Raw genomic sequence first — 236,134 nt, 5'->3', positions numbered from 1 at the left:
AAAGACCCCCTGCCTTGGGGGTAACTCCATCCTCCTCTGGGTACAGACCATCAGCTGCTGCCCCATGGCTGTCAAGTCCCAGGCCAAATGGGGCAGCTCACCCTTCCCTTTGGGAACACCAACACGACACAGATCCTGCCAGGCACCTCCTTCTGCAGGGCACTGGGCCAGGAGAGGCTGGTTGTTGGCACAGAGCAGCCCCTGAGCCCACTTCCCCAAGGCCAGCCTTCCACATCCGTGTTTCTAGTATTTCCTAAGCCTCAGGAGTCCAGGAAATCCCAATCACTAACCAATCTCTCATTATCTTAAAACCAAAAATCCTGTTAATGGCTTTACCTCATACTCTGCAGCTCTGGAAACTTGCCCAGCTCCTTCTTGAGTTACTTACTTCAGCTGATGATCTTGGCAGGTTTTTCCCCCAGATCTTGGCTACTGTTCCTTGGTGAAACTGTGCCTAACCCTCTTGTTTTGTGGTTGTCTGTCCTCAGGCTTGACTCCATGGGACATTCATTCCTGCAGCCGTTCACAGGCTAAAGCTGAGCAGGCAATTAATCAGGGCAATGCATGGAGGCTCCCAGGCACCTACCATCAATTAACCACTTCACCATGTGTTCATTAGTCAAGAAAATGTTTCCATGCATACACATGTGATAAAATCACTGTGAGTGGTTAAACCTGCTTTCCATAGCCTAATTTAAAAACTAAGCTTTAATGCAGTGCTTCTCCCATGGCAAGGCTGAAAGGTGCAGTCCTCGCTCCTGTGACTCCTTTAATAAAGTTTAATAAGGTTCCCATTTACAAGCACCTCTTGTGCCATTGTCTGGCATGAGGTGCATGAGACAAAACCCTTCAGAGCCAGCACCTTTATTAAAAACATTGTTAGGGTTTCATTTGGGGCTCTTTTGAAGGTCAGTGAGATTTAATGACCCTCCTTGCTTTCAACGCTGAAAGCTGAGCAGGGGCTGTGCAAAGCTGAGGCTCAGCCATGGACAACTGGTGGAAGAAAATAGCTCCAAGTTTCAAGGTGAGACACCATCCATCCAGAAATCAGACAGGGGTGTAGGATGGGGTCTAAATTCCCCAAAGACATGCATTTGCACCAGACAAAACATAATGGGCTCCTACAGCTGTCTCTTGTGTTTGGGCTCAGTTCAGCCATCTCTTATTAAGTGACACTTTTGGGGAGCTGCGTGCAGTCAGAGTACCCTATGATTCCCCCTTGGGGTGTATCCATGGAGAGGTTTCAGCCAGGTTCAGGACTAACCCCACCAGTGCCTGTTGCTTCCTCAGCTGCATTTTAAGCCCAACTGCTCAAACAGAGCACTGGAATGCTGTTTTCAGGAGTGATGGACAGCCCAGGGGGTGCTCACGTCAGCTGCCACCATCCCCAGTGCAAAACCCACTGGCACTGGTGACAAGGACATTAGAGACTGAGCTGTATCTCCTAAAGGAAAGAACTGGGATTTCTTTATTCTTCCTAAGACAAAACAGAAACAATTATCTCTGATAATCTGAGCAAATTTTGCCTGCAGACAAGTTCTTTACCCTTCCACGTGTATCTAGAGAAGATCATTGCCCCATTGAGCCAGGTGGGTTGAAGGACTCAGAATTCTCTTGGCCACCACTCCCAGGCAGCCACTGTCTCTTCTTTGTCCTGGGTTAGCAGCACAAACAAATCTGGAATCGTGCTCGGCGCACGCCAGCTGCTGCATAACGACGCACGGACAAAGGCAAGCCGTGTTCCCAGGGCTGGCATCTCCAGCAGAACAGTCTCCTCTTTGTGGCTTCAAAGAGCCCAGCACTATTTACAGCACTTCAGTTTCTGTTCTTCAGCAGTTTCATGTTCATTGGAAAACAACTTTCTAATTTTGTAATGCTGCACAAAAAGCACAGACGGGATGGATTTGTCAGCTGCTCCTGTGTGTAAAAAAAATAATAATTTTACCACCAAGTCATCCTTCACCAGACTCTTTCCACCCCTTCCCCAATACTCTCTCCCACCAAGAGCTTTTTCAGCTTCTGTCTTTGCAGGTGGACAAGTACCTCACCTCTGGCAAAGCACTTCATCGAGGCAATGGAAACACTGCAAAGGAATGCACAGGTCAGGACTCACAGAAAGTCATTTTACATTTCTGAGCTTGGAAAAAGCTGTGAAGCCTCATTAGCAGATTAAATGATCTGGGAGCTTCTGACCTTCTGGGAAGCCTGTGGGAGGCACTGGTTTGTATTTATGGAGAATGCAAGAAGGGGCTGCATGTGATTTGCAGCATAGAACCCCAGAACATTTTGGGTAGAAGACACCAATCCCCTGCCATGTGCAGGGACACCTGCCACTACACCAAGATGCTCAAAGCCCCATCCAACCTGGCTTCAAACACTGTCAGGAATGGAGCATTCAGAGCTTCTCTGGACAACCTGTACCAGTGCCTCACCACCCTCATAGTGAAGACCTTCTTCCTGTTATCTGATCTAAATCATTAATCCAAAATTAGTGTCTCATGATTGGGAATATTTGAGGGGAAGGTGAGAACTAGGTCCTAACGCTGTGGAAGAGTTACAAAGGGGCTACAAAAATAGCTGGAAATATCTGTATGATTGCCATTGCTTACCATGGACCTACATACCTGTCACAACATCTGCTTGAGAAGCCTAAATTGAAATCAAAGGCGCATTTGAAGTCCAGAATGACTTACGGTCCAGTTCCTTAAATGTCACGCTTAAAGAGAGCAAACTGAGAAGTTCCTACAGTATTTCAGAAAGAAACTTGTCTAGATAGTGAATACCAACAAAGACAGAACACCTGGCAAAGTCAGACCCACCATGCTTAAGTTGGTAATATCTGAAGAAACACTTCTATTTTTCCACTTCTGAGCTCAAACTTATTTATTTTGGAGCACTCACTTTTTATTCAGAGTTCTGCTTTGAGATCACATTAGATTAAATTTCCCCCTTCTTTTTAAGTGAAGTTTCCAGCCCTCCTGGTTTCAGGAAAAGTTTTAAAAATATTATACAAGTCAAGCAAAGGATTAAAATGCTGTAATACTTTCTGGTGTCTGCCCTGAAATCAGGTTTGAGACAGTTTGGAGTCTCCTTGATGTGTTTTGAATACTTGTCATAGCTTTAGCTTTAGCTTCCTAAAATGTTCTTGTCTCAGCAAGGCAGACAAAATCGTGGATGACTGTTTGACCTGAGCAGATCAGATACACCGTCCTGAAAGAGACTTTTGGCTCAGTGTGAGTGTCCTCAGCAGTTTGCTATTTGACCTTTCTTAACAAACAGCACTTCAGCAGTGGGACTGGGAGCTACTCCCTGGGCAATTCTTTGAGTCATTCTGTCACTGTTAAATATTTAAATGTCCTTTTAAAATGCTCTCCAGATTTCATAATATTCACCATCAAGTGTTTGCACCTTCTTCACTGGGCACATCCTCAAAGGCTCCTGGTTGCATGAGTCTCCTTACCCCAGAGGGGCAAGCCTTGGACCAACAGCTTCTAAGGTTTTAAAACTTTGCTAAATCAGTACAAACTGGTTCTGTCTGGAACATTTTCTAGCTGGGCTGCTCGGGGGGGGTGGGTCTGAAGAGCTTTTTTTCCTCCCTTTGTGGTGCATTGAAATCTGAGGCAGATGATGAGGGGGCTGAAGAAGGTACTAGAGCATTTCTGGTCACAAATGGAGATGAGAAGCTTGGGCCCAAATCTGCAGGCAGCCTCCTGTTTCCAAGTCCAGAACATCATTTATATTGGATTCAGAGGTTTTAAGACAATGTCAGCTTTCACCAGAGGTGATTTGGGATCCTGGTGTAAAAGAACAAGCATCTGGTGTCCAAGGTTAACATGGTATTCAGGCAGAAGCACAGGTCCTTGGAGAGTGAGCATCAGAAGATAAAAATGAGGGGACACAGCATGGAAAGCTCAGCAAAGGCAGCAAGGTATGCCATAAATTAATAATCAGATCAACTATCTAGAAAAACACAATTAAATGAGATGCAATTACTTAAAGCAAACAAGCATGCAGAAGCAAGGATAGAAAAATAAGCTGCAGTTTTAGATCCCCTCTATGTGGTGCATTGGAGATGACCAGGTGGAGTCAGCTGGAGTCTCCTTGGAAGCCCTTCCATGCACTAGAAAGATTTTATGATCAGTTGCTGCCAATATTCAGTCACAGAGACAAGTTTCCACCTCAGATCTTGGATACAGACCCTGTCTCTGACCAGCCAGACTAAGAGACTAAGGGTTTTGAGCAGAACACTGGAGGGATCTCTGAGGTGTATGATAAGCACAGAAAATCAGAGCAGATGCCTGTGACAGTCCCTTTTAATGCCTGACATGAGAACTCAATACTCAAAATGGAGAACTTGGATGTGGCCTGCAGGGGTCTGGGCAACTTGGCCCATACACAGTGAATGGGAGAAGAATTTGGCCCGGGATACACAAATCCACTTCTCAAAGGCAACCTATGTTTTGGGCTGAAAGAAACCCAAAAAAGGCTCCAAAGGGAATCACAGCTGTGGACTGCACCAAAGAGGGTGGAGGCAAACCTCAGTGAATCACAGTCTTCTGGAGAGTGATGCATGCTTGCAAGGAATCTTTATTTTGGGCAAAGTCAGTCACTCCTGAGTCATGCCAAAGCAACACCACTCAGATAATCAGGCAGAGAGAAATATCCACATTGCCCTTCCCAAGCAGAGCAGGTGTCAAATGCCATGCAGGGGAGTGACAGTGTCCATCTGCATCCCTGGTCCCTTTCAGAGAGCCCTTCCTCCTCTCTGAATCCCAAAAGTGGATGGGAGAGAGGCCTGGAGCTCAAAGGGGATCAGTTCAGCTCCCTGGGAGGGATGTGGTTGCCCCTGCAGTGAGTCAGGGGCCGGGAGGGCACCCAGGTTGCCCCACCCCGGTTCCTGCGCAGCTGCCAAGGCCAATCCCTCCAGCCGCAGAGGAGTCTGCCAGCCCTGACTCCTGGAGCAGGAGGAACTCTTTGCCTGGGAGAGGGGAGTGCTGGGGGCAGCAAGGGGGAGCATGGGAGGCAGGAGAGGAGAAAAGGAATTGAGGGCAGAGAGGATGTCTCCAAAGAAAGCCAGAAAGCACCTACTCACAGTATATAAATAAACACTTTCCTGTCCCTAATTTTAACACATGTGGAAAAAGACCTTTTTTGCTGGGCATGCTGGTGGATCTGGGGGTGGATCTCAGCAGCTGCAAGAAGAGCAGACACTCCTCAGTGACTCCCTTCCCATCAGGATGGAGGCAAGGAGAGACCAGCAGACATCCACCCAGTGCTGCTTCCCTCAGCTCCTGCACACCCAACAGCCAAAAAGCCCCAGATACTGGGTGACTTTAGCATCCCCAAGATCAAGGCAGCAGTCCTGCCCATGCACACCTCAAAACTCTATTTCCTTTCACTGGAACAACTTCTGCCCCTAAAGGCTGGAAGCTTAACAAAAAGCCACAAATGGGATCTAGTGTTTCTGCGTGTTTCCCAAAGAGAGAACACCTGTGTGCACGTGGGAGGAAAAACCATCCGCTCAAGCTTGGGCACCAGGAAAAGGACCCATGTCAAGCCCATTATTTCAGGCCAATGTCATTTTCCTAGAACTGGTAGGGACTTGGTTAATCTGGCTTGCAGAGGGGGAGAGGCTCTCACACGGGGTCAGGCTCAGGAGCTCAGTGTCTTTAGAGCAGGCAGTCGGTCTGAGCATGAGGCTGGCAGTGAGTCAGGCAGCTCCTCATCCGGGCGTCTGAGGTTTCACAGGACGGAGTCAGCAACTTTCTCAGCTCCAGTTAAAGCACAGGGTGAGCTGAACATGAAAAAACAGCCTGAAGCCAAGCCTCTAAAAGCTGAGAATACACAATTTGATGCCAAAGTAGGTCTTGATTTCTATTGAGCTGGCTCTCTGGTGCACATTCCTGCATGGGCTGCTTCACGTTGCATCAGGCGGGAGCGTCACTCTGCCACTTGTTCACTGCTTGCACTGGAGCTTGGCTCTGCAGCAGTGAGCCAACAAGCCAGGTAGATTCAGACTTGCCACGCAGAGACTTGTGTCTGTGTTTGGGTGTTGTTTGGGCAAGTTTCCATTAAAAGCAGATTATTTTCCCCAAAGCTTTGGCAAGGAAGTAAATACGCTAACAGGGCCAAGACACATGGCCTGTCCATCAGCTTCCTCCCTCTGGATGAATGACATTAGCACTATAATCCATCCATCTGGCATGTCTGAAAAGGGTTCAGGATACATTTCCGTCAGCTCTCCTTTGATGGCTCCAAATGAGGATACCCAAGCCAGAGGCACAAGGCTTTTAGAGGGGTTTCATTCTACCAGTCCTGCCTTCTCCTGAACCTCCTGAACCTGCTGCTAGATGGAGGAGGAATGGTTCACTTCAGATAGTAGAATTTGGAGTCAACCTTCCTATAATCCAACAAGCTAACCCCCAAAACGACTGGATACTGTACCAAACAACTTCAGCAAAACTTAGAAACCATTGCTGATACTTGCCTGTGTCTGCAGGGAGTTTGACACAGCAGAGGGTCACTGTAGGGCCCCAAAACAACAGTGGTTTTGCTCCCTTTGGGGAAAACCCAGCATCTAGGGGTCTTTTCTTCACACAGCTAAGGTGAAAGAAGCCAGGCCTCATGGGGCAGCAGAGAAACACTGACCTGGTTAACACTTACACATGCACATGCCACATTACATATACTTTTTTTGCTATTTCTCATCTGGTTTCATGAAATTAGATGGAGGCACCACACTAGGCTCTGCTTATAGGCTAACAGATCACTCGCCACATAAACTGGGGCTCTCTGGAAATCTTACGTATTTGTTTCCATTAGGAACAAGAGACTATTGTAATTCTGGCACTGAGATGAGCTGAGGACATCAGTTTCCATGCAAATCCCTATGATATCAGTCTGATTATGAGGGAAAATAAAAGTTCTAAACCACAGGAATTGGAGAAGAGCCAGAGAATAGGGAAATGAGAGGCTGAGCCCTTAACAGCAAAGCTGAGAGAAGTCCCTTTTCCTGCCTTCTCCCTTTAGCATGGTCAGTTTGCAGCCACACATCACTGCCATGTAGTAGTGCTCCTTCTTGATAAAAAATCTGCATTTGCAAGGCTGGCAGGTCTGTCATCCTGCCATTTGGTTCTCACAAAAGCCAGGAAAATTTATCTATCTTGAAGACATTCATAACTTTCAAAAGATACAACAGAACTGGTCTGGCTTTAAGAAATGGTCTGTAAATTGTAAAGGAAGCATCAGTGATTTAACAGACACATACTGCAAATGCATTTTTATGTACAGATGTAAAGCAAATCATTATAGCCTGGCACCCTCAAAATCCTATCTTGCCTTTTCCTGCTTCTACAACTTCAGCTCTGCTACCAAATTCTTCTTTTAAGGACCAATACCACCCTACTTCAGGCCAAGATTTTCTGTATATGCATAACTGGGCACATCAAACCCCCAAAGGAAGGGCTTTCCTCGAGGAACTGGCTCAGTTCAGTCTGTTTCCCATTTTCAACATCATCATCACCACACCAACTGCTCACCCCTGGATGGAAAGAGAAAAGAGGACAGAGAAATAAGAGCTGACTGGAAATTTTTCCATCAAAGTCTAGACACGTCATTATGGGGAAATAGTCTGCAACAGAGGTGCTCTGAAAGTGAAAATTCCTGAATAAAAAAAGTAGCTCAGAGAAGGTTTCCAGAAATTTTTGGGTGATTTTATTCTCCCTTCCTCTCATTTCATGAGGTGCTGATAATGGCATGTCACAGGAGAGCGCAGAAGCTCAACTTTCTTACTGCATTAAGAATATCAGCCAATAAACAGAACCAATTTAAATCACCTTTTTTTTTACCATCAGGCTGTTGTTACATGGGAGCCAAGATATATTTCAAAACAATGGTGTTATTCAAAATACATAGGGAAGTCTGCCTCATTGGCTTGGTAATGTAAAATTTATTTTTAGTCAAAAAGAAGTCAGTTTTTTGAAAGGTCACTGGAAAAGCACAATTGGCAGATGCTGAACGGCTCCTTCTTATTTAACCACTCAGTCATGAGGACTAGGGAAGAGTGGCAGATGGTCCGGCCACCACTGTGAGAAATGCTGGTTTTAGTCTTAATCTTGAGACCATAGACTCATGTGAGCCCTTGTGGATGGGTCCCATTAAAGAAACACTAAAACAGATCTGACATTTTAAATATTGAAATGTTTTTCAATCCAGATTGCCCACTGTTTGGGTGCTTGTTCCCTTCCCCTCCACCCCTATCCCTGACTGGGGGTAACTGAAGTAACACATACACCAGGGCCCATCCTCTGGAGTCGAACCATTTCATCACTAAGACAATTTTTTTAAAAAACATAAAACAAAAAAACCCAACAACAACAGATGTCAGATTCCAATAAACTGTGTTTTGGTGCTTGCTGCTGCTCTAGGAGAGCCAAGGCATGTGCAAGGATGCAGCTGAGCCGGGCAGGGCAGGGGGGACAGGAGCTGAGCCACAGCCACAGTTGGCCACGGAGAAGGGATGTGATGAGGGAGCTGCTGCTGCCCCTCGGTGCACAACGAGGCACTGATGATGCTGGGGAAAGTCAGAGTCCATGGAGCAGTCTAAATGCTTATACACTTTTCCTATGGCCCCACAAATCAGGGGGATGAGGCCAGCTGGGATGCAGATGGTTTAAAACCTGTGGAGATGAGCAGGTTTTTCTCATTTAACTCAGCTCTGGCTCTGCCTGCTTTCTGCCTCTGAGGTTACAGGCAAGGGGCTCATGTCTCCCACAGCTCTTTCCCAGAGAATACCATGTGAATTTTGAGCCACAAATGATGATGAAGGAGGAAAAGAAATCTGCAACCTCTAACTGTGTCTCTCTTCTTTTGCCTTTCTGTGGGTGGAGCAGCTGTCAGACAGCCTGTAATGCCCATCTTTTGGTCTGACTTGGGGTGACCACTCTGTAAGAAGGGGTTTTGGTTGGTAGAAAGAGATGTAGAGGGAAGAGAACAGTTCATGGGAAGCATGTTGTGTTAAGAGGTACCTTCCCAGCTGGTGGAGGTGCATTTCAGTAATGCGTTTCCTCAGGGACCATGTGTTTCTTTATAGCTTCATGGTCAGTGGAAGTGTAAAGAAACACATGGTCCCTGATGAAAGCATTACTGAAAACACTAAACAAGGATACTAATGGATTTCAGACAAGTTTCTCAATACTCTGTAACTTTCCTCTGCAATCATCTGGGCTGGAGTTACTGGGTAGCAACCTCGGGATAAACCCACCAAGTTGGTTCTCTTAATTTCATTCAGCAAGGGCTCAGGAATGTCAGACTCTCTTGCTATGGCAAGACATTTCCCACAAGATCATTTAAATATGAAGTGCTGTGAGCAAGAAGCCCTGGTCCTAAACTCAGCATTAATGCAGTCTTTGGATCACTGATGGACACAGCCAGCCTCCTCTGGCCCAGCACCAAACTTTCACCTCTCCCTCCAAACTGGGGCTGCTGCATGCTGGAGAGATCTGCCCTGAGCTCTATAGGGGAATTTATTTATTGGAGCATGCCAAAGTGCTTTGAGGCAGCTGATGTATGGCTGCTAATGTGCAGTAACTACTGTTGGATCAGCAGCACATTGTACCAGCTGTCAACAAAATAAATTATCTGGGATGCTATTTGGAGACTAAGAGCTAAGCTGTTCTGTTTGGCCTCTGAGAAAAACATGTATTTTGTTTCACATCATAAACTCTACACATAAACAAACATAAATGTTCATAAATCAGTTTTCCAAGAGCATAAAACTACTAAACTATACACAGCCTGGAGAACCAGTCTATGGAGACAGATTACCAGCATCAGAGCTTAATATTGCATGAAAGTCCATTGAAGTCACAGCTTGAAAGCACAAAATATTTGTGGGTATGAGCTCTTAGCACCACCCTGGTGCCAAATCCCATGGGGGAAAGAGCATCAAGTCCCACCCACCCTTGTGAATCACTCTGCTTCCCAGAGAGATGGAATAAAACCAGGGGACAGCACAATCATTCACTCAGTTTTAACTGAGACACTAGGCTAAACATCTCCTGAGATGTTCTAAACAGCATTCAGAAACTCCTACTTTTGTTGCACAAGAAAGCTGACACACCCCAAATTTATGGATTTCTCTGGAGCTCTGAGGGAGCCCAGCTACACACTGACACAGAGCTAAATCCCAGCCCACCTGCAAATTTCACTGTGGGCTTCAGTGGCATCCATTCAGTCCTCAGCCACTGAGCCACACACTATGGATAATTAACCTAGAAACTGTCTGCAGCTGAGACAGTCACTGGCATAGTCCTAGAATGCTTTAAAAAAAAAAAAAATAAATAAACAAAGCTCCAGCTCTCCTGCTACAGCAGCTGGGCTGGCCTGACTGAGCATGGGTGGGCAGGTAGGGCTGGACTGCAGACAGGGAGCACTGGTGGGGAGCAGCAAAAGGCAATAGACTGGGCTCTGAGAGTGCATGTGGAAACCCAGGGCACCGGGAATATTTCTCTGTCTGCTCTGGGGTGCCCTGACCCCCAGGGGAGCACTGACTCTGACCCTCATTCATGGAGAAAGTTTCCTAGACTTCAAGATAGACTGGAATCCACAAAAGTGTGAAATAGATTATAGAGAGTAGTGTAGGTGTATCACTGGGTGAGAAATTTAGGTTTTGGGATTTTTAGTCTGTTGTGGATGGAAGCAAGATAGAGGGCACAGGGTGTCATCCTGGGTTTCTTCTTCATGCTTCTTCTTCCTCCTTCTTCATGGGTTTGGGTGGCATTTTGTGATTGGGCAGAAATTCTGCACTGCAGCTCTTTGGGATCAGTTATTGGGTTAAAAGGGAAAATAATCTAGGTGTCAGTTCTTAATTGGATAGTTTAGTCTTAAAGACCTTGGAACAAGAGATTGTGAGCCATCTTGTGCCTTCTAATGAAAGGTGCCAAACTCACAGTAGTGAGACTGTTTCACTGATAACAAATAATAAACACCTGAGTCCAAACACAAATTACTGTCTCAAGTGCCTTCAATCCGGACCCAGAAAAACCAAAGACTGGGACCCCCACAGGTGCAGACACCAAAGGGCACAGGTCTGGCTCAGCACTCTGACACCCAAGCACCATCCCAGGGCTCTCCATGGTTTCCTTGCTCCTGCCCAAGGAGGCAGCTGGAGCTTCCCACCCCACCTAGCACAGTAGGAATGGGCAGGCAGTGGTGAGGATGAGTGCACCTCTCCTCAGCTTGTCTGGCAGCTCTGCTCCAGAGCCCTGAGCTCCTGTGGGTTCATCCTGTGGCATCCCATGCTGGGCTGTGGTCCCAGCAGGTCCCAGCAGTGCTGTGCCCCAGCTCCCAGGGCTGAAGGAAGCGGCTGTGCTTGCACAATGTGATGCAGAGTCCCAAGCACAGGAACCTTCCCAGCTGGGTGTTTCTGCCTCTGCTCTTCCAGCCCCACCAGCTGTTACACTTTAGGCCACTTGCAGGCAGGTTTATTTTGACACCTACACTTCTCTTTAGTCAGTGGATAAAGAAGCCCAAGTGAAAAACCTGCTTAACTGGAGTGTTTTACAATATTTGCTGTAGCAAAGGACCATCATTAGGGGATAATTCAGCCTCCTCTTCTTTCTGTAATGGCTGTTGAAGGAGCCAAGGGCAACATCCTAACCTCAGTGGTTACATAAGTGCTTAATTCAGGGTAAATTGGTCCTGACCTGATTTGATAGAGTAGCAAGATTTTTTTTTTAATGTGAAGACTACATATGTACCATATAATGTATATGTACCATAATACATTGATTGTTTTGAGGTTTTTTTAAGACAAGGGCAACAGTTGTAATTGAAACTAATGATCTGAAATACATTATCAACAGAACCAAAGGATGGCAATCAGTGTTACAGCCATCAGCTATGGAGAAGGAAACATTCACCTCCAGTCTGAAGCTTATTTGAGCATCTTCAGGCCTCCCAGAGAAGACAATGAGCTCTGATGCCTTGGGAGAATGGAGGCACAGGCCTCTAGTCTGTAGTTTTTAAAAGCTAAACTAATAAATATTTTAGCTTTCCATACCTAGGTGTGAAAGAGCAAAAGCAACCAAAGCACTGGGGTGCCTTTGTGAAGACTGGCCTATTTTAATCACACAGGTCAGCCTACAGCATTTGACTGATAGCTCTTTTAACCTCTAAGAAAGGAGAGAACCTTGAAAAGATCTGGTTTACAAATCTGATTTACAGTTTAGAATCTTAAGTTGATGAGATGTAGCAGCCAGGATCATCTTACATTATTGTAAAGTTATCTAGAGAGCCAGAGCTGTTGGCCAGGCTGCAAAAAAATCAGTAATGTAGCAAGTAACATAGAAAACAGGAGATTTGCCCATTGAGAATATGGATTTCGTGCTGTCAGTATGCAGAGCTGGATTCAGTTCAAGAGCTGCTGCAGCCATATTGGCTTTGCTTCCAAACATTGCAACTTCCAAAGTTTCTCTCCAACAGTCTAGCAGATGTCAGGTCTAGCACCTTCAGATAAATTAAATCTCCCAGGATGGGCTCCAGGGGTGCAAATACCACTCATATGGGTCAGCTGGGTGCACCTGAGCCATCTGAGATGAGCTCCAGAGGAGACCCATGCAGGGTGGACCTTTCCCACTGGTGAATTCCTAATGTTTCCCAGCAGGCAGAAACTTCCTGTGCTGGTTTTCTTTGCAAGCATCCACCACTAAAACCAAGGCTTAAAAGAACCCATGAAGCTCTGAGCATGGATTCTCTTGCCCTCTCTGACCCTTCAGATTAGGCAATGCTGCTGGAAATCAGTTCCACACCCAGCATGTACCAGAAATCCCACAAGAGTAACAAAGAAGGGGAGAAGGCACCAGCACAAGGGCCATGGGAGCCAGCAGGGGCTGAGCCCTTCCCTTACAACCAAGTTCCATCACTGCCAGTGCAACTGTTTTCCTCACTCCTAAAAGCTCACCTAGCCAGAAAATTCCAGTCAGTGCATCAGTAGAGGCTGCAGATGCTCACACAACCCAGGAAAAACATAAATATCTCCTTTGTCTGGTCCCTCTCCCTCATTAAGGTTACCAAGCTAATGTGTTACCTGGTGTCAGCTGGCACCAAGGACACAGAGTCAACAGCAAGCCCAAGATAAGATACATTAGCTCAAGCCTTGGTGATGGAGGGTTAAACTAATCCATTTAACCTTGAATTTGCAGTAGGTAAAGAGCACACATGCAATTGTTTCACCTCACCTTCCACAGGTTAAGCTGTGGCAACACATCTGCTTAGTCTAAGCTGCTCATCTCCATTTCTGGGTGCATGGTGCTGGCACAACAGTGCTGAGACTCTTCTGAATTCAAATTCAGCATTGCAGCATGAGAGGGAGGTCAAAACAAGGACTAAAAATTCAGCCAGGCCCATAAGGACAGTGCAGTCTCCAGCAACGTTCATTGGGGATAAAGCATGACAGAACTTTTTCCAGCAATTCATTTTTCAGTGCCATATGTAATCAGATGATGAACTTAAGTCATAAGCATCCTCCAGTGAAATGACATCTACATCAGTGCCTTCCTTCTGACACATTGAAAATTGAACATAAACTGGCAGGAATTCAGATAAACAGCTCCACGGAAGATACTCCCAGATTTGCAGCTGATGATCTCCAGATCTGCTGTATAAGCAAGAAGTCTCCACCTGTTCATGCATAAACAAGATTAAAAAACCCAAGCAGATGGTGACTTAATCCCCAACTCCATCACCACTGACGTTAGACCAAATGAGGAACACGCCTCGCTAAAACCTTTGCTTATACTGGAAAAACCTTCAAAACTTGGTGTCTGTGAGGGCAAATTATTGCCATTCCAAAGCACTGCACCGATGGGGCGATTTCAGCCTATAAAGGGAGACAGCTGACTTTAAACACTGATTATAGGCACAGAGTATTCAACAGGATCAAGCAGCAACTGAACACGCAGAAGTGGAAAACCCATGCCTCAAGCAATCCAACCTGAGGAACAGAGGAGCAAAGAGCTGTCCATGTCCCACCACCTTAGGATCACTTGGAGTGGCCACCCCCTTGTTCAAACTATCAACTAGCATTAAAATACACAAGAACAGCCAGAACTGCTGCTGCTATTCCAGCAGGTTTAAAAACATGCCCTATGCTAAGGATGTTTCTTAAAAGGGAAGCAGAAGCTTGTCCCTGCTGTCCTGGTTCCCCTTCCCTCAGCTCCTGCTCAAAGGCACACTCTCTACAGCTAACAGGAGTCCTACACCAGCCAAAGGAATCCCTTCACATCTGGGGCTGGGGAGGAGGGCCAGACACCCATCACAAAAAGGAATAATTGCTCCTGTATGATTACAGCATAGCAGCAGTGAATTTTACACTGCTGATAATGGGGTTCCTGTGGTGCAGGAGCCTCTGGGAAGGTTCCAGAGCAAGGAGAAGGACATCCCTGTCTCAAACCTTCACAGATCTGACAGTTAACCTGCTGCAAGCATGAAGCTTTACCCTCCTAAATAATTTTACTCCTTTTCTCTTCTATGGGACAATTTGCCAACAGAATCTCCAGTAGGAAATGCTGAAAGGAAAGTTTCTTCTTCAGGAGCACACTCCACCACACACTGCTCCACTTGACATTGCCCTCCTGCCTGAAAGAAGGAAAGAACCCACACAGCAACCTCCAGACTCTTTCAGACTGATAAAAATGTACCCAGTTCAGAATTTTTTTTCTTATTAATGAATAAAACTGGGGACTGGGGGAGGGGGGGGGGGGGGGGCAAGGGGAAGAAATCATATGGTGTTCATTAAAACCAAATGTTTTGGTCAAGTTTTAGGAAATCTAAAATCCAGGGGGATGGATCTACACCATTCTTATGATGTTCCTATAAGGAAATACACAGCAGGTTTTCCCCAAGCTGCAGATCCAGGTCCAAATCTGTCCTTTAAGGTCCCCTAAGCAGGTAGCTGTGTCACAGGTACACACACACTCAAAGATAACACATATGGGGTACAATAACTGAACCATTCAAGCAACTGCTCACTAGACAGCTTTGGTCAAAATTAGGCCGGAGTTCAAACCAGCCCAGCCCCAGCTCACTCAGTCAGAACAGCCAGGGGAGCACAGCTCAGACAGCAGAGGCAGCTGTAATGCCTGCAGCAGCTGCAGGAGAGCACACATAATGACATTCCCAGTGCCTAATGCACATGGAAAGAATCAGGTTCCTTGTAAAAGCACAGGTTCACCTTCCCTCTTTCAGCACCACAGTGATGGCCAGGAAGTCTTTTCAGAGTGGTTGACTGTTCCAGACCCAAGGGCCTGGTGTCAGAAACACCCAGACACAAGCATTGTCTCAGTGGTACAGGACCTCCACACCTCTAAACTGATGGGCATAAATGTCTGACCTTCCAAAGAGCCAGTGCTTCATGTCAAATGGTCTGAGAGCTTAAAATCAGCTTTTACACGGGGTTTAAAATAGTAGACATTTGAACAATAACACCTAAGTCAGTGTTATTTCATTTGTATTAACACAAATCTGAAGTAACAGTTTGACCCAATTTATTATTTTCCTGCCTGTATTAATTTTACGTAGCAAAAAGTTCTTATTTAAGCAACCACATTCAACTAGCATTAGAAATTTTACCTAACAGAAAATATACCATTATCAAGATATTTTAAAGCATGTTGTTTTCAGTAAGAGTTCAATTTGTGCTTATATTTCAGAGTTTGCATGTTCATAGAAAGCTTACAGACATCTGGATTTCAGTTCAGGATTTATTTGCATACAAAAATATATTATAATGGAGAAAGCATTAAAGTCTTCAACTATATAAAATTACAAATATATTTGCATAAAAGCAACTTTAAATTAAAATTCAAGCTATATTTTAAAGCAAAATACAGCTCTAACATTTAAGTTATTCCATCTGCCGCAAAGTAAAAAAAAAACAAAATAAAACAAAACCAAAAACACCCAAAAAAACCCAAACCCCAAAACCAATGTTGCCAGTTAAATACTTGTAGGAGTTCACAAAGGTTATGTTCAGAGGGTATCTTGAGCAAAGTTATCAGACAAGGGCAGCAGTTCTCACTGATTGATGTCACTTATCCTTCAGAGGACAACCACATGCAAGCACAATGCTGAAAATTCATTTCACATACCTGAAAATACAGAACAAGAAAGATCACTAAGCTCTCTATTAAATAAGATTGCATGTTGTTGACATATCAGACACTTGCCTATGCCCAGCTTGCTAGACTGCCTGACAAGCCAAATTATGTCTTTTTTTAAGTTAACATGAAAGCTGAAATGCTGGTGGGCTAAAAAGACAAGGCAAGTACTGTTCTAACAAGTGCATTAGGCTTGAAAAGGTATCTGTACAACAAAAGGTATCTGTACAAAGTTCTGTGTAACCTCAAGCATATACATACAACTCCTCAAAACTGTGGTGATAAATGCCAGATGGAAGTTGGACTTCTTCCTCACTGTACAGTGAAACTGTACAAATGAAACTCTGCTGAGATCACTGGAGATTTGTCTAGTTGGGATTAAAAAAAAAATCACACCAAAAAAAGACACAAAACCACAGAGCAGGTGGTAGTTCCTGCCTTCACCCTTGATGTGCTTTGCAAGGGAAAAATAAAATCTATGAATTTTAGGCAGCCCCTTTAGAGCTGCAACACAGCAATGGAAATATTTGTCAGTTTGGGATACACAAACCTTCAAAAACTTGGATTTCTTTCAGAAGAGTGGTCAATTACATTTCTGTGGTAAAGATGGTGTTAGCTCAAGCTGACTTCCATGACAGAAGACAGGAAACTAAAAAAATGTATTTTAAGTATGAGAAGTGAAACCAGGATTAAGATACAGGCAAGACAGCAGGGAAGCAGGAACTCATAAGGGCAGCTGTCTTGAATTAAGTCCATATCTTCAAGAAATACAGGGAAGAGAAAACACCTAATGAGCACACACAACTCTCAGTTCATATTTTGAGAGGGCTTTGTTTATACTGCTATTTAGGTCTAGTCCTACAACTTGTTGGTTTGGGCTCTATAGCCTAGTCCCACATAAAAAAAACCCAACCTGAAATGCAAAAGAAATGGTATGATGTCCACAACATAAGAAGCAAAGAAGAGGAAGAAGCAAAAGGAATAGGCAAAAAGGAATAGGCAGAGTACATGGCTGGAAACAGTTGGCCTGTTTTTTGGTTGTTTTTCTTTAAAAATCATAATGAAGAATAGCTGAAAGATACAATTTCTAGATAGCAGCAGAAAAAGTGATCCAAGTTCCATTCCTGGTAAAAACAAGCACAAATAAGATTCTGACATTAAGTCAACAGATACAGATATCTGCTCCTTCATTCTTTCATAAAGCAAAGTCTAGAACAAAAAGATTGTTCCTCACATAAGGACACTCCTCCAGTTACTTAGCTTCATAATGACGAAATAGATCACCAGTTTCTAAACTGAGATTTGAGTATTGAAGAAACTGATGTTTATTTATCCATCCACTGTCAAGGAGGGGTGAATTGCTGCTGACTCAGAGGTGGGACCAGGGGTTCATTGAGTTCAGCCTTTGTCACACAGGATAAACTGCACATTCAGGCAGAGTCTGAATTTAGTCTGTGTTACCTTCTTATCCAGATAATGATCCATAGGACAAGCAAACTAAAAGGAAGCAACATTATATAAAATATTTCTATTCTTCTCTTCCCTCTCTCCCTATACTTTGGCTTTCAACACTCTTTGTAACAAGTTCCAAGTGAGATGCAAGCAACTAATAAAAACCTACTTACTTGCTAGTGTTCTGTCAAGATCAGCAATGAAGTCCTCCAGCTCTTTAGTGTCTCCAAGCTTTGCTGCAAAACGAGGGGCAACACTGATTAGACATGACATGTTCCTCTGGCTAGAAGAAACACTAGAAACACACAAGCCTCCAAATTATTTTCAGGGGTAGCAAAGATGCTGTGGATTATCATCAGCAAAGTTCAGTAGAGCTGCTGCAATGTCCAAAAGCACTTGGAGAACATGGGAGACTGAGCTGAAGTTCTAGCTTTCCTAGTTTTCTACTTGACAGAAGCAACACAAAGCAATACTTTATGTAGTCTCCTTAAAAAGAAGGGGCTGCAGTGAAGAATAAAAGATACCTATCAACTAACCCATGTCTTTGCTACTGTGGCCATCTCTCCTGTTTCATCTCTTCAGATGCTGTGTGCATGGCCCTAATCAACCCCTTGAGCTCCCAGCCCTACTCAAACCTCTGCCCTTTAAAATCATGTCAGTATCACAGGTTTACTATGCTGCCAGATCCTTTCATCTTGGTCCATACACTATAAATGTGGAACCAAACATCCACCAAATTTTCCACTTCTGGCAACACCACTGGTTCCACTCAATCTAGTTTTACTGCAAGTTTCTTCCTCATCTCATGTCTGTGGTCTTTGCCAAGCCAGTTTCAACTCTGTCTTCTCATCAGGAAGAGCATCTTGTTCTTTAGTGTAATTCTTCACCAAATATTTCCTGACAGTTCAGCTGAGCTCTTTTTTTGCTACTTCACAGAAACTGTTACTCATTATTTCTCCCCAGTGTCCCACTAATTGAAAAGAAAGCATTTAACTTGTTTTTTTGTGACTGGTCACTGTCGAAAAGATATGGAAGTGTGAAAGGCTATTGAACATGCACCTGAGGAGAGTGCAGAGCTGTAACAAAAGCACCATGTAGTACAAACATATGAGTGTTCACTTATTGACATGTCTGCTCCAGAGTTAATCCAAGTTAACCTGAATGAAACACTGTTCTGAGAAGTCAGATCAGCTGCAAGACAGAAGCCTCTTTGCAACAGCATCGCTTCAGAGGAGGAAGGAATTGCTAACACATGGTTTGTATAAGCACTGTGTAAGGTCTGTATGGATCTGAGCAATTGTGTTTACTTAAATGGCAGCATATGGCTTCAGAGGAGTCCCTCTAGCCCTGCATGCAGGCTAAGCATTTTTATATAGAGACATGGGACACTTAAGCCACTCAGTTGCATCAGTAAAAAAGTAACACAAGTTAATAATTACTCCTTATCAGCCAAAAAACTACAATTTTTTTTAGCTCAGTGTTTCAAAACCAAAAGACTTACCAGGCCACCTGCAAAGTACAGATACAGAATGCTATTGCCATTTATAATCAAGACAACAATACTTGGATCTGTAGTGTGCTCAACAGTAATACTTAGTCTTGTTGTCATTAAAAAAAATAAGCCAAACCCAAAACCCAACAAAAACAACAACCCACCAAGAAAAAGAAACACCAAAATGAAAAAAAAAACAAACCAAACCATGCAAGCATGTGAATCCTGGCTCCCAGCAAGAAGCCCATATAATTGAAGAGTAGGAAGAAATGCCAACAGCTAAAATTAAGATACCTTTACAAGGAGTTACTGAAGGGGATGGCAAGCTTGGAGTAGATGCAGTTGAAGAGTTGAGTTTTTCATCACTGAGACTGAAACTATTTCTATAGAGGGAATCTGCACCTGTAAAAAAGCAAGATTATAAAGGAAATTTGACACCTTCTGCAAGTTTGCAATATAATTGAAACCCAAAATGCAGCCTTTCCTATACAGACTTCTAAGTCTGCAGAACTCAAATTAAGTCTTCAAAAGCAGAGAAGTGAATAAACCCTTTATTGTGTGAAGGCTGCTGCTCCCACTCCTACTGTTAAAGAGAAAGCAGGCCTAGGCTCAATCCTCATCCCCAATAAGGAAAGTGTTAGCTTTCCCTGAAGTCAGCACCATTTGAAAAATTAAACAGAAACTACAATTATCCTTTATCAGCAAAATTAGATCTAGTAGGACCTGCCTGATTCACAATATTCTGGGAAATTCTGTTACCTAAATTGTTCAAAAGTTACCAAAAACCCGTGAATAGAGAGCTCCAGGACAAGGACAACCCCCCAGAATAAAGAATATATTTAGGGTTGTCCTTTATCCCCAAAGCAAGCACACCTCTCTCTCCATACATTACTCTGCTGCTTTAGGTATGGCATTTTTAATACCTTTCTTCTGTGACTCTGGAGTTCATGAAGCAGTACACTGGTACACAAGATATCCTGCAATCTTATTTTAGGTGAACTTTCAAAGAAAGCCTTATATGCCCTGGAAAGGCACAGAAAAGGCCCCAATACCATTTTGATGTTCTTGTATTTTAGAGAAGGCCTTAAGCTCAAAAAGCATCAAAAAGTATCTTTATGTGCAGGGGCACCCCAAGTATTAGTCCTGGCTCCACTGGAAGGAGGCTCTGTCATCCCACTAGAGACTCTAAAACTGCTTGTCCTGCAGTGTCCAGCCAGCGACCTGAAAACTGTGCTTCTACAAAAAGACACCACTGAGATGCAAACATGGCCAGGGTCTCCATTTTCTTTGCACATTGCCCAGGATATCAATATATGTCTTAATATACAGAGTGGTGACTAGCACTGCTTGCCACGAGGCAGCAATCCTGCTCCCTGCAGCACACACAGCCCCTGTCCCTGGAGCCACAGCCTGGGAGGGGCTGCACTGCAGCACCAAGCCCACTGAAGAGAGAGCTCTCACACTTCCTTGGATGCCTGTCCCATTTGCTGTGCCAGGAGAGCGCTGCTTTAGCTATTTGAGGGTGTCTTGATGAATTGGCAAAAGAGGCAGGCCCACAGCTTGCCTTGCCAAGATCTGCACATCTGCACCTCTACTGAACATCTGGATGTCTCCAGACAGCAGACACTGAGACCATCCTCTGGCAGACCTGTGCCTTAAGTTCAGCTGTCTTTGGGAAGAAGAGTGTGTGTCCCCAGCCACCTCCTCTGGCCTGCTGTCCTGTCCAGCACAAAAGCAGCTTCCACAGGAGCACACAGGCACAGTGACAAGGCAGACCAGACAACTGCACCTACAAAGCCTCTCAGATCTTCCCTCAGCAATAAAAGCTGATTTATTTGTTCTTTGCCGGCTTCCAAGCTCACCTCTGTTATAATACACACCAAAAAGACTTGGGAGAAAAGCTTCAACCTGGAATACTTTCTTCTTTCCCATGCATTTTGGCCCACCACTGGGCTGTATTTTCAGTTTCCTCTGCCATCATCTCAGATCCTGTTCTGGCAAACACGCATGGCCCACAGCACCACACAAATGGGAGTGATGATGTGACTGACATCTCTCAACTGGGGCTACTGCCACCTGCTCAGCCCCCACTTGGTATTTCTTGTTTGTAGACATGGGTATAAAGTTTGATGGCTTCTTCAAACTACCCCCTAATTGCAATTCCTTTATCTCCACTCTTAAGAAGTGCAGTTCTCTCTAAACTTCAGCAGATCAAAACCAAGCTATTGGAACCAGTTGGATTCCAACCAATTGGAACTTTGAATGCAAGAAAGACTTCACAAATACAATGCAGAAATAAGATCATTTTAGATAGAAAAATGGGTGGGAAAGATAAGCCATTTTAAAAGTAGCTCCTAAGAACAGAAAAAAAACATTAAAAATAACCTAAGGATGAAAGAAATCTGGTAGTGCTCTGCAGTGATGTGTGCCACCAGTGCTGTACCACACCACATGAACCCTGTACATTAACTGATACTTTCTCTCCACTAAAGGTACGGCAAATTTCCTCTGAAATCAGTTTACAGAACAACTGCCTACTGAGGCTACATTTTTTCAGCCAAGATGCAAACCCCAGTGACTAAGAAACACAGAATGGAAAATTCTAGCTGTTCAGGACAAAACCCCAAGCAACTTGTAATAGCTGACACAAACAGTGCTCTAGCCAAGACTGTAGTTCACTGAAACACTGACAGAACAGACCAAAGATAAAACACTTTTCAGGCTATTTATTTGAAAAGAATAGAACAAGAATTTCCAAATTAATTCATATTTTAAAGGTTTTATGGCTCATTGAATTAAAAAAAATACAGAGAACTATGGTTATAAATCTGTGTATACTTTTAATGTGAACTCTCTGATACTAACATCCAGACACCAAATGTAGCAAGGCTGGGTTGACATCAGAAAATGTAATTTCATACTGGCTTCCACAAACATTATGCTGGGAAATATTTACAACTGGGCAAAGAGAAAATATGACAAAACTGTCAGCTTTAAATCTCTGAATGTTTTTCTCCCAGTTTCAAAAGGTGAAATGTTTTCACATAACAATGTTATCTTCTGATGGGTCATAATAGTTTCAGGAAAATATCAACATTTATCTTTCTCAAAGCAAAAATATACTTTAGCTACTGACTGTGGCTTATTCATGCCACCAAGCATCAGAAATTCTAGTGATGTAAGGAGGAATGCACTGACTCCACCAGCAAGGTCACCATAACTGCTGAAAACAATGTAAAAATACTTATGACAAGCAGCACAGAAAAATATCCTCTTTGCAAAGGGTGGCTGTAGGGCAGAAAGCTCTGGGAAAAGGACACTTCAGTCTTTGCTCTCTACCAGCTGCCAAAGCCAAGATTTGCTCATTCACCTCCAATAATGGCTCTTGGAAGAGTTCCACTGCCAAACAAATACAACATCCTCTGCAACCCAATAACCAGGGGCTGATGCCAAGGATCTCATTACTGCTGTCCTTCCTCACCCAGCTCCTTCTCACCCACCACAAGTTTGTAATTCATTACCTGTTTTTCACTTTGTACATTGATTCTAGTGCCTGTGCTCTTATGTAATAGGCCTTAAAATCAGAGTTTTGTCAGTGAGTTGATTTGCATCAGTCAGGCTACACTGCAAAATTAGGGGGTAGGAATAAATATGGGTGGATTTTACTTTGGCAAAGTAATCTGTAGTTAGTATAACTCTACTGCTCCAGTGTATGGTTAAACCACAAAATAAACCATGGCAACACCATGTAAATATAGAAATGGCCCCATGAAATGAGCAATTGAAAGGCTCTCGGCAGTAATGGACTGAAGGAGGAAAACCTCAAAGTTCTCATTTCAAAACAGGCAATGGAAAAATTCAGCTGTGTAGCTTCTGTAGTATCATGCTCTTTCTAGTACCATGGCTCAGTTTTGAAGAGCACTGGAGCTGGTAACATTTTTACTGCAGTTTTCAGTGGGAAAAGTTCTAGGGGAAAAAGTAAAAGCACATCCATAAAGCTTTCAGAGAAAAGCTTCACAAGTCCACTCAAGTGTCTACAAATCATGAATTCATTATGAAACAGTAACTCAGCACTTAATGAGCAGACTGCACAAATAATTCCTAACAGAACATAGCCTACTTGCTAAAAAAAGCAGAAAAAAATCTGGAAATTGTAATGTCACCAGCAGAAGTGAGAAATATTCATGATACAAAAAAGCCTGTTTCAAAATGTGTATGTTTCAGCCCCCAAGGACAGTGTTTATTTTTATCATCATCACAGTTACACTTGCTGCATTGTTTATTTTTGTGGGGATTTTGCCTAGCTAACAAACATCTGTTCCAATACTGACTAAAAAAAATGACACCTTTTCTCTATTGACACATCTCAGCATCATTATTTAAAGGATTTCAAATCACATAGTTACACAAAAGTGATCGAGGAAGCCTGAAATCCAGATGCACAAGCACGTTTTCTCATTATGTACAAAGCTTACCTTCCCACTCCCCCCCTATGCTTACCAGCTATGAGGCAATTTCCAACTCCAGCCCTCCCTTTTACTTAATCTTCCTTTCTAATGAGTAAGAGCAATGGGTATGCTGAAGTGACAAGAACAGGAAATCTTCTGAAAATTGCATTTCTCAGCACACTGAAATACCTGTAAAGAAGGCTATGTACCTGAAACTTCCAATTTTTCTTCCCCTTGTGCATATCAGTAATGTAATAAAAGTTTATTTCTCAGATCATTTAACAAAAGGGACTTTCTCCAGAAGAGAAAGTCTTCACTTTTTTCATTAGAAGCATTTTATTGTTCTCTTGTTTGAGACAAGCCATAGGAAGTTCACAGGCACAATCTACCTCCTTTTCATGTTACAAGACTGGCATCTGCTGCAGAGACCAAAGGCTCATCTACTTCACATCCTGTTTCTCACACCAACTCGCAGCAGATGACTGTAGAGGAGCTTCAAAGTGGTGCAGCCACACACTGAGAGCTGCAGGATGAGCTCTCCCAAGTTCTCCCAATGCAGGTACCACTCTCTTTCCTGAGACACCAGTGGCACCAGTCCGAGCAGTCCCCAATGGCCTGCTGGGATTTTATCAAGTTGGTTTTGAGTATGTGAACTTTTAATATCAATAATAACTTAAGGCAATATCTTTAACTGTTCACGAAAGAAATAACACCTCATTTCTTTGAAGCATGCTGATTTAATTTGACTTCCTCATACTGGTGAGGTAGCAGTCACTTTCCTAATGTCACTTAGGATTCTCCAGAAGACTGTCTTGTCCCCACCCAAAACATCTCTTTTTTGCCAGTCACAGGCTATTTAAGCATTTGGAAAATATTTTACATCTTCAATCATTTCTGTTGCCTTTTTCTTTGCCTTCTTTATGGTCACATATTACAAGACTGACAATGCAAACAGGTTTGTCAGGGTAAGTGCTGCAGTTCTAACAGGGGCTGATGCTTCATCTCTGGATGGCCCAGGCATTAGCAGGAGCACCTGGAGACATCCACAGCCACATCCATGGAAACACAAGTGCCGGCACTACACCAGGCACTGAGTGTTAAAAGACCCTGCTCAACCCCTGCACCTACTTGACTTTAAAATCATAAAATTAAAAGCTCTAGATGCACTCAGGATTTCTTTCTTGTGGTTGAAAGCCATGAGGCATTGCTTATTTATTTACCGCTAAAAAATAACTACAAAGAACACTGCTGCCTGTACAAGTACAAGAATTGATGAAATTATCTTGCAATGCTCTTAACAGAGAGGCAGGAAGCTGAACCTGCCTCAAGAAAACATGGAGCTACAAGTGTCAAGTATTTCTGAGAGCAAGACACCAGATTATGATGTAGCTTTTCAGTGTTACTGTAACTTTGGCCCAAGAAACACTAAAGCACTTCCCTTCTCTACCTCTCAAAGTCCAACTTCCATTCATTTTCCTAAGTCTAAACTTGGCAGGCTCTCCTGACACTACCATAAACTGTACTGGCACTGACTGGGCATGCATTTTACACAGGCAAGCCTGCACTCTTCTTTGCAAGCTTATTCCAACACAAGAAGACAATGCTATCTGTAAGTTCATTAACACAGCTGCAGCTACACAAGTGCCTTCTGCCAGCACAGCACTCTCTAGCACAAATCCTCCTTTATCACAGCCCAGATATGCTGTGAATAGCAAAGAGTTATAAAGTATTCCTCAGCTTAGAAGCTCCAGCACAATTAACCTAAAGAACGAAGCTGCTGGGCTCCAATTCGTTTGAATGCATCAACTTGAAACATAACTGGTACTCACAGTCCAGAAGCTCTGGAATTCTGGAGTAACTCAGCAGTTGCATCATGATTTCCAGCTCTGACCCAGTCAGCTGTGGTGGTTAATGTAATACTCGTGGGCAGAGATCATCACACACAGCTGCACTCACAGCCTCTCTGTTACTGCAGGGTCTAGAGTCCACTGTGCTGTGTACAAGGCTCAGACACAGCCAAGCCAGACCTTGTCCAAAGATCATTTAGTCAAATGACAGGACAAGATGTGGGAGAACAAAGTACTATTGCACCCACTTTTCATATAGGGTCTTCAAAATCCTACTTTTTCTCTAGAGCCAGAAATATGGAATTTAAGAATTTAAAGTAGTATTTTTGGAGCTAGCTCCCTTGGGAGATTTTAAGGTTAAGAGAATATTTTCAGGATTAACTGCATTGACAGAGATCTTCTGTAAACTTTTCTGTTAAATTAAATGGGCTCATGCCCATGGCAGAAACCCCAGGAGAGGAAAGGCTTCCCTGACCCAACTAAACAATACTGTTCAAGTACAACCACTTGACATCTGTTAGTAGCTGCTCATGAAACTGAATTTAAGGCTGATTCAGGGGCACCGAAACAAACAGTTGCAACAGTTTAAAATGTTTCCTTCCCTTACAGTTCCATCCCTAGGTGGAAAGATACCATTGCAGGAGTGGCTAAAAGATACATATCTTCAGCCACACCACATCAGTTAGGAGGATTAGATCAAACAGCAAACAACAGGTAGCACTAAAACACAATAGTCTGAACTGTTCTACACACACATGATAAAGTGTGCTTGAAATAGTCCTGGCACTGGATAACAAGATTTTACAAAGATATAAAGAATCTTCATTAACAAGATGATCAAACTATCTGCAGATAATATGGTTTTTAAAGATTCATGTTATCAGAACTTACTCTTTCAGCCCAGTTACCCCTTGATTCTGCAGTGGTATTTTAACCTAACCCTTATCACAGTAAGGGCAAGGGCATGAATTCAGCACTATACTGGCTAACACTAAACTACAGAAATCAAAGGGAAAATAAACCAAGAAATACTTGAGTTTGAACTGAAAGGACCTGGGTAAGTAGGCAACTCCCTACACTTACTCTTAAAATAGATGTAGGGTGTGTAGCTGGATTACATCAGACACTAGAGCCTGTTTTATAAAAGGAGCTCTTCATAAATCCACAATTCCTCTCCAACCCTACCAAAACTTCAAAATAAAAAGTTAACTGCACTGAATGACTCCTTTAGGAAGAAGTGTTTCACCAGGCCTTTCCTAAGCCATGAGCAGAGCTGGCTGGTTTTGTTTCCTTTCCCTTGAACATAGCTCATAAACTCTGGTGCACCCTCCTGGCTCCCTCACATGCCAGTGTCCAGCGATTTCAACCTCTCCAGAGCCACCTTTCACACCATGCATCACCAAGGGGGCAACTCAGGCATGGGACAGGAATTGAAAAATTGACAAGTTCCTCATACAAGATCTTTGAGGACTTCATATAGAGCCATCAAACCCTGTCTATCCTACTAACCCCACTACTGCCTTCAGCCTAAATCCATGTGGATTTGCCACACAGATTTTTATTTTCCAGATCTTCCTGACGATCTGATCTGCCTGTTTACATGAGCATGCTGTTTTCTCACCAGGCCTTCTGCCCTGCCAGAGAGCACTGCCACCTTCTTCCAAAGAGCCTTCTTGTCAACTCTAGCAGAGCAATTCTAAGCAGTTTTCAAGATTTAAGTTTTTTGAACCATAGCAGATAGCAATTCTCCATACAAGAAGAAGAAGTTCTAGATATTGGGTTGGGGTTTCTAATTTCCAGCAGTTAATTATTTCACTCTATCATTACAAGTGTCTTGATTTTGAGACAAAATAAGTGTATGTGAGAGGTTAACCTATCACAACAAAGACTGCAAAAGAAATATAAGCACTAGGGCAGCCAGTTTGACTCAGTAAAGGCAGATTTCACCTTACACACCCTTGGCCATACAAAAGAAAAATGTTCTGTCTAAATTGGGCACACAGTTCAAAATCCTCCTTGGAGGTAGAGAGATTCTAAGGAGTTTTACACTCAAGTTATGAAACAGAAAAATAGCATCTTGATCCATGTATTTCCACAGAAAAAACCCAAAGGCAGTGTAGGCAAGGTATCCAAGTTCAGGGCAGGTAAAACAATACCTGCCAACAAAATGAATTCCATCCATGATGATGAAATAAAGGGCTCTGATAATCTGGAGACTCTCTGCTCTCACAGCTCAAGTACTAGGGAGATAGCTTTAGTGTTTAAGCACTAAATCAGCAGAATGGCACCTTAAGTCCACAACTCCACGACTGATAAAGAGGCAGAACAGAAATTAGAGGAGCAGTCTTATTACAAATAGCCTCAAAACAAGTAAATTTCATCAAGCTTCCCATATAGTTAGGAACTTAGCAAAAAAAAAACCCAAAACAAACAAAAAATAAACAAACAAAAAAACCCACAAAACCCCACAAACCAAGCTCAAAACCCAAATCAACAAAACTGGTTATATTTTGCATTTAGCAGGACTTATTTCTGAGAAAGTTACCTACTGTTCTCAAAGAGAACAGCAGTTTCCAGCCTCACTATCTAGAAGAGGAAAGATGTTTTCTCTCCCTGACTAGCAAAGCTAGTAAGAGGGGTTGAACTTTTTTCCGATGTTAACCAGAAAAAAATTATTTCCAATTCTACATTTTCTTGCTCCAAGTAGCTTTCTTCCCTTCCTGTTCCATGTCCTGCACACACCACTCACATACATCTAGTGCACTTGGGCACAAGGTAGCTTAAAATCAGCACCTCTGAAACAGTGATAACACTCTCGTGGACGGGTGGATGACCATTCATACAGAGGGAAATCTGGGTCAGTTTCCAGCTGCTGTGGGAAGCACATTTTGGCTCGCTCGCTGTGTCCAGATGATGCTGGTTACCGAGACACAGCGGGCAGTCCCTGCGAGCCTAAGGCACATCTCTCACTGCAGATGCCGGGACGTCCCGGTGTCCCGCAGCCCGACCTTCTCCCAGAGACAGCTCTTCAGGCTCCGCTCCAGCAACTCTCCCCTCCGTCCAACAGCAGCGATAGAACCAGCGGGGCCAGACTGTGCCTCCCTGCACTTCCAGCCCAGAACGTGACCGAGAAGGAGCTGCGTTTATAGAAACAGCCGCGTCCCTGCCCCGCTCAGAGAGGGCGACGTGCTGGTTTAGCACCCGCTCTAGAGCGTCGCTTCCCGGCCGCCCCCCGCCCCCGGCACGGACGGACCGACGGACACTCACTCTCGGAGTCGCTGAGGCCGCTGCCGTCGCTGACGCTGGCGCTGCTCCGCCGCTTCATGCGCTCCAGGTGCTCGCCGTAGAAGAAGCGGCGCCGGCCGGCGGGGCAGGAGAACTCGGCCAGCACCGCGTCGAACTCGCCCAGCGCCTCCGCCAGGTCCCCACCGTCCTCCCCCGGCCCTGCCAGGCGGCGACAGCGGCGTCAGGACCGGCCCGGCCCGACCCTGACCCGCCCGCCCCCCGCGCCCCCACCCCGGCGGAGGAAAGGGAGGGAAGGGGGAGAAGGAAAAAAGGAGGAGAAGGAAAAAAGGAGGTCCCGCCCGCCGCTCCCACCTTGCCCCGCCGGGCGCTGGGCTGCTGGAGGCTTCATGGCTGCGGCGGCGGCGGGCGGAGATGCCCGAGCGCCGCTGCCGCCTCCCGCCGCCAGCGTGAGCGGCCGGCCCCGCTGCTGCTGCCCCGCTTATAGCGCGGCGGGGCGGGGCGGGGCGGGGAGGAGGCGGCCCCCGGGCGGTGCAGGTGCGCCCGGCCGGGGCTGTCCCGGCGCCGCGGTCCCGCCAGCAGCGCCGCCGCCAGCGGGAAGCGTCGCCCGTGGCCGCCCGGCCGCCAGCGGGAGCGCGGCTGCCTCGGGAGGATCGCGCTGCGCTAAGCTCGGCTCCGGCTGTGCGCTGCGGAGGGAGGATCCAGCGGGAGTCAGAGCCGGCTGCGAGGACGGACTGCCACGGGAACGCAGGACTGGGTCAGCCTTACCCAGGCCCGGGACTGCCAGCAGGACAGGGCACACAGCAGGACGAGGAGGCAGCAGCTCGCTTGCAGTGAGCCCGTGGCTTTGCATGCACAGCAGTGCTGCTCCAACACCCCCGGGATGCCCTTCCTTCCCCATCCCCATGGCACTGTGCTGGCATCTGCCTGTGGTTATTGCCCTGCTCCGCATATCGGTGAGCTGCAGGCACGGCCGTGGGGGCAGCTGGACCAGTTAATTCCAGAGGGTGACCCGAGGAGAAGAGCAGGTGGCAGGGGACATGCAGGGAATGCTCAGGCAGAGGGGGTCACAGCCCCAGGTGCATCAGGCAGGGTGTTCTCCAGTGCTTTCCTGGTTCTTAGGAGGATTCTGGCACTTGTCCTGAAGTCAGGTAAACCTGATGTTTACACATACCACATCTAAGGAGTGTTGTTGCTCTTGTGCTGTCTCTTGCTCGTTTTAAATGTAAGCTGTCTGAGCAGCTAAAATAAAAAAAAAAGTTTTGTTAAATACTCATTGGGAAGACTGCCATGTTTAGTTATGGCCAGAAATACTGAAAACAGACATCAGATGCTATTCCATGAGAATGTATCAGGAGTTATGGTTATGTTTGTGTGCTGATGAAAATATTTAGAATTAGAAGTCAGGGAGAGGTAAGAAAAAACATCTCCAATTTTTTGACATTTTTAGACATGCTGCCATTGCTCCTGCGAGATACAAAGTTAGAAAAACAATGTTCTAGACAATAAAACAGATTTGTCCATCTCTCCTTACTGGCTGATATGGAGGCATTTATTTATTTTTGCAGTGAATCAAAAGAAGTTCTCATGACAAAGTTCAATTGTTGTTTATTCTGTGGCTTCCTCCTCTCTGTGGTCTTCCTCTGTTTTTCTTTCTGCTAATAAAAGTGTCTACAAACAATCCAACAATCCTTTTTAAAGACCACAGAGACACAGAGGGAAAGCGAGGTTAAAAAGTAGGGGACAAGGAGATACAAGGGTGTGACGTCAATAGCACAAGCAGGACAAGAGACAATGGATGCAAGGCAGAAGGGGGAACTTTCAAGGACGTGACTAGGCACAGCTCACAGCCCCAAAAGACAAGGACCTGGCCCTGCAGCTGATGTCAAATCTCTTTTGCTCAATCACATATGATCAACTCTACCTGTTCCACACACCCCCACCGAGCACTGGTGCTTGGTCTAGAGCACAGCCTGGCTTAGGGGTAAAAGGTGCTTGAGGTTAGGCTTGAATCTGTCCATTTGCTGAGGAATACTGGCAAAATAACCAAGGGCTGATAGTCCTCCTGTGCTCTTCCTGTTGTTTCTCATAGAGATGGTCAAGCAGTCTCACAGCCTTTTGGGACAGGGTCTGAGGTCATGTCACAAAGAAAGAGCACAAAGGGGGATGAAGCTGTATGAGAACCCGCATGGCTTGGGGCCTGCCAGAAAAGGCCTCCTTCCACCTGCCTCCTTCTCTCTTCTTGTGCTCCTGGCCTAGACCTTCTGCATGTCTTTTAAGCAGGTTTTTCTCATCTGCTGCTGAGCCAATTCAACACTTTAGAACAGCAGAAAACTAATCCAGGAAGAAAGTGAGTAATTTTCTGTTGAACTGAGTTGAATGGGCTCAGCTCACGGAGCTAATAAAAGGAGGGTATAGATAGGTAGGGAAAAAAAACCAACCGCTTCCCTGTAGTGATATAAGAATTTATCCCTGGCATTCTCTTTAAATTATTATCTTACACTCACATTGACCATTTTCAGAATAATTTCCAGGCATGATGAAGAAATTATTCTATAAACTTCCCTTCTTTACAGCCATGTGTTTGGGATATCTTCTGTCCTTAAGACAACCTGGGCTTAAAACTACTTAGTTGTGTTTACTGCTCCACAGACTAATCTCTTAACATTCTTTCAGTAAATACTCATGTTTTCTCCTAAGCAGCCTAGATTCTGCTGAATGCAACCAAGACAGATGGTGAATTTCAGTTTTCCACATAAACCATTAGCTTATACAAGAGGAAACAAAGACTCACTTTTATATTTATTGGTTCTATGTCATGGACCATGTAGCCATGCACATCCATAAATATTCTTGAAAGGCCCCAGCATGCTCCAGCTGAACTGGCTGCACTTTTGGCACAGATGCCAACAGGAGCAGCAGCAAAAGGAAGAAGTTACTTTTAAGTGCAGTGCCCTGAAACTCTGCAGGCTGACACGCCTGGCTGCTCATGCTTATGGGGAGAAACATCCAACACAACTCCTAATGTAAACCTCAGCTACTGAATCCCTCTCATTTTCTAGGCAACCGTCCAAGCTGTATTTGAAGTGAATTTCTTCTTGCCCATTCGACAGAGTGTCTCCAGATCCTCCTCAGCTGGTGACGCGATGTTTACAGTGGTTTCCTACTGCATTTTTGACCTCACAAACTTGTGAGCCACACAGCTATTTAAATCAACAAATCCTGCCTGGAAACACGCTTCAGGGAAAAGCTTTTAAAACAGGCACTTAGATATAGTCAAGCTGCAAGGCTCATGAAGCACTAGTTTTTTGAACAAAGCATGGAATAATTTGGGACACAACACGTTGTGTTGCTACACCAAAGAGACTCCTAGAATGGGTTTAAAAAGGCATTGATGCTGTAGGTTGAATAATCTAGCTTCCAAAGCATGGCCCAGAGATGCCCACAGATCCACGAACAACTTCTGAGGCATTCATATAAAACAGAAAAAAAAACCCAAAAGAGAATGAGAAATTAATTGGAAACTGGTTACAATTCACAGTACAGGTGCAGCATCATATGCACATACACAGAAAATGGAACTGCAGGGGGGGGAATTTGCAAATCTAAAGTGGCTGAAAAGTTTTTGTCTAATGAATCATTTCTTTTCACCACTTCAAAGGTCAAGAATAACCCAAAATATTAATTTTGTTGAGTAGTACCATAGTCCCACAGTTAAAAACAAATGTGTTGTGAAACCTACACCTGTCTTCTCATTGGTATTGTTACTAGACAAAAGCCAGAGTGCCAGATCCCTGCTCATGGAAGCAGCCTGGAGTTTTGAATATTTAATTTCCACAAGTCTTTTAATATTTATTAGTCTGTGAAAATAACAATTCTTTACATAAGTAACAATACCAACTTGTTAAAGTAGATAATTTAAAACCTGTGAATGACAAACAACAGCGCATCATTGCCAAACTTCTAGTTGAAGGAAGCAAGGGAACCCAAAATGAAGACAGCTGTCAAACAGAGAAACAAAAAGTGCCAGAGGATGAAAAAGCACAGGTGCCAGTCAGACTGACACACAGGGAAACCCAACTCCTTGGACTGCAGAGCAGGAATAGATCTAGCATCACCAGCATAACTTGTCTCCCTGTGCAGCACATCACAGCCCTGCCTTCAGGATGCTCATTTAAAGGAGGCAGTGGTTGACATTCCAGCCTATTTTATCCTTCACGCTGCAAGTGGAATTGCCTATGTGAGTTAATTGCTAAACTTGTTTTGTAATGAGATCTGTCTGATTAAACTTTGTCAGAGACATGAGCCATGCATTTTACATGGGCTGCCTAACTACCATCCAAGGTGTTTTGCTGCTTTGGCTGCCAGCTGGGCTAAATAAAAGCCTATGACCTGTAGCTCAATCCACACCACCAGTGGGAAGAGTGAGTGATTCACAGCAATATATTAATCTTGAAAGATTGTAAAATAAAAAATCTTTTGCAAGAGGTCTTTCACACGACTTTACTTCCTCTTCTCCCAACATGTTCTGTAGACCTTGAACTGGAACCTGGAGTTTTGACAGACTGATGCATTTCCTTTGGGTTTTCTCTCTGCCCTTGACTGATGCACAGTGGATGCAAACTCATGGACCTGCTCACAGCCATTCACAGCTGTGGCCTTGTGAGCAAACCATACACATTCCTGCTGAATTCTGCCAAAACCTAAGCTCACTTTCTCTGGCCTACTATCCTTCTAAGTTTTCTGCTTGTCAAATTAACCTCCTGAATGTGAACAGTCTGTGTCTTTCAGTAACTAGAGGCAGAATCTCTTGGAGTTTTGAATGGATGTCTTTAAATAAGCTAATTTATGCCGAAGCATATTTATGGCAGTTTGGATTTAATTACTATTGTTGTAGTTGAATTAAAAATAATTTAAACTGATAAAGTAGATTTGTAACCTATATTGACATCACTGGCATATAGAGTTGAATGTTGAGATACTGTCCACAGTAAAAAGAGACACAAAACCACTCAAGACTTTGAATGTCCTGGGTCAAGGGACTTTGGCTGAGCACTGCATGGGAAAGGGAGAGAAGTTCAGGTAAGGAGAGGGATGGTAGTGATTAAATAAGACATAAGAAGTTTGTAGCCTTTTTCCTGCTGTGCAAAGGAGCCACCAGACAACAAGCAGAGAGAAGTGGACAAAAAGCCAAGAAAATGTAAGCAAAGGCACCACGGCAGAAAGCCAGGAGGGGGAGAGATCCTGGCATTTGGAGTGCTGTGTGGCAATTAGAAGTGAAGAAATTGCCTCCATTCTGGCTCTATTTTCAGGAAAACAAGGCTGTGCACATATCCTTTGCAAGAGGAGGTTGCATATGAGACTCTGCACAAGGCTGAGTGGAGGAAAGGGTTTGTTCTTCTTCCTTAAAGTCCTTCCTCATCTGAAAGGGTCCAGTAGCAGTAAATATCCATTTTACAGGGTAATGTGGGGGGAAAAATAAAGGAAAAAGCATACTTATGAATGCTAGGTAAGAAATTTATTTCCTGTGTTAGGTTGTGGGCTCAAGCTCAGGGCAAGCCACTTTCTCTACCTCTACCTGATGTTGCTGCCACCATACCATACATACGGATCAGGAACAGGAGCTACGGAATTCTTTACTTTTCTGCCAGTTTTGCTTCAAAACCTTTTATGACTACCACTCCATCAAGAAACTTGTATGATTTCAAATACAAATGAAAAACAGTTGTTGCTTTCCACCTAGTTTGGCTTTGAATTGTTGATAAATTGAGGAGTTAAGATTGCTGGATATTGTGCTACTTCAGAAAAAAATGGCAATTTTGTCCAAGGGAGAAGGAGTATTCACTCAACAGTGAGTGATTACATACAAGGAAAAAAAAAGGGAATTTAAGGCTTGAGAGGCTTGTATTTTATGAAAAATATCTGACACACAAACCACACTGAAAGCAGATTTAAAGCCTTGTGAAACAAAACATACAAGGGAAGTCTTATGTATTAAAACAATAAGACATCTCTCCTAATTTGTCTCCTCCATTAGGAAAATAAAAGGTAGCAAATTTTTCTGGTAGATATATTTCACATCAGTGCTATTTTCTGTGACAAAAAATTACACATTTTGTAGTTTTTCTGTTGTATTTCACACACTCATGCACACAGAGCCTGCTTGTCTCAGTCATCTGTTACTTCCTATCCAACACTGTGGACTCTGTTTCCCAAGCCTTAAATCTTGCCAGAAAATAGAGATTCTAAATAGATGCAATTAATAACTACAATGATAATAAAAAATACTTGTGGCCAAAATACCTAGCAAAAAAGATACTGATCACATCTAAAGGTATAAAAACACTTCTTGCCAAAGAATTCAAATTAGATTTTCCTAGGAACACTGAATACCCTCTGGGTTTTGTGTTGGTTTTTGGTTTGTTGTTTAAAATGTACATGGGTTTCCATTTTGTTGTTTCCACTTGTCCTTGTGTTATTAAACCAGTATTATGAGTTTTCCATGGTCTATTGCACCAATCTCAAGGAAACTTATATAGCCACAAGAACAGGGGAATTTAGGAATGGCAGGGGGTGCTGGGTGTTCTTTCCATCCATCCCACTGAAGCAAGCTACCAAACAGGCTGAAAAAATTAAGACTTATGCTCCCTCCCATGCTGTGTTGGCTGAAAGGCAGTCAGAGGCAAAGGGAGGAGCCAAGACTGCTTGTTTGCTGAAGGCATGTGGCTGCAGAGGTTAGAACAGGAGAGCAGCTCTTCAATTACTTGTGTTGCAGTAGTGGCAGTCATAGTCCAGGACCCCATTGAGTCATTAACAGTACAAATGTGGAACAAAATCAGCAATCTTTGAGATTTGGTTAGCCAGGGGTATTTCATGCCCCTTTAAGGGATGGGGATTTGCATGTTTATGGTTGGGAAAGAACAATGTTTGAGTCCATTGGAGCTTCTCCTGTTACCAGTGCACAGGGGACTGTATAGATGGGAAGAAAAGAATCAGTGTTACAGCCAGTGACCATCTACTACATCCAGCCCTTTCCTCTGAGTGAGGCAACTGCACTTCATTTCAGGAATAATTACTGAGCCCTGGGTATTTTCCCCATTTTTCTCAGCTTCAAATAATTTTTGTGACAAGCCATAGTAGAATCCTGTTTTCGTCAGAAATGGAAGTAAACCATGCTCTAATTCTCCTAGCCAGAGGGAGGATCTGTGACAGCAACTTCTTCCATATGCCCATTTTCTATTTTCAACTCTTATTTCATAAATAACAGGCTTTCAGAATTGCTCACTCCATACTGCCCAGCTCTACTAGCTGCACATCTACGTCAGAGGACTTGCATCCAAAACTAGAGCTCAGAGCATTTACACAAGAGGGAAGCAGTTAAAAAAAATAGAAGAACATGAAACACCACTGCAAAGCAGAGGCTTTGCCAGTGTAGACACTTAAAAATCATGGCTCTGCACATCCAGATTTGTCCTGCCAGGGCACTGAGAAACGTTTCTATTGTGCCACTGTATCCAGGGCTGCTTGGGCTTCCTGAAATCAAGTTCAAGGAGCACACACCTACTCAACACCTAGACAGCAGGGTGCCACACTGGGCACTTGACACAGATGTGAGTTTCCCATTATTAGAGCAAGATTACAAGCCCTCAGTGAGTAGGAGGAGACAACAGAGGAAAAGAGGTGGTCACCAGAGACAGAAGTACCTTATGTTTTTTGGAGGGCTTCTGTCAACATGGTCAGTGCTCATGAGAGGGTGTCTAATCATTGAGAGCCAAATGTAGCGACAACTTTCTTCTGATCAGTTATTTGTTGCTGCCAGTTCCACCATGTCCCTGCATCTCAGCCTGGCTCCTCTGAGATGGCCAGGATTGTAAGAGGCTACCTGTGAAACATGGTAGGGAGAGCCAGGCATGGTCATAGGAAACACAGAAAGATCACAATTTCTTCTAGAAAAACCCTACTTCCTAAGATGGAAGGTGATTGAGAGGAATTTGTACCTTCCTTGAATGGAAGGCCATGTAAAAAACAGCCTGCCACACCTATGTGTGGGCTGCTCATCAAGTCCTTGATTAGCCATTGCTGTCTTTTCATTGTCTATCCATCTGTAATCAGTAGACAACCAACCCACATTTGCCAGGTAAGGTTCTTGCTAAGCTGTTGACCTGAATCTGTTCACAGAAGCAAAAAGCAAGTGCCAGAGCCTGAAGTGGAGAGAGAGACTGAAGAAATACAGTGGGGAGAACATAAAAAGCTTTTAGCAAGATATTGTCAGATAAGGATATATAATCACATGGATTATAAGGATTATATAAGGATATATAATCACACAGATATACATCTTTCAGCACAATTTGTTACAGTCTAGGTGGCACTTCAGAAGCAAAAAGGAAATCAGCCTTGCAGATCTCAATTTAGAGATTGAGGTCTGCAATTTTCAGATCTCTGCAATAATTTAGATGTCTGGCATCCTGAGGTGTCCATAGCTTTGCACTGGATATAGGGGTGTCCCTATATACCACAGAGCTATCCAGCCTTCTGGATTTTTATGAATTCATTGCCTGTTAAACCAGAAAGTCTTCAGTGAAGGTGTAAGCTCCCAAAGAGAAGATGGACTACACCTGTTGATATCACTACAGGGCTGTTGGTTTTCATCACCTGTCCCCTGGAGAATCACGTTATGGCTCCTTCAGTGCTCACAAATGACACAGCTGAGTGCCGTGGTCCTGAGCAGTGCAGGAGCAGCAAGGGACTGCTGGCATTCCTCTGCTACATTGGGGATGGATGCTCTGCAATGCCTGAGCTAATCACCAGTGCACATCTCACCACCTGCAGCAGTCCTCCAACCCCTGAGCAAACAAATCATGCTCTCTCTTATGGATCCCAAAAAAATTTATGCATGGCAAATCTAACAGCTTCATCCCAGTGGTTTGAATTTCCCTGGACAGGTATTTAGACATGCAGGGAACGTGTTACTAATAGAAAAGTTCCTCCGACTTCAGGAACTCTCAGAGCTCATTTGAAATACAGTCAAATGCATGGATTAGCTAACATTTGATTAAATCTCTCCAGTGACAGTTAACAGACTCCTTTGGTGCTTGACGCCTTTTGTGGATTCCTGGATGTCTTTTGCACTACTGTTTACAGAGCCTGGCCTCAGGCAGGTATAATTTGCTTGCATTTACAGAGAGGCTTTATGACAGTTTACTACACATGGAATAAACTCTCAAACTAGGAGTTCTCTGTGCTAGGCACTGTATGGGGAAGAGGAAGACAGTTCCTGCTCTGGTCCTTGCTTCCTCCCTTCGGTGTTGCTTTAAATATGAGCATTTATCATATTTATAGATCATATCATACGCTTGACCTCTTCCTAGATGCTGCAGCGGCAGAAATGTGAGAAACCGCCCTTTTCACTTTAAATCAGCCCTAAAATCAGCCCTAAAACTACCATGTATTAGTTCTTCCATCTTACTGCATACCTAAAATACGTCTAGGAACCTCTCAACACCTGAGCCTCCTCCTAAGTGCTAACAGCACGTTCTCAAATACTTTGTCTAGACTTGAAATATGTTCAAGCAGCAAGGTCCGAGTGGGGAACAGACAATGTGTTTAGTTCATGATAAATTAACTGGAATGAAGGCTAATCTTCAAGGCTGACATGTTCTGCCTCTCCTCAACAGCCTGAAGGCAGGAATAGAGTTGAGTGAAACTTTTTGCACAGGACATGGGATTTCCCAAAAAAGACGATCTGATCATCTGTGGGTGCAAACATATTTTCCCAAAATGTCTGTTCTCCAGTACTTCAGTGAAATAAGTCTAACCAACTGCCCTCTCAACTTGAGATCCCCACATCAATGCCTACAGACAGCTAGGTTATACAAACACGAGTCTAATTCAGATTTTGAAGCACATACAACAACCTCCGTTCGATGCCTGAAAGGAGGAAAAAATGTAAGCATTTTCCTACACTCTTACTACAAAACAACACCTACAAGACCTCAGCATCTTGTTACTATGAAAATATTCTGGATGCAAGACTTCCCTCTAGTGGAAAATCCACGAACTTTTCATTAGGAGCTGCAGTTAAGGTATGGAAAAACAAATGTCTTAAGTACATATAACGTTGCTGCTGAAACAGCAAGTGGCAAGTGCATTCACACATGCCAACACGATTATGTTTCAACCTTATATGTCACACTTAATGCTTGACCTCTTCCTACATGCTGCAGCTGCAGAGATGTGAGACACTGCCCCTTTCACCTTAATTGCCAGTTCAGGACTAAATGTTGGCTATCCGTACATGTATCAGGTCAGGGTTTTCCATTAGGGCCTGGGTTTTGGAACAAGCTTGTTTTCTACGATGAAAAGTTGTCAGCCTTGGGGTATGCCTGCCTGCAGGAACAGGAGAAGGAAAGAGGTACTGTGTGAGATGGCAGGACCCAATGTGAGGTTAGATTAGATGCTGAGTCAATGAGTTCTCTTGACATTTATGCTGTTAACACAATTATTCAGTTGATGAAGGGATCAGCAATAGAAATTTTAGAAAAGCTCCTACAAACCAGCTCGAAACAAAAGGTTTTTAAAGATCCAGAAAACAAGACAGGTGAGTAAATAAATGTACTGTAATTAATAGCAATCATAATCAAGACATCTATAGCTTCATATCCAGACTGTGAAGGAAATTTGAAGGTGTTGCTAAGACTGGTAAAGAGCAAATGAAGCCTAATTAACCTTTATAGCAAAAGACCACAGAATAATTCACACAATTATAGGGCTACAGAACATCTGGTGGGGGTGGGCAGCAAACCTAAGGTCAAGTCAGAATTGTGCCCATGCCTTGTTGCACACATATCCCAATGGGGTTTGTCCTACATTCATCATTATGCATTCAGGAAGCACTGCTGCTACTCCTGTTGTTCCCAGCTCCTCCTTCTGTTTAAAGGGCACAGCCACAGCAGATCCAGACTGAAAAGCCAAGCCAGAAAGGCAGCTTCTTGCACCAGAAATGCAACATTTTTGATCCCCTGCTAGTCAGCATGGATAAATCCTGAGCCATGCTAGCTCACAGTGCTGGCACGGTGTCCCAAGCAGCAGCAGTGCCTGCACTGCAAGGCAAGAGGAGCTGCCCTGCTTCAGAGCACTGCTGCCACAGTTCCCCTGCACTGGGTTCTGCCAGATGAGTCTGATGAACTCATTAACCACCAGAAATCAGAGCAGTCAAAACATAAAACATCTTTGTCAGTTCAGGCTGCTCAATTTAGCTCATCTCTCTGAATGATCTAATGCTGCCAGGCTTGTTTAGATAAATGAGGTCCTGCATTCTGCCAGCAGCCTTGTGCTGCATTTGCGTATTTTCCTTCTTTGTGCCTGGAGACCTTAAGGTGTTAGGGTACACAGCAGACCCTGCCCATCTGCAACAAAGACGAAATTTGGAAGAGATCAGACTGCCAAGCATTTGTTACCCCAAGAAGTTCACACCTGCAATGACAGCCCTGAGGGAACCTCAGCAGGCTGCATGCCTCCAGCAGTTTAAAGAGAAAACTAAACCACTCACTGCATGACAGAAGACTCAATTTCCAGAATTAAGTTCCTACAACTCTTAGCCTAGATATGAAAACTATTCATCTATGTTATCAAGGAATCCACTGCTGAAGAGGAACCCTGGGTGTTTTTGTTGACATCTGACTTCAAGTGTCAAGTTAAACAGCACAGGACCAGATAAGTAGTCCTATCTAGAGTGCCACAGCCTTCGTTTTGAAGGCCTGAATTAAATCTCCAGCAAGAGAAGTATTATCACTAAAAAAAGACAGAAGACACTGTATCACTTCATGTCGTCACCATACGGTGCAAGTGGTTCTCAGGTGCTGCTGAGCCAAAACAATCCCATTATGGTCCACCTTTCCCTGCCTAAGACATCTTTGAGCCAGGTGTTCCACAGCAAACAGATCACGGTGAATACTTAAGACAAAACCACATCACCACTTCTCAGTGCTACTATCACAGAATCATAGAATGGTTTGGGTTGGAAGGAACCTTAAACACTGCCTGATTCCAATCCCCCTGCCATGGGCAGGGACACCTTCCCTTAGACCAGGTTGCTCAGAACTCCATCCAACCTGGCCTGGAACACTGCCAGGGATGGGGAATCCACAGCTTCACTGAACACCCTGTTCAAGTGTCTCACCATCCTCACCGGGAAGAATTTCTCCCTGCTATCTGATCCAAATCTATTGATTGCAGTCTGAAGCCATTACTATTTATAGATACACATCTCAATCTGCTAAATAGTATTTTTTTTCATAACCACTTACAGAGTTAACATTAAACCAGTGAAGGTTGCAACTCAATAGAAAAAAATGAAAATGATGGGTTAAAGTTTGATGTCCATAAATATGCAAAAATTCCAAACCAAAGGCAAATGTGTACAAAATAATTTATTACAGCATAACATATGTTGGCAATATCTTACAGTGAATTTTCCATTCAACATTTTTTTAAATCTAAACAGATGACACACAAAGGAGAATTTTAATTAGAACAGTTTATTTGTCTTAATAAAATCCCCTCTTCATGAACTGGTATTTGCCTTTGAGGGGCTAGTTAATATTACTGAAATTATTTACATTGCAGTGAAATAAAAACAAACCGAGATTGAATAATTCCATTATGGTTTCCAGAAATTTTCTGTACAAGCCACAGTATAATTATGTTTTGATAGCAGTCTTTATAGAATGTAAAGCTGTCATGTGATATGTAGCCATTTTGTCTAGCAATGCTATGCTTTAAATAGGTATATTAGATTTAAACTTCCATTTTGATGTGTTGTATATTTAATAGTTAATGCACCAGAATACAAAGTAAGAAAAAGGTTCATTATGATTTGTAGTCAGCCTCTTTGTGCTCCCTTAAACAGTTTTAAAATGTAAAACATATTTCTCTGTTTTGCCTTTCAGCACCTACAGCAATAGCATTTAGGCAGGAGAAATTCTGGAGTATTGGCCATAATACTTAAGTAGACAACTAAGACTTTTAATGGAGGTAATACAGCACACCCACCAGTGAGTTTTTATGATGTAGAGGAAAACTGTATTCCCCATTACTGTACCTTCTGCACTTGCACAAAATTGGAGCAGCTTTTTCATCCTAAGTGTCAACAGGTGAACAAATGGGGAGAAACCAGAGGGAAGAAGAGGAAAGGGGAGATGGAACAAAGGACAAACAACAGTATTCAAATTCATTATGTCTTCTCAGGGAATCGCTTCAGAATATTAAAACTTTAAAATGTTAAACTGACCATAAAACTAAGGAAACAATAGCTATGGAACACAAGATAGAGGGAATAGGTTTCAAAAACCTTAGATATTTGTCGGTTTGGGTTTTTTTACACAAACCTAATCTTCATATCTGTCAACACCGGTTCCATATAAGACACACACCTGACAAAAACATGCAACCCCCCCCCAATGCTTTCATTGTTGCTGTGCTTCAAAAGAAACCAAACTGACCAAAGATTAAAAAAGAAATCCAACCAAAACAACTCAGGAAAAAAAAAACCCCTAAAGAACAGTAAAGACAAAGAGGGCAATTCAAGCAGCACTTCAGTCTTAATCTGCTAAAAACTCTCAAATGATAATTTATTAACAAGATATGTTCACATAGATCTGCATATGTAACAACACTTAAGTGAAAGCAGTCTTTAATATCCATATTATTGTGAGGGAGGGCTGATGAATTATTAAAAGACTTAAACCTGTACAAGTATAAACATGAAAAATGCTGAGTAAAGATGTTTACATAAATATTGGCAGTTTTCATTGGGAGGAAAAAAAACCCTAATAGCATACTCCATTTAACTATCCAAATATTTTGTTTTAGATACCTGTTAAAGATATTAAAATACAACCTGGAAAAGTAACCCTGATCTGTATTCCAGCCAGCATGTAATGAGAGTCAGAGTTTCATATACATGTGTGCATGTAGGTATACACACACACACACACAGGGGCTTGCACACACTACTTCAGATTTCATTGGACAGCAAATCATGGTTAATGGCCGTGTGATTGACAGATGCAATGCTGCTGTTGTCTTCGTTTGTGGCAGGCATGAAGGCAGACGTAAAAGGAAACAGTTTATGACATGCTGCTTGATATTCTTCACATTGAGCATGGCAGCTTCCAAAACTGCCATCAAGCAACGCCTCAAAAACCTTCGTTAATGTCTAAAGAAACAAAAGCATCAGTTAATAAATGCAATTCAAAATTGTTTTATTTTTAAGGGCACATATTGTTAAACAACACTAGTTTGAGCAAACAGGTTTCTCTGGTGGTACTTACGTATCTGCTACTTACAGGAAAAATTTGAAACCTTGTTCTTTCAAGCAATCATTTATCATGGTTAATGAAGCATGCACATTATCCTGCATTAAATTGTACACTATTTAAGACCCCACACAGTTGGTGGCTTTATATACTGTATCTTTTACCTTCACATTTTTGTCTCTCATGTTTTTATCCAATCTAGTTGCAACAGCAATTGCCTTTTCTTGTCTTGATTTGTCCAGGAAATACATCATCTTTGCACCTTATCACAAGACAAAACCCACAATGTTTAGTTTTCCTAAATGCCATACAACATATACAGACAAACAGAACCTGAAAACTTACATATAAACGTGAATTAGACTTCCTACAAGTTTTAATAAACTATATCTTTCTCCCTGATTTGCAACTGGAAACTAATGAAACTAAAGCCATTTTGAAATTTATTAGAAGCATAAGGATTGAATAATACAGAAGACCTGTTCCTGCAAGAGTGACATGCCTCACTTGACTGACAGGTCTTTAGGAGAGAAAAATATCACAGAGTACATTGATGACAAGCACTTCAAATCAGCAGGCTAAATGAAATCCATCCAACAAAAGCAGGAGTGAGTAATTCTCAGAGACACATTGAATTCTCTTTAGACATACTGGAGCTAAGTGAACAACAGTTACTAAACAGCTGTGGAACATGGCCCAGTAAAAGTTCAGGCCAGTCCACCTGGCAGAACACAGGGCCATGGCTGCTCACCCAGAGCTAAGGACACAGCTCAGGTACAAGGAAAGTGCAGCACAAGTTTGGTGCTTTGCCTGGACCAGACTACACTGGTGGAAAAGAAAACACTGCATTGTGGAACTACACAGCTTCTCAGACCACAGACAGATTGCCAAAACTGGCCTGGGCATCTCTGCAAAATTCTGCTCCTTGTAACATAGCTGCCTTAATTTAAAATCTCATCTTAATGAATGTGTTGGCATTTCATGTACTTTCCCGTTTGCCCAAGTACAAAGCCCAGACCCACCCCACTATGTAATCTACTCAAAAACCCAAAAAGCTTAATCATTTTACTGGAAAAGTTAAAACCCACATTCTGGATGTTTTGTCTGTATTTTGGTTTTGCTCAACTCATTTCACCAATTATTAGTTTTCCCAATTAAATAAAGTATCCTAGTTCTTACTGCTTTTTGTAGGTTTAAGAAAATGAATTGCTAGACTCAATGCAGAGCCATTATTGCCCAAACTTATATTAACCTAGTTGCTCTTGCCTAAAGTTAGGGAGGCTATGGTACAGAAATTGCAAAGTGGTTAGAAGTCTGCTTACAGTTTTTCACTAGTAATTATAAGCTGAGAAAGCACTCATTTGTGCTCTCAGACTTAGGGTCATTTGTGCTCTCAGACTTAGGGTTTGGTCTTCCAGATCTTCATATCTGCAAACTTTAATTAAAGATAACTGTTTAAGAAACTTAAAAATTGTACAGTAGGTAAGCCAATTGCCTCAAACCTGTTCCAGCATAAAGAGAAGACTGACACACAGCTGAAGTCCTAAAGCTACTGAAACCCTAGCCAGTGACTGTAGTGTTTTCCTTAACACTGGAGGATCAGAATAGTAAGACCTGTAAAGCAGCCAGTGAGATGCTCAACAGTCACAAGAGTGGAAGAACACATCCCTAAGAATTAGGAGCAATTGACTGCTGAGATATCTGTACTTGACTTCCCAAATCTTGAGCCTGCTTGCAGGAAAGAGGTACAAGTACTTCTCTAAAAATGCTATCCTGAAACACAGATCTTATTATACAAGCCAATGGAAGTTTGTGGCATTCTACCTAACCTTCCTTTAGAGCAATGAGCAATCCTCTGAAGCTCACTTCTTCCAGTTATTCTGGACAGACCGTGGGTAACTTTTAAAGACCAGGTGAGGTTAGCACTAAGTACTTGGAAGTGCCTGATAAAACTACACTTACTTTTATAAGTGTAAGTGTTGTTTCTTAAGTGCTGGAAATGCATTTTATTTTCTCTACCAGCTTATCAAGTCACAACAATATTCCAAAACTTCCTGTAATAATTCAATTCCAATTTCCTTTGACTTAGCTCCAGCAGCTACTTGTGGCTCTTCTATAGAAACAGTGTCTGTGTGTTAGATTTCAACATTTTCACTACTGACTATGAAGCAGAAAAGCAAAGGCTGCATAACAAGTCCATCATGGTACTTTTATTGATGTTGTTGCTACATGATAAAGTTATGAGTAGGAACAGAGACATTCCAGCTGAAAAGAAAACAGGGAAAAGCACTTGCGAATGGATATGGGATTTTGTTTTATATTTTCTAATGCTAAAAAAAAAAAAAAGCTGTAACAGGAAGGATGACAGTGCTTCAAAACTTGAGTATCTATAGTGGTTTGACTGCACTTTTTGAAGGTAAGGAGCAAATTTCTTATGCATCTAATAAAGTGAAGTACATTTTAAAAAATGGTACAAGCTGACAGAAAGGCCCCTCCCCCCAACTCCCCACATATAAACATGTAATTTTACATCTCATTAGAATTTATGTATGAATTCATAGAATGGTTTGAATTTGAAGGAACTTTAAAGATCACCTAGTTCCACATGCCCTGCCATTCCCAAGGCCACCTTACAGTGGACCAGGATGCACTAAACCCCATCCAACCTGCCCTTGCAGATTGCAGATAAAGATTCTGGTTTTATATCACTTAAATCATCTCCTTTTCAAGAGCGTGAAAAAATTAGACAAACCTGACAGCTGGTGCTGAATGGAGGTAGCATTGTGTTTGAGAAATTCTTCATTAAAACTCTCCAGGTTTTTATTAACAAATATTTTCTGCATTTCTTGAGTTAGGACCTTGCTCACAATTTCTGGGAGGTTACTATGGTCAGACACTAGAAGAGGGAAGGCAGGGGGGAGAGAAGCAAAAAAAATGCCATTTAAACAACTGTAGAAAACACTGAAACCACGTAAAGCACTGCTCAAAGTCCCCGTTTTAGAATTTGTGCACAGAAACACAAATCTCAGATCAAAATGTGTCAACACAAACACTGCTGATGCATTTACAGAGGAAACTCCTATAAAGGATGCTCTGTCGTGTAAACTTTCTATTACATGTTCAACACACAAACTGTTTCAGTCAGAATCATTCTCCCATATTGGCCACTTATTTTCTTAAATATTAAGGTTTTCCAGGATCCTTAGAACACTCATTTTTCTGTGAAATCTAGCCAAAATGAGTTGTTGGGTCCACCTGGTGGACTAATGGAGGAAGGTATAATACATACACAGTACACTGGGTAGCACAGCCTATGTTTTCTTTGGTATTGCCATGAAAAAAACATATTTGTTTTTATTTTTCTATGTTTGTGTTTCAAGAGTACACATCACAAAAATATGTAATTATGTACTTGCAAAATGTAACTTGTATCTTTATAATTACACAAATACCTATTTCACACACAGACATATTTCCTACACACATACCAGCTTTAGAGAATTTAATCAAGCACTCATGTAGCCATGGGTTATTCCTGTTGATAGCAAAAGCTCTTTTGACAGACTGTAACATTAACAGAAACTTTCCTATGGGAAGAAGAAAAAAAATATTAGGAAACCAAGATTAAGAATACAGAACATTTTCTCTTCATAATCAATGACTGTTTTCTTTAGTAAATCTAGTAAAGTACTAGAAACATCAGTTTCTACACAGAATTAGAAACTAAGCTTATTTTCCCATTCAAATTGCTTAATAAAGCAGAAGTTCTTGCTGCTCCAACTCTGCCGACACTGCACAGATGTTGCCACCTATTTAGCTTTGGTCTCCTCTAGATAATTAAAGATCACACCACAAATACCATTCCACAGTATTTAAGAGTACATACCACAATATAATCTGCTCTTAGGGCTTTTTTTCTTAAGGGTGACTAAACAAAAATGCTATTTACTCTATTATTGGGTATGATGCATGCCTCAGCTTCAGTCAGGTAAGTATTTCAGATCATTTTCCACTACACTTGGATAACACAGGCTGAACTGAAGGACTAAAATTTTGTAAAGCAAAAATAAAATTAAGCAGTACTTTACCTTTTCTAAAGTATATTTCAAATGCTAATAAGTGTGTTTCTATATCATCTCCAATAAGATTCTTAAGTGGTATAAGGAACTTAATGGCTTCTTCTAATGGATTTTCTACCTGTTTTAAGAAAAGAACAGTGAAAATTATGGCTTAAACATCAAATAAAGTCCACCAATAATTTCTGTTACTCAAAGCATTTAAATAATCAGAGGTCAAAGGTAAGCTGAAGCTAGCTTTCTGAATTAAACAGCACCATAACAAATTTTGCTTTTTAAATAAAAATATTAAAGCGCTTACTCATCATCTCATGTTGACAAAGACAACATCATTGCCAACTCTGGCACTGCTTGTGCACTCAGTGCTGTAATTTAGCATTTAGGAAACTATTAAATACAACCACTTTAGACAACAAGCTTGAAGTTTACTGTGATAATGGAGGTAGTTCTTCATGCATAGCAAAATACTGGCTCATGCCTTCAAAGTTTGCAAATTGCAATAATTTCTGTTACTTTTTCCTCTATTCACTGTATGAAAATCAGATTTCTTCAAGCAAAATGCTTTTTTTTTGTTCAGTATCTATTTTAATGAATATGACCTACTGCTTGGAAAAAATCCCTGAAATCTAAGGACAGTAACAATATTAATGTACAACTTGGATTTATTGATGAAAAATACATCTCTTCAGTGTAAAAAGAGATGGACTACAAAAAAGTACCTCTGCATGCAAAAATGATTTTATAAAAACACCTGGATTCTTTTAGGAGAATCTGATAGCAAACCCATATTATAGGCTTTTTATGATAATCCTGAGAGTTCAACAAGAAAGACCATGCTAACCCTTTCCAGTTTTTCAGGAACCAGCTCTTCCCTGGGTCCACTAGTTTCCTCCTCCTCTTCATCTCTCTTTTTCTTTTGATTTTTTTGCTGTCGTTCTCTTTCTGCATGCTTTCTTTCTTCTTCAAGTTTTGCTTTCTTCTGTGCTCTTCTTTGCTTACTAAGCATTTTCTTCAATTCTTTGGCTGAGAGATTTTCTATAGATTAAAGTAACAGACAACATTTAAAGTATTTAATTCAAAATCTTGTTTCTCAAACAACTAAGGTCATTATGCTTCTCCCCATCTCAATTTGGCAAATTTTTAAGTGATTTCCATAACTACCAGCAGTCACAAGAGTATCACCACTACACAGGCCAACAGTCCTGCTGGATTGGTATTTACAGCCTAACCCAACACTTGATCTTGCATATTTTTTCTTACATGGCTGTTAAAGAAACCTCAGTGATTTCAAAGGTTAGTTACCTAAAGTTGTTACATCTGTCACAGGTCTTAACTTCAAAAATGAACAATGGTAACACTAAGCTCTCATTTTGACTGCAGCTTGGCTTGCTTCTAATGCCATCTAGAAACATCCAGATGGATTTACACTCCACCTGAAAACATGCTAAACTTGCTATTTTCCATTAAAGTGTCTGACTAATATACAGCCACGATAACTCTACTGATTTCCCCAAATACCATGGGATAACGAAAGGGAAATGATCAGTTTAGCCAGAATAACACTACAGCTACCAGTCTGCTTACTGTGGTGTTTCACCGAGAACAGAATTTCTGCTAAATGTGGCAAGGCACAGAAAAATGGGCTCCCAAGGGACTAACACATCTTTTTTGAGGCTAGGGCAGCATGACCTCCCTGCTTGGGTCATCCCTATTCTGAGGCAAGGAAGCAAGTGTTCTTTTCACCCCATCCACACAGTGCTGCCTTCTCCCACAGATAAGCCTATTGGATCCCAATGAGCAGCAGGCAAATGAACTAATATGACTTCTTAGACACCACCCACCTTTATGATATATTGCTATTCTCTGTGACAAATCCTCTGCCACACACTAATCTTACACTATATACAGAAACAAACTAAAGTTGGAGAGAAAAAAGGTGCAAGTTCGCCTATTCGAATACGCCTCTTCATTATTCATAGGCAGGTATAGAAAAACTTATTCACCTCTGAATAAAGGTAAGATTTTATTTGCAATATTAAGTGGCATTTTTAGTTTAGTGTCCCTTTTTCCCCATATCAAATATTTTTCCCTTTGCAAAAAGCCAGACATGAATTTCACTGCTTTAGTTGACAGCCACTGCAATGCTGACAGTAACTGCAATTCCACTAAAGGAGAAGCAACTATTTATCCTAAAGTTAAAAAAAATCCCAAATAATCTGCCATTGAATCCTCAGATTTCCAAACTACACCCCACTGTCTTCCTAAGAATGTCTGTTGTTCATTTAATACTAGTTTTAAATAATGTTCTAAATGTATTAGTATTGCTAACACATTTACCCATTTATTCTTTGGTCCTCAAGTTGTGTGAGAAGTGAGCAGTAGTAACTAGTATTACCATGTAATTAATTAAATACATGAGACCAAAATCAAATTCTTATAATTCAGACTGCTTTTCCACAAAATCTATCCATTGCTCCATAATTCATTTGTTAATAATATTTATCTAATGGCTGAACTGAATCTGATTTTAATGCTCTGAAATGTCACTCCTCCCCCAAGTACTCCAAAAATACAGCTAGGTTCATTTATGTTCTAGTTCTGCAAAGTAATGGGATGTGAACAGAGCAAACTGTAGCTCGTTACCTATGATCTCTTCAATTATTGTGAAAGACAAGAGGAAAAACTTGTGTTCTATTTACTCTGTAACACGTAACTTACTTAGCTTAAGCTTTTACATGTGTCAGACATATGAACCTTCATTAAAGTGTAGATACCTGAATTCACTTCTTGCTCTTTGCTTTCATTGGTAAGAGGATTATCATGGAGCTTCAAGTAAATTTCAATTGCTGATCGGGCAGCCTTGAAATAGAAGGCATGTTTCCTGAGCACATCTTCTAATCTCAGAAGGTCTACATAGGCACGGAGAGTCATCTTTCTCATGCAGTATGTGTGGAAGTCAAACTGATCATCTGTTATCTCAAAAAAATGCTTAAAAAAAAAAAGAGCACACTCATATACTCATCCTTTACTTCGTCTATGCTTTTTTAGAGACAGGTGAATAAAGTTACAATTGATATTATTTACAGACAATATTAACAACTATAGACATATCCTTGCAATACTGACTGTTCAAAGAGAACCTATTGGTAGGGAAAAATCTCAGTTAACAAAGCCTATAATGTGATTATTCAAAGACTTAGGCACTCTAAAAGCCAACTGAAATGTGACTTCTGATGAGAAACACAATTGTTAAAAGTCAGCATAAAGTTAATGTAGGAATAGCTGCATAGAAAATATGGTATTTTATAGTGAAACCTTTTCACTTCAATAATAGTCTTTCACATAATAGCTATAGAAGACATCTGTTACAAAAATCAAGTATTAACCTGTTGTTAAAAGCCATTATATTAAAAGTTTGATATGCTTCTAGCATACAAAACTGTGCTGATTATGTTAACAAATACCTTTATTTGCATATGAGAAATACTGGGGAAGCAGTGGGTGGTGTTTGCACCTACTTACCCTTTCTACTTCATGACATTTTTTCAAGGCGTCACCGTACTTCCCCAGCCTTTGATAAGCTGCAGCACATTCTGTCTGGAACCACATACACTGCATCTCGTTAAGGTTCTCCATTGCAGAAGTTCCTTCCTGAAAGAAGAGTCATCATCAGGTTTTGCTATAGTAATTTACCAGCTGCATCTTTTAACTGTGCCTGGTTTCAGGCCATCAGGAGCAAACAATCAATCATTCAATGTACTTGGAATACAACAGGAAACGAACCCAGTGTTCAAGTGAGAATAACACTTGTGATATTCTATGATCCCCCAGATAGAAAGTAATAGATTGAAATTATTTAAAAACTGCAATTACCTCAAAATTAATGTCTTAACAGGTTTTTAAGATGAACTCATGCTTGCACAGTCTCACTTCTACAATTTGGGGGCACAAAATAACATTATTTTAAAATATTCCTTGAGTTCAGCAAACAATTTTAGCTAGTTTTTCCCCATCAGGTAAGTGGCATCCACCAGTCTATAAATCCACCAATATATTCACTGCTTTAGCACAAATTTCTTAGAACACATTATTACACATTTCTTAGAACTTGTTTGTCTAAATAAACAAAGTCAGATTAATACATGTTATTTTGAAAGGAAAAGAAATCCTAAGATTGAGACTTCATAATAGTCATAATGCTCTAGACTGAGTGAACTGGAAAAACATCCCATATATCATTAATATTAGCCATTAGGCTTTCAGAACAATCTTTATAGCAGATAAAAGACCCAGTTACACTCAACATTTATTGTTACTGAGGATGATATCCTGTCTTTCCAGATGTCTATGATGTTCTGTCTTTCTTGCTTTAACACTTCTGACAAGCAAATATGATGAGTTTCAGTAATCAAATTTTCAATCATTCTTAGAAATACCTAGCAAGCTTGAATCCAATTTCAAGTGTCACCACACCTAGAATTTAAAAGAATGAAGGAGCCTAATTTATGTACTCCAGGATATCCCACAAAGCAGTCTTCATGTTTAGTTCCATAAATTACATGCAAATCTGATATTTATTAATCCAAATTTTGTCCAATGTAAAAAAAATAGAATTTAAAGTGCTTATCCCACCTTTTAGGGATGGACTCTGTTTTAACAAAATTTTTGTGCAGAATACTAGCTTGAAGGAATGAAATGTTCAAATATAAATTAATTGATATTAATACTAAATCATAATGAGTATAATACTATACTCCCGTGCAGTTAGATTGGACGGTACTAAAGGGGAAACAACAAGGTATCCATCAGATGCATTTCAAAAGCAGTATTTTGAAGTATGGCAATAAAAAATACTCCTGGGACAACTACCCTTGAAAAACCTTTTTTTCCAGTATTTAGTGAATCTACACAACTGGAGTGCTGCATCTATCTCCAGGGCCCCCAGCACAAGAGGGATATGAGCCAGTCAGAACAGAGTCAGAGAAATACTATGAAGAATCAAAAGGCTGGAACTTGTCCTGTGACAAAAGACAGAGAGTTGAGGTTCACCCTGGAGAAGAGCAGGCAGGCTCCAAGGAAACCTTACAATAGCCTGCCAGTATATAAAGGAAGTTCATAAAACAGAAAGAAAGAGACTTTTCACCACGATCAGCAGCAACACCAACAGGAGCAAAAGATTTGAACTAAAAGAGGACAGCTTTATATTGGATGCAAGGAAAAGAAATCTTGCCTGTGAGAATGTGGCAATGCACTGGATTGTAGTTGCCCAGGAAAGCTGTGCATGTCCTGTCCCTGGAAGTGTTCAAGACTGGGATGGGTGCAGCTTTGAGCAACCTGAGTTAGCCAAAGATGTCTACACCCATGGCAGTGGCATTGGACTATTCCATCTTTAAAAGGCTCTTTCCAATACAAACCATTTTACAATTCTGCATAGTTCCTTACCATCAGGCATAGAAGTATTGTAATAAAAATGGATATTAAAAAAGATATTTGATCTAAAGTTATGAGTTAAGAAGTACCAGAGGCAAGCAAAACACCTCTTAATTAAAGCAATATACTTGCCCTTGTGAATTTAGAGCACATCTCCTCTGCATCCTTCACCATATTTGCTCGCAGCATGTATTTAGCACATTTAGAATTGATAAATCTGTCTGCAGTATCCAAAGACTGTGCTTCATCCATCCATTTGGCAGCTTCCTTGATGTTACCTACATGCTGTTAGGGAGAAATTAAATAGTTAACTTTCAGTAGAGGCCTGCTATTCACCATCTCCTGAAATCTGTATTTGTTACTGGTATTTCTCCATCAGAACCAAAACCAGTGTTATTCTCACTCCCCCCACTCCCAGATTTTTTTCAGAATTACAATTCACTGTAATTTGTGACTGGCTTTGCAAAACCCAAACAAAAGGGTTTTCATTTCCTTCCTGACAAAACAGTGCCCAAAAAGAAACCCACATGAAAACTGATGCCCATAACAACTGCTAACTGAAATACTATCCACACATTCACACCAGTCTGATGGGATAATATGTTTTTTTAATACACTAGGTACTCCACGTGTCCAAATTCCCCTTTTACCTTGTAAATTTTTGCTTTTAAATAGAATAGCTCTATTAATGTTGGAGTGCTTGCAATTGCAGCATTAATGTAATCCAAGGCCAAAGAACACTGGCCAAGTTTGTCAAAGTGCTGTGCCAGGAAATACCGAACCCAAAGCAGTGTTGTTGGGGGCTCTTTCTCTCCATTTTCTGCAACAAAATGGGAAAGGTTACAATAACCAGTAAAGCTGAAGACTGCATTTGAAAAATGAACACAAACAAAGCTTGGCAATTTCAGCAAATATTTCTTGTGATGAATTATTTTACTAGAAAATATAGTAACTATTTTTTTGCAAAAAGTATCAGCACTTCAACAGTTCTTGATAACTTCATGAACAGTATTAGTAGTTACAGGGTAATTAACATAAGACCACAGAAACTTACCACATGTACTGAAAAGGTCACAAGTTTTCAAAGAGGCTTCATAACCAGTAACAAGTTCCTGGATTGTAGAAACCTACATACAAAAAATAGTATGTGCTTAAGTTTTGCTTTACTATCATTTTAACAGAAATGAATACACTGAAAAGAACACTTGAACAAATTAGAGAAACTATACAAAAATAACTACTTAATTTGGAAAAAATTGATGTATCTTCACATGGTTTACTTCAGCTTTTGCAGTTATTTTGATCCCCCATTTTAACTAGTGATGTGGCAGGGAAACGGGTTAATCTTGGGCAGCTTACAGCAGAAGGTATTCAAGTGCATATGATTAGTATCTTATGTAAAAATTCCAAAATATAACTTAACTTATGCTATTCATTTTTAAGCATTGAAAGTGAGCCAATTTAAAAAAGGTGCTTTGAAAAAGACCATGCATGAACTTCCCATAACAATGACGACACAGAGACTTTTGTGGTTTTTTTGGCAGGTTGATCTGTATTATTAATGATTTCTGTTTTGTTTGAAAGGTATTGTTGCCTAGAATGCAGGTTCCATCTTTTTACAAAAACCTATACATTGACTGACTGAAGAATAATACTTCCTGAAATCAGACCTTGTCAACAATATTGGTTTTCATTTCTAGGGTGAAGACTCAAAATTCATCCATGCATTTTTAACTCACACTATATAGGTCTGACATTTACAGTAAGCACGAACATTAGGATCTGTGCATTTTTCCAGTTCCAGGTCCATGGCTCAAAAATGCCATTTAGTATTTCTAAACATTTTGTGAAGTGCTCAATCTGTTTTGTAGCTTCATTCAAAACATGCCTGCCATATTCAGCAAGTAACCAATGAGCCTCTTCAGGTAACAAGAACAATATTATAGTAAAAATATGGTCTATGTATATACACCCAAAACACAGAAGGAACTTTAAAATGTAAGACCAGACTGTAAGCATAGCAGGATAACAGCTATATTCACCATCAGGTGAAATCTCCAGATGGTAAAAACCTAAAACTTCAATGGTTAAAACTTAAGATGATCCTACATTTAAAAAGCTGATTGCAAGAGTAAAATAGAATTGTAGGAAGACAGTAAAATTTTTAAAAGGCACAAATTTACAATGCATGCATTCACTTCAAGATATACTTTGGGAGAGAAGGGAGAAGAGAATAAACCTTGTTCTAGAAGATCAAAGTATACAATTTGAAGGATACTACTTTATTTAACCTAATCCAGCACAATAGGCAAAAATGCTTTCAAAGAGAGCAGAGAAAGCGACAGCCCCAAGTCACACACAGCCACTGTAAATATCTCAAAAGTGTAATAAAATGTATAAACACATACATTCTGGAAAGCTCTGGGCAAATCTCATAAGAAATGAGTTTCAGTAGCAAAATCCCATAAAATATAATAAAATATTACTGGACTTCAAATAACTACGAAGTGATAAAGGAATGTGAAGAAGTCAGAAGTAAATGGATGAAGGCAAACAAATGAATTAAGTTGCTCCCTGGCCTGCCTCAGACATCTGTTCACTGGAAGAAAACACCCTCAGAAAATATTTGAAGATTCTTTTCTCTTAAAAAAAAGTTTAAAAGCAGAAACACCTGCTTCAGATAGCATGGTTGCAGTGTGTATATGCAACTAAGTGTTATTTTCTTGCTGACTTTCATTGCAATTTCCAAGTATTCCCAAGTTTTCCTCATCTGGCTGCCACTAACCTCATCATCAGTGAACTGTGCATAAAGGGAGAAAGACTGATTCATTTCTTAAATAAACACACTCCCCCCACCACCACATTCTAAATAGAAATGTTTAAATTATTGCGCACTTGGGAGTACAGCTTCACATCTGGACAAAGACCAAGTTACCACCAAAAAGAATGGCATCACCATCCCTGAGCCACATGTGCCTGGTCCCTGCTTTGGCTGAGTGCTAGTGACTGTATCCAGGGTTATGAGTGATTCCTCCCCGTTCCACCTCAGTGCACCAATGCCCAATTACTCTTTTACTCTTTACTCACTGCCACTTTCTATCAGCAGTGGGCAGTGGCAGTGGACAGACCTGGGACATACATCCTTGTATGAGGGTCTTCAATCAGCTGACAATAACAGTTAAATAAAATACTCTGAATCTTGAGGAGATGGAGAATAGCAAGATGTGATCTGTTGTAAAAGATGCCAAGTTCTTCCAAATTCAGAACTCTGCAGAGGTTTTGGCTTTTGCAGCTCAAGAAAATGCACTGTAATTGTCATTCTGGAAGCTACTATGAACAATACATTTGGAAACAAGTATTCAGTGAAACCAACAGCTAAGAAAACACAAATGGAATAACTGGATTTTTGCAGATATACTCAATGAAAACGGCAGTATTTTTCCTTATTTTATGCTTATGCTACAGTCTCTTACTAGCAACTTAGGAAAATAATGCCAGGTTGGTGTGCCCCTTCAGGGAGCAAATGATCTGGAAATATGAACCATAATTTCTGTGTCCATATTAACTGCAAATTTAGTTGCAAAATCTGTCTCTTGAATTTGCTAGTATCTGTATTCTAGAGTTATCACTGCCATCTTAAAGGCAATAATATTTCACTTTTCTAAAAGCCACAGCATACTTCATAATTTTATAATTTCCAAAAAAACTGTGCTGAGGTATCTGGAAATACCATATTGTCCACAAGCTAATTTCAAAAAGAATTATTCTAGGAAACCAATGTTTGTTCTCTTGCCATTGAGTTGAGAAAGCTTAAGGTATCACAAAAGTGTAGCTGAAGTCACCAACAAATCTCTCATTTCATTAAAAAAAAAGACTGAATTGATTCCTGGGGTCACCAGTTTCAGAAGCCTCTCAATCAAAATTCAAGCCACAAACCTTTTCATAGGTCACTGTCTACATCTTTCATTCATTATGGAAGAACAATGAGCTGAGCAGCAAGAATCCAAGAAAGAGGAAATGGGCTTTAGCCTTCTCATTTGCACAAACAAGTGAAGTGACCATTTTTCCTCCTATAGCCTACAGATTGAAATTGTACATGCTCACAAACCATTATATATTCTTGGCAACTGTAGTAATCCTAAAAGTCAAAAAAGCATTTTCCACACTTGGTACTACATCAGCCAAAGACTCTACAAAGGTGGCAATGCTCTTCCATTCCCGTGCAGTTTATTTCCATTGGAAGGACAATTTTGTAAGTAACTTTGAGTAAATGTCTTAAAATGAATAGTTGAGAAATAGAAACAGACAGCAATAAATATAATACACACACCCCTTAATTTCTTTTTAAATTATAAGTAACAAGGATCTAATTGAGTTAAAATACCCTTTTTCTGTGATCACTTCTTCATAGTTACCTGATTACACCAAGATATGTTTTGTGTCCTCTTTGTAAGGAACAGCCTAAGGGACTGTTTTCCAGGTAAATAGGCAATGACCAGAATTCTTATACCACCTTTTGTAGCTATCACAGTGGCAACTATAGGCCAGTCATCAAATCAAAATCTGTGCTGTATGCTATGCCATACACCAAATGACTCCCGCTACAGAAATTTTTCTTTAGACAAAAAGAGGTCTCTAAAAGGCCTCAAAAAACAACAGGTAAGAATTACAGTAGCCTAAATTTTATCTTGATTTTTTTTTCTATATTCCATGTTATAATATGTAATTGAATAAAATGACAAATGTGAGGTGAAATACATAATGGAACATGAACTCAACAGCCCACTACCACAAAGCAAGGATGCAAATTTTTCAAGCACAAGGCCTAAATTTTCTGTTTTATTAATGGAACCTAAATATCTATATTCCATAGCCTATTAAAACTGTAATAGACTTCTGTTTCAATGACTACCTTCCAAACACCAATACGGTATTTTCTTCAACAAAACAACTGCAAAAAGAGGAACTGAATTATTGTCATGTACTACAAATTGCTTAGACTTAAGTTGTGTCAATAGTAATTTTTAAAGACTTCAGCTTGGTAATTTATCAGTTACAAACACTTCATTTCAGTACTTCTGCAAGTTTGAAACCCCCTTGAGCTGGAGACTCTTCAATAGGGGAAAACTACGGCTAATCATTCTCATAACCTCCTACAAAGGGCTAGGAGAAAAACTAGACAACAGTTTTCCATCAGGCAACCTAACAATGCTTCTCTTAAGCAACTTCTGGGTACTTGTTTAGTAGTCATTAGAGCAGATAGGCACTGGAAAAATAAAAATTTCATGAATCTCACCTACTCAGGTTTATCTGTCTCAGAAAGCTCCTGAACAAAAATGTAAGAGAAGGATGACATAGAAGAATCATTCTACATTCAAAAGCCATCTAGTATCAGACTGGAAAAAACAGAGTGAAAGTCTGGGTGCTTCTTATTCCCCATCTAAGCAACAGAACTCATTTAAGACATCCAATCCTGAAGTACATCAACCTTCAGTTGCAGGGAAAAGACCTGTAACATTCAGGAATCAAAACTGCCCTGGTATTACTGAGCAGGTATCTTCCAAATAGTTAGCAGCCTGAAAGTTCAAACACCAACTATATTTTGGCACAAGGACCAGATAAATTCTCTATGGGCAGGCCCTTCATTTCACGGACTGTGTTACATGGAGCGTTACCTTCTGAATTTCAATATGCAGACAATTTTAAAACAACTGTAGCACTTTCCTGAGGAGGGCAATGGTTTGCTGCCAAACTTTTCTCCCTCCTTCAAAATAAGGGAGTAATTTTAAAAGAATACGATCTTATATTGATGAAGCACTTCTACTATTCTAGCAAAAGGTCATCTAAAGCAGAAAAGCCTGGAAAAGAGAGGGAAAACAGCTGGCAAGAGGGGACACCCTTCATGAACTTGCTCATCCTCCACAGGATGAAGGTATTCTGTGCTGTAAAATAAACAGGATGATTCCTAAAACAGATGTTCTCTAATCTGGAATTTGATAATTTCACTCAGATGGCAGGCAGCTTCTTATGATTTGCAGTGTTGATATGGGTGGTCTTCACCACTGGGAAGATGGATTTTTCAGGTGGTTCTGCAGCTCTGGAGCTGGACAAGGACTGCAGAAACCAACCTGCAAAGGCAGTATTTCCTCATGTTGCGTCTTCACTTAAGGCAAAATGATGCTGACAGGGGAAAAAAGAGCATGTGTTCTTGCCCTTCAAGGAAAGATTATGTCATCTGTCCTTGAAAGTTAGAATTGAACAATGTTTCTGCTTAAATAGAGAATTTTCCACAGAAGCATCTTTCTTGAAGAAAACTTGTTTCTTGCAGATAATGCATGGTGCTGACAATATTGGTCCTGCTGGTCACAGAAACTGATCCTAAAGCAGCACTTGCTTTATCATCAGCAAATCAAATATCTCTGAATCAAATGAGTACTTATTTTTGAAAAACCATCCTAAAGATGCAAGAACTCCGCTTCAATAGCAGAAAAGTATGTCTCGAGGCTGAATAACATCTCAAAAGTACATCTCAAAGTACAACTGAATTTTTCCAGTATCTCCCTTCACTGGCTTTGCTAACAGTAGTGCTGAAAGTGAAAGCTTTCTGGTTCCACAAGAATAGTATTCTTTATTGAAGAATATGGAATTTTATTGAGTTTGTGACACCACTTTTCCAGCCCAGCAGAAGCAACATCCATTAAACTTATACCTATTTGTCACTATTATGCCTATCTGAGAAACTGAAAAATAGCTGTACTTATCAAAATATCTGATCCCTCTATATCTAGATATCTCCATATTGACAGATTGAGATATTTAGAAACCATTTGCAAATGGCTTTGCTACAGAGTACCCAAAGGAAACTGATGTTGTGCAACTTCAAAATAGTCAATCCTCATCATCTAGAAAAAATGGGATACCTAGAGACTGAATGACAAACAGCTTTTTAAGTATTATCCTTGTGCCAGAAAACCATGTTGACATTAACAGAAAGTCCTTGTGACCAAATTAGGAATATCTTTCACTATACAAAGAAAAATCTACTGCATGCCCTGAGGCAATACTCTAAATGCCTCTTGGGAAATGGAGGAGCAACAATAAAAACAGTCCACAAGAGTCCTATGTCAATACTTGAAGTCTTTGCCACAACAAGATTTTATCTAAGAGAGTGTTAAGAAGGTGCATGAAGAGGTATCACTACCAGATCAGCAGAAGTGGTATCAATACACCCTGAGTAGCACTTATGAGCCTAGTACCAAATAAATTAAGACTGAAAAAATATAATGCAGTTGCTAGCTCAGAGTTCTGGAGAAGGCCTTTGATGACAACATTTTGAACAGGGTTTGCAGCTGGTCTGTGGCACACCAAGCCAAGGCTTTCTTGAGTTTTCTCCAGTATCAGTCCATTTCTGAGAAAGTGCTAATCATTCACACACACACAGAGCCAGCCAACACAACAGAGCTGAAAGCTGAACTCACTAAAAATGAAGATTCCCACTGTAATAAGCTGGTTCCCTATTCTTCTTTTGATTCTATGGTCTCCACACCATTCTAAACTGAACCTTCCCCAGAAACAGCTTAGCACTAGAAAAAGCTCTGACACAATGACAGCACAAACAAGAATGTCTCCTGCTGCTCACAGAGACACCTTCATAGTGTCTTTGTGAGCAGAGACTTTTACTTCAGTAAACTGACTATTCAAATAAATTAGTCCAATTGTGAAAGCCTAGTCAGCCTCATACAGACAACTTCCATTGCTTGCACATAAGGCTAACATCTGAATGCAATAAAAAAAGTCACAATCAAAAGTTATTCTACAACCTTCACACCATGAAAATCAAACCAGAAAAACAGGACAAGCACAATTTGTCCTTTACTTAACACAAGTCACCTTAAATTTCTTGTTTATCTTTGACATATACAGATATCAAGGATGTAGCTTTACTGTTTTGTGTAACACCCAATGAAATAGTTGCTTTAAAACTAACAGCAATTCACATGTAGGTACATCTCTAAATTTATTCTTCTGAGCCATCAATACTCCCTTCTGCTTCCCTGAGAAAACCATTTTTAAATGTGTGCATATGCTTACGTTACACAGGGAAAGACAAAAATATGTAAACTGCAGTAGAACACACATCTTATGGCATCATGGTTAGTCACCAACTTCAGCATTTCTCTGTGCGTGGTGGTTAAGCAGACATTTACTCTCAGGAATTTTGCCACAGAGCTACCAGCTTGTAAGGACTGGCTAACCACAAAGCAGTAATTTTGCACTACCATATATAAAACCACTGGCATCCATCGCTGCTAGCACTGCTAACAGCTGATCTTGAAATAAAACAACTGATACTTTTTCTAGTGTCAATAGCACAAATGAACACACAGGCTATCAGAAACACTAAACTCCAGAAGAAGAAACTTCCTCCCTTTATCTAAGTAAGTCTAGTTTGCATTTGTCATTCAAAAAATAACTTGTAACAGCTATTCTGTATGCTTGCTCTGGTGAAGCAACGCGCCCTTAAAAATAATTGCTATGTACAAGCATAATCAATTGGAAAATTTATAGCAGCTGTAGCACGATACAAATACAAATTCAGAGCACACCAATACTAAGATGACACTGTGGTCGTCACACAACTCATTTAACAAGAATCTGGTTTTCTGAAAGCTTTTGGACAAGTCTGGAGACTGCACTAAAGAAAGCAAATCATTTCACATGAGCAAAACATCAGTAGGAGCAATCATGAGCCGAGCTATCTAGAGGATTTCTTGTGAGTCTCCAAATGGGTTAATCCCAATATAGATCACTCAAACTAAAAAAGCTCTCTTGATAAAATAGTTCATAAATCAACTGCTAGACCTGTCAGCTCCTGGCTTACATGTTACCTCAAAGACCTAAACTGTCAGCCCTCAGCATGTTTTACACTCCCCATTCACACTCCAGAGTGGAAGCATTGTATCCTTGCTGTACCTACAATGACATTTCCAAGCTTGCTCCTTCCTCTACTTATTTTAAAATATTTCCTTACTCCTTCTTATGATCCAGCAGCACAATACAAATGCTATCTTTCACCATGAATGTACCAGTTGTCAGCCAGATCCTGGGTAAGTCCACTAACCAGATCACCCCTCCTGGAATTTTAACTCAAAGACACTACTTCCTAACATTTGAAATGATGGAGCCAGCATGAACAAAGGACTGTCCTTGGTTAATCTTTCAGAACTATTTCTTCTTAAAATGCAGTTTCCTAACAGAATTAATGTTTTTTACTTCCTTATGTAATCCACCAATAATCTGCAGAGAACATCTAACTAAAAATAAAAAATAACAATCAACCAACAGTGGCAACTTGCTTTATATTGCTTTAGCTTTCCACATTAAGGAAGAAATATGCCTTCTTTCCAGAAAGGTTAAAGAAAGATCTTCACTGAAGACAGCCTACCTTCCTGTGTAGACAGTCTTACACCTTTTTTTGAGACTGTTGTTTCTGATGTTTCTTCCAGCCAGACATTTTCTGTCATCCAGTATTTCCTCACAGTCTCCATGATTTTAGATACTCAGAAAAAGGGCACATGTGCACTAATGTCGAGCTTCAATGGAATCAACCAATGCACCTGCAACACAATCGACGTAAACCTTGATGTTGACTAATTGAAGATCTTCACTCCTTGGATTTTTTATCTCATGGATACAGAGACCAGCATGTATGAGGAACCAAAGAGGATTTCTGAGCATTGATCAAGTACAAAGAGAATTTTCTGGGGAGGAGGTGAGGGTAGCACTTCAAGATCCATTTCTTGTGAGGAAGAGTAACAAATGAGGCTCTTCACAGATATTTCTAATACATCTGGACTGTAGCTTACAGAATGTGAAAATTACTTCATCTCATGTAATTGCTTATACTTCAGGTTATTAGCTTCCAGCAGAAACATGTGGCCAAGAGCCACAGTTACATTCACCCTGGCCAGTAACTTTGCATAAACATCAAAATTCATAATAATAAAGTGGCACGCCTAAATCCTAGTTTTTCTTCTCAAACATACAAAGCCTACAGCTTATTCCTGACATAAGAATTATACCAACTATGCAAATTTTATTCAAGCAGAAAGATATCAGAAGGATGTCATTTAGTCAAGTACTCTTGCTAATTAGAAGCTAAAAAAAACTGATAAAAAGATTTAATAATCCTCCATGTTATACAGTAGGCTTTTTAAATTAAAAGTTTTACAAAATGAATTGCCAACATTACAAAAAAAATAAGCAGACATTGACTCAAATGGTGTTTGTCCAACTGTTCATCCTGCAATTCAATGCCCCTCTCCTTATTCCAATATTACAGTAATTTTAAGCTACGGCATGTTACAGAACTGGACTCAGGATACTGAACAGCTGGCATGTTGTTTAAAAAGTATATTTATATTTTTATATATTTTTTGTATTTTATATTATTCGCAGTATCTTTATAATCAAAAGTTCTATCCAGGAAAAACTCAGGAAAATGGCTATACTTTGCTGATATCAGTATTTTTATAATAACAAACTCCAGATACTACAGCACAAAGCAAAGTATAAACACTATGAAACTACTTGTAGCATAGAAGAAAAGCCCTGCAGCTAGATAGAAAATCTCTTTGCCTGCATGGGAGACTAAGACACCCACATTACAGTACTTAAATTTACACATAGACTATATTGTGTTGAGACCTTTTCCTTGTAAATGCTCCATGTTTCTCAGCATATAAAAATCCCCACGTATACAGTCACATTTCAAAACCTTTCATTCACATAGTAGTAGTTTAGGTGATTATTCCAAAAAGTCTCAACAAATGACGAAAATTAAATTGTTCATACCATTACAGAAATATCAACTATAAGTAAAAACATATAGTAGATTTATATTTTTAAAAGCTGTGTTTTAAGTAACATTGCAAAGTTGTAGAGGAAAGCAGGTTATCTTGTTAATAAAACTCCCAAAACAAAACCACGTAAGTTTCTTTATGTTGGATGAAGTTTCTTTATTATGGCTTCCCCGCTATCCTCCCATGTATCTCTCCTGCACAGAATTCACTGTAATTAGCTACCTACAATTCTTACTACATGGTCTTTGGTTAAAAGTCACAAAGACCAGAAATTCACTTTAAAATACACGTTACCTCCAAGCACGTTTATGAATCGATGATGCAAAAATCTTAGTATTTTATGGCAAGATCAAGAATATCAAGTGAATAAATCTCTAATGGCAAGATGAAAACTACCTGTCTTGAATGTTCTTAAGAAACTACTTTTTTTTCAGAAATAACTACAGTTCTTCAAAACACACTATCATAACTGGCCCCACTATGCACAAGCACCTCTCATAGATTTTTTTTTTTAAACACGTCTGTGGACTTTCCAAATTAGGACAACTAGTATTTTTTATTTTCACATGTTTAATCCATGCATCTTTTCAAGTTTGGCATTGCAGAAACACTTTGTTGAGCAACTCCATTTTAGCTTATTAGCACAACATACAAAGGAAAAAACTGAGTACAAATCTAAAGCTGTACAGACTCAGACACTGGTACTCAAACACTTGCACTGTTCTTTCAGCAAAAATGGCAGGGTGGAACAGACAATTGGAAATGTAAATTACTCTGTCTGCACGTCAGGCTTAGATAATCCATTCTGAATTGCATGAGAGACTCATAAATCAGCTCTCTAAGCACATAATCTGCTGTAGTCCTATAAATTCTGTGTCTTTTATTCTCCCCTTCAAAATACACAGTATAGAAAGAACAAGAACTTTTCTGGTGCAGAATTTCTCTATATTAAAACTCCAATACGAGGATGACAGCTCATGGGACTTGCTTTATCACCTCCCATAAAGCAAGCTATTTTTTGGGCTAAAGGCCATCTTCTCTTTAAACACATGGCATTGTAGTTGTCACTGTAGATCACAGTAAGGCACCAGGTGCTGGCAACAGCAGATACAGGTAACAAGTCCTGATCTCCAAAGCACAGCACCTCATTTATAAACTCACATATGACATCTGTCAAGCCTTAGACAGCTGCAACACTGAGCACCTCCCCACAGCTGCACACTTACACAGCACATCAAGGGCAGGGGCAACAGCACACTGACCCCACCAGTGTCACACCAAACGTCCCATCTGCATAATGTTACCAACACCAGCAGGTTTGCTAGAAGAAACTGACTCCATCAGCAGAAACCTACTCAGTGAACATGAGCTATCCCACCTGAGAAATTAATCTCGATGCAATTATGACTTTAGTAGACTTTTATTAGTATTTTGTCCTCCACTTTTCCTTCATCGTCCAACTGGGGGCAAACTCATATTCAGTGAGCATCTACATCAACAGCCTAGCCAAATGATTGCTGAATTCTAAGCTGGAAGCATTCTTTACACAGCTCTTTTTCTTTAATTGAGACTACAAGCAGATGATCACTGACAAAATACCAAATGCACAACACTTTTCACTAGAATTTGCACTGTGAAATTTTGCAGAAATAAAGACAGATACCATATGTGCCACTTTGAGAGCTCCAAAATCAAGGCTGATGAAGGACTGTATGGAAACAATCATATGTGATCTACAAATCACATCCTCAGCCTAACCCCACTGCACTCTGGGGTTAGAGTTCTTTGGCCTACAACCTGTTCTTTGGCCTACCTCGAAGCATCGGCTTCACGTGCTTCATATGACCTGTGGTGAACATGCATTTACTCCCATTTAACATAAACCTAATGTGGGTCTGCAGCCACTCAGCTGTATTTTGAAGTTAATCCATTTCTAAAAGGCAAATTCTGTGACAAGTTTTTTCCCTTTGTGCATAGCCTGAAGCAAGAAACTCTAGGAAGTGATTAGGGTTCTGCTGGCAAATGGATATAAAAATCACAGCTGGAGATTCCAAATTACAGTATGTGGATTAGGGATCTCAGTGCTTCTGTATACAGGCATTCATACATAATCAGCATGTCAGTCTTTACTGTGCCTTCCTGCACTGTTTGCTGTAGTGTCTCAGTGCTGCCACACTAACATAAAATGCACTTGCCCTGGCACCGCAGCAGCAGTTCAGACAAGCCTGCCTGCTGGCAGGTAAATGGCGACAAGCTGGTCCTGGACTTGCAGGTGAAACAAAGTAACAAGATTAAGAATCATGAAGGTTTGAAGAGACTTCTACAAACTGCCTAGTCCAACCCCTTGTTACAGAATAGGGACAGCTGAAGCAGACTATTCCTGACCATCTCCAAGAAGGCAACTTCACTACCTCTCAAAAACCTGTTCTTATGTTTGACAACCTCTACAACAATTGTGTCTTTTCTTTTGCTCAGATATTCTCTTGTATTTTAATTCATGCAAATAATATCTTGTCTCTGAGCACCAATGAGAAGCATCTGCCTTGTCTTTTCTCATCCTTGCCTTCAGTTAGTTACATACACAACATTCCATCTAAGCCTTCTCTTGGCCAGGCTGAACTAAGTCACTGCACAAAGATGCACCCACTACTAGCCCCACTGTCACCTACTTGGGGACACCAGCTGGAGTTCATGCAGCAGATGACAACACTGAGCCTGGAAGTTCAGTTAGTTTTCAGTACAAATTACTGTCTACTAAGGTGTACTTCAACATGTTGTCTGTATTACTACAGATGGTGCCAAAAGCCTTGCTAATACACAGCATCAACTGCTGTCCCCTTGTATGCTGAAGTAATTTTGTTACAGCAGGCTATTAAGTTAATCAGGCATGAATTCGCCATCATAAATCCATCCTACCTACTGTCCTTTGTGTGTCTGGTAATGGTTTCCAGGATTATTTGCCTTATCAGCTTCACAATATTGAGATCAACCTGACTAGCTCATAGCTCCTCAGATCCTCCTTTTTGTACTTGAAAACAGGAGACATTCGCTCTCTTCCAGACCTTAGCAAACTCCATCCATCATGATGATCTCTCAAAGACTGAGTAGAAGTACAGTTACATTGTCTAACTCTGCTAAGAGTTGGAGATGCATCCCAATCAAGTTTGATGTGCATATCCAGTATGTTTAGACATTCTATCCTCCAGTACCAAGATGTGCATTTAAGAAAGCAGTTAAAATGACACCCCACATACCCTCAAAAATCACTAAAGTGGTGTACATTCTCTGCTGCCTTGATATACCAAACTAGATACTTCATCACCAACTCTCAGAAGACTACCAGAAGATTTACCAGAAGAGTTGAGCTTGAAATGAGAATCTTGTCAGAAAAGATGACAAAAAACAGTATGATGGAAGGTGCTTCGAATTTTACTGGATTCTGTCTCATGAAGAAGTGTGAAATTGTATTTTCATTCGTTTGCTATTGTTTTTAGCAAAACAGCAAAATTGCCAATGAAGTCACTAACAATTGGTATCTTCTGCTTCTCCTCGATAGGTAACAGGAATCCACTCTTGTACATGTAAAAAAATAAACACATGTATCATCAAGACAGCACTACATGCACCAACTAGGCATCAGCTGAGCAATGCACTGCTGTTGTGCTGTATGCACTCAATTACAGAATGTATGCAGGTGCCTTAACTCAGTCTCCTGATTCAAAAAGTGTCCTATCAGAGGAGCAAAAGTCCTAGAAGATGAAAAGATAAATATCATCATATCCAATGTTTGTCTTGGTGCTAGCAGATATGAAGATGCCAGATGAGATGGTAAAAGAAACTCAAGTACCTGCTTGGGACAGGTCTTCCTCCCAGGAAGATGAGGCACGTGCTGTATCTACCAATTAAAGCCATAGATGCAATACATGAAGAGTAAAGTCTAAACTGCAGATTTAGTGTCAACACCACCATGATGTTGTTTATCACAGAGCGCTTTGCCTTTACAGGTAACTTTTACCCCAGAACTCTTTCATTTTATGATAGAAACTATCCAAATAAAGTTAACATGGCGGGGAAAGGTCTGAGAAACAAACAAACTAACATGGAATGAACTTGGAGAGTTCTGCAGAGCAGTAAGACATTCACAGGGTTCTCTCAGGATGTCTTAAACAATAGCCAGAACCAAGAATGTGTGTCAAGATGAATGAATAATATGAACAGACAAAGGCTGGCATTTGAGAAGTTGACCGAACTCAAGATTAGGTGAGAAAAATGAATATCAAGCTCAGAATACAAGTTCTTTAACACAGTAACCTGTAGAGGAAGCTCTCAGCTCTTGTTCAGATCAGCCATTTCCTTTTTCCAAACCTCATGGGTGAGTAGAATCTGGTACAAAGCTTTTTACATTTGTGAACCATTTGTGAACTTTGCCTTTATATAACCAGACTCATTTACACTACTTCATTATAACCAAGGTTTAAAAAGCCTCAGGCTGCCATATAATGAATAGAAGGAAAGCATAGCTAATTTCTTCACAATGTACAGTGGTTACTTTAAAAATCATCTGAAACAAGCTGGTAGTGATGAACATTATATTTCAAGTATTTTTTTTAAACATAAAGCCATCAAGACAGTGTTCCATCAAATGATTTCTCTAATATTTTGCAGATAAAAGCAATCTATGACTGATGTATGCAATGATGTACCACTGAACATAGTCTATATGATATTATAAACTTCCTTTGAATGAGACACAGGAAAACAGTGTAAGACTGAGTCCAGCAGTCTCTATCACCCTCCAATTGACCTTGCCTTCAGTTGGAAAGACATGGAATCTGGCTGTGTTCCAGTGTAGCAAGTTAGGAAGTGATTAGTGCATGCCTTTGGTATCTACAAACAGGGAGCACAGTAACAAATTATCACTTGAGAAATAACTTGAACTCTTTACATCCTAACTCCTTTTACTCCTTTTTCATGCACATAACCTGTACAAAATCAATTGCCAATATTACAAAAAAAGTAAGCAGACATTGACTCAAATGGCGTTTGTCCAACTGTTCATCCTGCAATTCAATGCCCCTCTCCTTATTCCAATATTAGAGTAATTTTATGCTACGGCATGTTACAGAACTGGACTCAGGATACTGAATAGCTGGCATGTTTTTTAAAAAGTATATTTATATTTTTATATTTTTTGTATTTTATATTATTCGCAGTATTTTTATAATCAAAAGTTCTATCCACGGCACAATACATTGATCAAGTTAAAAGTTTCTAGGCAAAAGACAATCCTTAGCTTCTTTTCTTATGGCTTCTCACCCTTCAGCCTGAACTACTTATGTATCCTCCAGTCTAGGTGGCTTGACAAAGAAGAAACAGTAAAAAAGCAAACCAGTTCACATGCTACTTTATTGGAGTAGCATAACAGCACAAAGCCTGAAGAAATCACAACCTCATCTGAAGAGCTTTGAAGGGTTAAACCATGACTTGCATAACTCCCTTCTAAAACTGTGGAGAAAAATATAAGTCAGATCTTCGACTTGCAAGAAGTGATGGACCACAAAGTCTGAAACCGGGTCTTGCTGCAAAAGCATGCACAGTAATTTACAGCAAATCCAGCTTAATATCTTCTACACATCAGGTTCTGTAGTTCTTTTAAAGTCTGCTTTAACATAATCATTAGTGGGTTAGCAACTTCCTCCTAAGAGGCAACAGTATTGCTGGGAGTGATGAAATCCAGCACCACTTGTCCCAGGTTTCACCACACCACCTCTGTTACTTTCTCAAGCATCCAAGTTTCACATTTACCAAATCTTGAAGTTTCCTTTTAAACCCAATTGGGCAGTCAAATATAAGCCTCTGCACACCACAAACTGAACACAAGGACAACACACATAAAATTTTCTCTGCTCCAGAAATACAGGAAAGGCGTAGATTGCATAATGAAATATGAAGCATATTTTAACTCATTAGAGACTTATTTATTAAGGAATGATTTACCTCAAAACAAGTCTTTGAGTATACATAGAGCTTTGTTACTTTTTGGCAGTCTTTCTTTATTGAACATATTTCAGATTCTCATGTCTTTGGTTGCTGAAAGAAAGTTTCTTCCAGCAATAACCTTAAAATTACTTTTTTATTGAAACAAACAGCTTTACATTTCCTACTTACAGCACCCTTCTGAGACTTCACCCAAAGGATCTTAAACAGTTCTACTTGCACTGTGAAGGAAGATTAAAACCACCTTTCCTACTTAATCAAAGTAAGGCTCATTCTCTTATGAAGAGCAAGTTGCAATCCACACCCTTCATTACACCAATATTTGCACAAGTACGTAAGCAAATTTCAATCCAGTAGCTGAAAAAATAACATGCCATGCACCCAGTTGGCACTGCAGTGATTTCAGTTTTACTTTTGGTAGGGCACTCATTAATTCTTTCCAGAAGCAGCTGGGAAAGCTTCCTCAGTGTTAGTTTCATAGATATGAAGTGCTCATGTAATAGATACCTTGGGAAGAATCCTACCTAGCACAGCCAAAAGGCCGAGTACCATCTTACAGCAATTAGATAATAAACATGTTCCTGAACACATCTAACAAATGTTTGCCTTCTATACAACCACCCTTTCCTCCTTGCTGTTCATGAAAGATCAGGGACCTACCTGGAGCTCTAGAAAGAAGGAACTTCCTAGCCTTAAATACCAGCTCTTTCCTCAAGTCTTCATACCTATGCCACTTCAAAATCCAACCACAGTTGACTGTGCCAAACTACACTTGTTTCCAAAGAAACACAGGGGCAACTTTCTTCCCAACTGGTAGCAAAATCAGATTTTTGCTAGGTACTTTCTGGAAGGCATAACACAGTACTGACTACAACCCTCTTTCAGTCAAACTACACAAGTAAGAAGCTACTACTAAGCTCCAACTTAGACAAATTAGATACCAAAATAGAATATTTTCCTTAAAGATGTAGCACACATTAGTTGGTCACAATTTTCTGCCCTCAACCCCTAAATTTCAGTAATTCTAAAATTAACTGTCAGGGACTAAAATTAAGTTTCTCTTAGTTTCAAAGATCCTTCTGTCACACTATAGCTATAGGTAAACATAACCAAGTGAAATGTAAAAGACAGCCTACTTTCATATGGAAATAATTTGAAACATGACAAAAATGCTTTTGCAGAAGTTAGCAGCACAAACAAATCCCAAGCATGTTTGGAAAAGGCAAAGCTCTTGATTTTAATTACTTTTTAGGATTAAGCTGGCAGTTTTGAGCAGCACTGATTTGGTATAATGAAGATGACTACCAGAAAGGAACCTTTCTGTGTAAGTTTGCCTCAAAATATGGTAGCCCTCTTTTTTAACCCATCATATCAAAAATTAATTAAGTGCTAAAAATCTTTTCAAATGCCAAATGAGTTAATACATATCTTTCAACATCCAGATTCTTCACACTTCAAATAGCAGAAGTTAGACTTCCTTAACATTGACTGTGCTTCTATCTAGATACCCTGTGCATCACAATGTAAAAAATTTCAATTTCATTTCATTTACATTGATAAATGTGCATTAGCAATAGGCACTATAGAGAAGCCTGTACTATACAAGCCTGTACTATACAAGTTTTTAGCTGGGATAAAGTTAATTTGCTTCTTAGTAACCAGTAGAATGCTGTTTTTGAACTTAGCATGAGTACAGATAAGACACTGATGTTTCAGTTGTTGCTAAGGTGTGCTTGCACTGAGGTGAGGACTGTCCAGGTTCCCATGGTCTGTGAGGCAGCAGGGGCACAAGAAGCCAAGAAGGAGCATGGCCAGGACAGATGACCTAAAGTAGCCAAAAAGATATTCCGTACCCTACAGTGTCATGGCCAGTATATAAATAGGAGGAGTTTGCTGTGAGCTGTCAATCACTGCTCAGGGATGGGCAGGGCACTGGTCAGCAAATGGAGAGCAGTTGTTCTGTGCATGATTTCCCTTGAATTTTATTCTTCCCTCTCTCCTTGTCATTACAATAGTTTATTTTGATTCAACATTGAAGTTAAAGTCCTTATCTCAACCCATAAGGTTTAGGTATTCCTGATTCTACTTCTCATCAGGCAGGGTAGGGTGAGCAAGCAGCTGCATGGTACTTAAGTTGCTACTTGAGGTTAAACCGCAACAACATGATACCAGAATTTACTAAACTTATTTCAGCCTTGGAAAAAGTAGAGATTACAGAAGTGTACTGAAAATTTCATGTTACAACCCCAGCAAAGAAACTCTTTGAAAGAAGAATAATTTTAGTCCAAAAAAATGAGTATTCACTTCTGGTTGAAAAACTGCATCATGTATTTAGGGTTTTTCCAGATACAAATCCCTCTTTTATGTCATGAGTGGCTTAGAATACCTATAATGTTTGTAGCAAAGATCTGAAGAGACTGATCTAAATTATTCTGATTTCTACATACTTGAACTACACAGGTCAAAAGTTTTTTTTGGTATACCTTACTGTCAGTTTGGAAGAAGAATTACATTTGAAACAACAGTTCTTTTGTGAGACAATTACACCAAAACAGAGTTTAGAAGTACAAAAAATATACACTGAAGTTTTAGTGAAAGACTGAAAAAGGAAACAAGCCTTTGTGGAAAATACTAATGTATTCATGCGATTCAGAAATCTACATAGAACAACAGCCACCTGTTATTTTAAAAGCATTACTTCTGGTGACATCATAAACCATAAGTTGAAAGAATTCTGTAACACTTGCACTCAAAGCATACAAAGTTAATGATCATTGATTTTTCAAGAACCTCAGTGCACTCTGCACCAATCTGACTTCAAGCATTTTGACATCAAGTGATCATTCATATATGACAAAATAGCACATTAGGGAAAAATGTTCAACAACTCTAATTGGCAGTTTACAGGGAAAGCTACAAAAACTCTTAGATAGTCTATTAGCAATTCAATACAGAAGACTTCATTAAAACCAAATAAATACTAAATTTTACCTTTTCTGGATTGTAATATAAAGATTTCAAAGTGGTAAACAAGGGTGGGCAGCCTTTACTGAAGTTAACCCTCAGGAACTTATCCGTTAGTTCTCTAAATTTTTCACCTAGGAACAAAAGTGTGTTTGGTTACATGTCAGTGATTGCAAGTGTTATATAAATATACACACTAACTGCTGTGCAACTCCGCAAAACAGAGGAACTGAGAAACTGCAATTGAGGGCTTTAGTCTTTTCTGTTATCAAATAAGACACAAATATGCTCCAGATTAAAAAACAAAAAAAACCAAAACCAAAACCACAGAGTAAAATGCTTAAGTTGCTAGTGTTTAGGAGTCTGCTGGCAGACATGGTAACAGTCCTCAAACCTGCAGTCTATTAGAAAGAGAAAATATTAAGTGCTGACTATGACTACAGAGGATGTAGCAAAAGCTATTTAAACAAACACTCTAAACACCCTATAATATTAAGAATAAAAATGGAGATCCTGCAAAACCTCCATCATTGGAGGTTTTTATGATTAAGTTAGACAAATATGTGGTAGGAGTAGTGCAGATATAAAGTATCCTGATTTGAGGAAGAAGGATGGATGAAATGAATCCTTTGCTACTCCTCTAGTCCTGTTTTTATTAGTAGGACATGACTTGTGATGTGATTGTTTCTGGAATTAGAAACAAGACTTATTGTTTCAGAAACATAAGCGCCATATCACAATCACCTGTATCAAAATATACTTCAGAAAGCTAAAAATCTGATCCAATTATATTTTCCGTTAAAAATTACAATACTCACAGTTAAGTGCTACCTTTCTGCGAAATGCTGTTAACAAACAAAACCAAAAACCAGTACTTCTAACAGAAGACATCCAGCCAGGAATATAGCTGGGGGGGGGTGGGGGGGGGGTGCAGGGGGAGCTGGAGGGGGTGGTTGTTGTTTGGTTGGGCTTTTTTCTATTATTTTTATTGACTTTGGTTGCTTTGCTTAGGGATGAACTTTTTCCACACTTCAGTGTCTCCTCTGTTGTGGACTTCTCTAACTTTCTCAACAAGGAAGTACCACACTTCATGTAATACTAAGATTCACCCATAAAACTGACAAAACTGTTGAAATCAACTTAACTTTAATAAGAACACATTAAAAATTTTATTAACAGCTTTTTTTTAGATATTCAGAAAACACAGACACTACTGCTTTGTATACAACATTTTCATTTATTTCTACCAATTCTCAATTATCCTACACTGTTATCATCAGTGTTGCTAATAAATACTGAGACTAATGAAAGTAATTCATGTTCTCACCTTGCTGTATGAAACCAAACTGCTGCATATAGAAACTCCTACTACCTGTGGATTGGGATCCATTATTGGACTGTAAGCATATGCTTTATTACAGATGAATTAATTAAAATGTGTTGTCTTACAGTACAGAAACTCCCCCATATAAAGAAAAAATCCATCTCAGTCTCTCCTGTTGAATTCTTCTAATTTATTATCTTGCTGGAAGAATCATAATTTAGAATTTAGGAAAGCAAGATTCAAGTGTCCCTATTTACTTACAGAAAACAACAGTTTAAAAAAAAAAATAAAAAAGGGCAGCACACAGCTGGGCACCCACAAGAAACAGAGTTACAATTTAGTCTGGGGCACACACCTTACCACAAGAGCATAAACAAATCTAAAAATGCATGCACACGCGCTTGATCAGTAAAATTGATGGTAACAGCCTTCCTCCATAAAGGTGTTTTCTAGCTTGATCAAGGAGCTAATTTGCTTCAAACACAAGGTTATGATTCAATGCACAGCAAGGTCTGGACAAGAACTTGTCCTTTTTGCATAAGCCTGGATTTTAGAGTATTTTAATTTTTAAGAGCAATTTAATTCTGAATCAAACATTGACAGCTGTAACGGGTCAGTGACCACACTGGAAGAGTAACTGCATTTAACCAGAAATTCTATCCTCTTGAAACTTGCCAACATTTTTCTGCAAAGATGTTTCTTTCTACACCTTCACATTCTCACTATCAAATTTCAAGCAATATAAAGTCTTGTCTCCTGTACTTGTAAACACAGAAAATCATTAGTAAATAGACTAATCTCTACAGGAACAAAAACAGTCTTACACATTCATGCCTGACAGGCTTAATAAATAAGTTAGCAGAAACAAATTTTAATTTTGAAAAATTCTTATTTGTTATAAAATGCTACAGAAAGCAACCAAGAGATTTTTCTTGACCAATCTAATAATGGATTTTGCTTTCATTTATCATATTGTTACAGCATGAGCAATTAATTCTTGTTACTATACATATTTCTACTTAAATGAACATAAGCTGTGAAACTACACTGCCAGGTGTAAGGCCACCTAGAGCAATACACAGTGAAATTAAGTTAACAGCAAAACACACTATTAATAAAGATATAGGGAAGTGTTTTGCAGGTTATTTCCTTTCTTTCTGTGTTACCATAACAATCTTATTACATTTAAAAAAAAAAAAAAACAATTACTCATCACCCAGCTTTTCAAAATTTGCTGAAATGCCTTAGAATTTGCCCCTGTATCTACAAATAAACTAAAGTATACAGGATGATAGAAAGCACAAGTGGTCACTTTTTATGAAGCAGTTAAAATCTTTGGATTTTACACAGGAAATGTGTATGCACATTCAGACACATGAGCAACAGCAGGGGAGTGGACTCGATGCTCTGGAACATTTAAAGGTAGCAACAAATGTGGTGCTGAGCAAATTAGCTAAACTAAAAACTAACCTTAGAAATTTAAAAGCATGAGGAGTATGCTGGGAATCTGCAACTGATCTCAAATTTCTTGACATCTGATATCTAGCTCATGTACTTTCCAAAAGTCTTCTACTGGAATTTAAGCAGCTAGACAGCTACACACTAATTAGATATTTTTATAGTATTTACCATTTCATTTAGTTTCCTTCCTTCCATTTTAGAAGAGCCCAGCTCTTTGTTATTTTAACAGGTATGTACAAATTTTCCTTCCAAAACTGAGGGCATTTGTGCACCATATTTCAAAACAAATTTTGAAAGGGCAAAGTCACAAAGAACTTAGCTATAAAATGAAATCATTTGGGCTACATAATACTGCAGATTTTTTGTTCCTTTTCTTATCAAATTAGCAGCACAAAGGTAGTTTTTGTTGTGAAATTAAGTTCCAACAGCTCTACAAGAAAGTAGGCGTACATTTTAGTAGTAAAAATATGCATATTAAAGATACAGGAGGGGGTATGCATACATATATACACCCACACCTTGAATTAAAGTGTACTATACCCTACATTTTAACTCATGATTCTCAACTTGCATAAAGCAAAAAAATTATGTATAGAAATTCCTACAATCTACATATCATTCTGTACTGTAATTTTATCATCACAAATATTACATTGCTCCTATCATCATATTTGAGTGTATGAAGCTCTTCTATCAACTCCTAAAATATAAAAGAACTATGTCTAACCCAAGAGAAATGCATACATTTGATTTGTCTATGTTGTTCAAGTAGGTATTAAATGCACAATTAAATATTAAATACACATTAAACAGCCGGAGGAAAACTGCAGAAAAATATAGGGAAAAAAAACTATTACAGAACAGATATGCAACTTGTTACCTGAAACAAAGTTTAAAGGTAATCTTCTAGGTGAAACTGCTCTGGGATGCCTTTTACTAACTTCTTCATAAATCTGAAGCCTCTCTTCTAAAGTGCCTATTATCAGCAAATACAACAGATATAAGTAACAGACATAAAAACCTATTCTTTTAAATGTCTTTAAATGTTGAGAATTAATCAAACTAGACTCCTTATGTGGATTTGGAACAATTTAAACATTTCATGTTACTTCTTCCAGTTAATCATAAACAAAAATTGTACTGAGAACACACTGTATATACAATACACAACTACCAGCATTAATCACTCTAAGGATAAACTGTAAACAGGACCATAACCTTGCACATTCAATCACACAGAGCTGGAGTTTGGTTTCTTTCAGTTACATGGTCCTTCAGACCCATTCACTCATTGTATTACACTCATAGCTTCAATTAACCGTTTTTTCACTATGCATTCATTTCAGACTTAAAGCATTCAGAGAAACATGCTGCATTTCTAAACCATAGGTATACAGATAGCACACTATACAAGTACACCTCTATTATAGATCCTCTGGTGACAGCAAAACCTGGGTAGAATACTGCCAGTAAGTACTGAGCACCAAACTCTTTATACCTTAATGTTTATCAAAAATAAAGCTACTTGAAGATTTTCTGCCCACTCCTCCCCTTTCCCCCATAATATGCTTTGGAGCTCCAATGTGGTTAGAACTTAAATAACACTAATCTTTTGCTTTAAAATGCCATTTTTAATGTAAATAAAATCGATTTTGCTTAAATATTAAAATATTAAATTCATCAAACAATTTAAAACTGAATGTACAGATCAAGGCTACAATACACATGTATTAAATATATCTGTTTTCCTTTCATAAGAAAAACAATTTATCTTGTCACTGAGCTCAGATGTTGGGGAAGGGGGGGGAATCTATTACCCAGTGTCTCCAACAGATGTAGAGTTATAAAAGTAATGCTAAAATATTGTTTGGACTGGAACTAAAGCATATAAAAGCCCTAATTGAAGTCACAAGTTGGAGCTCCAGAACTTACCATGGGGGAGGAAATAGTCCTAAGACCACCTAAAAAATAAAGTAGCATTATTAGTTTTATAGAATTAGTACAGTTTAGTCTACATAGGATTTTAATATGTCAAAAACTACGGGACTGGTTCTTGGTTAAAAACTACATGCTTTCGTCAACAAATTTGTTGTTTCAGAGAGAATAACTGAGTTCCTGGGTAGCTTAATTTCTGAGACAATAACCGTGATTCAACTCTATGGATTCACCAGGAAAACCACTCAAAGAGCAACACTACACTCTGAATATATATAACAAATTAAAATTTATTTTCATTACCCAATCACTAGCTGTATTCTCAGAGCTCATGAGACCCAATGGTAAAACTTTCTAGAAGAAAGTTGGTTGAGAAATGTAATGCAGCTAATAACATCTACAAATAATATAATTGTGAGCTTATGATTTATGATGTCATCAGAATCATTCCAATAAACTTTCACTAATTAGTGAAAAGATAAATACAAAGAAACCATTCCGTATAAATGGAAAGTTATCACTGCAAAACACTTAATATAGCATAAATAGTTGCAATATTGCAGTTTTGAAAAGTGAGCTATTTTTTCTGGAAAAACACAATAGCAGAAACGTGAGCTGGCATTGAAGTAACAAAGGCATTAACACATTTATCACCTTTACCTTCTGAAGTGCCAACTTAAAAAAATAGGGAAAAAAGGGCATTTTTTTCAGATGGTCTGCCTTAAAAGGCCATCCTAAATAGATATTTGAGTATTTTCTACATGCCCCTAGAAAGAGGTACCACATAAACACATTTCAAAATTCTAATTACATAAAATTGTGGCATATGATAACAGTCTGATAATCAACTACTAGACAGGAATTATTAGCCATTTGGTTTCCAAGTTCACATGTGGCAAGGCAATGTTCTTCATATAAGCATCTTAGTAAATACCACCCTTAGTTCCAAGAAGATAAAACTTGGTATTGGTATTTTCATGCATACAAGTTTTTCAGTGAACATTTTAAAAATGAAAGAACATATTACAACAATTCAAGATTAGAAGGTATATGATTTTCTGTCAAGTAGAACTTTCTAATCTAAAGCAGGACCATATCAAACAGTGTATCCTGTATCATAAATATTTTCACTGTATCTGTGTAGCTTAACTTACTGGGTTGTAGGGCCTTTTCCAAGCCTTCATAATAATACCAGTTTTCTGCATTACGCTCAATTAACTCCTTGTATACTTCACCAGCTTCTTTCAGTCTTCCTAACTTCAGTAACATCTCTCCTAGAAACAACACAGTACAGAACTATGAATTACATCACAAAACACGTGTGAGTAAAGTTTACAATACTAGATATATAAAATTATTCTTAAACATACACAGACTCTTAAAAAGATGCATTATTTTCCCAAAGGCATATGCTGCATGTTACGAACGCTACTTGAAGCTACCACATATCGAGCTCAGAATATTCATCACCTGTGAAGACAAAGACTACCTGAATGTCTGTATCTGAGTATTTAAAATAGCTATGGGGAATATCAAATAAAAACAACTCCTCCTTCCAGGACTTCATCACACAACTAGATCAGTTTTTATCAAGCTGTTTATTTAAGCACATTTTTCACATCAACTAATCATTTTTAACTGGTTAAATCACACTGGTTTGCTGCTAAGTAAATTGTTCTACCAGGTCTAGCTTGAAGGGAATTAATTTTCTTCATAGCAGCTCATGCTGGGCTGTGTTTTGGCATTTGTGACTAAATGCTGATAAATACACCAACATTTCCACCACTGCTAAGCAGTACTTGTAGACCATCAAGGCTTTGTTTTTCACCTCTACTCTGCCACCCATCAAGTAGACCACGGTGGACAATAAGGCAGGAGTGGACACAACCTGGCCAGCTGATCCAAACTGGCCAAAGAGATATTTTGTGCTATTCAGTTTCTTACTAAGCAGTGAAAATTAAGGAGGAGTGTTGGGGCAGGTAGCCATTGCCTGGAGACCAGCCGAGCATCAGTCTATGGGAAGTGTACAGAGACTGTGTAAGCCAAGGAGCTAAGTTTGATTTGCCTTCCTTTCCCTTTCCATCACTCAAGCTATCTCCATCTCCATGCACAAGTTCTCCTCCTTTTGCTCTTCCTATTCTCTCCTGACTTGAAAAGCGAGGCTGGGTGAAGTGAGTGGGCAGCTGTGTGGGGCTTACCCCACTGGTCAGGGTCAGCGCTGATCACAAGTGTGCAGGCAAGGAGTAGCTGAAGAACACGTGCCATTACTCACACATATTCAGAACTCAGTCTTAGCACTTCAAATCCACAAAACAACTGAGAGTTATTTTTAACCAAAAAGGTCAACTGTAGTATTCACTTCAATAAGTAAGTGCATTAGGAAACTTGAAAAGGAAACAAGAACTTGACACTTCAGTCATAAAAAAAGAAAAATTTATCTTTGTACTTCAAACAGTATTCTTTATGAAATTCTTTTTCATAAGATTAAAACTGGATTATAATAGTTCTGATTTATGGAAAGCTACTCTAGTGTACCAACATAATCTCTGAGATTTCCTCTATTTCTGTGTCAAACCCAGAGAGACTACCTGCATCCACTACCACCTTTGGTAGGAAAAGTTACTTACTTGTGCACAAAACTGTAAATCTGTTAGTATGAGTTTTCCTATAGCAATTGTTACAAATAAATTAAAGACTTTACATGCTGTATTTTCTTCCTTTCACTGCTTTATTGTATCTGAAAGCTATTAGCAAAAAATTCTAACAAAACTGAGTAAGGGAAGAATAATAATGACTTACCTTTGATTTCTTCTACTATTAATTTATCACATATTTGCTTTTCATAGGTCTCTATATGTTCTAAGGACTCCTGAAAAAGATCTGCCTCTCTCATCACTTGATTCTGATATAAAATCAGTTCACTATATTCATAATCTATTTTGTTAGGAGGAACCTGGGGGGAAGAAAACAATGTAACAGTTAACATTTACCTGTACCTTAAATGTATGCTGTATTACAGAATACAAGATTTTAGCTACGGAACATAACCAGGTCTGTTTATATACACCATCTAAACATTCAAAATGTAAAAGTTCCACTACTCACAATCAAATCAGATTCATTTAAGGATATCCATTGTAGTTAACATTTTAGAAGAAATCCTTTATTTCTCTTTTTTCTATCACTGTGGCAAGCTAATTAAAAAGTGAATTGTATGAGAGAAAGCAAACATCTTCATACATTTTCTTTCTGAAACACTTATGTGCTACACAACAATTTTGACAGAAGTTCTACAGCAGATGGCTGGGGGCTAACAGCATCATTTTCAGTATACCAGAGTTCTGGATCAAACTATTTCCAAGAGGAATGACCCATCCATACCTTGAAAACTGGAATTTCTCAGATAGAAAACTTACACTATTTCTCTCTAACCAAGTGTTCTCCTTATTAAACTTCAATTCCTGAGAAAATACAGCACACAAGCATACAGAATTTTTCAAGCAGCAGATAATTATTTTTAGGTCTGCCTGCAGTTGCAAACCTAGGACTTTCTAGAGGCTACAGTACAACTACTGGCTTATCCACCTTGCAGGGCTAAAACAGCCAAGGAAGAAGGGTAACACTGAAAATCATGCCTTTCAGAGATCACTCCCTAAAGCGGATTTAGGCAATGAAAAGTCTTGCCAGAGTTATAGTAATTCTTTTCATAGTAAATGCTCTTCACTAATATACAAAACTACTCTAATTGCAAGAAGGCTAGAGAGCAAATGCAATCTCCAGAAAATGCCCAACAGAGCAATAAAATCATATGAAATGTACTGTCCCAATAGAAATTGCAAGAGAGACTTATAATCTAACATGATTTTTTACATAATAGACGATGAGAAGCGGTTGAGTTTCACAAATGTTAATGATATTTTTCCTGTGACACTACATACTTTGTTTCTTTCTGAGCAACCAACACTTCAAAGTCACATCGGTCACTAAACAGTTTACTATGATTCTGTTCCCTAAAAGAAGCTTTTCCTTGATCTTTAAAGACAAATTATTTAATAAGAAAAAAACAACACAAACAACCAAAATATTACACTGGGTGAAAGGAATTTCCTTATTAAGAATAGAATCCTAAACCACCACTTCCAGCCCTTCCCAAAGCACAAACAGATTCTATAGGATTTAGCATTTGTGATTACATGCTCTTCAGATTTTGAGAGCCAACTTTTACAGTACTGCTGGGCATTTTTAGAAATACTTGCTTTTATATATAAGTGGTCTGAAAGATAGTATAACTAAATAAAATACTGTAAAGATGTATGTATCTGACAATGAACTATGAAAATGATATCATTCAAGTACATTTTTTACCAGCTAATACAGTATAGCAAATGATCACTAATGGAACAAGACTACACCATACACAAACTAGTGAGCAGGTAGCATGAAATTCTATACACTTCTCAAAGCAGCTCTCAACTACAGTTCCACTTCCATTTCCACCTTTGCACAATTTCTAGTCTCTATCACCCACTAGAAATCACTAATAAAAACACTGTTACCAGGAAAGCATTTTAACTGCTTCACAGCATGGACTCATGGAACGGGGTTAAGCACTACGCAGGTCTTCCTGTTTATCCTTACTGCAATACCATGGAACCAAACTGCAGAGCACCAATTCAGTTCTTTCTCCTTCACCTCCTCCTAAAAATATCCTTTCCTCCAACAAAATACACATATCTAAATTCCAGATTCCACAAGTAGCACAGCTTTTTTGGCACATCATGAACTGGTTTTAGGCCTTTGAAACACAGATTACCCAAAAAGCCATAAAAAATATATACATAATACATATCCAATATATACACAAACATATCTATTCACTGCCTCATGGCTGTTTTGGCTCAGCAGGATAACAAAAAAAAACAAACCAAAAGAAAAAAACCCAAACCAAAACAAAAGAAAAACTCAAACAAAAAAAAATCCCAAAAAAAACAACAAAAAACCCCACAACAACCAAAAAAAAACCCAAAACCCAGCAAAACAGTTAAATTATTCTTACACATAGAGTAAATCCACCAGAAAGATACTGCACTTACTATCACTCCATTTAAAAAGTTATTTTTAAAAGTAATTTTAAGAAAAGTCCATTTTCAAAGATACCTTGACATTTCATCAATTTAATGAAGATTTAAATCTTCAATTCATCAGAAGGCAAGCAGTTAACAACCCCAGTAGTTAATCTGAATAATCAGATTATTTTATAAAGAATAAGATACTCTATAAAGACAATGCCCACACCATTGTTATTGCTTCTTAATACATCTTTACTCCTCCCTCCCCCTAGAAGAGTTATGATTCTTCCACAGGAGATGTCCAACTCTCTCCTGAACTCAATTCTGCTGTTTCAGAATAGATTTTTTCCTCTCCTCCTAGACCAAAGAAGGATCAGCTTTTAAAGCACAAGTCCCCTAACAACTGTCACTGAAAGAGTGTGACAAGATGCAGCCAAAACATACCTAAGAGCAGACCCCCAAAACTCCAGAGGTTTTCTGTCCATATCTGTATTTGTGGGCCTGATGCGAAAATTACGAATAAAATAAAAAATTAAGAATAAAAAAATTGTTCTGGAAAAGAAGAAAGGAAAAACGGGACATACAACAGTAAAATGCATTGCATAGTTGCTTTACACCTTGGTTCTCAAAATTTTAATTCTGAACTGACTCTTACATAATTTTGACTTAAGCTAGGACAGCACAAGCTGTTACATTTCCTGCAGTGATGTCTGCCTTTAACCTCATAACCTGTTTTTGCCTGAAATATTGTGCATCTGGCCAATTTACAGCTTTCAGATGACAGGCAACATTGATCTTAACACACTAAGAGAAAATTCACCATTTCCAGTGATAACTTAGCCACTAGAATAAAACTGTCAAGGATAAAAAGCAATTTATCACTTTGTTAATCAGCTTCCTGACACTATTATTCCTTCCTTTATTTTCCCTGCTAAGCAAGGAGTACTTTATGGATAAAAATCCCTGCTTGTCTTAACTAAGAGGGTACTTTACTTTTCACCCATAAGCTTGCCCTGAAGGACAGCTTTACAGCAAACTAAGTCAGACTAACTGCAGCCTGGATCAACAAAGGCAGCTCACTTCCCTCTATTATTCCCCTTCCTCTATCACCTCACAGTTATTCAGTTCAGCCAATCAATCCTTCCAAAGAGTGATTAGCTTTCTGGCACTTAGGCTTCCTGAACCAACCCTCCACAAGTCAGCCAGTACTGCACAAGGAAGTGGGGTGAGCACACAGGAAAAACTCAGATTCCTGGTTTTGGCAACAACTTGTAGCTAGATTAGCTGCATTATTTTGTAATACTGCATCTTCAGATATTAATCTACGATCACTAAAAAGACAGTTCCTTGATTTTTTTCTTAGTTTTGCTGCTTGGTCTTGGCTGTTTGCATTCATATCTGAAAGGACAGAGCTGCCTGAGTAATTCACATAAATAAATATCATCATCCTGCATTACCATTATTTCTCAATTATTATGACAGCAGCGTTTTATGCAACATGTTACATTTCCTTGTCTATTCATTAACATGAATGGTACACAGTATCAGGCCTAATACAGATTGCCATAAAACTCCTCAAAAACATCTGTTTGTTGAAGCGTGCTGCTCACAAGTGGTTTGGATTACCCTTTCTTTAAATTACCACTTTTCTATTGCAGTCACATGCAATTGTCTGTGAAGTCCATCACAGAAGTTCATCTATCAACTTGAGTGCATATGAACTACAGGCCAAGAGGAGAGATTTGGGAAGGAAAGTAAGCAAGATGTGTATCTCCTCAAAGATCCATGCAATGTCCTGAACTTAATTATTTTAACTGCAGGACTGAAAAATCCAGACACTGCAAAAGCAGTACATTTGGGGAGTATTGTGGAAGAGCCAATGCATGGCAAAACTGAGCTGTGAGTTTGCCTGGGCTCTCCTGACTGCTCTGGACCCAACTACATTGATTCTCTCTTCCAGTGTTTAGGGTTCCCCCTGGGCCTGCACTCTTCAGGGAGCTGGCACAACAAAGCACAAGACTATTTTCAAGAGAAATGCAACTAATGTGTGCATATGTATTTTTAGTGTTTTGGAGGAGAAAAGATAATATACCTACTTAACTGTCTCTAATAATCTCAAAAAAAAGAGGAGATGTTCAATGGGACTAATTTCCTATAAAACTATGTTGTCCAATATTTGTAGCATATTTCTGTCCTTCAATGCCCAAGCAGCTTTTCCACCACTTGCCTCTGACTGACATGATACAAATCAACAGTTAAACCAGCTCATTGTACAAGTACAAACCACCTTCCTATTTACGTGAATTTCCCAAATAGCTCCAGGTTTATCAGAAAATGGCATCAGCGTTTGCACTCATCTTAAGATCATCTTTGTTTGGGTGAGATTTAAGATGTTACTAACTTGCACAGCAGACTCAACCGATACAATGCATTCATCTACAGTATTTAAATCTGGCTTAGTCACTAGACTGCACAGTGTATCATGACTGCCCTCAAACAAACATATTTACACACAACCTTTTAGAAAAGACAGCAACACAAACACCATCACTTCCAAGGTGCCAATACCTTGGCACCTTGAAGAGCCTCTTTTAAGAGTTTCTTATGCGACATTTTCTGGTTTTCCACCTACTATATAGTCTTTCTTTCTAACTCAGTCATTTTGACACCAAACTCAGACTGGGCGCTGCTGACTCATTTGAGAATGATGACTTTTTGGTTGTCAAACACTCACAGAAGATGACCCAATTTTGATTAAAACTTACTCTTTCCAGCTTTTACTCAATGCTGAAGTTACAGCTCTTCTGAAATATCAAGCTATATATACCCAGCTTGCAACATCCTTTTTTTGACCATGATATGTGATCAAGATAAACACTGGTCTCTCCTCACCATTTATTTCCTTTCTTACACTTAATCCCATATATAACAACTCAAAAAGGATATGAGATTTTTGTTTTAAAAACACAGTTTAGAGGTCAGGTAATATCTTAGTATTTTTACACAGTACTTTCCAGATGCCTCCCCAGCTGAATGGATCTATAAACATGTTTCTTTTTCTTTCCACATTGCAGAATAATCAACACATCCACTCTGTTCTGCTAATGTAGACTTTATAGCTCTGCATTACCACTATCAGAACACAGGAATAGCGTCTCTCACAACAAGGCTAAACTCAGTGATTTTAGGATTGTACGATTTCATTTAGTCAGATCTCACCAACACCACATCTGATCAAAGACTCTTCAGCTACACATTCATGTTACTTTGAAACCAAGCATTGATTTTAAGTATACTAGATACAGATGCATACAAACCATTGACAATACTTCATTCTTTGTAGAGTTGTAATGTCATCCAGATTATGGCAGGAGAAAGGGCAAATGAGCGCATCCAAAATATTAAAGTATTTTCTGTAGTTTCACCTACTGTAAAGGGGCAGGATCATCACAGGTTTTCTCTAGCTACAAGTCTCACAAGCATTAAGTTACTTCACATGAGACTACTCTTATAAATTAAACTCTTACAGTTTATTTCTCAAAGCAGAAAGCTTCACAGATAACAAATTTATACCAAATTCATAATTGTTTTCTATTCCCAAAGAATTAATTCCTCAGATTCCATCCCTTATACAAAAAGTGCTCTCTTTCCAGACCAGGAAATCTTACCTGCTGGGTTTTCCTAAACTCTTCAAGTAATTTTAAGGCCATATCATAATCTTTTAGTAAGTGGTATGCAATAGCATATCCAATCCAGGAAGCGCGTTGTGTGGGGCGCAGTTGAAGCAGCTGGTATCTTGTCTCCTTCAGTAAAAGAAAAGCAATTTTAAAAGAAGAATTTTTAACCAGAGTTACTACACATGTATCATGATTTAACACCAAGACAGCTACTATTTTAAAAGAATTTTTAAAAGTCCTAGGCAACCTTTGAAATTCTAACAGCATGGTGAAAAGCAGCACATTTCTGTATCATAAATTTGGAGGTTACATTCTAAATACACAAGCCATGGAACAACACATAAAATCTATTTCAGGAGATAAAGAAGGTGTCATTTTCATGAGCACCTCCAAAGGGCCTAAATTATTTCCAAAGGGCTTTGAAATCTCAGAAAGCCCTTTCCAGCAGAAGGCAGGAGCTCACTGCCACTGAAAGAGTAGCATTCACTCTCATAGGCACAAAGTCCTCACAAACTACTGCAACACTTCTCAGAACTTCTTCTCGAGTCAAATCATATCCTTGGGTCAGTGATTCTATTTTTCCTTTGCATTAGCAAATTCAAGGGAATGAACATCCTTAGTAAGGAGACCAACTAATGTCAAGCCCACAGTCCAGTCCTCTACTTCATATGTAACAGACAAATCAGTTCAGCCATTTTGAAACTACTCACTGGTTTTGGACAAATTTTAAGGTGTTATTTATAATAATAATCATCATCACTGGGATTCCAGAAATCAGTCACCATGGGGCAAGTTACCCACATACTAACAAGAAATGTCATAGTGTACTTCTTACCAAAAACACCTTCAGCATTTGCACCCAAAACACAGTTTGTAGGGTTCACAATTGCTTGATAAATACTTGCTAATTTAAGTACTGTACCTTTTTCTTACTATTTTAGTAAAAAATGAGTTAAGAACTATTTTTAAAGTGACTAGTGAATCCAATTGCACAGAACAAATATTTCTAGTTCTGCTCTCAACCTCATATAGAGCTTTACTGCAATATCTTTTCCTGCTTTCCTAAACAATAGCTTAAAATATTTTTGAAACAGATAAGAGTAGCAACAGAAATACTATCAATAAAAGGCTTCACAGAGGAATAGAACAAGAGAAGGTGAGCAGCAATGAGTGGGAATTCAAAGTGAATACTTACTCTATATCCTTCCAAATCCCTCATCTGAATCTGCAACAGAGAGAGATCTCTCAAGATCTGTAGGTTATCTTTATCTAGTTTGAGTGCATTCCGGTAACACTTGATGGCTTCATCATATTTCTTATCCGAACGCTGCAGAAGACCATAGACATGCCAACCTAATGCAGGTTAAGGAAGATACATTTACAATTTTCACAAAGTAACTGTAGTGCACTTGTGTTAGAGGCCAAACAACTTGACATCTTCCTTGAAGATCAGTACCCTTACAAATGAAGATAGATTACTGCAGCCAGACTTTACTAACACATTGTAGACTACTAAATGTTTCCAATTTTTTTTTAAATGACATGTTACTGCTTAAGTCACATTCAGAGCCCTCTGAGCACTGTTATACAAATTAAATTGTCCAAACTCCACCAGACTGTAAGAGTTAGTCACAGATTTATTGTTTAAAACATGCTGACACAATTACAGTAGGAATTCTTACTCATAGAAGTGTTTCATTCTAACAGTGGAATTTGTGTACAATTTCTACTTTTCCTTGCTTGCCTATCTGTAACCTCAATTATACTCCAGATTTACAGTAAGGAAAAAACACAGAACTCCACTTGATTCACCGACAAAAATTTTGTGCATCAGAAGTCTTTGTCACAATCTCAGCATCTTAGATTTCCATCAATAGTGTGCCATAGCAAAACAATCAGGTTTTGTACTACAAAGGATACAGACGTGACTCTTCACATCATTACGAAGTCCTTTACGAACAAATTCGTACGCTTCCTCCTTCTTCCCTAAGCAGTTCAAGGTCAGTCCTTTCATCGCAAGAGTCTCTGTAAGAAGTATCAGATACTTATGTTTCTGACTTCCCATATGCCAGCTTCACAGTGCAGATATCCTTTGAAGTTGTTACACAGTAAAGTCCCCCATTAAAAAATAAATTTAGATCACGATAGCAGCCTAGCACAGCTGAAGACTATTACATGGATCATTTCCTTTCTTGAAACTCGTCCTAAAAAGATCACTTGTAGAGCATCATGCAGATGTGACGAAAACAGACAACACTAACTTTTATTAATTAAAAAATACACTTAGCTGGCTTTGAGGGAGTTAACAATAAGCCAGAGCAAATTTAGAGAGCTCCTCAATGTGTATTAAAGTTCTCCATTAAAAGACCAAGGGGAAAAAAGGCTGTGTCCACCACAAGGAACAAATCTCTGTCACAGTCTGTTCCCCTGTTACAGACTTCTTACAAAAAATTAGTTAAGGGAAGCATATTTACTGCTACCCTATTACAAGTGTATGAGACCGCAATGCAATAACATTTTAATCAACATTCTGAGAGGCACAGGATTGCAAACAGTATGTTGGTATGACTACTGCTCTCCCTCTTCCCCCATTCTTCAAGGCACACAGTAGACAAGCAAGTTGCATGTAAAGCATGCACTATGTCTGAAAGCTGTTCCAGATTCATATTTCAGTGTTTTTGTTAAATAAGAGACCACTTTTTTTGGTTCCTGCCAGAAGATCAGTCACCTTTTTCATCATAATGCTCTGTTTTTCCTCCAACTACAACCTCTTCCCCAGTATTAATAGCAACAGACCATGACCTCAAGGTCAGCTGTAAGAGCAGTTTGAAGTTTTATTGATAGACCCATTTAACACTTTTTCTGCACAGTACACCTATAAGTGAATGATGACCCAAAACTAGTCAAGGGCTTTTTTTTGTTGTTGTTTTTTACTTGTCCTACATCCACACTGTAAGAACAGAGAAAGCCAGAATGATACCTTTCAAGTAACATTAAGACATTTTAAGAAGAATATCTGCACTGTTGGGAAAGGGAGCAAGCTAATCCTGCCGTCCCACACCAGGGAGATAACTGCCCATCCACATCAATCCATCTGTTTTGCCACCTTCTCACTAAACTTTTGAAACTCTTTCTCTGAGGCTTAAGGTGACAAATGCAGCTTTCCACCAGATCATTTCACTGGCTTAGTTCTGCCTCAGCTGTCCATTCCAGGCTTTACTCCCAAGCTTCAAAGCCATGAGTGGCTCAAAGCCATGTAGTATGTGGCTTGCCAAGGCAGCTAGCTGTCCTGGAAAAGTTTAAGAGGCAGCAAGAGCAGAAAAGACAGATCTGTATACTGAGATGTTACAAAAACAGAAGTGCTAGTAGAGACAAATGCATTAGGTCAGAGCTGAACCACTCTAGATTTGAAGCAACAAAAAAACCTGCTTTTATCTCTAGGGAAGTAATGAAGACAACAAAGAAACAGCAAACATGAATGGAAGCACAAAAAGGATTAGTCAAACATTTTGACAAGATCTGACAGCATTAAGTAGGAAAATAATTTTACTAACACAGTACATGCACACTCAGTGTTAGGTTGCTTCAACAGAAAAAAAACCCTAAAAAATCCACTGTATCAGAAGGAAAGTGTCTGAATAATGTAACAGAAACCTGTAATACAGTAAGACTAGAGTATCCTATTGAGGATGTAAATAGAATTTAACAGATGTAAATTGAAGCAATATTCTGCTCTTCTGTTTCCTACAATACTTATCAGAGCAGGATCACCAGATTCTGTCTTCAGCTTCACATATTAACAGCAACAGTATTACACTTAACTCTGCTCCCTTTAAGCAGCAACTCGGTATGCAGTGCAGAAAATTTAAGCCTATGAACTTGACAAAAAACCCTCCCAATTTTTAATTTATTGGCAGAACACATTCATATAATATTCAAAAAAAGGCTGGGCTTGCTTTAAATAGGAATGTAAGGAAAACCCACACTAGCATTCTGACCCAGAAACCTAGAAAGGCAAGTTGGAAGCTTCAGTGAAGTGCTGCTTCCACCATATATTTTCACTTCAACATCCCAGTGCACAGGAGTGTTTGACTGAGGCAGAGTGGAAACCTGATCTGAATCCACAAAGACTGAAAATCCAGAGTAATTATTCAGTCATAACAACAGAATCACATTCCACAACATGCTCTTTTCTTTCTCAACAGTATGATGTAGACTAATAAAACATTTAAGCTCTTGACAGGAGACAAAAAAAAATAATCTTTAGTCTGCAGTTACCTCCATGTTCAGCAAATTTTGGGTTAGAAAGGATCATCTTGCAGAACTTGAGTCCATTTTTGTACTGTTTTTGTTCGTAACATTTCTGTAAAAGATGTGAAATATAATCATTGAAATGCATTTAAAACCACAGTACCTTAACATACTATTACAAATGTAGTCACTCGTCCAGCAAGGTATGGTGATCAGATCACCACCAACCTCTAGACAAATATATCTATTCATATTAAATTGCTTCTTCTCAGCATTCAGAACACGCAACAAATACTCTACCTCATGGTCTACTTTTTTATTAAAAAAGTAATTCCTTTTCAACAGAAATAGGCAAAGGGAAGTAGCAATATCTACTTCAATTCAGAAATTCTTAAAATAGAAATCAGTTAGGAATCTTGACTCAACAGAACTTTTGAGGAGAATTAATCTCAGAGTCTAGACACTCCTTTCAAAATCCCATTTCCTTGGCCTAGTGACTTCCCAGAAAAAGACATTTCAAGACAGAAAACTTTCCTAGTTGCCAATACAGACTTTTAGAAAAAAGAGAGAAACCATGAAGTAGGAAACACTTATTATAACCTCATTTGATTAAGTGATAGAGGTATCAGATTGGGAGAATTTACCTACGTATTAAAAAATAAAACATTTAATTTCTACCTGTAATAGTACAGCTAAAGGCTACTTGCAGATATACTTAGAATACCATTTACCTAATTACTAGGTAAACTGGCAAACTGTATGGTTTAACTGTGGGAACATACGGAAGAAACAAAATGTGAACATGGGTCCCTTTTCCTCTTTAGGAAGATACTACCTAAAACAGTAAGGTTTTAGCAATTTAAATCAACTACTGATCACTACAGTGGATCACTAAGACAAATCTGTTTAAACCAGTTAAAGGCATGCTTGTGTCAGTAAGCATGAAAGTGATTCCAGGTCACTTATGCTTTTTAACTGTAGGAAAACTACCAAACCAGGCTTAACTTGGCATCATTTTCAGCTAATAAGGAGTATTGTCCTGCTGTAATTTAGATAGCTATTCTCAGGAGAAGATATGTCATTTCAGTTATGTGCTTGAGTGCTTTAGCAGTCTCTCATGGATCATTCCCACTCCATCAATCTTCCAGGATAAAGGCAAAATCTGTGTTAAATTAATATGGAGACAGTAACTCCTTTGCAATCAGAACAGATAATACCATTATTTCACAGGGTAAAAGCAATAAAGAAACATATGCATGCTCACTTTGGGGAATTGGCTAAGGTAGCAAAACAAGGGTCCTCTCCCAGTCGGTGAGGAAGGGCTTAACTGCAGACAGTTTTTAGGTTCTTGATGCCTGCAACTCAAGACACTTGCAGCTAATCATGACTAAGTGCAGATTAAATCATAGAACAATTTAGGCTAGCAGGAACCCTTGGAGGTCACCAAAATCAACTCTCAAAACAAAAGAGAGCTAACCTTGATATGAGATCAGGTTGATCTGCCTGACTGATTTCTGGCAGGATGGCTAGAGAAGCAAACAGTTGTACTATGGGAATTCACATTTAAACAACAGCAACAGAAAAGATCTGTTTGGCTTTTTTTTTTTTTTTTTTTTTTTTTTAACTGAGAACTAGTTTCAACATCTTTTACCAGAAATAACCTGTGGCAAAACTTGGAGTCCCCTCTAGGGGAAGGTGACACTCTCCTGCTCATCTACTTTCTTCATTAACTTAGGATGCTTTGTACCATTTTTAGGGAATCCTAGGAAAATGCCAACAATGTGCTATGTATTCTTTCTAAACTTATTCAAGTATGCCTAAAACTTAGCAATAGTGAACATTCATTCACGGTTCTTGCAATGTTGAGTGAAACCCCAAATATACAGCAGTGCTTAACCAGAAGCTATTTGAGACAAGTGTGCACTCAAAATAGATTAACTACTGGAGGAAATCAGATCCATTATCCTTGTTCTGACATTTTTATCCTATAGAGTTCAGTCTCAGGCCTAGAATAAGAACTGAATTGAAGATAATTAGAGACAAATGTGATTTTTGGAGGACAGACAAGACCACATTTTCTAATGCCCAACAGATGAATGGGAGGGAGAAATTAACACACTCCACACTGAGAGGAAATGTAAGTTCAATATTCAGTTTCTTGGCTTGCTGACAAGACAGCCAGCATCCTTAATTTAGGTTGAGAGAAAACCTCAGAGGCCCAAGTCCAAACTTTAATTCAGTACTGCCAAGTCCACCTCTAAACCATGTCCCCAAGTACCACATCTACACATCTTGAAAGTATCTAGGGTTGGTATCTAACCCCTTCCCTTGGCAGACTCTTCCAATGCTGGACAACACTTTCAAGTGAAGAAATTTTTCCTCATATCAAATTTAAACCTCCCCTGGTGCAACTTGAGGCCATTTCCTCTTATCCTGAAGGTTCTAGGAGAAAAGACCAACCCCCATGTTACTACAGCCTCTTTTCAGGTAGGACAGATGGACATCATACAGTTGGGAAGCCTGATGTCTCCATATGTGTTCTCAAGGTTTTTTTACTTATCAGGACAAATGTAGCTGAAATGCATTTACTAGAATCTGTCTCACTGCATTAAGTCTTTGGTTCACTAAAAGCTCAAGTTAATTTGCTGAGTTGTTTGGTTTTTTTAACTGTCTTATCTGTAGTGCTTAATGTGATGCTCCCCATCACCCCTTTATGGCAATCACTTCCTGCTAAAGCTAAAATCAGATCGTGAATGTTAACACACTTGAAACCTCAAAGGGAAATTGTGGCAAGACCAAAATGTTATTCAGAACTTCTGCTACAAGATGTTCCTAGAAGGATGCTACCTCATCTGGCAAAAATCTCATTTATTCCCTTTTTCAACACTAACTCAACCATATAATCTGCTTGTAGACTGCCATACCAATCTAGATACAGGTTTGTGTCCTCTCAGGTAAGTATCAAGTGCCTCTACACAGATGTCAAATTGGCACTGCATCTGAGAAGTATCTGTAATTGTAAGGGTAAAAAGTCCTACTAACAAGGATACAACAATGAAAAACAAGAAAAGATTTGATTCCTGTATTACAATTCTTTGCTGCATCTACTTAGCAAAATGCCATTCATAAATTCTATTTTTTTTGTATGTCATTTTTTTAAAGACCTAAAATCCCTTCCACTACTAAATATGAACAGAATCAAGGATTTGAATCACTGGCATTACTTATAAAACAGAAGGAGTTCACTTATCACTACTCAATCACATGTGTCATTTATATCTTACTTGTGTTTAACTATTTACAACATCAGGGTTAGTGCAGGGATGATTTTACAAACTACATCTACCTAGACATAGCATCTGCTGCTTTGGAAAAGGTCCTGCATTGAGAGAACAGTTACATTTTTCCACACATAGTTTAATACACAGGCAATTTTATGGCTGAAGAACATCCCATTATCTCAGACATTAACACTCACTTCCAAGAAGTCGCCTTAACAAAAAACAATCTCAACTGGTGGCTCGAAGAGAGACTGCAGCTGCAGCAAGGTATTCAAGTGATGCATTATTTAACAAAGCATTTTTATGTGAAGACTAAATAAAGAGTAGCATCACATTCAAAGACTGAGGACAGCTATTGCATCAAACCAAATAGTGTTAAACACAGCAAACAGGCTTCCCTGATCAGCTTACATGTTTCAATAATTTAAAGTTGTTTAAGATGGTCTGTGACTGTAATAAAGCTGCACTGACCTTCAATCCAAATTGTACACTGACCCACCTGATGGTGAGCTTGTGTAAAGGGGGCTTGTAAGAAAGGTGGGGACAACTTTTTAGCAGGGCCTATTGTGATAGGCTAAGGGGTGATGTTTCTAGGCTAAAAGATCAATTCAGACTAGACATAAGGAAGACATGTTTTATGATTATAGTGGTGAAACACTGGAATAGGCTGCCCACAGAGGTGACAGATGATCCTGGAAATATTCAAGGAGTTCTGAGCCATCAGATCTAGTTGAAGATGTCACTCCTAATGGCACAGGGTTGGACAACATGGCCTTTAAAGGTCCCTTCCAACCCAAGCTGCTCTATAATTCCATGTGCAATTTCTTTAACAACACTGCAATTTAAAAATTGATTCTGCTGTCTCTTGATAAGAGTTTATCAAACACAAAATCCAAACCATAAACAGCATTTTAGCATTATTCTCCAATCCTACTTGTACAGCCCACATTCTGTTGAGACAGGTCTGCACATCAATAGGCTGCCTTGCCACAAACATGATGGAGCATCAGAACCACCAAACAGAAAAACAAGCACTTCAAACCAAATTAAACAATTTTAACATAGCTGGGTAAATACAGCTTCAAGTTTTATTAGAAAAACAAATGAGAGAAACATTAGGCCGGAAAAGACCTCTATAACTGCCAAGTCCAGCTGCCATGTTCTCAATGAACTACGTTCACGAGTGCCATATTTACACGCCTTTGTAATTCTCCCAAGGGTTGGTGGCTCAACCACTTCCCTGGGCAGCATGTTCCAGTGTTAACCACCCTTTCTGCATGGAAATTTTTCCTCATATCCAATCTAAACCGCCCCTGATGCAACTTGAGGCCATTTCTTCTTGTCCTGCCACTTGTTACCTGGGAGAAAATGCTGACTCCCACCTCACTACCATCTTCTTTCAGGCAGTTATAGCAAGTGATAAGGTCTCCCTTGAGCCTCCTTTTCTCCAGGCTAAAAATCCACAGCTCCCTCAGCTACTCCTCAATAAGACTTGTTTAAGACATCACTTGTTTTAGTCTTCCCTGCTACTGTACTTCCATATAATCCTGCCTGCAGACCTCTCAGCACTCAACAGTTTCTACATTCTTCTTGCCAAGTAGTGCCTTGGCTCCTGTTGCCAAGATTTTGGTGTAGAACTCAGAGAAGATTTTGGCAACACCTAGGATTCATTAAAAAAAAAAATACTCTTCTCAATGCTCTGTAACACTGATGGAAGTGCTGCTTAAAGCAGGAAACCAAGGACTAAATGTGGAACTTCAGAGCCTAGGGAAAAAGGGCAAGGCTTCCATCAAGCCTTATGGGAAGAGTGTTGGAAGTCAGTTATGCTGGAAATCTCTCCCAGTCACAATGGTGATCAAGTTCAGTAGTAAAAAACCCACAGAGTTATCAACAGCACAGCTTCTGATCAGCACCTTTTCCTAGGAGCTATCTGACAACTACTTTGGGATTGATCAAATTACTGATACACATTTCTGACCAAAACCAGGCACAACCAATAGGGGAACATCAGCACACTGTCAGTATTCTTAATTGGCATTTAACACTCGGACCTTTTAAAAAGCCTTGTTTTACTGCACATCTATAAAACTATGCCATCAACATAAAACAGGCAATCTACTTTCTACAGCAGCTTACAAAATTAGTTGAATCAGTACCTTAGATTTAGGCAACATTCAGCAGTTACTGCTTCTAAGCTAATAAATAATTATTAAATTATTCACCAGTTTAATAGCAAGGTCTGTCCATCTTGTTTGAAGGCATTCAGCATCTGTGTTGGAAATGCTCCTCATATTACAAACTATATGAATATTTCCAATGCTGATACACAAAAAGAAAGTATCATGATACCATTGAAGTTGAGAGACAGAATAGAAACCTCTTCATGAGGTTTGCCAAACAGCATCCCTCTCCCTCTCTCCACACTGACTTCAAGTCACCAGTGTTTTAGAGAATAAAAAAAAGTATCAGCTGGAAGAGGCTTTGGGTCACGGAGGCCAAGAAAACCCTGTCTCAAGCATCTTAAAACTTCTAGTCCCAGGGTAACCATTCCAGAGTATCAACATGTTTTTCTACCCATTCTCCATACCCTACCAGGATTTTATATATGCATGGCCACCCCATGTCTGCTATTACTCCACTGGTAAGAGCAGCTAACATAACCTCATCATCTGAAATAAAAAGAGGAAGACAACATAGATACACACCCTTGATTGCTTTACTTGTCAAAATGGACAGGCCACATCATTCCTGCCCAGACCTGGGGACTTAGCAATGCAGAACAGTGCTGAGTCAGAACACAGACAACGATGTGCAACAGAATAAGCAGCCAGCACTACATGGTGGTAACATTTTGGTCAATGTATTAATGTCCCAGTAATATCTAAGATTTCAGTATCATGATACTCTGTATACAACAACAGTATTTTTGCTCCTCAACCAGATTTTCATAATTATTCAAGTTCAGATCATCAGAAGATGCAAAACTTGGTACATAATGCAGCTGGTAGTAACAGCTGTAATCACTTGCTGCTTGTATTCTTTATTATTGGCAGAATAAAATTGATATTCTATTTATTATGGGAAAGAACATGTACGATAAGAGAATGTTTTTTCATCATTTATTGTCCACAGACCTCTTTAACGGCCCTCTAAACTATACCTCTTTTAAAAGGGGAAGGCATTATCAATAACCTTGCCTTAAGGCCTAGTGTAATTTTGTGCTGTGCACACACACTCAATACAATCTGAATTCCTAGAATATCCTTTGCTTCAAAAGGGCAGAAATAAGAAAACAGAGTAGAAAGAGCTCTTGCTGGCAAGTACTTTGCTTTTGTAACTTTTCATTGCTTGACTTAATACAGTTCTCTCCTGTTTATGAACATGTGTGGCCCTACAAAGCAAACACCATAACAGCAACACTAGAAATGAGACAAGTCACAGCCCAGACAGACATTTTCCAGTAATTTTCAATCTGCACTTTGTGCAGAGGTACTGAAGAGCCCAATCTACCCCATCTCCTGGGATGAATTGCAATTTCCTTAGCAAGAACTCAGACTAAGCAGGTGGCTCCACAACCTAGTGGAACTGCATCTGAGAGCAGTTAAGTAAATGAAACCATGAACACCAGCACTGTTTTGTGGTATCTGATACAAAACACAGTAAAATAAACATCAGGCTTTAAAAGTGCCAATTTTATTTTGGCATCTTCAAGCAAGTTCAAGACAATTACCAACGCAAGCTGTCAACATCAATTTAATCTCGACATTCCATCCTTAACAACACAGTGATTCAGCCAAAAATCGCCTGAATCACAGCAGATCAGAGCTGAGATCAGACACACCTGGGACAGGCCACCAGCAGTAAGATACAAGGGCTGGATGCAGAGAGAGAGGCTTTTGAGTAAGACAAGCTCTACTGCAGTTCTCACCAGAATGTTCTCAGCCTCCAGTTATTTGTGCCTCATCAACATTCCAAGCAAAGGGTTTACCTTCACTCACAAAAAGTTTTGTTAACAAAAAGGATTCTACCTTTTTGTTAACAACTTCTTGTTTGGAGCCTGCTACTTTGCAGCCACTGTTTCTACCAAAATCAAAATAAATCATGATAGCTTGAAGACAGGCAAGTACTTACTTAACTCCTGAATCTTCTGTTAAGGTCTTTCTCCCTCCAATTTCATACTCCTCCTTCCGAGGAGGCTTGGGGGAGGAACCAGGGGAAAGAGCAAAGCACACTGCACTGCAAACATGGACTTGCAGTGTACTTGGCAGTAGCATAACAGCCTATGGATTTCCCAGGAATCACCAGTTTTCAATGTATCTGGGAAACTGTTTTAATGAAACTTCAAATACTTCTAAAAATCTCAAATCTTGGGGCAATCCATCTCACAGCCCATACAAGGTCTGCAATAAATACGGATTTCCAAGTCCTACATTCCTCTACAAGCAATTTTACTTGTTATGACTCAACTTGCTCCAAAAAGATGGAAGCTTTCAGGTGGCCTTCACTTTTTGTGCCACAAATAGTTCTGAACTGAGCTCTTCCTGCTATTCAGTGCTTGTTCTGTTCCATATAAACAGCCAAATAAGAAGAAATTCCAGCATAAAACATGGAGAGACTTAACTCTGAAAAATTAACATTTTTTAAAAGAAAAGTATAAATAAAAGTCCAGACTCAAGAAACAACCCACAGCATTCCACAGAAGCCTCCTTTCTGAGCCTTGCATGATGACCTTCACAAACTCCTTTTGAAAAACTAAACCAAGAACATCTATCTGGGATTAAGTCTTCTCCAAATGAGACTGTCTCAAATCACTGACAAATGTGAAGTGTGACTTTCCCTTATGAAAGCCTTACTGACTCTTACCACCAGGCTGGCATCTATCCTCTGCAATTCTGTCATTTCAGTAGTTTGCAGTAGCCAGGCATCCTCACCACCTTGTCTGAAAGTCCTTATGGAGGGAACCCCTTACACTCTTCCTAGGCTGCCTGTCCTCAGCAGCACAGGCAACAACCACACCAAGAATCAGTCCTAAGTTACACCAGAAGATTTTAAGCAACTGCTCCAAACTCCTGTCTTTAAAAGGAAGGGGTCTTTAAATGTCAGAGACTTCATATATCCACTGCTCCAGTGGTGGGTGAATAATGGCTACCTCAGCTATGGTATCTATCTCATTTGGGAGATCCTAATTAGCATAACATAACTTCCCAATTATCAAATTTAATAGTTCAGTAACTCCCCCACATCATTCCCAGGAGACTGACTAGTTGCATGCTTATAAACTATTATTATTTCATTAAATAAAATTTTAAAAAAGCTTTCAGAATTCTATGGATAAGAATTAATTAAATCCTACAAACGCCTGTATATTTATATTTCATCAAAAAAGAAATCTCTTAAGGTTATTGAAGAAGTTGGAGAATGAAAAGGACATTACAGAGAAGTTGAACAAGTCCTCAGAGAGGGCACTTGAAGTAATTTCTAACATTTCCTTACCCTGAAAAATGGAAAATGTATGTCTGAATGAACTGAGTAGCAACAACCCACTGCTGCAAGGCTATATACTTCCAGACTTTTTGTGTCTTATTAGCTGAAGTCATCTGCAATTAAAGCAGCAAACCTTATTTTAGGCAACAGCAATATGAGGAATTTGCTAAGAAACCAAAGGATTAGTCGGTTACAGGTACGATACTATCCACAGTTCTATCAAACATGAAACAACATCAAATCATACCTTACACTGCTTGAGCCTGGGCTCACACCAATACATATTAGAAGACAGTAAGCATTTCTTGAAAACAAAACAAGACCAACTTGGCAAGTGAGCCACGAAAGCATGACAAGAACCCCAAGGCTTTCCTCTAAAGCCTTCTAGATAACTTACAAAGACTACTGCCATGTCCTGTACAGACAGGGCTGACTTGATTCCATAAATCCAATGTTTAAGACTATCTCTGAGACAGTTTATAGTATGGATTCTTGGGTGAAAGAAAAAAAAAAATCAAAGCTGCTTAAACTGAAACATACTCTGAAGGCAAGTTTACAGCTCAATTTTAAATACACAAAATAGAAGATTAGGCTAAGCTTACTAGAAGTAAACACCAAATACATGATACCAAACTTCAACCTTAACAAGAAGCCTTTCTAAGCTACCAGGAGTATGCTTACTTTAGACAGCATGTGCCCCATTCACTTAAAAAATCACCTAAGCTGAAGACCAACTTTAATTGGCAAGAAATGCACAAGCACTCCTACATTAATTCTTACTTATGATGTTTTTCCCCTTCCATGAGAGGGGAACATATTCAAATACTTCATCCATGCCTTCTGTGAGGCTGTGAAGTGGAAGAGCTTGAAGCGGCTCAGCCCCTTACCCCCAAACAGCACACCTGTAAGCACAACAGGTCTTCCAGGGGAAGAGCATCTAGACTGAGAAAGTCTCTGCAGAACAATGAAAGTATGGCCTAAGAAACAAAACTGAACTGGAAGACAGAACAGAGCAAAAAGGAGCTTTAGCACTACCTTACAGTAGTCCTGATCAACTACTACCTATGCCACAATTGCTATTGCTTCCCTAATCACCTAAGTGCTAGTTTTAAGTCAGCTTGTTCAAGCCTTGCCAAGCATGCAAGCACACAAATTGATGTGGCTTAAAGACTATTTACTCAGCTTCTCGAGCAGACTTCTCAGCTTACATTGATCTCCAAGAGGCCACACTAGCCAGGGCAGCTCTGACAGCTTTGCTGTTACTTGGGCATCTTGTTCAGAACATTGATAACCTGTCTGATATGTTACATCCACACATCAAGTCACTGTGAAGGATTTCTCATGATCTCCAAATGAGTTTTCCCTTCTTCAACTGCTAATTCTCTGCAGAGCATTCATAAAAATACTAAAGGCTTAATCTATGAGTATAATTTCCTTGCATCTGTCCCAAGTGATTAAATCACTATATGCTTGTAGCAATTTAATAAGACCCTACATGCTTGTAGGGTCTTATTATGCAGCCTCCCACTTAATCCCTGCCCCCAATTTTGGAAATTGCTAGGAATGCTATGGGCATTTAAAATATTCTAGCAGTGCCAAAGTAAGCAAAAGCTGGTTCGATTAAAGGGCCTTTAGCACCACAAGCTATACTACTAAACAAAAATACCCTGAGACATGTCAAGCAAACAAAAGGTTCCATTTGTAGTATGCCAACATTAGTATTCCAGAAAGAAGTGCACCATAAAAGAGTCAGAGCTAGTCAGAAAAAAATTTTAAGAAATTAAGTTTCAAGAAGAGACACTACATGAAGAGACAAGCCAGTAGCTTTGTGATCAACACTTTAGGACTGCAACTGGCCACTACACAGCACCAGTTAAAGGCTTCTGAAAGTTTTAGAACATAAGTACATTTCTACATGAACTTCACTGAAGTTTTATGTATCTCTCCTCCTTGCCTAAGCAGTAATTTCCAACACTTTTATCCATCGTTGAATATTAAAAAAAGTCTAAAATATGATCTCTAAAAAGCCATTCTATAATCTAATCAAAAAAACTTTTTAAGTGGCTGCTACTGTGAACTTGTCTGCTGCTAGTAAGAATAATCACTTAACCGTTCTAATATTAGTCACTTATTTTTAGCCGAGAGAAAGAGGAGTGCTAGAATGACTTACTAAGATGCATACCATAAGCATGCAGTAAGCAACAAATCACCATTAAGAACCAGTAAGTTTTTAAAACCTGTACACTATGCAAAACGGCCAAAAGAAAACAGCTCTGAAGAACCTGCTGAAAAAAACCAGCTCTGTACAGAGTACAGGAGCTTACTGACACTGTTTGACCTCAGCTTCCTGAAGCCCAAATGTAAACCTCTGAACCACTACTGTGGTTCTGAAGCACTGAAACTACCTAACCAACTCAGAGAGAACTGAAGAAATTTCCGCCTGCCAGTAGGATTACTTAGTGTGCTGCACAGACGTCCTCTGCCTGCAGAGTGGTAAACTGAAACAAAACACCTCAATTTTGTTGAGGCTGGAACTCCATTACCATCACACTGACAAGCTCGCGAAAAAGGGAGTGTGGTGTTTTCTTGTCTCGGGAGGGAGGAGTGGGGCTTTTTTTTTCCATAATGTGTTATCATGATAAAGTACAGTGATTGAGTTAGAAACTCACAGCTAAAGCGAGCTCCTTCTTCAAAGCTACCTCGCAAACACTAAACGTCCCTTGCATCGTTAAGTCTCAAAGAGCGAAATTCGCCAGCACAAAGGAGTTGAGATAAGTCCTGAAAAGGACGCACAGAAGCAGGATACTTCATTCCACCACACGTCTTTAACTATACTCAAAACTGCTGAGCGAGCGAACTACTTTTAACCCGGTCCCTACACCAAAGCCGAAGCTCTCGCTGGAAATGAAGCGCAGATGGGACTCAACCAAACAACAGCAAACCCTGCTGCACTCGCACCGTGCTTCGAGGTCTCCTCCTTGCGCGCTGCGCGGGGAGGGAGGGGAGCGGCGGCGCGGCCCCGGCTCGCCCCGCAGTCCCCGCGGCGGGCGGGAGGAAGGCGCTCGGCGGCCCGGGGAGCCCGCCTGGCTCCCTCCCTCCTTCCCGCCCTCCCCCGGCCGGGGGCCACAACTGCCCTTCCCGGCCGCCAACACGAGCAGGGGCGGCTCGCCCGGCCTGCTCGGCGGGCCCCAGACAAAGGAAGGAAGGAAGCGGGGACGAACCGGGGCGAGGAGGCGACGGCAGCCCGGCTCCCCCGGGCGAGCGCGGCCGCCGCATCCGTGTGCGCTCAGCCAGGGCCAACTCCGGCGGCGGGCGAAGTGACCCGGAGGGCACCGAGCGAGGCCGGCGAGCCAGAGGGAAGAGGAGAGGAGGGAGAAGCGGCGGCGGGAGGAGGAGCGGGGCTGGTGGCTCACCAGGATCCGCTTGAAGAGGTTGCTCTCCTTGGGCGGCAGCGGCACGGACGGCATGGCGCGGGCGGCCCTAGGACAGGCACGGCTGGCGGGGGTGGGGGCGGCCCGGGAGGGGCGGCTGTCGGTACGAGGGACGGGAGGAGGGGGGAACGCCGGGGAGGAAAAGCCCGAACTCGGCGGGGCGGCGGCGGCGGCACTTTAACTCATAGCCCTGCGCCGCCCGCCCTCCCCGCCGGCTCTCCTGGGCCCCTCTGCGCAGCTGCCGGGGCGCCTCGCCGCCCGCCTGACGCTGCAAAATGGCCGCCGGGGTCCCCTCGGCGCAGGCGCAGCGCCGCTCCCCCTCACAGACACCCCCTCCGCCCTGCCCGGCCCCAGGGCAGGGAGCGAGGATTCCCTCCGTGATTCCCGGAGTGGCGGCTGAAACGCTCCGCTCCCGGCGCTCAAACGGCCGCTTCGGAGAGCCAGGCTGCCCGCAAGGCTGGGAGGGAGGCGGCCTTGGGAAGGAGCGCAGCCTCCGTCGGCGGCGGGGCTCGGAGAGGCTCTGCGGGCTTGCAGTGCCCTGGCTGGTATTTAAGGAAACAACAGCAAACTTGGCAGCCAGGCTTTGAGCGAGCGGGGACGGCCCCCGTCGCACTAAGGCATTTTCAGCAGTTGGTTATGTAAAACTTCCCGACACCATCGTGCGTCCACACAACAGCGGCGTTTTTTCATTGCTTGGCTCCTTCACCGAAGGAGGTCTAAGGTCTTTTTTTTTTTTTCTTGTTATTCCCAAAAATCATTCTTAAAAACAAAACCAGACCAAAACCACCAACAACCAGGAACGCTAAAACTGCATGGCCTAGGGCATTACTTAGAAGAAAAATTAGTTAAACTGTCAAGGTTATAACCAATTAAAAAGGCCATCTTATAGGGAAAATAAACTAGGCGACTGCAATTAAAATTTTTGTTTACATAATTAACTTTTTAAAATATTAATTATATTTCGGCATTTATTTCAAAGTATCTTAGTTCTCTAATGATATGGGTACTCACCTACAGTCGCAGATGATGAACATGATAGATATCCCCAGTAAAGCAAGTGTGCATGAAACAGTAACTCACAAGAGCCAATTAGAAAGTCTGTGTACTTAATGTATTTTATTTGGTACTTGGTAAGCAGATGGCTATGAGACTGAAGATCCCAAGCAGCATGTCCTTGACTTGACATGAGCCTTGCTGAAGCTGATGACATGATAGCTGCTTTTCTTTCCAGCTAATAGAGGGAACAAAACAGTAGGCGATTTCTTGGAAGAGAGTAACCTGCAAGTCAGCCTAATAACTGACCTGCATGTCAGCCTAATAACTTGAAGACTAATAAGTAAAAAAAAAAAAGGTATGTTTAGTAAACTTTCTGAGATGAAAATAGCAAAGATGAGAACATAAAGTATATGCTTTCCTATAGTTCTTTATAGCTGAGCCATCAGCTTATGGACAGTTTTTGTGAATGGTTGTTGGTTTCCGTAGGGTTTTGTTAATCTGTCTAGATGTATGGTCTGTCATAAGGAATATCTCTGTTGTGTTTATTTCTCACTTTTTTGTTCTGGTGTGCTTCTAATGATGCCAGTCAGCAGGGTTGCTGATCACAGTATGTGTGTTTTCCACAGGCAGTACCCAATTCACTGTTCTTTCTGCTATATGCTGTAGTAGTGCTGCACTGGGTATCCAATTTTTACAAGGCAGGAGTATTACTGAGAGGGATGGCAGCCTTGGCTTTGCCCTGCAGCATCATTTTCAGAGCCTGTTTGTACCATGGCATGTCTTCAGCACTTCTGACAACTAGCTGAAGCCTCGACTCTATGAACCCTAATTTCTGTCTTGGCAAAAAGGCCTCTGGCTGGGTTGAATGATAAACTGATGCATCATGGAGAACGATCAGACAAATATTGTGCTAGGTGGACCTTTGATCTGAAGCAATAAGGCTATTCTTCATAGCTAAAGGTCTCTGTTTCCTGATAGAGAGGAAAGAATGGAAACACTGGAAAGAATGCTGTCTGAAAGTAGGCAAATTGCAAATAAAGGGCAGGGGTTCGATTTGCATCTAGATGTGTCCATATTAAAAGTCTGTTAAAAGCAGCAAGAAAAGGAAAGCAGAGAGGCAATAATAGAAACGTTTGTAGGCTAGCTGGGAGAGAATAAACAAAGAAATGAGCTTTGTGGGAAGGCAGAGCTCCAACTGAAAGTGAGGTTTGGGAGCGCAGTCAAGAAAACTTCTTGTCATTTAATCCCACTGTGCTGGGCAAAACAAAGCTCTCTGTACAGGCTTTGTTATTAAACAGGACTGTATTCAAGAAGCGTATGATTCTGTCACCATTTTTTCCTTCAGACAGAAAGATTTCAGAAGTCTGAACTGTTTGGGCTGAAAGAGGGGAACAATATTGAAGTGTTACATACATTGTAACAAGTTTGCTATTTTTGCAGAGTGTGTCACTTTGCTCCTGTGGAAGTTGCTGGGAGATGCTGGCACACTACTAAACCCAGTTAGGGCCCCCTGGGCGAAGAAGGGCCCCCGTGTGGGCATGGACCTGCCTTCAAGCCAAGGCCTGGAGCCTGTTCTGTCTGATGAGCCATCCCTTTGCCTCCAGTTTCTAAATTGGCAGGTTAAGAGTGCCAGATTTTAAAGTACAGGACCACTGTATCTATCCTGAAGCCCCAGAGCCCAGCTGTCTTCCTGCTGTGATTCTTCCCTTCTGCACCCAATGTCACTGTCAGCACCTGCTGCTCCAGCCATGCAGGTTTTAAGGCATGAAAACAAACTGTGAGAGGGGTAGAAGCAGATTTCACATCCTTCATACTCAGTTCCCATACTGCAGTCTAAAAGCACACGGTAAACTAAGGGAAAGAGTGTATCTTACATGTTTTGAGTATGAGATGCGTGGACAGGTCCTGTGGTGGATAGTCCCTGGCAGCCCTGCTGGCTGCACAGAGTCCGGCCCTTGTCTTGGCTGTGTTGCCCCTGCGTGCTTTGCTGCCTGGTAGGGAGGGAGCAGGACTTTGTTACAGTCTCTATTTTCACACTTAAGTTACAACATTCACCCACAAGGGATAATAAAAACTGAACATGATCATGTTTAATCAGAGGATTGGATTCAATGCAATAACCATTACTGGCTGGAGTAGAAATTGATTTGATTTTCCTTGGCCTACCTTCTTTTTTTAAAGCCAGTTTTGGAGCATGAGGACTACTGCCAGTTTCAGGCTGTTAGGTTCCTGATTGTCTTCCCAGAGAGGACCTTCCCAATACTTTTAAGTATCAAATTGCATATTTAGAGTACCAATGCAAGTACAATTTTATTATTTAATTTCACTAAGTCCCAGAAGTCATAATGGAAGATGAGTGAAGTATAATGGGAACAGTGTCTGGCTGATGGCATCTCTAAGGGCACATCAGTGTGGGCTCAGGCCTGGGGAAGATTTCAGGGTGCTGTTTCCTGTAGCCCTTCCTGTGGACCAACTCTGGGGTGGGTCTTGTTCTCTGGAAGTGGTTGTCCATCTGTCTGCCTTACCTCCTGTACCCACGGGTAGAGCAGAGCCAGAACCTGTCCTCACACCTGGAGGACAAGTGGTTGGTTGTCATTCAGGCACTGAGCTTTGATCCGAATCCTACCCGTTGATTGGTCCCGTTTTCAGTCTTTTGGAACATTTACCATGCCAAATCCTAGGGATGGTTTACATCCTAAATACAAAAGTTTTACTTTTTTTTTTTTTATTTTGTAGAATGACAGTAGCTGAGAAGAAAGGTATTTTGGTGAATATAGGTATTAAAAAACATTGCTTAAGTATTTTAAAAATTTTAATTAGGGAGGTAGTGGTATAATGTTTAATAATAGCTTTTAAAATGTCCACATACATAGTATGTTTTAAAGCATACTTTATGAGGAAGCTGCAGCTAACTAGCATAGTCAGAAGCAGAATGGTACTTATTATTAATATTTTGCTTGCCTTTAGTAGACCCTAATAATTCATTTTAAATAGAATTGAATAGTGAGCTCTGACACAAAGTGGAGCTTAATGTTATTTTATTCAGATTTCTCTGAAATTTATCTTTAACTAACCAGATTCGCAAGGCGGAGGCTGCCTTTGCCGCCGGCGCGGCTCAGGCGCGGTGCCGGTGGCGGCGGGGGGACGGGAAGCGCGTTTTCCCGCAGGCATGCTGGGACTGGGAGCGCGCCCGCCGCACTTCCCGTCTGCCGTGGGCCCGGGGCCGGGCCGCGATCCCAGCGGTGTCGGGGCGTGCGGACGGTGAGTGCCCGAGCCCCGCCGCGGGTACCGGGGGCAGCGCGGCCCCCGCCCTGCCGGTGAGCCTGCCTCTGCTGCCCGCCCCTGCCGCCTCTCCCTGCCCGCTCCTGCCGCCTCTCGCTGCCCGCTCCTGCCGCCTCTCCCTGCCCGCTCCTGCCTCCTTTCCGTGCCTGCTCCTGCCGCCTCTCCCTGCCCGCTCCTGCCTCCTTTCCGTGCCCGCTCCTGCCGCCTCTCGCCGCCCGCTCCTGCCTGTCGCTGCCCCGTGAGCCCCGCAGCGGGGCCGGGCTGCCGGGGCGCTCCCTGCGCGGCTGTCGGGGCTTTGCTGGGGTGGCCGTGGTGGGAGGCAGAGGTGCGTGGGAGGCGCTCCCGGGGCCCGAGCTGTTCCTGATCCGGTCGGTGAGCCTTGCAGTGCCTCCTCCTGCCGTGCACCTGCGGATCCGTGTGTGCCCGAGTGCTGCTGCATGGCGCCTGTCGCATCTTTGGTTGTTAGCAATGCATTTTATAACCTCTGAAAGAGTTCGCAAGATTGAGAGCTCTTTCCTGTCTTGAAATTATTTTTAAAAATTATTATTTTAATTAGACAATTACAGTTGTCACTTTCGCTTATTGGTTTTTGATTTGTGGCGTGCACGAGGCCGTTTTAATCACATTTAAAAGTTATTAAAATCTGGTTTGGAGATCATTTAATAGGTCATCTAATGCTTATAGCTCTGTAAAAGTTATATGTCTGTTTATTTTTATGCAAATAAGGTGTGGCAGCCCCACTCTGAGAAGAGATACCTTTTTTTATTTAACATAGCAAAACTGTTTTGAAACTTCTGACTTCCTTGAAGGTCTGTGTTATTTCATTACTTTTTTTTCTTTTAAACCCAAAAATATAATTTCTGAGAGCTCAGGCAAAGCAATACAACAAATGTGTCATTATTTGAGTGCATTGCTTTTTAACTACACCAGTAAAAATTAGCTAGATGGTTGTAATTAATAATTAATACGTTTAATGAAATAATTAAAATAAAATATAACATTAATGTTTTAAAATTGAGTTGACGATGGTCAGCACTTAGCCAAACAACAGTGGGCTGTGCTGATCTGGAGCAAGTCCATATTCATCAGCAGAATTAGGTCTTTTGGAACTGAGTCCACTCATGCTGAAATCCAGGATCATGGATGATGAGCCTGATTTGTGCCTTTTGCTGTGCTCCTGGTGAAGGGAACAGGATCCCTCTCCTGCAAGTGCTGGTTTTAGTCACTATAGCACTCCAGGAGGGCTATAATTTGCTTTCTGTACGTTAAAGCAGTCTTGAGATTGCTGCTGTGGATTCAATAGCACCTGCTGGCTGGGGAATCTGGGAAGGGTACAGAAGTAGAATAAACGTCCTTGCCTCCTTCTGTAGGTAGTAAAACAAGCATTCAGACAGGATTCAGTACTTCTGGTCCTACTGCATATTGCTCTTTCTTCCTTGTGGACAAATGGATGACAGTAAATAGGTGAGAATAACAGGCGAGTTGAGTAGTTAGAGTGTCACAGTAATTTGTTAGTAAAATGCATGAAGATGTACAGAAGGTCTTGTTACTGATGAGTAAAAAATAATTTTGTCAGGAAACTGAAACATGTGTTTCCAGGAGATCTTGTTGCAAAAAGATTCATGCTCTTATTTTCTCAGAATCCACATTTTTGTAAAAATCAGTGAGCAGATGGGACCATGGCACTGGCAGGGTTACTAGGAATGCTTCTTTGTATGTTAAACCTTTTCTGTGTGAGTAGCCCTAGAATAAGTGTGATCTCAATGTAGTTTTCCTGGCAGAGCCTTGCACTCCAATATAAAATTTTAGAGCACAGTAGTAATTCATAACATAGTTTGCAATGTTGATGATATAAAGTGAAGAGGAAATGATCTTTCATAGAGCAGCAGTAATGCTAAGGGGAGTCTGGGTCCTATGAAACTGTAGGCCAAATGTCTCAGAAAAATACAGGAGTTGTATTTCAGAGTACCTGCTTCTTACTCACTTTTTGGATGGAAAATATTATGTTGGTTAAGTGTAAATATATCACAGTAAGGAGTATGCGGGGGACATAAAGCACATAAAGAAGTTCTCCTGTCTTCTCCTGTTGTCTTCTTCTCCAGTTCACTCACTTCTCTTATGAGTGAGTGATTTTTTGTAAGTGCATTGAAGTCCTATTGACTGATCTGTTGTGTGGTCATCTACTAATGTCCTCCTTTTATGGTAGTGGATATAATTTGACACATAATTCTGGACATTTATTACATTCTCTGGATAGAATTCTTTACCTCTAGTATTGATTTGCCTTCTCAGCAGCATTTTTCTTTCATCAGTAAGCATGAAATGGTTGGATTTTTCTGATGAGACATATGGCAAAATGAAGCTACTGTCTGTAAAGCCTCATCCACAGGAGCTTTTCCATAGTATAAATAAACTGTTTGAGGAGAGGGGAGAAAAGACTTTTTGCAACCCTCAGTCAGTCACAATGATAGTGATAAGAGCTTCTGGTTTAAACTGGGACTAAAACAGGAATAGTTTTGTCCATGACAGTTGCATTTGTGGCGGTATAATCAAACCAGGATATGGCCTTGATATCCTTGTGTTTGTTTGTTGTGTTGTTTTTTTTTTTAATAGAATGCTTTCTTTTTCTAGATAACAACACTGGCCAATGTACTGTGTACTTTTAATTTCAGGAGGTGGAAAAGTAAGAAACAAAATGAAACCTCTCCAAAAGGTCTGCCGTTTCAAGAGCCTGCTTGCCAGTTGCTGCTGTCACAGCCAACTTGACAGCTGTCTTCTCCCTCCCGTTGCAAAGAAGACAGGCTGCATGGTGGGACTGCACAGCCATGGATTTTGGAGGCCAAAGCCTTTATTGGACACAGCTAGATTCACTCTGTCTTTTAACAGTTGGCACAGGAAAAACCATCAGGATTCTCAAGCTTTGTGGAAGAATGAGGCTGTGCAGAAGTATCTGGAGTCTCTCAGCAAGGAATACCAGCAGGTTAGTCATCAGTTAAGTGCACACTCATTAAATGACTTTGAGCAAAGAACCCTGAGGAGAAGATGTGCCAATCTGTCCCCCATTGCAGCTGCGTTTCAAGAAATCAAAGAGGCTGAAAGAGAAGTTCAGGAGTTAGAAGCGATGTGCACAGGTAAAGGAAAACACATCTACTTGCTTGCTTCAGAACAGCAGCTGTGCTTGGGATAAATTTCATTGCCTAGCCTTTGAGGAAAGCTTGTGAGTAAGTTCAGCCAGACCTGGAACACTCCCTGGTCCCCCTGCTGCAGGCTCGAGTGTTGCAAGGGCTTTCTGCATCCAGCCACATCCTTCTGGTTTTCATCTTGCCTCATTTTAGTTTGAGGTCTTATTATGATAATTTTGGGAGAGTAGGGATTGTCTGGAACCTCAGGGATATCCATCTAACAGAAATAGTTGGGAGGTGTTCATTTTGAGGTTATTTTTGGGTTGAACTGAAGGAAAAAAATTAGCGAAGCTAAAACCTTTGATAGATGCAGACTTCCGCCGTGTTATTTAAAATGATATTCCACCTGACCAGTTCAGTGATATTTATTGAGCAAATGACGTGAACTTTCATTAGGCTTTGAGTTTTCAGCTTCCAATTTAAATGGCAAAAGCTAATATTTCTTTGAAAATATTTGGAGAGTCCTTTAAGGAATAAACAGGATGGTTTAAGAAGCTGCTGTTTTTCGATAGTTTGCTACAGTAGAAATGATAAAAGAGAATTAAAAATTGTACCTGGTTTTTGAACCAAAAAGAAAGTACAGAGGGAATAAATAAAAGAATTTATGAAATAAGTAATGTTGCAACATTTGGGGAAAAACCCAGCATTGTTACTAGTGTGAGGAGGTGCACACAGTAGGAAGGAAAAAATGGATCCATTCTGCTACAGTGGCAAGTATTAAGCCAAGAGAGGGAGACACTGACCTGGAGAGAATGGGATTTGCATTAAAGCAGAGAAGGAGGGGAAAATCAAAGGATGGGAGAAATCAGTACCCAGCACTGTAAATGGAAGAAGACAAAAGTTCATGGTGCTTTTCAGAGAGAGACAAGGGGTGTGGACAAAACAGTAAGAGACATACTGAAAAAAATATGTAAATGTAACTTATTTAGAAAGAGGTAGAAAACATTTGTATACTTTAGTTTTAATAATAAATAGATGTGCTTTTGGAAAAAAAATGGTTATTTAAAATATTTTAATCCTCAACCCTCTCTAATTCTCTTCACTGGAGAAAAGAGGAGAATGAGTGAAGGAGACAAGGTACAAAAACTTAATGCTGAAAAATAAATGCTCTTGAAAGAATCAAAAAGTATTAAGAAAATTCTGGAAAATTCATATTTCAACTTAGAAAGGCTGGTTTTGAATCAAATGAATATAATGAATTTTTCTAATTCCATAAATTATGATGTGGAGGGATGGAGTGAGTTCTAGTTGAAAGAAGGGAAAAGAGTGGTAAAAAATTACAGCCCATGAATTAATTAAATAGAGCCAAATTGTTCTGTCTATATAAATGATAAATGTCTGTACCGTTTATCTTGTGGCCAAGTTAAAACACAGATGTCCCCTTCATTTGGCTATTCACTGTTTTCCACTTAGCTCCCTAACTGACCCTCTTCTCTCTACTACCTGAATTCCTGACAATTGATGTAGGATTTTATATTTGCAACACTCAGTGAAGCAGAAAAATATTTCCCAGTTTCCCTCTGGTGGTGTGAGTCACGAGGTAGGTTAAGTGAATTCTGTTTTGAAGGGAGGTAGGAATGGGATACCAATCCTTTGAACCTTAAGCTCATTGGTCACCACCAGACCATCTCTGCTGACAGCAGTTAATTTGATATTGTTTATCTGATCAATACTTTTTGGACCAGCTAGAATCAATTGAGAGTCCAGTTTTATGCTGCATCTGAGACAAACCTATGGTTTCCATGCTGGCCACAAGGCAGAAAGTTTTCACCTTCTCTTTATTGCTTTGTTCCCTCATTCTTACTCCCAATTGCTCAAAGGTGGCTTCAGCCATTCCCTCCTCATTTGTGTTGGTAATTGTCTAGTTGTAATTTAAATCTAGTTCAACTTGGCATGGTAAAAACGTGGACTTATTCAACCAGACTTGCTTTTTAATTTCAGTGAGTTGAATTGTTTCACTTTCTGGTGAGTAGAAAAGTGGAAAGAAAGATGAACAGGAGAGGGGGGTCCCTGTTTTAGCAGTGACAGGTTTTTCACTTGACTCCAATTGTCTTCAAGTTTCTACTTAGTGTATAATCTATTGCTAACTGATCAAAAATTTTTATTACTGTAAGCTGGAGCCTCCATAGCAGAAAAGGCTTGGAGCTTCTGTGAGCTTTACTTGAGAATGTGTTGTAGTTTGTTAGTAAGCTCTAAAATGTGGGATGGTTAAGGTAAAATATCTGCTTCTCCTTCTAGTACACCTGGAAAATATGATCATTGAGTTAGCAATGTGCATCCTAGCTTGGGCTGCTCTTATTTGAGTATTTTATGCTGGCAAAACTCTACAAGCTTCTCTGTGCTGCAGTGCATGTCTTTGGACAGCTGTGTTATAGTTTGCTCTTGGTGAGATTGGCTAACATCTATTCCTGTTGTTCGAATTTAGAACTAGACAGCAGAGATGAGAAACAACTTCTAGAGCTTGCCTTAGAAGAGAAGGAAAGCCTGGATAAAAAAATGAACATGTTGTGCAGAAAGGTGAGCCTGAGGTAAAATTTCACAGCTTTGTAAATAAAGATGTCAGAAAACCTTTCCTCTATGATCTTACTAATAGATTCTGACACTTGAGTTTAATGAAACGGAAGTCCAGCTTTCGTATTCTCCCTGAAAAGAAGTGGCAACATTAATTATTAATAAGCTTGTTAGTGACAATTGTGTCTTAGGAGATGATTGAGTAATTTCTCTTGCTTGTCTGTCTGCAAATGCTGAAGGGGATTAAAAAAGTGGTGAGTCTATGCTACTGAGATTTGACATAACATCCTAGTAACTGTTTGTGGCAGTGGAGCATGCACTCTTGAGGGATTTCTGATTGGAACTTACAATCCTTCATTTTCTCTTCAGCTGACAGCATCCCATGAGTGGGGAAAATAAAAGCAAAGAAGTTGAAACAATTCAGTGGAGACCACTGTGTTTGGGCTCATTTCTATACTCAGACTAAAATAATATGAAATGTGACTTTCTGAGAAATAAGATTAATGTAAAGATTGACTGGGTTAGCTAATAACTTTGTCTTCATAGGTAGCTGGGGCTGGGGTGGGTGAACTGGCACCTGACTTGGCAGGACTGGACTATCAGCTAGCTTTCATGTGGATGCACTAGCATGTTGCATTTCCACACTGACTGCACTGAGTTGCAATGGTCATTGGACAGTTTTTAGTCCTACTTAACTTCCTTGTCAAAGGAAGTCAGTGGTTGTGTGTGCTCAGGCTGTGGCAATTGTGAAGTCTGGCTGTAAATTTGATTAAGCGAAGATCCAGGGTCATGACAGAGATAATGGCATTCTTTTTTTTTTTTTTCAGCTTTTCCAGCTTCTAGTGCCAAAGGAAAAATACGATACAAGTCCTGTCATATTAGAAGTGACAGCTGGCAGAACAACTGGAGGTCAGCAAAGCCCCTACAGTGAAGATTACTTCCAACCTCCATCCAACTCCATTAAACCTCTTATGGGTTATTCTTAATGCTTTTTTTATACTTTACTGGCATACAGCAATACTTTCTAAAGATGAGCATTAATCTGCCTAATGACTGGGGTTAGAGTTGCAGATAAATCTAAAATGTGCTGTTTATGTGGTAATGCTTTTTGATTTTTAGGGGACATCTGCCAACAGTTCACTAAAGAAATGTTTGACATGTACCAGAGCTATGCTGACTACAAACGTTGGACCTTTGACATCGTGAACTATACCCCGGCTGAGATAGGTACAGCAGTTCTTCAGAGATTCCAAGACAATGGAATTGGAAAGCAGTGTTTCTCTGCTGTATTTGTCACACACTGTTTGTCTCTCCAGGAGGTTTGCATCATGCTGCTGCTCATATTTCAGGAGAGAATGTCTACAGGCATCTGAAATATGAAGGAGGGACTCACCGAGTCCAGCGAATCCCTGAGACGGGCATGTCATCAAGAATGCAGCGTATTCACACTGGGACAATGTCAGTCATTGTCCTCCCTCAGCCAGAGGAGGTAAACTGTTCATTGGTTTGCTAAGGTGGTGCTGAACCCCTGCTCACCCATTTTGGTATTGGAGTAGGTGTTATTTAAAAGCATGTTACTGTTTTGGGGATTTCACTGATAACCAAGTGCTTCATGCAAGTCCTAGCAAATGAAACACAAGTGCTCTTACTCTGGGGGATGATAGTCCTTGGCTCTGTACCTTACATGTATAAATGGATCATCAGAAGCAACTTGGCAGAGATTTGATGTTGCCTGAAATGGCATGTAGTGAGTGATCATTTCATTAAGTGTTCCAGCCCCAACACTGACAAGACTCACTGCTATGAGTAAGCCCATTTTAAGTTACATCATGTACTAAGACACAGAATATATCCAAGAAAATACTCAGTGTTGCACAGTAATGTGATTCTGTACATCCTTTGAGTTTTTTGTTTCATTTAAATTATTGGTGTCCTTCTCTGGTAAATCAAAGACAGTCTCTGAATGTGAATGAGTGTTGTTGGCTAGTCTGTCTGAGATCGCACTGATACGGACAGTTCTCACTTAGACCATGAATTTACACAAAAAATAAACAAAACCAGATCCTGTAGGCTTTTTCTGCACCTTCTCCTGCTTCTTCATAATACTTTCCTTGCAACATTGATCAGATCTGATTGTTCCTTTCCCATCCACTGAGCTCAAACTATGGTCCAGGTCATCATGGACTCCTATTTCCAGTGTGGTAATCCTTACTTGAATAGATCTGGATATGCCTGTTTTCTTCTCAGATGATTCTAAGTACTGTTGCAAGAATCATTCAGGCTTGACTCATGAACAAGATCCTTGCACTGCTGTTTAGAAATGGTTTTTAAATATTTGCTTATTTCTTAGCCTCTCTGCCAAAGCTAGTGGTTTTGCAAAACAGTGATTGTGTTTTGTTTGACACACACACATACCTTGTTTTGTGAAGGATCTGGAGTAAGAGTTTGAAAAACTAAGTGAAATCTTTAAGGCATCATTTGCTTTTCAGAAATACTTGACACTGCATTTTTAGAATAATAATGATTATGACTGGTACTTAGGAACAGTTGTAAAGGAGCCGTTTTTTGAGAAGTGATTTCTTATTAATCCTCAGTGTCACTGACATCCAAATATTTTTAGAATGAACAGGAAGTAGTAATTTTCTTTGCTTCTAGGTTGATGTTAAAGTGGATCCCAAAGATCTGCGTATAGATACATTCAGAGCCAAAGGAGCAGGAGGGCAACACGTTAACAAAACTGATAGTGCTGTGAGGATTGTGCACCTTCCTACAGGTAAGTCTGGCTGTACTTTGCACTTTTAATCACACTGAATCTGTATCTTGAAAAGGAAGGTTGTGTCCTGCAGGTTGTCTCTTGTAGGGCTGGGCCTTATACCAAGAAAGGAGAAGCAGCCCCTTCTGGTTCTGTCCCTCTTGTAGCCAGACAGTGTGAGACAGGAGCTGTGTACCAGGGGCACAGTGATTATGCCAGTTCTGTCTTTAGAGGGAGTGTTGAATGAATAAACTGTCTCTGAAGGATGAAAGAACAAATGGAGGGTGACAGGAATGGGGTAGAAGATGTAAATAATTTGCACTATGTGCTCTTTACCTTCAGCAGTAATGGCCACTGGCAAGCAAGGGCATGCTTAGCCTAGCTGGAGTCTGTGTTGTTACATGACTGATCTAAAAGAAAGCTTAAAGATCTTCATTCAATACTAGATAATGCTATCATATATTGGATAGAAGGGAAAACGTATATTGATGGGAAGGTACAGTGTAGACTGGACCATTCTGTCTTTTTTGGGATTTGTTTTATTGAAACTCAGTGAACTTCTCTCTGTAAGATACAGAATCACTTTAGGCACAGGAAATTGACTGAAAACAGCTGTTCCCTATAGGCCTTTTTCATTCAAAAATCAAATGAAAAGTTACACATTTCTTTTAAAGACTTAAAGGTCTTGTTTTGAATCATTTTTCATAATTTAGTTCAAGACTCACCAGTGTTTATTAGGCACCCCTTTCTCCTAGAAAAATGAATTTTCCAGTCTCCAAGAGCTTATCTGGACTAAGATTTTAAAAACTTGTGTTACACTCTTTTAAACATCCTCTTGTAGGCTGTTCAAATTGCATTTTTAACATATGGCAGCTAATTGGAGTGAATCCAGTTTCTTAAGGCAATGTCAGAAACTTGTTTGCTTCATGAAATTTTAAAATATCCCTGACTTTTCTGTAGCACAGAACAATACCCCCCCCAGTGCAGCTGTGACAAGTTTAAAAATGCACTAATGGTTCCAGCCAGTGTGTTAAAATGACTTTTTATCCTGCAGCTGAAAGGCCCTACAAACCAGCAGCACTCCAGTAGGTTTCATTTGCCTAATGTGTTAGAATTAATTCAGCTTGTTTGTTCTCTGTTCTAATGGGCTCTTGGATGGCTGTGTGCAGGACTGGCAGTGGAGTGCCAGCAGGAGCGCTCGCAGCAGCTGAACAAGGAAATCGCGCTGCGGACACTGAGAGCCAAGCTCTACCAGCAGGTCCTTGAGAAGCAGCTCAGTCAGGAGCAGAGTGCCAGGAAGCTGCAGGTGAGGCAAGTGGTGCCTGAGATCTGGAGGGGGTGTTGTGTTGTGTTGTAGATTTGTTTCTGATCTCTTTGGGTGAGGGGACAGAGCAAGTGGGAGTGTGTGTCTAAACTAGGGGTGCTTACAAGGGAGGAGAATCTTGTACTTCAGAATGGTAAGTCTGCCTTTACTTACCCCAGTTCAGTGGTACTGTAGCCTTCTCAGGCAACGAAAAGAGACATCAACTGTGGCTGGAAAGAAGGGTCAAAAGACTGGCTGAAATTTTTCAAAAGGGAAAATTCAACATCATGTACTGCATGCCCCCATCAAGGCCAGAGTTACACAAATCAAGCATCAGTAAAAAGTTACATTCAATGGAAACTAGGATCAGGAGTTCTCAGAAGTTTCTAAAGGAGACTATTTTAAGGCCATACAGAGGTTTTGAGAGAAACAAGTAAATGAACAATCCTGCCACAGTGCAATTAAGTAGCAGCTTATTTGATACAGTTTAGGTAACCTTTTGAGGAAGAAACCGCTTCTGGAAGAGTTACCTTAAGTTAGGCTGTCAAGTGTGCTTTTTGCTCAAAATGTCCTGTCATTCTTTTCCCATTCTTTGAGTATTTTCCCATTTGTGGTTCAAACTACAACAGTGATCTATTGGAGTAAAAATGCTTCAGAAGTAGAGAATTACTTAGTACTCCAGATTTTCCAGCTCAGCTATTTAGTCACTTATTTCATGTTGCATTTAAGTTTATTGTCCCTGCAGATTATGAATCCCATCATTGTAAGCAGTGAGCCATTTATCTTTGTTATTCATTTCAGTTTGAGAGCCTTCAAAGCTGCATAAAGGATTTCTATTTCTATATTTATATTTCTATTTCTATTTATATTTATATTTCTATTTATATTTATATTTATATTTATATTTATATTTATATTTATATTTATATTTATATGACTGTTGTGGAAAATCAGGCAAAAGTGAATTACCTTTCCTAATGCTTTGGAATTTATTCAAGAAATTCCATGTTCTAAAATACACATGTTGAGTGCAGATGAAATTTTCACCAAAGCCCACTGAAACGGGCATCTATTTACTTCTCTGAGAGTTTTTTAACATTTAATTCTCCATTTTAGTGGAGACCGGACCACAGTGTTTAGTGAAGTGTTTTAATCCCAACAGTGCTACATTTGGGTTTCTGCTTCAAGTTAAAATTGTTGCTTGCATTCTCACACTTCACCACTAGAGGGCAACTTCACTTCTTACTCTTAATCTGTCTCCTTTGTTGCTAATTTCCAACAGCCACGCATTGACTGTGCTGCTTCCATTATTAATGGAGCCTATTTCCATTATTTTGTGTGGAAGCTACAACCCCCTCTCCCCCCAGAAAACCCCATTTGTGTATTTTTTGAAGTAGGGACTGTCGTACCTTACACGACCTTTGAAAGTGATGTGGTTCTTTCAGCTACAGAGGGGGAACAGAAATGTGCTGGAGGATATAGAAACTTGGTTTGTGATACACAATCACAGACAGTACAATTCAGTAATGCCCAGCTAGTGACCACTAGGCTGGTAGTTGGAACAGGCTGATCCATCACCTGTTTATTTTAAGCATCCTGTTCTAGAGAAGTATTTGGTTTTTTTTAAACACAACAGATTTTGTTTTTTCCTGCTTTGCTGCAGTTGGGAACAAGAGCCCAGTCAGAGAGAATTCGTACTTACAACTTCACTCAGGACAGAGTGACTGACCACAGGATCTCATATGATGCACGCAATATCAAGGTAAGGATTCCTTATGAGACTGCTTAGATACTCACATTTACCATAAAAAGAAAAAATTAACTTAGTGAGTCCAACTTAAGATATATATGAAGAATGTAGCCAGTTGTGCTCTGACAGAACACTAGGTTTAGAAAGCTTAAACTTTCTTTCCTGCCTTCTTGTAGTCTTAGAGATGCCTGGCACAGGCTGTAGCTCACTGGCCTACTTCTCTGTGTGTTTTTCTCCTACTATGTGAGTGGAAAGTGACCAAGCATGTAGTCCTCAATGAGATCCACGAGTCCTTTGGCCAAACTGGGCAAGTGACATTTGAGATTCTCGCAGCATAGTACATCCAAACCAAAAACCTGACAGGAAGGACTTTTCGTTTTGTCAGGCCATTCTTTCCTCCTCCTAATGCTCAAGTAAAGAACGAGAAAAACTTTTATGTTTTCATCACAAGCCACAGTTAAAAGAAACTGAAATGGAATGTTTTCATTTTAATATTATCTGAGATCTTGTGTCCGAGTAAATATCTACATATGGCTTGAATCTTACTGATTGTTCAACCTGGAAAAGAGAAAGCTTTGGGGTGACCTAATTGCAGCCTTCTGGTGCTCAAAGGGAGCCTACAAGAAAGAAGGAGATTTTTACAAGGGCATGACAAGGGGGAATGGCTTCAAACTAAAATAGGGTATATTTAGATAAGATGTTAGGAAAAATGTCTTTACTGTGAAGGTGGAGAGACACCTGGAGCAGGTTGCCCAGTGAAGCTGTGGGTGCCTCATCTCTGGAAGTGTTCAAGGCTGAGTTGGACGGAACTTTGACCAACCTGGTCTAGTGAAAGGTGTCCCTGCCCATAGCAGGGGGCTTGGAACTGGGTGATCTTTACTGTACCTTCCAACCCAGGCCATTCTATGACTCTGTTTATTGGGTTTTTTTTACAATGGGGAAAAAAAATCCTAATCATGGATTTTTTAAAATTAAATTTATGAAAAACAAAGTTTAGGGTGATCCCTCGATATTTTGGGCTTAGGTATCCAGTTTGCTGTAAGTGCTGTTGCATAAGGAGCAGTACTTTTCAAACTGTACCCACAGGTGTCCTGGGTAAATACAGGGCATACTGAATATGGAATGGTTCATAGTTAATGGAATGCAGAATACCATGGCAGAGGAAATAGTTCCATGATTGCATAAAAGTGGCTTTTGTTAGTCAGTTCCTTAGTGTTTGGATCTTTCTTGAGTGAAACTGGAGCCATAAAGTGCCTGGCAAAAGTTAGTCGAGCTTTGCTTGCAAAACAGCCTCACTCTTGCTGTGGCCAACAGTATTTGAGTGAGGTTCTTCAATCCTTGATTGTTCTTGCAGGGAATTTTCATGTAGGTGCATGGGTTACATGAAACCAAGGCAGTAGCTGCTTTTGTTGCTGCCAGAATCCACGTGCCTTGCACAGGCAGGCAGCTGATATCCTGCTGCTGTCCACCACTGCTGCTTTCACATGGGAGGGACCTGAAAGGATGAGCAAGTGGAGGGACTGCAGGCAAAGTGCATTTCAGGGGTTCGAGTAGTTGGTGTTTCAGAATAATGCTGAAGAACAGTCAGTAATGCTTTTGTCTGCTTTTTTTTTTCATAGGACATTCTAAGTGGGAAAGAAGCACTGGATAAGCTAATCAACAGACTGCTGGAGTTTGCAGAGATAGAGGCTGTCACCCAATATCTAGAAAATTTGCAGGCTTTAGAAGGAGGAGGCTGAAGACCTCAAGTAGAATTAAAATAGAATTGTTATGTTTGGTAATCAAATAAAACAGATGTGTTTGTAAGATGATATGTTGATTAAAACCTATTTCTCTGTTTTTCAGGGTGTGATACTTTTCTTTTTGTATCTTGGTAGAAGAGGTTTGAATTTTTATTGCAGCAGCCCTGGCAGAAAAACATCAGCTTGGAGTTCTGTGTGCACACTCCTCCTGTCTTGGCAGCTGGGCTTTGTTAAGCTGATCCTTCTCTTGACAGTGTTGCAGCTGGAAAGACAGAGAATTGTGGTGGTGGAGCAGAATAAATACCACATAGTGCACTTTTTGTTTGGTGGTGGGAGATGTTCCTCTCTGAGTGAAAGAAACTGAGCTCCCCTAACATAGTTTAGAATCTTGCCTCCTGAATACTATTTATTTGTTTCCACTTAGTGTGTGAACTTCCTAAATTTAGTACCTTAGAAATAACTTTGTATTAAGATGCTTTACTTTTTTTTAGAGTAAATATTTAAGAACAAAGGGAGTGAAAAAGGGCAGGAATGTTATAAGAGAAACCTGTTAAATTTCTTCCAGGAACCCTTGGGTCAGCTTGTGGTGGGACTGGCCCATGTGCTGCAGTGTAGAAGTACATGCTCTGCTTTTCAATGAAGTTTATGAGGTAACAGGCAGCTCCTTGTCTCCTGGCAGAGAAAACAAGTTCATACTGCAGATGCATTTCAACAAACCAGGTAGCTCTGGAATTGAGCTCCTGTCTTTGGGAATGTCTGCCTTTGCCTGTCCTTGAGGGGATGGATCCAGGTGTCTCCAGGGCACACTTGGCTTTGGCAGGACTGGTGCTGATGTTTTGCCCTGCACATGTGTGGTGCTGGCAGGCACTGAGCACCAGCAGGCACTCTTTGTATGCCTGACTCAGGAATGCTCTGTGCTCAGGGTGACACAAAGATTGGTGCTCTGCTCAGCTGGCATCACTTGCCAGATCATGGCATCTTCTTTTCTTCCTGCTCGTCCCAGGTTCTGCTGGAAAGCTGCTCTGCACTGTCTTCTGCACAGGAAGAATCAGTTCATTGTTGCAATTTAAATTATGCCTTGTAGTTGATTTATATTTGCATATTTATTTTGTAACCAGGAGTGATGCAGTGTGAGAAAATGTTCTTCTAAAGGGTGTAGTTTTTATTACTGTATATATAGCAACAATTGTAACATTGTTCAGCTATATTAAGAAAAATAGATAGAATTTCTAACAGGAAGAAAGCAGGAAAATTATACTCAGTTCCTCCATTCTGCAGTTATTTTCCCATTCTTTTGTGTATTCTTATCAGCAAGCTTTGTCTGACAATTTCTCTCTTGCTTCCAACACTAATTACAAAAGCTTTGGGGCTTTGGTTGAATTGGTTGTTTGTTTGTTTTTTTTTTTTAATTGGTAGCTCTACAAGTCAATCAGAAAACTTACTGCTGTGCAATTCAGGATTCATTTGGACTTTGACTTCTTTCAGTAAGCAGTCCAGAAAAAGAACCCTCCAGAAAGATCTGCAACTGAGCATATACTTCTTGCAGTGCCAACAGACTGGCAATAACTAATATTATCAGCTGTAATAGGAGAATATCCAGCTAACATGGTTATTGAATTACCACGCTCACTGCCATTATGCAATTAAATGCACCAATTAATTTTATTAATTCTATCTCTCAAACATTTCCAAGTTTCTCTTAAATACTTCCTAAAAAATTTGAAAAATAAGATTCTGCTTGCAGGATTAGTTAGTGTCTATGAAGTTCTTTACTTTGAAAAATTATTGAAACACTTAAAAATATGAGCCTCATTTATTTTACTGGAAGAAAGACAGTGATATTTCTGCAGGACCTTATGGATATTTGCAATTGAATAATTTCTGTAGCCCTTTTTTGTTGATGGTTTTGTGCAGAGTGATGAGAAGAGGGAAAGCAGACAGCAGCTCCCCTCTTACTAAGTTTTGGATGTCCTGAATATAGGTATTGAAATTTAGAAGCTGAGCCCCTTCTGCCAGCCTGGCCCAGGAGATCCTGAAGGGTCTTTGTTCTAAGCTTTTCCTGCAATTGCATATACATGTGTATGTCAGCCAAATACAGCTGTGACAGCTGGGATAGAGTGGAAACACTTCTACTCGAGACCACTGCCTGCAATGCTCTGCTTTACTAAAACCAGATATATTTTCTTCTCCTCATTGAGAACACATTATTTGAACTTGTTTTCTCCAAACTTAAAAAATACTTGAAGCCATATTTTATTCTGAGCTCTTCCACCACAGCCTTTCTCTGGGATGTAAGAGCTGAGAGCTGAGAGATTGTGTTTGACCATGGCCTGGCACTTGTCCTTAAGGAAAGGGTGTGCAGCATAACACTGCTATTTCTGAGATGTTTTCAGGATGGAATATTTCAGCTTGAGCTTTTTGGTTCCTACAAGCAGTCAGGACTTTCAGCAGCAAAAACAGTAGCAGGGAAAATTACACTAACAAAGCATGGGGAAGAAAAGGGAAAACAGTTTCTTGGGAAGAAACAAGCAGCACAACAGAGCAAGAGAACGTTCCTCTGCTCAAAACAGCCTTCTCCTGCACTCTTCCTTGTCAAATAGTGTTACAGCAAACACAAACTACCACACTCTGCCTGGCTTCCCCACGGCTGTCACATCACAGCTCGTGCTAGGCACCAGCTTCACCACTCTGCAGCTCCTGCTGATTGATAGGAATTACAGTTCCTGGACCCCTTTCATTTCTCTGCTGAGGCCTCACACAGCCAGCAGGGAAGCCAGACAAAAGCTGTGTGTGCCTGGAAGCAGCAGCCCTTCCATGGCAGTGCAGAGATGGATGTTCCCCTTCTGCTAAAGGAGGGCAGCCTGGGTACCTTGCTTCAATTGCTTTCAGTGAGTCATCGAGTGTGTATCTGACTCTCAGAGCACTGATCATTGTTCCTAAGGCCAGCAAATATATGAAATACTGAATCACGGTCGGTTATAATCAAAAAGCTCATATATTCAGCTTTATTTTGAATGTTACTAACAGTAACTGCAACAAATCTTAACCTGAACTCAGTTAAAAACTTTTAATTAAAAAATTTAAACCCGAGGTTTTTGTTACTCATAATCGATGGACAGAATAAACCAACTTCCAGTTACTGCTTAAGGTGCTACAGGAAGGGACTCAGATATTCTGTTGGTGGCCACAAAATAAAATAAAAATATTAATAATAAAAGTAGTAATAATAAAATATTATTTTTAAGAAGCATTTCCATGTTTACAGACCTATTTTAGTTTATATTTACCCCAGACTCCATTTGGAACAGAATCTGCAGCCCTAAATCTCCCAGGTTGCCCTAAACTCCCTGAACAGATACACGATGGTACAAACACAGATTGTTCAAATGAAAGCTTTATTCAGTATTTTCATATAAATTCCACTTCAAGAGCTTGCAATATTTTGTAATTGCAACTGAGAAGAGAAACCAGCTGTTTAACTTTGCAGACTTACTTATAAACTAAAACAAACGCTTTTCAATCACCCCAAGCAAGCCATTAAAATCCACTGTCTCCAGTCCATGGTCTGTAAAACACTGTCTGCTGGTTTTTAACAGGCTATTTATGGTTTTACAGGTAAAATCAAATCTGCTTTTGAATCCTGGGAACTCCCCAAATTCTCCAGGAATCTCTGAAATCTGGCTCTCTGGAAATCCTCTTGGGCAAATTTAGCCTTTTGTGAGATCGTAATGTGCAACACTTTTTGCTTTGTACGGAAACTTTAATTCAAGTTCTATCTTGAAACATTTCACAAAGCTAAACCTGATAATCACACAAATAGTTAACACAAATTCTAAGTTAAATAATTTAGCAGGTAGAAGGTAGGAGCAATTAAGAGGTAGATAGAAGAGAGACTGAAGAGGTCTGGCTGACAAAACAGAACCCAAGGGTTGCCACAGCTGATAGAAGGAGGTACAAAGACAGCTTTTGTACCAACAAGCAAAAGGATCTAAGGGCTGCAAACCCTGTGCAAGGAATGGAATCTGTCATGGGAAAAGGAATTATCAAGGAAATCAAAAGAGCACATGTAAAGTCTTGAAACAGCTTGTGTGGTGTTGGAAAGCAGACAGGGCTCTTCAGGGCACAGTGCAAACAGGCAGCAGAGTCGCTCCTGGGAGCCGGGACCTGGACACACGGTGGCTACAGGAGAACATGAAGCTTTCTGGAAATCTCAGCAGAGCAGGGGAGAAGTGAAGGAGGACAACAGAAACACGGCACAGCGGTGATAGAGATTTGCATATCTGGGAATACTGGAGGAAGACAATTCAAGGAAGACAGCAATAATAAGGAAAGTACTAAAAAAGCAGAGACACAACTCAAAAAACAAATCAAAGAAACCAAGCAGCATGAAATTGTTTTTTACTCCCTTTCTGAGATGCCAAAATTTGCACTGAAATATTATTTCTTTCAGGGAAGAAAAAGGGGAAATACTTACACATGCACAAGTTAGTGAATTTAACTCAGATCCATGTCATGATCTCCCCAGCCCTCCCACTTCTAAAACTGAATATTGGAACTGGAGGATGCTGCAGGCACAAATTTTATCTATAAAGGTCAAATTTTATCTATGAGGGTCACTTTCCTATTAGGAAAGTGTGGATTTCAATCTACAAATCCCCAGGTGAAGGATTAAAATGCATTTTAGCCTAAATATGAACAAGGATTATTCTATAACATGGGTAAAATTGAGCAGTCTCTGCACAGCTCCTGGCATAGCAAATGCTCAACAAAACAATTTTTCTTTTTTCTGTATATGCAATATATTTCTTTCTAAAAGCATCCCCAACTTCAGGCAGGCCCTGCTGTAAAAACACACATGAATCTTATGCTGTGAAGCAGCTGCCTTTCTAAGCAGAGAAGGTGGATGAAAACATGAGGCAAGGAAAGAAAAATACAGAGCAGTGAATTGACTGGCTCAAAACCACACAGAAGAAATCATCATCATCAGAAATTGCAATGACTGCCCCCTGCTCTCTGGCTCTCCTCATATTGCTCATAATGCTTATGACATCATATAAAACCAATGGTGTAGTCAAAGAGCTGGCAATAAAAACAGGCAAGCAGATAAAAACACTGTCTGATAGAAAATAGATCAGCCAGAAAAGACAACTCTTGGCTGAAACAGTAAAAGGAACGTTCCTTTGTCAAAAGCCAGCACAGCCCAAAGAAGGGTTAGCAGATGAGGAGTGTAACAGTGGCAATACCTAGAGGGCTCCTATAGCAAATTCCAAAAGCAGAAGAGTTTGCAGGAAGCTAGGACAGAAGGGAGGGAAATCTGTGCAAAACAGATGTCCTGGAAAAGCAATGTCTGCCTTAAATCTCACACAAGACAATATTTTTGTGTAGAGCAGAAAATATTTGGTTTAGATACACAGTAAGGAAATTGAATGACAGCATGGTGCAAAATTAAACAATGGTTTAGGATATATCAAAACTCAACTGGCCCTTTTTATAACTTACACTTAAGAACAAAGAATTAACTGGTCTCTGACTTTGAGAGGTAGTGGAGAGCAAAGTGCTGTATTTCTTTGTGAAATGCAGGCTTTAAAAGTCACATCAGCTAAAACCACATGTATGGTATTTAAACTAACTTTACTAGAAGTAAGCAAAGAAAACTTTTAATCTTTTTTCCTAATGTTCTGGTTTGTCTACTTAATACAATACAAAGACCTTTGCTCATATTACAACTAACAGCAGCTCCACAAGGAAACAAGTTTTGAGCACTCATTTGTGGATGTCTTTAAACATCTGCTCAAGAGATTTAGTTACAGGTATCTTAAATCGCTGCTGCCTGTGACCAAAGCATTTTAAAGGAAAGATGCTAATATTTGGGGAACCTCACTAAAAGAGGAAAGCTATCCTCCTCAGAGGACATTAAAAGTGGAACCTACAAGAAAATTCTATAGTATTCGATAAAACTGTACTAATAAACAAAAACAACTTTTCAGAAATCATAATGAAATACATATACTTTGGGCTTGGAGTAACAGAAGGAGGATGAGTGCAGCAGTACAAAAAAATGTCTAAGAAAATAAAGAATTGTGCTTGAAAGGAAAGCATGACCAGCTGGTAACTCAACATCTGGCAAAAGCAAAGGAGGAGAAAGAATAGTGGTAAGTCACTGGTAAGGGTGCCCATGGCAGACAGTGTGTGAGGTCATGTGAAAAGCAAATGAGGTTTAGGGAAGTATCAAGAGTTACTTCCAATATGCTAAGAAGTACTGGTGATATCATGCATGGCCTTTATCAAGGTGAACTAGCCCAGGGAAATCCATCTAGTCAAAATCCACTAGTCCATCTAGTGTCCAGGCAGACACAGGCTGGAATGGGTGAAGAGAAGCACTGGTGGGACACTGAAGATCCTGTCACACAGGGATGCTGTTTATGATTTCAAAGAGAGAAGATGTGGTGGATTCAAGATGAAGGAAAGCTACTTAGCAGGACTTGTGTAAATTGGAAGAGTGAACTGGCCACAAACACAAGAAAACTTCAAGTTAGAGCAGGCTCCCAGAGTAATGCACAAGTAAGAACAAACCCTGATTAAGAAACCCTCTTCTGGGAGTACATGTCATACATTCCTGCATCTCAGAAGCAATTTGAAGCATCCTGCATGTGTCCTGCATCTCTAAATAATAATCCAGGGACAGATATTACAGTAAACTTTCAAATTTATCAGAATAAACATCAGCCAAAATACACCAACCCTGAGGAAGCCAAGAAAACACATGGGACCAAATATAATAATTAATTCTCTTCTAAGAATAGAAAAAAGAACTTCAACTTCCACTGTAATACAGAATAAACCAGATTCCCTATCCTTCACTCCTTTCTCAATTGATCCAACAGATTAATAGTTGTTTTCTCAAAGAAATTCAAGCTCAGCAGTTACCAACTCTATGTTCCTGAAGTCTGACAACTGCCTTAGCTGCATTCCTTTTTTTTTTTTTTTGACTGAGACTCTCCTGAACAAAACACAGTGAGCTTTAAGATTAGAGACAGTTTTTAACAGATTCATTATTTGGACCTTTCTGGTTCACTGTTTGATGGCTAGAGAAGCAATGAGTGCAGCTATATTCTGACATAGACAATGAATCCGGGTGATGCTAAATGCAGACCAATCCCACCACTTGGGACAATCCTTAAGAAAATGTCCAAGTCATCTTGGATTCTACAGCCATCAGCTCTGCTGATCTTTTGGGTTCCTCCCCTATGGTAACGAGAATGATGAAGCTTCAACACACTTAGGCCCTCTCAGCTTACCAAACACTGCAACCATAAAACACACACTTCTTACCAACAGAAAAAACACAACTACCTCAAAAATGGTCCTGTTTGCCGTAGCAGGGCCAAGTCTCTAAAGTATTTTTTCATTAAAATATCAGGCAAGTGATTTTTTGCTAGGAAATAGACAATAAGAAAGCAAGACTAAAAAAGAAAACTTGGTAAGTAAAAGGAAGGAAAAATTCAAGTAGACAACAAAGCAGGAGACGGGAAGATATCACAGAAATGTCTACTCCAACAGGGGTGGCTCTGGTGCTGTGACTACAAGTTAGGATTGATCAGAGTTAAATCTTCTGCAGAGGTTTAATACATTTACCATGCACACACACAAATAATTTTTCAGAACATCATTTGGAATGGGTGGCACTGATGTGACTAACTCTTCTAAAAACAGCTTCTAAATGATCAGTTTGAAATGCTGGCAGTCTCACCACCCACTCTTTTGCAAGCAATCAGACAAAGGTTAGTAAGCACAATATTTTACTTGTTAGTGGAGAAACTACGCCACATAAACAATCTTGGGGGATGATTTTACTCTCTAGTATATTCTGTTGATCCAGTTCCTCTATGAAAATAAAAGGTCTGCTTCATTTTTGTCAGATTAAGGATTACTGCATTCTCACATACTTAGAAAAGGAGTAAAAAACCCTTATGAAATGCATTTAAAACGGCATACACAGAGCAAATAGAACTTGGATGGCATGGTTACAATAAAGAATACATGTATTTACAATATTGCATAAGTAATTTCACACAAACTTCCATTCCAAAACCAATCACATCAAAATAAAATAAAAAAATATTAAACTCACATATGTTTTATTACCTATAAATCCTTAACTTCTATCCAACTTTCTTTATAAAAGCCTGTTGAAAATATTATACTTTTGATTCACTCTATCTTAAACAGAATCTAAAATGATTTGTTAAGTATTACTGATCACTTAGTCTTTGTCTTAAGTTTCTAGATTTTCCATTTTCAAATTTCCTCTTCTTAAACATGGGCACCCCTTCTGTTAGGTCTCCAAGGGAGGTGACTGTCTTCTCTTTAAATATGACTGTTTCCTCTTCTGGATCCTCTAGCACTGGGGGTGCTACATTGTCACTCTCTGTACTTGGAAGCTCCAGGTCCACTTTTTCACTGGGAGAAGAAAGGAAAATGTAAAAGGGTTAATCTACATGCAGAAAGCAACATGGTGTACTGCAGTCAGCAACAGCTATTTTTATTTGACAAAACAGCTTTGAGCTAGATGCAGTCTTGTAGTTATCAACACGACAGGCATCAAGAAAAAACACCCATGTTCTTTGTTTCTTCTGCGTGGGCTGCCATAAAAAGTAACAAACGAATACCTCATTCTGTACAGAACTCATAGCATGGCCCAAGCACTCATTGTGCCGACAGTCCTGCAAGAGATAACAGGGCTGTATGTCTGTAAATTTAAGGCTATTGAAAGATGGGAGACAGTGAGTAGTAGCAGCGGTTCACTGCCAGAACACCATTGAGTTGTTTGCTCAAGTGTCCATTCTGAAGGTACTGCACAGCAGAAGAGAGACCCAGCCAACCAAATCAGACAGCAATCCTAAGCTGGGAGAGGTGGCTTCAGAGGGCAGGATCACAGCCAATAATGATCCAAACAAATCAAAGACAACAACTAAAAATGACCTTGTTGTACATTCAGTTTTAAGGGGTCAGCAGCAAAACACTGTGTTCCACAAGGATAACGTGTGGCACAAACATATGACGAAGAAGAAGAACCAAAGGGCTGGCAGAAGGTTACCTAAATCACAGGTATTGCACCAGTACAACACTGGTGCAGAGATACTGGCCAATCCACACAAGAATACTTCTGCTACTACTGAGTGTTCGCCTGATGTCAGCTCGTGTACTACACCCAGTCTGGGGTTCCGTGCTTCGAGGAAGACATGGATCTGGTTCAAGTACCCAAATAGGAACCACAAGAATGATGGCAAGTCAAGAAAATGTGATTGTTGTAGTATCCCAAAAGTGTCAACTTTCTGGAAGTGGTTGACACTGTTCCTAGACTGAATTTAAAGTAAATAATGAACAACTGCATTTGTCTCATTGACACGTATGATCATCTCAAGCCTGTCTGTTGAAGTACAGACTGATCTATCAGGTTCAGTGGCTGAAAGCACTTTTTACTACACAGTGCTTTCCAAAAACCCAAAAGAATTTTTCAGCTCAGGAGTCAAGGAGCAGTTTAGCTAGTGCAATTCAGGAGGTGTTACATGAACATTATCATCTCCAAGAAGTGCATCAGTGCTTAATTTAGTATGAGCACTGTCGGAGGTCTACCTGCTCAATAATGTTGAAGAATGGAGAAAGCATAAGGAGAAAGACTTTTCACTCTCCAAAACCTATTTTTGCCAGACTCCTTGAGGAACCCACAAGAAGAAGCTGACAATAAAAGAGCATACTTCACAAGGAAGAAACAAAAGATCCACCACAGGCATTATGCAGACAAACAAAACAACCCTTCTGATCAGATGCACTTCATGAAAACATCTGCAGTTCATTGGTCTGACATGGGAGAGAGAGATCATAGGAACTCCTGGGGCAGCTCAATCAGTTTGTTGAAGGAGATGATGTAAGGAACATAAGCTCAGAGTAACAACATTTAAATATTTGATACTCAGCCCCTGAAAAAACAGTGCATGACTATGATTCTTAAATCACTTCAATTTACTTTGTACTCATGGTGAACTTGTACACAAAACCCAAAACACCACCTCTGTCTGCAATGGAGAACTATTACTTAAAATAATCACTGTGAAAAGAATTGTATTTGGGCAATATTTCCAATCACAGTTGTGCTAATTCTGCCAGAATTCAGAGGAAAAAGCTTCAGTTCTTGCAAACAACATTATGAAAGTAAGGATGGTATAAAGATACTCACCCTGCTTCTTCTTCTTCTTGGTCTTCCCCTACTTCTTTAAGTGCTTTCCATTTTCCATAAGGGTTGGTCACAGTTAGATCCATCACTAGAGGTTTCTTGGGAAGCTGATGTACTCTCCTCTTTATCCGTGGTTTCTTCTGGCTTAACTTCTCGCCATTTCCCGTAAGGGCTTAACTTTTTAGCTTTGGGAGATTTTTTCCCTTCCTCTGATTCCTCACCATTATCTCCTTTCCTCTAAAGAGGAAAAAACCCATCTTAAGCAAAAAAGCCTAAATAAAAACATAATGTAGCTTTATTTTACATCTTTTATTTGCTACTATTATTATCTATTATTCATGCTTTTCAACCAAGAGTAACTTGAAGCAATAAATTCATATTGCAATATGTAGTTTGTAGATTTACAAACTTTTCTTCTTGAGTTTTATAGATGAAAAATATATCTTTAATGTCACAAGAAATTAAAGCAGGAAAATCCCATCTACCAAGGCTGAAGTTAGCAAACTTACAAACTCACTGGAAAACAAAGCTCAGCATATCTTAAAATAAAGATGAAAAATTTCAAATACAACTTCCTATACATGAAGATGCACACACTTATTGCTAATACCTGGTAGCAGTTTGTAATGATGCACAGTGATACAAAAGTATGTGTTTTACAATTAATACTTGTCTACAAATACATTTTGTATTTAAATTGCCTGTGTCTGTTCTGAATTACCAGCTTCAGGGAAACCATCTAACTCAACCAGTGACATTATCACATGTTTTATCTCAAGTTTAAATGTATGTTTTAAGTATGTTATTAATACAGATTTTGTACTATGTGCTATGTTTTTTCTCAATTTAATAAGGAAAATACAACCATTTCATTTTCAGTCCAAAGTATGCCCTGAAGGCCTACTGGCAGTCACATTTACCAATGAAAGGTTGAAGTCATCCTCACACTAAAATCCAAACCATTTTGTGGATTATTTCAGAGAGATGACAGTGACCTTTCTCAGAGAACATCACATGTCTTGTAGAATTCAAGGTACTTCTGGTATGTTGAAGAAAAGATCATGCTTTCTATTCTGGAACAGTGCCACTAATAAGCCAAATAATTGAATAAAGATTCATTTAATTAAGAAGTGCAAAATTTTACTTTCAGTCACACATTTCAATCTCATTTCAGTAAGTACAGCCTACCACAAATCATAAATGATTCAGTTATAATTTTCTAGTATAAGTTCATGTATGCAAAATAAATCTGAGGAAAACTTACCTTGAAGTTTGTTTCTGAACTCTCTTCTTCATTCTCACTGTCTTCTGAGTCTGATTCAGATGCTGTTTCTGCAGGCTTGTCAGTCTGACCCTTCTCATTTGAAGATGAAACAAAACCATCTGGTTTCTCCCATGTGGATACTGTCCAAGACATTTGAACAACCACATTATTTATGCTTCATGTTTTGATCTGTTATTGCTTTGACAACATAACCTTTCAGAAGCAGTGCTGCCTTATGCAAAAATACAGCAAATAATTTAGCAAAAAGCTTTTGCCTTTGTTTGGTACATTTGTTTTAATAACCATAATCAGAAAGATAACATTTCTTCCCAGCAGAGACACAGTCAGGACAGCTGAGTTCACTGTTGATAAAACTTGTTTTAATTAGCTCTTACAAAAAACATCACACACGGTGAACTGTGACCCACAAGACTGTGGTCCCTCTCATCCTTACACAGGAGAGAAAAATAAATTAACTGCCCTGTAGATGTGCCTATTTGATTTGAGCTGTTCATTGATTACAAGGACAGGATAAAGTAAAGAATGGTAACTGCAAGCTTCAGGTCTCCAGGCAGCTAAACCCTTTTCTAGTGCTACTTTTCTTAGTAAGGTTAGGTCTCTAATTAAAAGAGCTCTCAAGCAAGCAAGGAAATACAAACATCAATCTGAAAAGACATGGAAGTACATACACGATACGCACATACACATATATCCTCATTTTCAATTTAAAAGTAGTATTGCAGTATATACACTGAAAAGAAATACTCAAATAAAAGTTGACTCAGTGGTCTTAAGACTGGTTTTAATAAGAATATGGCAAAAGTACCCCAACTTTCAGTCTATAATTTTATATAAGCTTTCAGATGTAAAAAAACCCTACTTTTTTTCCTAATTGCAAACAACACAACATGTAGGTGCCTAGATATATCTTGAAGAAATAAAGATGTAAGAAACTGGCAATGAATGGATTTGCATGAACAGCACAGTCTCTTAAGGGTACTGCTGTCACCTGGCTTCAGATCAGTAACTGAGCAAGTCCACTTTCCCAGGTGCCACATAAAGAGAGCAGTAGGTGCAGCCTCCCAGACTGGTAGCACCAAGCCTGGAGCCATCAGTCCCCTAAGTTATGTGACTGACAAGAGACACTTATAGGTATTTATACCAGTTAAAGATTTGTCTTGTTGTTAGAGGATGGGATTACTGTTAACAGAACAGAGAAGTAATTTTCAAGCACTCCCAAGACACACACTTACAGCTATATAAAAGTGAGTGATCAATTTGAAATCTCAAAAGCCAAAATTCTGCCAAATGTGATGACTAGAAAAATATTCTTCAGAAGTGTCATATGTCCATGAAGTACTTAAAAGAACAGCAAACATAGGCAAAAATGTATCTGAACTTGAAAGGCAATGTTTAAAAATAACCAACATCTCCTTTCCCTTTCAAAGAAATTGCAAATTGCAAATCTTTTGGGCAGGGGAGTGGCCCAATGAAAAACTGAAAGGTTTTGGATTAGTTTTATTGGTTGGTTTTTTTTTGGTTGGTTTTTTTTTCCCCTATTCTTGGCACCATTAGCAATGCCACTTCATACCCAACTGCAGAGGGAAAACTCATAGCCAGCAAAAAAATCACTTGCTCTCCAGAGAGGCATCATTGACCTTAAAATGATTCAAATAGATTTAGAAAACAGATGCTATTCTGAGGGAGTTACCACAAAGTTCCCCATGTAGGGAGAAAAAAGTGGAAAAGATGTAGGAGGTAAGATTCTGTACTTTCTTATCAATGCTACATCAGCAAGAGGAAAAGTTTGGAGGGGATTCTTAGTCAGTTCCACATGCCCATCAACACAAAATCCTGCCTTCTTCTAGTTTCCAAATTGTAATTTCAATATATATGTAGTAAAGACGAATGCCTAATTTAGAATTACGAGTTGAAAGTCCAAAAAAACCTCTGAAGCAAAAACATATGCACACTGACAATGCAGCCAGAAAGCCAGTGCTGACTTAAGCAACTATTTTATTTCAACTAAGACAGCAGCTTAAAAAATACAGAACTTAGTAAAAAATTCAGCTATTTGCAAAACAAAAAAAGAGGTTTTTCTGAAAACCTGCTCTCCCGACGCAGTGCTTAAGAAGAAAGTACTTACCTCCAGTTTGTGTGTTATAGTAGTAGGTATGACCATCTTCAGTGACACCTTCCACCCACTCTGCTCCCTAGAAAAAGATACAGGAGCTCATGAAAAAGAGTTTTCAGGATCAGCCAATGCATCATTTATGAGTCTATTCAACCCTTGAGTACTTTTTGTCTGTGACCACCTTACTGGTTTAAAGCTTGAATCCCTAATGTTGTTAGAAAGTATTCCCTCTGACTCCAATGAGATGGAACTCCATAACCTAAAATACTGCAAATGCACCTACACAATTATTTCTCAAACAGTGGATAATTAGTATGAGGCTGCATAATAACCTGTTACCATACTGTTTAAATTTTTCTACGGGCCATTATTTTACATGTTTGGGTTTTCTCAGAGTATTCACCCCTGAGGCTGTAATTTCCTATTTATGTCATTCTCTCTAGTGGAGACTGCTGAAAAAATTCTCTGGACTTAGGTCTTTGTGAGGGCTACAGAAAACTAGTACCAATTAATTGTATCACAAATTAAATATACACAAACAAATAAAAATTTATCCCAAAACAGAAAATTACAACAAATAATTATAGAATCAAACTTTGCATGCAAACAATTTTACCTCTTTACTAAAGCATCAATTTCAACAATGCACTTTTTTCCCCTACTGGTTAATAAATAAACATGAAATGTGACCGAAATTGCTGGTATATCTTTGTGGGTATGTAATTTTTTTTTCAGAATCAGTTACAGCTATATAATCAGTCATTACACATGTCCTAACATCTTCCTTAAGAAAACGGTTTTCATCCCTTCTTATGCACACAACTACCTCCCTGCTCCTTAAGTACCAATACTGCCAGCTCTGTGTTGGGAAACTTCACCATGTATTATTTTGGTATTAATAAATGCATATATGTATATAGAGCTACACCGACAGGTTTTTGTGTACCTATACATTTGCTTAATACTCTCGTTAAAATTTTGCGGGTTTTTTTAATAAAAGCACAATACAGTCAGAAGCTAAAGTTCTTGCCCCCACTCTGTAAACACAAAATATTGTACAGATAGTTCATGCTTCAGAATCATGCTTTCTCAAGGTTTTGCCCTCAGAAGTTTCAGTGCGCTGGTTTTGACAAAAGAAGCAAAAGGAAAGTTTATTTTAAGGATAAAGAGGCCAAAAACATATAACCCATCTCTTTTTTAATTAATTAATCCAGAGCATTTGTAGACCTGTTGGTTGGAGGTTTTCAGCCAATACTGACACTAGGCACACTGAGTGTGACCTAAATGCTGCGAAGCACACTGTCAGTCTCACTGGTTATAGGCAGCCTTCAACATGCCCCTTCATGTCCTTCCCACCTCTTACCAAGTCTGAGCAAAACCTAACATGCTGTAAAGCCAGGAGGGCTCCTGGCACAATGTACTGCAAGTATGCCCTTTAATTTCTGGGCAGTGAGTCCTAGTCCTTGCTAGAGATCTGGAATGTTCCCAATATCCTTAGCTCAGACTAAATAAGGGAGCAATCAAATGCTTGTTTTTAGCGATAGCGAAAATAACTCAAGACAGGACGAAGTCACTGAGCAGGGTGAGGGAGGAATGGCAAAATACAGAAATACAGCTGTGTGGTGTTAGAGATACTGGGGGCTGAAGGTGTGTGCTTCTGATATGGCTAGGATGAGCTAACTTCAAATTGATGCCAAGAAGGGAGTGCCTTCTCACCCCCAATCTGCTCTGCCCACATTGGCATTTTTTCTGATTATTCAGAATGCTGATAGCAAGGAAATAAGTCTCCAAAGCACTAACATAAACTCTGATGCCTTCACTGCCTGAACTAGGTCACTGTCAGGGTAAATATGTACCAAGGACCATACAAGATTAGTTTCAGGACCACATCTTTCAGTGGAAGGCTACAGTAAGACTGACTTTACATATTGCAATGCTATGCACTGACTGGAAAGATAAAGTTGAAGTGCTGAACCACAGGACAAGGGAATCAGAAAGCCAGAGTAGCATGCAATGTAATGATACAGAGCAACAGAATATCAAGCACTCTGAAAACACCAGGTTCTTTTGAACTCTAGTGTAAAATGCAACTTTGGCAAACCCAACAAAATTGACATCAAATTAAAGTGTATATATGACACCAATCTTGAAAACTGGGAAACATAACATCACAGGAGTGTTGGAAAAATCCTATTTTTAATGCTGCACAGCATAAAAATCCTGAAGTGGTAAGTATCATGGGAAAACCCATTAATCATAATAAGAATTTTTGCTGCCTTTGGACTATTCTACAAGTTTTTCTGTGCCTCAAATAAGGAAAATTAAGTAATGTACTAAATTACTAATTTTGCTGAATAATTGCTTGCATATAGGTTCCATGATCGTATGAACCCCAGTAAAACACAATTTATTATGTAACTGTATCATAAAACAAACACAAAAAAATGGGCATTCTTTTTTTTTTCAACTACCACAATGCAGTCTCAATGTTGCCTTAGATAAAGGAAGCTTAACTACTCCAACTGTGTAATGTTTAGTTTTTATAATTACATTTCATTCAAAAAAGGTTTAACAGAATTTATTCAGAATTTCCCAAAAGCTTTCCATTTTGTGGGTTGAAGCATAAAACAAGTATATTCTGCAGGAACCCAACCATCACTAATTACTTCTCTTCCCTTGACAGAGAAATTAGCCAAATAGAATTTCTATAGAAAAACTGCAGTTTATCATAAAGATTTTACATATTCAAATTATATTTTCCTAACTTTAAAGGGCAAAAAATTAATCTTCCTCAATCAGACAACTTGCAAATTGCTTAGATTATTTAAGTGCTTACAAGGACAAAAAACTATTAATAATTTGATTACCGTTTGTGAGTTTTGAGAGTTGCCTTGGAATCCTTTTGGTTTCTCCCACTGTGATTCTTAAAAAACAAAAGCATATTTCACCCATTTCACATCATTCAATTTCATTTATATTTAATAATCTTTACTAAAAACAGATCTAAAGGATATGACACTGCTGAGTGCACACATATAAACAAATTATAAAAATATATATACACCATGCTGGAATATGAATAATCCTTGACCTAACTATGGTAGGAACAATAAACCAAAGTATCATAATTACAGCTGGCTTTACTGGAGCTAACAACCCTCCAGACTCTATTACTATGCCTGATACAGAGATATGGGATTTTTAGTTAAAAAAAAAAAAAATGAAATTATGAAAGACTACAGTAAATACTAATGTTAATCCTTAAATTTATAAGAAACATTTTGTAATATTCTCATTAATCATAAAAGAAGGTTACTTTTATATTCTAAAGTAAATCACAACATGAAGCTCCTCAAGAGAAGTCAGTTAGATAAATCCTGTAAATGTGGAAAGACACAATGACTTTATTTCACATCCCTGATCACAAAGCTTCTTCAGGAAGAACACTGCTATCTTTGTGTAATTAACCCCTGGCAAGCTAAACATTTCCAGAAACTGGAATTACTGTATACTTCCATTATTAATCAACAGTAAAACCAGTCAGAAATTCTGGATACCCAAGTCTCAAATGCTGTATACCAAAACTCCATCTACATGTTCACATTTTAATTAACAGCATACTACTGAAAGAGCAGAGAAGTAAAAAAAAAATGCAGATAGTCTTTTCTCACTTATATTTGGTAATTGTATCTGCACTTCCTCCTCAGTAGCTTTTACCTCCAGTTTTTGTGTTGTAGTAGTATGTATAGCCTTCAGGAGATAATCCTTGCACCCACTCCTTCGTTTCAATTTTTGAGGCATCCTGAGGTGTCTTTTTTTTCTTTTCTCTCTTTTCCTTCTTCTCTTTCTTTTCTTTCTTTGCTTTAGTTTCCACTGTGTTACTCTGCGTTTTACTCTGTGTTGAACTGGAACCTACATCATCTTGGAGAAAAAAATATCCTTGAAAAAAGAGTACTATTCTGAACTTAAATATTAATCACTCTTGCACAACAGGAAATAGGAAACTTTGTTCTTATGAGTATTTTCACTAATGAGTGAAAATCATTAATGAATGAAAATCACTCCTAGCAGGTGCACTTAAAAGACTGTATTAAAAGAATCACGCCTTTTACCACTACTATAGCATCAGAACAATGTCCAAATTTAAAATGATGAATTAGAAAGAGAAAAATCATAAGGACCAATGAGCTCTAATTGAACAACAAAAGAGAAAATAAAAGAGTTATTAAAAAGACAGCTGCTATATGGGCCTGAAACTACAAATTTGTTTTTAAAGGATAATATGTCGTCAATGTCCAGAACAAAGGTACTTGTTGAGCTGCAAGCTGATTAGGAGATTCTCATCTCCACTGTTTCACACCAGTGGGAACCCAGCCTCTCCTACTCATGAGAACTTTTGCCTCCAACTGGCAAAAGTGAAACATAAAATTAATCAAAGGAAGCTGCACTGCTGATTCAAAGCACCAACTACAGTCTAACTTTCTGTTAACACATTGTTTATTTTTTCTACTCCAAATTTGATTGTTCCATGGATCAGGGGATACCATAGCTATAAATACTCTGTACTGCAACTTCTACTGCTGGCAATTTGCAGACCCCATTTTTTTAAAATGAGCAACAGTCCTGGAGGCCTTCTCTCTCACTCCTAAGCCTAATTTAACACAAAACTTTCCTATTCAATATTCTTTCAATTCTGTCTTTAATCTTCTGGCAGCTATATGAACTACCTGGCTTAATTCCAAGCCTTTTCATATCCTCTTGATATGCTTTCATTGCAGCCTCCTCCATTGCTGCAAATTCTTTTGACATGTTTTCTTCTTCTTTTGCCTTTTCCAAGCTTTTCTTCTTAATCTAAAACAAAACAAAAAAAAACCCCAAGAGAATAAATTAAACCAATCTGATAATGAAAAAGAGCAAAAATAAGCATTTGTGCAATTAAGATATTTGAGTTACCTCACTAATTCTCTTTGCCACATTTTCTTTATGATTCTTTCCTCTTTCATGAAAATCAATGCTCTTCAAAGTAAGAAAAAAATCAAGAAAAGTAATATGTATTATACAATTCTAAAACAGTTATTTTTAGTTACTTAAAATTTAGTTGGACTAATTTTAGTTGAACAAGCCTAAATGTAACCTGTTCTGAGAAGACTTACAGCAAACACTACAGCTCTAAAATGGCTATAGGAATAAAGGAACACTGAGAAACATTCAACAGAGAAATTATAAAATGTCATAGTATTAGATTCTATGAGTAATCTCATAGATACTATGAGATTACTATAAGTAATCTCATAGTATTAGAATAAGATTCATTTTTTTTTCATATAATACTGCTCAACACACACGTTAGAGACAAATAACAGGAAATCTGGGTTCCCTCTTCATGCTGTCCTTCAGGATTCTATCATCAGGAATTTTTTTGCCCCTATTCTCATGCGAACTTTTAAAAACCACATGGGTTATTTAGAGTTCCAAGTATTAGCTACTGCCCTTAATTACATTATGCTGCACTTCAGAAATATCTCATGAATTTAAACTATTCTGCAGGTTCAAAAATCTGAAAAAGAGAGAGAGAAGGAGGAAAAGGCAAAGTGGGTGAGTTGGGTAACTAAGGATAACAGAACAGTCTGCAAGCCAAAAAGCTGCCAGAAAGACTGACACCAGTAGGAGCTGGAAGGAGTTCAGAAGCTCAGGTACAACAGTGGTAGTCCTCATGTGGTTCTCACATAAAAACATCTGTGCTTATTTGTGTGTTCAGATCTTAGATGTCTAAGCCTGACCTTTGCACAAACTGATGTGCAGAGGATGCACATCCCAGGATGACTCATCTCGTTTAGAGACAGACTTTATAAATTGCTCAAATCCCTCCCTTGACATGTATTTCTCTTCACTTACTCCAAGAAGATACCTGCAGTTCATGTGAGCTAATTAGGTATCTTACTGTAAGCCAGAGGAAGCTTAGCTCTAGGAATACCCCTGGCATCCAGTCAGGAATGCAAAATCTACTGCTAAGGAAGACACCAATGTGTCTAGTAGTCTGCAAAAGGCATCTGCAAGTCTAAAACACCTATGTGTAACCCAGTAATGCTTCTGTGGGCTGTTTGAAATGAAAGAAACCTGCTTTAAGAGCTCAGAGCACTGGCTGTACTGTGCCTACCACATACAAACAGTACAGATGCCAGGTCTTGCTTTCTACTTGCACATGAAAGCGAAGGACAGGCACAGACAGTTTCAAGACAGACCAAATGTTAAGTTACAGAACTCTAAGAATAAGCAGGGTCAGATATTTAGTTCCTATCTGTACTGCCAAGGAGAGCAGCAGACACCATCTTGTATGTGGGTATCTGGTTCTGATGCAATATATTTTAAGCACTACATGTACTACAAAGGCATTATTATAGAACAAATTGCATGCATCAAGAGACTAGTATCAAAAAGTGATGTTTAAAGCCTGTAATTCAAATTCCTAACATTTCAAATAATGGACATAGTATGGTAGACCATCATACAGGTCTGTTGTCTGCTATCCAGCACTTGCAGTAATCGCAGAATTTTTTAGGCTGAGATTTCCAGTAATCGGCCCTGGGGAAAGAAAAAAAAAGATGTATAATCTGAAACAATAACCAAAGCCACAGGTTTTCATATATATTTATATATATCTTCAGAAACTAAATTTAGTCTTCATTGGGTGATTAAATACTAAGAGTTTGGCTGGTTTTTTTTAAACCAAGTCTACCAAGGGTAGCTGTATTAACAACTGTGTCTCATAAAGCACAGTTCAGTATTGGGATTTTGACCATCTGACCTCCAAAAACTGCAGAATTTTTACAACTGAGGCGGTGCTGTAAGAACCAGAAATACGAGACAAAGCAAGCCAGAGATAAACAAGCAGCTCTAGGTACCCCATTTAAACATGGAACGGTCAGAAAAGTGCAACTTGCACTGTTTTTCATAAAAATGCTGGATACTGTACACAGTGAACTCAGCAACACAAAGGTGCAGTTCTGGACAACGCTGAGCTACTGTGGGGAGTGAATCCCAGACCAGATTCTGACCTATGGGGTCACAGACACAGCAGTAAATTGTTTGGATGTTTCAGTGTAAAAAAGTAGGAATTTCTGACCCATGTAATTAGATAAGCGAGGAAACTTGGGGAAAACTCTTCAGAACTGAAAAGTTAGTATATCAAAGTATTTAACAAAAAACCAACAACCTCCAATGGCTGTTTGTTCATCAAAAACTGCTTTCTAATGCCAGATGAGACTTATGTATAAGCAGTTCTATTTCTCATTGGCTTGCAGCAACAGACACAATGCTTTGGTTCACTAGAACACATTTGAACAACAGACTTCTATATTTTTAAGTTAAAATGACAAAGAATGAGGGACAAAATAAAAAATATTCACAATTACACTGATAACATCAGAAAATTTGAATTTTGGCCTTTTGTCTGAAGACCACTGTACAAAATTCAAGGACAATACTTCCTGATATTCAATAAAACCAAAACTTATTCCATGCACAACAATAGCATCCTCAATCCTTATGATACGTGTGAGCAGTTCTTTAATTACAGAAACAGACCTGACCAACTCAACTCCTACAATTGAAGCAGGTATTAAAATACATTTTCCCCACCAGTGTTTCACACAAAAATGCAATTGCCAAGAGGCTATGATTATTTGAAAGTCTAAGTAAGTCTAAGTACAAAGGATGTACTCTGCAAAAATATATCAACCTATAAGCAACAGCATGGTTAGCAATGCACAGCTTTTCAAGCAATATCCTGGAAATCTAGAAAGAAGCAGTTGGGCTTTCCCTGATTTAAACAGAAATCCGCTCATCTCTAAATGGTGTACTTTAGAACTGTGTGATTACTTAATCACACATTTAATTAAAAGGGGTTTTTTGAGACTTATACCCAAACATACTGGGGCAAAGCCCAAGAAATCTAATGCTCTGGCTGGTAAATCAGCTGAGTGGGAGGGAAAAATTCAAAGCTAAGAAATACCTCAAGATCCCTTTTCCTGCTTGAGCTATAAATTGTCTCTAAACCCTTTGACATCATCTACAATAAATTTCCAGCTAAATGCAGGGTTAAACCTCCTACAGCAAGGGACCAATTTTGACAGAAAACACAAACTAAAAAAAGCCTCACTGCATGTTTTGGATGTGCAAGAACCTCTGCCTTCTTCCAAGTTTAACCTAAGACAGGAGGCTCTTCAACAGAATCAAATGTAAGTGCTAAAATAAAGACTGCACAGCTGTACCCACAAGTCAAGACCTGAGAATTTGACAAGCTGTATTTTCACAGCTCTTTTTTACACCGGTTTCTATCCTAAATGCTGCTGGCCACCACATCTGTTGCAAACCACTGCAGCAATACATAGAGTAATCACTCTGGAGAACCTGAGGGCACACCTGTGACTTCAGTACAAATCCACATCTTGATAAAAGTCTTTTAGTTTCATCTCCTATTGGTTTTCATAAAAACCTCTCTCTACTGTTACATATAAAATAAATGTAAATGGTAGTGTGCACAGCTATCCTAAGAACCTTAAATCCTGCACTTCGTGATTAATGAAATTAATTGTGTAACTTATGATCTCAATTCTGTGGCTTATGAGCATAAATCTTATACACCAAATAATTCTCTTAAAATTTTTCTACTTGAGTTCACACCACTGGAAAAAAAAGAGCAAGCTCAGCTGAAATGTCCATCAAATAACACCTGCCACTGTAACAACAGCAGAACTTGCAAAGTTCCAGTGGTGCTGCAATGAGGGCAAACCAAAGAGGAATATTTGGAAAGGAGCAGCAACTGAAGTGAAACCCCACTTTATCGAGGTGCTACAAGTTCTTCATGGACTCCAGTCACAATTCAGATCCATGATAATTTTTAAGTCTGTGATTGTTTCATCAATCTGACAAATACAGGCTTGAGAGTAAAGTAGTACAAAGGTTTTTTATTCTTGAATAATTGTGTACAAATAATGGCAAACAGCTATTTTATAAAGTCATTGCAGTCAAAATAGTACAGCTTTTAAGACTCCTTGTCTTCTGACAGAAGTTAAGGTTGATTCTTGTTTTCATGTCTACAGCTGGGCCAGCCTCCTAAGGACTAGAAAGTTGGCCAGCTGGCCAGCACCAGTACAACTCCCTTTCTTCCTTTTAGTAAAACAAGGAGACAGTCTAGAGTACATCACATCTGCATTGTCCAGGTTTGCAGGGCTCAGGTTTAGCACTGCACACATTTTGGCAGGTGTGGCTCCCAAAAGGGAGCTTGGTGACACAGACCCACAGGTGACAGTTTTATTGTGAAGCTCTAACTTGGCAGAAGGGTTCTGGTTCTCTTTGGAGCCCGACTTTCCCAAGCTGGCTGAGCAAGTTGATTTGGTAGCCTGCTGCCAGGGAACAGGGCAGCACCAATACAGATGGGTACTGGGAAACCTCTGGGCAAACTGCTGTAGACCCAACCAGACTTGGAAACCCCATACTAACTCACAACCAATTTCTGTCTCCCCAACAACAGTGATCTCCTTTCAACTTTTACTGGTCATACCACTCAGAAGAAGAACGTACATTTTAGGGGGCTAAAGGAAAAGGAAGGAAAAGGAGGAAATGAACATCAACCTGGTTTTTGGAACTCATGAGATGACAAACTCTTGGCTGCAAACAGCAGACTGGATCAATGTTAAAAATATTTTCAGATTTCCGAAACTAATTTAAAACATCAGAGTTAACAAGAAGACAAGAAAGAACAAGTAGCAACTCTGCTTTTACAATGCCTGTTATTTGCCATTCCAAAAGATATTAAAATGATGAAACTCAGAGAGAAAGCACTGAAACTCAGGTACTTATACTCTGCACAACGCATTTCTTGAGCCAGGAGAATCACACAGCCCATGCTGCAGCGACCAGGTTACACATCCCAGGGCAGTGTTTGGGAGTATGCAAAAAGGGCAGGTTCAGAAGTTACCTGCAGAGTAACTCACGTATTAGAGTCCAGGGCCCTGAACTCTCAACCTGCAGGCTGCTTCTCCTCACAAGTTACTGTACCAGTAATGTTTCAACAGGTGGTGCAAACAGCTTTCCTTACACAAGGAAGCTTATAAACCCTCATAAAGTAGCTATCTTGGACTGAGACAGCTTTGCCAAACTTTATGTGGAGATTGGGCCAGAGGATTTTGTTCCTACCATGTACTGAAATCAAGAGGGAAAGAGAAACAACTGGTTTAGGTGGTTCTGAACACAATGAAAAAGAATTTTATTGTACAAACAAAATCTGGAAGCATTTGCTTTGAATAGCTCTGTTCTAAAACATCTGACTTGAAATCTGGCAGGGATGCAGGGGGTTTGTATCAGGGGTAAAAAATGTGGTCTGTCCAAATCAGAAGCTCTCAGGGGTAAAAAACAGAATACACGGGGTTCAGCAGACTTTGGTTTGAGTATCTAAAACCTCCAAACACTTTACAAAAATGTAACAGCTTACAGCTTTCTGCAAGTTTGAGCATTAAAAGGCTGCTATGTGCATCGTCACGTGTGAGTAAGATTCAAGTTCTTGAGTACACAAGCAAATTAATTCAGGGTAGATATTGCAGCAGTTCTATAACAGCCAGTCAAAAGGACAGAATCTGTTATTATTTCTGAACACTATTTGAAATACTGCATACTTCTGAACAAAAGTAACACTTCTGTAACAGAAAGAAGTAGAAAAAAACAAAAGAAAAAAAAAGAATTCCATGTATTTCACAACAGACCCTCCTCCACATGGGAAGCTGTTCCAGAATAGCTAATCTAATTCAAATATCCCAGTACTGGTGAGATCTAAAATTGCAATACTAAGATTGGCAGAGAAGAAGATCAAAAACATTTTCTTGAACTGTGAAGTAGGTCCCAGTGCCATGGCCCCCAATGACTCACACTCCCCAATAATTCACAGCAACTCTGTTCACTCATAGTTTACTAAATGTACCCTAAAAACTCTTAGTTAAATACCCTTAACTTTTGGGGGGTTTTAAGGCATTTAAAAATAAGGTAAGGAAAAGACTATCCCTGACTCTGTGTGACTGTCCTGCCTAACTCCAGCTTGCTGGCTTTCCAACAGACCACACAATATATGGTTATATGTGAGCTCCTACAGAGTAGAGCCAGATGAGAGTTTCATCCACATGAGACATGGCAGTTCTCTGAAGGGCTTTGCTCTTCTGGCCCTCAAGTCAAATATATTTTTGCAAGCCCTTGGTAAATTCTAAATCACAACCCACATGTCTGCTTCTTTTTATCATTATATTAGCCCCCTGTGAACTACATACAAATTACAATATCCAATGGAAAACAGAGTCTGCAGGGGCTGCTCAGCCTGACCTGTATTCACATGAATTTGCTTTGCCAGACCTCTTTTCAAAATTGTAACTTACAGAATCATTAAGGTTGGAAAAGATCTTTGAGGTCATTGAGTCCAACTCTTAGCCCAGCACTGCAAAATCCACCACTAAACCATGTCCCTAAGTGACACATCTATATGTCTTTTAGCTACCTCCAGGGATGGTGACTCAACCACTTCCAATGCCACAAACGCTTTTAACATATAAGAATGCACAAAGATATCAGGGAAGGCAGCCTTCTGCACGTATGGAGCTGCAGTTCTCTCGGTCACCTCCCCTAACTTCAGTTGTCTAAATAGTGAGGTAGAGTTGTCTCACTTCTCCCTGTCAATAGATGGAAACTGTCATCTCAAAACCAGCATACTTTGCATCTGAAAGAGACACTTGAGAAGCATGTTGGACTCCTTAGGTGTATGTTTCATCCTTATACAGGAAACCTAAAGTGAACTGTCTGAGCCAGCTTTCAAAAGTTAAATATCAGAAGTCAGGGATATCTCCTGAGAGCAGAGGTCTGCTGCTGTAGATGCAGAAGAAGGATATGGGCTATGTCAGGAAGAATGTGATAAGAATTAGAAGAGAGGAAAAAACCAGCAACATAAATTGGGTCAGGAATCTGTTCAGGTATAATTTTAGCAATAACTAAAATTAAGAACACTGCTGTACCTAGCATCAGTCTGCAAGGCAGGCTCACACAGCTCACTATCAAATACTGCCCCATTGACAGACCTCTAGAGAAATTTTTGATCACATCAAGATTCTTTTTTTTCAGCAGGGAAGTTGGGATATTTTGAAAAGTAACAGAAACAAGCAGATAGAAACACTTTTCTATATGCCCCTGTCACCTAAAAAAGACAGCAGCTTGGATTTTTACACATCCCTGTCCCCAGAATAATACCTGTTAATACCTGTGGTCAGGTATTAACATAAATTTCCTCATTAAAGGCTTCAAGCAGGTAATGCTGCCCAGGTAAAACCAAGTCACAGACAATTTTCTTCCTCACGCTTCGCCCAGAACCAAAGGCGGCAAAGGAAGCCGCCAGGTGGGGGGACCTGGGACAGGGAACGAGGGAGGCCAGAGGGGACGGAGAGAGGGGCAGGAGGGAGTGCAGGGGAGAGGGAGGGAGAGAGAGAGCGGGGATGAGAAAGGGTATAGAGAGGGGGTGCAGGGCGAGGAGCCATGGGCCCCATCCCTCGCAGCCCTCTCGCCCCGCTCTGAGGGACGGCGAGTGCCCCATCCCTGGCTCTGAGGGACGCCGAGTGCCCCACCGGCGGGAGGCGAAGCTACCCGGCCTGTGCTGGGGCGATAAGAGCAAGACAGCGCAGCAGAAACAAACAAACTGAAGAGAGCGGCAGGCCGGACGGGAACAGAGGGACCGGAGCGACAGTGAAACACCTCACTCAGCGGGCCGGGGGTCGCCGGCCACAGCCGGGGCACGGCCGCAGCCCCCCTGGCCCCGAGGTCCCCACGGCCTGCGGAGCTCCGGCCCGGTCCCCGCACCACACGCCACCAGCCCTGCCCGAGCCCGGCTCGCAGGGCGGGGGGCTGCGCCCACTCCCTCCTGGCCCCCGGCACTCACATCGCCGCTCCCCCGGCACCTCGCCGCGCCGCTGCCCTGCGCTCCCCTCCGCTCGCCGCGCCGCTGGGCTGCGATGGGGCGGTGCCGGCAGAGGGAGGGAGCGCAGCGACGGGAGCCGGGAGGGCTCAAGCCGCGCTCTCCTCCCCGCCCTTCTCCACCTCCTGCCCTCACCCGCTCCTCCTCCCTCGTCCCCGAGGAGGCGAGCGCTCAGCGGGAGCCGCCCGGACCGGGAGAAGGAGCCGCGGCCGCTCGGTGAGTGCCGCCCGCCGCCCGCGTCCCGCGCTCGGGGGCACCGGGAGGCTCAGCCGCCTCCCCTACGGTGGGGAGAGACACCACGGACCGCGGGTTCGAGCCCCACCGCCGGCAGCGCCCCGTGCCAGGCAGTCCGTGCCCCGCGGCACCCATGGGAGATGAAAGGTGTGAGGAGCAGGGCGGTGACAGGGTGCGAAGGGGCCGGGGAGGCAGCGGGCCCCGGCCGGGCGGCGGAGCGCGCCCTGGGGCGGCGGCCAGCGGAGCCCGTCCCGCCGGACGCCGCTGCCAACTTTCTGGGAGTTCGGCGGCGCGTGTGTCGGGAGGGCTCCTGCTGCACCAGCTTCACCTCCTCCCTCTCCCCAGTGCCCCCGGCACCACCGCCCTGCCCTCCTTCTGTCCCTGCCTCCCTCTCTCCCGGCCGCCCGCCGTCGTGGGGCAGGAGAGGGGGGGCGAGGGCCGGGCGGCGCCGTCCCGGGGCGGGGGGGACGGGGAGGACACGGTCACGCTCGGGCGTCCCCGGCACATTGGCCCCGGATCGCCTCCTCCGCTACTTCCCCCACATATAAAACTCACCCCGGGCTGGTGTTCCACAGAACACCGTCACCCCCTCCCTCTCCCTCCGCCCTGCCCTGTGTGACTGATCTCCCCACGGTTCTGCGAAAAAAGTCGTGTTAATTCACCGGCTGCAGCTGGCAGCCTGTTTGCTACAGTCACGCACAGGGGTGGAGGAGAAGCCTGCGGCGTGAGTCATGGCTGTAAGAGGCCCTCCGGTTGTTTATGGCAAAAACAGAGGGTGGCTCATTCAACATGTGGGAAATACGGGGAGGAAGCGTTGCCTCGATCCATCCTACAAGGACAGGGCAGTGGTACCTGTACCGGGCACCCCCTGCCCCAGCTCGCTGTAGAGCTGCCTGAGAAAGGAGGTGGGGAGGTTGCCTTTTCCTCTCACAAGGAGGGCTTGTGGTCAAACTGTCATAGCTAGCTGCAGGAGTTTTGCATTTGTCAGCATTTCCATTATAAGTGTACTTTTTATGTAGTTCACAACATGGCTATAAATATACGCCCTGGGTTGAAATTTGGTTGATGGCATCTTCTCCATCTAAGCAACTTTTGAAATTATTCTGCTTGGATGCTAAGTGGAAATCCATGGAAAATACCAGCTTTTTATGTTTCTTTCAACTTTAAAGTTTAGCTGCTTACACACATGGACTCATTTACAGCTGTTAGTCCAAAAAACTTCCTTCCCCCTTGAATTTGTTAAATTGGGGAAGAGTTTAAAGGCATTATCTCAGTAGGCATTGGTCATTAATTAGTGCAGCAGAGACTCTTACAAGGTCCCTGCTACCTCGAGTGATGGCACCCAGCTACAAAAGGGACACGGGAGACTGTGTGTCCTCACAGCTCTAACCCCCGAGTGCCAGGGCAATTCCAGTGCCTCAGCACCACAGACAAGAAGCTGGTGTTAAAATCAAGGCAGAATACGCTAACTTCCCTCTGTGGGATTTAATTTTTTTTTTTTTTTTTACCGTGTCCGTTCAATTGTTGCTTCTGAGACAGGGAACAAGCCTAGTATTTAGGAGCTTTCGTTTTGTGTACCTCTGTATACGCACTGGGTCTGGATCCCGTGAAACATGCCTGCCACCCAGTGGATGTCGCTGATCTCTATATATTCTATACATTTACCGCCTCTCCCCTGTGCCCAGCCCTACCCCGCCGGTAAGTTTGGGAAGCCAAGCGCTCAGGATGCCGGCCTGCCCGCCTCGGACCTGTGCCCGAGGATGTGTTGGTCGTGACAGGATGTGCCAGCATCCTTCCCGGCCAGCTCGGGACACGACATGCGTCCCCCAAGGTGTAGCAGCTTTCTGGCTGGGCAGCAGTGAGGAGAGGTGAATGGGGCAAACAACTGTATACAGAGGGAGAGGCAGCTTCGGGGCTGAAGCAGCTGGAGAATCGGATTTTGCAGCTTGATTTCCTTTGCCGTTGATCTCCACATAAACATAAAGGTTTTTGCCAGTGGTCTGTTGGGCTTTCTGGGAGCCTGGCCTGAGTCCCTGGGATCTGCTTTGCAGTTATGCTAAACTTAACCATCTGGAACATAAATGAGTGTCTGTTTGGTCTCTGTGTACAGAAGATGTTTTGCAGGTCTAAGCATGTTAGAAATACAAGCCTTGAGTGTCAGATTTGCTGACTCAGTGTCCATAGTTTTTTGCTATAATATATCTTAGTTTCCTGTATTAAAAATATGTGGATAACAGTATCCTTTATCTTACAGATTACTGTAGTGATGAGAAGCATATAAGAACCTAAGAGAAAAGAAATATTTTCCTCTGTGATTTGAAAGTGTTTTATGATGCTCTAGAGAACAAGGGCAAAAAGAGGAGTTTGTGTGTTAATTATAGCAAAGCTTCAGTGGGGAAAAATGTGTCCAGGTCAGCTGCAAATACAGATTTATCTAGTTAGAGATTTTGCATATCAGCACTAGGAGACATTTTTAGTTAACGTAGACCTCTTAGTTCTAATAATTTCTAAAGTCTGCTTTGCTTATCATGCATTTTGTAAGTAATTTCCTAGATTTTCTTTCCTTTAGGAAAAGTGCCAAAAAGCAGATAGGCAGCCTGGGGTAGCATATTTGTTCACTGTCCTTCACCAGCTGGATTCGTAAGGTAACACCTGGGACTCTGCTGTCATAGCCCCCGCTGAGGGTAACCAGTGGTGGTTGGTCATGGCTGTGCTCTGTGTTGCTGTACTTGCTCGTAACTGCTTGTGCTGTCTGATCACCATGAGGAGCTAAGAAGAATGTGGAGGTGGCTGAGCAAACACCTACTGAAAATGCACACAGTGCAGTCTGGTTTTGGACATTTGACCAAATGCAGGTGGACTTTTCATGGGGGCAGCAAAAGGGGGACCTCCAAAAGGGCTCCACCCCCCATTCAGATCTGTCATTGGGAGGTGGAAGAGCATTAAAGCCTTTCATGTTTCTAGACACGTATTGCCATTGGGAGACAGCATTTTCCCTGGTTTTGTTCTGAAAACAGCTCAAGTATTTTGGCCAAGTTCTGCTAATCCCAGTCTGCCTCTTTCTGCACCCCTAACTCAGAGGTAACTTCTACAGCACATGGAACAGAATTTAGCCTGAAGCAGACATTCAACTTGGAAAATTTCAACCCAAGCAGTCAAAGTCTGGCCAAGTTACAAGCAGCTGGAAGCAGCATCTTGCATTGGAAGTGTTCAGCAGCTGCCTAATAGGCAATGCTACAAGCTTCACCAATCCTGTGTATATGTTTATGTACATGGAAATATGCTGCTGAATGACAATGCTATTTGACTGGTTACATGGTCTACTAACCATTCTTTTGATTTGTTGGTTTTGGTTTGGTTTTTTTTCCTTACTAGAGAAAGGAACCTAAACATCTTTGGTTAATGCTATGAATGATTTTCCTTACTCCCATTATTCATTGTTTTCCTGGCTGAAAAATTGAAAACTTTAAAATGGAGCCTCTGAAATAAATGACAAGTCAGGGCTTACTCGCTCTGAATACTTCAAAATGACTTAACGATTGTTAAAGACCAGTTTACAGTAGAACTAAAGCAAATAGCTTCCCAGCATTTTGAATTGTAAAAAACCCACATCTCCCAAATTCCTAAGCTATTCATCAACTGCTCTATTGTAGCAGACTCACCCTATATTGTGTCCCTGATATATCTATTAAGTCTGCAGTGAAGTGTGAGTTTAAAACAATTGTGCCATGGAGTCACTGTGGAATAAATACCACAAACATTGGCGAAGTTGCTTCATAAATCTTTCTTAGTTTAGAGAGGAACTTAGGCGTGCCTTTTTTCTATGGGACCGCAGCTGTTTCTTGTGAGGTTCCCTGGGGGCTGGATCCTGGTGTAAGGCTGGTTAATATCAATATATTCACAGCTTCTGTGATGATATCGCAGCATTACCAGCATATTATGTGCAGGTTTGTGCATGTGTGGAACAAGTTATTAGTATACCATACTCCAAATAATTTTTTTTAAATGATCAGCATCCATCAGAAGGCATTTTTCATGCAGCCACATACAAAGGAACCAGGATTGTGGTTACACCAGCACGATAGGGGACTGTCCTCAAACTGGTAATTTATTGAAAGAAGGCTTAAGAATTTGTGCAGAGAATCATCTCAACAGGAGTTTTCATTGCAATGCTGCAACTGAAGTGTGGTCTTTGGCTGTGCAGCAATATAAATATTTCACAGAAGTAGGAAAGTACGTGGCATTAGTAAGATCACAGGAATTCCATGTCTGGTTTTGCTGCTCACACGTGAGGGAGGATGTGAAATATTAATAAGAGCACAGGGACCAAAGTGATCCAGGATTTGGAGACCAGGTGTCACAATTGCAGATTGTACATCTGAGGAGCTATATGGTGCCTGTATATATCATACATGTATGTAAGGAAAATACATGGTATTTACTTGACTATCCAGTGTCTGAGAGATGAAGTTAGGCATGTTGTACTTTGAACTAATAAGTAGCAACGACACTACTTTAGGGCAGTAAAGGATTGTAGTGGATTTGCAGTTGCTGAGAGTGTTTAAAGTTGCTGGGTTTTCTTCTTAAAGATATGCTTTCACTTGCTTTGGTGGAGGATGTTTCCAGTGTGTGTAGAAGGGGGAAGGACTGTACTCTATTCACCTGCATTTCTCCCTAGATTGAGAAAACAAGATTACTCGCAGTGCTTTCTGAGTATTGTAGCACATATTGCTACCTTGACAAGATTACAATAAAATGCCATACTTTAGAACTTGACTGGTTTTCTCTTGGGTCGGGAGCACCATTTTTTTCTTGGTGCCTAATTTGACTTCTGGGAGTGTGATTAATTACTGTGTACTCCCCTCTAGAGTATCACCACATCTGGTGGCAGCTGGTGACAGGATATCAGATCCTCACTTTACACAGTCCCCTCCTATTCCCAGGTTGGTGTATCATCTTTCTTTGTTCAGGATGCTGTCAGTTATATTCCCTATATATATAAATAGGGATTAAAAAGGTTTTTTCTGCTTTTAGATAGGCAAGGACATTGCTCGGTGTTCAGGAGTCAGCTGCTCACTGCTCTTCCCTTAGCCATCTCTCTGTCCTTTGGGCGTTCCTCTCCTGCAGCCACATCTGCTGCAAAAAGACAGAGGCAGGCAATGTGCACATGGCCTGGCAGCAGAACACCCCTGGCAGTCACTAAAACAACAGAGGGTACGTTGGTGAAATCGTTTTGTAACCTGAAACACAACTGACTGCCTGAATCAAGTTGAAGCATTACCTGCAATGCTCCTTTTCAGGCAGCTTCACAATAAAACTGAAAGTTTTATTTAGCTTGGGAATTGAACTTGAGCCTAGATAGCTGCAGGATGGTGCTTTATAATTCCATAGTCCATTCTTTTTGATATAACAAACAGACACATTTTTTCCTTCTGCAGCTGAACTAGAACAAATAGACTCTATAGAGTTGAAATATTTCTTTCTGTAAAAAATGTACTTTATTGCATGTACTGTAGTGTATATGGTGTCAAAAATCTGATGTTCAATCTTTTACAGTGGTTTTGGTTTGGCTTTTTCATTCACACTTTAAGATACCCTATGAAAGTTTTAAGTTAATAAAACATTTTCTATATAGGATGAGTTTACTGGAAGTTTTCTTGTTGAGAACAACTGAAACTTGTAGAGATGAAGTTCTTGTAAGTCACTATCTTTAGACTCGAAAGCATGTATATATGAGTGTTTCCACTGACTTGGACATACTCAAGCACTCCTCTCAAATATGATTTTCAAATACATTTTCCTCATCTGCTCTATTGAGATGTTCATGTTTCAGAAACTAGTTATGGTACAGTCTTCTAGGGTTTGGCCCATCTGCCTGTTGCTATGTTCTTTGAGTTAATAATAATTTACTATTGATTTCTAGGACATGCAGGAGCCAAACACAAGTACAAATCAGATTGGATGCTTTCAATTTTAAAGAGCTCTAGTTAGGCGATTTAATAAATTTCTTCTCAGAAAATGGCAGAATCAGAGAACAATGAATTTGGCATTCGATTTTGATGTTTCAGTACTTGGATAAAACTTGTGTTAATATGAGGTGATAATGAATGTTGCCACATTGTGTCTGTTTTGAAAGTGCAGTCATGGGTTGTAGTTTGCCACTTTGTGACATCTGTGTTTGTAGTATTTAGTGAGTTTCATTCCCTTCCTGGTTGTGAGGTGAAACAATGTTTGAGGCTGAGATTAAAATTGTCAGAATTGTTAAGTGTCCATCTCAGAGGCATATCAAATTTTAACTTTATACTGTTAAGTAGTTGAGCTATATAACTGACTGTTTGTACGTGTAACAGCACAAACTTATGTCTGTAGGATAATTATGTGCCCTGAATTAACAAATACTAGAAATTGTAGTAGGACTGTGTTATCTGTCAGGTTTGATTTTCCACCTCACCACAGCCAAGTGTCACTATAATCAGAATAGTCAAGAGTTAAGTGTTTCTATGGAATGCATTACTATATACCTACTGTGCAAACTTCCCATTTCATGCCTAATCCAGCACACATGTGGCCAGTGAAGATGTAATTTTTCCCACTCTCCAGAATTTAACTTCCTTTTATTTGTATGTGTGTACAGAATTATTTTTTCTTGTTTAAACCTAGTACTAACACCCACTTGTCTGCTCTAGGCAGTGGATATCCTGGTTTTTTCCCTCCATGAATACAATAGTGACATTAAGCAGTTACATTGTCTGGAGTTCCTGGTGATACAGGCATCAACAAAATTTAATGAGGTGTTTCAGCTTGCTTGACCTTGTTCTGTGACTCATTTGCATGTCATAGGTTCAGGGAGAAAGCCAAGCACTCTCCAAGCCCTGGCAGAAGGTTGCTCACACAGTGTCTGCTGCTGCAGCTTCTGTTTCAGCATCTGCTGCTGCCCAGAGAGGCTCTGCTGCTGTGCCACTTCAGCAGCTTGCACGTCATCCTTGCACGTTCGATGATTCTGGGGTGTGTTTGGGCTCTTTGGAGAGGGGGCATGAGCTGGTAGTGGAGCAGTGGAAAAGCTGTAGGGTTCTGCAACTTGCTGCAGACCTTTTCCAGGCAAGGGGGTATTGAACAGCATTCTGGTTCTCTGTTCTTTCATTCTGTTAAAAGGAAGAGGTCTAGGAGAAATTTAAAGGTCTGTTAAGGTCCACTGTTGATCAAGAGAGCTACAGCAAATATGTTTGTTTTAAGGGAAGCTGAGGGTGGACTTCGTCACCAGTTTACTGAAGAGGTGACGAGGTTATGCCATCCTGTGCCATGGGATTTGGTTTTTTTTTAAGATAAATGACAAGGGAAGTGGTATTGTGGGTAGGAGGACAGCAAGACTGGTCAGAAAAAGGGTGGTGACAGTACTTAGTGTTCACGTACTGCCATAGGAACACTGACTGATCCAACTTTGTCGTTGTTGAATCCAACATCCAGTTATGTTGTGATAATAATGTGTTGTCTAAGGAACAATGAATCTCTAGAGAATAGTCCATAGCTGTGATGTCTGCTTGGCTTTTGCATCAGTCATCCCCCCACCCCTGGCAGCTGGTCACTCATCTTCTGCATGCATTTACTGCCCCTGACCTGCCAGCTGAAAACAGGAACGCTTCTGTTTCTGCCAAAACTATTTTGCTTAACTTGCCTGGTTAAAACAGTAGATTTATTTCACTCAAAATGGACTGGGGAGCCTAGGTGGCAAAGCTGAGGCACTTTCTGGTAACTGTGCTGAGAAACTGCTGGGGGCAAGGGTTAAGGAAATCAGTGGGGTGTTAGTGGAGATATTGGAAATGAGATGTATCACAGAATCTAGAAATGTAAACTTTTCTCCAACCTTGTGCTGGCAGACCTGTACCAGCATTTTATGTTTGCCTCTGCTAGAGGGGAATTAGACCTACATGTAGTTTTGTGCAGAGAATAGATCCCCCAGCACCTGCTTACTTCCACTGAGGTAGAGCTGAGCTCTTTTCTTGTGTGTTTGGATTTTCATGTGCTCTGTGCAGCTGTCTTTCACTGGATGCCTTTTCAAGTGAAACCTTCATCTTAAGCCATCCAAAACAAACCTCTAGGGATCTTTCTCAGGTTTTCTTAGTTGACCTAATTTTATGGGTTAACAGATTTGGTCTGAAGGATTTAAAAAAATATTACTAAGAATTTTTCAAATTCAGTTTTCAAATGTTAATATTATCATGTAGCAAAGCTTGGCAACCATTACAAGTACAATATTTTAATTAATGAAAAAACTGGTTTCTGATCATAAGTATACCACAGCCACGATTGTGAGAGGCAGAAATACACTTTTATATTCTTTGCAAATGACTGTTTGTGAATTTTTTTCCAGGATGTGTCTATTATGTTAAATTGTTTTTATGTCCTTAAGATTAAGTATACCAGTAGACATCTATCATTATTGTACTCTTTTGGGAGGGGAGGGGGTGAGTGCATCATTGTGTACCTCATTTGAGGTGAACTATTGCAAATGCATGACCTAAGGTCTGATGTAGCTGCTTGCTTTGCCTCTGGAGGTACATTTTGGGGCAGTCTAAAGCAGAGGTTAGACAGAACAGATTTTCAGGGCAGCATGTTTTCAGGATGTTGTTGGCATAAAAGGTCTTCCTGTGTTTTCTGCAAGAAAACCATTATGTTAACCTTTGTAGATGTTGTGTTTTGTCCCTCTGAAATAAAAGCTGAATCAGAAGTGGGGGTTTGTAGTCTCTGTTTTATCATTGTGTGTGACTAGCAGCTAAAAGGTCAAGTCGTACATGAGACTGTTACTGTATAAGCCCTTCATTGTGTTTACTAGGTAGGTGGTGTTTTTCTTCTTTTCCCAAATCTATACACATTAGTCAAAGAAAACTACTAATTTCATGTTTTCCTGAAGGGAAAAAAAAAAGTATTTTTAGAGAGAATCCCTTTCCTGTGGAGAATTTTTGCAAAATACTGTGTTCTTCACATACTTTGAGATTCAGACTAGGTTTCAGATCTCATGTCTTTGCCTCAACACCTATCAAGAATATTGCTTTTTAAAAAATTCTTTAAGCCTTTAGGTCTCCTGGATTCACACTTTCCTTGTTTCAGATTGACATCAAGACATGTAGCAGCATTAAGTGTAATTAGACACTGTGTAGTTTGTTGGAGTTTCTGGTTTATGATGTGGTGGATAACCATATCAACTCTCCCATCTTTTTTTGAAGTTGGAACATGTATGTTCAGATAAAAGTGTCTATTCTGTATATGTTATCATCAGACTGAGCAGTAGTCTTGCTATAAGTGTGTTCAATAGGCAGAAGTATTTGTGCAGGTGTCATTTAGGGGAGAAAATGCATAATTGTGGTTCTTTTGCATAGCACTGTGATCATCTTTGCAGGATGACTGCTTTTTAGCAGAGCAACCTATCCTAAATGGAAAGTATTAGGGAAACCATGGAATTGAGATACTGTGTTAAACTGGAGGACAGATGCGAGGGTGGCCTTATGAATGCTGTCACTGGTACTTTGCTGTTTGTGTGCTCCCACTTTCTTACTTATTGCATTTTCAAATCATGGCTTTCAGTTGGTTACTGAACTGGAGACAAGTAAAAATAAAAATTTGGAAGGGCTTTTTTTGGTTTCTTTTTTCACTGTTCTGGGGAGGAATCCCTTTTTTGGGATTACTTGTTTCATCTGCCAGAAAAATATTACTTACCATCTCCAGATAAGTAGGGAGGAAATTACAATTGTATGTGGATTCTGACTGGAACATGATCAGAGCTTGGGTGGCTTAAAAGCAGATGTCTCCAAGCTTTTGCTCTGGAGAGCCACCACAATCAAATTTTCCTATCTTTATTATAAAATGTATTTGAATGTTCATTTATATGCCTGAAGAATAGGGAATAGAGATGGAATGAAAGAAAATAAGGTAAAACAAATTAGAAAGGGAAAGAAGTAGAAAAAGGCAATCCAAACTGGCTTTCTCCTTCTAACTGGAAGAACATGAGCCAGGTAAATGAGACACAGAAGAAATTGAATAGTCCCACTGGTAAAGTTGTGGTAATTTAAACTCCTATTGAATAACTGGGAGCTAGATCAGTGCTTGCAGAAGAATGTTGGGTTTAATTCACTACCTGTAGTGAGACATTTACATCCCTCTCATCTAGCTTAGTGTGTGGATATTTGTTTACTAAAGGATTTTTTGGTGTCCTTTTTAAGAACAAAGTGTTACCTTTTGCCACATGTGAGGAAAATGGACTCAAATCTGAATGCTGCTACCAAATAACATTGAAGACCAGTTACCTGTAATTAGAGCTTAAATTTCTTTCCCCTTGTATCCTGAACATAGTGTGATCTAGTTTTGAGGAGATTAAGAGCATGAAGCATGGACAAGCAGTTTTTTCACCTAATTAATGATCAGATTTTCTAAGTGAATGGTAGCCATCAGTGAAGCACCAGAGCTTCTCCAGTTGGATATGACCAAGAGTTCAAACTCAAGACCTTCCAATTCCTTTTAGACAGTCTGGACTTACTTTGCTGTGCTTTACAAATTAGGAGGGAGGTACAGAAAGCTCCAGGTGATTCTGTGGGAAATCAGGTGTGGTTGTGATTGGTGAATCACAACTAGGTGAAGCTTGGGATTGGTGACAGTGATCAGACCTGAGGGGAAAGTAATGGGGAAAGTAAGTCAGTAGGGCCCCATCAGTGATGTGGAGAAAAAGAGTAAATGAATTAGCAGCCTGCCACCAGCTCTGTTTTATCACAGTAGTGATATTTTTTCTTTTTTCTCCAGAAGATTTCAACTCTTTGCACTTCTGGCATTTAATAAAAGTGAAAATAAATGGATGACAAGGAGATATCTTTTGGGGCTTTGCTTGCATGGCTAGTAGAAGTGTATTTCTGCTCTGCTCAGAGTCAGAGAGATGGTATGGATGAACAGGTGTCCAAAGTCAGGTTGGGTGGGGCTTTGAGCAACCTGATCTAGTGCAAGAAGTCCCTATCCATGGTGAATAAGATGGACTAGATGATCTTTGAAGGTCCCTTCCAACTCAAACTACTCTATGATTCTGTGATGTTGATGGCAGGGAGGAGCTTTGTAGCAAAACAAAATGTCAGTAGCCCTGTGGAGAAGGACTTGGGGGTTCCTGATGGATGAAAAGCTGGACATGAGCCAACAAGTGTGCACTTGCAGCCTGGAAGGTTGATCACATCCTGGGCTGTGGCAAAATCGGCGTGGCCAGCAGGATGAGGAGGTGATTCTCCCCCTCTGGAGATCCCAGCTGGAGTGCTGCATCCAGCTCTGGCATCCTCAGCAAAGAAAAAAGACAGGGACCTGTTGGAGCAGCTCCAGAGGAGGGCCATGAAGATGATCAGATGGCTGGAGCACCTCTCCTACAAAGTCAGGCTGGGAGAGCCTGGGAAAGAGAAGGCTCCAAGGAGACCTTATTGTGACTTACAGAAAGGAGGGATAGGGACTTTGTATGTCAGATAGTGACAAGAGGCAATGATTTTAAGCTAAAAGTGGGCCAACACAACTACTGAGTGATTATGCACCATTTTCCCCATTCCTCTGTTTTGCTTTGTCTATGTAGATTAACAGCTTTTTGCTGCATTAGCTCTGCCCTGCAGATCCTCAGGTCAGGTCTTCACCCTGCTCCTTCCTGCCTACAAGCATCAACTGTTCCCTGGGCACTGTACCTGTTGATTTGTACCCAAAGCAGGGTGCTCTCTCCTCTGTTTTCTCCCTATATGATCTCCAGCTGCCATAGCACCACAAAAATGCAAATCTTCATTTTCTGATGATGCAGATAGCATTTTTCCGGTGTGGTGAATTTTCCAATGTGTTGTATAATTTTGTTTCATAAATCCTGTACCTCCAAATCTGACTTTTGCTAGAATGGTGCACAAATAATATATTTGGGTAGCTTTGAAAACATTCACTGGATAATGTCATATACTTGAGTAGAAGGGGGAAATTTAGTATTAGGATATTAAGGAAAATTTGTATATTTTCAGAAAATTAGGTAGAATTAATGCACCTAACACTGTTACAATCACCTGGAACCACAACCCTGAGACAGATCGTTTAGGATCTTCTGGGGAAGCAGCAGCCTGCTGCATGCAAGTAAGGATTAGCAATAAAAGAATTAAAGCGTCCTTGTTTAGGGTAGGGGAGTTCATTTTTTCATGAAACAGAGTAGCAGGAAATAAGCTGATGCTAGCTTATGCAAAGCAGCAAGGGATCATAGCATAAAACCAACAGGCCTGAGGATGAGAGCAATTAATGAAAAAAAAACGCCAAAAAAGTAATTTTCTTTACTCTTTCTCCTTCCTCTGTGAGGTCATTGACTACTGTCATAAAAAAGGTTGTTTAATTATTGTTATTCTGAATATTAAAATTAAATTAGTTTGATGTTACTCTTCAATTACTCACACAGGAAGATGTCTGTGCTCTCAGTCACAAGTGGTATATTTTTGTCTGTTATGCAAAGCTGGAAAACATTTCTAATAAGTCTTGCTAAAAATGGGGAGCACTAAAAGGAAAAGTTCAAGAAATAAAATTAGTTACAGAGAAGCAGTAGATGAAACACTCTGAATTGAGGCTACTGTGCTGGAATGTGAACTCCTGTTCCTTGATGGTGGAGGGAGTTGAAATCACTCAGTTCTAGCGGGGTGTTTTTCAGAGCACAGGTATCTTTAAAGCTGATGGACCTTCAATAAATGCAGGACTAAATGGATTATAAGTTTAAACATATATATATTGAAATGCTAAAGAGACCAAATTGGACTGAAATAATAAGTATGAAATATATATAGTACTTTGAATGTAGCATTGAGAATATTAAGCCTTTATGACAGGTTATTTGGGGAGAATATTGAACTACTTCCATTAATAACAGAATGACCTCTGTCAGTAGAAAGCAGGAGGAAAATCACATGTGGGAAACTGTGCATGCCGTAATATCTTCTTGTTCTTTTAGCCTCTGCTTTCCAGTTTTGGTTTCAGGGCTCCCTAGACCACAGAACCAAGAAAGATGATTCCTGGGAGGCTTTTGGAAAACACATCATAGTAGCAGCAATTCTCTCTGGAGCTGAACCTCCGTGCCTGTTTAGGATATGTTTGACTGCTGTACCTTGTTTTTTATGGGCAAGTGACAATAGCAGAGGTGGTGGTTTGGTTTGTTGGACTGATCCACAGGATCTCAGTCCTACAGGATTTGCTGGTAGGACTGCTTGCCTGACTGAGGATGAGCATAGAGATGGAAACTGTTGTTTTTGTGACTTGAAATGTAGCTGAGAGATAAAAATGTTGGCCTTCCAGCAGCCAGTTCCCCTTCCCAGCAGCACTGAGCTCCTCAATACCCCTCCTTTTTGTGTCCTGCAGTCTTTTTTTTTTTCCCCTCTCTTCTCCATGATTTATGTATTCACCAATTGGTTAATGTAGCATGTATTTGGATAGGTAAGCCTGCTACTAAAAATATTATTTCCTGAACAAGCAAGTAACCAGGTTGTGTTTCTAGCTAACTGTTCTTTAATAGCCAGGTCTCAGCCTGAGTGAGTTGCAATGGAAAATTGATTAATTCACATGAGCTTACTTTTTTCATAATTTATTTTCTATCTCCTGCCTCTCCAAGTTACCACTTTTATCTTTCTCCATTAATTAGAGCAGCTGGAAGAGCAGTAATAAACACACTTTCCTTTCCTTTGTGTTCACATCCTGAGCAGTGCAGAAATACCCTTTTGCATTCTTGTAAGCATCTAAAATATTCATGGAACTCTAGCTCAACATTTTTCTAAAAATGATGTTTATCTGGATTTCCTTTAATTCCATGAATTTGGTCTACATCCATACAGGGAATCAGCACAAGTGTGTGAGGCAGCCAGTGTGGCCTGCATAAGGCGGCGGGATTGAAAGGATAAAAGAAATCGGAATAGCAGTAAATATTTTTTCATCTGACTGGAGCAGTAGAAAAACTTGCAGCAACCACCCTGACACGTGCATCTGTTGGGTGCTCTTTTTTGTTATTGTCTGAAATAAAATGTGGACCAAGAATTCCCTGGTACTTCTTTAAGACATCAGCAGTAATTTCCTGTAGTGCAGATGGCGTTCTGGGACTGCGCAGCCTCTGAAACCTAACTCTGTGGTCTTTAAAAGAAAATTAATTAAAAAAAAAAAAAGGCAGCTGCAGAAGTGCAGCTTTGGGTCCAGAACTGTCCAGCTAAGGGCGGTGCCTAGCTGTTCGTCCTCAAGAGAGGGTTTGATGGGGAACATGATGATCCCTCCCCCTCTGCTCCCACCCTGTAAAGAGGCCAAACAATAACAGCAATACTGACACCGCTGTGCTGTAACTTTGGCATGTGTCTGTGCACTGGTGTCTGGGTGTACCAAATACTTTGTCTGTGATTAATAGCATTCCTTGCATAGAAACTTCTGAAAATCTCAGCTTCATTCTTGATTTTTATACTGATAAATACAGACATTAAAAAATCCACTGTGGACACTGTTTTGGTTTTTTTTCTTCTTCCTAGTACGTGTTTATTATTCATGAATGTGTTGCAACACCCAGAAATGTAATGAATGACTCACAGAATGAGCAGAGGAAAAAAATACAGTTACAACTTTTTAATGAGGATTTCTTAGCCAAAGTGTCCCAGTTGAGAAACCCCTGTTGGACTATATAAAATTTGCCCAGTCCTCTGTTTTATGTTCTTTCTGGATGTATTTGCAACATAGTGTCACTTAGTATATATTTCTGTTCATTCACATACCCGATTTTTTCTCTTTCTTGTATCAGGGATTACAACATTTGGACATCAAAAAGAAAAGCTACAGAACAACATGTTTACAAATATTTCTGGATTTTGTGTTTGTGTGCATAAAAAGGAAAAGAGCAAAGGCCAAGTTTCCCACTACTGGTGTAGTAACATCTCTAATGGTTTCAGAGTAAGCTGATATTCTTCAAAAACTATCCTTGCAAAGATTCTGAAGCAAATACAACCATCCTGTTAATGCAGCATAACTCTGAAGGAGTATAATAGTGGGGGATCTGAAGCTTGTGGGATGATGTTGGGTGTGCTGTTCTACTTCAAGGATCAAAACTGACTTTCTTTCTGGAAAGAATGGTTCTTATCTTTGGAAAGTCTAGACTTTTCTTCCATTCACATGTTTTTGAATTTTATCAGTATTCATAAATTTTACTTCATGTCTTGTACCACCTTACCTTTGTGTCTTTCTTGCCCAACAGTGGGATGTCCAAATTTGCTTAAAACCTTTGAGTGCAAATGTGTAGAGATAGATAGGCAACCTAATACTTGTCTTTCAAACCAGCTGTACCAATAAGTGATCATTTCATTTGTAAAGTTCAGGATCTAGCATAATCTTACTGCAGTCAGGATTGTACAGATGTGAAAGGAATTTTCAGGACTGATACACATACTGTGTGAGAATTTGGAATAAAGACATGATATTGCTATGTCCTTGTTGGTTCTCTTGGGATATTTAGTAATTCAGTAACAAAAAAGAGTTCATTTTGACTTTGTTTGTTGCAAGTATGTTGTAGTGAGGTGTTCTGTATATAAAATAGTGTTGCCTTTACAAAGCAAAGCTGTACTTGGGCCTTATTAGAATTATACTGTTTTTTGCCTTGTTTCAGAAACAGGTTGTGCTTTTTCAAACAGTAAACTCTTCTAGATTAAAAAAAAAAGTAAATCCAGATAGAGTTAGCTCTTTGTTGGTATAAAATGCATTCCTCTGTCCATTTCCTTCTGATTAGTTGCCTTGTTTCTTATAGGCTGTGTGCTGGAACAGTTTCTGCAGATGGCATTCAAAGATGTAAGGAAAGTTGGCCTTTTTGTGGATCAGTTGAGTGACTCTGAATGAAGAACTGGAAATTAGCAAATTATAAGTGAGTTGGATTTTAGGATGCCAAAGCTTTAACTGTCTGTCTGAGAGTGCTTACCAATAGCATTAGGTGACACATGACAATTTTTCATTTTTCTCCTGGGAAAACCTGATAACATTGCATTGTATTTTGAAAATATTTGCAGATCATGGTTTAACTCTTCTCTCATGATTTTTGTGGGGTCTAAAGCTCACTGAGAAAAGTAGTATGGGGTATAAATTTGTCCTGTCTCTATTTTCGTTTCTTTGCGTGACTTGCCTTTGAGCTGTGGGTTTACAAGCGTGACTTCTGTCACACCTACTGGCAGGGGTATTTATAGGATGTTAAATAACTTTCAGTGCACTTTCTGAAACAAACAGGCAAGGAGTGTGCAGAGGGAGGACAGAATAAGAGCTAGCTCAGATCAGAAAGCCATGGGTTAAGCAGTATCTCTGTCCCTCCCCTCTGCCTGTAGCATTCCCAAGAAATGTAACTCTTTATTTTATTTTTTTTTAATTTTTTTTTTGTGACTGTTGTACAATCATGTGAATCTTAGGGTGAAAAATTTACCTGAGTGCAGGTCCAATGTAGTAGTTATTACTGCCACAGAGGGAGGTCTGATATCTTTGGCTGGCAGTGCTCATCACAGTCTGATCTAGTTCAAGAGCAGCCAGCATTCCCCATCCTCCCCAGTCAGCTTTCTGCCACAGTAAGGCATTTAAATGTTTCACTGGAAGATTTAACAGGTACGACATGGATCAGAACCAGTGCAAGGAGAGGATGGGAAGGGAAAAGTGTGGTTGGGGTTGGTAAAGAAGTGCTAGGGAGAAGTTGGAGCCTGTAGTTTCTGGCTGAGAGTGAATCAGAGATTATCCTGTGTCAGAGCTGTATCTACTACCTGGATTTTTGAAATTCTTTTCCTCTACAGCTTGCTTATCAGTGGAAAGGAGAACATACCCAGATTTTAAACCATTCTCAGAAATATTGAGAAGAAGTACTTCTCAGCAGAGGCAAACCTATAACAAAAGGAGGAAGGAAGGAAGGAACTTTGAAAGAGTGAGGAAAAGTAAATTGTCCTATAGATTTGCCATTGCTAGGATATGACCTAGGAATACCTTAGAGGTGATCCAAGAAGAGTTTGTGCAAGGTTGTACAAGGTCAGGGGTTTGTAGCTGTGTGGGATGTTGCTGTACTGCTGGCAAAGGCAGCATTTTGCCAAATCTGCCTTCAGTAGGAAACACTGGAGGCACAGTTGGAAGGACAAAATGGACGAGGGTCAAGCTGCCTGGTGCTTGATTGTGAATCCATTTAATTTCAGACACCTCTCTAGCCCTTCTGCTACCAAGGAATCATTTCTGGACTTCTGCTACCATAGACTTGGGAAATACTCCCTTGTATATTTTGAAAGATGACATTTACTATCTGAAGGATTCCAGTTAAACACAGATGGCCAGGATACCTTCCCTCTCAACTTTTGAGAAGTATAGTGGCCTTTTAATATGCATTTTGTTTACTATCACCTTTCCTTTCCAACAATTCAACTGAAGTTCAGAAGATGAGCACAGTGTAAAAGTAGACTGTATTTTCTCAAATTCATTGTGCTCTGCTTTCACAGTATGCTCTAAAATATCATGGAATCCTGCCTTTAAATTGGAAATTAAGAACTGATAGCTGCATGGGCTGCTCTCCAGGTGTCATCCACATTTCTTCTCTGAGATTCTTTTCTATTGAAATCTCTGAAAATGCAGGTTTGTAGATGGCAAGCAGTTGTCTTAAAAAATATCAGAAGTGTATTGCCTGAATTTGTGATTAAGTTTTTAAGTAACACAATGGTACAAATTTGTCTGTGCCTAAAGTCCTCCTTCCTTTGGGCATAGGAGTAAGCTAACTTATAATCTGATGCAATTCTCCACGTGTAAATATTTAGGTCATTATGCATCTGGCAGCATTAGAAACCCACAACAGTGTCAGCCTGTGTTGTATGTGGCATCTACCCCCACGGAAGGTGCCAGCCCACAAACCAAAGTACCAGGGCAGTAACACTGTGATAGATGTGTATCATATTTATTGGATTAAAATGTGATAGCACCGCTACTAGTGAGTGTTTCTTGGTGTTGTGCACAAGGAGAAAAGAAGATGCAGGAGTTTGGGTGTTAAGAGTTGGGTGGAAGCTGGTTCAAGTGTTGTCCTTCCATACACAGTTGAGCATATTGGGCATATCCATTGCTCAGGTGTTCTTTGGGGCTGTGCTTGTGAATGGAATTGTTGGAGTTTTTCCTTCCCTTCCAGAGACGCCTGAGATGAACTATTTTGCAAAGCTTGAGATACTGGGATCCTACAAAAACAAATTCAAAGCAGAAGCTTCTTAAATCCAGTCTTGAGACAGAGTTTGATGAAGCCCCAAGTCTGTATGAGTTGATCTATGAGCCTGAGCTGGGAGCAGGGTGGTGGGATCTCCTCTTGCAAGAGTGGAAAGGAGTTAGAGCATCTTGAGCTGCATTAGGAGTGATACCACAGGGTGCCACATAAATGGGGGCTTGCTAAGGCTTCTCATGTGGTGAACTTGTGTATAATGTAGCAGAAAAAAAAAACAAACTAAGAGATTTGGATCTAAATTTTCTGCTCCCTTTCCTTCATCAGAACAGTATTTTCTCCTCCCCAACCCCCTTCCAAAACCAAAAGCTGAACACAGTCACAAACCTTTCTTTTGGCTTGTGTTTATGAGACAAAATGGTATGCCTTTCAGGTGGTGTGTCCTCTCATGGTTTCAGTTTCCGGCTGCCCCTTGTGCAGACAGCTGCTTTGCTCTGCTCCTGTGCCTCCTGGTAGCCCATCTCATCCCACCCTTGCAGACCTGTAGCTTTCAAAGCCACTTGTGGAGAGGGAGGCGATTACCAAAGCAGGGTGTGAAAAGAGAAGCAGCTTGCTTGGGTTCTCACTTGAGGCCCGCAGAAGTGAGAGCCACATCCAGGTCTCTGCCAGTCCAAGCCTGCTGGGCTGCACTGCTCCCCTTGGAGCACATGATTTGGCATGTGTTTCTCTAGGAGCTGGGGCCAACAGCAATGTGAAAATTGTACTTTGCATTATTTATTTATTTATTTATTTATTTATTTGTGCAGCCTTAACTTTTCTGCTGGTGGGCTCCACCCTCTGCCACGCTGTGTGACTGCACAAATATTTGCTCTGGGAAACAGTGGGGGGAGTAGCTCAGTGCAAGGAATATGAGGCTGGGATGGAGTGGAGGGCTAAAGCTGTTTAAATTGGCTTAAGCTGTGCTGTTGGTCAGTGTCTAGCTATGTCTTTTGGGCAAATGGTGATCTAAGTTTCGTGGAAATACTCATCCCAGCAATGGGCAAGATCACTTCTTCAAGCCAAAATTATAATTAGCAAGAAACCTGATACAGTTCCAGGGATGAACATCCACCTTCATTCTCTTTTGCTAAACATGTTTACATTTTACATATGCTTTTTAAAAAAATACTGCTTCCAGATTTAGCTTAGAAACAGCAAAATGTTTGGATATCTTGTGCTAATACATCACTACAAAATGATTTTTCAATTTAGTTGACTGCTTGGATAAGAATGTGTTGTTCTTTCCTCTCTAAAACATAACTATTAGACTTTCTTTAATTATTAAAGTGGTGCTCTCCCTGTGCCAATGTTACAGTTCCTTGTAACCGCTGTGCACCTGGGTCAGATTTCTTCCCTCCGTGCCCCATGATTTACAAAGGGTTTTGCAGCACAAGAAACAAATGCTTTTAGATGTAAGATTGGATTAGACTTAAGTTGTTGGAGAGAAGGAATATACATCTGTTGTGAGAGGTGGAAAATATATAGTAACTAAAATAATGACACAGTGTTTTCTCCTCATGGACTTTTTTCAACTGAGAAATACAAATTAAGTCATATTTTGATAAAGAGCTGTAGTGAAGATATTTTAGTACTGACTTAATTGATACTTTTAATCAGTAAGTCATAAAAAGTGTGCTGCTGCTTCTTTTTTCAGATCTTTCACTAAAGCAGGCTGCAAAAATAGGATAATAAACTACGTCTAATAAAGTCATACATGGGTAACTACCCTTTAAACAATAAAACTACCCTTTAAACAATAAACTGAGACCCAATTTTGCTTTTAAGTGCCATACAGGTGTCATAAGGACTCAATTACTTGGAATTAACCCCAAAATTTTCTTCTTGGCAATTAAGCATAACCAGTAATTGGAGATATTAATGTCCATAAAACTATGGGTTTTATGCAGCACAAAACTTGTGGGACTACTGGTTAATTATTACTGTGAGTGTTAATGACAGCTGTCCTGAAATACGTTTGAATTTATCTCAATGTGTTTGCTAGAAGTAGCTTCAGGTTTTTCTTACTCTCATCTTCCCTGCTAATTGCCAGGCTGCTCCTGCTGTTTCCTCACCTCCCAGCTCCTTGCCATGCCGTTGCACCCTCTCTGGTGGCTGTGTGGTTTGGGTCCCTGTGCCACGCCTTCTCTTATGGCCAGTGCACTGCTTTGGACTCTGCCTTTCTGGGAATTTGTGGGAAACCAGTGCACATGCCAGCCACAAACAGAGCATGAGCTTACCCTTCCTACAGAAACAAGGTAGAAGTAGCTCTGTCCTCACCGTCTGTGCCATGTTTTTAAAATTACACCTCTGTCAGACCTTTCAGTGTGCCCTATGCTATCACAGAGCCTGTCCCAAGCACCTACACTGCTGAGGGCTAGGCGTCTTCCAGTGTTGTTTACTAGGCACGAGGCTTTGTTTAAAGAGCATGAAGAGCGTATCAGAAATTTACTGGGAATCCCAGGAACCCTGGCTCTGGCATTGGCTGTCTGTCCCTGTTCCATTGGATACTGCACTTTAACTCAATTTCCCCAAGCATTTTGGCCTTCCAAAGTTTCGCTCTTTTTCACGAGTCAGCCAGTTTGGTGTGAGCAAGATGATATTGGTTGAAAAGATGAGATGTTCCTCAGAAACGTGTTTGTTCATTTAATTTAGGATGAGAGAACACAGTCTTAGAGAACGTGCCAGGGGAGGTTTGGGTTGGAGGTTAGGAAGAATTTCATCACAGAAAGGGTGGGTAGACATTGGAATGGGCTGCTCAAGGAGGTGACAGAGTCACCGTCCCTGGAGGTGGCACTTGGTGCCATGGTCTAGTTGACAGGCGGGTTTTTGGTCATGGGTCAGACACGATGATCTCAGAGGTCTTTTCCAACCTAATTGACTCTGTCAATTATTACTCGTGGGGGGGTGCGGGGCGGGATGTTCCGTAAGGATCGGCGGCAGCGGCGGGGATCCGGGCGGGCGCGGGACGGCGCGGCTCGGGCACTCCCCGCACACGAGGGAGCCGGGCCGAGCGGAGCCCGGGCGGGTCACGAGGCCGCCGCCGGCCCGTCCCCCCCCGCGCCCCGCCGCCACCTGCGGGCCGGGCCCGGCGGAGCGCCGGCCGCCGCCCCGGGGCGTGTCGTGTCGTTCCGAGCCGAGCCGCCCGGCCCCGCGGTGAGTCACCGTCCGGGGCCCGGGCACAACTTCCCCCTCTCGACAGGAGCCATTTTAGCTGCACGACGCTGCGGGGAGGCCGGGGCGGCGCCGCGGGCCCCGCGGCCGGGCGGTACGTGCTGCCCGGGCAGCGAGAGTCGGGCGGGAGGGCCGGGGGGACGCGGCGCCCCGGGCTGCGGGCGGCGGCTGCCGCTGCTGCCTCGACGGGCGGCCGCGCCCGGGGCAGCGCTCCGCAGCCGTCGGGAGAAACTGCGGGGAAGAGGGAACTTCTGGAAAAGCGCAGCAGCAGGGAAAAGCGAAATATAAATTGGGCCGTGAGTAAAGGGGCGTCTCGGGGCAGCGGCGCCGTGAGCTGCCTGAAGCTGTGCCTGTTACTGCGGGCAAAGGGCACCGCGGCTGTGCTTCTCTGAGCAGCGCACAAGTGTGACAGCTGGCTTGTAATGCTGCTGCGTTTTATACTTTTGTCTCCTTTTCAGCGTGCGGGGGTGCCAGGCTGGCTGCCGGTCGGAGCCCTCCAGCCGCCGCTCAGCGGGCTGTAAAATTCACGTATTTTATTTATTCTGAAGCTGTATGTGCCTGGACTCGGCTAGCATGGAGCAGGGCACGGTCCAGAGCGATTCGGGCAAAGTGTTGGCTATCAGCGCTGCGGCTTTGAACACCTCCGTTCCGCTGCTGTTCGCCCGGTGTGGTCCGTGGTGACTTTAAAATGGCAGGTTTAAAATATAATTTCGAGGACAGATCATTCTCTGCGCCCTTAAATTGAAGTTCTCTGTCTGCCGAAACAGAGCCATTAACGGCAGCCGCCGCGGTGTCGTTTCAAAATAGAAGGAGTTAAGTTGTTATGCGGGCAGGTACTCACCTTTTCCTGAAAATTATTAAGAAATGGAAGTTATGGTGATGGTGTACATGGCAGACCAATTAGAAAATAGGTTTAGTGGTAGTTGTAATGAGAGAAGAAAATCTTGGAGGTAATTGTGGTGCGTCAAATTGCTTCTTAAACTTTCAGTGGATGAAAACCACCTTGATTCTCCTAATTATGTACTTCTGGACCCTAGCAAAGTTTTTGAAAAAGAATCTCTGTTTCCACATTTGTTGAACGAAAACATTATTGAGAAGTTTTGTCTGAGTGTATAACTTTGGACCATATATTTCCGTCTGTCACTTGAGAAATCCAATTTGATATCTTCTTACTGAAAATTAAATGACGGGGCACTTGAGCTGTTGTACACAAGGGAATACTTTCCAGGTTCATTTACTGTCTAGAGCCTGTATCTGGGAAGTATAATTGAGTCTTGCTTAGTACTGTGATCAGTTGCAGAGGAGGGAGAGAGAGGGAGGCAACCATTAAGTAAATGGTCATGTTTTGGGTGAGGCTGTCTCTTGTCTTCAGCCTTCCGAGTGTTCAGCCGTATCTTCCTTTGGCATCTTACAGTACAATGTGTTTTCACTATATTTTCATTTTACATTTTGTTTTTTTTTTCTTTCTGAAAGCAGCAAGTTTTGCAACTGTTTGGGGGATTTATTTGGCGCATCGTTACATGTTGAAAAATCACAGATAAAATTACAGAGGAGCTACTTGAAAAAAAAAGAGTTAGTAATAGAAGTTTTTTCTGAAAAATTCTTAAATATATTTGCATCTCTCCTTTTATCATCATGACTTTCATTTTCAGATCCTAGGGCTCTCTGCTTGCAACTGGTAGAACATGACCGTCCCTTTCCTTATCTCTTTTCTCCCCTTCTTTCTTTTGCATCAGACCCTATTGAGACATCCAACCCTAAAAACTTGAGGTTTTAAGTTTTTCTTTTTAAGTCATCTCCCAAGCTGCACCTGCTTATCTTGGGAAGAAGGCTTTTTGTTTTCTAAAGGGTAAGTGGCCGCTGCTACTTTCTCTTGATCAGGGCTTCACAGAGGAGCAGTTCCTCTTTAAAGGCAAGAGCTGCCATGTTCATTCTCTTTTGCTGCTGTACAAGGACTTTGCCAGGGCTACAGACACATCTGTGGTACAGTGGTGGAGCTAGGAAAAAGTGATTTGAAAGTCCTCCCAAGACTTAGGGATGACAGCTTGGACAGATCTAGAAGGCAGAGAAGTGGATTAGAAGGTACAGAGAAATGGTGTTAGTTTTTGTATAGCTGAAGCATGTGTTTGTCTCAAAAAAAAGAAAAAAATTCCCACCTTTCCCCCCACACACCCCCCCAAGGCAGGGATCTTTCAGTTTGAATTGTTTGTGATTTTTGAGAGAGCCATGGGAGTGGTGTGTCATCAGATGCCAGTTAGCTTGAACATTATTTCCAGATCCCTGCCTTTACAGAAGTGTTGGTTTTCTAATGTGCTCTTTTCTCATCCATAGAATATTAGAATTGTCAAATCCATGGTCTTGGTCCTCAAATAAGAAGGAAAAAAGAGAGAGACATCCAGAATTGAAGAATGTTGTCTGCCCGGTATAGCCTGATGTTTAAGGATTGCTGAAAACTCATACTTTGGTTGTGTGTGTTACTTTTTAGACACTTGATGTGTGAAAAAAGCCGAATACATGAGGTGTATTTTGGCACAGCCATATTCAAGGGAGGGAACTGTGGCAAGACTGTGCTCAGTGAGGCTGACAGAAAAGAAAGAAAAATGGAGGATTTTCCTCTGTGTCAGAGGAGAAGCTGTGATCTCCAAATCCACTTTCTCTTCTTGCAGGTGTTAGCAAAAATTTCTCAGCTTTTGCTTGCAGATTTTGTTGTTTTCACTGACATTTTTTGTAACTCACTGGAGTTTGTTGGGTGTGTGAGAAGGAGCAAGGACTTTCCCCTACCACAGTGATTCAGCTCAGGAGTGGCAGGAGGTGGAGTTCACCTTTCCAGCCTTGGTTACAGTCTGCACCATAAGCTCTGAAACTTTGCTACCATATGCCAGTGATTTATGGTGCTTATAATTTTAATGCCACTGACATGTTTTAGAGATCATTTGCATTCTTAAATCTTGCTTTCTTAAATCTTACCTAAGTGTTTCTTCACAGATAAAGTAGTTGACAGAGACTATACATACTGGAATTTTAAGTCTTTTGCTTATCAAAAGTCTGCAGCAGCCGTGTGAAAGGCTCTGGACATTTTCACTTTTCTGACGTGACCTGGCTAATCTATTTAGAGGTAAAAACAATTTATTCTTCAATATAAGCCTGTCCTTTGGCAAAGCTTCCCACAGTCAGTGTGTCAGTGGTTGTGCTGAGAGGATCCCATTGGCTAGGGACCAAAGTTTATGCATTCTTGCCTTGGTGTGCTTTAGGCCTTACCTGTCAGCCATCTTCAGTGTTGAATCACAGGGATGGAGCTCAGGTCATTTATTTGTCCTTAAAGAGATCACTCCCCTTGTGTCGTGTGTGAGTTTGTACTAGGTTCAAGCAGGCTTCAATGTGAAATTGATAGTAGTTTTGTTAGCCTGGAAAAAACCTCCAATTCCTAAATTTGCATGTAAAACTTATCTCTCTCTGTATTGGGGGAAAATATATTATGGTTAGGATAATTTGCTAGGAATAGGAATGCTAAGTGCATAGGTTGGAAACTGTGGGAAAGGGTTGCTTTGGGATGGATTGAATGTCACAGTCTTCATCTATAATTAGACATTTTAGTCTATTTCTAGAACACCCTATATTTAACTCATCATGAACATTTCTGTGTGAATTTACCAAATACATTTTTTGTTTTGAGGGGAATGTACTGCACTTCTTGAATATTGCCATTGGCGTACTAACGGTTTCATCGCTTCACTTGAGAGCTCCTTCCGCATTTCCCTCACCTTCTTGCGTGGTAGTGGTTTGACTTCTGAAGTGGGCTCAGTATAAATGTCACACCACACAGCTCTTGAGTTCCTGTGTTGGAAGAAAGAGGTGAGCTTGGGTGATTCAAATTTTTGTCTCAATTTTTTCGCTCTTGAGACAACGAAGCATTTTTACTTGTTGTGGCTGCATATACTGTTCTGTCATGCTGTATGTCCTTCTAGCATTACTAGTGTTTTTCATGAGATCCTTTGACAGAGTGAATAAAGCTGACAGGTTAGAAGAAAACTACCTTGCTCTTCTGAGCTTTGTATTAAGTCACTGCTGCTGTTCTCCAGTTTTCAGTTATCTCAGTGTTTATTAGGTTTTAAGTTGCAGCTAGGGAAAGAAGCAGCAAAATATGATTGTGAAACTGTAGTTACACTTTGTGATACCCAGTGCTGACCACTGTCAGAAAATTAATGTTTAACTTGCCCTTCCAACCAGACTCAATTTCAAGTTAAAAGCAAGTTGACAAGGATACTGTCAGTTTCCTCTTCTTTGTGCCTGCTACATGTGCTGCCCTACACAATTTTGGAGCTAACAAGAATAGTTTCCCAAGGACGTGATGACATGGTTTGTTTTTAGTGGAGGCTGTCTTTCCAACCAGAAGATGACCCTCTTAGGAAGAGCTTTCATGAAAACTGTGTCTTGAAGGCACCAGGGCTTCACATTGTCTGCTGATGACAGAATTTGCCTGGCATTGTCCTCAGACGTGGTGGTTACAATATCCACTCGCATCCTCTTGATGCATTTTCTGTTTTGTGCTGTCACTCCTCCATCTCCAGAGCCTCTGTAAACTATTTACTCTCTGTAGCTATTCAAGCTTCGTCCTGATGCCTGTAAATTAGGCATGCAAATGAGAATATTTGCTATAAAGAAAATAATTGTGAAGCTTATGGCCATGGAGGGCAAAGGGTCGCAAACTGCACACGTTGCAAGAATTCACTTCCCTGTCTCATGGTGCCTCTGAACCAGCTTGTGGAGAGCTCTGTGAGCCCAGCAAAGGGCTCCAGGTACTCTTGGTAGTGAGCTATTGAGAGACCATCCTGTTGGTTTGGGTTTTTTTTAAAAAGACCAACTAGTGTTTATTTCAAAAAGAGAAAAGAAGGAACTGTAGAGAGGAAGCGTCTATTTGGGGGCCTTTTTTCTTTACAGAAAAAAAGATGGTTTAGTCACATGAATGAAAATGAAACTTTCTGTGTTGAAAAACAGTCTGAAGTTTGCTGAGGATGGCTCGCAGCGTTTTCAAATGTGTGGGTCCTTTTTGGTGAAAAAAGTGTATTTATTTTAGTATCAGTTCAAAGTAACAATGAAATAAGTTGCTTTTGAAGCAACTAAGTGAAACACAGTTTTAATTTGTCTGAACAGGCTGTAATCTGAGCAACCTGATTTAGTTGAGGATGTCCCTGCTCACAGTAGGGGGGTGGACTAGATGACCTTTAAAGGTCCCTTCTAACAACAACTATTCTATGATTCTTACACAGAAACCATTAATTTAGCTTATTTAAATATGGACTATGAAGGAATTTCCAGAGAAAAAAAAAGCAGAAAGAAAGTTACTTTTGACAGAATATTTTCCTATTTGGGCACTTCTGAAATACATATATCTGATTATGAATGCTTGATGTAATGCAACGTTCTACCATTTGTTTTTATAAAGACCTAATTGTCTTTTAGTATGGTCCTTCAAATCTTGTTTCAATGGTACTGGACTAGAAATAATTCTCAACAGTAAGAAATATTGAAAAACTTTTGCCAAACTACAGGATAAGATCTTGGACTTAATTTTTTTTTTTTAATTATAACAAGGGCATTTGCAGAAAAGGTTTAATACTTTTGATGCAATGTAGCTAGAAGGGTATATTTTGTGTATAGATTCTGGTGTCTGTAATGTCTAAAGTGTCTCTTATGGGTGCCATGTGTTCAGGTGGCTTCAGAAGCATTTTGTTAATTTGTACTTTTACACTTCATAAACAGAAAAGTGATGACATTTATTGATATATGATAATGTGAAATCTGTGCTTTTGAGGGGAGAGATGGTAGCAGTTATTACTTGCAGAGAGCTAGCTGGGTAAAATCCCATTGCCTTGAGAGAGGAAACTCAGGACTACTGATGCATGCATGCTGCACAGATGCAACATGTCAGTAAAAAAAGAAAATAGAAAAAAAAATCAGTGTGAACTTTGGTTGGTTCATTTTTGCTGCCTTAAGTGAGGATCTCTAGGTGGGGTGAAACCTCTGCTGTGCAGAGAAAGTAGTTTCTTTTTGACAGAGACTGCCTTCAGAGAACCTGTTACACTGTCTGTCGTGAGCAAGCCTGGTATTTATTAACTAGATGGGACAATAATGCTAATGCCTTGATGCTGGCTCTGGTATTTTCACATACCATGTGCTTACAGAGCTTAGGTGCACACTGGAGGTTCTTCAGCCTCCCACCAGCTGCTTTTTCACTCCTAAGTGAAGGCAGCTTGTGTAACCTCCCTGCTGGCTCGGTGGCACATCCCATTAAAGCCATGCAGCAGCGGTTTGCATGGATGTGCCCTGGAGCACAGGAGGGAGGTTTGGGCTAAGCAAGTTTTACTCGGATAGTGAATGCTCCTGGAGGTGATGGGTTGTAAATCCTTAAACAGCTCATTTAGCATCTGCCCAGGCCCTTAGCTTGCCCTTAGGTAAGACTCAACAGTAAAGCTGTATTAGTTGTGGTAAAGTTGCAGTTTAAACTCTAGACCAACGTCTTTGTGAGCGTGCGAACCTGCACCAGTCTAATTTAATTTAAAATGTGCCTTTAGCAAAACAGTCAGAGGTGGGCATGGTCATTCCTGGATGTTTTCTTGGCAGGAGCACTCATCCAGCTGCTTGAGGACTGCCATCCTCATTTTTTCTTGCTGACAGCATAGATTGTTTTCTAGTGCTTTATTGCCTTCCCCTCCTATTCGCAGACCAAGCTGCTTGCGAGAGCAACCTTTTCCTTATCTGGTTCAGCCAAGATGAGCCAAGTTGGCAAGTCAGATGTCAATGCCACAGAAGTTGCTGGGCTGGTTGATTGAACCGGGTTAGGAATTGATTTCAGAGTGGTGGAGCTATGGAGTTTGTAAGAGCTGGGATTGAGCAACAAGGGGAAGGACGAAGTAGCACAGTTGTCCTTGGAAATGGACCACATTTCATGGCCAATGCTTCAGCAAAGCAATACTTAGGATGATTGACTTAACTCTCTTCTACATGTCACATCAAAACTTGTTTTCCAATGAATTATCTGAACACCATAGCTGGATGCTTCTGATTGAGAAGAAGAATGTGTTAACTAATAAATTAAATATTGCCCAAAGTTATGTAAAGGAATAAGCCTTAATAATATAAAATGGGAGGAAAAGGTATGTGCTTGTTAATTTGGGATCACATGCAAATTAAAGCTTTTGGTGAAGACAGAAGCTTGGGCTTTTTTGTTCTTTTTACTTCTGTGAGAAGAACGGGAAGGAAACGCAGGGATGAGAACTGCATTGCTGCAGTTTTGAAAGAATGTTAACTTCTTGCTTTGTTTAAAAATATTTTAGTTATTCCTGTCTGCTAAATCAGGTTATTGAAATGAAATGATGACCTTTGCGCTGAGCCTGAAACAATGCAGAAGAAAAGCAGGTGTTCGAGAAGATTAAACCTCTTACCTTGGCTAAGAAGTGTTCTGGTAGGGCTGAGGTTCTAAGGGTGCCATATTCTTGCTGAGACTAAAAATGTAAGAATGAGGAAGAATTTTAGAAGTTGATTATGGTCAGTTGCCAAGAGCAATGCCATGATAAATTATTAACTCATTGCACTGTACTGCCTTGTAGTGCAAACAGAATAGCTGGTTATTGTGCTCTGCTTGGTAAGTCAACACTGTAAAAAATTCCTCAGATGTCTGGAAAATATCTTCTTTGGGGTGTTTATTAAAGGGATATGGTAGAATTAAAATCATGTTCCCCTCTTCTGAAGCTGGTTAAAACCAGTAGAAATCCACGGAGGCAGTTTCTTTCTTTCTGTCTGTGGAGCCTGGTCAGCGGTTGTCGGCCAGCTCGGTTTCGCTTTTGCTCCTCTCTTCTCACAGCGCTTTCGTGAGGTGTGGTCCCTCCTACCTTCCCGAAAAAACACACTGGAGCCAGGCAGTTGGGCTGTTAGGTGCAAAGACATGAGGCAAGTTGACTCACAGCTGTTCTGCTGGAAAAGCCACTGTGGAGACCACTCCTCCTGTTAGCTGTAACTGAGTCAGATGAACAAATGCAGGAGCGTGTGGGTACCTTCCTGATGCCGTGCAGCAGCAGTCTTGAGGAGTACATTTTCAATCTTTTAGAAATTAAGTCATCCTGATTTTTGTTTTGCTTCTATAAATGTAAATACTACAACATTTACCTTTTCATTTTTGCTTCAACTGTACAGAGCTTGGGAACTTAGATGATTTTAAAGTGTCTCAAAATAATTTATAAATGAATATTCCCCTCCCCCTCTTATATTAGCCCTATGCTCCTTACATTAAATTTCTAAGTGAATAATCTATAATTCATATAATAGATTTGAATTTGCCTGTAAATATTACTTTTTGTGTTTGTTATGCTTGGAGTTAGTACCATAGTAATACATCATGAAATAAATATGTATGAGAATTTTGAAATGTTTGCTGTGATAAAATCTGTTGTTCTATGTTGGACACAGATGAACTTTCAGGGTTAAAAAGAATATCTAGCTTGAGAGCAAACCATTTCTGGACCAGTGTCAGCATCTGCCACCCCAGTTTTCTTAGGAAAACATTAAATCCTGCCAGTACATGTTGCAAGATATGACCAACGTGACTTACGAACTAAGAAGCAAATCTGCAAAATGCTGTTGGCTACATAGTATTGTTGGAATCTGAGATGGAAAATACTTTTTTTTTTCAGTTCTCCTTTTGCCAATCTAGCAAAATTTAGTAAGGTTCAGTTCATGCTGCAAGGCTTTTTTGTTCAGAAAGGCTTTTGAGCAACCATTACTTTTTGTATCTTTCTTATTTTCTTTTTAAATTTGTTGGCTGCTTGGGATTACTTGAGTACTTGTCAAGGGTGGGACGTATGTCTTAAGTGGATGTCAGAAATGCTGCTGAAGCAAATGTTCTCTTAGTGTCTGATGGGTCCTAGTTTAGGGCTTTCATTCTGATTTCCAAGGCATGAAGTGGTGAAGCATTCAGTGACATGGAGTGATGTAGTATTGTCTTTTAAGGCAGGGGACACATGTGGTTCTGTGGAATAACCAAAGTGGTCATAGAACTCATGTGGCAGCACATGAAAGCCAGGGACAAAATATGCTGTATCAGAGGAACCTGATTGAAGAATATGTTTCTAGCTAGAAATGAGGAGAATTTCGACCCTGTTCTTTTACAGGGAATTGCAAACCTCTGACTTTGAGGTGGCTGTTCTACTAAGAGAGGCATTTTTATTCTGAACTGTTTTGGGATAGGGACAGAGACCATGTTAGGATGGAGCACCTTGGTTCTGTGAAGGGTAAAATGTGTCAGATACTCCTTGAAATCCAGAGAAGATGTGTACTGCTTTTAGGTTTATGCAGAAAATTCTCCTAGACCACAGCAATACATGATAGTATAAAATCAATTAAATATCTACTGGTTGATGTACTTCCCAACTTACATGACTGACATGTCTCCTGTTGCTTTAATTGGCAGCCCTGCTGATAACAGCACAAAATTGGTTTTCCTCCATTTTATACCACCAGTTGGTCATTGATGGAGAACAGATATGAGGCTATCTGAATAATTTCTCATCCTGTCTGAAAATGCAGTTTTTAGGCCGACTAAGGAAATTATGTTTTCTGACAGATGATATTATAAGGAAATCTAAGACTGAACAGAAGACAACTTACACAGGAGCTGAGTATAGCCTATTGCCTTACATACAGATACTACAGAAGTTAAAGCTGTGCTGGAGTTTCTGCTTTTCACTGAAGTTTTGCTTTGTCTAGCAGTTGGTTTTTGTGCTTACCACATGAGTACCAAATGCTTCTTCAGGGTTTCAATTTTGCAGGAGACTAATAGGTGTGTTACTCTAGGTATTAGCATTGGAAAGCCCTGTAGATCATTAACCTGTCCCTATTTCTAGGGACCACCTAGGACAGGGTGGTCGTAGAAAAAGCTGGTACTGTATTTGGCAATGGGTTTTTTCCCGTCGGTTGTAGGTCACATCTGAAGATTTCAGAAAGAATCTTAAAAGATTTCATCTGCTAAGTAAAGTAACTTGGTTTCTTGGTGGTGTACAAGCCTGGTTGAGGAAGACCAGACTTGAAGACCTCCACAGGTGGCCTGCTTGTTGTCCCGGGCCCTGCTAGATGAGAACGTTGCACCAGTGTTTTGTGCACTGCTTTGGTGGCCTTCTGGGGCCACATTTCAATACGTTTGACCTGTTTGCTTCTTCTTCCATCCATCTGGCCGGCTTTCTGCACGTGGGCATAATTGACTTTGTTTTTCTCTCTTCTGTTTCTTCAGAAGGTGTCTTGGAGTGTCTGCTCGTGGCGGGCGGCCGCGGCCCGCGCAGGGGACAGACCTGGCAGTGCAGGCAGGAAGCGCTGGCGGCTGGGCCCGGGTATCTCGGGCTGTGCTTCCTGTCGTTAAACCACGAGCAGGGGAGCAGATGCGCCAGAGATGGCAGCGCCGCCTGCCCCAGGCAGCCATTGTGCAACCAACTGTCTCCTCAGCGCCACGCTCTGCGCCCGTGCGCCCAGGGCCTTGCTGTCCCTGCCAGCCCCTTCTTCAGGCACCTGAGAGTAAGGATCGGGGTTTATGTAGTACAACAGAAAGCAGGACTTGAACTCCTCAAGTGTGAATAAGCATGGCAGTTATCCTGGCACAGCGAGAGCTGAGGTCCAGCGTTTCGTTTTCCACAGCTCCCAGCGTGGGAGTTTTTAAATGCATCTGAGAAATGGGCAGGTTGGGCTTCAAGTTGTGCAATTTCATTAATGTCTTTCTGGGCAGGTAATTGCCACATTACCTGACCAGTTTTTATTGTAAAATCTGTGATCTTCTGAGTGTTTTTTCCCTTTTTAATTATTAATTTTTTCATCTCAATACACTTGTAGTTTTGAGACAGCTCTGGCTTTGAGCTAAACAGCTTTTTGGAAGTGCACAGAAAAAGCACATAAAACTTCTATTATAAACGATGCAGTTTTTTTTAATGTAAGTTGCATGATTTCTGAAGATATAGTTGTTATTGCAACATAATTAATTTCCTGAAACTAGAACTCTAGTAGTATCTACCCCAGCACTAGATTTTAGAGAACTGAGTAGTCTGCACATCAAAATTATTTTAGAACTGAAACTGCGCATACATTTCAGCCTTTTTGTCTTGTTTGGTGATCTTTTCTTCCTCATCTGACAGCACTGGTGCTCCCAGAATATTGTTTTTTTCTCTTAAACCGTATGTTTGTTGACTAGCCAGCATTGACTAGGGATGTCTTTACCATGTGATAAAATGATTCTGTACTATATGCTCTTTAAAATATAGGGTCTTAGCCTGAGGGTCACATTCCTCAGGGTGGGGAAGATTAGAAAGGTTGTAGGGGTAGTGAGATTGGGGTAGGGTTGTGGATAAGGGGTTTGAGGATTTTTAGTTGCTGTTGGTTTAGGGTTTGTTCTCCTGCCTTGTGTTGGGCTATGGGGCGCTGTGCATGGCAGCCCACATGAGAGGTTCTGCATACACAGAGGAGCTGCACTCAGAGGCAGGCACCACTCTGAGCTCCTGGTTCCCCCGGGTGTCTGCAGGGCCAGGAGCCAGCACCACAAGGGCAAAACTCAGCATTTTGCCTCTGTGAAAGGCACCAGCTCTCGCATTTCTAACAGAGCTGCACTGGAAACCTTTCACAGCTACAGGATGATTCTGCTGGCCTTTCTCCCTTTCAGGTTTTGAGCACTGTTCTCAGTACTGTCATGTTTGAGAAAGGAAAGGTACAAACAGGGCACAACCCCTGAGGGGAAAATATAATAAAACCTCCACAAAGTGCTTGAAGTGTATGGCATCTTCTAAAAAGGCATAGATTTGGGGTTTTTACCCACCCCCACACAATTCTGATATTATTTCATTGTATCTATGGTCACAGTAAACCACTGAGACTTCACAGAAGCAGATGAAATGTTAGACAACAGAAATTAAAAAAAGAAAGGAGGGTAGAGGATAAATTAAATGATGGATTAGAAGCTATGTAAAGCAGCCTGTCTCTGCATTACCTTGTTTATTGTACTACTTAATCTTCTGTCTACCACTCAGCTTTCCCTTGTGTTTTCTTCTTTTGCTTTTTTTGGGGGGCTTTTTTTGTTTGGTTGTGGTTTTTTTAGTTCTTTATTGGGGGATGTTTTGTATAGTTTTTTGTTTGTTTCATTGGGGTGTTTTGTTTTTGCCTTTTTTGTTTGGGTTTTGTTTGTTTTGTGGTGTACAATGGATTGTTATTTTTATTGGTTTTTTTCTTCTTTTTTTCTTCTTTTTTCATTTTTTTTTTCCCTCCTGACTCTGTATGGGTTGAATGTTGTACTGGGAGAGGAAAGAGTAGGTTAGAAGTGACACATAAAAAACATTCTGCCTCTGGTTCCTATGATAATTTGTGGGTTTTCATAACAGGGATGATGTCTTCTGAGGAGCTTCTTGCGTGATGAGGCTGTGGTGCTGCAAGAAAAGCTGGAATGTTTGTTTTCCCAGAGACCTAAATGAAAATTGTCAGAGGGCTGGAACAGCTATCCTACAAAGAAAGTCTAAGAGAGTTGTTCAGTGCAGAAAAGAGAAGACTCCAGGGAGATCTTGCAGCCTTTCAGTGTATAGATGGGACTTTAAGAAGGATAGAGATGTTTTACCAAGTCCTGTAGTGCCAGGAAAAGGGACAATGTTTTTTGACTGAAAGAGCATAGATTTAGATTAGACATAAGGAAGACATTTTTGACAATGAGGGTGGAGAGGCACTGGTTACAGGGTGCTCAGAGAAGTTGTGGATGCCCTATCCCTGGAAGCTTATGTTGGATGGAGCAATGTGATCTACTGACAGATGTCCCTGCTTCTGGCATTGGGTTTGGACTTCAATGATCTTCAAAGGTCCTTTCCAATCCAAACCATTTTTTGGTTGTCTGCACTGGGGCCTGCATCAACTCCTGATAGTTCAGAGAAGTCAGTTGTGACCCAAGGAAGGACCTTTCATTTTCAGGAGATGGAACCTACATTTGCTCCCATTCATTATATGGAAAACTTAGAGCAATCTTAGTCCTTTCTTTTGGAAGTGTTAGAGGTTCTTAGAATGAAGGAAAGGCAGGACCAATCTTCTCCTTGTGGGTTAAAGTGGGGAAGAGCTTCTGCAGAAGAAATATGTCTCCTCAATTCCCCTTCTGTGTATGACACTGTTAGGGTTTCTCTTTTGGGAAGTGTGAGTGGACTCATGCAGTCACCTCATTCAGACAATGCCTGAGAGAGGGGGCCAAGTGCATGCTGAAGTATCTCTATTACTCACTCTGCAGAGCGGAGGGGAGGGAGAAAGAAGTCTCCAGGTTTGTGAGCCACTGGCTGTGGTGAGATTGTGCTGCTTCTTTTTTCAGAATGACACCAAGCTGGGCTCATAACTCAGCACAAGGTGATGGGATGATTTTGTGTTTTCCTTGGGTGATTTGGTTCCCTCCCAGTCTGCCTGCTGCCTTTCTTCCCCCCAGAGCTGGGGAGTAGGCTGGCTCACAGAGCCCCGTGGTGGGGGCTGCAGCTGGATGGCACAAGCACATGCATAGCAGCCACCTCTGATGCCTTATTTAGCTCTGCAAAAGACATGGGAACTTAAATGGTGAAATGAGGAAGAAGTGGGGCTTGAATTTCTCTACACCTGGTTGGTGGGAGCTCTGAAAGTTTTCAGAGTACACTGATTCTGTAGGTGTTTTCATGCAACACTCATAAATTCTGTGTCAAGTTCATTTCATTAGCAGTGAATTTCTGTGTCTCCCAAGAGCAGGTGTGTGCTCATGTAAGAGTGACTTAGGCTTCAGTGTACACTTCCCCAGACATTACGAAATGAGAAATACTGGCCTGTCCAGACACTGCCTTCCCTGGAGGGACCTTTGCAGACCCTGTTCCTTTTCCATAACACTCTTAAGAAAAATCTTTTTGCTTTTTTATTTTAATCTTATTGGTCTTTAAGTTGTGCTTTGTCACTGTTTGAAACCCCATGGTGGGAACTGTTAGTCTAACAACAGATCAGAAAGGTAATTTATATTCCCTTAATAGCCAAGTTCAATAGTTTGAAATTCCCCAGACTAATAGTCTCCCTTCTTAATCCCACCCCATGCAAATACTTTAGAACACGAATTTAGGCTACACTGATCTGTAAAAAGAAAAATGTACAAATGGCATGGGAATATTACTTTCTGTCTTGTTCTGCATAGCTGCAAGTTAATGCATTTATTATTGTAATTATGCTAAACATCATGAAGAATATGCATTTTTAGAATTACCTGGAATGAATATATTGCATTTCAGAGTGCATTAAAATTGGGAGCTTAAAGGCCCAAAAAGCTATCTTTAATTATGTCTTGAGTGAATGTTCTCCACTACAACTGTGTAAGCAGTCTCTCACCTTGAGGAGGTTTTAAAGGCAGGATCTTAGATATTCTCTGCTTGGTTCTTTAACTAACTTTTTTTTTTTTTCTGCAGACATTTAAATTAATTGAGTCTGTAACATTTTTTGTCCTGGGTAGATGTGCAGTCCAGCAGAAGCATCTGTACTCTTCATACTGTTAATGCTGCTTCTCCAATTCAGTCAGCCTTCAGTACCTCATTGATTTTACCCAGCAGCAGCCTTTGAGGAAGGGCAATATTGAACAAATAGGTGAAGGGCATTGTTTTTAAAAAGGCATTTGGTTCTGGACCCTTACTGTGCAGGATTAAGAAGCAAAGACACCATCATACTTTTAAGTCCAAGGACTGGTGGGTGAGAAGCTGGACGTGACCCAACAACGTGTGCTTGCAGCCCCAAAAGCCAGTTGCATCCTGGGCTGCATCAAAAGCAGTGTGGCCAGCAGGGTGAGGGATATGATTCTGCCCCTCTGCTCTGCTTTCCTGGGAGCCCACACTTCTGTGATTCTGTGAAAACAGCACAGTTCAGTGAATTACTGACTTGGAACCTGAAAGGTAATGATTACCTTTTGAAAAGCTGGCTGAAATGAGACAAACGTGCAAGAGTGAAATAAGAACAGTGTAGAAGCATTTGCCTCTCAAAATGTTATTCTTAAAGCACAAGAAGTGAGTAATGCTGAAGATGCTAGTAGGGAGAAAGAAGGAAAGATGATACCAAGTCTGGAGATAAAAAGCTCAAACTTGCAGCTTCTCTGCAGGGATGAAGGAGTCATCTCTGGAAAGTTTAGGGACAAGTGAATTGTGTTGCTTTTTTCCACATACAGTGGGGGGATACTCAGTGTGTCTACACTGAGATTATTGGTATAACCTGCACATAGAACTCTTTGTGCTGTGTGCTCCACACCCATAAGTAGTTGGCTGTCTAGTAACAAGGTGGTTTGTGTACCAAACAAGTTACAGCAAGAGCCTAAGGTCTGGGTTTTGTTGGTTTAGTTTTTTTTTCTTTGTTTTGTTTTTCGAAGTCCCTCTGGCTATGTAATACTCACATTTTCTAACCAAGACCATGTCCCTCCCTCCTCTCAGTGCTGTGTGTGTGTTGGTACTTTCTTAAAGTTGTATCCAATCTCAAGTTCAGTTTTAAGCTAATGTTCTGAAAGTATTCCTTGAGTTCAGAGCAAATTGGTCAGCAGGTGACTTTGCTCCCTTTCCTGCATGGTGCAGATCTTACCTATTGTTTTTTACTTGAGCATATCTGGAGTATTTTGTTCCTTCTTATCTTTCTCTTTGGTGAGCTGTGACACTGGTACAAATTTCCCATGCAGAAAGCACGTCCCAGCTCAGAGCTGTGACTCATGCTGAGGGAAAATACAGAGTTACAGCCTTCCAACCCAAATTAGCCTTTACCTTTCTACCTGTGAATTGAAAAGCTTATGTCCCTCAGTCTATAATTTTCAATAAATTTCAGTTTTCTTTGTTAGGCTTTAGATGACATGTGAGTTGCAGCCACAGTGATCTGTAAATTATGATACACTGGAAATCAGAAGATTTTACCTCAGAAAGGTGTAACAAATGTCTTGTCTCTGGAGATTCTCTTAAATATGTGGTTTGTTTTGGTCTTAATTAAGAGACCAGGTCTATCCTGGCCTACATAAATGCTGTCTGAGCTACCGTAAAAAAACTGTTTAAACCAAAAATTAGGTTGAATGTTCTTGTGCTAAAAAACTCCAGACAATTATATTAGAAAAGACAAACAGTGAAAAAGACTACCCCAGACTTGTGAGACTTGGAGATTAATGGGAGGGAGTTCAGAAATTTGAGGGCTTTGACTTCCCTGTGTGCAGCTGTTCCTTATCAGTCTGCCTAATTGTAGGTATGGTTTGGTACTTTGCACCTCTTCTTAAATTACCTTTCATTGCCATTTCTACAGACTCTTGAATTAAGTAATTCTGCTTGTGAGATGTTAGCAGGTGCTGTCACCTTTTCTTGGGTTGGGCATTTTTTTGTTGCTTTTTGGGGTTTTTTGAATCTATACGAAAGCTCAGTGCAAATATCAGCTTTGTGCTTTTGACAGTAGGAGATGTGCATTAATTTTTCTAAGAGATATGCTGATAGAGATTTGTCTCTCCTGTCCCAACCTCATGAGTGAGTCCCTGCCTGTGTTAGGAATAGTGTTGAACTCTCCAAACTCTAAAAGCCAAAAAAAAAACCTCACAATACTACTTGCCTTAGTTCACTCATAAAACTATTTCAGAAAAAACTTCTGAAAATAAGTAATCTCAATTGTTGTGACCGAATGGGTGACAAAATGGACCTTTGGAGATGTTTAGAGAAAGGTGTATGTTGGGGCACTGTATATGTGCTCTGACTGGTCACAGATTGTAGAAAACAGGTGACTTCTTGCCTGGTGCAGAAGTTCTCACTGATTAATTCCTGTGGTATAACCATTGGAAATGCGTGACTGAGTACTTAATTTCTTATATTTATGGGTAAAGGTGAATGAGGATCTTTGTGGCAAATAGATTAAAAAGCTTCAGGCATGGTTTCCAAAATATGTTTTAACTGATAAGCTTTATAAATGAGACTGAAATATATATCTATATTTTACTTGCATGTCATTGTTAACCACAGTGCTAGTTTAAATATAAGTGTTCTTGTAAATGAGTAGAATCTCTCAAGGACCAAAATGCTTGTCTAGTGCTGAGTTCGAGCAGCTTACAGATAGATATTAGTTGCAGTGCTTTGTGGTATGGGCTGTACTGTTTCTCATTACTAGCCCTCTTAGCCATTTTTTTTTTTTTTGCTTTGCCTTGACTGTATCTGAGATTCTTATCTATTCTTCTTGTGTGTTTCATCTCTGCTCTCTTGAGCTAGGTTGCTTGTAAGAGTGTAATGGTCTTTCACCCTCTATTCTCAGCTTTAACAAAATGCACCACTGGTCCCAAGAAGGAGGATGCCTGAAGAACTCTGGATGAGTTGTAAGAATATACATATCCATTTGTTAAAACTCTATTTAAGTCCGAGATGCACGATGAGCATGTAGGAAAGCTAAGGTACCTGTCATACAAGAACACAAAATACTTTGTGTAGTCCTCTGAAGCACTACCACTGCAGCTGGTGGCCATGGGCTAGCCATGCATCTTGTGTAAAGAGGGAAATTGCTGCTCCTTTTGTTTCAGCATTGCAGGATTTGACTTGCCACTGTCTAAATTGTAGGTGCTAGTCTGTGAGAATAGGGTTAGCAGGACACCTTCCAGAAAGGGAAGTTGGGCTAAAAGCCATCAGGGAGATGGTGGAACAGCCAAGCCCAGGGCAGCACCGCATCCTGGCTGGGCAGAAGGAAGCCAGTGTTGCTGGGAGAGCCACAGGCTGGAAACACCTTCTCCTTGTGCCATTCCTTGTGCTGAGAACACACCTGCCTGCCTCCTGCTCTAGCAGCAGGGTCTGAGGGGAGGCAGGGAATCAGTGTAATTACATGATCTTGAACCCAGAATGGGGATTGGGGTTTCTCAGACCTGCTGAGATAAACCACAAGTGCTTCCGGGCCAGGGCTCTTGTTGGAGGTAGGGTCTGCAGGTGCAGGTTTGTTCTTGGGGGCATCTTGGAGCCTCTGTTCTTGGCGTAGCCTGCCTATGTTCCACAGTTCCTAAAATGAAATCTCACTCCATTTTGTAAGCTGTGAGGTAAGAAGGAAAAAGGATTCCTCTGCTGCAAATGTTTTGTAGGTGATACAGTCTAACTCGGAATAAATGTTTCTCCTGTTGGTAGAAAGGGTTAAGGGCAGCAGGTATAGGCAGACTTAGGTATATGATATATTCGACTGTTTTGCAAGGTGCTATAAATGTTGGCTCCCTGTAATCTGATACCAGGGTAGGACAGGCTAACCTAATGGAGGAAAATAGACAGCAATGTAAAAGAACTGGAAATTCAAGTCTAGCTGACTAATACCAGCCTGCTCCAGAGGCTCTTGACTGTTCATTTTGCTGACAGCTGACAGCAAATGAGAGGCAAACATGGCCTAAACTGCTCTGTATCTTTACAGCTTTTTTAAAGACACTGCGAAGGTAAGACCCCTTATATTTCTCAAACTGGCACTTGCCAAATGCAGCCTTGAACATAAATATCACTGACAAGAACAAAGTACCAAACTGAGGCTTGAAGTCCAGGTCTGTCTGTGAGTTTGGGAAAGGGGCAGCCTCAGCAGGTTCTGTGTGGATTAGTTTTGCCCCTTTCTAGCTGGTGCACGTCCATTAAATTTAGATTTCTGAGACTGCTCAAGTACTCAAACATAGAAATGCAAATCATACAGCACTTCTATGGCTATGTCAGAGAGTAATTTTGAATTATTGAACTATTTTGTTTGTTGTGCTTGACAGTCCAGTTAGAAGAGTTTTTTAAAAATTATTTGCAAAAAGAAATCCACAGAATGCTAAAAATCTGTGTTACAGAAGTTGTAATGGGGTTTTTACTGAGCTGGATCCTGTAGCAACTTTTGCAGAATACTGAAAAAGTCCTGTGGGAATTTAACTCCCTGATCTAGAATTACTGTTGCTTGGCTGGAAGAGGTTGCCTGGAGTAAGAAACTTTTAACTTGAACTTGATCTCTGCTGGCCTCTTTTTTTTTGTTTTCCTTTTCTTTATTTTCATATATATATATATAGTGCTCATTTGTAGTGAAGCTAAAAAGAAGTTATTGTTTTTGGCCATCAGTTTTTCTTTGGTAAATTTAACTTTTACCTGCAGGTGATTTAAAAATAATGACTGTGTTACTAATTTATAAGCAAAATGGTTTTTAGAGAACGATTGACAGTTTTATGTCAGTATTGGGTACAGACCAGCAACTGGTAATTTGTGAAGTTTGGCACCCTTCCAAAGCAATTATATTTAGTTTCTCTGATCTTTCTTCCTCCCACTGCCACTACTTCATTTTCCTGTGTGTACGTGTTAATCAAAAGAGCAACATCTTGCAGGGTCAAACAGTTCTTCCCCCCTCCACCCCTCTTTTACAGGTTTCCTCATATCCTGTTTTAGCTGTCTTCAGCCCTTCAGCTCTTTCTGAAAGATGCAAGGGAACTTTCCCTTAGAAATCAGTGAAATCTTACTTATCTGCAGGTCTATTGTTACAGATGCTTACAGGCTTGTAGTCTTAATGCTCCATAAAAGGTACTATTAAATGCAAGAAACCACTTAAAGGTGCCTCTTAAAACATTTATTTTGTGTCACTGGAATAATGCATTTGGTTTGCAAAAATTTCTGAACCCAATTTGGGATTTCATCAATTTACTGTTTTCTTGGTATCTTTTTTTAACACAGCATTTTGAGTTTTTGTGCAGTGTGAAAAATAGGAAGATATATTTGATACTAATGTTACTTATTAATGCTGGTAATTTGGTTATCTTATTACAAGACATAAAACCAGTCTGCAAATTTACTATTGGATAAAATGGCATATACTAATTGTTATAGGAGAGGAAGTAATGAGAGACCTTTTGTTTTCCTTTCTCTCTATAATTAGTATCACTTACCACTTGGTGAGCTAGACTAAGTGGACATTTGCAGTGTCATATCCAACTTGTAGTCAATTTATTCTGGTTTTGCAATGTTTAATATATTACTATTTTTCTGATGGAGAATATGTAAATCCAAAAGTGTGCAGTTAACAGGAATAAATAACAGCAAAATCCTGCATTTAGAGACACGTGATTGCAATCTGCATTACTGAAGGTTTGTCGTGTGTTAAGACAGCTCTTTTCCATTGTTTAAAAAGAAATCCCTATGTAATGGGGCTGGTTGGGTCTGATTACATTGAGCTGTTTTTAAAACATTTTACAATTTTCCTAAGCTTTTCACTTCTGTTGTGTCTGTAGCAAGGAGTTTGAGCAAGTACATCTAGACCAATGCATTTTTAGTTGCTTTTCTTTCATTCTTTCAAAACTAATTGCCTTGTTGACTTAATTGAATGTCTCCCTGGGAAATATAATCACCTGATTTTCTCCTTTCTCTACCAATAGTGATGAATTAACTACAAAAGGCGGAATCAAGGGGCAGACCAAGTTAGTGAGTGCCAAGAGTTTTGGACCAGCAAACCACACTACCAGCCTCTGCATTTACTGGACATTAGTGTGTTTGTGTACTATTTTGCAGTAGCAAGAGGAGAAGCAGGTCTTTGCTATGAATGTTATGTTTTCAGCTGCTCCTTGGATCCATATTACATTACTGCAAAAGGCCATGCTTTCAAAAATATTCCCCGTAACAAAACCTGATGGTTTTGTTGGGATAAGAGACCTTTAGATAGTCCTACAGAGAATTCTTAGAAAGATGGGCAGTCATGCTGTCAGTTGCCAGGGAGCTCAGTGTGGTGGTGTGCTTGTGGCCAGCATTTTTCAGGTGGTGAAGGCCTGGCTTGCACCCCCTCTCCTTTTTGACAATGCCTATGCACAGATGTTAGCTTTCCAAGACCAAGATGTTCATACTGAGGTGTTGGTGCTGCTCCATTCCCTCGCTGGTAGACAGACTCTGGAATTCTTTCAGGCTTGGCAAACTGCGTGCTGTCCCCATGCACTGTCGGGGGGACACTGTCCTTTTAGGTCTCCTTTTTGGGGGTGGGGCAGTTCATCTTGTTTGGCTTTCAGTGAGCAAGGAGAAGATCAAACTGTATATTTTCCCAGTAGCACTGGGGTGTTGATGAGCAGCAGTGGGTGGAGGTGACTGAACTGGAAGCAGAGATGGAGGACTTTTGTGTATCCCCTTGTTGTATAGAGATGTGGGTTTTTTTTAATCCTTGGTAGGCAAAACAGCTGCACCAGAAGTTAAAAGTCAAGTCAGTAGAAGGGCACACATTTCATACGTATCCTTTGGTGCATGTGTGCTGCATGTGCACATGGATGTAAAGTGTGTTCATGCAACTGCAGCTGCTGTGTGTGCCTGGATCTGTGTGTCCTGCAGGCAGGTAGAGTAGGGACTGTGCAGTGAATAAGTGATTTATCTGTGACCTGAGGCTTCAGTAACCCAAATTCAATCTGAAAAATTTCAAAGCTGTATAAGTAGCCAGGTGATGGCTAACCACTTCTAAAAATTTACCCTGCTCTTCTCTTTTTGGAGTCTAATGTGCTGAAAGTTGGGCAGCTGCAAAGTGATGTTTGAATCCACTAAACAGTTTTGATTGGAATGGACAGAGAGCTGGGGGCTGGCAGGCAAGGAGGAAAAGAGGTCCAATCTCTCACATGATTTGGGGAGGAGAGGCGGAATGGAATTGTCCCATTGTGGGGGATAGGTCACGTCCCATCTCCTTAACCTCTTATACTATGCAGTCAGTCTATGAAGATGCAAAATTCAGTTCTTTTCATGTTGGATGAATGGGAAGTGTATTTGGACTCTCTATTCCCCCTGGAGTGTCCTTGCTCCCCTGCTTTAGGTCAGCTAACTTTTCCTGTTAAGTTGATTCTACTTTGCTAGAGCAAATATTGCAGACAGGTGGCTAAAACCCGGCCTTTCCCTGCCTGATCAAATTGGGGAGGCTTGCTCTTAACAGATGCTCAAGTACTTTTTTTTTGAGCTCAGGAGCTTCAGTAGAAAAGCCTGTCTCACCTCAGTATCTTTTGGGTCGCTCTTTAGGCCTGGCCTGTTGGTGGTAGGCTGATCTTTTGTTGTTGCAGCATAAATCAATTACTTAGAGTGCTTTACATCTACACACCTACACTGCTTTGAGGCTGCCTCAACACATTGAGCATGCTGGTGGGAGAGGATAGAGAGGAAAAAAAGCCTCAACTATACTTCTGATTTTTTTCAGCTTTCCCAGCAGTGCTCTGCCAGGTTGCGAGGTTTGTGTACAACAGCTGTGTTACATAAACGTGCTGAATAAAAGAGACTTAAAAAAATCTGAGGGAGCATGGGAGATTGGAAGAAAAGAGTTTTCAGGGGTGGGGGAGTCTGTAAACAGTGGTGGAGCCATTACTGTTAGTAGTCTGGAAAGGAATCTGGCCTCAAATTAAAATATTTGGGCTAAAAGAGATAGTTACAAAAAAGAGATGAAAATGTGAGTTTATTTTTTTTTTGTGATGGCAAAGAGCTTGTTGCTTGCATTTGTTGTTTTTTTTTTCTCTTTGGAGTAAACATCTGTTTTTGTGTCAAGAGGGTTCCTTTAATTTCTTCGATATTGACTGGATTTTGTGTCAACTTTGGGGGTTTATACTTGTTTATATTTAACAGATAAACCCTTTACTCTCTGTCCTTCTTGCTGTATATGCACTGAGAGCCTGTGGTTTCCAGACGGGCTGCAAAACAAGGGTTTATTGATACTGATGATTTCTTTGTCCTTAATGAAAGCTCAGCAAAGGTCACTCTGTTGGCTTTTATTATGTCAGCTGCCCTTTGCACAGTTTGCTCTAGGCAGCATGGATGCTCTCAGAAGACTTGAGTCTGTTCTTTATGTTGCTTCTTTCCTTCCTCAGTTCTACCCTCTTAACCATGTTGTTTTTCTATCTCCTTTAATTTGTGTGAGCAGTAGAAAGACTGACATTTCAGAAACTTTTTGTGGCAAGTGACATATATTAATTTGTTCTTCTTGTCATTTCATCATTGCAGATGCCCTGAGTCTAAGCACATGTTTCAAATCCCTTGTCCTGTGCAAATTTGTGATATTACTGGATAGTAAAAATTAGTCCATGAAGAACTATTAGTCCATGAAGAACTATTAGTCCATGACACAGAATACTAAACTGTTAACATTTATGCTTGGTGTGAACTAAATATAAAGATCATTGTTGATCTGGGATTTCTGCATTAAGAGAACTGCAATATTATTCAGCTTTGCCCTCCTTTTTAAGAAAACCTGACTCTACGATGATACTTGTTGACTCTTGAGAAGGTGAACTGACTCTGGGTTGAACTATCCTTAACCTCTGCTGGTAGAATGGAGTTAGAAATTTGAGTGAAATGGTGTGGTTACCGTCCATGTGTTTGACCTCACCTGAGATGATTCTCAGATGATTCTGTTCAGATTTCTTTCATCTTCCCTTTCCTCTCATTCCGTCCCCTCTTTTCTCTGTATCCAAGATGGTGTAGAGGAGGGAGGGGTTCAGCTTTACATTTCTGTTAAGTCACAACTTTGACATTTCTAGGCTAATGCTACTGCTACAGACTGTCTTAGGAAATCAACGGGAAAGTCCAATCTCAAGTGATTTGTCCCTGTGTTGAATGAGTGGAACTGTTTCATCAGTAACTCAGAATTCAGATCTGCACTTGAATCTTAAAGCACTAAGCTGGTTCTTGATTTAAATGTATGAATGATCTTATTAATTTCATGAGAAAGGCAGTGCAGGATGATTACAGTAATCTTTAGTAACCCTAAATGGGACTGGATCCAGTAGCTTCCTGGAGACATCTTTCAGCTCATCTGGGATGCTCTCAGTAGCAAGACTTGAGTCTTCTAAGCTCATAGCTGACCTTTAGCAAATTTTTCGGTTTCTGCCTGGTACTTTGATGCCTGCTACACCTGCGCCAGTGTGGTGCCATTGTCTTATTTTGGTGTTCTGCATTACAGTGCTTGAATGATAAGGTAGTGGCTCATATTATCAGGATTTGAAGGAGAATTTGTGGATTCCAGCATGGATCCTAGTTGCAATATTGCAGCTTCACCATTGGGACCAAAAGTGTTGGTTCTGGAGGTATTTCTTAGAAGCTTTGTTGAACTGGCTCAGTTAGTCCTCAGCGGGCTAGGACTGACTAGAAGGTATAAATAATAAAGAGTGGTGGGGGAAAATTTGTGATGTCTAGCTGATGTTTAGGACAGAATCCTACAGTGCATCTTCTGGGATACCAGAGTAGCATGTACTAAAGCTTAGATTGAGTGAATGTGCTTTTTGACAGACTGAGGAGCTTGTTCCTAGATGTTGAAATCAGTGGGTGAGGGAGCTTCCAGGTGTATTGAAATAATTTGAGTTCTGTTTCAAGGATTAACCAAAATCAAGATGTTTTTTATATTGTTGTGTTTTAATGCTGCTTTTTATAATATATTTGTACAACAATTAGTAAAAATGAAACCAAAACCTTACTTCCTCCAGAAGTAAGTAGTAGTTCTGAAAATTTCATGTAAATTTTATGATAATATATATGGGGTTCACTTTCTCCTAGGATTATTTGTATGTAGTCAAGCTTACTGTGCATGTGAATAGAATTTACACTTTTTTATGCTGTTTGCAAATATTATTGCAAATATTATTTTCTACTTGCAGATGTATGTAAAATCAGGCAGGGGATAAATGGCATTACATAGCAAAAACAATAGTCGTGTTTGTGTTAGCCTATAGACAGCAGGACCCTGTGATAGTTGGAATAATGAAAGCACAGTTTACAAAAATAGATGTGAAGGAAAATATAGCTGGTTTAGAATTCTGCTGGGTTCTGTGAAAAGCTGCTCTTGTTTTCTATATGGCAGAGAAAGTGATATGGATTAAAGGAAAGCACTTTTGCATTATTCTGCTGTGCTGTTGTTGCCCAATAGATCATTTGCTATTACTATACACTGAACAGAAGTAATGAAAAATATCCTGCAAACAGTAATAGTCTGAGTCCCTAACTTTTATAAGGTTAGATATAAAAGCTCACTAAAGCTTGTTCACTCACTTGTCTTTGGATTTGGTACTAATGTTGTGGTAGATGTTTCTTTTGTAAAAAGAATGTATCGCTTGTCTTTATTTATAGAGCCCTTGGTGGTTTTGGGGTCAGGGTGTAGGGGAGAAGGAACAGTCTCACATCACTGCATCACTACAGTGCAGAACTCATAAAGCAGCTTTTGACTGACCATTCCTACAGTGGCATCAGATGATTACTTTCATGTTAGCATAGTGTCACTGGTTTAAGCATTGTTTGTGTTGATCAAATGTAATATGCTGCTGCAGTCTCTTAAATGATATTAAATCAGGATAATTAGTTTTGTATTGAGAGTTTTGTTTCTTTTTTAAAATAAAAAGTAAGGAAATATTTCTTTATGGCTTTTAGTAAGTTTACTGTCACAGCTTTTATATCTTATGCATTTAGTGTATATTTTGATATTGTAGTATCTACTGTAAAATATTAATATTTTACAGAATAATGGATAACCTGGCACTAATGGAAGAAAATGTCAGCTCCCAGTGCATGTGGGGAGCTTTTAAAAATTTTAGGGTAGCTTGACCTCCAGTTTTCCTTATATTTAAGACCTTTCTGGGTAACCTGTGTCTCCAACCTGTCCTGTATCCCAATTTTACATTGACTGTATTGTTATTGACCTTAGAAAGTTACTGGGTCTTAAGAACTTGTAGCCTTTGTTCATACTTGTGGCTTCAGTCAGTGTAGTGGCTGTGATTATAAGCCCTTGCAGTATTCTGACTCTGAACAATTGGTTTAACCTCCATTTAAACAGAAGTTTAAATTTGGACAGCTGAGGAAGTTCTTGTATTTCCCTGTTTGCCTTGTGATCCTTTACAGTGAAGTTGCTCTTCAGTGATTAGAGGGTGTGACTTAAAATATTGTTTCATCTTGTTGGACTGTTACAATTTATTCCTAAGCAGGAACCAAAATAGAAGTTGTACTTCTATTACTTAATGTAAAGTTTAGTCAATGTAAATTTCCATAACTGTCTTCTCGTCTGAAAAAGTTGGTGTATCCCTGTTGGCATAGATTGACCCACTTGAATTGGTGTCTGTAGGCAATATTAAACTATATATTATATAGTTATATACTTCATTTTCAGACTGGTATACAGGATGATAGGAGTCTAGGATGGGCCAAGCTGTGCTTACTCCCACTATGCTGGCAATGTGTGTCTACTCCCTAATGGCATCTTCCAAAAGGCAAGGCCAAATAATTAGATTTTGGGAAGTCACCCAGGATTATATGGTTGCATGTAATGCTTTCAGTGCCACAACTCTGCCAAAGTATGGAGAAAGCCTTGTTAACTATTCAAGTCAACCACTAAAGTGGCAAGTGCTGAGGTTGAAATGGTTCCTACAGCACTTCCTTCTCTGTTCATGCATGCAACTCTCATTAAAGCAAATATTCTGTTGTTAAGGTTGTGGCTACTCTTACAAACCTTTTAACAGCTAATTAGAGCACACTTTGGAAGTTGGGGAGGTTCTCCTTTTTGCATAGTCATGAGTTTCCTGATTTCTTAGAAGGGTAGGATCTAGTGACTTAAATGCCTAAATGCTCTGCCATCACTACTTAGGAATTTGGGAATACCACAACCTATACAGGAAATGCAGCTGTTACATTTCCTAGAGTGAGGGAGTACAAGTCTCTGACATGTTCCTCCCTAATTAAATTGCTTGGCAGTGGGGAGAGAAGATGATCTTCATTTTTTTGAGTTTGACCCTACTGCAAAAATAAGGCAAAGTTAAACCTCTGTACAAAGGCAGATGCTAATCATCACCAAAGGCACTGACATTGATTCTCCTGTGGGTCTCACTCTGGATGGGTGCATCTTAGACCTCTGCCCCTTATTCTTTTTTCACAGCAGCTCTTAATCGAAGGCAGTTTAAAGAATTTTGCTCAAAACACTAGGAACTGCACATTTTTCTTCTTTTAAAATATATTGATTTAAATTCCTAGGCACCAACACACTCCTTAGGTTCCTAATTTTAGACACCTGCTCCCATTATTATTTGAAATGGTAGATTTTTAAGTTCATGTCTGGGTCACCTGAGTTGTATACAAAGAGTTCTTCTTGTGCTTGCCTCTTTCCCCAGAGGTGGTGCAGCAGCCTCTTGGTCAGCTCACCCTAACTGAGTTTACCTTTGGCACAGATGAGTAAGTAACAGCATGGGAGCTGTGGGCAGGCATCCTTTCACCAAAGCTGTTTATGTTCAGTAGTTGGGGATTTTTTTTCTTTGTACTGTGCAGTTTTTTTGACAGTTCTAATTTGCCGTGATGTGGCCAGTTCTGTTTCCTTCCGGCTGCTTGAGAGCCTCTGGTAGAGATAAGGGTACATTCACAGTACATTTTTAATATGAAGCTGAAGATCTGCTTCATGTAGGAACGTGGGCACTCTCTGGATTGTACAAAGAATTTATTGATTGGTTTCATCATTTTTACATGGGGATTCAAGATCCAGAACATTTTACTTGCAAAACAACAATTTTGTTAAATTTCAACTGTGTGTGAAGAAGAAATGTGATACACTTGGGATATCCTACAGCTGAGTAGGTCTGTCTGAGTTTTGTATTTTTACTTTGAATAAACTGTGAAGATGAGAGGTACTGATGAATGTGAAAACTGCGTATCTGAATCAAATGAAAATATGGATTTTCTCTTTAACTTTTGTAAGATTTCCTTAGACTCATGCTTTTAATATGAAACACTTTGAAACTGATGTCATATTTCCTGAAACAGTTCTGTTTCAGGTAATGAAAGTTCTTATACATTAATCACTAAAAGTAATACCTTTGGAGACACAAAAGTGTCTGACTTCCTTGGATGTAAATAGAATAGTTTTAATACATAGAAAGCTTTACTGCCACTGCTACAATTTTACATCGCTAAAGTAACAATTTTTTAATGATAATTTTTTTATTTTTCCCTCCACAGTGGTAAAGGCTATCGAGGCGGGAAGAACAACTCAGGAAAGGTTTTGCCTTGGTTTGTTTTGCTTTGAGAAGAGAAGAACCCAGGAACACTGATGATCTAAGAAACACAAACATTGATACTTGATCCATTTTGTGAACCTGCCTTTCTGCCCAGCTGGACCTCAGTGAAGCTCTCTGTTCTTTCACATTCAAGAACATTTTTCTTTGTATGTGGAGCTGAGACCTGGGAATGCGTTATTATGGCAGCAGTTGTACAGCAGAATGAGCTTGTGTTTGAATTTGCCAGCAACGTCATGGAGGATGAGCAGCAGGTATGGGATGGTCTAAGAAACCATATTTGTACAAGTTGGTGTTAGGAGTATTGTGAAACATGAGGAAAAAATGTGGTGTAAAACACAAAAAGGAAACATTGAGGTCATTATTGTTGCAGCAGATCTTTGTGCTGTTTCAAAAGCTTCCGGTTGCTTCCCGTAACTTGCATGCGCGGAACAGAAATTGGCTGAAATGTTATAACCTCTGCAGTATTGCAGAGATATCTTCCTCCAAAACTATTTTTCCTGTTTTGCTGATTTGTGCCAGTAGAATCCATGCATATGTGATATAGAATTCTCAAAATGATGGTATTTTGTAGTAGTTTCAACTTCTCTAGTGTACTAGGATAAAATTCTGAGTAGAAGTAATGGTCATCCTGCAGATGACTGGAAGGGGCAGTACATACCTGCTCTCTGTTACTTACAGGTTGGTTTCAAAATTGTGTTACTGCACGATGGTTATTCAGAAATAAGCTTGAAAGTAATTTACACTGGTTTCTTTTACACTACAGGGAAAATATGTCTCTTTCTACCTACGCAGACTCTCAGTTAGGTGGTGATTATTAAACCACATCCTGTGAGTCCTGAAGCTTCAGTGTAGGATTCCTATTGTAAAAATAATGCAGCTTCTCTATAGCTGGTGGTCAAAATTAGAGCTTGCATTTATTAACAAGAAATGACGTGTCTGAGCCTTTTTAAAAGGCTAAGTGCCATGACAAACTGTTCCTTTTTTGTTAATGTAAAAAGCATTTATTCTCCTCTCTTAAAAAAATACCCTGCTTTTGGTTTTATGATCTTGTCTCTGGTTTTCTGTATGGCCTAATATCTGTCTGGGTCACTGGCCTGTTTCTGCTGTCAAAGTCATGCGATCATTTCAATGAACTGAGTGTTGTCTGTCTAAAGTGCTAACTCAGTTTTGGGTGGAATTAGTAATGTAACTTCCTTCCCTGTATTTTTCCAGAGCTTGTGGTAGCCTGGGGATTTAGATATGGGAATTGCACAAGTGTAGTCAAAAATGAGCCTTACTTATTAGCTCTGCTGGTTGTTCATTGCTAGCTTTACTTTACAAGCCAATAGAAAATGAGAGAATTGAGGTAGGGAGGGCTACTTCAGTGTGGTTCCTGGGAGGGGTAGTGCGAGCAGATAGGGCTTTGTTTCTTTTAGCCATGCATTCTGCTTCTTGCAATTTCTTCAGATGCTCACCTGAGAAACTTTAAAAATACTAAGGAGTGCTCAACAGGACAGTAAAACCTCTCTAAACAGAGCTTTCTCCAGCTTCAGAACAAACTCAACCTTGATGTTTATCTCATAACCCTACTAAGTTCTGCTCTGGATGAAGTCTAAGCAAAGATGTTTTGTAGCATACCCTAAAGGTGGTGAAATCAAAGATATGAAAGGCTGGAGATAGAGGGTGCATAGCAAGGAAGTCCATTGCTCCAGTCAGATGTGAGGTTCTTTTAAATCACTGGGTTCACTGAGTTCAGATATCAAAGACAGAGACAGCCAGCTAGCTGGCTGCCTGAAGGTAAATCTTAAATGCCCAGTTGTAGAAGAGACCTCCTGCACAGGTGAAGACCTGGGAAGCTGAAACAAAGTTTCCTTTGGCTGAGAGCTTGTAGTACCTTAGCCCAAAAAGACTGCTTCTTGCTTATACTTGGTTGATCTGCTTCTTACTACACAGGAGCTATTGCTACTCCTAAAGTTTCTAAGTTCTTAGATTAGTTGTATTTGGGGATGGACAACAGAATATGTGTACTTTGCAAAAATGTTAGCTCTGTAAGTGCTCTGTGTTGGGCAAAAGCATTTTTTTGGATCTTCATTGTATACAAATGATGTCATATAACTCATCTTGCGATAGTTATTTTTGCAATGCCCCCACAAGCTGGAATTTTAACAACTTTGGTGCTTTTCTTCTTGTCAAAGCTTTGCCTGGAGCTCTCTTGTGCCAAGAGCTCTTGGGACATGGGACAGCTGTGGGGAGAGGTTCAGGGTCTAAGTGGCAACTATGCTCAGTATTTTAGGGAAGTCATAATTCATGGCTATTTTGCCTTTTTTTTTTTTTTAAGTCTTGGTTAAACAACCATAAATTATGAACAGTTTGCAAATGTAAGCATTCAGTGACAGATACCAGTGGAAGGGGCTCAGTCACATGGACCCGTGTGAATGGGAAGGACTTGCTCTTATCAGCTTTGTTTTTTGCAGTTTAAAAAAGAATGATTTTAAATTTTTCAATATACTTGGAAGTTTCATTTATCACATAGTAGATCTGTGGTGAGGAAGAAATGAAGTGAAACTATCCTTATAATTTTCAGAAGGGAACAAGTAGCTTGGGCTAAGGCTACTGATAACTTGTCTGACTTCTGATACATGTCAGAGATCTGGTTAAAATAAAGAGTTTGCCCTTTTTTTTTCTTTTTTCTGTGCTTTTGTTTTGTTTGTTTGGGTTCTTTTGTTATTGCTGTGAGACAGAGGGAGATGGCACAAACAAAACTGGGTAGCAGTTCCTGCAGGCTTTGGCTGAGTCAATGCCACTGCCTAAACCTGCTTCTTTTCCTATCTGCAGCTTCTTCTCTCAATGCCTTTTTATTTAGTGCTTTGTGAACTTTTTGATCAGGACATTCTTAATTTAAAAAGCTGAATCAAAGCAGGCATAGTGGCTAGATCCATAGTAGGAAGCTTTAAATAGTGCCAGGGAGAAGTTGAATCATTACAGCCATTAATTTGCTAACATGGTGCCCAGCATGACTGCTCTATGTCGGGCTGGGCTCTCTCCGGTGGCTCTGTTGCTTGTAGTAACCTGTGCCTGAAGACACCTTCTGTACCTCTGGCATTTGTTTCTCTCTTGCTTTCTTCTGATAAAGAGGGGTCTGATACTTTCAGGTTGAGTCATGATTTCTGCACCATCATCTCATGCCTACCTTTGCTCTTCCATGTTCCCTGATATCTCCATGGGCTTTCAGAAAGATTAGGCCACCTGGTCAACGTGAAAGTCTACATTTTTTTGGCTGTTTCTAGCTCCTGCAGAAGGTTCCTTCCCTTCACCCATTTGCAGTTTTATGATGACTTTGAGGAAGAGATGAAATCTGTAATGAGGTTGTCTTCCCAGAAACATGAGCATCGTGTGTCTGCCTGCAGCATCCCTCTGTGCAATTTGGTCCCTTCTCAGATGCTGGCAGTGGGAACACCTTTGAAGCTGAGAAGCTACCTCTGCCTCTGCACAGGGACTGTCTGCAAAGGAAAACTTCAAAAGCTGTTTTCTAGTCACTAAGGTCACTTCCCCTAGTTCTGTTTAGGGTTTTGGGGTGTTTTATTTGTTCTTTTGGGGAGGAGATTGTTTGTTTGGACCATCTGTATTGCGAGTCTGAATGTTGTTTTTTGGTTAAAAAGACAGTTGTTTTTTTCCCGGAGGTTGCTGTCTCCATTTTTTTTCCCCCATGTAGCTTTTCCCTTCTACTATCTATTGCATATATTTCTTCCCACCCATCACTCACTCACACAGAATTTATTCCACACCAGTTAAAAGCTGGTCACCTTATTCCTGGGACAAGTTGTCATCCTTAAAGACTTACAGTATGAGAAGACAGTACCTCCAAAGCAGAAGAAATCCCCTTCCTTATTTTCCATTTCCGTGGCCTGGATGGTGTTTTGATCTTCTGTCAGTTGGTGACAGTTGATGAGACAATTTTCAGAGAAAAAGAGAAACACCTTGTCAGCATGTCAAACACACGAATAGAATTAGAGAGCAGAAAGGAAGATTGCTGCCTTTAGCCCTCGGAGGAGGACCGGGTTCAGTTTTCAGGGGATTGTGGAATGTAACCAGTGCTTTCAGGGACCCACTCATGGGACTTTCTGTGAACTTCATCTGTATGAAGTTTGCATTCCTCTGAATTGGTAAGGTCCGTCTATGGGGATTTGGTGTCTAAGATTTGGGAAGATTTTAGTAGTAGCTCAATTGCTTTATGTGTCCAGCAGACATGGGAAATGGGTTGAAGCCAAGTCAAAGCTTTGCTGGAGCTAGGGTATCATATTTTACCTATATTTTGTATGAGAAACATGAAGTAGAAGAAGTAGGAGAAATTTAAAAATACACAAATTGTTCTTCTATGGATGTCTGTATTGATTTCTTGAAAATCATTGCTGACACTTTAATTTGGGACTTAAAAAAACCTTTGGGATAGTTTGCACTCTTCCTTTTTGCTAGGGCATATAGAAGCATGTTTGTATTAGAAATAAATTATTTTGCAACCTTGCTGTTAGAGAGGTAATTTAATTTGTGTTAATTGAATCACTACCTTGTAGTTCTTAATTTAATGTTTTCCCTGTGTGTAGTTCTCATTACACACTAGATTCAAAGGGAGCCATAGTAAAAAAGGGCTCTTTTGCAGTTCCAAATGTGCACAGTTATTTTTCTGTCCTAGAAAACAACAAAGCTAGAGGAAGGTTTAGATTGGCTCTCAACTGGGATTCAGATGCCTTCAGTGAAATCAGGAACGTTACCTCACAAAAGTCACATGTACATCTGTGTACATTAGTATTAGCTTTTAAAACGGAATGAAGGACTTGTTAATGAAGTCATAACTAATTGCAAATACTGTATAAAAAAGCAATGGCCACTTCCACAAAAATGCATTTCAAATTAAATTGGTTTGCAGTTGTGTGAATGCTTTTCTTAATAGGAGCATATTAAAATTTTCACAACCATGGCAGGAAGGAAAGTCCATACATTGTACCACTGTAGGGACTGAGTTAGAGCCAGTTATAACAATAGTTTTAAAATAATACACCACAAGAAGTGACATTTGCTCTGATTCTTCCAGTTCAAAACTGTGATCAAGTTAAAGAAAAGCACATTTAAAGTGTCTTACCATGAGTGAATGCTTTTCTGTTCATCTCCAGCCTTTTGGAAGTATAGTGTGCCAGCAGCTTCCTTGGTAGTCGGGCACCAAGTTCAGGTGAAGAGGTATTGCCCTGGGGGTTTCTCTGCCTGCAGACAGACACAGCAACCATATCAGAGTGTTGTGTGTATGATGACTGTTTCTAGATATGGCCAAAACCAGTTTAATCTGGCAGAGCAGTTCAGATCTGATCACAGGATCAAACCAAGTACTTCGGAACTGCGTGAAGCAGCACAGTTCAGTACCACAGGAAGCATCCTGGTCAGTAGAGAAGCATATTTTAGAAACATATGGATGTTTGGGATTTTGTAACTAGGTTTCATAGCAAAGTGAAGAGGGTGTAATCTAAATAGAGCTTTGAAAAACTGATCTGAAAACACGTGGCAATCAGTTGATTTTATATGTTTTGTTTATTATTCGGAAACATTTTGCTACAACTCATCTTCTCAGAGGCCAAGCCAGTGGTGTGAGCATCAGTCATTAGAGAAGGACAGAGCTTAGGCAAAGTGATTTTCTTCTCCAGCAGAAGCTAATGTAAGGCTTATCTTGAGCACAGGCAACTCGATCTGTGGCTGCAGACACTGCAGCTATTGAGGCGGTGCAAGGGCGGAAGGGGGCGAGGAGCGCGCCTCGCTGCGCAGACGTGGCTGGGAGGAGGAAGCTGGCCACTTGCTGATGAGAGTGTGGGACACAGCTGCCTACACCAGAAACAAGCACCTCAATGCCTCCACCATTTCACAGTCAATGCAGACAAATAGGTGTTTTTAGAGCATGACATCCTATCGTAGCACAGGAGCCTAAAACTGGGCAGGGAAATTGTGCCCTAGAAATGCCGTTTTCTGTCTGTTGCCTGGGAAGGAAACTTGGGGTTGTTAGCTCATGTCCAAGTGCCTGCACCACAGCTGTCTGTAACTTAAATCCCAAAAGTTATGTATCATGCCCTATTACTGAAACTGAGGTATTTAAGCTATTTGTAGAACATAATTGTATCTCAGGAATGAGGCTGTAATGGACCATCTACCTTGTAGCTTATGGAATATATTGTTGAAAATGAAACTTCTTTTTAATGCATGTAGTTTTTATTTTTCTTCTCTCTTAAGAGTGCTTTATCCTTTTTTTGTTAATGTGGCTTATACCTAATAAAATCTATTTATTTATTCTTGCCTGGAACCAACTAGGATGTTAGGGTCAGTAAACAAATAGGATGCAAAATGTGAACATGACTTTTTCTGAAGAACAGTAGGGACCTCTTGGCCATCAATGATTTCAGGTTTCTCAGCTACAGCACGATGCAGCATTGGTTAGAGGTGCCCACAAAGGTGTGGGGTAACAGCTATCCCTGCGTGACTTGATATACACCTGTCATCTGGTGATAAGATTGCACAAGAGGGCTTTAACTGGTCTGCACTTTGTTCATTTTTATTGATCTTCTACCATATTGCTCTCTTTTGAAACATGTTTTGTAGAATAGGTCATTATTTGTTGGGTCTTTTAAAATTTTGGTTTTGTTGACTTTTTTTTGTTTAGGAGACTGTCCATGATAGCAGCCCATTAAAATACTATTTTTGGTTTTTAGTTCTTCTTTTTTTCCTGATTGCCCTTTACCACAGTTTTTGCTGAGACATGTTTTACAAAACACAGAGCAATTTAAAGTGGTAATTACTGCCTTTTAAAACTTGTAATTGCACTTTCTATGTTCAGTACTTATGGTCCAGACTCTTCCCTAGGGGAGGCTTGCTCCCATAGTTGCTGTCTGGGTTGAGCAGATAGCTCTGATACCATTTTCTGTCTGTGACGGTGTGTGCAGTGGCAGGAGTGAGAGATGAGTAATTCTTAAACAGGAATTAAACAAGGGCATAATCATACACTTGATTTTTTTCCCTTGGGTTTTTAACTTGTGTGGTTAAAAAAACTACTTGATCTTCCTTCCAATACCTGAAGGGAACCTACAGGAAAGATTGAGTCTATTTACAAGCACACATGGTGACAGTACAGTTGAGAATTACTTCAAACTTAAAAGACTGTGGGTTTAGATTAGATATTGAGAAAAAGTTCTTTACTGTGAGGGTGGAAGGGTGCTGGAACAGGTTGCCCAGAAAAGTTGCAGATTCCCATCCCTGGAAATGTTTAAGGCTAGGCTCGTGGAACTTTGAGCAATCTGATGTAGTGGAAGGTGTCCCTGTCCATGGCAGGGGGATTGGAGCTAGATTATTTTAAAGTTTCTTCCAACCCAGGCCATTCTATGATTCCATGATAAATACATATCCGTACTCTTCTGTGGAGGGTGGGACCAAATGTACATATATTGGTTTTCTCATAAATATGTTTTAGTCACTTTTTAGGTTTTTTTCTTGTTTTTAAGCTTGACACATTCATAATGTGTTTTATTTTTGTAGTCAGAGAACCTTAGAGTTACACTAGACTTTCTTTGAACCTGTTCTGCTATCAATCTTGCTCTAACTGTCTTCCTGCAAAGCACGTTTTAAAATACTCACTTTGAAAAATACAGCGTCTGTGGTAGATGTTATTTGCTGAAAACCTCTTCCTGTTGAGTGGTTGCCTTTTCAGAGAGTGTGTTACTTGTTATTATTGCTACTCAGTTTGATTTCTGTTTCCCAGCTGCATCTTTTCCTCTGTATCTGATGAGAAATGACTATCAACACCAAAGGATGATGTCTAAATGCAGACTTTGGAAGGAGAATGGCGAGGGGGTGTGGTGTGAGCAATATCAAATTACTAAAGCCATAAGAATTAGAGAGGGAATGTATTACAGCACTTACATCAACATGTTACACCCCTTTCTTCTGTAACAAGTGTCCCCTAAAATGGTGATTTTCAAATGATGTCTCATAGGGAATTTGTTGCTTGTGAGTGCTTTGTCCAGTCCTCACAGCCACAGGACTCTTTCACTCTCAGCAAAAGGTGAAGGTGTTTGCAGCAAGTTGCTCACTCAGTGTTATTGCCAGCAAAGTTTAGCACTTACTGTGCTGTGCCACTCCTCTGTATTGTCAGCTTTAACGCTGCAAAACTCTGTCATGCAAGTCTGGTGTTATGTACTGAAGTACAGTCAGTGCAGCAGATACTACAGCAATATTCAGCCTCTGGCTCCTGGTGGGACACTGCTGCTATTTGCTTTCAGGTGCTAAAAACCATCTTTAGTATTCCTTCCTGACAGTTTGATATCCAGGTGGTTTAGAACAGGTCTGTTGAAATATTAGTCATTAAGTGGCTAGATTGGAGGCAGTCTAACTAATATTTTGTTGGTTTTTTTTTCTCCACCCCCTAGCTTGGTGATCCATCTATTTTCCCTGCTGTCATCGTGGAGCATGTTCCTAGTGCAGAACTCCTACATAACTACTCTGGCTTAACCTGCGTGGATGAACCTAGTGACATGATCACTGAGAACTCTCTGGATGTTGCAGAAGAGCAAATCATAGAAGATGATGATATCACCCTCACAGGTTGGCAATGAAACCACCTCTGTGCTGCTCTGCACTCTCTTGGTGCAAAGATATCTCTGTGTCTTTGTATCAAGATGGCTGTGACTAATGCAGGAAGAAAGTTAAATGACAAAAGGCAGCAGGGAGTAAAATGAATAGTGGTATTGAATGCTGTTAATTCTATACAAGACAGAGAAAATGGCATTAATATTGTTAGCAGGTGGCTTGCAATCCCAGGTGCACTCTTCCCAATGGTAAAGAGTTTCATCCATCAACAATGATTAAGGCAGAGTCCTGCTCAGAGAACCAACAAGGTTTTTCTTTGTTCTTCATAGGTTTTGTTTGCTTTTAATTAACATGTGATACATTCCTAAGTAAACACATATGGCAACAAGTAGGAATATGCAGCTTGAGTAGATGCTGCTTTTAACTTTCCGAGGGTATACAGTTATAAATTAAAATGTGCATGCTAGCATGGCTTACTGGTGTAAGTATACTCAGCATACTCTGAGTAACTCTAGTAATGATTCACACCTAAAATACGGGGGGGGGTTTGTAAATTTTCTTAAAAAAGGTAGCCCTAAAGAACAACCAATTCTCAAGAGGAAAGCTCAAAAATCTGTCACATTTTTTAAAAACAACCCCTCACTGAATGTATGTATTTGAAGTGCTTTTGCACTTCAAAAAATCTCAAAGGTGGGGTAGATGTTTGCAGAGAGAAGTTTTCTTTCCGCCACTAGCTCCACACCTGGACTGTCTCCAGGGATGGAGACAGCTTGCTGGTTTCACTCATACTTTTGACATTATTTCCAAAGACATGCTCTGATACAATCTTTTACTACCAAAAGCAAAACAAGAACTCAACATGAACTTGACATGAGGAACAGTTCACAGAGTAAATTGACATGAGCTGTTCTCAGTATTTTTTTCATAGTAGTGAATTATCTGTGAACAGACTGTGACCATACAAATAAGTTAGGTTATTATTCAAGAAGGTTTTTGATACTCAGACAGTATTTTATGTTCAGACCTCTTGCCAACTTGCTGTTCATATTAATTATTCACACTACAACTGGCATTTCCCCAGTGTGTTACTTAAGCACCACTTAATGCATCTGTGTGAATTTCATAACGTCATTTTTGTGAATCCATATTCACTGTAATATATTGTGTGTGAATTTTTACATGCATGAGTAATTGTGAAACTCCACTTTTGTGAATGCCCTTGTTAACCTTCTTTTTCTTTTTCTTTTTCTTTTTGGTTGTTGTTGCTGGTCACTTGAGAAGGGTTTTCAAATTGCTGCCAGAAACTGAAAATATTTAATCCTTGTAACTGATGGTGTCCAAGAGTTTCTGGGATACTTTGGAGTCAGACAAGTACAGTATTGTTCCCATCATACATTATAGTTCAAGAAATCTGGTTTTCTTTAAAGGCAAAGTCCTTAGAAATTGAGAGCTGCCACTTTGCAGAGATGATTGCTGTGAAGGAGATGATAACTAATTATCAGTTTCACAGTCTCCATCCTGTGCATGCTGTGGATTTCCTTAGAAGGGAAAGGGGATCAATGCAGCATGAGCCAGGACCAGCATTGTGGCTGGAAAGCTCCTGCTCAGGACAAGGCAGTCAACACTGGTAGCTCAGCCCCTGGTCTCTGGCAGGAAGCTATCCAGCCTGACTGTAGTGGGGCAGAATTGGGGGTCCAGGGGTGTGAAGGCACCCCACAGGAGAGGAGAGGACACTGGGGAGGGAGGCCCCTGTTACCTCCCTGCCCACTGCAGACAAGCACTGGCTGTAGCCACAGCTGCCCAGTTGAACTGCAAGACTGCAGTGTGGAAGAGACCCTAGTTCAAGTATAGCTTGCTTTAGGCTGCCTCTGAAATGGGGCTAATCATAGCTCAATTTTCCCACCTACTCTGTTTTTCAGCTGCTTTTTTTCTTTTCTCCCTTCTTTGAAGTTTCCTTCTTGATTTTGTTTGCTCTCAACAGTGAAATGCGTTGTTTTGCTCTTTGAAGTTAGTACCAGTCTTTTCAGTCGCTTCCACGTTATGCCTTTGAGAGAGGATCAGACATCATAAAGACTGTGCTAATTCCACATTAAAATATTTATGACTGAAGTTCACAGCAGAACAAAACTGAAGCCACCATAATTTATGACTAAACATTACTGAGCGATGACTGCTTAATATGAAGGATTCAGGTTTTTTAAAGTTACTCGTTTTTCAGTACTATTTTGTGACTGCTATCCACCGTGCCTCTCTTTTCTCCTAGATTAACAGAAATTAGCAGTAGGCCTCATGAAACTGAAGCAATCAGTTTTTAGGGATCTATCCGCAGAGTAGTGTGCACTGATAGGTTTTTTCATCTATAGGATGTAGCTTCAGCCCTTCAATAGCACAGCTATCACCTGTTGGTAATTGACCAGTCATATAAATTATAACCTGGAGAAAACTTAAGAACAGAATCTGTTGCACATGAAACCCTACTGAGACATGGACATCAATCAGCTTTTTTAGCTGTATTAATGCTCATGCTGTAATTTTTTTTTTTTTTAATGAATAGGTAGACATGCCTTATCACTCTCATCTTTAAAAGCACTTTTCCCTGGAAGAACTGCAATGGTATTTTTATGGTCAGTTTGTTGCCAGTCTTATGGGTTTTTAAATTATTAACTGTCGTGTAGTAAAGGGTGATTAACAAAATTAATTGGAACATTTGGCTTTGAGTGAAGTTTTATCTCTAAAGGGAATATTGAAATATTTTTTCTCTGAAAAATAGAGGGGATAATATTTTGTGCAGAAGAACTCTAGGCCAACTTGTCAGAATGTACAATTGCTACACTTTGTATCTTATTAATGTGGCTAGTTATGGATATAAGGTGCACAGGAAGGAGGAACTAATCAGATTATGTAGTTCCTGAAAATGTTTTTTTTAAATTCTTGTTATAATTTTTTTAAACTTTGTCATGTTTGGTGAGTTTTTTTATTGAAAACCACAGTTAATCAAAGTCTGCCATTTTATGGTTCACCTGTTCTGGAATTGTCGTCATGGGATCAGGGAAGTGGCTGCACTGGGACAGTTCTGAGGGGAGGGGATGAGAGAGCAGGGACAGAAAATTTGCATTTAGATGTCCTGTGCCGTGGTATGAATAGGGAGCATGGAAGTGTGCATTTTCATAGATCAATAATGGTACTTAATAACCAGCTCATTTTGAAGTCTGGTACCATTTGCCTAGTACATTTTGTGAAGCTCTAGCAGTCCTGCACAAACACAGGTGGCTTCTTTGGTGGTCGTTTCTGCTGTTACAAAGAAATACGCAGGAGTAGTTAGCTGGAAACTGAACTTCAGAGTGTTAATCTGTGAGGATTGTGAGTTGATGAGATGCCAGTTGCAACAAAACAGGTTTTGGTTTCAGTTACTTTGTAAAGAAATTATTCACAGCTGCCTGTAGCTCTAGTAAAACCAGAGGTTTTTTTATATACCTCCTCAAAGAGATAATTTTCTTTACAAATTGTAAGGCCTTAATTAAAAAAGAAAATGGTGATTTGCAGGTCTCCTGAAATACCTGTGTTTTTAAACTCAGTTTTCCAGTGTCAGATAACAATCAGCTAAGAGTGGATACTAGAAAGTAAGTGCTTAAATTTAACGGCCAGCTATTCTGCAGAAGGGGAGTCTGTCCATGTCTAATGGCTCTCTTTGTTCTTTAAACAACTTTAGGTTTCGTCTGACATTATTTTGAGGTTCTGCAGCCCCTATTTTTGTCTCTAGTAAAACCAGCAGTGAATTTAAAGACAGCTGTGACTAGCACAGCCTTTATCTCAGCCTGGACAAGGACTTGTGTTGCCCACTCTCCAGAGCTCCCAGTCACCAGAGAAGCAAAGGGAGTGGGATAGAATTGCCCAAAGTGGTGTAAAAATTTCAAAAAAGACACTAGACAGGAGTAGGGAAAGCAGGACTTTGAACTGAGGTGGGGAACTTCCAACATGAGGCATAATTTCAGAGCAGAACACTGTTTGGGCAAGCCCTGTGCTAACGCTGATTCATAGGGAGCCTGGATTCACAGTAACTGGGCAGAAATTGGCATGCAGATACAAAGGCTTAAGTTTGTGGCTTGCTCAGATAAACAAAAACTTGTAGGGTACCCTGGGAAAAAACTGAAGATATTTTTAGGTGTGGTTTTCCCCCTCCCTTCTCTTTTTCTCCCTTTTTCCTCTCTTCTTTTCCTTATTTTCTTACCTATTTTTTCTTCCATGCCTCTTTTTCCCCTTTTCATTTTTGTCTTCCAATGTTTTCTTCCCCCTTCCCCTTTTTTCTTTTTTTTAAAAAAAGCTTCTGCCTATTTCAGATAACCTTTGAAACCTGATACTTTGCAGAAATTACCCTCCCCATTTTTTCAGCTCTGACTTTGGCAAAGAGGAACAAGTAAGCCATTTAATTCCAGTTCTTCTTAAAACTGGCACTCTATTGTAACAGCCAGTGATTGGAATACCATTCTGCAGCATTATGGAAAAGCTAAAATAAGAGACACCAGTTTGCCTTTGGTAGCTGAGCTGGTTATCTCTGAGCACTGTGTCATGTTGAAGGATGCAAATGAGCACTTTGCTGTTAAAAGGACAAAGAGGTGGTGCTCCACTTTTTCTGTGAGGTGCCCCACACCTTGTTTGTATTAGCTCTTGAGTTCTTGTAATTCAACTTGCAAACTCAGCAATACCCCCAAAACCTTTTCAGACGTTTTATAAATCTCAGTTGTCTCACTATGTGATCAAAAAAGTGTGAAGCCTGGCATGTGTCAAGTGACAGAAGTTTGGATCATGGACCAGGGGCAGAGATGGGAGGAAAAACCACAACCCTTGGTTCTTTCAGCAACAGGGAAATATTAACTTGTCTTAAACCACTTTGTGAAGTCATCTTCTCGGAAGAGGCTTGAAGGGTGTTGGCAAGAGCAGTGGAGTGGTTAAGAAACTTAATTTTGCCATCCTGTGTTTGTGGATGGAAAGATAGAGCTGCTGCTTGCAGAGGAATATGTCTGGTCCAGGTAGCTCTGCTGGCAAGCTGCAGAGTGAGATGCAGATTGAGCTCTGGGTGGGAGCCAGACACAAGAGGCTGTGAGCTGCCAAACTTTGGGATAACTAACAAAGGGCACCAGGGCCAGGCAGGCAATGAACAGTGAGAGAGACTGTAGAAGCTGGGAATTGCTGGAGAAGGTGACAGCAGCAGCAGTGGGGTGGATGGACACAGAGAGGAAGAGGAGACTTGCCCACAGGTGGACGTGAGGCTGTAAAATCTCAGGGGTTCCTTGGTTGGGGTTCTCCTTGGGGCAGCAGCTCAGGCTGTTCCTGTGTTACTGTGCTGTGAATAAATGGCTTTATGGAAAAAGACATCCGAGACTCTGCTGTGGGAACCCCGGGGTTGAACCAGTGAGGAAAGCTGGTCTGACTGTGGATGGCTGTGTGGGGAGCCAAGGGGGACACGTGGGTCACAAGAGCCACCTGCTGTGAAGGGGCTTTGACCCAGCAGTGGCAGCCTCTGGCCTTGGGATGTGACTGCCAGGGAGTCTCATGGATGGTCAGACTGTGAAGTTTCCTTAACATGCTTAAATTTTTTGTGAGCAACAAATTATATCAATTTCTATGTTTACGTTATTTATATGGCTATTATAAATTCCTTTCTTTAGTCTTGGATAGGGATGGTAAACTTGTAGCCACATGGTGTAACAGTGATGTAAAGCTTTTAGACTTTTCCTCACCTGCTATTATTCAGAGTGAAGAATTGGCTCTGCTCCATCACCTTAGTCCCTGAAAGCCAGCAGGTGGGTTTTGTTGTCCTGCAGCTCTCTCTGGGGAAAGAGCAGCAGCTCTCTCCTCCCTGCCTGCAGAACTGAGAACCTGGGGGTGCCACTGCTGGCTTTAAAACTGTATGTGGTAAACCAGCCATGCTGCATGACTTAGCCTGCCATGCTCCAGCCTTCCTGTCCATTCAGACAGTGTCAGAACTCAGAAGAGCTGCTTTGGCAATGCTGTGTGCATTTATTTATATTTGTATGATGTGACATCTTCTTGAGGTCTTGGTAATGCTGGTAGATGATATGGGAAGTTCTCATCCAGATAAAACAGAACCAGAAGCATCAAGTCACCAGCACCAGTCCAAGAGTGTACATGGCCACAAACTGAAAGGGATGTGCATGTTTTGTCTCCTCCTGATGGACAGGCATTCCCTAGTGATGCTGTATGGCTCTTGGGGCTGAGATGCCTTGGGTCTGAGCTCCTGAGCCTGTCAGCTGCCTGACAAAATTGTCAGGGATTTGCTGCCCTCTCTTGCTTCCAAGGTCAGGACCATAGTCCATAAGCACTTTCTCTTCATGCTGTCCTCACCAGCTCTGTGTTTCTCATTTCTTAAGACTGTTTGGAGGTGTCAGCCAGAAGGTGCAGATCCCTAACTGTCTGAATGCCTTTGTCAGATATAGGGTGGAGGTGGTCCTGTAGAGTTGCTGTGTGGATCAGGGGTTCCCAACACCTGTCTTTTTTATTCTGCATTAGTCTAAGCCTCTTACACTAGGGCCTCAAGGGAAAATCCAGAAAGTAAGGAGGCTTCTGTAAATCACAGTTGGTGGAAGAGGTAGGGCTGACATGTGGATGCCAGCATTCATCTTTGCTGATACAATTGCTGAAGCTGTAAACATTTGTGATGAAACCAGGGGGTTTTGGCTGGTTGTTTTGTAAATTATGCAATTGCTTAGTGCTAATTGAACTGGTTGCTTGCTGTTACTGTGATATTTTTAAGGTTAAAATATAGAAATCTTGGCATGAACTTCTTGCTTTTGTGTGCAAAAATATTCCAAGATCATTACATTGTGTTTTAACATGTATATTCGCTTGCTTTGTCACTCATTGTGATTTTTGGTTTTGTTTCGTTTTATAATGTGACTGCCCCACCCAAAATTCCTCAAAGCTTAACAGGGAGAGGGGTGTAAAGCCTATGAAAGTAACTGAGGTTTCTTGGTGTCCTAGAGAGGGGAATACTAATGCAGCCCTTTCTGTAATCTGTCAGATGCAAGTAAATTCCCCAAAGTTGCATCAAATTCACATCAAAGGATAAGGAAGCCTGGCCCAACAATTTCCATTTGACAAACAGTGATTTCTAAAAGGATGTGTTAAACAGCTTTAAATGTCTATGGTACCAGGAACTGCCATCTATGTTATTTTTCATGCTACAGTTATTTTGAAAAAATCATCTGGTCAAGTACTCTTCCAGTTAAACCAGCTGGTTTTTTTTTGCAAAATGATATTTTATTGGATTTTTTTGTTGAGTACCCCCAGATGACCTTAACATGTACCTTAAACATTATAATTAATGCTCAGGACGTTTGGGTTTGGCTAATGGCTGTCCTCATGAGATTGATGAGGAATTGTCTAGAAGTCAAAAATTTTGAAAAGCTTGCCAACCTTTTATATTGCCTTTCATGTTTCATGTTTGCTTTCCAGTGTGTTCTTGGAGCCTGCACATGTAATTCCCATGAATTTGAATGGTTTAGGATTCAGCTACACCTTTACATTACATGGTCTCTAATAGAACTTGTGCAATATTTTTTCTCTCCTCCTGGCTAAATGGCTGGAGAGTTTTGATGGGCATCTATTATTTATGGAATTCACTTCTGTTCATAGAACCACAGAATTTTTAGGGTTGGAAAAGACCTCTCAAGTCCTACTGTCAACCCAGAACCACCCCAGGTTCACCATTAAATCATGTCTTCAAATGTCATTTCCACATGTTTTTCTGTGGATGAGACATTGGAGCACCATAAGAAGTTAGCAATATTGTATTTTTAAATAATGATCTCTGGAATATTGCTTGTGGTAGTGATATTTCTTAGTTTCATGGGTGTTGTATTTTACTACAGTGCTTGATCAGCAAAGAGAGGGGTTAGAAAGATGAGGCAGAACAAAGGGTTTGTCTGGGGTTTTTTTATACATGCAATCTGAAAAATGTACTGTAGTAAATAAATGAAATTATTGCAGTGTGCATTTTCTCCCCAGCTAATCTGTTGCTACAGGTCTAGTAGAAGACCACCTCTATCTCTATCTCTTTTTCTTTTTTTTTTCCTGGGAATGAAATACAAATAAATATCGTGTTAAGCTTTAAGTCTAGTTTGTAGCTTCTTAATTTTTTTTTCTCCCTTGCATTTAGTTGAAGCATCTTGTCATGATGGAGATGAAACAATGGAAACAATTGAGGCTGCTGAAGCACTTCTTAATATGGACTCCCCTGATCCCATGTTGGATGAAAAAAGAATGAGTAAGTTTTTTTTTTATGAAAATCTAATCTTTATTTGCCAGGTTTGTTTGTTAAAGGAGGAGGGATTCACTGCAGCATGGTTGCATGGAATTGGTAAGATTTTTTTTTGTAATTTCTAGAGAGCCTGTATGTACATAGTTTAGGTATCAGAAGTCCAGTATTGTAGGCAATGAAGGATTTCATTGTCATAGCAATGTTGAACAGGAAAGGAAAGAGTCAAAAATTACACAGGGAAGGTGTGAATGAAGTTGCATGGTTTAGATTGCAGTGTTTTGTTTGGTTGATGTTTATGTTGTCAGGATAAAAGAATATACACTTAGAGTTAGAGATTGCCTTAAATATGAATGTGTGATCAGCAGATAAATGTGCTTTTTGGGGGGTCTGTTCTGTCATTAACTTGTTCTATTTTAGTAGTGCTTCTGTGTAAAATGTCAGCACACATATTGAATTATACACTTGAAAAACTCAAGTGTTATAGTTTGATTTTATTCTATTTTTGATTTTTTGCTCTAAAGCCAGCTTTTTAAAGTCCTCATGGCTGTGTGAAAATACTCCTTTTGTCCCTTTCCCTTAAGCAGCTATGTTTGGTGCAACTGAAGAGGAAGAAATGGTGCCTCCTATCACACACGTGTCAGTCACGCTCGATGGGATCCCTGAGGTGGTGGAAGTTCACCAAGCCCCAGACCCTTATGCTGAGTCACCAGAGACTCCAGAATTTGAACAACCAAAGAAGAAAAAAGGTAAGATGCTGCCTGAGAACAGCAGTGTGGAGCAAGAGAGTAGGGGGTGGCATGGTATCTTCCTTGTGAGTGTCTGGAACCATTTGGGGTGTCAGGTCAAAAGAACTGAGTGAGCTCAGCCAGAAATGCAGGGGAAAGCATTTTCTTCCTGCACAGTGTGAGCACATGTACAGGTGCTTAGACTAATGATGTTGTAGAAGTAGCAACAAGATTCCTTATCCTACAGGAATCTCTGCTTGTTCCAATTTATAGTTTCTTCTTCAGAGCAGAATTGCCATACAAGCCACAGAGATTTTGCTGCTGAGAATCCAGAAGTACTTTCAGTAGCTTGTATTTAGCTTCAACTGAAGATACTTGATCAGTTGAGAATATGGGATGAGAATGGGGAGGGATTTTTAGCTTTTCTTAAATATTACTGATTTTTTTTTTCTTATTAATAAAATAGCTGCATGCTATAGTAAGTGTTAGTCCCATTTGTAGTAGATTACATTTACATAGTGATGTTCCACTGTAGTCAGTGCTGTGCCAAAGAGTCATGAAGTGGTGTTAGCCAGACATTCTGCTCCTGTTTTCCCACGCTGCTTCAGCATGGACCCCATTAGAGGCTCTGAAGCTGGTGTCTGCAGGAAGAGATCATGCTGTACATATAGATGTTAAAAGCTTTTGCCATAAATTAATATAAAAGGAAAAATAAACAAAGGAGGTTATGTTTCTGGAACTAATCCTAGGGCTCACCTTAGAGCATGAGGACTTTTACAGGTTCCCCTGTGTAATAGCCTACCAGAATAAGGCTTCTACTACCCAGCCATATTCCTGTGGAATAGGAGCATTTTTGCTGGTACTTTTGCTGCTAATTCCAAATGTTGGGAATTGTTATGTGTGAGAGAGACCATATTGGCCTGTGAATATCTTGGGGAAGCCTTCTGAGCCCCTTGTGTGTCACAAGGTCTCACAGGGATGGGTGTGGTTCAGGAAGTCTCTGATTCCCCTGAGAAAGCTGAACTGAAACTGCTGTGGAGGAGAGCTTTACCAGCAGCTGCCTGAAAGCGCTGCTGGGGAAGCTGCTGTGGCTGTGCACACTACTGTGAGATAACCAACTGTAAGAGGATTTTAAACTGGAGGGTTTTGTTTGTTCTTCTCTTCCCTTCTTCTTTTTTAATGTTGACTGCTGTGTGGGTCAAAACAAGGAGCTGCTGTCTGCCAGACATTTAACCTCTTTGGTTTGATGCTTTCATACTCTTTCGTGTTCTGCTTCTGCTTACTCCCACTCCTTCCTCCTTCCTAGATGTAGGTTAGAAAACCAGCTTCTTCACAGAAAATGTGTATTTGTTTTACGAAAAAAAAAAGCTGGAAAAGATGCACCAGCTTAGTGTTTCATTAAGTACTAGTTTTCAGTGAACTCAAGGCTTCGTAAAGTAGATGGTATGGTCTGAGTGATGTAAAAGTGTTACTTCAAAATGTCTGGGGATTTGTTGTACAAAAATTGCTGCAAAATGTTATCAAGTTTATAGTGCACTTTAGGATAATGTGCAGTGTGTGGGTGGGATTCTTTTGGGGTTTTGTTTGTTTGTAGGTTATTTTTTTTAAAGTACAGTCTGTTTCCCTTCTTTTTAGCCAGTTCTGAGGCATGGCAAAGGATGGTGAATGTTTTGCCCTGTCCATATCACTCATGATTTTATAGGGTTTGTTATAGATTCTATAGATTCTTTTATAGACTTCTAGCAAATATATATATATATATCAGCCATTAGCTAAAATTAGAGAGATTCACAGTGCAGAGCATTGCCAGCTAACTGGGCCAGAATGGCACTGGCAAGTAGAGCTCCTCCAAGAGAATGTTCATCAGAAGCAACGTGGTGGTTTCACTTCCTTTTCTTTTGGCCTTATTGCTGCAGCAGCAGAGCTGTATCCACCCATCTGCTCAACTCCAAACCCGTGTCCAGCACGATGTTTGTACTCATGAATGTCTGAGCACTGAGCTGCTCAGCTATGGATCAGAAAGACAGGAAAACAAAGGAATGTCAGACAAAGAAGCTTGGAAATTTGCTATATTAATACCTTCAGTTCTGTTTTTGCTGTGGAGGATATCTGGCAGCAGGTGGTCACATAAGTTATATACATAATATTTTAGATATATGTCATTTATTTTGTTTGTACATGCATTTTTTTAAACACAACTCATTGAAAATAGTGCGAGAAAATGGATTTTACATTTTCTGGTGCAGTATAAGATATTTAATCAGGATGAACATTTCACTGCCTAATGTCACCTTAATTTGTAGCATGAATTTCTAACATCAAATGTTTTTTAGCCATGGAAATAGGAAAGTGAAAACACCAATTGTAAATCCAATTAGCTGTCCAAAATTATGGTAGGCCCACATAAGGCTTAGGTCTTGCACACTTTTTATCCTTCCTCTTTGTAAAATTCTCTCCTAAAAAGGAATGTAGTGTTGTACTCTGAAAAACAACAAATTCATGCTCTATTGAAGCAAAGGAAGAAGCATGCTTAATGGGCTTTAAAAAAATATCTTCTTTTAAACAAAGGAAACATATCTGATGAGCCTCTGTTAACTGTTTTTTGATGGTAGCAGTCAGTGCCTGGAGATTATAGCTCACGGTGTAGTCTGAAACGATCCAAATAAACTGTCTCTAGCCCAGATATACAGCAGCAACAGCAATACATTTCTGTAAAAAAGTTTCACGTCCTTCCCTGGTTTCTAATTTTGGATGACATCTACAGAGTCCTGAAAGCAGTCTAGGCTGAAGAAAGAGAGCCTAGAATTTCTCTTGCAGTCGTATTCATATGTAGTAGCCTAGGCTATCTCTAATCAGAAGTGCATAAATTATATGGGATCAGTACTTAAGTTTCCTGAAGCTGACTAGGTGTAGTTCAGTCCTGACCTAATTGAGCTCTCATCCACTTCATTTACTTTTAAGAACTGAACTCATTTAGACATAATGTCTAAATTAGTAATATCAAAATAACACTCCCTACTCCGTGATGGCTACATTTGCACCTGTTCGAGAAAGGAAATGAGACAACAGAGTCTTCCCACAGGTCTAACGGGGAAAGCACTTAGCCAAAGTTACCCTCAGGGGCTTCTTGTGTGTTAGAAGCTCATCCTTGCTTGTGACTTCATCTAGGATATTTTAGGTGAAACAGACATTTCTGCAACCTTCAGTGGTGAGTGGAGAAAAGCTGCTAAAAATGTACTCCAGTAGTTCTTTATCCTTTCATGTCATGATATATTAAGAAAATAATGTTGCAGGTTTTCCTCCCTCCTACCTTCTTTCAAATCAAGAACATTACAGGCCAAAACAGTGGGTGTCATTTGTGTCCCATTCTCAGTCATGAATCCTGTCTGGATGAAAGCAAGAAAATTAGAGGTTTTGTTTACTCACTGTAGCTCTCTCCACTAACTATCTTATGCCTGTCCTCCCCCATGCACTGTCAAAAAAAAAAAAAAAGAGATATAAAGATGGACTTAGCAAGATTTCTTATGTCAAAAAGTGAGTGCTTAAGCTGAAGTTTCTTACGATTTCTCTGTAGATACTGGCAGTTTAAGATGAAGGAAATTGTGCCGGCTGGCACTGAGCTGTTGGGTTTTTTTCAGAGCTAGTGAAAATACACTCTCACTCTGCAGCAGAGCTGTTTCCTTACTAAACCGCCCCTCAAAACAAAACCAAAACTGGAAAGTTAGAGTGTATGGGATTGCACAGACCTTTTGGTCTTGCTTCTTTAGAACATCAACTCTTTTGAAGTTCAATAAATACAGGAAAGAAAAATTTCTTTAGATTTTAAACTACGACAGTGTTCTATCTGAACTAGAAATATGTTTCTCTGAGTCTTGTATATGCTTAATCTATTCTACCTCTCAAAAGATTACAGGTAACAATATAAGTAATGTCAGTGTAGTAAAAGGTCCCTGCAAAACCTGGTAAGATAAATTCTTATTTCAAAAGAAAGCTCTGAATTTTTCTGATTAATTACATCACCTGTAAAAGCTGCCATTGCAAGGAATGTGAACTAATAAAAGAATAGGTTCAAGGTTTTATATTGAAAAATATTTCAGCATGACTTAGCTTTTTTGTTCCCTTTTGTGTCAGTAGTTGATTTCTCAACATTTTCAAATGGGTGCTCTTCATTTTTGTAATCAGTTTTAAGTAACTTCTTCCTTTTAGTCTTCCTCACCAGAGAGACACCATGCTTATGACTTTAAAACCTGGTATTTTTTCAGAGCCTGGTACTGTTTCTTCTGATTTTCATAAACAAGTGACTTCCCTTTACCTGCAGCCACTGTAAAAGTGGTGTAAAAGACAACAGGATGGAAAAAAATGTTTGTTTCAGATGACAGTGTAGTTTGCTGCTGGCAGTGTACTTGCAATAGATTAAACAAGGAGACAAGCTTGTTTTGTACCTACCTTCCATTTTGGCAATGAGTGAACATGATAGTGCTCTGTATTTTATCTAGCTTTTCCTGTTTAAGCCCTTACACATAGTTAATAGCATATTTTTCTCTTGTCTGTTTCAAGTGCTCTTAAGAGTACCTAAATAGCCACAGAAATTTCCAATGTGCATGGACTTCAGGAAAGTGCTGTAGTCTTTTTTTAGAAGTACGGTAAGAGTATAGGAAGTCTATTCTGCCATAGGAAAAAAAAAAGTTCAGCACAGAACTAAGTTCCCAAGTTGGTAGAAATTTAATCTTTTTTGAATTGGAGAAACAAATCTCTTCCCTTTTTAGGTAATTTTTTTTTCTTAAGCTGCAGCTGACTTACTGACGATTTATTTCAGGGAAGAAACCAAAACCGTCTCGTTCTGAGTCCCCTACTACAACTCCAAACATATCTGTGAAAAAGAAAAACAAAGATGGAAAGGGTAAGTCCAAATAGTTGTCACCAAAATGTTTAGGAGAACATAGTTTCTGAGTGATCTGTAAAAAGAAAAAAAATCACCAGTTCACTTGTGATGCAAACATAGGTCTTGTGTTCAGGGGTGGTTAACATCTCAAGGCAAGGAAAAGATGAGCACATGAGTTTTCTTGGTGAAATACTCAGTTCCTTGGGAGAATAATGTATTTGTCACTTTAGTTGCAAGGGTTCTTGGAAACTCTTCAACATCCCTGCAGAGTTTGCTGTGTTTTGAGTGAAGTCTTGGGGAGTGCTTTGCATTATATTAATGCTTCTTAGGCTGTGGTTATTTTGACAGATGATCTTTACAAATGTGTTCCATCTGTATGTGTCTAATTTTGCATGAGGCTAACCAAGCCTGCCAGTTGGCAGCAGGAAGTACCAAGTCCTGAATTTTGAAAAAATTTATAGCACAGCTTGAACACTTGGGCAGAAAACTTGGGGGTTTGATACTTTCATTCCTTCTGTGCTTAAAAGGTAGAAATAAAAAGAAATGCCACATAACATACAATAAATAATTTCTCAGCCTGAAGTGTTCAGTAGTGCCTGTGAGTTTTGTCATCAGCTTTGACAAAAGGGTTGCTTTGCTGTGGGGTCCAAGGCTGCAGCTGTGCCCAGGCTGGTGTTAGAAGGGAAGGCTGATCCCAGCCGCAGCGAGCTGTGCTGCCCTCGGTGGGAGCTGCAAATGAGCCTCCCCTGTGTCACAAGGGCCTGCTGCATGTGACAGATGAGGGTGCATGCATGCAGTACTTGCCAGGACAGCAGCCTAGCCAGTCCTGGACACTGGTGGCAAAAGAATGCCGCACTCTTGAGGTCAGAAAAATCTCTACTCTGACAAATGAGTGTGTCGGGGTTTTTTTCCTTTGGAAGAGGCATTTTCTGCAATAACAGGAAGAAAAGAACCTGTTGGCAATCAATAAATATTTTACATGTTAATGCCATCAATTTTAAATATATATTGTTGTATTTTTTTAATTATACCTGATTTTTATGTAAAAATGAATGGAGTATCAGAGGAACATCCAAGTGGTGCTCAGATGAAATTATAGAAAATATGGAAGCAGCCAGCCACAAAATGAAAAGGTGGAAGAGTCCAATAGTTCTGTCGATGATAGCAAGGATACTCCATAATTCACATTTGTCCATTGTTACAAAGTTGCTAATTCTGAAGGGAATAAAATGGAGCATGTTGCCTCAAACCACTGTTTGTTATGAAACCCATTTGTTTTGCATTTTTAGGAAAACAAAATTGAAGTAAAAAGCATAGTAATACGACCACCCGTGTCAGGGAAGCAGCTAGAAAATCACAAGGGCTGCCTGTCTGTTACCTAGGGGGAACTTGTATGCTAAAATTACAAGTTCTCCATACAAATACATGATGCATAGAGAAAACTGAATTTTCCACATATTTCTTTTTCTGGTGTGACTCAGAGGAGGTTAAATATTCTGCCTGTAAGTAAAGCAAACCTGGTTTTTGCAGCCAGTCTTCTTCACAGTGATTTTTAGTGGCTAAGCAGTGGCAAATTTTCAGGTTGCCTTGGTGCAGTTGAGCATTTTAGTCTAGACTACAACAAAAACAGCCTGGATTAGGTGGTAAATGGCTGGGAATGCTCTCACTCCTGCCTGACACTGTGCCTTGCCTAAGCAGTCTGGTTTTGCCTTTGGGGTATCTGAGGGCTGGGAGGCTGGTTTATGTAAGCTGGGAGACATTTGTTGCAAAGGCAGTGTTTTTTTCTCTAGGAATGCTCATTTTTCAAGCTTCCACCTGCTGAAGGAGCTGCTAACATTTTTTATAGGCAGTGCTGATGACTTTGATGAATATTTGCTAAGTATAGTTTAGTATTATAGGAATTTCAATTTTTAAGAGATCTCTTATTGGAATAAGGTTCAGACTGATGGTCATAAAGTTGAAAAAATCTGCTGGGCTAAATTGAAGCTATGAAAAGAGATCCCGTCACCTTCTGATCTGCTGGGCATCATTTTTTGTGAAACTTCAGCACATGCTATCCTTGCTGTTTTGCACAGATACTTGTGGGAGGTGATACAAGAAGTTTTTTCTTGCTTTCTCAGACTAACTAAGAAGCTTATGTGCAGCTTCAGATTCCCAAAAGAACATCAAACACCAAAAGCCTTAAAAAAAAACAGGAAAAAAAAAGGTCTTATTAGTCGCATGAGTTTAGACTCCTTAAATGTGGTTTCGGAAAAAAAAAATGCAAATTTTGTGCTAGTTTTAAGTATTCACCATCTGTGATTTTAATACTCTTTCTTTATATGTGGCAAACACTGAACAGATGTGATGGATTTTCATATAAAAGTGTTTGTCCCCACTTGTTTGTAAAATGAAACTTGAATGTTGTCTACCAGCAAGCACAAGCACTCACTGGATTTAAAAAAAAAATTACATTTTTTCTGTACTTTGTTATTGAAGGTTTGCCTGCCTCAGCGTATATCACCGATTGCCCCGCATAAATCTCATTGTTAAAGGCAAGGATTTTGTTTAGCCTTTTAAAGGATTATAACTCTCACCTCGATTCAGCAAAGCATCTAAGCAACAGCTTAATTTCCAGCATTTTTAGAGGGTAGAACTGAACATGTTCCTTTTTAAGGTAAAGCAATAGTGACTGCTTCTGTAACTGGATTAGCCAGGACGGAAAAGGGCACATGGCTGGCTAACGCTGTCTAATGTTGGTAGTCCCACATTGGCTGTAGTATTTGCACACCTAGATTATAACTCACAAAATTATAATAACTTCCCTTCCCATGCCCTTCCATCACTATTTCCTAGTCTTGATGATATATTATATGTGTTTTGTAAAGATATCAGCTTCTCAATTTTAAGATTATTTGCATCATTAATAAAATAAAATATGGCCAAATAACTTTTTTCTTTCTTTTTTTTTTTCTTTGTTTTGTTTTGTTTGTTTGTTTGTTTTTCGTTTCTGAAATTCTTTTATTCTAGGAAATACAATTTATCTCTGGGAGTTCTTACTAGCACTGCTCCAGGACAAAGCTACATGTCCTAAATATATCAAATGGACTCAAAGAGAGAAGGGCATTTTCAAACTGGTGGATTCCAAAGCTGTGTCCAGGTTGTGGGGAAAACACAAAAACAAACCTGACATGAATTATGAAACAATGGGTAGAGCTCTCAGGTATGTTCATTTTTAATAGTCGATTGTTTTTGTTGCTTTAATGTTTGTATGCATTAAATGCCTCATTTAATTTGAATAACACAAAAACCTAGTATTCTATTAGTTTGGGAAATGAAAATCTTATTTCAGCAAAATAAATTAGCTAACTAAAATTAACCCTCACTAACCTCAATTCCAAATCAGTCACCTTCAGTTTCAGCATAGATGGTTTTCAGTACTGCTGCAAAACTGCATCTTCACAGTCAGACACAGATAAGTAAGAGACTGAAGATTTCAAGTGGGGCAAACCTTTCACATAAAATTTCAATCTGTGTTCAAAGAAAACTTGCCAACATTCATGTGTATTCATTAAGTTATTTCTACTTGTTGCCTAGAATTCCATCTCCAATGGAAAATACAGTTTTAGAATTCAGTTCTGGTTTCATTTCTCTGAACTTGTGTGTACAGACAGTTCTAAAACATAGAATCATGTGGCACTGCCTGTCAGGCTGGGAGTTTTCTCATACATAAAAAACTGTGCAAAATAAATAGACAACCATGGAGCTTCAGTCTTATCAGCTGATTGATAATTGTCCAACTGAGTTTTATGCATTTCTTTTCATTTCGCCCCACCTTGGTGTGCATAATTTCAAGTTATCCTACCAATTTGCAAATATAACAGAAATAGTGCTCTCCTGTCCTGTTCCCTTCGCTTTGTTGTAGCTAAAATGTCTGCCTTTGCTCACTGGTGAATAAACAGGAATTCAGATTATTGTAAGAACTGTAGGAGTCAAAAGGAGAATTGAAAGTTTCATGCAACTTTTTACAAAATGTGAGTTGATAGCAGATCTGCCAAGTCATGGAGTTCTTTTCTTTCTCCTCAGAGTTATCTAAGTTTGAAGTTAAAAGGTGGCATGAAATACCAGTAAAAAAAAGTTGTTTGAGGAAAAAAGTACACTATTAAATTGGCCACTTTTTATAATGAAGAAACTAGACACATAAAAGTTTTTGGCTTGCTGGTGCTGGGCTTATTTTCTGGGAGTTTTGTTGCTTTGTTTTGTTTTTGTCAGAAAACCTATGTAACTTGTGGGTGCACTTTAAACAGATACTATTACCAAAGGGGAATCCTTGCTAAAGTAGAAGGTCAGCGCCTGGTGTATCAATTTAAAGACATGCCAAAAGATCTCATCTATATTGATGATGAAGATGCCAGCCCTAGCACTGAATCATCAGATTCAACTCTGCTCTCACCTGCTGTGGCCAACAGAAACCAACCAAGCAGAACTAGAGCGTCTGCAAACGCAGGAACAAAGGGAGGATCAGCCTCAGTGGTAAAAACAGGAAACTCAAAGCCTGCTAAGCTGAAGGAGCAAGTAGAAGTTGTACAGCAGCAGACACCTGGCTTGAGTTCAGAAGTTTTGAGGACAATGCAATCTCCACAGCCAGTACAACCTGCTCAGCTTTTTCGGACAGTTCATGTAATGCAGCCATTGCAGCCCCTCACAGAAGGACAAGCAGCTGTAACCAGTAATGTTCCAGATGAATCGCTAAATTCCTCAGTGCAGAATATAAGGTAAGAAAATGTACAGAAAATAAATATTTGAATGATAATATATTCACTGATGATGTCTAGATAGACTTGAGTCTTTGTTTTGCTTCCAAGAAATGCTAGTCTTCCAGTTTGGTTGAAAGGAAATGATGTCTTTGTGGCTCATCCTAAGAATTTAGAGTTACTACAGCATAATATGACAGGTACACACATAACTGTACTGCCTGTGGTGGAGGGAAGGTCATCTTTTTCCATGGTGTCAGGCCTGGTGCATATCATTTAATAAGGAAAAAATGTACAACTTCTGTACAATTGATATTGTCAGTTCTGTCCCACAGCAGAAGTTGTGTTTTCATGTCTGCTTTTACACTGGTGTCCTTGCTTTTGAACTATACATGCGTTTGCACAATACCTTCAAAATTATTTTCCTTCTTGCTTCTTAATTTTTCTTTGTAAGAATTTTTTGACATTTTTTGCATCTTTTCTATTGTCCCCAGTTACAAGGAAAAGCTCTATATTACCTGCTCTTGCATTTTGCTGCTGTAACAAGAACAAGTTCTTCCAATTGTAGGAAACAATTAACAGACTAATCCTTTGGGAGGTGTGTATCTGCAGACATTTGGGAGCCAGTCATTCTTCCATGTTTCATCTGTGAGTCAGCTGGCTGACACTACACAGCACTTAAGCATCATGACTCTTTTGCACCTACCCCTTGGTAGCAGGATTTACCTGTAAAAATGCACAAGGGCAGCATAGTAAAAGGAAAGCAGTACAGACATAATTGAGGCTATACTGAACCATATAAGTCAGCAGAACAATAACACTAAACATGAATAGGGGGAAAGTTCAGCAACTTGCAGAGTTAAATAGCTCTAGGCTAGACCTAACTAGATTATGGATCACAAATAGATGTTATAAGGAATGGTACCAACAAACAGAATTATCTGTAAGACTTAAGGCAGGCAAGAAGTCCGGCCAAATGTTAGGAAAGCTATTCAGTGACATTATGACATCTAATTACTGCATTGCAGTATTTCCCAGTCAGTCCTTGGGTAATAAGCTAAGGGAAAAAATAGTAGAGATGATACATGTGTGAAGCTCAGGTGAAACAGAAGCCTTTAATCCTTAGAATTCTGTATTATCTTGGTTCACATCCATTGTTTTTAACCAGAACATTATTCTACAAAATCTCTAACTGTACTTAGCCAAGATGACAAAGTGAAGGAGTTCAAACAGAAGCATCAAACCTTTTCAGAATGGTAGAGAAGTACTGCTGATTAAGAAAGTTTATACTAAAGGGTCTGAGCAGTTAGAATGAAAATAAAAACTACAATCCAGATGTTTTTGGTGTGCTTTTAACTAAGTTGGGACAAGCTGCAAAATGGGTGCTGATGAGTCCTGTGCAATAGACACTGCCCATTTCAGGCTCTCAAAATACAGTTTATGACAGATATATTTCTGCTCAGCTTCAAAAGGCAAGATTCAAATAGTTAGTTGAGGTAGAATGACATACTGAACATTTTTCAGAGCATATGTTTTAGGTCTTGTTTTATAATAAGGCTGAAACAACAGTTTGTTCAGACAGCTGTAAATCTTAGGCAGATGAATGTACACATTCTGAATCACTGCAGCAGGGCTTCTGTAAGAGTTGAAATTAATGGTCTGCATGACTTGAAAATGTACAGCAGGTATGGCTGCCATGTAGACTAAGAACTGATAAAGCCTTCTGATGTATGCACACACTCTGTGGGGTTGTGGTTGGAGCCACTTTATAGTGTGGGAAGCATGAGGACAGATAGCAGCTTTGCTTGCCAGTTGCTCTTCAGTGGCTGGGACATGTAAATAGCCAAGATAATTTGGGCAAAACAGCAACCAGGATCTGGTAATGATCCTCAAAAGGTTTTCTTTATGCATGCCAGTTAATGGTTTAAAATTGACATTGTTTCTGTCATGGGCTCTGTCTTGAAGCGGGAACATCTTGAACCCATATAATTTGTCTTATGCAATTTAGTTTCTAAAGTTTTACTCATGTAAATATTCACCTCTCTTCTTCATGGAAATAAATGTTTTTCCCTCTGCAGCAATTTGCTTCTGTTCTGTTGTGAGAAGAAAAAAATAATACAGAAAATATTGAGCATCTTTGAGGTCAAAACAACTGGTTTCTTAACACTTAACCATAGCCTTCAGAGAATGTTTGCATGTGCATCTTCTCTGCTAAGGTTTTTGGTAAAAGAATCATATTTAAAGATTGTTGTGAAGTGCTTGTGTCATCATCCCTGAACTGCACTAGGTAGCACTGCCTGGTACAGACCACTCCCAAAGCATCACTGGGAGAATGTGGCAGCCCAAGGCCCAAGTTCCCCAAGGCCTCTTGGCAATTCTCAAAGGAATGGGCATGTTGATGTAAATCAAGACACAAGACAGGCAGGGACTTCATTTATAGCTGCACAAAGCTTGTATCTTACTCTGAAGTGAAAAGGTCTTGGCTTTTGATGTGCTTTTTGGAGAAGTTTTGGTGCTTCTCTATGAAAGGGAGACAAGGAGAAGTGTTACTTACAAAGGGTAAAAGTCTCTTCTTCAGCCCCAGTGCTTAAACAGAAAGGCTGTGATGTGCTAACTGAGGCTTGGGAAACAGGGCAGGAGCAGGGTCAGGTCAAGCAAACTGGGTTTTGCTGACTGAGGAAAACATCTAGTATCCCCAGTGGGAATATTTGGAATTGTAAACACACTGCTGTACTGCAGGTCTAACTGTTCTGGCTCGGTGTATGCAGGCACAGTAACTGCAGACTCCAGTCGTGCAACTGAGTTTGGCACTACACGTTTCCAGTGAGAAGACAAAACCAAAAATGCCTCTCTGGATGAGCATTTTATTGCTTACTTTTTCAGATGAGCCAGCTTTTATGAGGAAGAAAAGGTTTCTTTGGATTTCGTGCTTGTAAAATTATTCTGTTTAAACCAGGATAACAGACACAGGTTAACCAGAATACCTGGATTATTGGAGGTATTGTGTTTTGCCTTGGAATTAGGAGGCACTGGCCTGGGATTCAGCTCTGTGTACATTGGCTCATTCTGAGCATTAAAGGGCATCCTTTCTGTTGCTGCAGAAAGTGCACCTCTCCTGTTTGGCTAGCGACTTACCTTGCCTAGGGCATCCTACAGGCCTGAAAGGTGCCCATGTTTGGACAAGTAAATTTCTCCTTTAAATGATGAGGACTACAAATAAAGAGAGATGCATTTTCATTTACCTTTAATCTAGAGTAGTAGTGATTTGAGATGGAGTGAAAAGAGATTCTTATATTACTTACAGTTCAGAGAATATCATATAGGGAGTAATTTTAACTTATATGTCTATCTCTGCTATTGGCTGTATGGGACATGGCTGAACCTTCTAGCTGGCAGCTCTATATGCCAAGAAACTTGCAATTAGCTGACTTCTGACAAACCCTGTGCAATGTTTTACAGGTTTTAGTCTATTTCTGTCAAAATTCAGCTTGCCGTTTCTTTTCTGTACTTGCAAGTTGTCATTGTGGTAGCTTGGACAGAGCACGTTAGAAGACCAGAATCCTGACTCAGTTCTGTAGCTGGGGCTAATACAGGCCACAGAGGACCAATGGGATATGCTCTCTGTTCACTTCTGAATGGGAGAACCTCAACATGATGAATCAGCCACCGTTTTCATCTTGATCTTTTTGCAAGCTTCAAGGTAGAAAACTGCTTCTGAAGGTGACACAAGCATGGATTGCAGTGGCAGGATCCTGATTCAAGAGGAGGAAGAAGTAGCTGAACGTGAATCATGTTTTTTCAGGGTGTGAGCATTCTGAGTAAGAACAGCGATGATGCCAAGAACTCATCAACACTGTGTATTGGTCCCAGTAAGCAGAGTCAATTGCCTTTGAAAGCCATGTGTACCCAAGCAAACACATGCTTTCTGCTGTCATTCCCTAACGTGTTCTTGTGTCCAGGCTGTGATGCTTTGGCGATCTGACTGCAGCAATGCTGATGCTGAAAAAAAAAAAAGAATTGTCTAGCAGGAGTTTATCAACTCTGAAAATGTGATTACAGCTGCTATATCAAATGAAGTGTCTTCATCTCATACCTTATATAGAAATTGTCTTGTGTAAGTTGCCCAGTGAATGTCAGCATTATTTTCTGTAATCATCCTTCACACCCTACCTCTATTGGCTTTGCTCAAGCTCACATAACCCCACAGACAAAGGGAAGCAGTCTGGCAGTGCTCTTCTGAGACTTTGCATTGGCCATCTGCTTTCAGTCCCTTTTTCTTGAATAAGTGCAAGAGTCCCATCTGCATGATGTCAGCTAGTGTTGTAGCCCATCACTCCTGTGTCATTTCTATAGGTCTCCTGAATAAAAACCATCACAAATGTAAGTCTTGGTATAGGGCTCCCTAAGTCTCTCTGGAACTTGATGGGGAACATAGGCAAAAGAGGATGATGCCAGCTGTAGACTTGCAAATAATCAGAAACAGGCTTCTGAAGTCCTTCCTTTGGTCGGAAACCCTAACCCTAACCCACCATCAGTGCACGTGCTTCATTTCTGTTTGTAGTTAAGCAGCAGTCTTCTGTCATTGCTCCAAAGGCAAGCATGCAGTTCTAAAAGCTCTCCAGCACACTGACTAGTAGGTATTGTTGGATCTGGCTCACTGCTGCCATAGCCTTCCCCAAAGGAAGGGAAACAGGGGACTGTTGCAAAGACCTCATATCTGTAATCTCTTAAATGAAGGCTTGACTGCAATCCAGGTTTCAGGTTGGTGAGAAAAAATGCCCTTCCTAAGGGAGGTGCTGGTCAGAAATAGACTGTGGTCTCAATGGGCTTCTACAAGAAACTGTGATCTACCTTACAACAGGGTGTGTTTCTCAGAACACATTTCCAATATGGACAACTTCTATCACAGCAAAGACTTTGCTTATAACCAAACATTTTGATTTTCCTGCAGCTGAAGATGATCTTTTCTTAAGCCCACTTCTGATTTAATTTCTGAGATATGCAAGAAGGTGGCTGCTTATTGACAGAAAGGACTATAGTGTCATCTAATCAGATTAATTTTGTTTCTGCACAATAAGAAGATATCCATAGGAGCTCTCTTTCCTTGTCTTTGGCACTGCTGAAAGAGGTGGAGGTTCTGCAGCTCTGTTAGCAGCAAAGTTCCTAAGTTTTAATTCAGGTGACTGTGCAGTTTTGAAGAATTCTGGAAAGAAGACTGTTAGACTTTGTGGTTCAGTAAAAAGGACACATTGAGAGTTGAGTCCTCTGCTTCTGTCCTCTCTTACCTCTCTCTATGTATGTCTTAATATTGCTTTGTTTCATTTTATTACCATGCTGTGAAATACTTGGTTTACCTTGGCTTGCAGCTTCAATATTTTTGGTATCTTCTCCATCTCATAAATTTCACATAAATTACCATAAATAAACTTGTTTTTCTTGCCTGTCACTATTTATCTCTTGATGAGCTAATAAGATATTGCACAATTCTAGGCCATTAACAGTAAAATATGGCCCAGGAAAAAGATGATAATTTTCTGCAAAGCTAAAATGACTTCAGAATTTTTGTCATTCTTTTCTCAGTTGTAATCAGATTGTTTTATGGCAGAATTTCCTTTCCATTGCTGTTGCTCAATGTTCTTGTTCTTTTTGAAACCTCAGCAACAACTTTTAAAATAATCACCCAAAAGATTTGTACCTTAGAGAAGAAAGGCTTTTAGCAAAATGCCAGTGAAATTCAGAAACATAGCAAAATATAGACTTAAAAGCACCTAAAACAGTGTAGCCCAATGTTAATAAATCACCTTAATTATTGTGTACTTTTTTTTTTGTAAAACAGACAAAACGATTAATCAAGCTGTATCTTTTTCAATTGTATTCAAGGCAAATAGTTTAGGAAGATAGATTTTATTTAGTAATCAGGTTTGACAACTAAGGCAAATGTCTGGCTTGGCTACCATTAACATAAATAAATATTTATGATGTGCTTGTACAGCTACCTGCTGCATGCAGGTAGCAAGCACACCCTGTGTGTGTATGCATATACGTGTATGTACAGGTCGATATGCACGTGTATCATATATTTGTATCTTGGCTGATGGAGAAGACAATGCATCTGGAGTAAACCTCAGGCACAGGACTGCCTTTCAAGAGAAATAAAATGACTTCAGATTAATATGCAGATACTAATTAGAGTGTTCTGAGACAAGTGGTCTGGTTTTGTCTCTCAGAGCTGTTGTTCCTAGTGCTTCGCAGATAACTGCATTGATTAGATGCAGTTCACACATTTCGAGCTTATCCTTCAAAGCCACTTGGCAGCTAGCAGCTTTTATTTTTACAAAACAACTACAGAACAAGGAAGTAGCTTCAAGATAATACTTGGAGGGCCTACTGGCACAGGCTAGCAGCTTTAGGCCCTGCTTTCAAAATTGCAGCTATTGTGTTGTTCTTAATCCTTCAAACTCAGGTAAGTTTCTTCATGGATTAAAGAACTGCCTTGGTATCTATTCTGATTCTTTTGATGCTTTTCTAATGGCAAGTGTCAGTTATCTCTCCTTCATAGCTGTTCCACTTGCATTGCAGGTCTCTGTATAGTTTCCTGGGTTGAGCTGTACCTGTCTGACATTTTGATTTTATTACAAGTTTATTTAACTGTAGATAGTTTGCTTTTTTAGTTTTTTAAAGAGCCTAGTGGATGCCCTCATCTTGTTGCTACTTCTGAGACAGACATTAGTGACTTTTCTGTCAAGGTCCCAGGGGAATTGCTGGGGAAAAAAAATAGTTAGCACTGATAACCCTTAGGAGACTTGGTATGAGCCTTGGTAATGTCATTCTGAGCCTTGTGCTTTAGGCTCGGTTGTCGGTATTTGCTGTGCCAGCACCAAGTTCTCCAGAAGTCTGAAAGAAAGAAGCAATCACTCTAGCTAGTGCTTCACCTTCAACCAGCCCCATTTCCATGAACTTCTTCCTTGGGATTTCTTCTTTTGTGGGAAAAAGGAGCTCAAGATTGACTCTGGTGTCAGTCACATCAAATTTTGTGTCATTGTTATGATGGCTGCTGTGATGAGGCATGTATTGGCAATGATTTGGATTTGGTTTGCTGTAGCAGCATTGCTGGGTACTGCAACTGTCTTTCTTGGGAGGAAGAGAAAGTTACAGATGGAAATTTTGTTTCTTGTATTACCAAGCTCTATGTGATCTGGGGGAAAGATTGCCTGCAGGAAGGACTGGCAGCTGGAAGATGCTCAGGGAAGCACCCATGTGCTCTGAGCCTGATACCAGCAGAGTTACTGGGCCTGCTCTTGCTGGAGCAGTCTTTGGAGCTCAGCTAGAGGCCTTTCCTAGAGGACTGTGCTGAGTGGGACATGAGAAACCTTCTACATATATTCCTGCATTTGTCTCTGCTGCTGCACTAAGAAAGGGGGAATGCAGCTCCCTATGCAGCTGGACTATGACCAGCAGCAGCATCTGCCTCCACATTGTCCCATAGCTTCAGCACCACCTAAGTCCTGCTTTCGTAAGCTTTTTGTTGCAACTGTGGTAGCCAGAGTATGGTTTTAAATGGAAGTTTTGAATATGTTGAATTAGATTGGACTGGTCAGTGGCTAAATGTTGAAATGTAGACTTACACAGAGCTGTGAAAAATAAATTCTGTATGGGTAGAAGGAGTGTAGAATGGAGGACATTCCATGGTTGATGTATGGCAGGCAACCCTTACAGCATATCTGAGGTCCAGTCTTCAGAAAGAAGAGCAGGCAATATTGTGCATGGGCATGGAAGTATGACCATTGACAGTAAATTGCTTTCCATCTAAAGTGACTGCAGCAGGGATAGAAATAAGCTAGAAGGTGGAGATAGTTTGTTTTTTTTTTTTATTTTTGAGAAAACACCAGGGAGAGCTTAAGACTGAAAAAGGGGAGAAGGGCAGGCAGGACTAAACATTGAAGAGAAGCAGGAAGATTGGAGACAACTCTGCATGACAAACAAGGAAAGAAAGATTGCCAGAGACAGCATGGCACGGTGGCATGAAACAAGCTGTGTCAGTGTCTCAGAGCAGTTGCCCTTCCCTTCCTCTCTCTCTCCGCTGGTAACCATTTATCTTTTCTGGGGGTTTTGTTTTGTTTTAATTTGTGTGACTGGAGTGTATTGCCACATTTCAGTAACCACTGTGCACTGCAGTAGCTGTGTACTCCAGCAATACAGCTCTTAATCCTCTAATGTTGTTCCCAGAGCTCTACATCTATTGACAGTCACATGGTACCCAAGTCTGTTAGCCTGCAATCACTCCTAACTTAAAATGATGTTTTGGAAGCAGATTCTGATCAGCTGTTTTACCAGAAGTTGTGTGTGAGCCTGGCAGACAGAGAATTCTGTGTCCTGGGAGTATGGCAAGGTTATGCCCAGACAGTGCTACAATGTGGATACTTTTGAACACAGTTAAATGTATATGTGGATGTCAGGACAATTAAGGCCTGAGTTAGGCTTGTGATTTATTATTTACTTGGTGTAATTTTTGAAACTGATGGCAGATCTCTAGTGCTTTTGATGGTGGTCAGTGCTTGAGGTAGAGGTCTTGAATGTGATTCTAGGTTTCCTGATGAACCACTGAATGTCTCAAAGGCAGGCTGTTCAGCTTGGTGATGGCAGAATTGTTCATATGGGGTACTTTTACTTTGGGAATCATCTTGCTGAATTCAGGGGTCAGGTCCAGTTCTGGTTTTATTAGGAGAGATTCTACTACCTCTTTTGGGTAAATAAAATGTTTATTTTATTTATATGTTTATAAATGTTTATAAATATATAAATGTTATATGTTTATAATATATAAATGTTTATATGTTTATAAATGTTTATAAAATGTTTATTTAAATGTGGTAAATCTATAATTATTTTTTCAAAATCCAGCATGGAAGTGTTCTGACACAATAATCTTCTCTAATCTTAGCAGGACTTTGCAGACTCCAACCCAGGTTCCAGTGGTTGTTTCGCCTGGAAATCAGCAGCTGCATACTGTAACACTCCAGACAGTGCCTCTTACTACAGTGATAGCCAGCACAGATCCAGCCTCAGTAACAACAGCACAGAAATTCATTTTACAAGCCATTCCTACTTCCCAGCCCATGACGGTTCTTAAAGAAAACATCATGCTACAGTCTCAGAAGCCAGTCTCACCTCCTTCCTCGATTGTGCTGAGCCCAGCACAAGTTCAGCAGGTGCTCACCAGCAGCGTGCAGACAATTTGCAATGGAACAGTCAACATGGCTTCATCTCCATCCTTCAGCTCCAGCAACCCCGTGGTGACGTTCTCGCCCAGCAGCTCACAGGTGGTGTCTCAGCCCTCGGGCACGGTGATCACGTCGGTCATTAAAGCACCGGACACGAAGCAGGTTGGCCTACAAGAAGAGGAGAAGGAGGAGAGTGACAAAGTAGAAGATACTGAGCAGTCGGAGCAGAGATTCCAGCAGCAACCATTTGTGATGGTAGTGTCCAGTTCAAATAATTTCCCATCTAACGTGCAAGTGAAGCAAGAAAATGAACCATTGGAACCCAATTTGTATTGATAATTAAAAAAAAAAGACCCTGTGGATGATTATTTTCATAAATGTGATGGGACCTTTTCAGTTATGTATATATTATTTGATTCTGAAGCATGATGTTGCAAAGCTACTAAATTTCTGCAGTTAATTTTTAGAATTCATGCTTTAGGATGGATTTTGATTTTCTGTTAATTGCTAAATGTTATCATATAAATAAAATTATATATTACTCATTTTTCAAAGTACAGGCATGAAGGAACATGCTTTTTATGCTATGAAGACTTTCTCCTGAGGTTGTTGGCCAAAGTTTCAAACTTCCCTTAATTTGTTGTCAGTCTGTTGCTGATTTACATTGCAGTAATGTTATTGTAACCTTTTCTGTTTAATCTGTATGTGTATCACCTTTGGAAGCAGCAGTTAGTTTTAGTAAGACAGTTTCATTCCATGTGTTTGAATTTTTATGATCGAGTATCTGTTTCATATCAGTGAATGACATCAGTTTTAGACTTTGATAACCAGGTATCCTCTTGTATTTTTTGCAGCACAAGCTCTTGTGTGTGCAAAACTGAATATACACTCCTATTGAGAGTACTCAAAACATATATTCCAGAAATGACAATGCCATGTCTATATTTTATATGAAAACATCAGATGTATTTAATTACAGAAGCTAACGGCATCACTACAGGTGCAAATGTTTCATGCCATTTTGCAACTATGAAGCTTAACAATCTTGCTTTCTACTTCAGATTATTTTGTAAGGGGGGAGGGAAATTAAATATATACGATTTATGCAGGTTTTTGGAGATTAATACTGCTAAGAGTTCTTGGTTTTTGATTGTAAATACTGTATATTCAATGTTGCAGGGAAGTTTTTTCAGCTAAATTTTTTCCATACAAATTTTTGATAGATGCAAATAAGATCAATAAGATTGTTATGTTTAGAGGTCTAATGTTATATGTATTCATATTACTGAGTGACTTTGTATTTAAAGACAAATTTTTAAATGATGGAGCCCATTGAACCTTGGGTCCTTCTTTTGTATTTTAATTGGTTTATTATGAAAATAAATCAAATGGAAAACCACTTTTCTGTATTTACTCTGGAATGTTTTTAATTATTATAATGCTTTGACAGTCATCATAAATAAGTAAAATACAGTGAGAAACAGGGACAGGGTGATTAGTCAGTGTGGGTCTGTGGTGGAACATGTGCAATTCACTTCTGAACAGACTTGAATATCCTTTGAAACAGCAGTAATGTATATTTTTGTAACTGAACTGAAGATTGAGATAAATCCAGGACCTGGACTTAAACTTCTTCTTTTCCATCATTTCGCAGTATGTTACAAACAACACAAAATTCTGAGTGTAATTCAGAAAGGTTGTTGTAGTTTGTATGATACCACTGACAGCCCAAGCTATTAGGGCTTCAAAAACTTGCGTGTTGCAGTGTTTAAGCAGAGGGTAAGTTAATAATAAATATTTTGCCTGGTATTATGATTCTGTCAGTATAAAATGAAAGGGAATATGACTTTCTATGATTGAAGTAATGATGTAGTTTTATTGATTGGTTGGTAAGGTTAAATATAACTTTAAGCACTAATACTAGAAAAACTAATAGGAGCAGCAGAGTGGCAGAGAGAGTATGGTCTCGATTCTTGACAGAAGGAACTCTACAAACTATTGAACAAACAGTTCTCTGCCACAGCTGCCGTGTTAGTTCAATGTTCTTCCCTCTGACTCTTGGCAGTCAGGATTCCACCTGCAAACCCAGCACCTCACCCATTTACAGGAAGGCTGGTCATACCCACACCAGTGGTTGTTTATCTGGCAGCACTCCCTGCAGCTGGGGAGGGCTGGCAATATTTTCAGGAATGTGGATAAGCTTTGTGGAAGCATATCTGGTAACAGTCCTCACCCCGTGGGCTGTGTTAGATTGACAGAAGCACTGGAGATGGAAGCTATTTTTTTTAATAAAACTATAAAATAGGGATGTTTTCCTATACTACAAGTATTTAATAATTCTAGAAAATCTGAAGTGATAATGCTTGACTGACATTGGTTTTTAGATACAGGGAAGTTGCTTTGGTGTTTACTGAAAATGTGGGGGGGGGGGGGGGCAGGGAATTGCACCATAAGGTTACATCTTCACAACAAAACTTCATGCCATAGATGCAGCTATTACACATGGAAAATGCTTTGTCAGTTTAGTTTATGTCAGTTGGAGAAGTGGTGGAAATCTCCAGCAGCAGTAATGTGTCTCCAGCAGCAGACTGTTGTGTAACAGATAGTAAATGGAAATCACTCCTTCGCCATATCCCTTGGGCTCTGGTGTGCCAGCCAGGTGGATCTGTACTTTGAACTCTCTTTGATATGGCAAAGGAAGGGAAAAGCTGGAGTCAATCATGAAATCATGATTGAGTTTGAGCAACCCCTCCCCTGTCACAGCTGCCTTTGTTCCTGTGGCAGCAGCCAAACAAAACACGACAGCTAAAATCCCAGCCACTTCTGAGTCAGAAAATAAAAATTGAGGCCGCTGTTCTTTTCCACACGTGTGTGAAGCCACAGAGGAGAAAAAGGCACTTGTTTATTTTTGAGGCATTTCACAGAAGGAAATTCCATCCGGAGGAGGCAGAGGATGGAGACCTCCTTTGGGAGGTCTTTGGGAAGTCCTGTCCACCACTCTGTTGTTCTGGACATGGGCTGGGTGCTTGGTGCACAGCACCAGCTGACACACTGGAGTTATTTCTGGTTTTGATTCTGATTTGCACAAAGTAGGGAGCTAGGTAACCCACAAAAGGCTGGTTCTCTGATTACTAAAACTTCACACTGGTTGTAAATTTTAACAAAGGCATCAGCCTTCATTGGTTACAGATTATATAACTTTTTTCTTTAATTAATACTCTAACCCCTATTGCTAGTGGTCTCATAAACTGCACCGAGGAGGTTTAGGTCGGACATTAGGAAGAATGAGGGCAAGTAGTTATTGGAATGGGCTGCCCAGGGAGGTGGTGGAGTCACCGTCCCTGGAGGTGTTTAAGGAAATACTGGACTTGGCCTGGTTATCGTGGTGCTGTTCAGTCAGGGGCTGGACTCGATGATCTCAGAGGTCATTTCCAACCAAACTGATTCTGCCATCTCTGGCTTCTCACGCCTGCGGGCGCAGTTCTTCCCTCCCTCTGAGCCTGGGCTCCGCTCCAGACGGTGCTCGGGGGGTCACTGGTCCCGATGTCCCACTGCTGCCATGACCTTCCCCCAGTTACTGCCCAGCCCTGCTGACTGCACTCCCGGCGGTTCCCGTCCAGCCAGCCAATTCCTCTGGTGACTGCCTTCCCTTCTCCTTTAAAGCGAAAGATCAGCCACGCGTACGATGCTCACAACGCAACTGCGCAACTACTGCACTGC

The 236,134-nt window shown here is 40.4% G+C and overlaps 5 protein-coding genes across 13 annotated transcripts; 2 read left to right on the top strand and 3 right to left on the bottom strand.

The window, feature by feature from the left end:
- Window positions 1-15,743: 15,743 nt before the first annotated feature.
- On the bottom strand, window positions 15,744-29,125 carry RGCC (regulator of cell cycle). The gene is made up of 5 exons (XM_036392207.2): window positions 28,994-29,125; window positions 28,664-28,840; window positions 19,396-19,503; window positions 17,783-17,845; window positions 15,744-16,148 (listed from the first exon to the last, which is right to left on the bottom strand). Exons 1-5 carry the CDS (start codon window positions 29,028-29,030, stop codon window positions 16,141-16,143), a joined length of 393 nt encoding a protein of 130 aa, XP_036248100.1. The 5' UTR covers window positions 29,031-29,125; the 3' UTR covers window positions 15,744-16,140.
- An 11,930-nt stretch (window positions 29,126-41,055) lies between these two features.
- On the bottom strand, window positions 41,056-102,424 carry NAA16 (N-alpha-acetyltransferase 16, NatA auxiliary subunit). 2 transcript variants are annotated; one of them, XM_036383106.2, is made up of 20 exons: window positions 102,182-102,424; window positions 90,031-90,115; window positions 87,673-87,777; window positions 86,948-87,105; window positions 85,744-85,878; window positions 79,806-79,959; window positions 78,161-78,280; window positions 75,952-76,047; window positions 72,314-72,420; window positions 53,518-53,590; window positions 53,114-53,283; window positions 52,596-52,748; window positions 50,556-50,684; window positions 49,808-50,021; window positions 47,875-48,068; window positions 47,046-47,154; window positions 46,446-46,544; window positions 45,710-45,853; window positions 43,122-43,219; window positions 41,056-42,857 (listed from the first exon to the last, which is right to left on the bottom strand). In XM_036383106.2, the coding sequence occupies exons 1-20, from the start codon at window positions 102,233-102,235 to the stop codon at window positions 42,657-42,659; spliced, it is 2,598 nt and encodes an 865-aa protein (XP_036238999.1). In that variant the 5' UTR covers window positions 102,236-102,424; the 3' UTR covers window positions 41,056-42,656. The 2 variants fall into 2 exon arrangements, 1 of the variants encoding a protein (XP_036238999.1); XR_004980230.1 differs by lacking the exons at window positions 41,056-42,857; window positions 43,122-43,219; window positions 45,710-45,853; ... (5 more) ...; window positions 52,596-52,748; window positions 53,114-53,283 and adding an exon at window positions 61,909-62,080.
- Window positions 102,425-106,430: 4,006 nt separating this feature from the next.
- Window positions 106,431-119,819, top strand: MTRF1 (mitochondrial translation release factor 1). Of its 3 annotated transcripts, XM_036388774.2 has the most exons (10): window positions 106,431-106,512; window positions 109,150-109,608; window positions 112,085-112,176; window positions 112,998-113,079; window positions 113,290-113,397; window positions 113,487-113,659; window positions 114,826-114,943; window positions 116,092-116,228; window positions 117,889-117,987; window positions 119,595-119,819. In XM_036388774.2, the coding sequence occupies exons 2-10, from the start codon at window positions 109,173-109,175 to the stop codon at window positions 119,712-119,714; spliced, it is 1,365 nt and encodes a 454-aa protein (XP_036244667.1). In that variant the 5' UTR covers window positions 106,431-106,512; window positions 109,150-109,172; the 3' UTR covers window positions 119,715-119,819. The 3 variants fall into 3 exon arrangements, with proteins under 3 accessions (XP_036244667.1, XP_036244658.1, XP_036244676.1); XM_036388765.1 differs by lacking the exon at window positions 106,431-106,512 and having other exon boundaries at window positions 109,125-109,608; XM_036388783.1 differs by lacking the exon at window positions 106,431-106,512 and having other exon boundaries at window positions 109,344-109,457.
- A 3,274-nt stretch (window positions 119,820-123,093) lies between these two features.
- Window positions 123,094-146,405, bottom strand: WBP4 (WW domain binding protein 4). The gene is given in 11 exon segments (XM_036379017.1): window positions 123,094-128,177; window positions 129,955-130,025; window positions 130,027-130,188; window positions 131,216-131,355; window positions 133,362-133,428; window positions 136,217-136,272; window positions 137,067-137,270; window positions 138,077-138,200; window positions 138,303-138,365; window positions 139,859-139,931; window positions 146,314-146,405. Coding segments are annotated over 11 exon segments (1,170 nt in total). The 5' UTR covers window positions 146,316-146,405; the 3' UTR covers window positions 123,094-127,969.
- A 141-nt stretch (window positions 146,406-146,546) lies between these two features.
- ELF1 (E74 like ETS transcription factor 1) lies at window positions 146,547-233,813 on the top strand. 6 transcript variants are annotated; one of them, XM_054514094.1, is made up of 9 exons: window positions 146,547-146,565; window positions 195,925-196,234; window positions 204,416-204,590; window positions 212,752-212,859; window positions 213,435-213,599; window positions 218,395-218,478; window positions 221,470-221,662; window positions 222,747-223,214; window positions 232,135-233,813. In XM_054514094.1, the coding sequence occupies exons 2-9, from the start codon at window positions 196,163-196,165 to the stop codon at window positions 232,748-232,750; spliced, it is 1,881 nt and encodes a 626-aa protein (XP_054370069.1). In that variant the 5' UTR covers window positions 146,547-146,565; window positions 195,925-196,162; the 3' UTR covers window positions 232,751-233,813. The 6 variants fall into 6 exon arrangements, with proteins under 6 accessions (XP_054370069.1, XP_054370070.1, XP_036247128.1 ...); XM_054514095.1 differs by lacking the exon at window positions 146,547-146,565 and adding an exon at window positions 162,427-162,484; XM_036391235.2 differs by lacking the exon at window positions 146,547-146,565 and adding an exon at window positions 167,997-168,077 and having other exon boundaries at window positions 213,438-213,599; window positions 232,138-233,813.
- The last annotated feature ends 2,321 nt before the right edge of the window (window positions 233,814-236,134 follow it).

The sequence above is a fragment of the Molothrus ater genome, chromosome 2 (assembly GCF_012460135.2).
Source record: "Molothrus ater isolate BHLD 08-10-18 breed brown headed cowbird chromosome 2, BPBGC_Mater_1.1, whole genome shotgun sequence".
NCBI lineage: Eukaryota > Metazoa > Chordata > Aves > Passeriformes > Icteridae > Molothrus > Molothrus ater.
This window is presented reverse-complemented; position numbering and strand designations above follow the sequence as displayed.

Bases quoted from the DNA above. Each gene is read 5' to 3' on its own strand.
- RGCC (XM_036392207.2), bottom strand. From the start codon at position 29,030: ATGAAGCCTCCAGCAGCCCAGCGCCCGGCGGGGCAAG. The intron at 28,841-28,993 runs GTGGGAGCGGCG...GCCGCCTGGCAG, and splicing joins CCAGCGCCCGGCGGGGCAAG to GGCCGGGGGAGGACGGTGGG. The intron at 19,504-28,663 runs GTGAGTGTCCGT...GCTTTTTTACAG, and splicing joins CGGCCTCAGCGACTCCGAGA to GTGCAGATTCCCTCTATAGA.
- MTRF1 (XM_036388765.1), top strand. From the start codon at position 109,125: ATGTACTGTGTACTTTTAATTTCAGGAGGTGGAAAAGTAAGAAACAAA. The intron at 114,944-116,091 runs GTAAGTCTGGCT...GGCTGTGTGCAG, and splicing joins GATTGTGCACCTTCCTACAG to GACTGGCAGTGGAGTGCCAG. The intron at 116,229-117,888 runs GTGAGGCAAGTG...GCTTTGCTGCAG, and splicing joins AGAGTGCCAGGAAGCTGCAG to TTGGGAACAAGAGCCCAGTC.
- NAA16 (XM_036383106.2), bottom strand. From the start codon at position 102,235: ATGCCGTCCGTGCCGCTGCCGCCCAAGGAGAGCAACCTCTTCAAGCGG. The intron at 52,749-53,113 runs GTAAAAGGGGAA...TCTCCCTAACAG, and splicing joins TAAAAGCAAAAATTTACAAG to CATGTAGGTAACATCAAGGA. The intron at 48,069-49,807 runs GTATCTACACTT...TTTAATCTATAG, and splicing joins AGAGCAAGAAGTGAATTCAG to AAAATCTCTCAGCCAAAGAA.
- ELF1 (XM_054514094.1), top strand. From the start codon at position 196,163: ATGGCAGCAGTTGTACAGCAGAATGAGCTTGTGTTTGAATTTGCCAGC. The intron at 218,479-221,469 runs GTAAGTCCAAAT...CTTTTATTCTAG, and splicing joins GAAAAACAAAGATGGAAAGG to GAAATACAATTTATCTCTGG. The intron at 221,663-222,746 runs GTATGTTCATTT...CACTTTAAACAG, and splicing joins ACAATGGGTAGAGCTCTCAG to ATACTATTACCAAAGGGGAA.